Source organism: Schistocerca americana, chromosome 1 (assembly GCF_021461395.2).
Source record: "Schistocerca americana isolate TAMUIC-IGC-003095 chromosome 1, iqSchAmer2.1, whole genome shotgun sequence".
NCBI classification, from domain to species: Eukaryota; Metazoa; Arthropoda; class Insecta; order Orthoptera; family Acrididae; genus Schistocerca; species Schistocerca americana.
The window spans coordinates 1,022,267,783-1,022,556,140 of record NC_060119.1 but is presented as its reverse complement, the minus strand read 5'-3'; the positions used below and the strand labels follow the sequence as shown (position 1 = coordinate 1,022,556,140).

Below are 288,358 nucleotides of genomic sequence, written 5' to 3'. Positions count from 1 at the left end.
CACCAATTCTTTCTTTACGCCAAATTAAGCTATTTTTGCACAAAATGTACTGTATCCTACTTTTAGCGTTACCCAGGAAAAACGACATGGACGTAGTAAAATGATGTTCCCATGGGGTGCTTCATTAGTGTGAGTCCCCTTGGGGTGCTTCATTAACGTGAGTCCCTTTGCCTCTCACAATTTGGTGCGCTTAATTAATTAAATTAGCCACGAAGAAATTGTTCAAAATTATCCCCATTTGCTACAATGCATAAAGTCAATCGTCTGCAGAAGGTGTACACAGTTTTGAGCAGCACATCCCGTGGTATGGCTGCACACGCTCTTCCCATGCGTTGCTCCATATCGTTTCTGGTTGTGGACTGTCTTTCATAAAGAGTATTTTTTAAATAACCCCACAAGAAAAAATCAGGAGATGTTAGGTCTGGTGAACGAAGAGGCCACTGAATTGGTCAGCCGCGTCCTATCCACCGACCAGGGTACCGTCAATTTAAAACGTTCCGCACGTTTTTAACATATGGGGAGCTGCTCCGTCATGTTGGAACCACATTCGTTGACTAGTTTTTAAATCAACATCTTCCATTAGCTCCAACAAATGATCGCGGAGAAGTTGTAAATAAGATTCCCCAGTAATATTTCGGTCAAAAAAATACGGTCCTATCAAGTAACCGTTTAAAATTCCACACCAGACCATTAACGACCATTTGTGTTGATTGTCAACGGATCTGTGCCAGTGTCGATTGACAGGGGACCAATAATGACAATCATGACGATTTAATTCGCCATTGTTTTTGAATGTGGCTTCATCGGTGAACATAACATATCTAAAAAAAAATCATTGTCACCTCTTATCATTTCCAACGCCCATTGGCAGAAATGCAAGCGTATTTGCATATCTTTCGGCGTTAATGCCTGTGGCAGTGTGATATGATACGCATGATATTTATGTGCCATCAAAATCCTCAAAACAGTTCATTTCGGTATTCTAATTTGTCTCTGAATCGCACGGCTATTAATTTCGGGATCCAGTTGAACACAGCCGAGAACGGTAAGGGTACGAGCGTCATTTTCATTGTATTCGCGATTACGAGGTGGACTGTGCACATATCCATTTCGAGCTCGTTGAGTGCAATTTCGAATAATTTTTCGCTTGGATGCCGTCTGTTTGGGAAACGATCCCCATACAATTGCGCAGCTGCAGCGTAATTGTTATGGCATTCGCCTAAAATTACCATCATAGTGAGCCATGTTTGACTAAAGAATAATTTACTTTCGTCAGTTGATGTTTGCGGTTCACAATCTGAAACTGAAGTGACGTCTGATTGCATTGCACCGACCTTTATATTGAGCCATAGTTCGCAGTTTGGCCACGGTAGCGCCACAGCCGGGTGAGTAATGCAATAGTGAAGAGTTTCCTAACGAGATTTTAATACCATTCCGCCTCCCTCCATCAAAAACTGTGGCGGGTAGGATACATGTTGTAAAAAAACGGCTTAATTTGGCGTAATGAAAGAATTGGTGCACATTTTGTATCGATTTGATGCGTCCTTCTCGGATCATTCTAAATAAATAGGAGTTCTGCCCCAATTTAAAAAAATGTTTCAGACAAAACTTAATTACTTTTTTTATGGAGAATCCAAATCTGCAACAAAATGGGGGTTCCCATTTAAGATTTAAAAGTTGCCTCCCGCCGCATCAAAGGAGGCGGGGTCTGGGGGTGACGTGTAGTATCATTTGATGTCCCCTTTGAGCTTACGAACTTGTCTTACCCATAATTTTACCCGATTTATAGTTTTCGAGATAATCTCATCCAAAACTTCACATGGACTACCCTGTATATGTATAATATCATTATACATATATATATAAAATGACGTTTGTTCGTAAACTTTGTAGTATACTTATAGTGTAAGTAGGCTGTTTAGGTTTTTATATTGGTAACGCCCTGTAGCGCTCTGTATAAAAATCACTGGCGATGCTGTGTGCAGTCTGTGGCTGGTTAGCATTGTTGTAATATTCGCTATTGTAGTGTTGGGCAGTTGGCTGTTAACAGCACGTAGCGTTGCACAGTTAGAGGTTAGCCGCCAGCAGTGGTGGATGTGGGGAGAGAAATGGCGGAGTTTTGAGAGCGAATGATCTGGACGTGTGTCCATCAGAGACAGTAAATTTGTAAGACTGGATGCCATGAACTGCTATGTATATTATGACTTTTGAACACTTTTAAGGTAAATACATTGTTTGTTCTCTATCAAAATATTTCATTTGCTAACTATGCCTATGAGTAGTTAGTGCCTTCAGTAGTTAGAATCTTTTATTGAGCTGGCAGTATTGGCGCTCGCTATATTGCAGTAGTTTGAGTAACGAAGATTTTTGTGAGGTAAGTGATACATGAAAGGTATAGGTTAATGTCAGTCAGGGCCATTCTTTTGTAGGGATTACTGAAAGTCAGATTGCGTTGCGCTAAAAAATATTGTGGGTCAGTTAAGTGTTGATCAAAATAGGTAAAGAGCGAAATGTCTGAGTACGCTCAGTTCTGCTCAGCTGTTCGAAAATAAAATAATGTAAGAGGTTTATCAGCACAGTAATTCATTAATTTTTCTAAGGGGACGTTTCAATAGCTGAAATACTATTACACTAGTTACTGATTTAGTGCTGTGGTGAGTGTCTTCAACACGTGCCGATACCACGGTGAAACCACGTCCTGACATCTTGGGTTTGGATGGCCACCCCTCATTACAGAAGTCGGACGTCGTAGGCTGGGCAGACTGGTAAAACAGGACAGGCGGAGAACGGTGGCGGAATTAACCTCAGACTTTAATGCTGGTCAGGGAACAAGTGAGTGGGAACACACAGCGCACCAAACGCTCCTAGCTATGGGCCTCCGCAGCCGACGACTCATGCATCTGACAATTTTAGCACTGCGACATTGGTAACTAAAATTGAAATGGGCATGTGACCACCAGCACTGGACACCGGCGCAGTGCCAAAGCGTTGCATGGTCTGGTGAATCCCGATACCTTCTTCATCAAGCCGATGGTAGGGAACGAATCCGTCGTCTTCCAGGAGAGCATCAGCTCCTTGACACCCATATTGCGGGACGGAGCCAAGCTGGCGGCGGCTCCATTATGTTCTGGGGCACATTCACGTGGACATCCATAGGTCCAGTGGAACTTGTGCAAGGGAAGGAGCTCGTTGCAGAATACGTTCACCCCTTCATGACGATCATATTTCCTGACTGGAATGGCATTTTTCAGCAAGAAACGCGACATGTCACAAGGCCAGGACTGTGATGGACTGGTACGAGGAGCACAGTGGCGAGCTGGAACTGATGTGCAGCTCTCCACCCCCCCCCCCCTCTCCCCCCAACTCGCCAGATCTGAAACCGATCGAACACATCTGGGATGTGATTGGATTGAATGTGGTGTCAGAGTCCGTCGGCCCCCTCCCCGAAATTTACGGGAATTATGTGACTTCTGTGAGTAGAGGAGGTGCCAACTCCCTCCAGCAACGTAACAAGGCTTCATTGCGTCCGTGCCGTGACGCTTTACCGCCGTTATACGTGCCAAAGGTGGATATACCGGCTATGTTCTAGCTGATCAGTGAGTGTATACCGGATGTCCCTCCTACGAGTCTTCAGGCGCATTTTCTCAGATGTTTCGGCAGAAACTAAACTGCAAACATCTGCTGAAAAACGAGAGAAAATGCGACTGGTGACTCGTAGAAGGGATTCCCCGTATACATACATTATCAAGATCAGGTATTCTTTTACTCTGTTTTACGGTATTCTTTCTGTTCATTCTGCTGCTAGCAGTTGGGTAACGCCACCCAAAAACCAGTCGCAAGGTGAAACCTGCTCGCGACGACGCTGCTCATTTCTCACATTTTTGCGGCGCTTCTCGTCCGCAGGCGAGTGGCATGCGTTCTCTTTCCGCCAGACTGCATCTTCGCAGCCCGTTCCTCAGCTCTCAGTTGGGAATACATGAAATGATACATGTTAACTGATATTACCATTGAGTATAAACAAATAACTTACGGACGTTAGGAATAAGTACACATATTGCATGATTAGGCACAAACATAAATGGGTAACAGACATTAAATGCTTTCTTTAAGAGAGAGTTACATTACTCAAAACCAAACAAAAACATTACGTATTACAAATATATCTATAAACGGTGTAATTCGCTACGCAGAATTTCTACAAGGGTGCCTATAAGGAACTTGTCACTACTGGTAGTTACACTTTTGAAGCCTGTGCCCACTAGGAGTTTCCATGTGGAAAAGTTATCAGCAGTGGCAGGGCTGTCATGAAGAAGAAAAAAAAGTAAACCAATGTGCAACATTTTGAGAGTTTGAAGTGGTAAAATCGATTTGCGTAGACTTTGCGTCATTTTAGGTCATACATTTCTTGTATGAAATGTAGCCAGTGTATTGAAATTGCATTTTAAATTGAGAGCAGAATGATTACCTCCATTCTCGATATATTGGTTTCTATGTGTGGCAAAAACATCGCGCACAATGTATCCAATTCTATACATGCGCAGCAGGAATCATGTGGTTATAATGACGTTGCAAAAGATAGCATACAAAGAGGCAAGTATTTTGCCATATAATTAACACTCAAAAGTTTTTTATGTATCGAGATGCAGACATAATTATAGTTTGTTATTGAACGATGTCTTTTTTTTTTTTTTTTTAACAGGATTCAATGTCTGGTCAAAGAAGAATACAAAGGCATGCACACAGTAACGTTTATGATATTCTATGTGGTCTGCTCAGCTTTAATCAAAAACCGTTTGTTTTTGTATCACAAGATGTAATTACTCTGTAGCTACATATTTTAATTACAGTTGGTATCAAGACCTTTTGTTTATTTACAGTTTTTACACTGCTCTATAACTATATTTAACGGCATCAGTTTGACAACTAATCTTTTAAGCATCGCTATTGAAAATGTCTTTAAAGGCAGGCATCTGATACTACAATTTCTTTACTGAAAGGTGGCGTCATTCTGTGATGGCAAGTACCAAGTATAAATGCCCGTCTTCTTCTTCAGAACATGAAAAGTACATGAAAGAGTACATGAAATGATACAGTCCTGGAAAACACTAAAACCGTACTAGATGAGCATTCGCATTGATCTATGACCCATTGATAGTTTTGTAGGGCCACAGTTGCAATAATAATTAGCTTGAGCATTTCCACTTCAAGTGTAATGATATTATGATAGATTGCCAAAATATTGAATGTACTTTTGATTAACCTGCATCTCTGAGACAAGTAATAATTCAACATAGTTGCATGTTAAATTAGTGCATCCCTTGATCAGCCTGAGTATGACTACACAATATTTGCAGTCAGAAAAAGCAGCTCCTCTGCAAAAATACATAGGGCAGCGTTTAAAGGGCACCGCACTACGGTATTTTCCCATTGATGACTCTTTCACCGTTTGAGAACTGTTACTGCATTCTAAAGTCATAAGCAGTATGTAATTAGTTTTCTGTAGTTGGTTCAGGAACCAGCTGCTGATGGACGATATCTCACAGGTTTTGACATGTCCTACAGATAATGCTACAGACTGAAGAATAGTCAGAACAGTAATGCAATGCAGTCATTTGCTTATAATAAGTAAAACGAATTGCAAATTGACACAGGTAGCGTTTGTATACTATTCCTAGTCATAACATAGCACAGCCCAAAAAAACAAATAATGTGACAGTGTAACTGTGGTCTGTATCAAGTGCAGAAATAATTTGACATGGCCGGCCGCTGTGGTCGAGCGGTTCTAGGCGCTTCAGTCCGGAACCACGCGGCTGCTACGGTGGCAGGTTCGCATCCTGCCTCGGGCATGGATGTGTGTTATGTCCTTAGGTTAGTTAGGTTTACGTTGATCTAAGTCTAGGGGACTGATGACCTCAGATAACTAATTTATGTTACAAGCATTGGCTTAATTCTGCATGGGACAGTATGTAATGTGCCATTTTCATTTGCAGATTTTATATGTACAACATATACATTACAACTGATGTGTGCTGGAGCCTACTTAGTGAGTACATTAGCGTTGTTTGTGTTTAGTGTTTTTACCATATCTTTTAGAGTATGTAAGGTGCATGAATCGCGTCTGAACTTGAGGGATCGCTGTGAATGACACAGATGTTCCGCTTACTTATCTGGGACAGCCTTATTAGCGGGTCAGCAACTGTCTGGCTGGTCGAATCGTGCATTATCCAGGTTTGTGGGGCATATGGATGTGACGGTGCCTGATGTTGGACTGCACGGGAACTTCAGGTTAGAGGGTATTCATCGTCGCAGTCCTAGTCAACCACGTTTGACCACCATAGCGGAGGCTTTCCGTCCTGAGGACTAAACACATCATAACCCTTTCACATCTATGTCTGCCATTTGGGAAAAATTAATGGACTTCCCTCAACATTCCTTGTCATCCCACACCATTGGTCAGAGGTTAGCAGCAACCAGACTACGAAATTTGTGTCCCACGTGTAGCTTGCCGTTAACAGTACAACACAAACAGCGGCGTTTGGAGTGGTGCCGTGATTAGGAAGCATAGTCTGATGGTGAATGGCGTCGCATCGTGTTCAGCAATGAATCGCGGTCCTGCACTACCCCAGAAAACCATCATTGTAGGGTATGGTGGCGATCTGGGGAAGGGTCCCATTCTTCCAACGTTTTAGAGAGGCACAGCGGTATTACTCCTGGCGTAACGGTATGGGGAGGCATTGGGTATGACTTTAGAAGATAGCCGGTAGTGACTGAGAGAGCTCTGAAGGGACAACAGTATCACACTGACATCCTGCATCGCCGGCCGGAGTGGCCGTGCGGTTCTAGGCGCTACAATCTGGAACCGAGCGACCGCTACGGTCGCAGGTTCGAATCCTGCCTCGGGCATGGATGTGTGTGATGTCCTTAGGTTAGTTAGGTTTAATTAGTTCTAAGTTCTAGGCGACTGATGACCTCAGAAGTTAAGTCGCATAGTGCTCAGAGCCATTTGAACATCCTGCATCCTCATGTTTTACCTCTTTTGCAACTGTATTGTGGAGCCACTTTTCAACAAGACATTGCCCATCTACATGTGGCATGTGTCTATGAACTGTCTGTCTGCATAGTGCTGAGGTACTCCACAAAAAACTCATCAACTCTGATGCCACCAACCTCGAGCAGGGGGCATCCCAAGGGCGCCACACAGCCTCAGCAAAGGCCTTCTGGCAGGATGGCCATTGCCGGGAGTCCTGATGCCCCAGGTAGACAGGCATCTGCTCCTGGACGTAGATGGAGAGTTGATGGCACAGGCATCAGCAGAACGATCCTTGTGGAGTCAGGGGGCTACAGCCTATAGGATACATGGCGACCCCACCCCAAACGGTCTGGCTATCATGCTGGATATCACGTGCAAACAAGCCCATTATTTTCATCGGTGCAGAAAACGACACCGCACAGTGAATGGAGGAAAACGCATCCAGCAAAGTGACCTCGTCAACAGCTGTAGAAAGGGTGGAGCTGCTGATCCACAACGATTTAGTATGCTGAAGGTCTCAGCGCACGATGGACACGATGCACCATGTAAGGCGCCCTTCCCCAATTGGCTCGCTCTTCGGAAAAATTTTGAAGAATGGAAGTCGAACCCTACAGGGGACCATCACGTAAAGGCCGAACAGTTTGAGACTCCTTTTAGTCGCGTCTTACGACAGGTTTGAATATCTTCTGTCTATTCTAACACCCAAACCTGCAGGGGGAATGGCGGTTTAAAGATAGATTTGGTACTACTTCATAAACTACTTTCAATAACTTACACTTGCAGATTGGACAAAATACGTGATTTTCATATAGCGTGTACAGGGTGTTTCACAATTCCTGTTACACACTTCAAGAGGTTGTAGAGGGGACTTAATAAATTAAGTCTTACATAGAAGCCCATGGCAAAGAAACGTCATCCAATGACACTACGGAGCATCAAAGTTACAGGCGTCGGCGCCTGTAAATGTATGTATATACAGATTAACTCCGTGATGATGTTACAAACGTTCAAGCATGATGGAGACGGTCAAATGTATCAATTTGAGATAAGAGTTGCCGGCCACGGTGGCCGAGCGGTTCTAGGCGCTTCAGTCCGGAACCGCGCGACTGTTACGGTCGCAGGTTCGAATCCTGCCTCGGGCATGGATGTGTGTGATGTCCTTAGGTTAGTTAGATTTAAGTAGTTCTAAGTTCCAGGGGACTGATGACCTCAGATGTTAAGTTCCGTCCATGCGGTTCGAGGCGCTGCAGTCCGGAACCGCGAGACCGCTACGGTCGCAGGTTCGAATCCTGCCTCGGGCATGGATGTGTGTGATGTCCTTAGGTTAGTTAAGTTTAACTAGTTCTAAATTCTAGGGGACTAATGACCTCAGAAGTTGAGTCCCATAGTGCTCAGAGCCATTTGTTAAGTTCCGTAGTGCTCAGAGCCATTTGAACCATTTGAGATAAGAGTTCCCGCATCGGAAACGAACATGTCGAAAGTTATAAGCGAAAACCTTTCTGATACCTCTGACAGTGGAATACATGTACCGGTACCGTTATTGCTAAGACTGTGGGGTAGGTAATTTTTAAAAGTGGTGGTACGGACCAAAACAAGAAAAATTTTCTAGTAAACATAGGCTCTAAAATGCATACCGTAAGAGCTATGAGCACTTGTTCAATAGAGGAGATACGTTTCATACTAGCGAAGATGAATAAGTACTCATAGCTCCTCAGGTGTGCATTTTAGAGTCTATGTTTACCATACATTTTTTTCTTGTCTTGGTCCATACTACCACCTCTGTGTCCGATTAACAACAACAATGATTGGAAGAATTTTCACTCTTCACTTAAATACATAGTTCGTTGTGAATCACTTGTCTTTATGATAACTCTGAAGAAACCACAACACCGTTTCAGTGCAACACATTAACACATTTTAGATCAGTTCTTGTTAACGTTTTTATCTTATATTGGAGAAGAAAATTTGTGTCGTCCCATCGAAATAAACACTTCTCAGCTTAAATACTTTACTCTTCCTACAACAGTCATGACACAAAACCCAAAAAAAAAAATTCTAGGCGCATTACAATCGTTGAGCCACCGATGTCGATAATAATATTAATGGGTATCCCTCCTGTTTTTTCCCTGAACATCAGCTGTAGTATTTTAGTAACATGCTGTTGGCATGGACGAGAGTCACTGATCAGTTAGAGTAAGATGTCCATACCCTAACTGTAACACAACATTTTAAGGTTTTCTACAAATATGCCTCCAATTTAATGACGACCAGATTGGAAGGTGGCTAAGCACGGTCATCTTTAGTCTAACTGTTGTGAAGGCCCTGGCTAGTATTTGCCTATGACTTCAACCATCTAAAGTGACCAGTTAGGTTGCTGCCAAGATAGTTCTTCGTTTCTGTTATTGTCTGTACTAGGCATCGGTACAGCCTGCACTGGTGGGTTTTCTGTCTTGTTTACCCACAGTACAGGTTGATTACGTAGCCAACGTTTTCCTGTCGTATTTGGGTTACCGGTATTCGGGTTTACAGATGTTCCATTATTCTTAATGCGGGCTTTCATTGCATGTCTGAGGCCCGAATTCTGCTGCCAATGGCTCTGGTAGTTACCCTGCCATTGGTTTCTGTTTTACGAATGGTTTTTTGGATAGTTATGTTCAGACGTATCACTGAATTTTCGTTTTCAGTTAAACTTTTGCTGGCCACTCTGATGTTGTTGCCTGTTATCACTATTACCACTTCCGTTATTCATTGCATCTTCATTTGGTACATTTTCGTTGTGGGATTTGCCTCTGTAGACTTGCTTTTGTGTATTATTACGGTTAAACTGATTATTTTGACAATTACCGTTATTATTGCTATGTCTGTAGTATGCGTTATATTGTTTATTCGCGTACTCTTGATACTGTTTGGCATCTTCCTGTACTATCTAGTGAATCAACAATAGACAGCCGGCCGGGGTGGCCGACCGGTTCTAGGCGCTACAGTCTGGAACCGCGGTACCGCTACGGTCGCAGGTTCGAATCCTGCCTGGGGCATGGGTGTGTGTGATGTCCTTAGGTTGGTTAGGTTTAAGTAGTTCTAAGTTCTAGGGAACTGATGACCTCAGAAGTTAAGTCCCATCTAGCTCAGAGCCATTTGAACCATTTTGAACAATAGACAAAAATTGTACCAGATCATCGTCTGGGATGTGGATTAACTTTTCCCTTGCTTCATATGTGTTGGTAGATTTGTCTTTAGTATAGCTTCAGTCAGGAACCGCGCTGCTGCTACGGTCGCAGGTTCGAATCCAGCCTCGGGCGTGGATGTGTGTGATGTCCTTAGGTTAGTTAGGTTTAAGTAGTTCTAAGTCTAGGGGACTGATGACCTCAGATGTTCAGTCCCCTAGTGCTTAGAGCCATTTTTTTTTTGTCTTTAGTATACAGTGCACTTCCTTGTGAGAAATCGGTTCCAGTAAAGTGTTTTGCTGATATGCCTCTCAAAGCACTTCCTGAGACTGCCTTTTTATGGTTGTAAATCTCAGGGCTGTATACCAGTTTATGTAAACGTTTTTGCATGCCAGGAGACCTGTGCTTTGCAAGAAAGGCTTTTTCAAACTCTTCGCATATATGACAGTTTTATGCAGTTTGGTTACCCCATGGGGCAGCGTCACCTATTGGATGTAAAATAATAAATTTTATCTCCTGATATTCAATCACAGCGGTCGTACAGTCCAGAATCCTTTTATAAATATCGCCAGTTGCGGTGTAGTCTTTTTGTCGTCGTAAAACGTTAGATACTGTCGGTGTTTTATTAAGTTCTTCTATGTTTTAAGACTTGACAGTGCTGGAATGCAATCGTTATAATTTTGCACTCCGTTTGTGGTTCATAATATTTCTGCTCATTCCCAACTGTTGGTGCATACATATTGAATTTTGATGGACTATGTTGTGTGTCTATTTCTGATTTATGGTCAGTCGGTAATTCTTTTTCAGTGACTGATAAACGTGCATCGACCTCTCTTTTCTATTGTGGAATCTCTGTATTTATTGCATTTTTTGTTGAAATTCGCTTTTAATCGCGGTCGCTGTTTCGCCACTACCGAACGCGACTTCTGAGCTGAAGCGTTGAGTAGCAGCTGAAATTTCGTTTGACACATGTTCGTTAATTTCTCTATCCTTATTCTGACCATTTGGACATACCTTCTTCTAAATCTTCATTATGTACTTCTACTTTCGAGTTTTAAGTTGTTGATTTGTTTCCAGAGTGTTTCCACAATCGATTCAACGGTTTTCTGCGCAGTCTATGACGTCTGTACGTATGTGTTCAGTTTTGTTACCTGCTCTATTAAACCATGACAGGCTAATTTTATTTGCTCTAGTTATGGTTGTATTTTGCGATCTCCTTCTTCCTGCTTCCAACCCCCTCTCTTCATCAGGCGCTTCTGGTGTCCTAAAAAACTCCGCAAATGTGTTTACTCCATGAAAAACTGACTGTCTCCGTGCAGTCACAGTTTCCTGCTCTCCAACGTCCTCGGACGCTGGGCCAACATTTCGTTTGATATTTGCATCATCCGTAATTTCACCATGTTTTTAATCAAGCTTCTTCCTAATTCAGGCTGAACCGACATGGAAGGGATATTCTCTACTTCGTCACCTTCAATATCGTGAATGTTTCCGGTTGAGTCTACATCAAACGTCTCTCAAATCGGCATTGTCTTGTTTCCTCAGTTTCACCATCTCAAAGATTTCTAGATGTCTGTCCCGCTAAAAACTCGTCACATACACTTTTAGCTGCTCTATATCAGGAAATATTTGTACTGTTGTTGTTGTTGTGGACTTCAGTCCTGAGACTGGTTTGATGCAGCTCTCCATGCTACTCTATCCTGTGCAAGCTTGGTGATCCATTGATGCCTCAGAACATGTCCTACCAACCGATCCCTTCTTCTAGTCAAGTTGTGCCACAAACTCCTCTTCTCCCAATCCTATTCAATACTTTCTCATTAGTTACGTGATCTTCCCATCTAATCTTCAGCATTCTTCTGTAGCACCACATTTCAAAGGCTTCTATTCTCTTCTTGTCCGAACTATTTATCGTCCATGTTTCACTTCCATACATGGCTACACTCCATACGAATACTTTCAGAAACGACTTCCTGACATTTAAATCTATACTCGATGTTAACAAATTTCTCTTCTTCAGAAACGCTTTCCTTGCCATTGCCAGTCTACATTTTATATCCTCTCTACTTCGACCATCATTAGTTACTTTGCTCCCCAAATAGCAAAACTCCTTCCGTTCAACTGCTCTTCCAAGTCTTTTGCTGTCTCTGACAGAATTACAATGTCATCGGCGAACCTTAAAGTTTTTATTTCTTCTCCATGGATTTTAATACCTACTCCGAATTTTTCTTTTGTTTCCTTTACTGCTTGCTCAACACACAAATTGAATAACATCGGGGAGAGGCTACAACCCTGTCTCACTCCCTTCCCAACCACTGCTTCCCTTTCATGTCCCTCGGCTCTGGTTTCTGTACAAATTGTAAATAGCCTTTCGCTCCCTGTATTTTACCCCTGCCACCTTCAGAATTTGAAAGAGATTATTCCAGTCAACATTGTCAAAAGCTTTCTCCAAGTCTACAAATGCTAGAAACGTAGGTTTGCCTTTTCTTAATCTAGCTTCTAAGATAAGTCGTAGGGGAACACGTGAGGCAATACTGACCCTACGACTTATCTTAGAAGCTAGATTAAGAAAAGGTATTAAAATCCAAGGAGAAGAAATAAAAACTTTGAGGTTCCCCGATGATATTGTAATTCTGTCAGAGACAGCAAAGGACTTGAAAGAGCAGTTGAACGGAATGGATAGTGTCTTGAAAGGAGGGTATAAGATGAACATCAACAAAAGCAAAACGAGGATAATGGAATGTAGTCGAATTAAGTCAGGTGATGCTGAGGGAATTAGATTAGGAAATGAGACCATTAAAATAGTAAAGGAGTTTTGCTATTTGGGGAGCAAAAGAACTGATGATGGTCGAAGTAGAGAGGATATAAAATGTAGATTGGCAATGGCAAGGAAAGCGTCTCTGAAGAAGAGAAATTTGTTAACATCGAGTATAGATTTAAGTGTCAGGAAGTCATTTCTGAAAGTATTCGTACGGAGTGTAGCCATGTATGGAAGTGAAACATGGACGATAAATAGATTGGACAAGAAGCGAATAGAAGCTTTCGAAATGTGGTGCTACAGAAGGACGCTGAAGATTAGATGGGTAGATCATATAACTAATGAGGAAGTATTGAATAGGATTGGGGAGAAGTTTGTGGCACAACTTGACTAGAAGAAGGGATCGGTTGGTGGGACATGTTCTGAGGCATCAAGAGATCACCAATTTAGTATTGAAGGGCAGCGTGGAGGGTAAAAATCGTAGAGGGAGACCAAGAGATGAATACACTAAACAGATTCAGAAGAATGAAGGTTGCAGTAGGTACTGGGAGATGAAGAAGCTTGCACAGGATAGAGTAGCATGGAGAGCTGCATCAAACCAGTCTCAGGACTGAAGACCACAACAACAACAACAGTTCTGTTGTGTTCCACGCTGTGCCATTGGATTGCACCTAGGGTTTCCAGCTGTCAGGCTTTAGCTGTACACGTTCAGCTTTTTACTCTCGTGTCTGGCGAAATGGATACAAGTCCAGCCCCTACTGCTTTTTTTACGCTTTTTACTGGTGAAACAGAGAATGCACAAATTCGCCCCAGCCCAAGTTAATGATGTAAACTTGTGAAAGGCGTATGAGGAGGAATAAGGAGATAGTCTGACTGAAATGACCAAAGTTGCTGAAGACCTTTTCGTTTTCTGCTCCAAAAGAATAGTTAATTGTTTATTTTGTTTGCCAGATAATTTTTCGTTTATTTTCACATAGAATTACCCAGACGATTAAGAACACAGAGCACTTAGCCGCTATCATAACTGCAAAATTTTTATGCTGTTTCCTGATATTTTTTAATTTTAGCACTTTTTAGGCTGATCTCGCAAAAAACTGTCCGTAGATGATTATTAATAAAGGTCTGAAATATCCAAAACAGGTAGTCTAATTATTAATGCAAAATGCCTGGCTAAAAAAAATTCCATGTTTGTCTTTTCTATTATTGGACCTGGCAGCCCTAACTGCATACACAACTAACTCATTGTTCTTCATGTACTAGCACCCGCTGACATGGTGCTCGTTCCTGTTTGGATAAGTACAAACCATTTTATAAAAACCGCTAAGATTTTTGCAACATTCTCCGCTTATCACACAGTGCAGGGCCAGTTTGAGATAGCGATGGGCCCTTACACAGCGATATGTGTTCACATTTTTTAAAACACATAACTTTATTCCCATGTAATATGTAAATGTAACATTTACAAATATTTTATTTCAAAATCTTAAACATGGCTGCGAAAGAGCAACTATGTAAATCTGAAGAGGTTGAAAAAACCAGCCAACCATTTGCAAACAAAGGTTTATTAGCCTTTGACCTAAGTTTCGATATTCCTAAAAATATCTTCATCAGAAGTAGTGGGCCTTGTTACATCACATGATGATACTCCTTCTAAAGAAGATATTTTTAGAAATATCGAAACCTAGGTCAAGGTCTAATAAACATTTGTTTGCAACTGGTTGGGCGATTTTTCAACCTCTTCATATTTCATTTCTCTACTTCAACTACAACGAACTTTTATTTTTGAACCGTTGTCTGGCCAACGTAATGAACGTTAGTCCACGCATTGAAAATACCCATCACAGTAGACTTTATTTAGCTCCATTCGCATAGTAAGGAGAAAACTTTCTTTAGGCAAATAAGTATGTGTCATCCCATGTTTAGCGCCCCTTCACAATAAGGACATTATGAACGTGCTGAGGTAGCTATGCTGTAACTTCTCAAGACTGTCAGATAGTGGAGACAATTAATGTCGAAATCGATTCTGCTGGTCAGGCTCAATGTGGTTTTCTACCCGTCAGCTTTATATCTGCGCTTATCTACACACAACAGGTTGATACGCGTTTCCGCCTCAGTTACGCTTTACACAAATCAAATAGAAAAAAATGTACAAACAAAATGAACAATAGAAAATTCCCGAATTCCTTCCTCAGGTTAACGTTTAAAACTTTATAGCTGTAATTTTCGAAAGCACTATCTGAAGTGTTTCCAACAGAACAAAACTTGTGCAAGTTACCTTCTTGAAGTAGCTTCAGCAAGTTAATTTCAGGAACTTGCTGCAAGTACCTGCAGAAGTTCTGCCACAGAGAGACATATGGAAGTTTAACGTGTCGTGATGTATAAATAAAACAAAGGAACAGCCACCACCGCTGCTGCGTTATTATTATTGAGGAAATGTCGTTACGAAAAACATAATTAAGAGATAAATAAATGTTTGGATGAAGAAATGACTATAGAGGCGTAGATATTTGAGTTATTAAGAGACACTATGGATTGAAATCTCTTGTCTATTATACAACCAAATATTCGAAAACAGGATGGAAAAACGCAGCACACATTACCACCATGAGATGGTCTTTCAATTACTCTTCAACTCTTGGAAACTGGATTTACACATCTGTGTTTAATTACAAATGTAATGAATTTATGTGAAACGCCCGCTAAACCCGCAGGGCAGAACAGGTGATTAGGATTGTGGAAAGGGCCAAATAAGGTGGCGGTCAGTTTCACTTCAAAATTGTAATTTATTATAATTTAGTAACACATTTAAACCAAAACGGCACATAGCCGAACCTTTACAACTATGAGTTTCAAAATCCAGTTCTTTCACAGCTGAAGGCCTCAAAACAAGAAATCTTACAAATCAAGAAGATAAATTTCAAGTGACTGAAGACACGCAGTTAAAGCCGCAAATGAAATTATATATATATATATATAATATATATATATCACAGCTAGGCTGAAAGTCTCAAGGCAAAAGCGGCTAGAACAAACATAAACAAGGTGCAATACAAACGGCTAAAGGCCACAATTAAATTTCAAAACTTTAAAATATATTACCATAATTTTTTAAGGCCGAAGGCCGCAATGTTTTCGCTTAAGGGGAAATTTTAAGAATAAGGCTTTAAGCGGCTGAAGGCCAACAGTTGATTTTTCTAAAATTAAAAAATACCTTAAACCTTAAAGTTTTAACCGGCCAAAAGCACACTAAATGAAAAAAAAAGCAATGCAATGACAATAACTAAATTTAAGAATAAGGTTTTAAGCGGCTGAAGACCCACAATTGATTTTCCAAAAATTCTAAATACCTTAAATCTTCAAGTTTTAAGTGGCCGAAAGCACACTAAATGAAAAAAAGCAACGCAATGACAATAACTAAATTTAAGAATAAGGTTTTAAGTGGCTGAAGGCCCACAATTGATTTTTCCAAAAATTCAAAATTCCTTAAATCTGTAAATTTTAAGTGGCTGACAGCTCACTAAAAGGAAAGATAGCACAACAACAGAAACTTTCAGCAAAATATTCACGTGCCAGAATTCAAACTTACTTATACGGGCTGAAGGCCCTTGATTTACATAAAACACAATAAAAAAAATTTTTCATAGCATTGGCTATAATAGATTACCAACAGACCATTAAATACCCGTGAAAAGGACAGTACAGACAATGGCAATCAGACGCCACCAGGGGGAGGGGGGGGGCTGCCACGATACATTAACGTTCACTTAGGTGAGACAGGCGGTGGGCCCAACTACATTTGATCTGTCAGTAATCCAAGCAAGAGACAGTCACGGACCGACTGACCAAACGACTTGCTAGCCACGAATCAGTACATGAAAACTCCAAAGACCAAACTGTTACGAACGTGATTATCCACAATGAAATATGTATTAAGCTGTCAAAACTACACACCATGTTGGACAGTGACAACGGATGAAGAAAGGACACTGCCTCAAATTACGTTAGTGGCCAGGGCAGGTAACCAGAACACTAACGGCCGCAAGGCAGAAAATTTCGCTGGTGCACTTGAATTGTAGTGAACCAATATGGTTAATTCCACCACACAGCGGCTCGATTTCACCACTACAACCGCTCAGCGTTGCTCACAGGAATAGCTCCCCAACAGCAAACCACAAACAGACGACACAACATGAACGGACGTGGCTTGGGTACTTAAGACTCCACTCAACTTTGACGTCCTGGGTCGGTAAGTCACAAAGCTCGTAGCGGTCGGACAGCTCCACACACGCTCTGACACTGTGCAGGGACCGCCAGCGGACCCAGCCGACTGTGCCGCACGGAGATATCCTCCCTGGTCCACACCAACCAACCGACTGCCCGCACACACCCTAGCCGGAAACTACATGCACAAGACCAAAGATGGTACACAGTGCAAATATCGATACACATCGCTGCTGTCAGACGTAGAAGGAGGAAGAAAAGATGGTACACAGTGCAAATATCGATACACAGCGCTGCTGTCACACGTAGGAGGAAGAACCATGGCATAACCGCAACAACGGCGGGAAACCAGACACAGATAGACAACCAAGTACAAGCAAACGCATTTGAAAAATAATTTTCGACATAAAACCACTTCCACTGTAAGTACGTTATTTATAAATAGAACCCATTTCGTAGCATTTTAGCTCCATCATCAGGTACAATAAAATCGTCATGCTCTGATTGAAAAAGAGCTACCTAGTGCAGATTTAACATTAGGCCGTCAAAGAATGCCTGGACTAAATAGGTAAGTAAGACTGCAGAGAGAGAGAGAGATAGCGTGCATGAAAGGCTCAGTAGAGCTCTATTTTGAGTATCCGGACAGGTCAGCGTTATAGCGTCTACACACCTAGCGACAAAGTCGCGGAACACGAGTCGAGAAGAAAGTTCCAGGGCTGTTACGTGCCGTTTTTCTAGAGTTTAATGACTGTCACAGTATAAAAATGGCAAGTGGCAAGTTCCCGGTCGAAATGCCGCAAATGCGAGAACGCTGCAAGGCTTACCGTAGTCAGCACGTTTTCCGAGGCGCTGTCTACTTGTCTACCATGGAGACTGTATTGAAAATAATCGAAGATTTTCACGCCCTACTACGTGATTGAATTTTATCACTTTGAGAGTACTGATCTGTTTTGGTTATTAAAAAACATTAACAGCCTAGATTGCATAAAATACTTCTTTATTTAAGACAAACGGCTTTATGTAGAGACACATACAGTAACCACGTAAAAATTAGCCACCAACATTTCTTTTCTTTGATCCTAACTCTATATAACTACAGGGTGTATCATATAGAATCATCTGATTTAAAAAAAAAAAAAACATGACTATTATGTAATTTGAGATATGTGCGTGAACAACGTACTGTTGGAAAGAGGAAAATCTCGAGTTTTACATGGTTCCCGCAGTGTAGCATAAGTGTGCGCTCACTGCAGTTCTAGTAAAAAATGATGTCGGGACAATAGAAAGCATTTTGTGTTCTACGTTTTGCGCATTGCGGGTCAGTAATAACTGTTCAGCGTGACTTTCGCACTAGGTATGGTCTGTATCCTCCTACAGCACACAGAATTAAACGATGGCATGAACAATTCCGAGAAATAGGTTGTTTGTGTAAAGGCAAATTGCCGGGCCGTCCCGGAGTGTCTGATACAGATGTCGAACGCATCCACCATAGTTTCACAAGGAGTCCGCAGAAATCCGTTCGCCGTGCAGCTCGACAGCTCAACATGACCCCGATGTCCGTCTGGCGTCTATTGCGTCGACGTTTACAGCTTTGTAATTTCGTTCTTGGTAAGATGGAGGACGACGGTTTTCTTCCAAGCTTAGTGTTTAGTGACGAGGCAACAATCCATTTAAATAGAAAGGTGAACCGCCATAATATGATAGAATATGGGGTACGGAACAACCACATGAAGTTTTACAACATGAGAGGGACTCTCCAAAATTTAATGTGTATGGTCCATTTTTCTTAACCGAGAACACTGGTACAGGAAGCACACATCTTGATATGCTTGTGAACTTTCTTTTCCCACAGTTGGAGTCGAACGAGTTCATTCACCAACAGGATGTGACACCGTCACACTGGCATCTGGAAGTACGGGAAATTTTAAATCAAATAATTACTGAACGATGGATCAGTCGCAGTGGATCAAATGATTCAGCCTTACATAACTTGCCTCCAATTACGCCGGACCTGACTGTATGTGATTGTTTGTTGTGGAGCGTTATAAAAGACTCTGTTTAGGTGCCGCCGTTATCATCAACAATGAATGAACTGAGACATCGCATAACAGCAGCTGTGGGAGCTGTAACTCAAGACATGCTCGCTGCAGTGTGGGAACAATTTGAATTCTGCATTGACGTATGTCGTGTATCTCAAGGGAGGCATATTGAACTCTTATGAAATGGTATGAGAAAAAACTTTTTGAGTTTCCCGTTCATCAAAAAACAAAATTCATTGTATATGTTTATTAGTTTCAGAAATAGAGACTTCCCACATTGGATGATTCTTTTTGATACACACTGTATATTTTCGTCCATTCAGTCAGTTCCCTCCCTCCCTTCCTCCCCCTCCATCATATTTTTGTTGTATCCTCCAATAGCATGTGGTCGCGGTACAAGTATTCTTTTCTTATTTTGTCTTGAATATTGGCTCACAGAGCTCACTGGATTGATCCCACGGCTAGTCGAAGCAATTATGACTGCAGAATTATCAAGCCATCTCGTAATAATCATTCCACTTTCCATGCTGCTCTTGTTACCAAAATCTCCTCTCTTATTCCTTTTGGACACTGTCTTAGGGGGTAAAAGTTGATATTCTTTAGGCAGACGATTTTCATGGGTAGTGTCAGTTGCGCCATAGCCTCGGTCTTTTAGGTGACCCAACAATATTGGCGTTGTAAACAGATTGTCAAAAATTGTAAACCTATATGGCAGCTTTTTACTTTTATCGGGAAGTGAATCAATCATTTGAACCAGAGGTGCAGCACATTTTCCAAATGCTTTCTCGTATACTTCGCTTCATTGTGGATCACTTCCTTGGTACATATGAAAATTCACTAGATAACCCATGTTTGTGTTTAGGTACCATGCTTTGTCCCTAAATATAATGGGTTTGCCTTACAGAAATTGTTTGCATCCATGCCTCCCAAAATACTTTATCATGCTCTTATCATAATCCAAATCTTGCTCAGGCTGAAAGTGGAGAGAAAACGCTTTTCTTGACATATCACCTAATGGACAAAGTCTCCCCATTTTATCATTTACATTGATTTGTGTGTTATCACGTAAGTGAATGAATCTCATAATTGTTTCAAATCTGTCGCTTCTCATCGTGTTCTGCACCATTTCATTTTCATGTCCAACCCTGAATCCCAGTAGCATCTGCAAGGAAGAGGATTACAGTCCGAGAGAAGTAGAATTCCTAGAAAATTTTTTATCTCTTCATGTGTTATTTTGGTATCTGGGCAGTTCTCAAACAGTGCTTATTTTGTAGATTCGTTACTGAGAAATTTAATTATTTCATCATTCCAAAACAGCTCAAAGCACTGAACAGGAGACACGTTTCTGTATTTGTTGTGATCACCCTCAGGAAATAAAGCGTTATCATTCTGCAGATCCTCCTCTGGCAAATGCTCGTCGCCCGCTTTGTAAAGGCCTCGCCGCTAATTCTGGAGAGGCCGAGTTGCCTCGGTAGTTATGGTACACCGAGTTTGTGGTTACACAGTTATGTCTCAGTATCAGATAACAGGATAGGAGGATGAAGGTTCTACAAAACTCCAACAAATTAGTAACAAAGTCACACTGATGATTTAAAAAGGTTTACTTATCTTTGTGAATTATTGAATAACCAAGTCTGCAACACTGCATGTCATATAACACAAAAATGGTCCTCAGTGGCTACGTGCAAATAATCGTAGGTAAACTTCACAGCAAATGCAGTTTACAACAACTGTCTGTTCACTTCTAAGAGTTTACTACACGACGTCCCCTGTCTAAGTTAGCCCTGGACGATAATCTGTAATGATGTGGCCGAGAGCTGCTCTTCTGTCTTCCGAGTAGACTTCTGTCAGTTGTCGTCCGGTCATTGGCGGATTGTACACGGCTGGTAATTGGCCGAGGCGAAGTCGATATCTTCGTCGTCAGCGCCGACCGTAGCGCCGCAAGTGGCGAGTCTCTACACACTGGCACCAGCTCGCATCTTTGCGCCCGTGGTGCTTTTGCCCTGGCTGTGCCCTGTTCGGACGACACAGCACCTCCCTTCTCCAATCTCTTATAACAGTTTTCGAAATCTGTCGCTTTTCTGTTTCATCTGAAATGACATTTCCTGTATTATCATCATGAGAGCAGTCAGTCTCAGGTTCGCCATCTAACCTGTTTTTGTTGGTCAATACCGCTTCTGCACCAGCATGAAGTTTCCTTGGTCCAAGATTATCTATCCTTCCACCCCCATCTTCTTCACCAGAATCTTCATCTGACTCTACATTAGCTTCCGGAGGCTCAATAAATATATCCGTTGCATCTTCTTCCTCCTCCTCAACAACAGCCAGGCTTTCATGCACAGAAATACCTTTGAGAAAGAAGGAAACATTGTATTGACTGTTCTGCCTAGCGTGACATATGTGCAACACACAATTAAAAACTGGATTTGGAACCATAATAATGAATGGCATTTTGTGGCTAACCTATAATATACATTTCAGCACCTTTAACATTATAATTAAGCAAATATCCTAAAAATTGTGTGGTGTATTGCTTCAGAAAATAATACTTACTTCTTATTCCAAGACACAATCTTACTCAGAAAAAGTCTTCAGTAAATAAACAACCGGACACTGTTCTCTTACTGCTTTCTACTAGCAGAAATCCGTTTAAATATTAACAGTAGAGCTTCCGTAACTGAGAGACTTACAGCAACAGGCATTTCAGCTGCATGCATTGTTGCCAACAACCGGAAGCAAAGGTAGAATATTACGTGACATGTATGTCACGCTAGGCAGAAATGGGTCAGACGTGTGCAGCTTCAGTGCAGAGTGGCTTGGCGGGAACGTTCACGATGACGTCAGAGGAGCTCACAGTCCGCCGTTGGTGATCCAAAGAGGTAGAATACCATAGAGAGACAACACCGCAATCAGAGTGAAGCAAACTGAACAACCCTCCGCCTTGTTTTTGGAAGTCAAAACAAAGGAGCATGACACGTGATAGTGCGTGAGGAAATTACGAAACGTAGCCGAAATAATAAATCCACTTATTCGGGTAAAGTTAAACACATGAAAGTTCTTTCTGTGCTGTTGTACAACACTAATGAACAGAACCACCGACATATAATATTTTTAAACAGAACACGCATGAAGTGAGATACATTCGTACTTCTACTGCTTTTGTGCATGCAGTTACACACCGCGCAAACTTTAGACATGATTTAGAAAAGAAATTCGGTAACTGCATATCTTACAAGTTCTCACACATACTGAAACTGCCTGACAGATTAAAACTGTATGCCGGAGAGAGACTCGAACTCGGGACTTTTGTCTTTTGCGGGCAGTTGCTCTACGGACTGAGCTAGCCTAGCACAACTCACTAAAACCCCTCCTCATAGCTCTACTTCCGCCATTACCTCGTCTCCTACCTTCGAAACCTCATGGGAGCTCTTCGCCACAGAGTGAAAATTTCATTCGCGCACATACTATCTCGGTTTTAAAACAACAGAATGACGAGTGATGAGACTAAAATGAAGAATCCACAACCGCATTCGACTGGCGTTTGTCTGAAATCGATCACATGACATTGCACGCTCCTTAATTTTGAGAGGATTCATCGTATTTCGTTGTTTCCGTACTAGAACTTACATGTTATAACAGTAGCTGTTTCAGGGCAACGGGACATTGAAGATACATCACAGGCACGTCGGTCCAGGTACGATTTATTGTATTAAATGTCAGTTAAGGATACATCAAGAGTAAAATTCCTTAGACGAACAATAACAGCAACCGATCGATGTGGTCACGCAGTTAGAGACGTGCCGTAGGGGAGATGAAGGAATATGTTCGTGTTGTGGGACATACCCTTCGTTTTCATCTTCGCGTTTGTAAAACTCGCAGGGTTTATGTTATTCGTGTCACAAATTATATTCTGCAACGCTCGATGTCATATATATATATATATATATATATATATATATATATATATATATATATATATATATATATAGGGTGAGTCACCTAACGTTACCGCTGGATATATTTCGTAAACCACATCAAATACTGACGAATCGGTTCCACAGACCGAACGTGAGAAGAGGGGCTAGTGTAATTGGTTAATACAAACCATAAAAAAATGCACGAAAGTATGTTTTTTAACACAAACCTACGTTTTTTTTAAAATGGAACACGTTTGTTTTGTTAGCACATCTGAAAATATAAACAAATACGTAATCTGTGCCGTTTGTTGCATTGTAAAATGTTAACTACATCCGGAGATATTGTAACCTAAAGTTGACGCTTGAAACCTCCGACGTTCAGTTGCGTGTTGTAACAAACACGGGCCACGATCGGGGAGCCGCATCTGCAGGGACATGTTTACGATGACGATCGTGTTTACGAGTGTGGCTGTTGTGCACTGTTGTGGTTTGGTCTAACTGTCGCAGTGTCCGCATGTAGCGCTTGCTGCTATTGTTATTCTGCATTCGTCTCCGCACGCAGACCAACTGTAGTACACCGTGTTACCAGACGTCTGTGATAGTGTAGTGTTGTAGGAACTGTGACCATGGTGTATTCGAACTCTGAAAAGGCGGAGATGATACTCATCTATGGCGAGTGTCGACGAAATGCAGCTGAAGCCTGCAGGGTGTATGCAGAACGGTACCCGGACAGAGAGCATCCAACGTGCCGCACATTGCAAAACATCTACCGCCAACTGTATGCAACAGGTATGGTCGTAGCACGCAAACGGGTCCGTAACAGGCCCGTCACAGGAGAAGCGGGTGCAGTTGGTGTGTTAGCTGCTGTTGCCATGAACCCACACATGAGTACACGGGACATTGCGAGAGCCGGTGGACTGAGTCAAAGTAGTGTCATGCGCATACTGCATCGTCACCGCTTTCACCCGTTTCATGTGTCGCTGCATCAGCAATTACATGGTGATGACTTTAATCATTGAGTGCAATTCTGTCAATGGGCATTAACAGAGAATGCGTTGCAGTTCTACCTGTTTACCGATGAAGCGGATTTCACAAACCACGGGGCAGTGAATATACGGAACATGCATTACTGGTCCGTGGACAATCCTCGCTGGCTCAGACAGGTAGAGCGACAGCGACCGTGGACTGTAAATGTATGGTGCGGAATCATTGGCGACCACCTCATTGGTCCTCACTTCATTGCAGGGGCCCCAACAGCTGCAACATACATTGCGTTTCTACAGAATGATCTGCCAACGTTGGTCGAAAATGTCCCACTGGAAACGCGTCGACGTATGTGGTATCAGCATGATGGTGCACCTGCACATTCCGCAATTAACACTAGGCTGACCCTTGACAGGATGTTCGACGGGCGTTTCATAGGACGTGGAGGACGCTTAAATTGGCCAGCCCGTTCTCCTGATCTTACACCTCTGGACTTCTTTCTGTGGGGTACGTTAAAGGAGAATGTGTACCGTAATGTGCCTACAACCCCAGAGGATATGAAACAACGTATTGTGGCAGCCTGCGGCGACATTACACCAGATGTACTGCGGCGTGTAAGACATTCATTACGCCAGAGATTGCAATTGTGTGCAGCAAATGATGGCCACCACATTGAACATCTATTGGCCTGACATGTCGGGACACACTGTGTTCCACTCCGTAATTGAAAACGGAAACCACGTGTGTACGTGTACCTCACCCCGCATGGTAATGTACATGTGCGTCAGTGAAGAAGACCAATAAAAAGGTGTTAGCATGTGGACGTAATGTGCTGTTCCAGTCTCTTCTGTACCTAAGGTCCATCACCGTTCTCTTTGGATCCCTACGTAATTCGGTGCTCTCCGGTACACACGATCGAACAACGGAGGAGTGGTACTCAAGCGTCAACTTTAGGTTGCAATATCTCCGGATGTAATTAACATTTTACAATGCAACAAACGGCACTGATTACGTATTTGTTTATATGTTCAGATGTGCTAACAAAACTAACGGGGTTCCATTTAAAAAAACGTAGGTTTGTGTTAAAAAACATACTTCCGCGCATTTTTTTATGGTTTGTATTAACCAATTACACTAGCCCCTCTCCTCACGTTCGGTCTGTGGAATCGATTCGTCAGAATTTGATGTGGTTTACGAAATATATCAAGCGGTAATGTTAGGTGACTCACCCTATATATATATATATATATATATATATATATATATATATATATATATATATTTTTTTTTTTTTTTTTTTTTTTTTTTTTTTTCCAAATGGTTCAAATGGCTCTGAGCACTATGGGACTCAACATCTGTGGTCATCTTTCCCCTAGAACTTAGAACTACTTAAACCTAACTAACCTAAGGACATCACACACATCCATGCCCGTAGCAGGATTCGAACCTGCGACCGTAGCGGTCAAGCGGTTCCAGACTGACGCCTCTAGAACCGCACGGCCACACAGGCCGGCTCAGGGAACATTCCTCACACACAAATAAAGAAAAGATGTTATGTGGACATGTGTCCGGAAGCGCTTAATTTCCATGTTAGAGCTCATTTTAGTTTCGTCAGTATGTACTGTACTTCCTCGATTCACCGCCAGTTGGCCCAATTGAAGGAAGGTAATGTTGACTTCGGTGCTTGTGTTGACATGCGACTCATTGCTCTATAGTACTAGCATCAAGCACATCAGTACGTAGCGTCAACGGATTAGTGTTCATCAGGAACGTGGTTTTGCAGTCAGTGCAATGTTTACAAATGCGGAGTTGGCAGATGCCCATTTGATGTATGGATTAGCACGGGGCAATAGCCGTGGCGCGGTACGTTTGTATCGAGTCAGATTTCCAGAACGAAGGTGTCCCGACAGGAAGACGTTCGAAGCACTTGATCGGCGTCTTAGGGAACACGGAACATTCCAGCCTATGACTCGCGACTGGGGAAGACCAAGAACGACGAGGACACCTGCAATGGACGAAGCAATTCTTCGTGCAGTTGACGATAACCCTAATGTCAGCGTCAGAGAAGTTGCTGCTGTACAAGGTAACGTTGACCACGTCTCTGTATGGAGAGTGCTACGGGAGAACCAGTTGTTTCCGTACCATGTACATCGTGTGCAGGCACTATCAGCAGCTGATTGGCCTCCACGGGTACACTTCTGCGAATGGTTCATCCAACAATGTGTCAATCCTCGTTTCAGTGCAAATGTTCTCTTTACGGATGAGGCTTCATTCCAACGTGATCAAATTGTAAATTTTCACAATCAACATGTGTGGGCTGACGAGAATCCGCACGCAATTGTGCAATCACGTCATCAACACAGATTTTCTGTGAACGTTTGGGCAGGCATTGTTGATGATGTCTTGATTGGGTCCCTTGTTCTCCCACCTACGCTCAATGGAGCACGTTATCATGATTTCATACTGGATACTCTACCTTTGCTGCTAGAACATGTGCCTTTACAAGTACGACACAACATGTGGTTCATGCACGATGGAGCTCCTGCACATTTCAGTCGAAGTGTTCGTACGCTTCTCAACAACAGATTCGGTGACCGATGGACTGGTAGAGGCGGACCAATTCCATGGCCTCCACGCTCTCCTGACCTCAACCCTCTTGACTTTCATTTATGGGGGCATTTGAAAGCTCTTGTCTACGCAACCCCGGTACCAAATGTAGAGACTCTTCGTGCTCGTATTGTGGACGGCTGTGATACAATACGCCATTTTCCTGGGCTGCATCAGCGCATCAGGGATTCCATGCGACGAAGGGAGGATGCACGTATCCTTGCTAACAGAGGACATTTTGAACATTTCCTGTAAGAAAGTGTTTGAGGTCACGCTGGTACGTTCTGTTGCTGTGTGTTTCCATTCCATGATTAATGTGATTTGAAGAGAAGTAATAAAATGAGCTCTAACATGGAAAGTAAGCGTTTGCGGACACATATCCACATAACATATTTTATTTCTTTGTGTGTGAGGAATGTTTCCTGAAAGTTTGGCCGTACCTTTTTGTAACACCTTATATATATATATATATATATATATATATATATATATATATATATATATATATATGAGCATGCTATATCAGGAATGAGTTTCTTCGATTTCATGACTTCATTCGGATTAAAAACCGAAAATTACGCTGCTGCAAATGAAATAACCAGCAACGACATTTACATTCCACTCTTTCTCGGCACAAATATTTAACCGTTTCTTTCAGAATATTTCGCGACTTCATAGGGTGTTGTTAGGCAGGAATCTAATCTAACTGCTGCGAGTGAAATGAGCAGCAATGACATTTACGTTCTTGCATGTCACAAATATATGCCCGTCAATTTCAGAATGCGTTGCGATTTCCGAGTGTGTGAGTAGGAAGGAATGTAAGAGCACAGCATGAATCTCTGCGAATGAAACGAGCAGCAATTATATTTATAGTCTTGTTTGTCACAAATATTCAGATGCCATCGAATCCTTAACAAAGCTTTCTTAAATTTGGCGCTGAAGGAAAAACATCGCATGACACAGCAAGCAACTGAAGCTACGTGACCGATTTCTGAACGTCACTTGCACGCCGTAGTACTTCCTCATTTTAGGCACTCCGGGGCCAACTATATGTACGGGTCCTGCAATGAACTTGTGACGTCACACTAGTCGGCTTGTCCGCCACACTTCGCGAATATTCGGCCCACGTGCAGGGCCTACGAAAAATCAATATTGAACTAAAAAGCTTCCCACTGAAAGTCTTAATATTGTCCTGTGCTGCCGAGAACTTTCATGCATTTAAACACGCAGTCAAGAATTATTTAACTCATCTGAAGTAGTTACTAGCTCCCCGTCGGAGACGGCTGCTGGCACTCGTAAGACCTATAGTGTCACGTGCTGTACCGTGAGCGCCACGGCCTTTCTTGTCTCGCGGGCCTCGAGTTGCTCGTAAACAATGACTTCCGAAAGTGCAGCGGATAATAGTACAGTGGGGCACCGCAGTGAGCGCTGATCGGCGTGTCACGGCGTCCCTGTGTATAATGTATTTCTTCGGCGTGACCCCTACCGTGTATTCTAATAACCGGGGGGGGGGTGACTAATGTCTTGTCCGGAGAGTTTAAGATCCAGCTTTTTTGGGTTCTGTGTTCTGTACCTGCAACAGAGAACACTTGTCTGAAGGCCGCTGACGTTTCACCAGGTTCGATATCGGCGGGGTACAAAGGAACACAGCCTGCGCGACGCGAGCGCCGCCGGCCAGACAGGCCTTGGCCGGCTAGCGGCGCGGCGACACGTGCCGCGCAGCGGCGAGCGACGAGCGCACTGAATCGCCGTTGATTGCGACCGCCTCGCGCGTCTCCTGATGCCACGCCGCCCGCGCGCAGCGCCCATTATTCACCCCTACCGTGGCCTTCATTCGAAGGTTTGCCGTGCCGTGTGTTCGCCGCTTCCGCTCGTGGCTATTTTGCGGCGAGGTCAGCCTGTCACGTGTGGCAGAAAATGAAAGCAGTTGACACTCATTTCCTGCGGTGTATAGGTGCGCCATATCTACACGTGCACTCAGGCGCGGATCTGAGGGGAAAAGGGGGGCGGGGCTCACAACCCCCCCCCCTAACAGCAGTACACATTTCAGTAGAAGTGTTTATATTTCTGCGTACACTGCTATTTATACAGGCTGATTGTCCACCGTTTACTAACTCTAGGGACTGATCGATGAGAAGATACGGAACATAGAAGGTCTAATGAACTTACGCCCGGAAATGCATGGATTCCATGCTAGAGACTATTTATTCAGTCATACTTTGTTACAGAGACTGTGGAATAATACATGCTGTACCAAGCAGCCACACGACATAAAAGTTTTCTGGGTACGGTACCGCGTCATAATGTACAAAACTACTGCTGCTTGTGAAAAACCAACATTTCGGCCACGGTTGCAGCGGTCTTCTTCTGGGTCTAATGGTGACCCAGAAGAAGGCCGCTGCAACCGTGGTCGAAACGTTGGTTTTTCTCCAGCAGCAGTAGTTTTGTACATTATGACGCGGTACCATACCAAGAAAACTTTTATGTCGACTGGCTCTGGCCGCGGAAGCCTACATCTACATCTACATCTACATCCATACTCCGCAAGCCACCTGACGGTGTACGGCCTAGGGTACCTTGAGTACCTCTATCGGTTCTCCCTTCTATTCCAGTCTCGTATTGTTCGTGAAAAGAAGGATTGTCGGTATGCCTCTGCGTGGGCTCTGATCTCTCTGATTTTATCCTCATGGTCTCTTCGCGAGATATGCGTAGGAGGGATTAATACACTGCTTGACTCCTCAGTGAAGGTATGTTCTCGAAACTTCAACAAAAGCCCGTACCGAGCTACTGGGCGTCTCTCCTGCAGAGTCTTCCACTGGAGTTTATCTATCATCCCCGTAACGCTTTCGCGATTACTAAATGATCCTGTAACGAAGCGCGCTGCTCTCCGTTGGATCTTCTCTATATCTTCTATCAACCCTATCTGGTACGGATCCCACACTGCTGAGCAGTATTCAAGCAGTGGGAGAACAAGTGTACTGTAACCTACTTCCTTTGTTTTCGGATTGCATTTCCTTAGGATTCTTCCAACGAATCTCAGTCTGGCATCTGCTTTACCGACGATTATACAAGCAATTATACAAGCAGCCACAGTTACGGTGTGCATGGTTTCCGCCAAGAGGGTGGTGCTGTTCTTCATACGTCATGCCCTTGCGCCCTCTCCTGCCATAGTAATTGGTAATATGTCCGATTCACTATTCTTGCTGACTCACCTTGTAGTGGATGTGATACAGCGTTGCACGCAATGTTTCCGTATTCGAGTCGAGACGTTGTTCACTTAAGGAAAATGGCAACGGGCTGCGGGCATAAGATTGTATCAGGAAACCTATTCCGGCCGACAACAACCACAGTATTAAATGTTTGCAGTAGTGTTTCGCCGTTTGTACAAGATAGGGTCGTTTGAGGAAGCAGGAAGTCATGAAGAACGTGCCCGAAATGCTCGGACACCAGACTTGGAGGAAAATGTGATTAACACTGTGGAAGGTGAGCGCCATGTCAGTACCAGGCAGTTGACACCAGTTTCGTCAACAGGTAGCCACGATCCCGGGATTTGTGTCATCCAACCTGTTCACAGATGAGGCCGCCTTTAAGCCGAGTTGTATCTTCAACTTTCATAACAGTCATCTGTGGGATACTGTGCAGAACCCCTACGGTATGGTGACAACGTATCATCAGCATCGGTGCAACCGAAATTTGTGGGCCGAGACAATCGCCGACCGTATTTTGGGACCAGTCGTCCTTCCACGTCGGCTATCAGGCCGGAACTATGGGCGTTTCTTGCTGGTGATTTTGCCTCCCCTGCTGGAAGAAGTGCCATTGATGATTTGAAGGATTATGGCATGATGGTGACCCAGCAAATTTCACAACGTCCAGACGCATCTCAGTTGTATCTTCCCTGGTCGTTGGATCGGACGAGACTGTCCAGCTGCATGGCCTGCTCGTTCATCGAATCTCAACCCGTGCGATTTCTGTTTATGGAGCCATCTCAAAAGTATCCTGCATGCAGAGCCCGTTCCAGATGTGGAGACAATGACGCAGCGTATTCATGCTGCCTTTGACAGTGTTCGGATGCAGTCTGGCCGATGTGAACGCGTGAGACAGAATATGCTACCGTATGTACACGCATGCGTTGAGACACATGAAAACTATTTTCAACAGATACTGTAACTGTGGATGCATGGTCAGCGCGTATTAGACCGCAGTCTCTGTAACAATGTATGATTGGATAAATGGTCTCTAGCATGGGAAACATGCATTTCCGGACGTACGTTCATTAAACATCTTTTGTTCCATATCCTCACCCAGAAGTAACGGTCTGATTCTCCAAAATCAGAGGATGTGTAGAACAGTGGAATCATACCTAGTCCAAGCATTATGGAGAAGTGATTAACCACAGGCAGTTTACGGTTTCCCTTGAGGTGAAACATTGATCTGTGTTCTTCCTCATTCAGTATTAATGGCCTTCTGAATTGTTTTTATTGTGATTTCAAATTGTGTACGTTTCTTGCATGACGTTTTGTGACGTTTCGTATTTTGTGGCCAAATGCTCTATAGAACCCCTCCTTTTTCTCCTGTTTTTGTAGTCTTGTAATGTCAAAATCTAAGACGTGGTGGGGCTGCAAATCACTCAACAGCCTAGATCACATAAAATATTACTTTATTTAAGACAACCGGTTTCAACAGACTTTGCTGTCATCTTGAAGTCTTAAACAACTTTTTGTTGTGAAACACGTAAATTTTACGTTGAACCTCACGCCATGTTGTTATGTAGATAAAAATCAGTACATTGTAAAAGGTTTGTCACAATTAAAATATTTACAAACATAAAGCATCTTGTGCAAAAGGCCATCGCTCACAAATACGTGTTACATCACAAAAACACAGTAGACAGTGACACATCTTTTTACGTAATCTGGACATATCCACATGACAACTTGGCGTGATGTTCAACGTAAAATGAGCACGTTTCACAGCAGAGTTGACGATAAGACAAAGAGTGTAAGTTGATTGTAATTCTGTGAGCTGTTGGTCAATAACACCGTGTTGTACTTACTTGTGTATGGGAGATAAAGGTTACACAATGGCAGAGTCCAGGACACAGGGTGTTTCTGAGTGAGAGGCAGTGCAGTTATTACTAGATAAGGTGGCGCAGCTGATATCTCATAAAACAAAGTTACTGTGGCAAATTCCAATACAGTTAGCATTAGTACAGCAGTCCAAGCACCAGATATATCCAGATGCCGCCAATTTAACCTAGTCCTTTTATGGTCGATCGACTGAGGATTTAACATCTTACTTTGAGAACCCAAAATCGTTGACAGAGATGAGAGGTAGTTTGGATAATCAGTTGTTACAAATGATGAAGTTACGACTGGTAGGAGAGGCAAAAACTTTTGTTATGTGTATGGAGGAATTGAGAACTGCACAGACATTTGACCAAGTGAAGAAAGGCCACCTATGGCAGTATAAGAAACAAGACAGTGCGAGGTACAACATTTTTTCCCGCGGGCAGTCACAAAAAGGTATGGAAAGTTTTCCAGATGGGATATTTAAAATTAACCTGCAATCGTGTGAATATGATCTCGCCCTTTTTTGATAGATGAACTGAGGATGTAGTGACTTTCTTTGAGGACCTAAAATCGTCAGCAGAGATGGGAGGTTGGTCGGATGATCATTTGTTGCAAGTAACGGAGTTATGGGTTGCATAAATTTAATATGGAAATGTATGAGTTATAGGACAGTTATGAGGCGATTAAGACTATACTTCAGGGAGCTGAGTATAGGGCACTAGATGGTTCGCTAAGAGGCTAGTCACTCGATATGTCAAGAAGGGTTCTGATAGGTATCCTAAAAGTCATGTACTCTGCTGCCAGATTGGCAACAGAATTTGAAGAGATTGATATGGCAGTGGGAGTACAGAATAAGCACGGAGTGCTCTCCACTAACTCAAAATGCTACATGTGTGGATGAGCGGGGTATATCCAGAGGCAGTCTCAGTGGGGTAAAGAAGGTGGATACCAACAGTGGTGTGGTGGAAGAGACAGGGACAGACAAGGCAGAAATCATTTCGGAGCTGCATGATCAGTTGCTTCCTTGGATTATTGGCCATACAAGTAACACCAAAAATGCCTAATTCTGAATATCGAGCTGAGCTTTTCTTTCTCTGTTGCGGAACAGTTATTCTATGACTAATTGAGTTGTCACAACATGTAAGCCACAGGACGTTCTTCACCATTTACCACACGACTCAGAACACTCAGAACTCCTGATTCATATGGAATACTGACAAGGTGGGCATTGATTTTGAATGATTTTTATTATTCAGTTGTGCATAAGCCAGGAACGAAGCACAGAAACATGTAGGAAGGTTGTGATTGTACAGGGAATGGGTCATTCCTGGCTAAGTGGCTGACAGTGCAAACAGCTAATACCGATTGCAAGCTATAGAAGATGCAGCCACTGTTCAGAACATGCAACAGCTTGTTATGTTAATCAGATTAGGGCTGCACATGGTAGTGTTGGCTGAGCTCGAGGGACACATACTGCAGGAAGCACATGGTCACTTGCTATCCAGGCAGGATGGTTGGGAGTGACGAACCAGAGGGTAGCAGGAAGGTGTGGTGGAAGGGGAGGAAGACAGATGTAGACCAATATGTGAAGAGTTGTGTACAGTGTGCGCATCAAGCAGACATGAACCATAGGTAAGTACCATTTCAAAAATTATCAGAAGCAACGTAACTATTTTAAATGAGACGAATGGGTATTTTAGGTCCAGTCCACCAGACTCCTGTGGGAAACGGTTTTGTTTTAACGACTATTGACCACTTCTCATATTACATGGAAATGATCACCACCCCAAGTCAGAAAGCCACTGTGATGGCACAAGTCAGGGCTGTCAACTGGTTCTCAAATTTGGTATATCCGAAAAAATGATTACGGACCAAGGAACAAATTTCATGTTCGATGTGATGAAACAACTATATCATTTGCTACCGGTTGGAATATTAATGGTTAGTCTACTGCACCCAAAGACTAATGGCAAGACAGAGTGGGTGGTCTGTACTACTGGTAGCACGCTGAGTTACTGTGTGAACTCTCACAATAATGACTGGGATACATACATGGCATTTGTTGTGGCAGCTTACAGCGTGAAGATTCACACTACTACTGGCCTATCCCCATATGATATGGTCTATGGAATGAAGATGCCATCACTATTTAACGTGGTTAGATAAAAAATCGGCAAGGACAGAGGACAAGTTCTCAATTTCGTCAAAACATTAAGGGAGGTATGGAGGTGTGTGCAGAAAGCAAATATGAATCCCTGGAACAGCAAGAGGCAATAGTAAAATGCATAGGGGAATTAACACATTGTAACGTAGGGTAGTGGATAATGTTGTCAAGCCTTTATACCCCAAAGGATAAGACAAAAAGGTTTGTTACATTGTACTAGGGTCTACACCAAGTGATATACGTTATGTCACACCAACATTAAGCTCCAGCTGCTAACGAGAACGACGATAGTTCATTTAGATGCCTACGACTATTCCAGGGTACTACAGGTTTTCATTTGCTAGAGAGAAGAAGTAAACAGAAGAGTCAGGGTGAGGATGTTGCACTACCCACACAATACATACTGTATGGATGGAGGTTAACAAAGTGAGGAGGAATGTTGGGTGTATTTTTTGTGTATGGTACTGTAACTGCGGAATTAGTTAACTTTAGTATATTATGTGTAGTTATCGGAATGTAGTATTTTCTTGTGAGATTGTGCATGGAGTAAATTTTGTGTAACACAGACTTTTAATCTATATCTACATCTACATGATTACTCTGCAAGTTACAATTAAGTGTCTGGAAGAGGGTGCATCGAACCGTCTCTAAGCTAATTCTCTACTGTTTCGCCCTAGAATAGCAAGTGGGAAAAACGAACACTTAAATCTTTCTGTGCAAGCTTTGATTTTCTTATTTGATATATGATTTGATATGGTTTGATATGATGCTCATTTCTTCCCATGTAGATGAGAGCCATCAAAATATTTTCACATTCTGAAGAGAAAGCTGGTGATTGAAATTTCATGAGAGGGTGCTGCCGCAGCGAAAAACACCTTTGTTTTAATGATTGCGACGTCAGTGCGTATATCCTATTTGTGGCATTCTCTCCCTTATTTCGCGACAATACAAGAAAAAGCTTCCCTTCTGTGAACTTTTTCGATGTCCTCCGTCAGTCTTATCATGTGAGGATCTCGCACCGCACAGCATTACTCCAGCTGAGGGTAGACCAACGTAGCGTAGTCAGAATGAAATTTTCACTCTGCGGCAGAGTGTGCGCTAATATGAAACTTCCTGGTGGATTAAAACTGTGTTCCGTACGGAGATTCGAACTCGGGACCTTCGACTTTCGCAGACAAGTGCTCTACCGAGTGAGCTGCCCAAGAATCACGACCCTTCCTCGAAGCTTCACTCCCGCCAGCACCTCGTCTCCTACCTTCCAAACTTCAAAGAAGCTCTCCTGCGAAACTTGAAAAACTAGCACTTCTGGAAGAAAGGGTATTGTGGAGACATGGCTTAGTCACAGCCTGGGGGATGTTTCCAGAATGAAATTTTCACACTGCCACGCCACGGAGTGTGCGCTGAAATGAAACTTCCTGGCAGATTAAAACTGTGTGCCGAACTGAGACTCGTACTTGGGACCTTTGCCTTTCACGGTTTAGTGCTCTACTGGTAGAGCATTTTCATGCAGAAGGCAAAGGTTCCGAGTTCGAGTCTCGAACCAGAACACAGTTATTAATCTGATAGGAAGTTCCGTAGTGTAAGCAGTCTCTTTAGTAGACCAGTTACATTTTCTAAGCACCCTGCCAATAAGTCGTAGTCTTTGGTTTGTTTCTCCACAACATTATCTGCGTGATCGTTTCAATTTAAGTTATTCATAATTGTAATCCCTAAGCATTTAACTGAGTTAACAGCCTTTAGATTCGTGTGATTTACCGCATAACCTAAATTTAGTGGATTTGTCTTAGTACTCATGTGGGTGACTTCACACTTTTCATTACTTAGAATAAATTGCTACTTTTCGCACCATTCAGATATCTTGTCTACATCATTTTGCAATTGGTTATAATCGTCTGATAAGTTTACAAGACGGTGTAAGACAACATCATTTACAAACTTTGACTATTCTGACAGGAAATAACGAATCTAGTCACGCAACTGTGACGATACTTCACAGGCACGCAATTTAGTTAGAAGTCGCTTGTGAGGAACTGTGTCTGAAGCCTTCTGGAAATCTAAAAATATGGAATAAATTTTACATCCATTGTCAATAGCACTCATTACTTCGTGGAAATAACGACCTAGTTGTGTTCACAAGAACAATATTTTCTGAATCCACGTTGCTATTTGTCAATAAATCGTTCTCTTCGAGGTGATTCATAATGCTCGAGCATGGTATATGTTCCAATATCCTACTGCAAGTCGACGTTAGGGCTATGCTTTGTAATTCAGTGGTTTATTCCTATTTGGTGTGGTGCTGGTGTCCATTGTGCAACTTTCCAGTCTTTGCGTACGGATATCTTCAACCGAGCAGCTGTACACAACTGCTAATTATGGAGTTATTGTATCAGCATACTCTGAAACGAACCTGGCTGGTATGCAGTCTGGAACAATCTAGCCTTTTCTTAGGTCTTCTGAGCTGCTTCTCCACACCGAGGGTATCTGCTTCTATGTTACTCATGTATGAAGTTGTTCTTGTTTCGAATTCGGGAATATTTACTTAGCCTTCTTTTCTGAAGGAATTTCAGAAAACCGCGTTCAGTAACTTTGCTTCAGAGGCATTGTTGTCAATAAAATCACCGTTGTTACAGCGCGATGAAGATATTGATCGCGTCTCGCCATTGGTGTATTTTGCATACGATCAGCATCTCTTTGGGTTTGCTGCCAGATTTCGAGACAGTTACGTCGTGGAAACTGTTAAAAGCAACTCGCACGGAAGTTCGTGCTGAATTTCGACTTCTGTAAAACTTCGCCAATCTTGGGGATTATGCGTTCTTTTAAATTTGGCATGCCTTTTTCGTTGCTTCTGCAACAGTGTTCTGAACTGTTTTGTGTACCTGGGGATCAGTACCATGTCTTATTAATTCATTTGGTATATATCTCTCAACTGCCATCAATACTATTGATTCTTCCCTTGAATTTAAACCACATCTCGTCTACACTTACGTAGCCAGATTGAAAGGAGTGCAGACTGTCTCCTAAGGAGATGTCATTAGGAGGACAAAGCGAGTTTTCGAACGCATTGCGGGTTTCCTATATCAGGGGCAAGTATACATTCAAGAGTATACCTATTGTTCTCCTTTGATTGACATGTACTTAACCTATTGTACTGCTAAGAGAATTAAAACCCCCTGGGGATAATCCATCCTTTTGATTGACAGGTCATGACCATGTGGGGATAATCCAACCTTTCGATTGACAGGTCCTTAACCTACTGTTCCTCCACCCCTCCGACGCCGCCGCCTCCTCCTCATCCTCCTCCTCCTCCTCCTCCTCCCCCCCTCCACATCCTCCTCCATCATCCCTTAGAGAACTCACCTCACCGATACAACCACACTTTTGATATCAGTTTCATTGACTAATTAATTAAATCGATCAGTTAATTAAATCTACTGTCTGGAAAACCCCTAGCACTCCCCCTCCCACCCCCTCCCCGGGAATTGGCGGGTAAAAGATTCAGTTGAACGGTCATTTGGAGGGAACTCTATTGCAGTGTATGGAATATTGTTTAAACAATTTAGACAGTAACAAACTGCCTAGTGGCTTCTGTCTCGGGTTCTTCGGCCGACATTCATCTAATGATTTTACTGGCGTTTCGCCAGCATGAGTGGCTTGCATTGTTAAAGCTTCACCCTCCATTGCAGGTGGTGAACTGGAGCTGAGATCATGGCCGCAGACTATATGTACCTGGCCCTCCAACGTCCGAGGGCTTCTCTGCGGTCATTACCGGTGCGGTTCTCCTCTTGCTACCTGCGACGATCATTCGCTGAAGTACGGGAAGCGAGCATCCGTTTACCTTAAGGCTTTCCTCTTTCTTATTGAAGTTTGTTCGCATGTTTTTGTATTTCTACAACATCTCTGAACAAGCGCGTGTGATAGTGCTTCTCTACAGCCAGAACTTCCGTGTCGGCGAATTTTATTACGTGATCAGTCTCACCCAGTGCGTGCTCTGCCACGACCGATTTCTCCACCTGCCCCAACCTGCAATGTCATGATTGAACGCTGCACTAATCGTGGGAAAACGTGGAACTTCTCATTTGATAATTGAATATTGAAATTGTAAATTGACTTATTGAATTTGATTAAAATTGAAATGGAATTAAGTACTTAGGTAATTGATAGGTTAGATGCGTGATGTGGGTGTTAGTTTAGTTAGCATATTTACAGAAGACTATGTACAATGCATGTATGGAGATAGCGGCCGAGAGTGTTTGATGCAAGTGGTCGGAGGCCTGTGGGCCCATGGCGCGGCATGAGAGAGAGCGGCCGATCTTGTGTCATCAACCGATGTAACGGTAGCGTCCTCTGGTGGCCACGATATGAACTAAGCCAGTTAGGCTCTGGAGCTCGTGGTGAACACACTATATTCCGCCATCTAGAATATCGGTACTTGCGTCATCACCCGACGTCGTGGTGGCGCCCTCTGGTGGCACCAATATGAACTAAGGCAGATTGAGTCCAGACCCAGTGGAGAACACACCTGCTTGAAATTGGTTAAATAACAAAGACAAATCCCTTTTTTCCAGCCATTATCATACTGGAATTTGAACTTTGCACCCTTTTTTGGGGTGTGTGTTAGGTTAGTGGAGGTAGGCCAAGTGTCCTATCTTCCTGCGATTTTCTTTGCTTAGTAGAGATAACCGGGGTGTGACGTATTATCATGCTGGAATCTGAACTTCCTGCCATTTTTCTTGGGGTGGGGGTTAGGTTAGTGGAGGTAGCCCAATTGACCTTTTTCCCACCAAAATTCAAACTTCCCACCAAAATCCTGCGTCTCGATTTACGTCATCGCCGCCATCTTGAATGACGTTATTGGCGCCATCTTGGATGACGTCATCGCCGCCATCTTGTATAACGGTACTTTGGCCTGGTACGCAGGTTGCTCCAATACTCCCGATAAGAAACACAACCGTAACTGTTTGCACAGTCTTTTATACTACCTCGTGTTGCAGGAGAAAGTTTCGTTTTGGCGCTGACATTACACATTGCACACCGATGGTGGAGTTACGACATGTTCCCATTTCCATCGAGTGGTCGAAACACGGTCCTGTCGCATTAACTCAGTTTACCCTGTTTCTGCACGGGTTGCAGAAGATGGTAGATACATCACTCTCTGACTTCTCAGTTGCAACTGAAACTGAAACGATCACAAGCGCAAAGCTGCAGGGGTGCCGGGGAAAGAGTGAGGAGCAGTTACAAGATGTATGTAGAATTTTTATTGTAGCACATAGGTTCGAAAAAGGTGACCCGTTTCGAGATATAAAGTGCCAAAAATATGATTCGCTGTAATCATGAAAAGACATCTCCATAGGATCCAACGCAGGTATGTGGTTGAATGAAAAGACTTGATTCCAAATTGCATACAGCATTTCTGCCAGAAAGCATAACACTATCAGCGACTCTAGTGTGTCCAGACACTCTGTGACCAAAATGGTACTGAAACAGAGAATGACAGACTAAAGGCCGAAATACTAAATGTCTTCTTCCAAAACTCTTTTCACAGAGGAAGACTGCACGGTAGTTTCTCCTCTAGTTTGTCGCACAGATGACAAAATGGTAGATATCGAAATACATGACAGAGGGATAGAAAAACAATTAAAATCGCTCAAAAGAGGAAAGGCCGCTGGACCTGATTGGATACCAGTTCGATTTTACACAGAGTACGCGAAGGAACTTGCTCCCCTTCTTGCAGCGGTGTACCGTAGGTCTCTATAAGAGCGTAGCGTTCTATAGGATTGGAAAAGGGCACAGGTCATCCCCGTTTTCAAGAAGGGATGTCGAACAGATGTGCAGAACTAAAGACCTATATCTCTAACGTCGATCAGTTGTAGAATTTTGGAACACCTACTATCTTCGAGTATAATGACTTTTCTGGAGACTAGAAACCTACTATGTAGGATTGAGCATGGGTTTCGAAAAAGACGATCGTGTGAAACCCAGCTTGCGCTATTCGTCCACGAGACTCAGACGTCCATAGACACGGGTTCCCAAGTAGATGCCATGTTTCTTGAGTTCCGCAAGGCGTTCGATACAGTTCCCCACAGTCGTTTATTGAACAAAGTAAGAGCATATGGACTATCAGACAAATTGTATGATTGGATTTAAGAGTTCCTCGATAACAGAATGCAGTATGTCATTCTCAATGGAGAGAAGTCTTCCGAAGTAAGAGTGATATCAGGTGTGCCGCAGGGGAGTGTCGTAGGACCGTTGCTATTCACAATATACATACATGACGTTGTGGATAACATCGGAAGTTCAGTGAGGCTTTTTGCGGATGATGCTGTAGTATATCGAGAGGTTGTAACAATGAAAAATTGTACTGAAATGCAGGAGGATCTGCAACGAATTGACGCATGGTGCAGGGAATGGCAATTGAATCTCAATGTAGACAAGTGTAATGTGCTGCGAATACATAGAAAGAAAGCTCCTTTATCATTTAGCTACAATATAGCAGATCAACAACTGGAAGCAGTTAATTCCATAAATTATCTGGGAGTAAGCATTAGGAGTGATTTAAAATGGAATGATCATATAAAGTTGATCGTCGCTAAAGCAGATGCCAGACTGAGATTCATTGGAAGAATCCTAAGGAAATGCAATCCGAAAACAAAGGAAGTAGGTTACAGTACACTTGTTCGCCCACTGCTTCAATATTGCTCACCAGTGTGGGACCCGTACGAGATAGGGCTGATAGAAGAGATATAGAAGATCCAACGGAGAGCAGCGTGCTTCGTTACAGGATCATTTAGTAATCGCGAAAGCGTTACGGAGATGATAGATCAACTCCAGTGGAAGAGTCTGCAGGAGAGGCGCTCAGTAGCTCGGTACAGGCTTTTGTTGAAGTTTCGAGAACATACCTTCACTGAGGAGTCAAGCAGTATATTGCTCCCTCCTACGTATATCTCGCGAAGAGACCATGAGGATAAAATCAGAGAGATTACAGCCCACACAGAGGCATACTGACAATCTTTCTTTCCACGAACAATACGAGACTGGAACAGAAGGGAGAACCGATAGAGATACTCAAAGTACCCTCCGCGGCTTGCGGAGTATGGATGTAGATGTAGATGTACCTGTAGAGCCAACACCGATTCTTATGGACGATGACAGTACAATAGTCGTTGTGATCTCGTTTTAAATAGTATGGTCCTTAGACCAGTATTACAGGATCAAATTTCTTTGTCCAATATCTTTGTCAAATGTCGTCAAATATTTGACCAAATCTAGGGCATCGCTGTAGATTTGATCAAAGAAGTCGCTTGTCTTCTGTTCACTGCAATGTGACATGTTACCACGCGGAGCGCTAGCATCGCTGCATCGTTCTGTCATCTGTAGTGTTTTTATAAACATTACCGGTAAATACAATTTCTGTGTACCGACAACTACAAAATTAATAGAGATGTATGAAGCTGATGAGGCGCTTTACAACGTGAGGCACTCTGAATACAAATATAGATGAAGAAGATTGGAGACCAGAACTAACCTAACCTAACCTAACCTGACCCTCTCCTGTAGCAAGGAATCGGAGTGTTATAGTGAGCCTGTCCTCTGCAGATATAGCAGTTCTTAAGTGAGTATTGGGCTTTGTGGTATGAGGATACACTTCACTGAGCACATACTGAAATGTATGCTGATCCATTCTTAAGTAATTGATGTACGACTTGACGTCCTCCACTATAAGCTCACGTAAAAAGTTTTGCTGAATGCTTTTATCGTGTCGTCGTAAAACCCACGGCTTTACTCAGGTACATTTCCTTTTTTTGCCCCACTTCTATTCCGCACGTGCACACAGTACAATTGTGGTACATGCAACTGCTGTTGACAACAAGTTTTTGTAGTCAGCCATCTTGAACTTCGACGAAAATTATGATGACAGTGTAATACCCCTTTTTAGCGCCACGTCAAAGATCTTTGTCAAATGTATTTGACAAATATTTGATCACATCTTTGATCAAATCATTGACAAAGAAATTTGATACTGTAATACTGGCCTTAAGCATAAATATGTTGCCGGCAGTAGAATCCTTCCATGGTCAGCTTCGTTGGTGGAGCTACAACATGTTCCTATTTCCACCGAGTGGTCAAAAGATGGTCATGTTGCATTAACTCAGCTCATGCATTAACTAAGGTCAGCCTGTTTCTATGCGAGTTGCAGAAGGTGGAGGATACAGCGCTCTCTGGCTTCTGTTCAGTTTCGATTTAAATTGGGACGATCACATGGACGAAGCTGCAGGAAGGCTGGAGCAAAGACTGAGGAACAGTTACAAGATGCACAGGGACTGTTTAAAACCACGTTGGAGGTTTGCTGTAGCAAATGTGTTTGAAAAAGGTGACTAGTTTCCAGATATGACTGGTGGCTATAATCATTAAAAGACATCTCCATAGGATCCAACGCAAGTATGCGGTTGAATGGAGAGACTCGATTCCAAATCGGAGGCAGCGTTTCTACCTGACAGTGTTACACTATCAGAAACTCTTGTGTGTGCCTGCAGAATCAAGACCGCTTTTTATGCAGGCTGACGGTAACATAGTGGTTCATGGTGTGGGTTCCTGCAGTCATGTCGTAGTTCATGAACCACGGGCAACGTATGAGTGGCCAAGTAAGTGGTCCCGACAGTCGGGATACCAGTTACTTGGAATAAGGCTGGGCATCTCGGACATATTCTGAGTCGTGGTCACCTTTGTGCTCATACGGCAAAGACTACCAAATCCACTGGTTAGTCCCTCAGCCGTTAGGGGTAAAACCCAGTGGGACTCGGGGCAAGTAAGGCTAGTAACCTGCTTCCCTGGTACTTTAAATATGATGCTGGCAACAATCAGAGCAAAATGCCTCGGACCTTTGGAGGTGACGGAGTCCCACCTCTAACTGACAAACCAGGGACTCCTAAGATACGACTTGGCAAACAAATGGTAATGAGATGGGGAGCTATTAATATCAATGGGGGCTACTCTTGGAAGAAGGTAGAGCTGGCAGAGGCAGCAAGTAAGATGGGGCTGGACGTTTTAGCTGTTAGTGACATTCGGGTAAGGGGTGAGAAAGAAGAAGAAGTGGGAGAATACAAGGTCTACTTGTCAGGAGTCAAAGCAGGAATAGCACAATGGGGTGTAGGGCTTTACATCAGGAAAGAAATGGAACCCAGCGTAGTTGCAATAAGGTATGTAAACGAACGACTGATGTGGATAGATTTGACAGGGTCTAGCAAGAAAATTAGGATTGTGTCAGTATATTCGCATTGTGAAGGGACTGATCAAGATAAGATGGATAGTTTTTATGAGGCACTCAGTGATGTAGTTGTTAGAGTAAAGGACAAGGACAGTGTTCTGCTCATGGGTGATTTTAACGCCAGGATTGGAAATCGAACAGAAGGGTACGAAAAGGTTATGGGTAAATTTGGAGAGGATATGGAGGCCAACAGGAACGGGCAGCAACTCTTGGATTTCTGTGCCAGTATGGGCTTAGTAATCACAAACTCCTTTTTTAAACATAAGAACATTCACCGGTATACTTGGGAAAGCAGGGGAACCAGATCTGTCATTGACTATATAATAACAGATCAGGAATTCAGGAAGGCTGTGAGGGACACACGTGTATTAAGGGGATTCTTTGATGACACTGATCATTATTTAATCTGCAGTGAAATTGGGATTGCGAGGCCGAAAGCAGGTCCATATGTAGGAGGATAAGAGTGGAGAAACTTCAGGATAAGGAAATCAGGCACAAGTACATAACAGCGATCTCAGAAAGGTACCAGTTAGTTGAATGTAGTCAATTACAGTCATTGGAAAAGGAATGGACAAGGTACAGGGACACAGTACTAGAAGTGGCTAAAGAATGTCTTGGAACAGTAGTGTGTAAAAGTAGGAGGAAGCAAACAGCTTGGTGGAATGACACAGTCAAGGCAGCCTGTAAAAGGAAAAAGAAGGCGTATAAAAAATGGCTACATACTAGAACTCAGGTAGACAGAGAAAGTTATGTTGAAGAAAGAAACAAAGCCAAACAGATAATTGCAGCATCCAAGAAGAAATCTTGGGAAGACTTTGGAAACAGGTTGGAGACATTGGGTCAAGCTGCTGGAAAACCATTCTGGAGTGTAATTAGCAGTCTTCGAAAGGGAGGTAAGAAGGAAATGACAAGTATTTTGGACAGGTCAGGAAAACTGCTGGTGAATCCTGTGGATGCCTTGGGCAGATGGAGGGAATATTTTGAAGAGTTGCTCAATGTAGGTGAAAATACGATCAGTAATGTTTCAGATTTCGAGGTAGAATGGGATAGGAATGATGATGGAAATAGGATCACGTTTGAGGAAGTGGAGAAAATGGTCAATAGATTGCAGTGCAATAAAGCAGCTGGGGTGGATGAAATTAAGTCGGAACTCATCAAGTACAGTGGAATGTCAGGTCTTAAATGGCTACACAGGATAATTGAAATGGCCTGGGTGTCGGGACAGGTTCCATCAGACTGGACAAAAGCAGTAATCACACCAATCTTTAAACATGGAAACAGAAAAGATTGTAACAACTACAGAGGTATCTCTTTAATCAGCGTTGTGGGTAAAATCTTCTCAGGTATTGTTGAAAGGAAAGTGCGAGTATTAGTTGAGGAGCAATTGGATGAAAATCAGTGTGGGTTTAGGCCTCTTAGAGGTTGTCAGGACCAGATCTTTAGCTTACGACAAATAATGGAGAAGTGTTATGAGTGGAACAGGGAATTGTATCTATGCTTTATAGATCTAGAAAAGGCATATGACCGGGTTCCTAGGAGGAAGTTATTGTCTGTTCTACGAGATTATGGAATAGGAGGCAAACTTTTGCAAGCAATTAAAGGTCTTTACATGGATAGTCAGGCAGCAGTTAGAGTTGACGGTAAACTGAGTTCATGGTTCAGAGTAGTTTCAGGGGTAAGACAAGGCTGCAACCTGTCTCCACTGTTGTTCGTATTATTTATGGATCATGGTGAGATTAAGATATGTGAACACAAAATAAGCAGTCTTGCATATGCGGATGACTTAGTTGTGATGGCAGATTCGATTGAAAGTTTGCAAAGTAATATTTCAGAGCTAGATCAGAAATGTAAGGACTATGGTATGAAGATTAGCATCTCCAAAACGAAAGTAATGTCAGTGGGAAAGAAATATAAACGGATTGAGTGCCAAATAGGAGGAACAAAGTTAGAACAGGTGGACGGTTTCAAGTACTTAGGATGCATATTCTCACAGGATGCCAACATAGTGAAAGAACTGGAAGCGAGGTGTAGTAAGACTAATGCAGTGAGCGCTCAGCTACGATCTACTCTCTTCTGCAAGAAGGAAGTCAGTACCAAGACTAAGTTATCTGTGCACCGTTCAATCTTTCGACCAACTTTGTTGTATGGGAGCGAAAGCTGGGTGGATTCAGGTTACCTTATCAACAAGGTTGAGGTTACGGATATGAAAGTAGCTAGGATGATTGCAGGTACTAGTAGATGGGAACAATGGCAGGAGGGTGTCCACAATGAGGAAATCAAAGAAAAACTGGGAATGAACTCTATAGATGTAGCAGTCAGGGCGAACAGGCTTAGATGGTGGGGTCATGTTACACGCATGGAAGAAGCAAGGTTACCCAAGAGACTCATGGGTTCAGCAGTAGAGGGTAGGAGGAGTCGTGGCAGACCAAGGAGGAGGTACCTGGATTCGGTTAAGAATGATTTTGAAGTAATAGGTTTAACATCAGAAGAGGCACCAATGTTAGCACTGAATAGGGGATCATGGAGGAATTTTATAAGGGGGGCTGTGCTCCAGACTGAACGCTGAAAGGCATAATCAGTCTTAAATGATGATGATGATGATGATGATGATGATGATGACGGTAACATAGTCGTTGTGATAGTGTTTTTAATAGCGCGGTCCTTATGCATAATGTAAGTTGCCGACGGTAGAATCCTTCCGTGGTCAGCTTCAAATGTCGGTTCTCAATAGTGTTCCTCGAAAAGAACATCGTCTTCCCTCAGGGATTCCCATTTGAACTACTTGGTGAGTGTAATCTGACTACTGAAAAAGAAGAATTACTCGCCATACACAGTGACTCCCATGATCAAATTAATTAATTAACCTATCAATTTGATAGCAGCAACATGCCACCTGGCGGTTGCAGGCGATGGCTAGGGCAACACGGATATGATTTTTCACTTGGTGTTCTTTTCGTTGCGGCGATATCTTTTAACGATATTTCAGTCGTCCACCTATACATGGAGAGACAACCATCGTAATAAAATCGTATGTGTTACCGAATTTATAAAGTGATACATAGTATAAAACATATTTACAGCTTCTCTGTGCTGTTACCTTAAGAATTTGGAAATTTGTGGTAAGGCCTTATGGGACCAAACCATTGAGGTCCTTGGTCCCTTAGCTTACGCACTACTTAATCTAACTTAAACTGACTTACGCTAAGGAAAACACACACACACCCATGCCCGAGGGAGGACTCGAACCTCCGACGGGTGGAGCCGCCCGGACTGTGACAAGACGCCTCGGACCACGCGGCTACCTCGCGCGGCTTTATTTTAAAGAGACTTTTTGTCTGTAAAAATTTCTCTGCTCTGCAGGTGCTGACCCTGCAGTGCCCCTATTCTGTCCTCGGCAAAGAGGTGAAGCACTGCCACGACTAGAATCGCCTCTGGTGTGCCGCAGTTATGCCCCGATGCCACACTGCCGAAACAGCATGGCATGTGGCCTACCACTTGACCCCTGCAGCAGGTCAGCGGCTGCAGGCGAGCTTTTGGCCAAGTCCGATGGATCGCGACAGATGGCTCCTTCAGCGCCAGAGGTCACTCAGCGAGGACGCGCGCACCAGTGGCTTCTTGGTGGACAATGCTGGACTACATTACACTTCCGCACACACATTGCGCTGCCAATAGGAATCCTGTATGCATCCTCCGCCCGTGGCTCTGCAATCAGCTTTGCCGCAGTCAGCTTCCTGATGCCCGACGACCATGCAGCCGATCACTGCCAGACACCGCGCTGCCCGCTCCTCATCAGCCCGCTCCACCAGAGCGCCATTCTGCTGGAAGTACAGCATTTCATCTTTGTGTGATTTTGTCCAAACTGATCGCACTTTAAATGCGTACTTCAGTTTTTGCCTGTGTACTGTAATTGTATTTTTCTTATGCGCCGAAGAAACACTATTTCGTTGAACAGACTTAATTATTATTGGATGTCTTCACTAATGGACTGTCTACCGGTCAGTGATTCGTATTCAGAGTAGTGATCCAAGAATTAATTAAGTGCAGTAATTGAAAGAGACTACTTTGTTCCATTACAAATTTCCTGAAACAGAGCTTTCGTCAGCACCATTATGAACTTGTTTACTTTCCGTGCAGTGACAAACCTTTACCTACCGATATGTGCCTCAAACATTCAGAACTGAAACTTGCGAATAAAATGTGTTTTGTTTTGGATATTCACGTGCTCTTGTCCGAATGTCCCCACTGCGGGACAGTTGATTCTTCATCCTTGTTAGTGGTGTACAGCAACCTGAAAACCGGAATACAATGGTTCTCGTTCCCCCCATCCCAAAGGTGCGCTATCACTGGTCATATTTCCCACATATTAAAATAATGTAGCTGTCAACTGTCGTATCTGTGTTGAAAAGAACCAGAGCTCCAAGCGCTAATACAGAGCACTGAATTTCAAATCGTCATAGATAACGAAAGATTGCTAAAGCCGGAAATAAGTTAAGCCGAATTTTTTCAAGGGATGTAACCGTGTTCAGAAAGGATGGATTGAATGCAGTTGCCGGTGGAGTGTTTATTGTTGTCAGCAGTAGTTTACCTTGTCAAACTGAAGTGGATAGTACTGCTAGAGATTATACTTGACAACCAGAATAAATTAATAACTGGTCCCTTTAACCGACCTCCGACTCACATAATACAACTGCTGAAACAATTTACGTGATACAAAGCGGTGTTTGGATTATAGTTCATTTATTTCCTTAAAGAATTTGTCGGGAAATCGACTGCAGTGTATGGAATGTTGTTCAATTAAACGATTTATGTGATACAAGGCGGTGTTTGGGATATTGTTTATTTATTTAGTTAAAGGATTTGTCGGAAAACTGACTGGGATGATGTTTATTTAAACAACTTACAGGATACAAGATGGTGTATGGAGTATAGTTTATTTAAAGAATTTGTCAGGAAATCGATCGCATTATGGAATATTTAAACAATTTCGGCGCCATTTTATTGTGATCGCGCTTGGAAACACTGAGTTGGATTAGTTTATGGCTGCTGCCAGAGTCAGGGATGTTAAGGCTCTTATTATTTATTTTCCTCACTTTACGAAGCACGCTTGTGTCTAAGCGCAGACGGGAAAATCAGAACAATTACAAATCTAAAAGTTCATGACATATTTCGAAGCCCACGATCACTTCCTGCAGATGGACAAATTACTAGAATCTCAGTGGCAAACTATTTTGTACATATCGAGAAACATAAACAGTCTATTGAACTGTCAGTTAAACCCTTTAAACGTGGTTTACATGTTATGAATGGAATGGAGTGCGGTATAGTAGCCGCCGTTTGGGATCTCCCTATTGTCAGGGCACTGCAACGAAGGTCAGAATCGCCCAATGTTCTGATTACAGATCACGTTACTAAATACCACCGACCGCGGACCACATATTGGCCTCCTTTGATATCGTGGCCTCGAAACAAAGCATCAAGTGGCGACATTCTGTTGATCAGGAAATTCCATCGCTTCCTGTTTCTGTCTTTCTCAAGAGGCCACTCCCTGATTGTCTGTGTGAACCAACGTCCCGAAACATACAGACGGAGGTTTGCATCTCTCCTCACAATACAGTGTTGCTGTTGGCTAATTCTGGAGACAAAGAGAGAGCTGATAGAATTTCGACATCTAAAATATAGTGAAATAACTCTTTCGCATTACCCGTTCAGGTTAACTGTTTAATAATCTACAGCAGTCAAACAGATCGCGCAAAACGCTCACCTCCACCTTACGATTATTCTTCTTCATAATAAAACATATTTTGAACGTTTGAGTATCTCACACAAACATAATGCAATACAAGTAATGAAATTTCCGCCACAAATAGATCGTGGCGCAAAATATATCCGAGGTCTTCTACATACCAGCATTTGAGAGCACAAACACCCTCCTCCACCAGAATGTTCCACTAAACGTATCTGGTGAAAAGAAGAAAACCCTAAATTAGTTCTCTTCACTACATTCGGAAGGAGAGAGGAAGGTTCTACTGTATGGTAGAATAGGGTCAACAGCAAATGCCACTGCAAGGCAGGGACCATTGCGATGTAATGAGACGCACTAAACATGACATACTTCAACCACAATCCAATCGGTATTAATAACCTGTTCATGGCTAAATGTCAGAGCTCACTATCAGTCGTGAATCTGACGTCGCGATTGGGGTTTTAAAGCATTTAAAGCACTAATTAAGCCCTAAGCTGCTTCTCTCCGCTACATTCGGAAGGAGTAGAAGGAGGAAGGCCTACTGCATGATAGGGTAGAGACAACAGCAAATACCACTGCCAGACAGATTCCACTGCGATGTATTGAGAAGCACTAAACACGACACACTTAAAGACCCGTAGCAATCAGCTGTCATGGCTAAATGTCTGAGTCATCTGAAAACATTTGCACATACCGCGTGGTCCTGTCCCGAGCTCCACATGCAACGCACCCGTCCCCATGTACATTGCCAGTGCCGACATTAAGAGGTCAGCCACAGCCGCAGTCGTGGACGAGCGTGTATGCCAGAGTGCACCACCCCGGCCGTGGAGGTCATCTGGGGGTGATTGGAATGGTGGGGATTCGGATGTTATCAATATATCCAGCGCAAACATCCATCATTTTGAATCTTCTCTCATCTAACAGACACACGTCCGCATCTGTCGCGCTCACGCGGCTCACTGGTCACTTCGCCAGCCCTCGCTGCCGCGGGCAAGATCAGGCGTAGGCGCATTCTTTGTACACGTCAGAGGCTGAGCTAATCCGTTACTTCCGCTTAGCGAGACCTCATGACCGCCCTTGCAGGCAGCCACGGTGCACTACGAAACAAGCAGCTGCAGCTTGGACGTCTATCTGCCCCGACATAGACCCACCAGTTTAAAAAATCTGTTTTGTCCAATCTGAGGCAACGATGTTGTAAGAGGTCCGAGCAGATGTAATTTCGATGTATTGCTCATGCGCTGCCTGCGATATGCAAGGTCTCTGACCAGAGAGCAGTGTTGACTGCAGTAGGAACTGTGTAGCTGTAGCAATAAGTTGTTGCTAGTCTGGAGTCTGCTCTGGTCTGGTATGGTGTATCGTGTTGGGTGGCCCGGTCGCGGTGCAGCGATGCCGGAGCCTGAGTATTATTGTATAAGATAAAAAGCAGCCTCGCGCATATGTAGTAATGTTATCTCAAGTCGCATGTAAATGTTTTAAAACTCTCGTAATAATAATCTTCCTCATAAAAAGTAACTTTTAACAACCATTCATTTCAATTTAAAGAATTTACTAATTTCTCCCATCCATGATCATCCGGATTATTGCAATAGAAAAATCAGTTGCTCCCTTTCATAAATGACTGATAGGCTCCCTTTCATAAATGACTGATAGGTCGGCCAGCATTGCACAGAGCTGTGCCGGAAAAAATTATTGTAAGAGCAGATATATCTGGCGACTTCATTGAGGTAAGAATTTTTCCTTTTTTTATTCAGAATGATCTTTCAGGGCCATGACGCAGCACTGCTGTCGTCCAAAATTTACCAGGTTAAATTCACAGTGAATTATTGAAAAGTCATAAGTGAGCGACAATTTAATTGAGAGGTTAGTTACATTGTTTTATTACCAGGTTACTGAATTTATTTTTTATTGGGAGGTTACACTGAATGTGAACGACATAATTATAATTTTTACTGTTGAGAGGTTTAGGAATTTTTCTGTTGTGAGGTTACGCTAAATGTGAATGAATTTTGAGCTTAGATTAAATCAGAAAGTATTTTGTAGGGAAGTTATAAATGTAAATGAATTTTGTGGGGAGGTTACACTGTGAAAGAATTTTGTTTTGAGGTTACACTAAATTAGAATCATTACTCATATTATTTATTTTAATTTTGTGGGGAGGTTACACTTGTTTTTTTTTATTATCATCTGCAAAAAAGACACTCTTTATTATTCATATTACCATTTACTTCATACAACTATTCATAGTATAGAGTTTCTTATTTCTAGCATATTTCATCACTAAAACTAAGATGTGTAGTTCTGTCTGACAGCCTGCATCAATCGCCTCGTATTCTGAAAGAAAATTAATTAGTTTAGACTGCTATCATACGATGTGTATAGTATATTCTTGTTAATGCTTGTTAATTCTGATCCATTTACTCTTCATCGCAAGGTATTCCATTATCTTTCGTTCATTCCGAAGGTGAAATTCCCATTTCATAGTAATCCACTGTGGTTTGTTTAATTTATTTCTTTTACACGTTATTGCTTTCTGAAAATGATGAATAAGGATTAATATGTTGCATTTAAATCATATATCCATTAAATAAAAACTGGTATCTAGTGATATAATTAAGCATACAGCATAGCATGACAGAAAACGTATTATGTCAAAAACATAGACAGTTTTCAAGTGCAAAAAATGTACACAGAGTATCATAATGTAATAGCAAAAAAAATGTAAAATAGTCACGATGTTGAGATATCATAAGGCAAAATGTCAAAGTCAACTGGTGTTCGTTATATCTTAAAGATTTCGTAGTGCATACAAACAAAACAGGAAAACAATCATACATACACGATAAATGGAAAATGTGCACGGTCTGATATATAACGACAAGAAATGACTTTCTTTGTGTTCAGCTTGTATGTTGTGTAGTTGATAGAGGCGAGAGTTGAAGACTTTAATGGAGAAAGAATTTGATAAAATTAGTATGTCACTAGATAGAATTGTATAATTGGTCATAAAATATGTAGGTTTATCTGCAAAAATGTGCACAGTCTGATGTGTAACGACAAGAAAAGCGACCTGCTAACCTTACCTTGCCGGGCACTTGCCAAAAAAAAATATGATAATCATCAGTAATTGTTCATATAAATATCATTGCATAAGTGGTCATACAAAAATCAGAAAATGGCATTACAGTGTGATAAATCATAAAGTATGTTCATTCAATAAAGGGTTTAATATTGGAGACATGGTGATTGCCCCTGCTTTTTCTGGTTCTCAGAGTTTCGACGTGTACTACATTGGGGTGAGGAATGCTGCGAATTCGATATGGACCTGAGTATAGAAGCTCAAATTTACTGCATCTACTAAAGTACAACATCCACCAACAACTCGTCTGAAATCTCATAAACCACCTTAAGTTGATCCAGAACTGTTCGTTTTATGTGACCTCCAAGTGGTGTCAATGCAGGAATGTACATCCATGCAGCAATGCTCGCCTGGTTCGAGACCCAACAAAGAACGTTGAGGGATTCCAATTACTGCACAAAACCTGGTTAAGGCTGCACTGCATTAGGACAGGTCAAAGGAGGTGTGGTCACACCTTGAAGAAATGAGGTTTCTATTCATCTGCTGATTGTGAAGTGAAGAAGCAACAATAGAACATATTCGACAGTCGACAGTGATCTGAAGAATCTACTTCAAGTGACTCCAAGTGCTCTGAACTGATTGTCACATTTGGACATTTTCATTTAGTTGTAGATGCTTTTGTGTACTTGTGCCTTATGATAAATAAATAAAATAATTCTAACACAGTGGCATGCATGTGACACAGCATGCCTTCATATACCCAAGAAGGCTTATGAGAAACTGACTGAGACATTTTCAAACTCATGTAGTTGCTGACATTATGGCGTGCGTGGAAGTAATGAAAATAGTTAACTGCTTTTACGTTTTAGGCAAATAATTTAAAGCCAACCGATCGATAATAACTTTTCTTTGTGAATTTACATTCGCATTCAATTTAATTTGTTTTATAACTGAGGAAACAATGTATGATATATCATACAATATGAAGTTTACTGTCTGCTGTGGAAATGATATAAAAAAGTCTTTAATAGGTTTCTCCAGCAGACAGAGAAGATGGTGACAAGGATGATTCCAAGAGTGATGAATATGAAGAAACGGATTTCATTAAATTAGATATGGGAACATTATTGCAAAAAGCTGAATGATCAGCGGAATATCCTGAACGTTTATGAAGAAAGTACGGAAAATACTAACAAGAGAAGCAATACTATACATGCCACAATACCACGTTCTTCAAATCATAGTCCAGCTAGTCATAGAAATCTGAAAGATAAAACAGTTACAGATGAGAGACAAAGCTAATTCCGTGACCCCTTTGAATTTAAATATAGAACCAACATCAACTGTTGTCCAGAAATTACAGGAAAATAATGCTGCACCTATCGATTTATTCAAAATGGTTTTGGACCATGACATAACAATACATTTGTAAGGAAAGTGTGAAGTATTCAGCAACGATAGGCTATACAGATTTTTAACTTTCAGTAGACTAATTATACACAGTGCCCACCAGGTTAGCCGATATCGCAAATGCGCTGCTTCCTGGACTCAGGTAGGCGCGCCTGCCCTGGATCGAATCCGCCCGGCGGATTACCGACGTCGGCCGGTGCGCCGGCCAGCCTGGATGTGGTTTTAAGGCAGTTTTTCACATCCCACTAGGTGAATTCCGGGCTGGTCCACACGTTCTGCCTCAGTTACGCGACTCAGAGACATCTGAACACGTTCGCACTATTCCCTGGATTACACAAGATGCAGACAGCTGGGATAAACTAATTCGGGATGGCGGCAGGAAGGGCATCTGGCCACCCCTTCAAATTAACCTTGCCAGATCCGATCCTAACCCTGCGAAACCGTAGGACAAGGCACCAGCAAAAGAAGAAGACAAATTATATACAGTAAATCCTCGATAATTCGAGATAATTGGGACCAAGTAAAGCTCGAATTTTGGAAAACTCGAATTACACGAAGAGTGACAATTCCAGAGACCTTTTATTTAAAACTAGATTCAGAGCTTAATGTTCACAGTATTACCATAGTAAACAAAGCTATTTCATTAGCTAACGTATTACTAAGTTTGTATTAGGAATTATGCTCTAGTAGAAACTCAGATATTTATTATAAATACAGTGTAAACAACAAATGAAGACCCTTACTAGTCTTTTCATGATCTGATGTTTTCATGGTTTTATGATCAATGAATGTTGATTTTTTTTTTTTATTTTTTCAGAACAAAAGCACGACGCTTTAGAGGAGTATCACTGCTCTACTTTGATTCTGTTTCGTCGACAGTCACTTACTGTTAAATTCGCCCATGTCCAACTCAGTGGTGGCTGATCGGAGGAGGCAAGGGAGGCTGGGCCTCCTCACTTTTCTATGGAAGAAGTAGATGTAGAAGTAGCAGTAGCAGTATGTGTCGACAATTGTTCTTATAGTAAACTTTTACATACTTTTGTCAGCGAGAGCGAAAGACGTTAGTTTATGCTATTTCTTCTAAACCGCCAGCACAAGAGAGCAACCCAAAGTGCGGAAGCTTAACCCTAACCTACGGCAGCCAGAGGCGCGAATCATACGGTGAAGCCACTACACACATGCCAGGTCGCCTGCAAAACTTGGTTGCCGTGATAACCTGACGAAGCAACTATGAACAGAAGAGGGGGCGTGCGCTTTGGTGGCATGGGAGGCCAGCAACTTGGTACCGCCTCCCTAGGTTTCTCTTACGTTAGTTGTTCTGTGTGCAGTGAAAATGGATGAAGCCCAACCTTATACAAGGACTGATGTAATGCTTTCTGGTGAGAACATTGTTACTTCCTTGCGTGAGCTTTCGTTTTCAAGGAGACGTGAAAGTGGACGACATGAAATTTTGCAGAGAGAACATGTAACATGGGCGCTACACCTTCTTCAGGAAGACAGTTTCAAAATACGTGCATTCCAAAGTTCATGGTATGAGTAGCACTAAAGGAAAATTTGGTCTGCTCGACCTGTTTGCTCTTAAGCACAATAAAAGCTGTTCAATCTGTTGAGTGTTTCGACAATCTGAGGAATCTGTCTACAGGTTTACCACGGTATGCTTCTTCTACAGATCATCTAAACGGTATTATTTCATGTACAGAAGTATGTGAGCAAGCGTTTAGTATTTCAGAACTGCTTAATGAACACCACAAATTGATGAAAATCAGGCACATCAGTGGACTGAAAGCTAACAGTGACATCATGAAAATCCTAATTGATGTCGCAGGCCTTTTGTATAACTAGGAGCTAACTCTCAGAGGTCACGACGAGACATAAGATTCCCTGAATCTGGAAATTTCAAAATCATTTTTTAACGTTTGCTTAACAGTAAAGATGATTTGAAAGCAAGCTGGAATAAAATGACCTATTTCCAAGGATTTTCAAGAACTGTACAGAACGAACTGTTTGAATGTATAAATGAGTAGATAAGTTTGATAGAACCTAATTTTATGCCTGTATTGGGGACGAAGCAACAGTCACAATGCTCGTATTTTAAGACTAACGGACTCCAACGCCGACATTCAACAACATCATCTTGGTTTTCATGATGTTAGCGAAGCTAGAGAACTGCCGCGCTTTATTCGCTGCGCTAAGTGGCGTGTTTCGGAATTATGATATTAAGAGCAAACTGGTGATCCAAACCTACGATGGTGCTTCCGTTCTGGCAGGAGAATTAAATGGCCTGCAAACTAAGTCCATGAAATTTCCCCGTAAGCGCGTATTACTCACTGTTTTACACGTCGTTTAAATTTAGTTATGCAGCAGGACAGTTCTTGTGTAATACCAGTATCTAAGTGTTTTTTTAATCCACACTTCAAGGGTATTCATTCTGTCTTCTACCAGTCTTTCAAACTCACAGCAATTGTCGACGATATTGTTGGCAAACGCATTCCTTCGAGCAGAGAAACGAGATCGAACTGTAACGCCAGAATAATATCTCCTATTCACGAAAACCATCCGGGGCTAACTGAGGTTTTAAAAGAAGTAATTGACAGTCCAGACTCTAGTGCAACGACTACAGGAGAAGTCTGCGCGTTTCAGAAATAGCCTCCAACACTTTGTTTTTTGTTCTCTCTCTCTCTCTCTGTTATTCAAAATTTGTTTAAAAACTGAACCGCTTTTCATCATTCTCCAGAAAAAGCCAATGAGGCACAGTTTTGTTACAAAGCTTACACAGGAAACTAAAGAAATGAAGATAAATTCCACGAAACGCTCATCTAATTCACAACCCAAAGCTTCCATGAACACAGCTGAAATGATAGATGGATTGATGTCACAATACAAAAAGGTTTACTTCGAGTTATTCGATATTATAACAGAGCTGGAAACAAGACCTTCACATCGTGATAAACTGATCTTTCGTAAGTTAGGCGTTTCTGTCCAGCGTTTCCCCCTAGACGGTTTGGATTCTGAATGACGCGTCCTTAAGTCGCTCTCTGTTACGTGTAGAACTGGGGACCGTATTTTGCTCCCAGAATAAATAAACATTTCACGCTGTCAGTGTGGAGGACATTATCAAAATAATGACTGAGAATGAAACGAACCAAATTCTTCCATAAGCTTCCAAACTATTTCATCTAATAGCCACCATTCCTGCAACAAGTGTTTCAGATGAAAGGAGATTTTCTTGCCTTAAACGAGTAACAACGTAATTGAGGAACAGTATGGCCCTCGATCGTTTATCAGCTCTTGCTTGTACCTCAGATGAAAAACCAGTACTGCGAATACTTCAAAGCCAAGAGACATGGTACAGATACGTCATCGAAAGATTCGACAAGAAGAAGGATCATTGAGCTAACTTGTTTTACAAGTAACAATGCTCCGATGCTCAATCTACCAGTTCGTCTGTACGAAGGCAACTGCAGTTTGACATAGGAGAAGACTGTTGACTGAAAAGATTAAGGAACCTACTGTCATATCCACATTTCGTAAAGAGAATGGCTCAATGACGGCTGGATGGACGGGGTCAGCAAAATATCTGCTAACTGCTCTACTTCCTGATGATGACACTAACGCAGATACTGAGATACATGCACAACTTAGAAGTGAACAACATAAAAGAATACGATAATCAGATGTTGGTGATACCTTTCGCTCAAGAAGTTGTTATCACAGTTTCCAAGTTCAGAACTGGAAAGGCACCTGGCCCAGATGGCGTTTACCCTGAGGGCGTGCAGATGGTAGGTCCACTGACAGTGCCACATTTGACATCATTAGTAACCGAAGCGTTGCGAGTAGGAAGGATTCTTGGGATACGGAAAACAGCTAGAGTAGTTATGATTAAAAAGGGATTAGGATAAAGATCCGGCATCACCAAAAAACTGTAGACCAACTTGCTTATGAAACGTCTTGGGCAAAGTTCGGGAGTGTCTGCTCTGTGACCAGCAGCCGCAAGGGGAGCTCTTGGGTCTCAACCAGTGTCAATATGGATTCAGAAAAGAGAAGTCTATAGACGATGCTGTTAACAGAGCTCTTCATAATGTATAAATTTTGACAGCGAAGTACGAAACCGAGCTCATAATTGACATTGCAGGCGCATTCGATGATCTTCGGTGGCCTGCAATGTACGCACGCTCCGAGATCTCAGTGTCCGCAAATGTCTGTGTCGGAGCTTTGTAGATTATTGCAGCGGACGTTAACGTCCAGTGAATTGCGGGGCAGAGCACTGTAATTAAAAGCGTTACCAAGGGCTGTCCTCAAGGCTCCGTAAGTGGTCCATTGTTCTGGGATCTTATTTTTGTGCCCCTATTTACACCTTTTGGAGGGGGAAGATCCTATTGAAGGTGCTCTTGTGCAGAGTCCACGCAGCATACCGTGGTTGGTAGATGCGCAGTCAGCAGGGTATGTCTGGGGAGAACGGTAGTGGGGCTTATGGGCAGACGCTGTAGGGGAAGTGCTGAGCGCTGGAGGTGAAGCGCCATTGTAAACTGAAGCCTATGCTCACGTTTTTTGTAAATATTAAATGGAGCCCCTCCACACCCAAACTTGCATAATGACTGTTCAGAAACATCTACTGTCACCTATACTTTGGTCGGTGTCTAAAAAGAATTCCACTGAAAATGCAGCGATTTCTTTTCGCTTGGCTTGTTAACCATTTGCAACTTTCAGAGAAGCATCATGAGTGGCGAATTTTGAGTGAAATCTACACATTTCTCTTGTTACCACGTTAAGATTTGCTTCTTTTGCCGAACACTTCACTAAAATGTTGTGCAGAGGCAATTGCGAGGGAATTCTGAACAGTGTTTTGTTAAATGAGGATCTGAGGAAAAGTAAGGCCAATAGGATACGAAAACCTCGGTACAAAATAAACATGTAATGTCTTCGGCACGATTGCAAATGAGGGTGCTACATCAGATCAGTTTACTCGAGATTGTTGACAAATAGAAACCTGCACCCAAGTCCAACAAAAAATTTAGTATCTTAGCTAAATTTCATGCGCAGCACCACATGCATCGAAAGCAAAACCATAGCGAGCTCTGTTTTTCATTTCAAATTTTTTCTTATTTCACGATTGCTTACTTCCATGTAAGTATTAAAAATAACTATGACTGTTAACAAAATTATGGGCATATCATCCTGACACATAAAGCTGTAAGAAAAGCGAAAAAGAATTTTTTTTACCGAATAGTTCCTGTAAAATCGTCTGAGAAAGATAGCAGGGCGTGCGCCTCAATTCTGTCATCGCCAACCAGCCGGAAGGTGGCAAACGGTGTCAGCCTTCACTTCTGAACAAATGGATGAACTCGCTCAGAGCTTTGGACGAAAACTGGTTACAGCACATTAGCCATGTTATCTTATTCGGCCTCTACACAGACGACATCCTAGAAGTTGTGTCTGCAGAATCAAGGGCGATACTTGAGGATAAGATTTTCACTATGTGATCAAAAGTATCCGGACACCTGGCTGAAAATGACTTATAAGTTCGGGGCGCTCTCCATCGGTAATGCCGGAATTCAGTATGGTGTTGGCCCACCATTAGCCCTGATGACAGCTTCCACTCTCGCAGGCATACGTTCAATCAGGTGCTGAAAGGTTTCTTGGGGAACGGCAGCCCATTCTTCACAGACTGCTCCACTGAGGAGGAGTATCGATGTTGGTCGGTGAGACCTGGCATGAAGTCAGCGTTCTAACACATCCCACAGGTGTTCTACAGGATTCAGGTAAGGACTCTGTGCAGGTCAGTCCATTACAGGGATGTTATTGTCGTGTAACCATTCCACCACAGGCCGTGCACTGTGAACAGGTGCTCGATCGTGTTGAAAGATGCAATCGCCATCCGTGAATTGCTCTTCACCAGTGGGAAGCAAGAAGGTACTTAAAACATCAGCGTAGGCCTGTGCTGTGATAGAGCCACGCAAAACAACAAGGGGTGCAAGCCCCCTCCATGAAAACACGACCACACCATACCAACACCACCTCCGAGTTTTACTGTTGGCACTACACACACTGGCAGATGACGTTCACTGGGCATTAGCCATTTTTTCCATTGTTCAATCGTCCAATGTTTACACTCCTTACACCAAGCGAGGTGTCGTTTGGCATTTACCAGCGTGATGTGTGGCTTATGAACAGCCGCTCGACCATGAAATCCAAGTTTTCTCACCTCCCGCCTGTTATGGTACTTACAGTGATGCAGTTTGGAATGCCTGTGAGATAGATGTCTGCCTGTTATACATTACGACACTCTTAAACTGCGGCGATCTCTGTCAGTCAACAGAGGAGGTCGGCCTGTACGCTTTTGTGCTGTACGTGACCCTTCACGTTTCCACTTCTCTATCACATCGGAAACCGTGGGCCTAAGGATGTTTAGGCGTGTGGAAATCTCACGTACAGACGTATGACACAAGTGACACCCAATCACCTGACCACGTTCGAAGTCCATGAGTTCCGCAGAGCGCCCTATTCTGCTCTCTCACGATGTCTAATGACTACTGAGGTCGCTGATATGAAGTACTTGGCAGTAGGTGGCAGCATAATGCAACTAATATGAAAAACGTATGTATTTGGGGGTGTTCGGATACTTTTGATCACATAGTGTATGATGTGGTGCTTGCTCAGATGAAGCATTGGTGCAGGTGTAACGAACTGACTATAGCTGTTCATAAAACAACATACATACATCTGAAGGAAAGACTTTCTCTTGCCAGAAATCCCTCTCTGAGGCTTGACGGGATCCCTGTAAAATGCAGCACTTTTTGTAGATATTTAGACATTCTTCTAGACAATAAAATAGACTTTCTAGAATACGTACACTCTGTTACTCAGAAATCGGCTAAAATTATGCATAAGATTGCTCATGCTGGCACTGCTGACTAATAAATTACAGCTGCAAGTGGTGCGGACGTATCAAAGAGCTCTCTTCAACACCATTTCGGGCTTCGCTGCAACCGTCTGGGCGCAGCGCCTTCGAATAGACAGCTACAAAACAGTACTGCGATGAATTCATCTAAGTGTATCTCTGAGGCTCTCCGGAGCCTTTCACACTAAACCTGTCAAGGATTACTAGTAATTCTGGGGATACGTCCAGTGGATATCATGGCATGTTACAGGAAGTGCTTTATTGGTTGGGGTGTTGACAATACAATTGTGTGTGTGAGATCACAGGAACTCATATTATTGATAAAAGAAATTTATCAGCCTGGAAGTTATATGAATGGCTGTCTCATTGGGTAACTTGAAGCACTGCAAGGCAGATTTACAACACAGTCCCAAGAATCAGGGACAGGCAAAAACAGCACGAGGTCACTCCTACTCGTGGTATCATGCACCTATTAATAGGTCACGGTCCATATACCCAACATTTGCATCGAGTGGAATGTAGTAACACACCAATCTGTGAATGTTGGCAGGAAGGTTGCGCTTCTCAAGTAGTTTTCAGTTATCCCTTTCTACAGGTAGAAAGAGACTGCAGACAGTTTGATTGCGATCTGGAAACAATCGTAAGAGACCAAAACTTGTGGACTACAATTAAAATGATTGCACATAGAATATTCAAATGGCAGCTGCTAAACTTTCAGTCTATAATACCAATACAATGAATATCAAAATAACGTCAATAAATGGTTCAAATGGCTCTGAGCACTATGGGACTTAACTTCTGAGGTCATCAGTCCCCTAAAACTTAGAACTACTTAAACCTAACTAACCTAAGGACATCTCACACATCCTTGCCCGAGATAGGATTCGAACCTGCGACCGTACGGTCGCGCGGTTCCAGACTGTAGCGCCTAGAACCGCTCGGCCACTGCTGACAATGGTAACGGCAGAGTTGGACCATTGGCAGATCATGGGCCTAAACTCTGTGGGGACCAGGAAACATGTTGGAAAATCCCCTTTCCTTCCCTTTTTAATGTGCCCACATCCCTAGTGCTCCTAATAACCATCACCACCAACAACACTGCTATTAAGACGACAACCATACTACTACTACTGTTAAGAGAAACAATAATAATAATAATAATAATAATAATAATAACGAACTCCGCTATTACCGGTCCCAAGCCCGGCGCACCCTCCAACAAGTGATGGGGAAGGAGGAAGGGGAGGAGTAACAACCTCGTTAAAAACCCTGGATCCATCTGGCTCCGGATGGTAGTACCCTGTTAGGCCCCCTGCCTATGGTTACAAGTGAAACCCGACCAACGGTCTCGAAGGCGGAAGAGGAAGTGCCTAGTGGGGTGAACCATGAACAAAATATCGAATTTCAGACTAACAATCCGACTTAATCTTGGAATTACGTTCCTTACTTTGTGTGCAACACAGTTTCAATTGTAGTATAGAAATTCCGCAAAATGAATGCACTATCCCATCATCAAGTAGCTATTTCACAAAAGAGCACAATGGAAAACATGGATATTAAAGTAGTAAGGAATGGTGAATCTGATTCTGATCATTACCTCTATAAAATTAAAGTCAAACTACTACCTAATAAGGAACAAAGAAAGTCATGAAGGTTAATAAAATATAATACAGACAGACTTACTATAAAAAAGAATCAATAAAAAACCATCAAGACTAAATTCAAGTGGCTAAACATGGCAACTGGTAAGAAATATCCAAAGCAATTAATAATGCTGTAAAGAAAACATTTGGGTCAATAAAAAATAAAAGGAAAATATAGTGCAATGAAATATGCAAAGAAACCTAGCAGAGGGGGCTAAAAATGCCCAAAGAAAATTGAAGATTACGACCAATTTAAACAACAAAGAAAGGAAACAGCCAGGCTAATCAGAAATATCTATAGAAAGTTTGAAAAGCAGAACCTTTTGAAACTAGACAAAAACTTTGTAAAAGAGGATACCTATGCTTTTTATCAGACTTTCAAGAACAAAGTAAAGGAGTACCAACCCCAAATGTCTGTTTCAAAAATGAAAAAGGCAAAATTGGGTTAAGCTATATTGTGAAATGCTAGCAAGATATTTTCATCAGCTTTTGAACTGTCCTGAACCAAGTCATAAATTGGAATTCCCAGGTACTAATGAAAATCTGGAGGAAGATTTACCACCAACTACAGAAGAAACAGAAGAAGTAATTAAAACCCTCAAAAACAACAAAACAATTGGAGAAGATTCTATTACAGCTGAACTTCTGAAGTGGTCCTTGGCAAACACAGCAAAGCAGCTAAATTTACTCTTTGAAGAAATATGGAAATCAGAAAAAATTCGAGAGGACCTTTCCTTGATACACTCCACAAGAAAGATAATAAACAGGATGTAATCAATTACGAGGAATTTCTTTACTGGCAGTAGTGTATAAGGTATTTTCCAAGATTTTATTAAGCAGAACAGAAACAACACTAGACAGTCATTTAGGTGAATATCAAGGTGGTTTTAGGAAAGGAGGGTCATGCTCAGAACAAATATTTAAACTGAAGTCAGTAATTCGCCGCCGATTACTTAATTCACAGGACATTGTAGTTAGGTTTGTGGATTTCAAAAAGGCTTTTGATTCTGTTGACAGAGGACCTATAGATAAAATAATTCGAGAATTTGGCGTAAAGTCTAAACTGGCAAACATAATCCTTGAAACACTTGCAGATACAGTCTGTAAAGTAAAATTTATGGGAGAAATTTCACAGTTTTTCAAAATAAAAACAGGTGAATGACAAGGAGCCGGCCTCTCTCCAATTCTTTTTAATTGTTGGTTAGAGAAAACACTGAGAATTTGGAATGAGAGGCTTATTGAACTCAACAACTCATTTATAAGATTAGGAAAACAAAGCAAAAAGATTGAAATCAACTGTCTTGCATTTGCAGATGATTTTGTTATACTTTCCGAAAATGTGGCATCTGCTATAACACAAATAATCTGCTTAAGAATTTCTACAGAAAAAACAACATTTGTAACAAACGTTAAGAATGTTCCAAAATTCCTTAAAACATATAGAGAATATAAAAAAATGCAAGTATCTAAGGGAGATAATCCACGAAAATGTTTTGGAAAAATCTGCTATAAAGGAAACGTTGCATGAAATGGAGAGAGCATATGGTGTCACCAAAGACCTCTACAATAAAGGTGCCTATCCATAAATGCAAAAATAAGGCATTGCAGCACAGCAGTGAAGCCAAAATGCCTATATGCGAGTGAATGCCTGACATTAAACTATAATTTAGATAAATTAGAACTACTGGAAAGGCAAATTATAAGGAAAATATTAGGGCCACAAAACACAGAAGAAGGTAGGAAGTTACAAGGTAATACTGAAATATGCCAAAACATAGAAAATATTTCAAACATAATGAGAAAAAGAAGACATGTTTTTCGGACATTTATTTCGAATGCGAGACTTTAGATTAAGTAATAAGATATTCAAATATTTGTGGGATAAGAAATCCACAACAAGCTGGATCAACGAAATAAAAAAGGATTTAGAAAGAAACAATATAAAAGCAGAAGATATATACATTAGAGAAGCCTTTTGGGGAAAAAGTATTGAAAATGAAAGGATTCCAGGGCACAGTAACTAAAAAGACTGGCTGAAAATTGTCTAATGACAGAAAGAAGAAACACAGTGAACAGATGAAAGCATACTGGAAGAAAAGAAAAGAACAAAGAATGGAGACCTGAAATTGGGATGTGGTCCTCAGATGGCTTGTTCACAATAAAATAATAATAATAATAATGACACTCATTTTTATTTACAAATAAGATCAATTCAATTTCAACTTACTGCCACGAATTTTTGACCTGTTATCTGGAAACTCTGAACAGGTCATATATATTCAATAATAATTGTGAGATACAATGATTTATATTTCCTATATATTAATAAATTTTGTTAGGAGCAATTATTTGTAATACAAATGTAGAAATAAAACAGAAAATTGAAAATAAGAATCAATAAAAAAACATAAAAGGAATTAAGTCAAGCTACAAGTGAGTAACTTACAGCTTATATTACTAGTTATGTTACTGGCAGCTATGGAATAACTCCAGATTTGCCGATTAATTACATGTGTATCTACTCCTAAACCTATTATTGCTATACTATTCTTCATTGCCCACACTGTTATGTGCATGCCTTGGCAATCCTCAAGTCTACTCGTACTTGTGTGGGTGGCCATAGCATTCTTTTTTTTCTTTCTTTCCTTCCTTTTTTAAAAAAAATGTTTCTTATATATTAAGAGACCAAACAGAATGCTAATAATTGTCTTGTTCCTACTACCATGGCAATGATTAGATTTGAAGTTACACATAGATTTTTCACATCTCAATGAAAATTCAGACACAGATTCATCTGATGAAGTGTATAAAGTGAGTCCACTGATTGGCATTTAAATAAGAAGTTCAAAGAATTTTCTGACTGTATGGGTTCCATTTTCTCTTTGGGTGAGGCTACAGGTGACATTTTAGGAAGCAGTTTATTAGAAGCAAACCTATCAGATTTGGTTTCAGATAGTGGCTGTACAAAGCCTAACAGCTACCTAGTAAAGTTCTCACCCTAAATAGTAAAAGGTGATACTTTTGGATGCATGATTCGAGGCACTTCAGTCACTTGAAAAGTTTCACATAACTTTTGTACCAATAGAAAGCTGCATTTTTCTTGACAAACTGCTTCAATTTTTTATCTCTGTCAGATTCGGGGTTGGAGCATAACTTATTTGTTATTGGTACATTAAGGCAGGATTACAGAAAAAATCGTCCTAAAAACATTGCCAAAACTCAACATGGTTCCCTTTGGGCAGTACAGACTTCAGATCAAAAAGATTACTCATCTGAGATGGAATGATAAGACATACGTTACAATTGGTATAAAAATGCCAGAAGAAGATGTTACAAGTCTACCCCACACACAGTGCCAGTGCTGGAGTATAAAAGATAGAACCCAGATCAGAATTCTGCAGCCAACTAGCATTTACCATTGTAACCGTGGTATGGTTATATCATGATATTGTAGGGCGACGGGTAAAAGTTACTAATCTGTTTGTTCGCCGTTTTTCTCACGCAAGCCTGGCAACTAATTTTGTGCTTAGCCAGAAAGCGAAGGGAAACAATGACCTTAGTTTCCAGTCTGCACGGCCACATTCTGGTCCAGCCCAATGAAAGAAAAGTTTCTATCCTCCTATTTCTTTGCGGGATCAGGCTTGTGATTTTAAATATAAGTATAAACTTCCAATCAAAATTGTATTGCTTAAAGTTTCTCATATACAACGCTTGGAAATTCACTATTTTCAATTGAAAGCAAGTCTTTCTATTCTAACAGCCCATTTAGCAGTTCAGAAGCGACCTCTACGGTACGTTCCTACCAGATTGTCTTTCGCCCTCACACAAATTACTCAATGAAAGTTTGCAATAAATGTTCAAAATTAATGCTCGCCATAAAAATGGAAATAAAGCCACCACTTGCCACGCGGAATTGTAATTCTCAAGGACGGCACACTAACAGTTACTCTAGCGAATTCTAAGCGATCCAGGACGGTGTAAAGTCCTTGCGAGTTCACTATCCGTTTTTACCGCAAAATACGCGATTTGTCACCGTTCGGCTCTGACGTCATACGAGGCAGAGCGCGATCCGACGTTTGACAGACGTGAACATTACAGTAGGTGAATGCGAAGTGCACCTTTCTACTGTCTCTCGGGCTATATTTATTCATATAGGTGCCGGAGCAGACGGCCGAGGGAACATCTGTTGTCTACGGCTATCTGCATACTGCAGCAGACTCCGAACGACCGCTTTGTCGGGCATATAACCTTCAATAACATGGTTACAAATTAATTCAGAAACTTATTAATTTTAACTTGTACACAGTTAAGCTGTTTAAGGGGATACGGAATCACCTATCCCCGCAATGTTAATATATGCCTACTATAGGGAACATTTTCTCACAAACTACTGGAGACAGAGAGGTAAAAATTTTACTGTATGTGCATTCATATGTTACAACAATACTGAAACAACAGTTTATTGTCAAAGTATTTTCTTACAGAGATATTGTACATTTATTTTTAAGTAAATTTTTTCCATCGCTTTTTACTAGACTATCACCCCTAAGTCTTTTGTAAATCAAGTAATTAAAAAATCGTTGTTTCAGTATGTAATAGGGACCTATGTCACTACGTCATAAAAATTTCAGACTTCTAGGTTGACCAGTACCTGAGATAATGTTCCTAGATGAAGTAAAAAGTAAACTTACGGGAAACGGAGAAAGAAGATTAAAACATTCCTGATCCGTAGCTAATACCCCCTTCACAGTCTTCATAATCATCTTCAAGTCTTCTTTTGGCACCCCTCTGCACCTGTCTTGCTTTTTTCACTAATGTCTTGATTATATTATCAGCATGCCTTAGTCTGTGCTGATCTAAAAAGAACATAGCACGTACCGTACGGGAACCAACACACATACCCAACTTTTGAAGGACCTGGCATTTAGTTATATTTCCAAGATTGAAGGTTGCCACAGCATCATACACACCAAAATGTAGTGTATTAATTCCGACAAACACTGTTTTTGGGAGACGATGCCATATCACACTATTCAAGCACTCGTTGGGGTTCTGCGTTTTTCCGTGAAGACATTTCATCAGAAGACTTCTGTCAGCCAGATCTCTGAAAATGGGCTTTATTTCTGCCATGATGGCTGATGGTAGACTGTGGTGGTGAATGTATTTCTCTCCTGTTGTTAGTCCCCTATTGTATTTACACCAGCTGTTTTCACCTTTGGGGCACAAACCATGTTGTGGATGCTCATCCGTGGATGCGGTGTGGAAATATAAAGCCCATATAGCTCTCCTCATTTCTTCAAGATTGCCTGTATTTTGCCTGATTGCAAGGCCATAGCAGTTCTGAATGTGGTCTATTATGGAATCAGTCAATCTTCCTCTGCCATCCAAGGTTTTCCCATCATCTAGTTTTTTCCCTTTCATAACTGATTTTAACCTTCTCAGCCTGGCACCCATTCTCTTCTGCACATGTCCTATACATTCAAGTTTGCTTATATTTACACTGTTCCCATATGGTTTGCTTTCCAAAACTTCTTTGAATGCTTTAGAGTCACCATCTCCCAGATATTTCAAACTTTGAAGGTGCACTTGGAAGATTTAGAACACCACATAGCATATCACCAGCTGCTTTGCCCTTACCAATTGCTCGCAATCCATAAACTAACCTAATATTTACGCTATAAAGTTCAGTTTTCTTGTATCACTTTAAAGGTACTGCCAAAAAGTTCATGGTCAGCCACGAGAGACGTGTATAACTAAAGCGCAATACCCGATCTCACAAATATATAAAAATAAAATAGTTATAATTGTAGTAGAGCTATGTATGATACGTCATTTTAAAGAGGAAACATGGCAGAATATAATACGCCAATAAAAAAAAATTCGATTTTTTAACCCAAAATCCGATTCCGTATCCCCTTAAAGACACAGAAAAAGTTTCAGCTCGCTAGAATGAAAACTTCTAGAATTTTTGTAGTGGAACTAACGGTAGATCGTTACTCCGAACCATATCTTTACTAGAACTTACGTCAGCAGTTACTAACACTACAACTCTCATATTTGGTATAGCCCTATCACTTGGTATGTTTTATCATCCATTTTAACCAAAATTCTCTATCATAAAATCACAGGTACTTAATCTACAACAATTGGGTGCATTTTAGTTGCAAAATTAGTTTTCTCTTAATTACTCAAAAACTATAAGAGGTAGCTTAACGTGGTCTTTCAGTTATTATTTTTGGGTTGAACTGAAGCAAAAAACAAATTTTCATGTTTCTAAGTCCATTATTTAGCGCCTCTGATTTTTCCTAAAAATGTGGATTCCGGCGTTAAGTTTTGTTAAATGGTTTTGGAACCTGCACCACTTATTTATGAGCTCTGACTGCACCTTCTGACCATATTCTGGCTTTCTAGCTACATCAGCGCCTCTGATTTTTCTCTTAAACGGCATTTTTTCGTAAACTTTTAAGTCTAAAACATAAAGACTTGGTATTTGGAACATTATAACATTAAACTATATTTTAACAAAGTTTCAAACATAAATTTTAATTTTTTATTTCATACTTCAAATTGTGCGCTACGCGCAGACGCATTAAGGTGACGTGGCGCTACTAGCAGTGAACTGGGGGTGTAAGTCCCGACACACCCGCTCGCCGCTGTATCTCACACACGATATAGCGCTTGGCTTACTTCAGTATGGTATCTCTTTGATCAGCATCAAGGTCGCAACAGAATTCGATACTGATCAAGAGTGGTAGCCCTAAAATGGTGCAAAGGCGCAACATGTAGTTATTGCACAGTAACTGTTCATCAGGAATTTCCTACTTACATTTCGGTCGAAGATGGCATGTCTGACAGGTCTGAAGATAGCGACACCAAACGCTGTAACCTAAGAGGACCTGATCTGGTACTTCAGTTACTCCATTATGATGGAGGGAAGCGCCCTGTTGCACAGGGTATGCTCAACACTGGCGAATTTGTTAAATTCCATTGAGTTAAGAACAAAGTAGGGTTACATCCTACCAAATGTTTTGCTACGTACCACACTTTTGATCTAATCTAAATTATAACACAGCAATATCATAAGAAAAATTTAGTTTTTAAATTGCACACATTATACCAATTTCTACATTTAAATGTTCATTTTGTATGAGAAATAGTTGTAAGTAAGCTATATATTGTTTCTTCCATGTTCACTACAACACTATACTTTATTGCCCACCGTACAATATATGAAATACAATGGTCAAGGGCCTAAATAAAATGTGATTTTTCAAAATAAGAATCGATACCATCGTTATGCACTGAAACAAGTTACAGAATAAAATATTACGAAAAATTAGGAAAACGTATGTGGCTATTAGTGGATTACCACAGCTGTCATAAATTTTTGTAATTTAGTCATAACCAGGTAGAAGACCTGTTTTTCAACGTAAATAATTATCAAAATACTTGTGAACTGTGCAACATAATGGATTTACTTGACAGTGTGCACCACACTACATACAGTCTGTCCACCATTAGGATACGTGGACATGAAGTCCACGTATTGTCATTATGACACAATTCAAGCGTGAGAGGATGATGCAGTGTCTTCCTGAAACTACAGAGTACCATATACAATCGAACTTAACGTCCACTAAAAGTGGGTTCTTGTATCATTTGCAGCAGGCAGCTCTGACTGGGGTCCCATTACATCATGTGTAATCATCTCCCACACAAGAATACAGCCATGATTGCCTCAACATGCCCTTGAGGCAAGAGAGATGCACCACCTTATATGGCCTGAAATGTCTTCCACTAACATTTATCAATGTACACCATGGCTTGTCAGTTCGAACTACCTGCTTCATCCAAGCTATAATGCCAGTATTCCTGCACCCTTTTCTACTCTTTATGACATTGTGAGCATAAGTATACGTGTGGGGCAGTGATCACTGTGTGGTCTGTATGTTGCCCCTGTCTTTTTGTCCAGTACTAAACTGGTTATATGGTTCAAATGGCTCTGAGCACTATGCGACTTAACTTCTGAGGTCATCAGTCGCCTAGAACTTAGAACTAATTAAACCTAACTAACCTAAGGACATCACACACATCCATGCCCGAGGCAGGATTCGAACCTGCGACCGTAGCGGTCACACAGTTCCAGACTGAAGTGCCTTTAACCGCACGGCCACACCGGCCGGCAAACTGGTTATAGATCTGTAGGATTCAAGCCCATCGTTATGGCACTACAATATGTGATTGTCAATGTAGACCATTGCCAACAATACATTTTTGACCATGTCTGCAATACTACATGCGCACGCGCACACACACACACACACACACACACACACACACACACACAAACTAGTCAATAATAATTGAGTTCATTGATTTTGAAGAAAGTTGTCATACCATTAAGGACACAGTTTAGAGGCGAAAAAGGTCATGCTCGCATATGCCACACCAAATAGCTCCTTAACAGCACAAAACGTCTGTTTACTGCAAGAAAGAAAAAAAGGACATAAAATAATGTCTGCCCACAACAAAATTATTAGACACACAACCCAGTCTTGAACAGGACAAGGATGGTGAAGTTCTTCCCAATGGAAAAATTCCAGAACTTTCTCTAAGAGATTTATTTGGTGCAACTACGGAAAACAGTCCTGGACAGCCACATGAAAATTTGAACCCTTCTCCTTCTGATTTTTAGTCCACTGCCTTGACAGTTTCGCTCAGTCTTTCAGTGCAGTAAGAATAGTCAGATATACAATGCAGACTACAAGGTTTTTTTACATACTGCTTTCTCTTTTGATGCCTGTAAATGAAAAGGAAGAGACAAATAGTATTATTTCAAAAGAAAGAAAAACCCACTTTGGAATGAATAGCATGACAGAAAATTATGTACAGGACAGCATGGAATCAGCACGGATCATAAGAAGTACCAATATCTAAGCAGTGAAGAGGAAAGAACAGAAACAACACGGATCATAAGAAGTATCAATGTATAAGCAGTGAAGAAGACAAGTTTTCAAATGACATTATCCCATTCCCACCAATTGCCATATCAATGGTTATTGCTGAGTATTAGCTTGGTTAAGGTGAGGCACCTCTAAGTGAATCTCACTGACGATGTTTTAATTACCTGACTGTTGAAACAAACACACACACACACACACACACACACACACACACACACACACACACACACACAAAATAATGTAGATGAAGGTAACTCTCAGGGTCGAGGGTGGGAGTGAAACAGTTTCCTGATACGAGCTCGTTTGAAAAGTCCGTGCAAAATCCGAGAGATGGCACCACCGGCACTTATCAAGGACATGTTTAGTTAGTAGCATCTTTGGAAAGAACGCACACCAAGTTTCAGCCATATTGGTCTATTTCTTAGTGTTTGGCATTCGTGTGAATCAAGGAAGTCGAGTAATTGTCAAAAAATGAACGAAAAATAATTTTGTGTGGTGATTAAACATTACTTTATGAAAGGCAAAACGCCTCAGGAGACTAAAGAGAAGCTTGATAAACATTACAGTGACTCTGTACCTTCGATTAGAACAGTTTATACATGGTTTCAAAATTTTCAGAGAGGCCATATGGGCACAACTGATGCTGAACGTTCTGGGCGCCTTGTGGAGGTTACGACTCCAGAAATCATTGATAAAAATCCATGATATGGTAATGGATGACAGAAGAGTTAAGGTGTGTGAGATTGCTAGTGCTGTGGGCATCTTGAATGAAAGGGTACATAATATTTTGCATAAGCATTTGGACATAAGAAAGCTATCCATAAGATGGTTTCCACGATTGCTCACGCTTGACCAAAAACGGAATTGTGTGAAGAGTTGCAAGGATTGTTTGCAGCTGTTCAGGAAGAATCCACGTCGTTTCGTCACTGTGAATGGAACATGGATACATTACTATACTCCTGAGACCAAACAGCAATCTAAACAACGGGTTACCAAGGGAGAATCTGCACCAAAATGGACGAAGACCAATACTTCGGCCAGAAAGGTTATGGCGTCTGTCTTTTGGGATTCGCAAGGGATAATCCTCATCGACTATCTAGAAAAGGGTAAAACTATTACAGGTGCATATTATTCATCGTTACTGGACCGTTTGAATCATTGTTATTGGACCGAGCTGCAAGAAAAGCGCCGGCGATTGGACACAAAAAAGTCCTTTTCCATCACGGGAATGCACCAGCACACACCTCAGAAGTCGTGGTCCCAAAATTAATGGAAATAGGATTCCAACTCGTTTCACATCCCCCCTATTCTCCAGACTTGTCTCCCTCGGACTACTATTTGTTCCCCAATTTGAAGAAATGGCTGGCGGTACAAAGATTTAATTCAAAAGAGGTGGTGATTGCAGCAACTAATAGCTGTTTTGCAGACTTGGACAATTCCTATTATTCAGAAGGGATCAACAAATTAGAACAGTGTTGGACGAATTGTATAAGTCTAAAAGGAGCCTATGTCAAAAAATGAAAAAGGTTTACCCCAAACACGTTAGTAGTTTTTATTTTTGCACGGACTTTTCAGACACCCCTTGTAGTTCAGGAAATTGTTGTCACTTTTAATGCACAAACAGTTTTTGGGATATTCAACACAAAACAACAGGGTTACTGACATTGTTTCTCAACCTTTTACTGTATACTTTCACTGGGACAAGTTTCTCCTAGGTGACAATGGACAAGCTGTTTACTATGGTTATGTTCCTGTATTCTGTTTGATAATGTCACAGACACAGCCTGTTACAAAACGGTTTAAAACACATCAATAAACTATCACAGACAGACACAAAAAACAAACAGTTCCATAGTAACATCTACATCCATACTCTGCAAACCAAAATGAGGTGCACAGCACAGAGTACATCCCATTGTACCAGTTACTATGGTTTCTTCCCATTCCATTCACCTATGGAGCTTGGGAAGAATGATTGACTGAATGCCTCTGTGTGTGTGTGTAGTATAATTATTCTAATCTTATCCTCATGATCCCTATGTGAATGAATGTTGGGGGTTGTAGTACATTCCTATCATCATCATTAACTTTGTTAAAATATTTTCTCAGGATAGTTTATATCTATCTTCAAGAGTCTTCCCGTTCAGTTCCTTCAGTATCTCTGTAACTCTCTCCCACGGGTTAAACAAACCCGTGACGATTTGTTCTCCCCTTCTCTGTATACATTCAACAGATCTATTTGGTACGAGTTCCATACACTTCACCAATATTCTTGAACTAGTAGCATGAGTGATTTACCCACGACTGAGCGTATGTGATCATTCTATTTCATATCCCTACAAAGTGTTGCAGTCACATTTGTATGAGTTGGCCCATTCTTATAGTCATACGATACTATGTTGTTGTTTTCCTTTTTTTCCCCCATTTTGCTAAGTGCGAAATTTTACATTTCTGAACATTTACAGCAAGTTGCCCATCTTTGCACCACTTTGATATCTTATAAAGACTGACTGAACATTTATGCAGCTTCTTCCAGACAGTAGTTCATTGTACACTACTGGCCATTAAAATTGCTACACCAAGAAGAAATGCAGATGATAAACGGGTATTCATTGGACAAATATATTATACTAGAACTGACATGTGATTACATTTTCACGCAATTTGGATGCATAGATCCTGATAAATCAGTACCCAGAACAACCACCTCTGGCCGTCATAACGGCCTTGATACGCCTGGGCATGGAGTCAAACAGAGCTTGGATGGCGTGTACAGGCACAGCTGCCCATGCAGCTTCAACATGATATACAGTTTGAGTAGTGACTGTCGCATTGTGACGAGCCAGTTGCTCGGCCACCATTGACCAGACGTTTTAAATTGGTGAGAGATCTGGAGAATGCGCTCGCCAGGGCAGCAGTTGCACATTTTCTGTATCCAGAAAGTCCCGCACAGGACCTGCAACATGCGGTCGTGCATTATTCTACTGAAATGTAGGGTTTCACAGGGATCGAATGAAGGGTAGAGCCACGGGTCGTAACACATCTGAAATGTAACGTCCACTGTTCAAAGTGCCGTCAATGCGAACAAGAGGTGACCAAGACGTGCAACCAGTGGCACTCCATACCATCATGCCAGGTGATACGCCAGTATGGCGATGATGAATATTCGCTTCCAAGGTGCATTCACCGCGATGGCGCCAAACACGGATGCAACCATCATGATGCTGTAAACAGAACCTGGACTCATCCGAAAAAATGACGTTTTGCCATTCGTGCACCCAGGTTCGTCGTTGAGTACACCATTGCAGGTGCTTCTGTCTGTGACGCAGCGTCAAGGGTAACTGCACCCATGGTCTCTGAGTTGATAGTCCATGCTGCTGCAAATGCCGTCGAATTGTTCGTGCAGATAGTTGTTGTCTTGCAAACGTCCCCATCTGTTGACTCAGGGATCAAGACGTGGCGGCACGATCCATTACAGCCATGCAGATAAGATGCCCGTTATCTCTACTGCTAGTGATACGAGGCCGTTAGGATCCAGCACGGCGTTCCGTATTAACCTCCTGAACCCACCGATTCCATATTCTGCTAACAGTCATTGGATCTCGAGCAGCAATGTCGAGATACGATAAACCGCAATCGTGATAGGCTACAATCTGACCTTTATCAAAGTCGGAAACATGATGGTACGCATTTCTCCTCCTTACACAAGGCATTACAACAACGTTTCACCAGGCAACACTGGTCAACTGCTGCTTGTGAATGAGAAATCGGTTGAAAACTTTCCTCATGTTAGCACGTTGTAGGTGTCGCCACCGGCGCCAACCTTGTGTGAATGCTCTGGAAAGCTAATCATTTGCATATCACAGCATCTTCTTCCTGTCGATTAAATTTCGCGTCTGTAGCATGGTGTAGCAATTTTAATGGCCAGTAGTGTAGATAACTGCAGCATCTGCAAAAATTCTGACGTTACTATTGTCTGCAAGGTCATTAACATACAACATGAGCCGCAAGGCTTCCAGCTCACTTCCCTGCTGTACATCCGAACTTACTTCTACACCCGATGATGACTCTCCATCCAAGATAACATGCTGTGTTCTCCTTCCCAAAAAGTCCTAAATCCAGTCAAAAATTTCACTTGAGATCCCATATGAAATTATTCAGATAATTAACAAAGACAAAAACTTAATATTGATTGGGGACTGCAATTCAGTTCAAAAGGGAGAGAAGGAAAAGTGGTGCATGAATATGGACTGGGGGTAAGGGATGAAAGATGAAGCTGCCTGGTAGAATTTTGCACAAAGCATAATTTAATCATAGCTAACACTTGGTTTAAGAATCACAAAAGAAGATTGTACACATGGAAGAAGCCTGAAGACAGCGGAAGGTTTCAGATAGATTACATAATGGTAAGACACAGATTTTGGGAACGGATTTTAAATTGTAAGACATTTCCAGGGGCAGATGCGGACTCTGACCACAATTTATTGGTTATGAACTGTACATTAAAACTGAAGAAACTGCAAAGAACCAGAGGCTGTAGAGAGTTTAAGAGAGAGAAACAGGGAACAACTGTCAAAAACAGGGGAAAGGAATACAATAGAAGAGAAATGGGTAGCTTTCGGAGCGGAAATAGTTAAGGCAGCAGAGGATCAAGTAGGCCGAAAGATGAGGGCTAGTAAAATCCTTGACTAACACGAGAGATATTGAATGTAGTTGAAGAAAGGAAAAAATATAAAAATGAAGTAATTGAAGCAGGTGAAAAGGAATATAAACCTCTCAAAAATGAGTTCTACATGAAGTGTAAGCCGGCTAAGCAGGAATGGCTAGAGGAGAAATGTAAGGGTATAGAAGTGTGTATCACTAGGGTAAGATAGATGCCACCTACAGCAAAATTAAAGAGGCCCATGTAGAAGGGAAACTACCGGTATGAATATCTAGAGCCCAGATAGAAAACCAGTCCTAAACAAAGAAGTGAAAGCAGGAAGGTGGAAGAAGTATATAGAGGGTCTACACATGGTCGATGTACTTGAGGGAAAAATTATGGAAATTGAAGAGGATATAGAAGAAGATGAAATGAGAGATATGATACTGCGTGAAGAATTTGACATGGCACTGGAAGATCTAAGTCGAAACAAGGCCCTGAAAGTAGACAATGTTCTGTCAGAGCTACTGATAGCCTTGGAAGAGCCAGTCATGACAAAACTCTTCCATCTGATGAGCAAGATGTATGAGACAGGTGAAATACCCTCAGACTTAAAGAAGAATATAATAATTCTAATTCCAAAGAAATCAGGCATTGACAGGTGTGAAAATTACTGAACTATCAGTTTAATAAGTCATGGCTGCAAAATACTAACGCGAATTCTTACAGACGAATGGAGAAACAGATAGAAGCTGAGCTTGGGGACAACCAGTTTGAATTCTGTACAAATGTAGAAACACGAAAGGCAATACTGACCCTATGATTTATCTTAGAAGATAGGTTAAAGAAAGGCAAACCTATGTTCATAGCATTTGTAGACTTAGAGAAAGCTCTTGATGATGTTGACTGGAATACTTTCTTTCAAATTCTGAAGGTGGCAGGGGTAAAAGACAGGGAGCAAAAGGCTGTTTACAATTTGTACAGAAACCAGATGGCAGTTAAGAGTGTCACGGGGCTTGAAAGGGAAGCAGTGGTTGAGAAGGGTGTTACGAGGGTTGTACCAAAAGTAAGGTTCCCAGTGATCTACAGCATCGAAGGAAGGTGCTTGGCTAAATCCGACAACAGCGCCATGTGCACTGGTTCCCCCACTCTTGAGCCCGCCCATCCGCAATTCGCTACGTCGCTCAGTGTTGGCTTCACAGTTGTCAGAGATGGAAGTGTGGATCGCCGCTCCTGTCAAGTGCGAAGTTCAAACAGTAAACCGGTTTCTCCACGCAGAAGTCACCGCCCATGGAGATTCATCGGCAGCTGTCAGGTTTATGGTGAAGAGTACATGTTTGTTCAGCAGGTCCGCAAATGGAACAGGACTTTTGCTTAGGGTTGTATGAAGTTTACAATGAAGAATGGAGTGGAAGACCGTCGGTTTCGCATGCAATTGTCCAGAAGATCAACAGTTAGCTGCTCAAAGACTGGAGGGTCACTGTCTGTGAACTTGGTGAATGCATTCCTAAAGCTTCCCATGGCACTACTGAAACAACTTTAACAGAAATGTTGGGTTATCGCAAGGTGTGTGCTTGCTGGGTTCCCCAGATGCTGAATGACAGACACAAGGAGCAACGCCTTGACTGTGCTTGCAAATTTCTTCAACAATGTGAGGGGGTAGGCAATAAGGAGAAGTTGTTCGACTCCATCGTCATGGGAGATGAAACGTGGGTGTTTCATTACGCCCCCGAAACAAAACAACAATCCTGTCAGTGGCGTCACTCCAGTTCACCACCACCAAAGAAATTCAAACGCAGTCGGCAGGATAGATTATGATGACTATGTTTTGTGATCGGAAGGTGGTGGTACTCATCGATTTTGTGCAACCTGGGGTGACAAGAGACAGATAATGTGAAAGACTGACCAAACTCCAGCAAGCAATCCAGAATCGCCGGAGAGGACGACTGAAGGAGGGAGAAGTGCTTCTTCACCACAACACTCGGCCTCACATCGCTCATCAAAGACAGGAGCTTTTGAAGAAATTTGGGTGTACTGTTATGTCCCATCCCCTGTACAGCCTGGACTTAGCCCCAGCGATTATCACCTCTTCCCCAAGCTAAAGGAACACTTAGGTGGTAAATGCTTCAAGAGCGACGATCAAGTCCGAGCAGAGGTCACACACTTCAACGGGATGGCAGAGACTTCTTCCACTTAGGAATACACAAGCTGGAGCACCATCTTCAAAAGTGTGTCAAAAAAAAATGAAGACTATGTTGAAAAATAGACAAAAGTGTAAGCTTTTCAATGACGTATAAATTAATAACAATAAACAATGTTTTCTATTTGTAAAAAATATGGGCACCCTCATAGACAGGTCTGTAGCCTGTCCCCGATGTTGTTAAATCTGGCAAACAGTAAAGGAAACAAACAAAAAAAATTGGAGTAGCAATTAAAATACAAGGAGAAGAAATAAAAACTTTGAGGTTTGCCGATGACACTGTAATTCTGTCAGAAACATCAAAGGACTTGGAAGAGCAGTTGAACAGAATGGACAGTGTCTTGAAAGGAGGATATAAGGTGAACTTCAATCAAAGCAAAATGAACATAATGGAATGTACTCAAAGTAATTCACATGATGCTAAGGGAATTAGATTAGGAAATGACACACTTAAAGGGGTAGATGGGTTCTGATATTTGGGCTGCAAAATAACTGATGATGGTCCAAGTAGAGAGGATATAAAATGTAGACTGGCGATGGCAAGGAAAGAGTTTCTGAAAAAGAGAAATTTGTTAACATCGAGTACAGTTTTACATGTTCAAAAAATGGTTCAAATGGCTCTGAGCACTATGGGACTTAACTGCTGAGGTCATCAGTCCCCTAGAACTTAGAACTACTTAAACCTAACTAACCTAAGGACATCACACACATCCATGACCGAGGCAGGATTCGAACCTGCGACCGCAGCGGTTTTACATGTCAGGAAGCATTTTTCTGAAAGTATTTGTAAGGAGTGTAAACATGTATGGAAGTGAAACATAGAAATAAACAGTTTAGACAAGAAGAGAACAGAGGCTTTTGAAATTTAGTGCTACAGAAGAAAGCTGAAAATTAGACGGGTGGTTCACATAACTAATGAGGTGGTGCTGAACAGAACTGGGGAGAAGAGGAATTTGTAGCACAACTTGAGTAGAAGAAGGGATTGGTTGGTACGACACATTCTGAGGCACCAAGGGATCACCAATTTAGCAATGGAGGGAAGCGTGGAGGGTAAAAATAGTAGAGGGAGACCAAGAGATGAATACACTAAGCAGATTCAGAAGGATGTAGGCTGCAGCAGTTACTCGGAGGTGAAGAGGCTTGCATAGAATAGAGTAGCATGGAGAGCTGCATGAAACCAATCTTTGGACTGAAGACAATAGCATCCGATACGATTGAAATTGTGACAATAAATATAGATGTGGTACTGAGTCAAATGCATTTTGGAAATCAAGAAATACAGCATCTGTCTGATTGCCTTGATCTAAAGCTTTCAGTATGTCATGAGAGACAAGTGCGAGTTGGGTTTCACGTGACTGGATTTTGGAATCCATGTTGAGGTCATTCTGTTCAAGAAACTTCGTTGAGCTCAGAATGTTTTCTGAAATTCTGCAATAAACTGATGTCAAGGATATTGGTCAGTAGTTTTGTGGATCAATTCTACTACCCTGCTTATAGACTGGTATGACCTCGCAAATTTAGTATAGAATCTAACAGGGATTCCAGTGGGTCCTGGAGCTTTGTTCAACTTTAACAACTTCAGCTATTTCACAAGACTACTGACACTAATACTTATTTCATTCACCATTCCAGTGCTACAAGGATTAAGTTTGGGGAATTCTCCTGGCTTTTCCTCTGTAAAAGAACATATCAAAATGGAGGTAAGCATTTGAGCTTTTGCTATACTACCCTCAATTTCAGTTCCTGTCTCATTCACGAGGGACTGGATACTAACTTTTGTACCCTAACAGCCTTGACATGCAAACATAATTTCTTTGGGTCCTGTGAAAGATCATTCAACAATATTTTCCTACAGTAATTATTGAAGGTGTCACGCAATTCTGTCTTTGACAGCCAAACACATTTCAATCAGCGTTTCTCTCTCTATTGCCCTACGCTTTGTTTTGCACCTATTATGCCGTAATCTTCATTTCTTTATAAGTTTCTTTACAGTGACTATATATCATGGAGGTTCCCTCCTATTATGGACAGTTCTACTGGGTACACATCTATCCAATGCGTGGTCAACTATTCTTTTAAACTTCAGCCATAGTTCCTCTACATGTTCCTGCCCTGCACTGACGTTTTCAAATTCCTTATTGAGACATGGGTCAACTTTTTTTTGTCTAAATAACTGAACATATATATCTTTCTGCTTATTTAGTTGCCCTTTACACTTTGGTAATCATTGTTGCCAAGCGGTGCTATGGCCACTGATACCAGTTTTTATGTAGACATCCTCATAGAGGTCAGATCTATTTGTTGTCATTAAATTCAATATATTTCCATCATGAGTGGGGTTCCTAACTATCTGTTCAGGTAGTTTCAAGAAAGGCATTTAGTAATGTTTCACCGGATGTCTTACGCTCACCAATGTTCCCAATTAACTGTTGGATTATTAAAATGTCCACCAATGAGTACTGTATGACTAAGGAGCTTATTATGTACAAACGAACTGAGGTAATATCTCAATTTTTAGGTTACATCAGGAGATGAGTGTGGTGAGGTGGTTATTTTATTTATAGTTATTTTTTGCCCACTCCGGATACTGAGTCTTGCCCATCAGTCTCAGTCTTGAAACTTCCTGGCAGATTAAAACTGTGAAGCAGACTGAGACTTGAACTCGGGGCCTTTGCCTTTCAAAGGCAAGTGCTCTACTGACTGAGCTATCCAACCATGACTCACGACCCATCCTCACAGCTTCAATTCCACCAGTACCTCGTCTCCTGCCTTCCAAATTTCACAGAAGCTCTCCTGCCTTCCAAATTTCACAGAAGCTCTCCTTGCAGAAGTAGCACTCCTGGAAGGAGGATGCTTTGGATACATAGCTTAGCCGCAGGCTGGGGCACGTAGTTAAGCCATTTCTGCACAATATCCGTTCTTCCACGACTGCTAGTTCTGCAAGTTTCGTAGGAGAGCCTCTGTGAAGTTTGGAAGGTAGGAGATGAGGTACTGGTGGAACTGAAGCTGTCAACAGGTCGTGATTGTGCTTGGGTACAGTCTTGGTCCAGCAAGCAGTTTTAATTTGCCAGGAGGCTTCTTATCAGTGCACACTCTGCTGCATGTGAAAATTTAGTTCTGAATTCTCAGTCTTCCTCATTTTGCATTATATTAGTAGTTGCAGATATGGCTCATTCACAGAAGTAATGCATCCTACGTGCACTTTGTGACATGAAATTATTGGAAGGCCAATATTGTTACTTTGATGTAGCTATTAAATAAGGTATGTTTTTCCTACAAATTTAAGGACTTGCTGTATACCAAGTTTAAGTGGCTGGGTCAGAAAGTTACCCACACAAACGTTACACTCCACATAGTGCTAATGATTAAGTACTAAAATAAGTGAACCCCTTGTCTCTCTCAAAAAAATGAAGTTAGTACCTTTGAGTGAAAGAAGTTTGGGCGGTTCAGATGGGAATGAAGTTGGAGAATCTGTGTGAAAATATGATAAAGCCATACTAAATGTGTTAAGTTTCCCAAATTGCTAGAAGAAATGGTTCAGAAGCTTTATTCCTGGGAAGAAATAATTGACAGACGGGGAGGCGAGTAATTAGACTGGGACACAGACTAGAACACGATTGGCATTGAACGAAAAAGAAGGCCTGGCAACTTTTCAGAAGTGACTTGTTGAGAACCGCAATTCACTCGGTGGTGTGTGGAAATCATTCATTAGTTTTCTAATTATCAACCTATTTTTGCAATTCTGCTTTCCCTGCTGTAAATGACTGTATTCAAATCTAAGTGTGCCATTAACAATGGAGAGATGCGCAGTACACATCTGATTAACTAATGAGTCAAAGTATAAAAGAAAAAACATTTATTTTTTTCTTGATAACTTTTTCTCCATAAAATAAATTTTACTATTTCTGAATTAGTATTTAAGCTTCTCACTTCAACACAGATTATACACAATGTAGATGCAATACCACTCATTTAAATGGCCAGTGTTTCCCCACATACATATTCACTCACACACCTTTTACTTTTGCTCAGAGGAACATGAAGATACTGTAACACAGTCCTACACCATCCTTCCAGGTCGCTCCACATTTTCCTTTCCTCAATGACTTCTCTCTCATACTATGCCTTCCACCTGCACTTCCCTATCTTGATTTTGGGATAAACAAATTATGATCGAAATGTTACTGAAATCATTATTTCTTTATCATCATTCTTCACAATTCTAACACAAACAACACACAATCTTCTACATGCATCACCCTTCAAACAGACTTTCATATCTCAACTGTCGTTCAATTATAATACTCATTATTGCCTGTATTTCTTTTTGGTATACTTTATTTCAGGTAAACTACTCTGCAGTATTATTATACTGACAAATTATTGGTGAGCTGCCCTGATGAAGCTTTGCACAAATGTTTCATAACAAAATATGTTAATGCCTACCTTTTGATCACAGATTCTTATTATGTAGAAAAGCGTGACAAAACTATTTTTCTGGACATATTTTCATTACCTGAAAGAATTCGTAAGTACAGCTTGTGGAATGGTCATTAAAATCATTTGTTTCGTATCTGAAAGTGTGATTTCAAAATTTCTCATCTTTTCCTACAGAACAGCATGGGCTTTGTTAGAGCTCATACCTGTTTTCACACTTAATGCACCATGTTATAATGTTTTTCAATCCATTTTTAATCAATTATGTAGCAGAAGTATGAGTATCTGTTCCACAATATATAATTTAAATGTGAAACGAAGAAACAAACGTAGTTGAACATTTCTCCCATTACAGCATTCCAGTCACTATACTGCCAACATGCTACAGTGAAGCAATTCATCAACAAATTTTATGTTTTATCTATGTATGTTTTCTTGATTTCATATTTCTCTGCATGTTTGGAGACTTAGTGCAGTCCTAAATAAAATATTCTGTCTTGCTATCCATAATACAGCCCCTCCCCTACCAAAATCCCATCCATTTATCCTCTGCACTTGCTTACTCTGTTGTCATCAGTCAGATTTAACTGTGCCCAAACCAATTTGTTTAAAAAAACAATCTATTGAAGGTTAATTGAATTGCCTCTTGTAAAGGAGCGCCTTCTTCAAGTCGGCTACCATCAACATATATACTGATACAGGGTGTCCATAATTAAAGTTTCAGTTTAAAAACTCTGTAGAAAGAGAACCACTGCTCAGAATGATGTCGAATTTGAACAGCACATTATTGACACAGGATGAAACATCATGATAAAAAGTGATTCTTGAGTTTCTCCCGGTGTATTTGATAATCAAAATATCCACGGGTATGCTGCCGGTCTATAGTGTCCAACGGGCACAATATTTCGGCGATCATACATGTCGCCATCATCAGGTGAACTGACAGACTGAGCTCCTGTGAACGTGCCGGCTCGGAGATCCGTACGCTATGGCTGCTCAGCGGCAACTGGGTTCGGTCGCGGCGCCGGCCGATTTAAATACCCTCCGCCCGCGGCGCGCTCCCTCCGCCGTCCGCGCCTTGCGCCACGGTCGCGCGGTGGAACAGGTTGCGACGGCGTCTGAGATGACGTCGGTGTGATGGCTCTGTCTGCCGTGGTCGTCACAACTATACGTTTGCTCGATTTACTCTTGATTAACCCGATCGCTGGTTCCCAAGCCTTGCTAAGATCATAGCCACAGTCACGGTTTATGAGGTCGTCATTGGTGTGAATTTCGATGGCCTCTCTAACAGCGCTGTCCCAGTATCTCGACATCTGTACCAGAATCCTCGTGCGGTCATACTCCGTGGCGTGATTTTCCGACAAACAATGTTCAGCAACCGCCGACTAGCTCGGATACATCAGTCTAGTGTGCCTCTGGTGTTCACGGCATCGATCCTCGACGGTACGCATCGTCTGACCACTATACGACTTGCCACATTGACACGGAATCTGGTACACACCAGCCTTCCTCAAACCAAGGTCAGCTTTGGCGCTCCCCACCAGTGCACGAGTTTTATTTGGAGGACAAAACACAGTTCCGACCCGGTGTTTCTTCAGAATGCGGGCGATTTTCCCCAAGAGTGCGCCTGTGTATGGAATTAATGCAGTGCCTACCTCCTCCCTCGTGACTTCATCCATCTCTACAGGTTGTGCTGCAGTGGTTGGGCGGAGAGCATGTTGAATCTGCCACTCTGAGTACCCATTTTTTCGAAATACAGTTCTCAGATGTTCCAATTCCTGGGGTAGACTCTCTGCGTCAGAGATAGTGCGCGCCCTATGTACTAGAGCTTTAAGTAGCCCATTCCTCTGTGAAGGGTGGTGGCAGCTGTCTGTGTGCAAATACAGATCAGTGTGCGTAGTCTTCCGATACACCCCATGACCTAGGGTGCCGTCAGCCCTTCTCTTGACCAAGACGTCAAGGAAAGGTAATTTACCCTCCGTTTCAGTCTCCATAGTGAATTTGATGTTGGGGTGTATGGAGTTTAGATGTGTAAGGAAGTCAAGGAGTTTATCCATACCATGTGGCCAGATGACAAACGTGTCGTCCACGTAACGGAAAAAGCAAGTAGGTTTCCATACGGATGACGACAGGGCTTCCTCCTCGAAGTTCTCCATGTACAAATTCGCTACCATCGGTGAAAGTGGGCTACCCATGGCGACTCCCTCCGTTTGTTCGTAGTATTCTCCATTAAAAAGAAAATACGTGGAAGTCAAGACATGCCTAAAAAGTTCAGTGGTATTCTCGTCAAACTTCTGACTAATCAATTCTAGTGACTCTCGCAGGGGTACCCTCGTAAACAAGGAAACGACCTCAAAACTCACCATGATATCTGACTCATCCAACCTGAAGCTATCCAGGCGTTTAACAAAATCCACGGAATTACGGATGTGATGAGGGCACTTACCCACATAAGGACTTAATATTCCTGTCAGGTATTTGGCCAACAAATATGTAGGTGCCCCGATGTTGCTGACAATGGGGCGTAATGGTACCCCCTCTTTGTGAACCTTCGGGAGTCCAAGACGAGGGCGCTTCTCAAGGACGCAGATTTACCGGAGGGTGACGCTAAGCAATTGTTACCCCAAGGTCCGGTACCGCCTAGACTATATGGACTCCCGAAGGTTCACAAAGAGGGGGTACCATTACGCCCCATTGTCAGCAACATCAGGGCACCTACATATTTGTTGGCCAAATACCTGACGGGAATATTAAGTCCTTATGTGGGTAAATGCCCTCATCACATCTGTAATTCCGTGGATTTTGTTAAACGCCTGGATAGCTTCAGGTTGGATGAGTCAGATATCATGGTGAGTTTTGAGGTCATTTCCTTGTTTACGAGGGTACCCCTGCGAGAGTCACTAGAATTGATTAGTCAGAAGTTTGACGAGAATACCACTGAACTTTTTAGGCATGTCTTGACTTCCACGTATTTTCTTTTTAATGGAGAATACTACGAACAAACGGAGGGAGTCGCCATGGGTAGCCCACTTTCACCGATGGTAGCGAATTTGTACATGGAGAACTTCAAGGAGGAAGCCCTGTCGTCATCCGTATGGAAACCTACTTCCTTTTTCCGTTACGTGGACGACACGTTTGTCATCTGGCCACATGGTATGGATAAACTCCTCGACTTCCTTACACATCTAAACTCCATACACCCCAACATCAAATTCACTATGGAGACTGAAACGGAGGGTAAATTACCTTTCCTTGACGTCTTGGTCAAGAGAAGGGCTGACGGCACCCTAGGTCATGGGGTGTATCGGAAGACTACGCACACTGATCTGTATTTGCACGCAGACAGCTGCCACCACCCTTCACAGAGGAATGGGGTACTTAAAACTCTAGTACATAGGGCGCGCACTATCTCTGACGCAGAGAGTCTACCCCAGGAATTGGAACATCTGAGAACTGTATTTCGAAAAAATGGGTACTCAGAGTGGCAGATTCAACATGCTCTCCGGCCAACCACTGCAGCACAACCTGTAGAGATGGATGAAGTCACGAGGGAGGAGGTAGGCACTGCATTTATTCCATACACAGGCGCACTCTCGGGGAAAAATCGCCCGCATTCTGAAGAAACACCGGGTCGGAACAGTGTTTTGTCCTCCAAATAAAACTCGTGCACTGGTGGGGAGCGCCAAAGATGACCTCGGTTTGAGGAAGGCCGGCGTGTACCAGATTCCGTGTCAATGTGGCAAGTCGTATATTGGTCAGACGATGCGTACCGTCGAGGATCGATGCCGTGAACACCAGAGGCACACTCGACTGATGTATCCGAGCTAGTCGGCGGTTGCTGAACATTGTTTGTCGGAAAATCACGCCACGGAGTATGACCGCACGAGGATTCTGGTACAGATGTCGAGATACTGGGACAGCGTTGTTAGAGAGGCCATCGAAATTCGCACCAATGACGACCTCATAAATCGTGACTGTGGCTATGATCTTAGCAAGGCTTGGGAACCAGCGATCGGGTAAATCAAGAGTAAATCGAGCAAACGTATAGTTGTGACGACCACAGCGGACAGAGCCATCACACCGACGTCATCTCAGACGCCGTCGCAATCTGTTCCACCGCGCGACCGTGGTGCGGGGCGCGGACGGCGGAGGGAGCGCGCCGCGGGCGGAGGGTATTTAAATCGGCCGCCGCCGCGACTGAACCCAGTTGCCGCTGAGCAGCCATAGCGTACGGATCACCGTGCCGGCACGTTCACAGGAGCTCAGTCCGTCAGTTCACCTGATGATGGCGACATGTATGATCGCCGAAATACTGTGCCCGTTGGACACTATAGACCGGCAGCATACCCGTGGATATTTTGATTATCATGGTAAAAAGCTTAGCAATAGAAAGCACTGTAGAAATCTTAACATAATGAGATCAGCTACAAATGACAGATGAATAGCAATATGATGGCTATAGTTTAACATTACACCATCTGTACTCTTCAAATATGCATGACTGCATAAGTTCATGCTGTCAACAGCCCATCCACCACACCAAGGTCTTACGACATTGTATGGGAAAAACCGGTTTTTAATTTTCCTGAGGCCAAAAACTGCATAAAAAGAAAAAATTACATTGGTTTTTAATTGTCCTGGGAGCAGAAACAGCATAAAAAGACACTGTTTCTAATTGTCATGAGACTGGAGCAAGAGATGTTCAATATATTGGCCTCTATTTTCTGCCGCAAGTTGAAATTGAGAAACAGCACTTTCCACAACAGACTGGGGTGTGTCAGACGTCATGTTCAGAATGCACTGTGCAATGCGTGCCTTCAATTCAGCTACATTTTTAACTTGATCACTGAACACAACATCTTTCAGATAACCCCACAACCAGAAGCCACACGGATTAAGATTAGTTGATATGCATGAACTGACAATGCAGTAGGGAAACTGCGGTTGATAATTCTAGCATTTCTGAAATGCCTCTGCAGCAGCCGCTTCAATGGCTATTGCTTCATATCTCTAAAGACAGATAATAATACTCGACAATGTATATGATTAACCACGCTGATCAGTAACAGCAACATGGGGCAGCATGACAGTACACCCAAACTCATAATTTTTAATCCCCCTCTAGATTTGAGGGTGATTGTGAGACAGATTTTCGAAGTCACTACGTATGATACAGTAATTTGTGCTACTAACTTACTACAGACTATCATTTCATGTTTATGAAACCTGGTGCTTTCCAACCCACTTATATGGTATCAGTAACTAAATATGTGAGAAAGCATTCAAATCCAGTGTCAGAATACAGAAACTTTTCATTATGTTATGCTCTTTCGAAGAATTGTCACTACTTCTACAGAAACCTATAATGTAGGTATCACAATGGATTTTTTAATACATTCTGCGTCAGTTCAACGTTTTCCAGCTTACATGCATAAGGATCCCCAAATACTGTAAACTGTAGAGGCCACATATAATGTCATTTGTAACAAATGTTAGAAACATGAATCTGATATTGGCACAATAACAGAAACAATATATAATAAATGTTTTGTATTTTCTTTTGAACATTAAGCATTTTCAATTATATAAGGTTATAAAATTTGGACCTTACATTAACAAGAACTGTTTTTCACATTTCTAGTTGCAATATTTTCCATTTCAACATATACACCACTTGTTATACTATGTAAAATAACACTTGTACTGTTTGTGTGTTTAACATTTTATATAAGGCAGTTCTGCTAAAGAATGTTTACAACATGGAATATTCCAAAATTGCACCCTGGCACTTCTGAAATATCATCAAGTTTAATATTTTGAGCTTAACTGCATCTTTTTAAAAAATTAATATATCACAGGTTATGAATTCACAGGCAGAAATGGTGGTAACCTTTGGAAACTTCAATATTAAAATAACAAAATTACTTATATGTCTGTATGTTCACAAAAGTCTCAAGTTTCTCTAAAAGTCTGTAATTCAGACATGGAATCTGTGTGGTCTCTAAATATTTATCTTCTAACAACTACATCACATAAAAATAAAACTGATCAAAACAAGGATACAGCTGCACCACAGTCATATTAAGAAACTGTTAAAAACTGAAATCAATGTAAAGGTCTCAAAATAAAGCAACATGAAGAAGACCACAGGTATCACAAAATGTTTATAAAAATCGCTTTGTATTTTAAAAGTGAAGATAATGATAGGAAATAATGGATCTAACTGATTATGAAATTATTTTTTTCACTGTGGAAGTATTAATAATGAAGTGATACAGTATTTATACTAGTATTGCTTTTCAACTGCAACAATTATCGATATGCCAATATAATAACCATTCATTTGGTAACAAATATGCACAGGAGTTCTTTCTTCCTTCTTTTTTTTACTTGAAGCTACTGTTTGCATTTATCTCTACATGTGACTCCATCATTTACAGACTGGTGAGGGCTGGGCCTGTATTCCATTGCTCTGAATATATTGTTCCATGGAGTGGTGTTTTTATATTGCAAATTCAACAAACTGTCCTTTGAAAATAAACAGCTCTATTGTCCAAAACTTATTGCACCTACAATCTAAGTCATTAAAAACAATAGAAGGAAATAATTTTATGATATGTAACAGAAGCAACTAATGATCCATACTGACCATTTTAAGGAAACAAAGTAATGGGAACATATGAACACTTCCACAGACACATACAATACTGAATAGATTGCACAGCTCTTTGCCAATAAGAATGATTTAGACAGTACTTAAGTTTGTCTATTAAAAGATACATATAAAGGTGACTTTCAAACTGCTATATGCTGTACCTTTCCTGCTAAAGTAATACTGCTACATTTTACAATTTGATAAAATGAGATGATGGAAGAACTTCAAAAATGTGCAAAAATAAATAAGATTAGAGTATCAAAAACTGCAAATGCATTCCTGAAGCAATGCCACCATCTGAAGACAATTTTGGATTGCAGTACTCCCGTAAAGGTAACATTCATGTTAAGATGGCTCGTATGAACATATATTACAAAACTAATCACAAAACAATTAGTAGTAGTTCACTCTGTCTCTCAATGGGAAGCATAGACAATATCATTTCTTACAATACTCTTTCCCTTACAAAGAGGCACCTGCATAAATCACAGAAATCGTAAGGAACAGGTTTACACTCCAATTACATGTACATCCACATATTCTAAAAAATTAAAATAAATACATGCTCTGATATTTTAATCTAACAACTCAATCTATTTACAGGAGTCTTTTCAACGATGATAAATTCCTGAGGATGAAGTACACAATCTTTACATGCAAGTGTGCCATTTCATGTCCACAAATATACAAGGGCACACTAAACACACACACCCACAATCATGTATAGACACTAACATATACACATAGATCATTATACACACCCTTCACAGAATATTCTTTCAGCACAGATTGTTTTTTCAAGTCAGTACTGTTTTGAGATTTTAAATTACATATTCCATTCCACGCTAAATAACAATTTTCAACAATTTTTAAACAGAATTTCATGTTTAAAGTTCACTTTCATCACTTTGAACACTTATTTTTGTAAGCATAGGCACCTTTTGCTGCTTTCTAAAAATTACACTTCCTACACATTTTTCAGTAAATTTGCAACATAAAAAAGGAGCTTAAACTTCCCCCAGTCAAAACCTCACAGGAGTATAATACAATTAATACAAGTTATTGAGCACCTTTTAAGGAACACTATTTTACAGTTAGGTTCAGTCCTCTTGTTCCTCCTATAGAAACCATGTTTCAGCAATGGAATACAATCCCATAACCAATAGTACATGCCCAATTCAAAATGTAAACAGTTTTTCCAGAACTCAGTTTTCAGGCAGGATGCCTATTCAACCAAGAATACACAATAGGCCAATTCCACTGATATGACTGATGTTCAGCGTCAGAAACTGAGTTTCAAACAGGCCCATTGGATGTCTTGGGATTTTCTGCAGGTGGTGATGTGTCACTCAATTTGGGCCTGAAACAATATCATGTGTTATGTACACTAAACTTCATAGAACAAACAAGGCATATCCTCTTCCCCCATCAAACTTATGATTTACTTAGTAATTACCATAATTAAAAATACAAACAAAATGGAGAGAAGTGTATGAAATAGTCAGTATGAATCCAAAGACCAAAGCAGAAATTTTATCTCCTCCTCCCCTACATTCAAAGGAAATGGAAATGACATGCATGAGTACAAACCCCATACTGCCAAACATAGCATATTCCATTTCTCAACAAACTACTTTAATTAAGTTATTTCAATAACTACCATGAGTGTGTGTGTGTGTGTGTGTGTGTGTGTGTGTGAGAGAGAGAGAGAGAGAGAGAGAGAGAGAGAGAGAGAGAGAGAGAGAGTGTGCATCATCGTTCACAGTGTTACTAATATAACTAAAGATGGATAAGCCAAAAAACTGTAACCACTGGAATTTAATTACAGCAGCTATCTTCACTGCTTGGATTCTACAGCCCTTGATACATTTCCACAGGTATGTGGCACCAGATGCCTATGGTCAAGTCACAGAGTTCCCATAAATTACAGGCCATCAGTTTAGGGGCATAAAATTAGTGCCTTATAGCGTCCCTTGTGTGTTTGGATAAAGTGAATTTGGCAGGAAAGGCATCAACAAGAATTCACTTTCACACTCCCGAAACCAACGTAGCCCTAATCTCATCTCGTAATGTGGACAGCTATCCTGCTGGAAGATGCCATTGGCATTGGGGAAGATATCAAGGCACGCGAGTATCAAAATAAGTGATACGTAATATTGTATCTTTTGATTGAATTGGCTTAGGAGTTAAATTATTTACACTGCCAAGGGATCAAAGACCTTAGTATTTGACATAAATTTCAACTTGATACCTCCACTAGTTTCTGAGAAACACGAGTCTTAACAATACGACACACGGACGGACGGATGGACATAGTGGCCTATAAGGGTTTCATTTTTACCAACTGAGGTACAGAACCATTAAAACAAATATATATACAAACATACACACAAAATTCAAGCTTTCGCAACAAACTGTTGCCTCATCAGGAAAGAGGGAAGGAGAGGGAAAGACGAAAGGATGTGGGTTTTAAGGGAGAGGGTAAGGAGTCATTCCAATCCCAGGAGCGGAAAGACTTACCTTAGGGGGGGAAAAAAGGAAAAAAGGACGGGTATACACTCACACACACACACATATCCATCCACACATATACAGACACAAGCAGACGTATTTAAAGACAAAGAGTTTGGGCAGAGATGTCAGTCGAGGCAGAAGTGCAGAGGCAAAGATATTGTTGAATGACAGGTGAGGTACGAGTGGCGGCAACTTGAAATTAGCGGAGATTGAGGCCTGGTGGATAACGGGAAGAGAGGATATATTGAAGAGCAAGTTCCCATCTCCGGAGTTCGGATAGGTTGGTGTTAGTGGGAAGTATCCAGATAACCCGGACGGTGTAACACTGTGCCAAGATGTGCTGGCCGTGCACCAAGGCATGTTTAGCCACAGGGTGATCCTCATTACCAACAAACACTGTCTGCCTGTGTCCATTCATGCGAATGGACAGTTTGTTGCTGGTCATTCCCACATAGAGTGCGTCACAGTGTAGGCAGGTCAGTTGGTAGATCACATGGGTGCTTTCACACGTGGCTCTGCCTTTGATCGTGTACACCTTCCGGGTTACAGGACTGGAGTAGGTGGTGGTGGGAGGGTGCATGGGACAAGTTTTACACCGGGGGCAGTTACAAGGGTAGGAGCCAGAGGGTAGGGAAGGTGGTTTGGGGATTTCATAGGGATGAACTAAGAGGTTACGAAGGTTCGGTGGACGGCGGAAAGACACTCTTGGTGGAGTGGGGAGGATTTCATGAAGGATGGATCTCATTTCAGGGCAGGATTTGAGGAAGTCGTATCCCTGCTGGAGAGCCACATTCAGAATCTGATCCAGTCCCGGAAAGTATCCTGTCACAAGTGAGGCACTTTTGTGGTTCTTCTGTGGGAGGTTCTGGGTTTGAGAGGATGAGGAAGTGGCTCTGGTTATTTGCTTCTGTACCAGGTTGGGAGGGTAGTTGCGGGATGTGAAAGCTGTTGTCAGGTTGTTGGTGTAATGCTTCAGGGATTCCGGACTGGAGCAGATTCGTTTGCCACCTCCATTACGACAGCTGCCACCCATTCCACATCAAACAGTCCCTTCCCTACAGCCTAGGTCTTCGTGAAGCATAAAATACATAAAGATGGGAAAAAATTCATTTGTAATTTTTTTTTAATTTAAATAATCTTCATCAAAAATCTTAAAAAATCGGTAGTTTGAAATTTACACTTGCAACGGGAGCTGGATTTTATTAGAAATAGAAACTATGAATTTTTCTCAAAAAAAGTGACACACACATATTAATTTACACTTATACGATGAATTTTAAATATTTAAATGGTGTAGGTATTGGAATTGAACAGGGAGAGGTGAAAGGGCAGTGAAGGGGGGAGGGGATGATCGAAAACAGACTTAATTCAGTGATTACCATTCTCTAACACTAATGACTTTCTCCATCTTTGTATACATTACTCTTCACAGAAATGCTTATAGAACATTCGTTTAAAACTCTGAATCTGTTGGGACACAAACCCAGGACCCATATATGTCAGGTGAGCACTCTCCAACATACTTACGTTACTTCTCGAAAAATTGACCTATTTTAACGTAATAAAGATGGACAGAAAACTTCAAAGTCAGTTTCCTCAAGAATTTTTTAGAGTTGCATCAAACTGCTTTGTTACATCGATATTTTAGTTCTAAACTTCACATACTATAGATACGAAAAATTACAAAAATTCATCTGTCATGTGGTCTCGTTGTTAAGTTTGAGAAAGTCTGTGGCAGTGGCAGTAGCAGTAGCAGTGGCAGTGGCAGTGGATTTCCACATTCGTAGCTCAGATTGTCACTAGAATGATTCCCCATTTGTCTCTGATTCACTTATATACCTACCTTACTTGCCACATGTCCACAACACCAACAGATGGCATTTAATCTCATGGTGGGCTTGATCATAAGGTTTTGGTTTATCAGTGCATGACAAAAAGTTGTGAAAAGCATTACTTATAGTACACACACACACACACACACTCTCTCTCTCTCTCTCTCTCTCTCTCTCTCTCTCTCTCTCTCTCTCTCTCAGCGTACCATGTGCTTATATGTGTGGTTTGTTATCAGACTGTATTCCATTGCGAGGTCTAATACGGCATTTGTGATGGTAATTGTAGCAACAGCAAGAGTAACAGTACATCTAGCGCAAACTCTGATCTTACGATCAGCCATTTGGAAGTGAACTGCACCTACAGCAGTTTGTAACAGGCATTGTAGCTTTAAATACATTAAATTTCTTAAGTAAACTAATGGACGATCTCTCTGGAGTGCGTGTATGTACCAAATATTTATCAGCCACAATAGCTAGGCTGTTTATTCAAAATGCATGTCACAACAGCGAAAAACCTCTGAACTAAGAGTCACCAGTACGAGTCTTTTGAATGTGTAACTTATTTCGTAGTAAATCAACATTTGTGGTTCACAGTTATTGCCAAAGAATACATCACCCCTGAATTTCATTGAATATCAATGCAAACAAACATGCATTTTTGAGAATTTTCAGAAGCTACCACTGTCCTTCGCATAATTTATGGATAATTTGTAGTAAATCTACTTAATTTAGTTTTTGTAGCAGACATTCTAATGAACATATCATGAAATTACAATGAAATGAATACACCTAGCTGCATACAGGCATTGATGTAAGTCAACGGGGATAGTCAAAAATGTGAGACCCAAGTGGGACTCGAACCCCGGATCTCCTGCTTACATGGCAGATGCTCTCTCCATCTGAGCCATCGAGGACACAGAGGATATTGCAACTGCAGAGACTTATCTCTGGCACGCCTCCCGTGAGACCCACATTCGCAACTTATTGTCCCACACTATATTCACAGTGCCCCTGCCAATTATACTCATTATTCGCGGCTTTAGTGCCGATTCCTGTAAGAGTTCGGGCGCTGTTTGTGCATCCGCACAGAATAAGATGGTCAAATGGCTGGTGAGCTTGAACTCTATATATATTGCGTTACATCTAGTTGTCCCCTGAAGAGGAGCAGCCCTATGTATTATGTACATTTATTGTAAAATAACTCAGTTTTGAATTTGCTAATGACTACAAATACCCTCCAAAAGTTTTAGGAAAATAGTAATTTTTACCACAAGTCTTTGTGTTGCCTTAATAGAAATCTCATTTCGTTTATTTGCTTCAATTCTTACACAGAATTAGCAACTTTTTAGCTCATCAGACAAAAAGGTAATCAGCAAGCTTAAAGTTATTTGTTCACTGCCCTGCAATACATTGCACCAGCCAGAATGCAGCCCCACTTGTGAATGGTTGACATTCTGAAGCAGCTGTAAATCATACTGGCTATTGTCAAACGATTAGCGGCTGCTACAAAACAGTGTGAAACAGTGTGTTGGGAGAGCTCCCGAGAGTCATGTACTCTGACACTGATCCAGAGGTATCTTAAGTACTATCTTCTCCTGAGGATCCTTGTCTTCTCTGCAGAAAGTACACGATCTGTCATCCACTTAAGTGTGAGTGGCATGGCATTGGTAGATCTAGACATTCTGTGCAAAGTGGATGGGGACCAGGAAGGAGTCCCCCTAAACAACAAGTTTGAGCTGCTGTCTTTCACTTAAATTGAGCAAGTGGGACTCAGTTCACCTGTTTAGCAGCAACCAGTTTTGTCAAAAGGAGGCAAATGCAAAAAGGTAGGGGTCTACTGATTGTCCGCAATTCAAACATATGGTGAATGATGGTACCCCTTGGGGGAATTTTGGCAGCAAAAGACAGGAAAAGAAACCAGGAGCACTCAGTGTGTGCCTGGGGGCTTCATTCAACATGTTTAATAAGAGGCTATTCCAGTAGCCACTGAGAGAACAGGGTGCAGCCAACTGCAGATTGTGGCACACACTGGAACAAGTGATGCCTGTTGTCTGGGTTCCTAGGTCATATTTGGGTCATTCCAGTGACTGACAGAGAAGGTTGAGAAGACTAACTTTGTGCTTGGAATTTCATGGAAGCTCACAATTTGCAGCATTGCCCCCAGAAACGATTGTGGCCCTTTGGTTCCAAGTTGAGTGGAAGGACTGAACAGATCCTCTGAAGGTTCTGTGACAAGCTACGCTGCAGCTTCCTGAACTTACGCCATAGAGTTGAGAACTGTAGGGTCTCCCCTAAATAGGTGAAGTGTGCACAACTTACCAGACACTACTACTCAGGTAGCTGACCGTGTGTGGAATGCATACAAGGGTTCTTTTACATTAGGTGACTCACCATCCAATCTGGATAGCAACAGCTTAAGTAGCCCAGAAGTATCAGCGTAAAATCGAAAGAAATGCCTCTCACAGATGAGAATATTTAAATCCTAATGGTTAACTGTCAAAGCATTCACAACTAAGTGACAGAGTTTGAAGCGCTCCTGAAAAACAGTGAAACTCAAATAATACTAGGTACAGGGAGTTGGTTGAAACCTGGAATTGATAGCAGCAAGACTCATGGGAAAATCTGCGTATATTTCGAAAGGACAGGGAAATGGAGGTTGTGTATTTGTTGCAGTAGACAAGAAACTCAAATCCACCAAGACAAAAAATGAAGCTGCATGCGAGACTGATTGGCCAAGCCTCAGTATCAAGGGTGGGTATAAAATGGTAATTTATTTATATGAAAATGCAATGTCCCATACTGCAGCCAAGTATAATGGAATCAGTGCTGTTACAAACACCTTTTTTGGACCAAACACCTTTTTTGGACCAAACATCTTAGTTGGACCACAAGGAAATGTTTTGTGCGAGCTGTATGCGACAGCTTATATGTATTTAAAAATATTGTATTATTCTGTCAAAAGCAAGTTTCAATAACGTGATCATTTTCAGTCAATGATGTCTTACTGTTCCACTGGTCACCTTGTCATGCCACTAAGTACAAACTGTGTATGTCTTAACATTACTGTTTGCATTAGATATTACTGCTAACAAGTGATTATTGACGTATGCCTTGTTAGCTTCACTGCTGAAGAAAAACTTCGACTGAAGATGATCATCGATTAAAAGCAACTTCTGTTGGAATACAATGACAGTTTTTAAATATTGTACTAAATCATTTGATATATTATTGCAAAAGATGTTTCAAACACATGTAGCCATAAATATCTGCATTCTGCACTTCCTCCGTAGTTTCATTTATGATTCTTGTTTAGGGATAGCCTTCCAATGTGCTGACTACAGCTACCATAATTGTTGGAAATGAAGAAACGATGGGAGGGAAGGAGGCAGAGTAAAGAACGTAAGAGAGGAAGAGTGATCAAGGGAAGTGGGAGAGGCTTGCAAAGAAGAGGACAGCTGTACGATGTGTGTTAAGAAAGGGCGACAGGAAACACACATACAAGGTGGATGAGAAAGGCTAGCATGACACTCATGTACAAAGTGGACAAGAAAGGGTCATGGGACACATATGTAATGGGGAAGTTCCTGCCCAGGTCTACAGACAAGTTTAGATTCTCAGGTTTTTAACTCCGGTCACCTTGCCAGTCAAGAACCCTCGGACCAGGGAATTTTTTTGTGTCAATATATCATAATCCGAACCACGGATAGTTCATAATTTGGGTGAAAATGTGTGTATGGTATGAATTCCAAATAATTTTTAAATCTATGTAAGTTTGTGAAAGATTGAACTTTCTCTTTATGACTGATAATTCTCCTATTAATGACTTCACTAAAGATATCAATTGAAGAGGCCAGTTAAAATGGCTTAGATCTTTGAATGACTAACAATACTGTCCGGTTTTCGAATGTGCATAAAATATTACCTAGGTTTCTGCACTGAATGTCTGATTTGAGATTTTACCTTTGAAAATAAAAATAATGTTATGAGCTGTAGAATGAAATTTTCAATCTGCAGCACAGTGTGTACTGATACGAAACTTCCTGGCAGATTAAAACTGTGTGCTGAAATGAGGCTAACTCGGACGTTGAAGACAGATCACGAGTCTTTCTTGGGTAGCTCAGTCAGTAGAGCACTTGCCCTACAAAGGCAAAGGTCCCAAGATCGAAACTTAGTCTGGCAGATAGCTTTTATCTGCCAGGAAGTCTCATATCAGCGCCACACTCCACTGAAGAGTGAAAATTTGATCGTGGAAACATCCCCCTAGGCTGTGGGTAAGCCATGTCTCTGCAATGTCCTTACTCCCAGGAGTTTCAGAGGAGAGCTGCTCAGAAGTTAGGAAGGTAGGAGATGGGGTACTGGTGGAAATAGAGCTGTGAAGACGGGTCCCGAGTTGGGTTTAGGTAACTCAGTAGATAGAGAGAAAGACAAAGGTCCCAAGTTCGAGTCTTGGTCATGCACACAGTTTTAATCTGCCACGAAATTTAACATTATGAACTGTTTACTCTTCAGATCCTGACGTCTCGTCCAGAGCTATGTTGGACATTTTTGGAGCACCTCCAGAACGTCCAGCACAGCTCTGGACAAAACATGAGCCAAAAAGTTACTTCAACCACAGTCATACAGCACAGAACAGCTATGACATCCGTCGAGAAAGTCTTCATAGTATGTTTACCTGTTTCTTGTATCTTTCCCCATTTTAAATACAATGTATACTAAATGTATATTGCATTTTGGTTTCCTCATTAGCAGAGTTACATATCTTTAAGAAACTCGTTCTGTATTTTAAAGTCTTCTTCAGCCTTAGTTGTCCTCATTTTGAGTTGAGATTGTTGGAAGGTCAGGGGTGGTGGTGGTGGTGGTGGTGGTGGTGGTGGTGGGGAGGAGGGTGCCTTTCAGCATTATAGTTAAACAGCATACATTGCTGGAACTGTTCAGTTGTTAGTGAGTATTTTTGTTATAACTTATTTCACTGTCAGTTGGCAAACCTAATACATATATTTTTTTAATATCTCCCGAGAGATTCCCACCGAGAGAGATTTTTTGGTGGAGGGAAGACGTGACATGATGGACATAGGAAAATTCTGTTTGCGACCACATAACATTCGAATTTCCTGGCAGCCGCGCCAAGCGACACCACTGAACAGGCTCTGCTTAAATGAAAGCAGCACAATGCTTGCTGCTATGGAGTCTCTGGAGTCAAGACAAGACATCACAACATTGAACAGGTGATCGAGCCCTTGATTGCAGCTGAGTGAGAGCAATGACCTTGTCTGCTGATCAAGTTAGAAGTGTTGCTGAATGTGCTGGCGTCCCGGCACCAACTATGCCATCTGCAGTGCTGAAATACGTACCAGCTATTTGTGAGTAGCTTTTGGTGGCAGTTTTCTTATCGATAAGAGTTGCTGATGGCAACACAAACCAATGCGTGTCACTTGTAATTTGAAGAAAATTGGTTTTAAAGATTTTTTTGTCAGTGACACTTTATTTTATTGTATTTTTCATTCGGTCATGGTGCCTGAGAATTCGTGTGCAATTTTTTTCTACTAAATACCGCAAACCAACCAATTCCTTCCACTTCTCTGCCACTCTGCAATAATTTATGCAGATTTATCTTAGTTAATTCAAACTCTTTCTTTTAACCTGTGGTTCAAAGCATAAATCTTTCCTTGCAGCACAGTATGCTTACCTTTCTCATGAGAGAGTTAAAAGTCAAGGGGGACAAAGTTGTAAGTCAGAAGCTAGTAGATAGGATTCCAAGAACATTGCGTATCAGAAGAGAATGTGGTTGGTTGGTTGGTTTGGGGAAGGAGACCAGACAGCGTGGTCATCGGTCTCATCGGATTAGGGAAGGACGGGGAAGGAAGGCGGCCGTGCCCTTTCAGAGGAACCATCCCGGCATTTGCCTGGAGTGATTTAGGGAAATCACGGAAAACCTAAATCAGGATGGTCGGACGCGGGATTGAACCGTCGTCCTCCCGAATGCGAGTCCAGTGTCTAACCACTGCGCCACCCCGCTCGGTGGAAGAGAATGTGTTTCAGGTGACATGTTACTCTTATAAACTGTGTCCATCACCTATTCAATTTATGTTTGATTTTAAAACAAATTAGAAGAGATTACTCACATGGGCAATGCAGCAGCTACCTCCACTTCCACAGGGATGTTTGGATCTATTGGTCCATTCTCTGCAACTAATAGTTCAGTATTTGGCAAGAGCACGTGTTGTTGTTCTTCAGTTTGTTTACTGCTGCTCGCACTATTATTCACAATGGTAGATGTATTCTCACTGTCAGCTGAACTGCTATTGCAGTCACTACTATCACAGGCTGAGGGGACTGTCATCAGGCCCTGGGCTGATAAGAATCTGAAATTGTAAAAGCTTATTGTTCACAAACCTTTATGAACTACTCATTAATTTTCACATGTTAAAAAAAAATCAATAATACAGTTGAAACAATTAAGTCGCTGTCACGGCACATCCACAGCGACAGTAGCACCTGCTGATGGACTTCTTGTAACTACAGGTATTTCACAATGAGCCAAAAATTATGGACAATGGAGGAAAACTAGACAGTGGCAACAAGGAAAAACAATAACCTACAGTATTTATCTGGGTATTCGATAACCCTGAATATATAAGACAATCCCTTAATTAAAGAGACTCTTTGACAAAATATTATTTTTAACTACTCAAAATGACAAACTGTTTCACTAATTTCAATTATGTGGCTAAAAGAGTTAACACTATTTCTGGATAAACTTAAGCCATTTATTGATTGTCTGCATGTTGACAAAACAGGGAGAAATAATTTTTTTTAAAAAAAGGTGTGTATTAATTTTTATCTCCAATTCTTCCTCTGTTTACTATTTAAGGCAGTTGGTCTGTGGTATTACTATTCACAATCATCATCATCATCATCATCATCATCGGTACCATTATCTGGTATGATATTTTCAATTAACCAATGAGAGGTGAGAAGAGAGTCAATGTATTTATATATACAAGCATCAGTGAAATTTATAATCTCAGCTTTTACAAATATTGGCAGTTTCTTCTGAATATGTCGCAGTTTACAAGATACTTGGTGTGGAACCTCACAGCATCACTGGAATTGCTGTGAATGAAACAATCATCTATGAAATTTATGATCTTGGTTGTCACAAATATTTCGCTATTTCTTCCAAAAAATTTTGCGATTTTTGAGGTTCTGCTCCCCCTGTCCTAGAACTGGATAAATATGGTATCCTGTATTTCAGAACAATGTGCACAACAAAATGTAATGGATCCATATAAAATTCCATGTCATGAGCTAAATCATGCTAAAATTATTCAATGAAATGTGTGTTACAAGTACTGATGGGATCACCAAATTGTTCCAGACAACCCACAATGAGCTGTACAGACACCAGCTTATATGGAGCAGTTTTTTTGAAGATAGGAAGTTATAAGCAGTAACAAAGCCTGCGAAAAGGAAGAAGAGTTTACAGAACACAGCAGTGAAAATACACAATTCTCAGACAAGTTGTTCCCGTTGTGTAAAATCTAAAAAAAAATGAAGAAAGCCACAACATATCTGACACCAATGAAAGCAGCCAATGATAAGAAAAACTACATTTTGACATAGTCACAGGAGTGTACATTTAGGCATCTCCGTGTGTGTGTGTGTGTGTGTGTGTGTGTGTGTGTGTGTATGCACGCGCGCCTTTTACTAGAAAAAGAGCAAGAGCGCGAAAGGTAGTGTGAATAATGTTTCCTGATGGACGGTCCTACACTCCACACCCAAGTTTGCTACAGGTAAGTGGTTGCCTTTCCCTTATTTTATGTATATGAAAAACCAATACTTTGAGATGAAAACAAATCATCAACTGGCAAGAAGGATAAAATATTTGAAGTAACTACAGAAAGGAATGAAAAAGAAACTGAAAGTGCACTAAGAGGAGACAGAAAAGGGATGATTACAAAGCTGTAAGGAAGCTACAAAAGGTGTTGAATTTCAATTGAGAAATTATGAAATAGGAAAAAGATGTAACACGAGGTTGGGTGGGGGTGGGGGGCGTGGGATAGGGGATTTGAAAGAGTGAAGGTAAGTTCATAAATGAGTATATTATTTCAGACATGAACAAATTAAATTTTAAACATGAATTTTCCACTTTACAGTAAATGTTGTATTTAAACAGTTTTTAACAATTATTTGGAACTGTTACATTTTCACTGATAGAAGAAATTTTATGGCTGCCTTAAGCAACATGGCATTCCAGTTTTCAAAACAATATTAAGTATGTGTAAGAATAACGACCCTCCCCCCCCCCCCCCCCCTCTCTCTCTCTCTCTAGCATTGCTGAATCCACTTCTCTTGTCTCCATAACAACAAATCACCACAGTGATGCATTATTGAATCATAAGACTTTAGCACTACTTTAACATAAAAGAAGAGATGCGTTTCAAAACATCATCCATGCAAAGAATGAGTGTTCGACATTTTATGAACTGTTCCCATCGATGGCATAAATGACTAAGCAACTGCTCAGCTGGACAAGGAGTGTGGCAAGAAATGTCATCAAGCTGGTTGAAGGATCCCTGGTTCCTTGCAGCGAAGGAAATTTGACTCAGGATGGTGAGACAGGGATCTGAACTCAGCTGCTTCTAAATTAGAATAGTCCACTTGCAACAACTATGCCATCTCACCCAAGAAATTGTGCGCAGATGAAATGGTAGATACTTTGTTAAACCAAATACATTTAATGTGAGAGACCAAAATTATATGCAGTGAAACTGTGATGTTCCCCCATCTTATGTACTGACACCCCAATTGTTTGTGCTCACTCTGATATTGAAAACGTGATGGCTAAACCAGTCCTAAAAACGGTATTTGCTTATCCACCATTAATACTGACGATTGGATTTTTGTCTCTCACTACAGTAAAAATTCAGGTTAAAAACTACATGGATTTTCTGCAGTTAATTCTTGTGGAACTAAATTTTTATTGTTGTTCTTTTCCTTTTCCAAGATTATCAGAAACAATATTTATACAATTCCCATAACATATAATAAAGTCACTTATGTTCTCCATTTTAAAAAACCTTAGAAATTTCAATGTATTCAATAACGTACATGTACCTGTAGTTGTCCATTAACAGCTGAGCATCATTTTCTAAGGATGAGCTGCAATTTGCATTATCATCTGATTTTGGAAGAGATCTGTAACAAAAGGAAAAAGTAAATAAAAATAACAAACAGATACAGTTCACATTATTTTATATTAATGAAATCAATTTTTTTATCATATTATTACCCAGTGGGTTCACAGGCATTTGTTTCCAATGCGTTCAAATGTTCATTCAATTTATTAATTCCCATAGCACCAAGCTTGCCTGCTAAGTCAGTCACAGCTGAAAGATAAAGAAGAAATGTAAAACTCTTCAAAATTAATTAAAATTGAAGTACACACACACACACACACGCGCACACACACACACACACACACACACACACACACACACACACTATTATCAACAGCTTAAGAAAAAGGTGACTAGTAAAAATGACTAATCTGACTTGAAGTAAGAATTTTATGAGATACAATAAATAAATGTAATTCCATTGAGAAATACTGGAAAACCTATAGCATAGCAACTTTTCCAATACTAACAACAATTACAATTTACTAAAGTGTGCCTCTCTAGAGAGAATTAGTAGAAGGGAGCAACTGATCAAGAATTCTACACATATGGGGGTAATTGTAAAAATACAAAATTAAGTAAAAAAAAAGAATGTTTTCTCCTCTTAAGCTGGGAGCCTCAATACATATTTGTGTGAAATTATTGTCTCCACTACATACCTGCCAGCTGCAGTCTCACTAGTGAAACAACTTCTCTGCTGTCTGTTGAAGACTAGTACTAATACATCTGTTGTTTATGGATATCTGGGTTAAGATCTTAGTTTGGAAGTGAGTGAATTGGAAGGTATGATGAACTGGAGAAAAAAATGGTATGTGTATATATTTCACAGGCTGCTCTATATTACTGCCCATAACACATTTGTTCATTAAGGCAATGAAAAGATAAAGAAAGATACACACACAAATTTCATATGTAGTCTCTTAACAGAACTGCCAGAAACTCATAGGAATAGAAGGCAGGGTAAGACTTGGTTTCAGAGATTGCTCTGAAGCAGGCATTGGTGACCTGCGAGCCTGATTTGCATACTTACGTAAGCTCGCAGGCCAGCCACTTCGTCACATAAGTGACACGACAGCAATGCTCCTAGTGCATGGAGTCAAAACCATAGCATCCGTGACGACATTCTCTGCTTGCACATGACCAAATAGGCTGTAACTTCGCACTCAGACTGTAAAAGTGAAAGGGGGGCAGAGCGGGGGGAGGGGGGGGGGTGCCCCTAGGTGGAGTACAGTGCCCCCCCCCCCCACACATTTCTTTTGGTGGTGGCATCTGGCCCACAGGCCACTGGTTGCCTACCCACGCTCTGGAGTACAACAAACCAAAAATTTCTTTTATGTTGTAATGTATGAGGGTTAAAACTTATTTACTTACAACTTATATAAAATAGAAACTTTGATACAAAGTTTTACCATTCTTCAAAGCAACCACCAGCATTGTGTATAACCCATTGCCAGCAATGTGGAAATCTTAGGATACCCTTAGCAGCGCCAGTTCTATTGATAGCTTCATGGAGCATTCTATTGCCCAACAAATCTCTATAGTAGTTCTGAAGCGAATGCCACAAAGTGCTATCTGCAATTTGGTAATCAAGTTGAAGTCCTGGTAGTGTGGTGGGTGGTACAGCACTTCCCAGCCCCACCAATCAAACAAATCAGTCACAACTTGCACCATATGCATCCCAAGCATTGTCCTGTAAAATGATTGGCAGGTCTTGCTGGAAGTGTCACGCTTCTTTCTCTACGCTGCTCATTTTTTGAACACAACTTGTAGCCAACTTGGAGGAAAGCCTATTTTATACACAAGGACATTGGGTTGTGACCCTAGCTGCATGCAAATGGTTAGACAGACATGGCTACACCAATGTACATTACAGTTTCATCATTTTGTGGCTGCCTTGGTCATGTGTGAAATGAAAGTTTTGGCAGCTGCATGAGTTGTGGTGGAGTTATACTTGTTTGAATGGGATTGCTGCACAAAAAAAGAAATAAGAAACATGTTTGGGTCTGTGAAAGGATAAAGGAAAGACATCAGCTTGGTTGCTCAATGACCTAGCTGAATGTCACCAGAACAGTTCACGTTTCTTCTACACGGAGTTAATAATGCAATAAGGAACAAAGATGTCATGTATGAACCATTGTAGCCAGAACTGCTACAATATGCTGTTTTTGTTGGTGATAACACATTTCTGTTAGCACCAATAATTATTAACATTAAAAGCAATAATAATTACTAAAAAGAGAATGGTTTGCAATCATGGCAACATTTCAAATTTGAACAAATGTGTTGCAGTTTGTGATGTTTGAAATAAATGAATATTGAATAAAGAATTCAGCTTTCCTGATTTGTGTAGACTTTCCTTCTGCCAACACCCTTTCTTAAGCAGAATAGTCCAACTCGAATCAATGGCTTTTAGTCTTCACAGCCAGATGTTTTGCTTGCCTGAATTTCTTAATTCATTTGTGTATGTGCTCCTGATTTAATGAATTTTGCCCTGCAGCTCAGTTACTGTCAACCGATCTATGTTCAGAACATGTATGACAGTCTCAAGTAAGCACAGCAACATGTTGCTGCTTGTTTTTGTAATCAAAATCATTGAAATCCCACAAACACCTAAGCAAGGCATGGATAACCAAAAAGCGAACATTATCCTCCATTCTCCACTTCATATTTCATTATGTTTACACACTGTTGACACACCTAACCTCAAGACTTGTGTGACTAGTGTCACGTAAGCTGCAACAAGCTGAAAGGGTTTAGTTTCACTGAGTTGCACAAGGACAGTGGTCAGTAGAGCATTTGTGTGCAAACTAGTGTCGTCATGTGAACTAGGTTAAAGAAGTAGTGGCACTTTCTACAAGACCCGCCGGAAAAAATTTTGGCCGGAGGTTATGCGCAAGTGCAGAAACTATTGGATTATACAACTTCCTTCATTATATATAGTGTGTGTGAAACCTAGATTTGTTTTATTGTAACTTCAAAATTGTTTTCTTTTGTGTCACTATTTGGAGACTTCAGGCACACTAAAGAAAACAGCTCCACACAACAAAACTGCTTTGAGAATGATAGCACAGGTAATTACGTTAGGTGAACAAGCAGTCTGCACTGGTCACCTACCTACATGTTATACTTCTTGGTACACCTAGAGGGCAGCGTATCTCCAACTTACCACTACAGACAATCGTAATATTCAGTAAGTTCTTTTAATCCTTCCTACACTATCTTTTAAATAGTATGCTTTCCATCTTAATTTCTCTATGGCATTCCTCCTCATTTTTGTATTCCTCATGGACCTACATAAGAGCTACTTCTTCTCTGTTACTGCACCTTTCCCTCTTACACAGAATGAATTACACAGACAGAAGAAATGATCTTACAATATCAGGAAACAAATCGCATTGATACGCAAACAATGCACACCATCGTCGTCGTCGTCATCATCATCATCAATACATCAAACCATTTATGCGAAAGTTGTGGGATTATACACAGGTAAAGAATGTGAGTAGATCCTGGAGAAGAAAGAGAAAAGCAAGTGTATGCAATATTCAGATCAAATTGGGAAGTAGTGTGTAACACTTATTACGCTACACAGTGCAACAGTTAAGTCACACTTTGACCATAGGCATCTGTCTCTACATGCTCTAGCTGATTAAATACAACAGAAAAGTTCTACAAGTACACACTGGAGCAATGAAACAGATACCTAGTGATGCAGTTTTCATGGATGCATTAAAATTATCATTTTCATACTGCAGATAAGTATTTGGTGGTAAATTAAGTAACAATTACCTCTCTGAAACACTACACAACTTGTCCATTCAATGCCTAACAACCTGCTACTGAGTAAAGAAGATCAAGTCCACAGACTGTAGAAGCACTGGATATGAACTCGTGTATTCACAATAATGAGACCATTACATAATGAGTTTAAAACTTGACCATATATGTAACAAACATACAATTTGCATTATACAAATTTCCCCTTACGACAATGACAGAAGAGAAGTATCAATCTTCAAGATACTCACATATGCAGAAATAGCATTAGAAAATACAATCATGATAATTTTTTGAGCAAGATGGCATAGTTTTTTTTTTTTTTTTTTTTTTTTTAAGATAAGAAAAGACAGAAGCTTTTGGGAGTTATAAGGGAACAATAAACTATTGGAAACAGTTGGTACTCATAAGGTAGAAGGCAAAAAGCAATATTCAAGATTAGGAAAAGATAAAGCAACTATGAAAAAAAGTTGTGTAGGAAAATCACAGGAAGCACAACGCTCAAATGTCACACTTGAATATTCGAAGAAAACTGGCCAGATACACAGTGCAAACGCCGTCTGCATTAAAGGATATCACTATAGAATACGTACAATCAGATTTCTCGTGACAACAAAAGTACTCAAACCACTAACTTAATCTTGGATCAACAATCAACATTTTTTACTGAACAGGTATGTTCGATATGCCAATTTACTCTTGTGACAAAGAGGAAGACGTAAACCATTTCTTGTTCACATCTAGAATATGTCACTGACACTTTTGGGAAATAGGTGTTCAGAGTTTTGTACACTTACTGAATATGATACAAGAACGTCAGCTATCAGGCAGCAGCATTAGGACAACCACCTAAGTTGGCAGACTATAAGTTTGCCCATACTGTGTTCAAATCCATTCACTTTTTACTCCAAATTCTTCACCAAACAGTTATCATTACAATGAATTATTTCTTCAGAAACAATAAGAATGAAAGTTGCAGTGGTATATTGGGGGTGATGCATAATAAAGAATTATAATGAAATTAATAATTTTTTCAAGTCATTTATGCACATATTGCGGTGAAGTCATATTGGGTTATTAGTGCCTTGTAATGCATACTTTTACTGCAAAGTCAAAAATTTTCAGAAGCTACTGGACGTGCTTATATATTTTTGTAGGGCCAAAGGGAAGTATCTCGCTACTGCATCAGTTGGCAGTAGCATTTTTCATATCTAAGTCTGTACTGAAACTGTGCAAAAGATTAGGAAAACCACTGGCCCATTAAGTGTTTTCATCTTTCGCCTTTCTGAAAATGTGAGTCACCACGTGGCAGCATGGTGACCAAAACTTTGTTTCAATTACATTCAGCCATTCTCTGAAAAATTTAATGGAGCACAAAATGGTAACAGAACAAGCACTGAAATAGGTGCAATAAGGAAGAAAGGTCAGTAACACCGTATCAGCTAAGCTTGATGGAGAAAAATTTGCAATTCTGGAACCAAAATGTACTGGCAGAAGTATGCTTTATTAATTACAAGGTAACAAGTTAATTTACGGGATAACTGAACGAGCATTGAATACCTGTTAGTTAATTCATCGGATGATTAAATGAGCAATGAATAACCATTAGATGGTAAAACATAACTTTCCAAACTCTATGTAAAAAATACAATGAAGAATTTGAATGTTGTAAAAACCTCCACTGATCAAAACCCTGAATATTATCAATACACTAAAGATACACGGTGCAAATATAGTTTTACAAAGGAAAGAAGCTTTCATGTTGCATTAAAATGTAGAGTACAAAGAAATTTCCTGACAAAACAATGCAGAAGAATGGAACTAACTTTATAGACAATGAGAGATAGATATTGATAGATCAACGCTTTGAGATGGATGGAGTAATTACTGAATTGTGCAGTTGGTAAGATTATTGTCTGGGTAAAAGGGCTGGGATTTGAGTTACTTTTCTGAATCACTTCTCTTTAAACTTTAAGTATGCTCTTATACAGACAGAGGATTTACATACACAAATTTTTTCCATCCTCCACAGTACAATATACAAGCGTAATTTTTTTTTTAAATGCTAATTTGAGCCAACATAAAAATTAAAACTGGAGCAAATTTTGGTCGTAGGTATGACTAACCACCACCACCACCACCACCACCACCACGATAAGACCCTGAATGTCACACAATGTTAACCAGATGCTCCGATATCCTCTGCTGGTAGCATCATTGCACGCAGAATGGAGCAGCATATAGTTAATTGAACCACTATTTCATTCTAGTAGTTCCACAACAGGGCTGAGAGAGAGAGAGAGAGAGAGAGAGAGAGAGAGAGAGAGAGAGAGAGAGAGAGAGAGACCTCTGTTTTTACAGCAATATTAAGAAGAATAGAAAAACTGTAGGCTTACAGTCATTGATTGATGTTCCACACACTGGAGGCAAACTAACTATGAAGCACCTTTTACTGGAATGCAACAACTTGCATGGGTTGACAGAAAGCACTGAAATATGAAAATATGGACGGTGAAGATTGCCAACTAGCAAGAGTGAACCATTACAACTGTTTCAGAAGACTTCTGGAAATTCTGCAATACGGTAAAATATCCTAATATATTTCTATCGCCAACTGCAGAACAAATTCTTAATTAATTTTAATGAAGCAACTACTGGGGGGGCAAAAAAAAAAAAAAAAAAAAAAAAAAAAAAGAAGAGAAAGGATATGTTAAAATACCTATCCTGTATCTACAATAATGATCATTATTAAGTAAAATAACACATGTAATACTGCTCTATATAATGCAAAGTGCTAATCAAATAATTTTAGAAAAACTACCAATTTATTTGTGAAGACTTGTTGTACAACACACAGCTGAAAGTATAGCACAGAAAATTCCAAAAATGTCATGTCTTCAATTCAGTAGTTCCCATTATGTACGGAACCATAGGAGGTGACTGCTAGTTTTATGTCATCTCTCTTTTATAGAAAAAAGGAAATCAACTAGTGTGTCTGCCCCATAGCACTTTAAGTGTGAGCAACTGTCTTAATTTTCAAACTGTGTTAATATTATGTTTAGGAATCACCATCATCATTATAAACTTTTATAGTTTCAAATTTTATTTATCTACCTTTTTGTTTTCCCTGATTATTTTTATTAAAATTTGTTTTCTTATACAGGATACTTCAAAAAGAATATATGTATTTTGAATGCATATACTTATTAAACTGTGAGAACTACAACTATGAAAGTTGGGACACACATTCACAAATATCTCAATTTTAGATTACAAATGTTCAATATGTCCTCTACCAGCGACACAAACAATGTTACATTGATACTCAAGTTCCTCCCATACTTGAGTAAGCATGTTCATCATCACTGATGTTATGGCAGTACAGATCCTGCTGTTCGTCTCTCCTTGGTTCTGAGGCAGTGTTGATGCACCGAGTCCTTAATGTAATCCCACAAAAAGGAGTCACAGGGTGTCATATCTGGAAACCATGGAGGCCATCTGAGAAGTGCTAATTTACCGGCTGTTTGATGACCAATCCAGTGGCTCAGTAGTGTTTCATTCAGATATTCGCATACATGGCAACTGCAGTGAGGGGTTGCCCTGTCTTGTTGAAAAATGAAGCTGTTCTTATTCAACCTCAGAAACAACCAGTTTTGTATTGTAGCCAGACATAGCTGATTGTTAACCATGTTTCCATCAAAGAGGAAAGGGCTATAAACAGATCAGTGGGATATCGCAAAACACATTTTGGGTGAATCTTGTATGTGTTCAGTGTGTGCATGTGGGTTCTGCAATCCACAAATTGGAACACTGTGTTTGTTTACTATCCCACTCAGGTGGAAAGTTGCTTCATCACTGAATACTATGCATTGTGCAAAATTTTTACCTTTGTCAATAGCTTTCTGCAGCTCGCCAGAAAATGCTTCACATTTGCATTTGTCTTCGTGACGTAGAGCCTGTAACAGCTGAGCCTTTAACAGCTGTAACTTGTATGGCTTCATAATCAATGGAGATCTCAAAACATGCCAAATTAATGCTGCAAGCAGTTTTAACTTCTACCTGCAAAGTGACTTGATTTTGTAGGATTACGCTGGAAAGAATTTTGAATATGTGTGACATTTTTGTCAGAAACACAAGGGCAGTCAGGACTTTCCTCTTTACACACACAACCTGTGTCTACGAACTGTCGATACCATCTGCCAATATTTCATGCATTTGGAAGACCCGTTTGGTACCTCAAACACGAAACATCTTTGCGCTGTAATCACGGAATTCACAAACTCGAGAAAACAAAACTATCTCTGCTGCGGAGTAGCCATTTTGCAACCTGTGACAGTAACCAAGCAAACAGAAGACAGCCGACGTCTAGCATCAATGAATATAAACTAGATAATGTATTTGTTCCTCCAATAACCAAGCTCTGGTGCAACAATCGATAGCTTTGACAACATAATACTTGTTAATACATATATTAGTTTTGAAACACCCTGAATATATTACTCCTTGCTTTGCAGTTGCACTTTTATCAGGGAAGGGGAACACTTTCCTTACACAGTATACGATGTCTTTACACAATTCCAAAGTTTTCCCAATCCTTTGTTTATTTTAGTCTTCTCTCATAACTGATTATCACATTTCCTTAAGACAGCTCCATCTTTTGTTTCATTCATTGTGGGCCTTGAGAAAAGACCACTTGTTCCCATTAATAATTCTCCTAACTGATTGAAAATAATTTTTTACTAATCTCAGCTCAGATAAAGCTCTGATTATTGTCAATCAACGAAGGGAGGAAAAAAAGACATGTAACAAAGATACATGAGGGATGTTCCCTATTGATTTACACACTATTTTTTCCCCATCATTCATGGTGCACGATCTGACATATCACTACAGTTGGAAGTACGTAGTGCTGTAGCCTAACCATCGGTGGCAGGACCACTGCTAGAAATGTAATTTAATCCCTGCATACCATAGCCCCTTTTCCCATCTGCTGTCATTACACAAGCAGACAACATAAGGTGTGAACATAAAGGACAGCACTGGACAACATGGTTTCTGTGGAAGAAGGGTGCAAACACTGTGGATATTCACAGGCACTTGGTCGCAGTGTGTGAGGGGGTGCACAGTCACAAAAAAACATGTACAACTGGGCTGATAGCTAGAAAAGTACACACACATCAATGGAAAAAGCAAATAGTTCTGGAATTAAATTTACTGAGTAACACGAGGCAACATATCAGAAGTGAAAAAGCATATTCAAGAGAATACACACACCACATCACGAAACTGAAGGGAGCTACAGGATTTGCCAGAAGTACTCTGCACTGCGCAGTACCTCAAGCTCGGGAAGGTCTTCGACAGGTGAGTTCCCAAATCAGCGAATGCAGCACAAACAGCACAAGAATGTGCATGCAGTGATCTCCTTCAATGACATAGCCAGGATCCAGGTTTGATGTCCAAAATAGTGATAAACGACAGGACTAGGCTCCACTACCATGAGCAGGAAACCAAAGCCCAATCAATGCGATGGAAGCATATAGGAAGCAACCCCCTACCCCCTCTACCCACAGAAGCAGTTCCATACAGTGTCTTCAGTGGGAAGACACATGGCCTTAGTTTTCTGGGGTAAGGACTGAGAATTCTTCATTGACTGGCTGGAACCACCATTAAAAGCATGTTAGCTGTATTTGGAGACTCTCTGGCAACTGTACCCTGCAGTTCAAAATAAATGGCCAGGAAAGTGAGTGAAAGAAATGCTCTCCCAACATAACATCAGTTGCCCCCATACGAATCACACAACTACAGCTGCCATCAATGACATGGGATTCTAGGTACTGTCACATCCACCATATTCAATGACTTGGCCCATTCTGATTACCACCTATTCACAGCTATGAAGAAACCTCTACACAGACATCATTTCATAGACACTTAGGAATTGCGAGTAGCTGTCCTGCAGTGGATGCGACAGACTCCAAAAAAGTAATAATAGGAAAGCCTACAGGAGTTACCACATCAGCGGTTCAAGTGTGTGCATCTCAATGGAGACTATGCTGAGAAAATGCACGTATCTACCAAGGCACAGAGGTTCTTTGTGTGTGTGTGTGTGTGTGTGTGTGTGTGTGTGTGTGTGTGAAATGCTCCTTGCAGCTTGATAACCTGTAACATGATATTCCAGCAATCCAGCCATATAAGGAAAGAAACAAAATACAGATATTTCTAATCATAAACAAGTATGTTCTATACAACCAACAGGACATAATCAAGTATTTAATTACACTCAGACTTGTGTGTGTTGCCTCCATCTTCATCTGTTTTCTGCATGCCTGATTCAAACTTATGGCCTTCATTCACTTCTGATGTTCCAAAATTGGCTTCAAAATCTGCAAAGCCTGCCGAACCAAAATCTGCCCAGCCTTGATCGGCCACTGCCACACCACCAGAGTTACCACTGTTACCACTGTTGCCCCATGGATTTTCTGCATCTTCCACTGGGGCAATATCTTTGAAGAACACTGAATCTTCTGGTACTGCTGCAATGTCTTCAATGAAAGTTGTATCATCTGATGACCCCTTGATGTGTGCCACATCCCAAGCTGAAAATGCATTAAGACTAATTTTATTCACATCTAAAATTTTCTTTTTTACAACTGCAACAATAACAAAGGCCAAAGACTTGGGCCGGTTAATAATGATAAAAATTTTGAAATTTCAGTTACTGAACTAGCAAGCATGATACCTACAGGATTACTGCACATTCTCTTACAAACTGATGTGGGATTCCTCACAACAAAACAAAAGTCTGAAAAAAACAGATGTCTGAAATCCCTTTGTTTTTCTTTATTCAGGAATTACTGTAAACAACATGCTGAATTTTAACTAACAGATAAAAAAAAGCGATTCATCAAAACTACTGGGCAAACAGCTGTACTCTTAGAAATATGTCAACAGTTCGCTACAGGCAATGTCTTGTAGTTTCATACTATTCTAAAAGACGACGTTAGGGAATTCAAACATAAATACAGCTAGAACGAACATCAAAGCAAAGTTAACATAATTACTTAAATACTACAATGTATTTATTAGACAAACACAAAAAAGATGGAACACTGACCAAGGAGCCCGCCAACGCAAGAGAGCGCGCGCGCACACACACGCACACACACACACACACACACACACACACACACACACACACACACACACACACACACACACAGAGAGAGAGAGAGAGAGAGAGAGAGAGAGAGAGAAGGAGCAGAGTTGGGAGATTACAGAGTGAGTGTACATGCATTATAAACTCATGAAGATATACAGTGCGCTCAAAAAAAGTGCTGAATACTCTCAGACTTGGTAGTACTCATTGATACAAGGACAATAAGTAAACATGGGTCCAGAAATGCATAATTTTTGCAATAAACTTGGGTGTCCATTCACGACAACGCACCCCTCTACTTTCCAGCATAAGGAATGACACACCCTCGCAATATACCCCGTTGTTGTGCCTGCCCCTCTACTTTCCAGCATAAGGAATGACACACCCTCGCAATATACCCCGTTGTTGTGCCTGCTTGCACTCACTCACTGATGACGTGACCCTGTAGTGTCTGCACATTGTTGATTGGGGTAGTGGGAACCAACTCCTTCAAATGTCCCCATAACCAGAAGTCTAGGGGATTGAGGTCTAGGGAACAAGCAGGTCGAGGTGTGGGGATCCCGACCAATCCAGCAGCCCTGAAATATCTCCATCAGATGTCCGTGCACATTGTGATTAAAGTGTGCTGGTGCGCCATCATGCTTGAATCATATTTGTATTTTTTTGCTGCAATGGCACAGCCTCCAGCAAGGTACACAATACATTAATGAGAAAGTCCAGATAATATGCCCCTGTTAACCTTTATTGTAGCACATATGGTCCTATTAACCTATCACCAAGTACACCTGCCCATACGTTGATTGAGAATTGGTGCTGATGCCCTCTTTCCCGAATTGCTTGGGGATTTACATCTATCCATACATGCTGGTAATGGAAATGCACAACACCATCTCTTGTGAACCCTGCCTCATCGGTAAATAAATTCTTGGATGTGAACAGCGGATCTGCGGCACACTTCTGCAACATCCACTGACAGAGCCACCATCTGACATGATGGTACTGTGGCCCTAGGGCCGCAACATGCTGCAGATGATATGAGTACAGTAATTATTCATGAAGTACACTCCAGATAAGAGAGTGAGACATGCCTTCTGCTGCTGCTAATCATCACACACTGGTCACAGGAGTTTCTTCCACTGAATGTAGCACACGCTTCTCCTTCTCAGGCGTGCAGGCTGTGTGGCATCTTCCACTGTCAGTCTTCAAAGGTGCAAGGGTACCTGTGTCCCTCAAGTCAATTCGGCATTTTTCAGTGTAGAGGGCATGGGCTTGCAAGATACGTAGATTTGCTAAACCATAGCAGAATATCACACCGACCGCTTCAGTTGTTGAGTAGTAAGCTTCCATTACTACCAAGCGGTGGAAGAGAGAAAATGTAAATTTACTACACCATTTGTATATACATACAGCACACCAACAGTAAACACGTAAGTGAATCCTCATTTGGAAGAGCACCTAGGGTTGACAGTACTGTACAATGAAACACAAAAACACGATGAAAACTAACTTGGCCAACAATACAACTCGAACCACACAACTGACTGCAGACCACCTAACGGTAGGTAGAGTACTGTGAGTAAGACATCATAACATCCTGCCGACACATTTGACAAAGCGCTAATGCAACGACTGTACTAATATCCACAACCAAGCATCATGCAGCCCTTCCTATAAACACATTTAACTTGCAAAGTATGCCTTTCTGGACCCATGTTTATTGGACTTATTTTACTTGTTTTCATGAGCACCACCACATCTCAAAGTATTCAACACTTTTTCTTTGAACATCCAGTATAATTTATGTGCAATAATATATTTGATTTGTAACAGAAAATGGAAAAACACTCCATCTTACGCACCAAATACAAAAACCAAAATAAAAAAACTCACGATCAGTTGAGTCTATCTCCATGTGGAGTATCTCTGTACCATCAATTGTTCCCCTTTCTTCTTCATCTGAGCTGTTCCCTGTACCTTCATCTTCATTTTGCCATGTGCTGTAGGATAATTTTTTTAAAATCACAAACAGTCTAAAAAAAGACAGTAATCTTTCAAGTGAACACATCTACACATAAGTTAAGTTACTCCTTAACTGATCAAGACAGAAATGATCTATTCATACCAAATGCAATCACGAGTAAGTTTTATGTATCCAATACAATCATAAGTTTTATATTCCTGGAGTTTTTTTATCAGTTAGACAATGTTTGCATATCTTTATGTACTTTGAGGAAATTCACTGTTTACAAATCATGCATACCTCAAAAATAATTCTTACATTGTACAGAATGGGTATCTTACCTGCTATGCTCAGATATTATGAATATTACTAATGTATTCTGTATGTGAATGTATGTCACCTTCTACAAACTGTTTTGGTGAGCCTTTCATTGGCGACACTAACTTTGCTGAAATTAGTCTTAGTCTTAACCCAAATCATCATGTACTTCTATACAAAAGAGAGATATGTACAAAAATCCTCACGCTTCTCACATGTTACTACTATGTATTACGCTTCCTCCAAGGCCACTATTAAGTGCTGTCATCTTATGTCTGAAGTTTATTGAAGGGTATCTACAATCAGTGTATTTTTAAAATCTTGAAACTGTACCATTTTTACTTTTTTCTCGTGAATAATATTGATGACACATGTTGAATCTTGATGAAAATATACCTTGGACATATTCTGTTAATCAGTACAATGAAAAATCAGTCCAAAGTTGCAAGCATGCTGGATGTTCGCAAATATTCTGTTACAGAGTTTAAAGTGAAATTGATCACAAGAAGCCCAAAAGAAGCTAGGACTTAAACTGTTAGATCTCAGAATGCACGGTAATATGTGGTAGAAGCCAGGGTATTGTGTGTGTTACCTCAACCAGATGTGTCTGAAGAACCCAATTAACAAAATTAATTAAATATTTCTAGTAAGTAAAATGCATACTTAACTGATGGAAGTTTGCTGTAGTATGAGAATGGACCTACTGGAACAAATGAATCTGAGCCAACAAATACTGAGACAGTGATGAGACAACATATGTCAGGATTAGAATTCTTCACATAAATGTTGCAGAGCAAATCATAGTGATGAAGGCAGATTGGGCAGAAATAATAATTTTTGACCTGTATGATCCAATTTTCATTGTTTTTGATATTGTGAGAAATTCCTCAGTAAACTCTTTCCTGTACTATACTACTGTACCATATTACTTACAGAGAGATCAGTATTGACTTTGCATTTGAAACGTAACCAGAAATTTCCACTGCTGGTATTGCAGTTCAATGGCTTTTAAATTTTCCAAACACGATTACTAGTTTTAGAGTAATTACAATATTTAAAACAAAGGATTTATCTGCTTTGAACTTTAAACCAATTGCTATCTTATCTGGAACTCTGTGATTTTATACTCACATATGGAAATACATCATGATAGACATCAGTATAAAGGGGACACAGACAAAATGCAGTTTTCTTCTGTCTGTGTCCTTTACCTGTGTCAAGTGCTGCTTAGTTTGAAAAAGTAAATTACTTTTACAAATCAAGAGAAACTAGATATGCAACTTATTTACAGAGAATGTAGAGGGAACGCAAAGAGACAGTAGTGTTGTACATGTAAAGGTACTGTGTCCAACATGAATGACAATTCAGCAAGTGTGCAAAAAATTGTTATTGGACGGACACTCAAATACTATGCATAAGATAATGAGCAAACCTGCAATAAGGAGAGTGAATGAAACTACTGTTGCTCACAATCAATGTGGTAGTTACAGAGAAATTCTGAATACGTCTGAAGTAAGTCAGCCCAGTGTTGCTCAAATTTGTGCACCAACAACTTTTATTCATATCATGCTTCACATGACTCTAAAACTAACCAGTGGGACTACAGAAGCCATATGGAATTCTGTCATTCAGTTGTGATGCGAGATCCTGATGGGAGGTATTTTTTTTCGAAGGAGGCTATTAACTGATGATCCTGTGCAAGCTTCTTCATCTCCCAGTACCTACTTACAGCCTACATCCTTCCGAATCTGCTTAGTGTATTCATCTCTTGGTCTCCCTCTACGATTTTTACCCTCCACGCTACCCTCCAATACTAAATTGGTGATTCCTCGATGTCTCAGAACATGTCCTACCAACCGATCCCTTCTTCTAGTCAAGTTGCGCCACAAGCTCCTCTTCTGCCCAATTCTATTCAATACCTTCTCATTAGTTATCTGATCTACCCATCTAATCTTCAGCATTCTTCTGTAGCACCACATTTCGAAAGCTTCTATTCTCTTCTTGTCTAAACTATATCATTCACGTTTCACTTCCATACATGGCTACACTCCATACAAATATTTTCAGTAAGTTAGATGCAAGATGCACCAAGGCGTGGATCGTGAACTGGAGGTCCCTTCCGGGTAGGTTTGAACAAAGTGTAAGTGTTGCGGATGACGTTACCTTTATAAATCATGGAAAGCTGACAAGTTATGTTGCACCAACACCCTTCCTAGAGGGCTTCATAATCTATGGGCAGACTGGCCAGCCTGCCACCTGCGCTGCACAATTCAGAAGTGTGGGCCAGCAAAGTGCTGACATGACATGATGCAAGCCACCAGCCCAGTGCAGTTGAGTGTTGGATTACATCATGGTACGCTGCCTTCGCCTCTCCAAGAGTTCAGAAATGGTGCCCTGTCATAACAGAACCTGCACAAGCTAACATAAATACTAACAGTACCTGTTACCAACTATTGCTTACACCAAGAACAACTACACGCTACCTGCTGACATAATGTCGGTCATCCAGTCTCGTCTCCAATTGGCTGCTGCCTCCATTAGAGACTTGTCTATGGAACACATGCAGATTTGATGTTGATGTGGGCTAGGAACTAGTGCCATTTGTCTGAGGCCTTCCACAGGCTCCCATCAACCAACTCCTGGGCACCGCCTGCATCTACATAAGACACTCCACAAGCCAAAGTATGGCAATGTGGTGGAGGGTACCCTGTGCCACTACTAATCATCATTCCCTTTCCCATTCTACTCTCGTAGTTTATCTTTGTGGTCCTTACGCGCAATGCATGTTGGCAGCTGTAGAATCGTTCAGCAGTAAACTTCAAATGACAGTTCTCTAAATGTTCTCAATAATGTTCCTCAAAAAGAACATCGCCTTCTCTCCAGGGATTCCCATTTCAGTTCCCAAAGCATCACCGCAACACTTACACTTTGTTCAAACCTACTGGGAAGGGACCTCCAGTTCACGATCCACGCCTTGGTGCATCTTGCATCTGACTTACTGCTGGCTAGTCAGTGCTGCCTTCACACCTAAGAGCATGGCTGGCCATAATATTATCCTGCTGTCATTGTAAGCCAGACATCAGCGAGAGCATTCTGTGACCATCGTGTCCCATGCCTGTTGCTAGTCAGGCATTTTAGTGTGACAGACACATTGCTGCCCAGGGTCCATGCACACCATCAAGATACCATCTACAGCAGTTGATCAATTCCCCTGAATAAAATATGTGGTTCATATTAGTGAGTTTATGGTTCCACAACAGCCAGAGAACTGGCTCTTTGCACCTCCGATAAAAGCTATCATTCTGAGACTTCATCTTGGGATTCAATGTTGTTAACAACTCACAGATCATCTTGGCTCCATAACAGAAATAAGCATTATTGGGCTGCTGAAAACTTGCACTGGCAGCGATGAATCTGTGCTGGCAGCAATAAACTGTGACCAACTCCCCAGAGTTGGAGCCTGTGTCTGCCCCTGAAGCTCGAAAGGCATATCAAGAGAGTTCATGATCATTTGTAAAAACTTAAATGGCGACACCAAAACAAATCATTCTGGAGTGAGAATTGTGTGCTACCATTCTCTCTATTTCCATTGGTGAAGTTATTAAAGTGGAATTTTACACAGATGATTTCTGTGGTGCTCAAGAAGAGGTGTGTGTGTGTGTGTGGGGGGGGGGGGGGGGGGGGGGGCTGGCTGACATTAACAAAGCCATCAAATTGGAAATGACCATATAATGCAGTGAAAGGTGAACAATAAAAACTTTTTTGGGTTAATTTAAATTATGGTCCATAGATGCTATAAACTTTTTAAACAATCTAACAAACATCAACAACTTTTATTTCATTCTATGCAATATTTCGGTCTTAAGTAAGTAAATTTAGTGTTGTGCAACACTTGACAAAAAATCTTTACAGTAACACAGTCTATTAAAGCCTGTTCAATCAAACTGTCATAGAGAGTAAATTTTCTTAATGATGGCAAGCTGCAGGGACTGATACCTGAGAGGAGAAAGAGCAAAATAGGTCATACAGACATATAGTTAGAAAGGCATTCCAGGGGAGATATACCTGATTGAAGGTGTAAGTGTAGGTGCCGGTTTCAGTGACTGAAAGCACACATCAGAACACACCAGGCTAGTGGGAATTCAGCTTGTACTAGTGTTTTAATGCCACACACTGTCCATGAGAACGGAGCACTCACACATCTTATGACCTTTTTTTTGCTTTTTATCCTCTCATAGATTGCTGTCTCATTTTTTCTCCATTTCATGGAAGAACCCTCCACAGGTGAGCATGACTGGCATAAGGTGAGAAAATGTACTATTGTACTGAGAATAAACCAAGAAATTGATAGTTGCAGAAAGTCACAGAGCAGTTTCAGGAACTTTTGAGGGATTAAATTAAATTAGATGAGGAGTAACCAGAAAAATTGATTGTTGCCACCTCTGTCATGACCAGGGCGAGTGGTTGGTGAAAGTGACTTAGTAGCACTTAGAAGCCAGTAGTTCAGCACCCTTGACATGTGAGCAGAGGGGGCAGAGAGTGTTTGTCTGGCTTCAGGCTGATGTGTAGTCAAGAAAACATCATTGATTAAACACACATCTCATTAGTGAAAACACTACACAATTAAAGCAATGCTCTGGGTCGGAAATGCCCTTCTGGGCATTTTCTAAAGGCAGCAGTTGAAGAAGTGCCAAAGTAGCCAGGTGGCTGCAGCTTCCAGTAGTCTATGGTGACACCAGCTACTAAACAGGAATGCTGACACGAGGTCGTGTGTTTGGCAACTGGACTTAGCTTATCAACTGAAGACAGTTCACACTAGAAGGCATGGAATCCTGCCGTAGAGGAAAACTGCTCTCAGCAGTATTGTTTGACCTTGCAGGCAGAGGCAAACAGCAACAGCATGCCCACAGATAAAGGTGACTGTGTGGCCATCGGTCCCAATCACGAACAGTAGTTCTACAGGGCAGGAGGTTGACAGTGACTGGCAGTACACCCCATGGTGGCCCACTGGCTGGAAGACAGTAAGTCCACAACATTGGACTTGGAGCTAGCAGTGGGCCTGCAGTCAGTGGAAGCCAAGTGGTGGCAGCTTGTAGATTCATGTCAACCTGTAGAATGACGTGGACTTCTAGACGCTTGTGGTTGCCACACTGCATGCCTGTATCTAAAAATGAGGGGTAATGATACAAGTTTGGCACCTACTTTTTTTTACCAAGGCATCAATTCCTGTCATATAACCCGAACAGAGCCTATAGCTTGGGCATGACGTAATCAGGCCACTATGCTGTAGTGGCAGCTATCTTTCTGCTGTGTCATCATTATGACACTGGTCCATAGGCTGACCTGGCAATGTGGTAATCACCTTAAATCATGGTGACAGTTTTTATCACATTTGTGGGCAATTCCTGACCTAACTGTGTTTGGTTGGCTCCAGTCTGACTCACTTCCATGGTCGTGTTGTCATTTTATCAGTCACTCCAAAAAATAGAGCTGGCACTGCTCTTTGACAGATCCAGTCACAGCACCTCAGCTCATGGTAATTTTGCAAAAACTCTACATACATCCTATAAATCACTTATTGTGTACAGTACATTCATCTTTTCCCTCACAATAATAATGAGGTTACTACAAGGTTCATTTGCTGCGTACTTAACCTCAAACGCATTCCCATGTTCAACTCATTGGGTTTTCTCCTTTTCACACATGACCATTATTTCATCAAATTACTACTTAAAAACTAGCAAAGCAATATTACCAGTCTTTACTCTCGACTCTACCCCTAAAAACTACTTATCAATAAATAGATTTACTCACTAAGCTTCTTATGCTGATCAAGCAGCACCTATACCCAATTTCACTTGACTATTCCTTATGGGCTGTGGGTAATCAAGTCCAATGCCTGTAGCTATAAGTTTGCTTACTTTCCTCATTTTGCTTCCATAAACATTCTCAGTCGATCCTTCACTAGCAAATTAAAAAATAGTGCTGGGAAACTATTTCCCTCTTAACAAATTTCCTTAACATATTGCCTTTCCACAGTAAATCGGTCTATTAAGTTCACCTCTTATATTCACCATTTCCTCCTGTCCATCTGGTGGCTTCTTTACTTGTTGCTTTGATACATCTCAGAACTTTGTCTATGCAACTGTACCTATCATTACATTTTCCCAGAAACAACTATGCTCACCACAGAAGGTACTACCACATACAATATATTGACAGACAGTTGCACTTATTTCCCCTCACTGTAATACTGATTATCACTAGTGACAGCTTCCCCTAGCTGGAACAGTGTTACTCCAAGTTTTGCCATGCCTTACCTCCAGTGTGTACTGTTTTCTAAGTGTCATCATTTAAGCCCGGATTTGTATGCAAAATCAAATGGCAAAATATGCTTGCAAATATGCACTAAAAATTCATGAAATATGCAAAAAGAACATTAAAAATAAAAATTGTTTGATTAAAAAGCATAGTCATCAGTTCATCACAAATTAATTATTTGTACTTAATTACTGTAGAAAAGTATTGCACTGCTTTAATCTAAATCTTAATGGGTTACAGTCTTTGGTTCCTTTTACCCAGCATTAGGTCAGCGTGGAACATTCCCCGGCCTTTTCATTATTCTTCTTCTATGACTGTTTTGCTCTAGTCCAGATTCTTCCTCCTTAAACTGGTCTTTATAGAGCCAATCCAGCTTGCTCTAGGTCTCCCTCTTGTCCTCAAACTTGGCCTCCATCATTTTTGGTACTTTTCCTTTCCAATTCTCCTTACATGTCCAAACCATTGCAACTTCTTGTTCTCCTCTCTTCTGTTCATTGTCCAGGTATCCTATGGATATGTCAGCATGGGTGTGAAGTACGTCTTGCATGAGCATTTCCTTACACTTCGTTGGCATATTTCTTCTCCAAACCAAGCCCCTCACACACCGCTGAAATGCATTCCTGTCGTACTCTTGCTAATTTCTGCCTCCACACTTGCATTCTCCATCATCATACTTCCTCGACATTTAAAGTCATCCAATTTCAATATCCTGTCCCTTGCCTTCCTGTCTCCTCTGATTATCAGCCATCTTGCTTTCCTCCACACCGTGTTTCATTCCATATTCTTTTTGTTTCATTTAAGATGTCTATTTGTTCTTGTACAGCTTTACTGTTGGTTCCTCATGCCACAATGCCAATGACAACTACTTCTCCCTTCCTCTATGAGCTTCTTTTGTCTATTTCACTATTCCATCCATCACCATTATAAAATGCAATGGTGACAACACACTTCCTTGTCTCAAACCTGTAACATCCTAAATGAATCAGTTCTTCCAACTTGGGGCTGGGCACATGCTTTCGACACTGCTTGAAGAATTTCGGTTGTTTAGTTTTCCAACTTCCTTTCTCTCAAAAGTGTCCCATATCTTTCCTCTGGGGACTGACCTTCACCAAGTCAAGAAACGTCATCACCACATCTTTTCCACACTCCCAACGTCACTCCATGAACTGTTAATCTACCACGTTGTACACCATACCACTACTCTTCTGACCGATTGTCCACTCCCCACCCCACCGCAAATCATATTTCCGTCAATTATTTTTGCTACTTGTGATACCATTGTGATCCTCGAGTAGTTATAACACACTTTTCTGTCTCCTTTCTTGAACACCCGAATAGTTATTCCCTTTCCCCATTTTTTCAGCATACATTTCTGAGTCCAAGTGAATCTTAGCAACCTCTACATCTTAGCAGGTCCAGCTACCTTTATCATCTACACATTTGTTTCATAAATCCCAGGTGCCCTTCCCCGTTTTCATTCTTCTAAGCACTAGTTCTACTTTTAACATTGTTATATTTTTCTCCTCTTTCACACCCAGACCCCCCTGCCAGACCTGTTCCATTCTCAGAGCTGTTTCTCACATATGGTAGTTTGTAAAAGTACTCTTTCCATATTATTTCCTCTGGCTGCATTATTAGTTCCCCATTGTCCCCTTTCCTTCCTCTTACTCCTTGTAATTCCTTACAGCATCCTTTTGCTGAATTCCTCCCAGCTTTTCCTCTTTTCTTCTCTCTCTCTCTCTCTCTCTCTCTCTCTCTCTCTCTCTGTGTGTGTGTGTGTGTGTGTGTGTGTGTGATTGGTGCTCAACAGTGAGGTCATCAGTGCCCTTACACTTATGAACACAAACGAATGTGGAGACGAACTAAAAGTGTTGTACACGCATGCACTCAAAATGACAACACAATAATTCTGTATCACTTGCAATCTCACATGCACTAAAACCAATTAGGAGGGAAGAGAGCTAATCAAGAAATTAAAACACAGAGAAAACAAAACACAGAAAAACTAAAAGCAAATCACAGGGAAATGTGACTTGCTGACCACTTACAAAAAAAACTAAGGTGAGCCAGCCACCCTTTGACACATTAAGAACATCTCCTTAAAATCTTGTTAAAAAACACTGGATAATTCACAAAACTTTAAAACCCTAAAAACATTTGTTTGATCATTACATAAAATAGATGGCAGATCTGCCAGCAATTCTGCTGCAGCCTGCTGGTCAGCAAATAAAATGCACTCCAATAAAACGTGGCGCACCATGATTGTGCATGCCACAAGCACCACACATCTTAGGTCCTCTCGCCGGAGTAAGAATCCATGTGACATAGGGCTGTGGCCTATGTGAAGATGTGTAAGAAGGACCTCATACCACCAACGTGGCTGGATGGAAGCACTCCACAGTCCAGTTGTGGGCTTGATGATATGGAGCTTGTTATCAGTCACTGCCAGCCACTTGTCTTCCCACCGACACGCGACTTTGTACCTCAACAGCAAGGTGATAGCATGCAGGGGGATAGCACACCAAAATACCAGAGGATCACAATACATCTCCTTGGCAGCTCGATCCGCCCTTTCATTCCCCGCAGTTCCAATATGCCCAGGTACACCTCCTTCCCCAGTCATCATAGTTGTAGGAGGGCATTCTGGTTATTCTGGGTTACTGTACCTTCTGGGTACAAAACGTTGGAGAGAGTAAAGGGTGCTCAGATAATCTGAGCAGATGAGAAATCTAACACCTGGAGAACATCTCATCTGCTCCAGTGTTCGCAAGATCGCATGTACTTCTGCACTGAAGACGGTAAATTCTGGAGGTAGTCTGACCTTGAGGACATGATCTGGGAAAATGACAGAGCAACCAACTGAGACCCCCTGCTTAGAACCATTCATAAAAACAACTACACAGTCATGGTACTCACATAAAATATCAAAGAATATTGCCTTGAAAATGGAAGCAAGAGTGCTATCTCTCCTATACCGCACCAAATCTAAAATCATTCTGGGTCTCTCCAGTAACCAGGGCGGCAGACGGTTAAAACCCTGGATTTGGGGTCGCACTGGCTCCACACCGAGTGACTCCAGCACATGCTGCGCGCGGATCCCAAATGCATTGTGGCTCGTGGACGGTTGGAAAGAAGGCGTTCCAGAGGTGGGCGAGCAACAGTATGGAGTGCTGGTGAAGTTGGAGCTGCAAGGAACTTACATGCTTGACACACCATGAGGAGCTGGCGACAGATGGTAAATGGTGGTTCCCCCGCCTCAGCACAGATGCTAGGTATGGGACTGGTCCGATAAGCACCCGTGGCCAGCCGAATCCCCTCCTGATGGACAGTTTCAATGATCCGCAAGTAAGAGGGGCTCGCTGACCCATACACTGTGCAACCACAGTCCAGCCGCAAACGCACAGAAGACCGATAAAACTGAAGGAGACGTGCCCTGTCTGCTGCCCAAGACCTGTGGCTAAGGCACTTGATGATGTTCAGTGCCTTTAGGGTTCTGGCTGTCAGATCTCGCAGGTGTGGTAACCATGACAATTTGGAGTAAAAAATGAGGCCCAGAAACCACACTGTCTCTCTAAAGTGTAGTGTGGTGTCCCTCATATTCAAGGCAGGCAAATTAAAAAGACAACGAGAATGATTAATATGAACACACACTTATGTGCAGAAAACTGGAAATCCATCTTTGCGGCCCACTCCTCTAACCTCCGAACTGTAAGTTGCAACTGACAGCTCACCGTTGCAACACCAGAGGAGGAACAGAAAACAGCAAAATCGTCTACAAATAAGGACCACTGTACAGGACTCTTTATCGTAGATGTGGTACTGTTAATGGCTATGACAAAGAGGGTAATGCTTAAAACACTGCCCTGAGAACACCATTCTTCTGCTTAAATTGATCAGACAGTGTATCACCAACTCGGGTCCTAAAAAACCGCTGAGTCATGAATGACCCTATGAAGATGAGGAGGTGGCCACGAAAGCCCCATTGATGCAGTTGTGTGAGAATTCAGAGTCTCCGAGGAGTATCGTATGCCTTACTTATGTCGAAGAATATGCCATTACAGTGATGCCTACAGAGGAAAGCCTGCTGAATAGCCGCCTCTAGGATGGTCAGATTGTCGACAGTGGACCAAAATCTTCAGAATCCACACTGAGAGTGGCTAAGGAGTTGCCTTGTCTCTAACAACCAAACCAGACGATGGTTAACCATTTGCTCCAGGGTCTTTCCTACACAGCTTGTTAAGGTGATACTCTGATAACTACTGGGATGTGTGGAGTCCTCTCCTGGTTTGACGAGAGAGATCAGAATTGCCTCCCTCCATGAGTTGGGGGAGCTGCATGTCTGGATATTGATTAAAGCATTCGAGGAGGATTTCCTTTGATGCTACTGGCAAATGTCAAAGCATGCAGTACTGGATTTGGTCGTGACAGGGTGCAGTGTCATGAATCTCTTTTCTTCTGCTATCACTTTCTTACATTTCTTTTTACTTTCTTCTTGATTATTCCTGTTCCATTCACGACATACTTTCTTCTTTTCTTTTACAGTTTCCTTTACCTGTTCCTGCTCCTTCACCCTTCCATGCATTGTGTCACATGTTCTTTGCAGAGCTTACAAATGCCTCTTTTATATGGAATAGAGTATAGTACACTGTAAACACAGCCTGCTGTCCACTGCAGCTATTGCAATAGATGAGAAATGTCATCCTGAGGTTTTCCACAGTGAAACGCTGGTACCGCGCGCCGCGGAATTTGAATCCCGCCGCGGAATTTGAATCCCCGCAGACGTCATGGACGTCAAAGACCACTAGAGATCTCTGCACCATCGCGCCGTAAGCTGTGGTGGAGCGCGCGTCCAGGCCCGCATTTAGTGTGAGGGTGCCACAGTGGAACACGTGGTTCCAGCGGCCAATAGCGGCACTCCCGATAGAGTATTTAAGTGCCTGCCTCTCGCTCAGCCAGCGAGTCTAATCATTGCGTGAGTCTCGACACATCGCCTTGACAACAGACATAGTGTTTATTGTTCTTTGTTTTCATTACTAGTGGAAGTCTTGGATTCGTTTGGTTGTCTCTGTCACTCCGTAGCTTCTTGCGTGTTGTCGTCGTAAGATATCTCTCCATCGTCTGTCGTTTCGTGTCCATCCTTTCCATTCGTTTGTTTGTTCACGGGCCGCTCTCTGTTTGGTCCCGCCGCGCTTTCTCGGCCACCCCGCGACCGGAACGGTCACAGCCTCAGCAGGATACAACAGAAACTACTATTACTACTGTCACTGAAGGAGGCTTTGTAGCATGAAAAAGAGCTCTGTAGATCACAAGATGTCACGGGTACATGAAACTCAAAATCTCTCCTTTAGCGAGTTTTTCTTGCATTTCACACATTTCCTTGGCTGGGTGTTTTGCAATTTCACGAACTGTTTTACAGCTTGCATTTTTAACAAGAACTGCATTAAACTCATCAAAAGCAAATTCTGCAACTCTGTGTGTTTCAAAGATCAAAGCCAGCCATACTTTATTCACCATACTCCACACTGCTGCAATGAATTGTTCTTAACCTACAGTTCCTTTATGATTTATGGTAGCACAATGAAAAGTGACTACATATCTACAGCAAATTATTTTCTATATTACCTGAGTTTTAAGACTCCTGAGATCTGTACAGAAGCTGCATCTTCCAGATCTAAAGTGTCCAAATTCTTTTTTCAGTTCTCTGAAATGTTTAGCATCCTAACCTAAGGCATCTAACTACAAACCCCATCGTACTAGAATAGGCTGTGGATGTAATGATAATTTTGGAGCCAATTCTGTGAAAACTGAAAGTAGCAATTTCTCTAATGAAAATTTTCTTGACATTGGAACAGGACTGTCAATTTCCAGATATTGTGATCTCACCGTTTCTGGAACGTGGCATAGCCCTTAGGCTAAACAGGTCAAATATATTAGTTTCTGGGTAAAGAACTTTATAGTGGATTTGCTCCTTTTACATTGTATTGAGCAGCATCTGTAAGAAATAACAGCATATTGTCGTATCTTATACCATTTGGCCACAAGAAAGCTACGGAATCATTAAAAAAATTTGCAGTTGTAGAATGGTTTACTTTTTTAAATATTTGAATGTTTAAGAGTTCAGTTTCACTTCCAGATTTCACTTCACTGACAACTGCACTACGTACATAATGGCCTGCAGCAACTGTGGTCTCGTCTATTGAAAGCCAAATGTTTTCACATTTTAACACATCCCGAATATCATGGCACACACATTTTACTGAGGACAGTTTCATCAAGCACTTGCTAGTGAAATTTTTAACTAAGTTTTACCATAAATAAATTTATTTTCCACAGAGCAATGTTTGCACTTATGATTACTGAACGTAATTTCTTGACAAATGAGTCACATGAACCTTCCAGATCATCGATCATCGACCTGTCCCCTAAATGACATACTTGCAAATTTTTGAGGTAAAGCAGATTTTCTGGTTGCATTTTGTTTGTAGTTCACAGTGTTCAGATGTGCACTACTTGGAACTTTTTGTCAGAAACAATACTTCACTCACATAATAAACTAAATCTAAATAATATTTGTCCCTCATCACTAAAATTATAGCTCCCAAACTCTGAAACACATTTACTTAACGAAACAAAGTATTACTACACACTCTTGCTTTTGAAGAACTGTGATTGCAACTGCAAGTAAATGCATGTAACACATACAGCAGATGTGATCTTATATTATACCTCTGATGATTCACCATCACACTACAGGGCACACATACAGACAAGGGAAAAAAAAAGCTCCAGATTTCCCAGTTGAAAAGAAGCTATAGCCCAGATAAAAGTAGAGTTTTTCATATTAAGTGACAATATACTTCCGCTTGGAGGTGTAAATCTTATTAATCCATTGAATAGTAAAGATTTTATATATTGACATAGAACTTCCTGGCACTTTAGAAAATGAAACCCAGCAAACGACAATGCATTTTGGAATGATGTGCGGCAACATGTACACTGCATATTTAGGAAAGGATAAAAATTCCCCCAAATACAGCAAGGCAGCTTCCAAAGCACTGAAATCGAGATTTTGCCTGTGCGATGCACTTTTATCAGCCAATCATAGTTTGTGTCAAGTAGTTTTGATAGGAAGTGACAGAATACATTCAAAGCATAGGACACATGATGTAGTCGGCCAACAACATATATAAAGATGAGGTGACTTACCGAACAAAAGCGCTGGCAGGTCGATAGACACACAAACAAACACAAACATACACACAAAATTCAAGCTTTCGCAACAAACTGTTGCCTCATCAGGAAAGAGGGAAGGAGAGGGGAAGACGAAAGGAAGTGGGTTTTAAGGGAGAGGGTAAGGAGTCATTCCAATCCCGGGAGCGGAAAGACTTACCTTAGGGGGAAAAAAGGACAGGTATACACTCGCACACACGCACATATCCATCCACACATACAGACACAAGCATTTTTTCCCACGTGGAATGTTTCCTTCCATTATTTATATATATATATATATATATATATATATATATATATATATATATATATATGCTTGTGTCTGTATATGTGTGGATGGATATATGTGTGTGTGTGTGTGTGTGTGTGTGTGTGTGTGCGCGCGCGCGCGCGAGCGAGTGTATACCCGTCCTTTTTTTCCCCCCTAAGGTAAGTCTTTCCACTCCCGGGATTGGAATGACTCCTTACCCCCTCCCTTAAAACCCACTTCCTTTCGTCTTTCCCTCTCCTTCCCTCTTTCCTGATGAGGCAACAGTTTGTTGCAAAAGCTTGAATTTTGTGTGTATGTATGTGTCTGTTTGTGTTTCTATTGACCTGCCAGCGCTTTCGTATGGTAAGTCACATCATCTTTGTTTTTAAATATATTTTTCCCGCGTGGAAAATATATAATAGAGGGAAACATTCCACGTGGGAAAAATTATATATAAAAACAAAGATGAGGTGACTTACCAAACGAAAGTGCTGGCAGGTCGATAAACACACAAACAAACACAAACATACACACAAAATTCAAGCTTTCGCAACAAACTGTTGCCTCATCAGGAAAGAGGGAAGGAGAGGGAAAGACGAAAGGATGTGGGTTTTAAGGGAGAGGGTAAGGAGTCATTCCAATCCCGGGAGCGGAAAGACTTACCTTAGGGGGAAAAAAGGACAGGTATACACTCGCGCACACACACACATATCCATCCACACATACAGACACAAGCAGACATATATAACATATATATACGAGGGCGGTTCAGAAAGTAACCTCCGACTGGTCACAGTGCGGGTTGTGGGGAGAGTAGCGACGCCATCTGTGCGTTCACGCACTCAACAGGTCAGTCGGCATCAAGCCGTGGTCGAGTGAACGTCGTACCTGCGCTAGTTTAGTTTTTGTGGCAGTTTGAAATGTGTGCTGCAATAGAAAACCCCGCCAAATGTGAAGTGCGTGCTGTCATAAGGTTTTTTACAGCCAAAGGATATTCTGCAGCAGCTATTCATCGTGAGCTTTGTGCCGTGTACGGACCAAGAGTTATGAGTGAAGGAGTTGTCCGTGAATGGGTACGTTTATTTAAAAGTGGACGAGAAAACGTTCATGATGAAGAGAGGAGTGGTAGACCATCATTGGTGACTGACGAACTCGTTCAGACAGTTGATGCAAAAGTTCGTGAAAATCGACGTTTCTCAATGTCGATGGGTGCCCAAAATTCTTACCGACCACCACAAAACTCAAAGAATGGCCTCTGCATTAGACTTTCTGTCACGTTATGAGGACGAAGGAGAACCATTGTTAAACAGAATCGTGACCGGTGACGAAACCTGGATTAAGTACGTGAACCCTGAGACAAAAGAACAATCAAAGATGTGGGCACATTCAAATTCGCCTACCAAACCAAGAAAAGCCTCGCAAGATTTTTCTGCCAGAAAACTGATGGCAACGGTGTTTTGGGATGCCAAAGGGGTGTTGTTGGTTGAATTCATGGAACGTGGTACGACCATTAATGAAGACGTGTACTGTGAAACAATAAAAAAGTTACGACGGGCTATACAGAACAAACGCCGTGGTATGCTGACTTCCGGTATCATTTTTTTGCACGATAACGCCCGTCCTCACTCTGCTCGCAGAACAACGGCCCTTCTTGAGTCCTTCAAGTGGGACGTTATCAACCATCCGCCTTACAGCCCAGACCTGGCGCCAAGTGATTATCACCTCTTCATGCATTTGAAGAAATGGCTCGGGTCACAGCAGTTTGATGACGACGAAGAGCTCAAAGATGCGGTCACAGGCTGGCTCCAGGCACAAGCGGGTGATTTTTATGCAGAAGGAATTTCAAAGCTTGTGAAGAGATATGATACGTGCCTCAATCGCTATGGAGACTATGTAGAAAAATAGTGCAAAGATGTAGTTGTAAGATGTATATATTAAAATATTTTTATTTAACCTGGTGTATTTTTTTAAATCAACCGGAGGTTACTTTCTGATGGCCCTCGTATATATATTTCTGACAAGCACGATTACACATTTCACTGCTGTGCAATTAACATTTCGTGAGTTACCTGGCTGAATACACTTTGATTTTTCCACAGGAAAGACAATAACGTGTGAAATCGTTCAAGAACTCACCTTGCACTTTGTTTTGAGGAGTAATTACACTTTTGCTATTGTTGTTGCTTAATTTGTAATCTATGAAAGAACTAGAATAAATATGGAAACCAGAGTTGAAGCTTTGTCTTCTTTAGCATGTGTTGCCCTTTAAGATATAGTAATCTACCACAAACAAGACAGTAAAATTTTAAACAATGGCATAAATAGCAGGTCTTCTGCGTCCAAGTGATTTAAGAAATTCATCACGCATCCTCACATATAATATAATTCATCTTGCACAGAAGGAAATTTACTTACAATATTTTCACACGACCTGTTAAAAACATAAATAGTTGTGACGTCATGCTCATCAAAACCAGTCTGTTGTTACAAAGTATTGCATAGTCTTTGTCCTAAACCCTTTGACTCATTTTGCTGTGGGCAGATGCTTATGAGTGCACTGCGATTTGATGTTGTATGGCATATTTTCTTTACACTGAAAGTTGCATTTTGGTGTTACTCCCCTGTTTATGTCTTACTGCTGCAGTATTATTCTGCAGTAGCTGACTGTAGTAACAATCTTTGTCAGACTATAAGTTCTTACCAGTCAGAAGTACAAAAATTTAACTGAAAATCAAGACAATGAAAAAGTCCCAGAATTCCCAGGGCACATACATCCTGCACTATGAATGAGGGAAACCTCAGCATCTGTTGTAACATGGCTAAACAATTATCTCATATGATGAAATCTTATAACTACAGCCACAAGCCGTCATTTCAAGACAATAAAGTGAAGTATTACACATGTCAACCAAGTAGAATTTTAAATACTTTACTTTATGATTTTTTGATAAAATGTTAATTGATTATGAATGAGAACTTTGATTTCGGCTAGAAAAAGGGGAATATGCCATTACTTGTAAATTCTAATAAATATGCATGCAAAATCAATTTTCCCCAAAATATGAAGTTTTAAACTGCACTTGTGATCTCATAAAGGAGACTGTTAATGCATACTTTTTGAGCATTCAAAAAATAAATGCATTTTGCATGCATATATGCACCCTGGTGAACCTCTCGATTCTCAGGCACAGTCTCCAAAAAGGATTTAGCCTTGTCGACACAAAACCAGTAGTTGCACTACAACATACACTTTACTTTTTTCCTCGTTTTTAACCAATCATTTGTCAAATTCTTTCTGCCTCTTCTCCACTTGCTCTGGACACTTCCCTGTACAAAGCCACATTTTTCTCTGCAACATTTACTTTCACAACTATATCTGCTTGGTCTGCTTTCAGAGCCACTATTTCCTTTTGCAAAATTTTCCCCAGGTTAGCCCCCTATGTCACTGCCAATGACATGATTGATCCTCTCTCATTCACACAAAACAAAATCAACGTGGACACTTAAAAGTAATACTATCATGACTTTTCTTACTGTAACTTAAAACTTTCTGCCCGAGTGGCTATTCATAATTACTACTTCCCCTTATTCGTAACCAGACACACTGCCCTATTAACTGGCACAGTCTCACAAGGATCTACTAACCTCCCATTTGGAAACAGCCAACAAATACAACAAACAACAACAACAGGAGAAGCAAATCAAAATGATGAGGAGGTATGAAATGCTACACATGGTCAACACCTTTAAAACTTCTATACAGTGAGCAGCAACCTTTGCTCCTGAAAAGATGCATTGCCCATACTAACAAGGTGAAAACTAACACTAATATTTAAACATTCTCAGAAAGCAGTCCAAATTTACTTCATTGCATTCTGATAGTGCAAATTGCGACTGGAGATGTGGTCCTGGATCCAGCTGCAAATGCCAATCCCATCTCTGAAACTACTTGTAATGGCCAGTATTGGACGGCCACTACAATAGGCGGTGGAACTGACTAGAGAGTATCAGGAACTGATAGTTCAGCAACCTGGGTGGTGTAGCAAGTGGTACTGTGAGCAGCTGCCAGCTTGCAGGATGAAGTGTTATCATGAAAAAAATCATTGATTAAACATGCATTTTATTAGTGAGCACACACCACAAGTAACAACTATCTATGGCAATGCCCTCCAAGGCATTTGCTCAACATGGCAGGTGTTGAACCACGAAATAGGCAGCCTGCAATGATACCAGTAACTCTGGGAACAGGTGCATGTGGCTGTGTGTGCACTGACTGGACTCAGGTTGGCCGCTCAGGACAGAGCATGTCCAAAGGCACAGAATCCCGCTGTGGACACCATAGAGGAAGACAGCTCTCTGCCATCAGTGCCTACCATAGCAGAGGGAGGCATACAGCGCTTGTGTGCCCATACAGGTGAAGGTGATTAAGCAGCTGTCCATCTCTGGCTTTAACAGTAGTTCTTCAGGGAGGCTAGCAGCAACTGTAAGTAGTCCCCGAGGTGGCCCATTAGCTGGAAGGTGCTAAATCCACAACATAGCCAGCATTATGCCTGCAGTTAGTGGTCATATCTTGTGGAGGCAACTTTTAGATCCCTGATGAACAGCACAATAATGTGGACCTCTTCTTAAAGCTTGCAGCTACCAGACCGAATGAATCTATCTACAAATGGGGGATATTTATCTGGGTTTGGTGCATCCCTTTTTTTTTTTTTGTCAAGACATTGATTCCGATCACATTGCAAGAACAGAGCTTATTGCTCGAGCATGAAGTAATCAGGTCATTGCACCATAATATTTCTGTCTCTCAGCTGTGTTTCACCATCATTTCAATGCAGGTCCCTTGGCTGATCTGGCTATGTAATAATCTCTTGATGATGTGGTGGCCGTTTCTGTCACATCAGCAGATAATCCCTGACCTACCTGTGTTTGGTCGGCTCTGGTTGGACCCACTTACACGGTCTCTTGCATTAGCCGAGGACGTGTTGTCGTTTTAGTCACTTGTGCCAAAAAATGATAGTTGTGCTACAGCTCTAATTGGAGGCAAGAGAGCACAGGACAGAATTCCAGGTACAGCTCGAATCAGAGGTAAGAGAGCACAGGACAGAATTCAGACTGAGAGGATAAACAAGGAGAACAAGCGTGAAATATTACTGAAAGTAAATGTATGAAAGTCAGTTCAAATAGGAGTAACAAATCAAGCTCAAAGGACAAAGCAAGAATTTCAAACAATCCTAGAGTGGTCTACACATATGCGTGCAAGTTCAAAATGAAGAAGCATAAACCTTTTTTCCTAATGGACTGCACCCTATATCATTACTACTAAAAGGTACAGTAGTTAATGAAATAAAATGTATGATTGAATGGGGAATAAGAGAGAGATCACAAACACCTTACAAAAAACATACCGTAGTAGTGACAAAGGGTAATAAGTACATCACAGAAAATGCTGGACACTGTGATTACAACGCACAGTTGGTATCACATGCCAGAGTAGGCATGTCTCTCACATGATCCTGCCCTCAGTACTTCACTGTGCCATTACATTTGAGTCAGAGAGAGAGAAGCACGTAAGTTTAGTGACCAGTTGAATGCGACACAAAAAAGTGCTCACGATAAAACAGCATGTGTTGATTGTTGAGTGCTATGCAAAGCACACTTCATGGAAAATATGTGCAGAACTGTTTGCACAAGAAATGGAAGTATTTTGGTACAATCTCCAGCAAACACTGCAATGCAGAAATCAGTGGCAACATAGCACAAAACAAAACCAGTAGTGAATGAATAAAAACCTTAACTATCCCAAAGGATTTTCTGGACAAGTTTACTTTACTTTACTGTGTGTGTGTGTGTGTGTGTGTGTGTGTGTGTGTGTGTTGTGTGTGTGCGTGCGCGTTTTTGTGAGTGCGCATGTGCACTGGGAGGGGGCGGGGGAGGGGGGAGCGCAAAACTTAATTTACCTTGCTTTTGAATCTATGACTGACTGGAAGTTTAATTCTTGTTCTTGATCATCCCAAACTTCATCATCCGTTTTTTCCAATGTTTGTGTTTTTTGGGCACATAATTTGCCGAAAATATCTTCCTGTTGATCAATGTCATCCTTCAACCTGGAACCAAAGTAAAATAAGACATACCAGCTTTCTTCAGTACAATTAATACTACTACTATTTCCTTTCTATGTACCTAATGCATGTAGCAGAATTGAGATCACAAAGTAATACTTTCAAATTAACTGAATTAAAACTAATTTTTAAGTTAACATTTTTTGATCACTGTTAAAAATTTTGTTTCTGACTGGAGGCTCTAGGTCATGTTTAGTACTTCTTCCCTAGCATTCATAATCAAGCAAATATCTTCAAATTCTGTACAACAGCTTCAATAAATTCATGTTTAGCTACACATCCCATCACACACACACACACACACACACACACACACACACACACACACACACACAACCTGCCCTCTTCACTCGTCTTGCATTTTGTAACTCCCATCACTTTGTAGTTTCAGTACCCAATTGCAACTTTTTACTTGTTATTTCAGAATTATACATTCAATTTATAAAATTACATTATAAGGTATTTTTACAGTTGACAAGATAGTGTGCTGGTGTTGCATAGGCAACACTGGACTAACAGCTGGGAAATGGGAAAGGCAGAAGCATATCAGTAACATTCACCTTCAAAACACACACATCTGCTGAAAAATCATACATAATGTAGTCGGTATAAATCATTAAAAGTAAATAGACTGCAACGAATTCCTTCCATCAGGCTGTTCTAATGCTGCCCTGTGAGACTATGGGGCCCCTCGCCTCACCTGCAGGCAAACACAAGTACTGTAGGCCACCCGCCGAGCAGCTCTATTGTACACATTTTGCACTTGTGGTAAGACAATTGCCATCCATGCCAGCAACTCTCTGCTAGGGCAGTGCAATCATGTAGGCTTCAGCCCAGCTACATGACTGACTATGTATCAACAGTCTGTCAATATCTGTCCACCTGTACCCACAGGCAGCCAGCTGCTTGTAGGTGAGCAGTTGAGCCCAAACAGTATACCTCAGCTGAGCTACATATCCAATCAAAGATTCTACAGTAAATAACAATCCTGCTGTAAATAGCAACCTTGTTGCACCATACAGAGCACTAAAGCATACTAGGTATGCTAAATGCTCTCAGAATGTTTTCCCTCCCTTTCAGCTACCGTATTTACTCGAATCTAAGCCGCACTCGAATCTAAGCCGCACCTGAAAAATGAGATTCGAAATAAAGGAAAAAAAAAATTCCCCACTCTAAGCCGCACCTGAAATTTGAGACTCGAAATTCAAGTGGAGAGAAAAGTTTTAGGCCGCATCTCCAGATCAAAACAAAGTTGGTCCATTGTAATATAAGACAATTTAGGTCGAATGAATGACGATACAGCTACAGTAGTTTGGTTCGAGTTGTAAGCTTAGCAGTTAAGTTTTACCAGCTAGCCATTGCTATGCGTCAGGCGCTCCGGCCATATTTATACGGGTACCCTTCCACTTCACTTCTTTCACGTGCTTCGTCTGGTTTGAATCGATTGCTTATTTTGCTTTGATCTGATAAGTGCCGTTTTCTTTGTTATAGGTGTTTACGTCACTCTAAGCTGAAAATGCATTACTGTACTGTGTCATGCATTGTTTGTCGCATTCTGAAAGTGTGTGTTTACGGTCTGTCGCCGCTCGCGGCATGCCTTGCTTTTGTGCGCGCTACCAATTAAAAAAAGAAATAGGAATCATCTTATTAGCGAAACAATGGTAAGAGACTGCTATTTGTTGTTACTTACACTGCTGCTTTCTTTGATAATGATCAACAAGAACCAAATAATAGACTGCATATGATAGAACATGTTCTGAACGAGAGTTAGGCGAAAATTTTTCTCCGTTTAAAATCTTTGCAGACGCCTCTTTAGTACATTAAATTCTGCACAGAAATGAGAGTCATCTTAGATTTAAAAATCTAGTCAGTTGTTGTGCTTCATTTCTGACTGTATCACTATTCGGCATAAGAATAATATGAATATAAACATGGCATGATATGTATATTCTTCCGCGTTTGCTGTTGTCTCACTCTAGTTTCGTAGTTTATTAGGCAGACAGGATTTAAATGAGATAGCAGCAAACACGAAAGAATACATGGCAAAATGTTTATATTCGTATTATTCTTATGGTGAAGAGAATACTCCATGTGATTCACATTTCATCAGATTCCTATTAGCAACAATCTCTTCTCACAGGCAGAAAGAATTCAGAACGTAGAGTTGGCCATATTGACAAACATCCCAAACAGTCTTGCCAGTCGGATGTTCGTAGTATATTGAAATTCTGCTACATTCGAAGATGAACAATACGGAACTTGTATTTACTTCGTTGGATAATGTATGAAAATGCAGTGGTCGAAACTCGGGGCGGAGAAAAAAAGCTCGTCTTCCATCTTTTTTAAAAAATTTATTTACTGACGCAGAGGTTTCGGCGCCAGTATTTAACTTTGTGCCTACGAAGCATGCCTGAGTAGCGCTACATATATTCGACGGCAGAAGTTATTGTGGCGGCACCTACCAACATTTTTCAGAACTTCCGCTTGCTTTGCACTCGATTCTAAGCCGCAGGCGGTTTTTTGGATTACAAATACCGGAAAAAAAGTGCGGCTTACATTCGAGTAAATACGGTACATCTATTCATCGTCTCTAAGAAGCAGTTCACACTAACTTGCAGGAGCTACTTCTGAAAGTTCGCAAAACTTGCAGAATCTGACTTTCTGGGGGTGCTTCCACATTAAAATACGTGCTAAGTGCGCGCGACCTTGAGCAGGACTTAGAAAATTTCTGGTTGCACCGCCGCGGGTCTCTAGTTTTACATAGACCCGCAGTGCGCTATAATTCACTTCCGTTGTGCAATATGACCTCGAACGCTGCGCGATGGGACTTTTTCATTAGTTATTCTTGGCGATTCGTGTTAGAATCTGTACTTAATGTTGTTATCTTAGAGCCTCAATATGTTAAAAACCTCAAAGTCCTCCTCAGACACAAAGCCGAAGGCAACAGGTTCTGCAAGCTGTTTGTGGAAGTTTACTTGCCAGTGGACAAAGTCTTAAGTTCCTGAGGACTTGTTTTGAAGAAAGTAGTCATTTGTTGATACATTTATCATTAAAGTATTTCTACCAGGCTCTGAGAGTAAGATTTAATGCACAGTACTGCTACACATGTGGGGAGCAAATTAGACCCTGATTTTCAGAGGCACTGCAACCTCTTCACAAATTCCTGTAACGGCAAGGAATTTCATTGGCGATGATGAAAGTGTTCTGAATGCTGTTTAAATCCAGCTAAATGATATCTCTATACCATAACATTATTGGGCAGTGCAACACTGGTAGCAAACAGTAACAGTAATGTGGCCCAACTGGAATCCAAATAACGCTTTTCAATGAGGCACAGTGTGTACCACATACACAATAATTGGAGAGCGATCTGACAATTTTCTCTATGAATATGTTCTGTGAGTGACCCTGTGAGGATCTGACAGAAAGGATCACATTACACATGTAAGGCTGCAGTTAATGGCACAGACGTGTGCAACAGGAAACACTGACATAGCACACACAGTAAAGATAAAGCACTACTACTCCAACCAATCATAGTGTTCCCTAACAGACTAAGTACACAATATTGGGGCAATTTCTGGACTGAGCTTGTAACTTACAGGATGCAGTGCAACATGCCAGAAGTCTCATTTGACACAAGATTGTTTCAAGGAATGCTGTGCTCATATACATTACACAGTATAGTCTTTGTATTCAGATGACTTCAATCCAATAAGCTTTAGCTTTAAAGTTTTGTAGCTAGACATTAGTGATGATTTGCTTTGCTCTGTATACGTCATCCAAGTCAAGGCTTAAGAAGAACATCACCATTAACTTGTTGACACTTCCTGCTTGGCTCGTAACTCTTTGTCTAGCTGTATTTTTCTCTTATTTCACTTTCTTATTTTCTGTTTCCTGAAGACATTTTCACCAGAGCTACCTGAAACCTTTTGCAGACCTAAAGAAACCTTCCTCCATTCTAGTTTAATTCTCCCAGGCAACAGTCTCGAATGGTTCTGCCTATTTTCTCTCTTACAAAAGACAGCACACTGTCTACAAACACTGCAATGTTACCACTGTATCTGAATCATTTATGAAATTTGATTCCCAAGAAGGTGAGCATTATGCAAAAGAGTACATTATTCTTATAATGCAACATTTTTAAGGTGAGTTGTAGAGCAGGAAAGTGATAATAGGAAACGGAAGCTGTGAGGAAAGACCATGAGTAGCATCCAGATAACTCTGCTGGTAACAGCACCACCTGCAAATGGCATGATTCTGGGTTCAAATCCCAGCCTGACATACAGTTTCAATCTCTCAGGAAGTTACATATTTACGAAAAGTTCCTGAAACACACAGAATGACAGAGAATTTGACTGGAAGTGCAGTGTTCCATCCAATAAGACAGGAGAAGGTGAAGTATGACTGGTGGGCCATTTTTGATTATGAACAAACATTTTAACCTACTTAATCAAGAAGGAAACCGTCTTTTTTTTTTTCCAGAACTCCCTACTGGTTAAGTAAGAGAGATGTGAAAGACATCTGGTGTGAGGCATTGGCACCATTCTCTCTGGCAAGAACACTTGACTTTAACCGCATAATGCCGAGTGGCGTGAATTCATCTCATAGTAATGCAGTATTAATAACGGGAAGGCTAACTGCTTTTGAGTGCCAGCGCCATTAGCTGCTGGTTCTGCATGAAGCTACCAAAAATTCTCACAAGCGCTGCATCCATTTGAGTGTTTCCAATACTTCCAAAGCGCCACAATCTTTTATTTTTATCTTTCATCTAGATATTTATTCAGGCATTAGGGGGTTAATATTGACCAGACATATACAGTAAATAATACAGTTAAATTCAGACAACTCACGAACTTATCATTTAGTCACAAAAACAAAGATACACCCAAATAAGAACTAGTTTCAGAGGCGAAAAAATAATCATAATTTTCTCCATAATAGTTGGTTAACATAACACATATATTACTCAGGTGCGTAAAAAAGCAAATATCAGGCTTTTATTTGTTTTACAAGTTAAACAACTAAATGTGGACTCCTTAAAGATTTTATCAGTTTTACATCATCCTTTAGTTGCTTCAAAATTCATGGAGATGTATTCCATCTTTGCAACTAAATGAAAGGAAGTTTGCTTTTTTAAACATACATGTTTTGCTTCTTTCGTTTCTAAATCATCATCTGTGGCCAGCAATACATGTTCATTTTATGTATAGAATAAATGCATTATAAAGTTGTTACAAATGTGTCACTGTAAACTGGGACAGCTTCACCAAGCAGTGCAACTTTGCCACTTTTTGAATAAGATAATCTTTGGTGTCCTACCAAGTTCCTGGATCATGAAATTGAGGTTCCAATGCTTTCACTGCACAAGGCAACAATGAATGACAGATTTGGTGTACATTTATTCATTGCTTTCTCGTCTTTGTCAGTGCTTTTTCTTTCAGCTTGTGAACACACAGTTTCTGGTAGTCTACAAAAGTGTCTTGCCCTGCCCACTCATTCTAACGTAGGTGAAGTCTATTTCTTTTGTTCACTGCAATATATAATTACATTTCAGGATCACTTTTTAGAAATAAAATTGTGTGGTGTATTTAGTATACTAATGTAACTTGGCAATGTTGCAGCAGGAAGCTCAGTATCAATGGGACAACTTTGTCAGCCTAGAATCTTGCCTTTCCTTACTTCTTTCACATTTTATTTTAATCGAGCATTTCTGGGTCTCTGTATATGTCGTTGAAATGCCAAGACTCAGTAGAACCAAACAGGGAGCACACAGGTATCATAATTATGACAACACTATGCTACGGCTAGCTGTCTCTACAGTGATTAATAAGTAAATGAGCAATGGAAAAACAGCAAGAGACTTCAGTATTTCTCAAAGCACAATTGAAAAGTAAAGCAAAAAGTCTCCATTTAAAGAAACAAAGGTGCAGACTGCACTGAATAGTGGAAGATCCTCGAACAAGTCCTCGTGTGGAGATTGGGGAATGCCTCTTGACACCCTTGATCTATGGCTCATTGTGAAAAATTTCTTGGGGTCAATGGAGAAGCAGGTTTCACAATTCAAAAATTGATTACCTGGTGATGACTGGTACCATTCTTTTGTGAAATGGTATAAAAAATATTTTCCTGACATAAGTACCAAATTTTTCCCTTGCTAAAGCTAGAGTTGAAACAGATCAGCTTTAAGCATGCTAACTCATTTGAAAGACTCATTAGAAAGAACTATGACAAGACAAATTTGACTGATGACCCTCTACATCTGCAACTACACACATCTGTATGTCTCCATACAAGCCTTAATTTCTCGAATCTTATCTTCGTGGTTCCTATGTAAAATGTACGTTGGTGGCAGTACGATCAATCTGTAGTCAGCTTCAAATGCCGGTTCTCTATCTCAGTAGTGTTCTTCGAAATGGATGTCTTCTTCTCTCCTGGGATTCCCACCTATGCTCCTGAAGCATATCCCTAACACTTGCAAGCTGATCGAACCTACCACAACAAATCTAGCAGCTCACCTCTAAATCTGACCTGGTGAGGATCCCAAACATTCGAGCAGTGCTCAAGAATAGGTCGCACTAGCGTTCTATATGTGGTCTCCTTTATTACAGATGAACCACACTTTCCTAACATTCTCCCAATAAACCAAAGTTGACTATTTGGCTTCCCTAACACAATCCTCACATACTTGTTCCATTTCATATCGCTTCACAACGTTATGCCCAGATATTTAAATGATGTGACTATGTCAAGCAAAACACTACGAATGCTCTATCCAACCATTATGGGTTTGCTTTTCCTATTCATTTGCATTAACTTACATTTTCCTACATTAAGAGTCAGCTACCATTCATTACACCTACTAGAAATTTTGTCTATGTGATCTTATATCAACCTACAGTCATCTTCCTGTACACCACAGCATCATCACTGAAAAACCGCAGATTGCTGCCCACTCTGTCTGCCAGATCTTTTATGTCCGTAGAAAATAGCAACGGTCCTATCACACTTCCTGGGACACTCCTGATACACCCGTTTCCAATGAACATACCAAGTCTTCGAGCCAGTCACATATCTGGGAGCCTATTCCATATGCATGTACCTTTGTAAACAGTCTGCAATGACATACCGTGTTGAATGCTTTTCAGCAATCTAGAAATACGGAATCAGTCTGTTTCCCTTCATCCATAGCTCGCACTATATCATGTGAGAAAAGATCCACCTGGGTTTCACACGAATAATGTTTTTAAAGCCACACTGATTCGTGGATGTGAGCTTTTTGGTCCCTAGGAAATTTATTATTCTCAAACTCAGAAAACGCTCTAGAATTCTGCAGCAAACCAATGTTAAGGATACTGGTCTGTAATTTTGCAGGTGTGTTCTTTTACTTTCCTTACATAGAGGAGTCACCCGCACTTTTGTCCAGCCACTTGGCACTTTGTGCTGGTTGAGAGATTTGCAATAAGTGCCAAACTAAGTAAGGGACCAATGATGTAGAGCACTCTTGTAAAAAAAAAAACATTATTTCATAGGGGATGCAAGAATCCAGAAAGAGTTATAAATTTTTGCAAAGCAAGTGTTTCTTTAATGTTTGCAGCTTTGGGATCAGGAGAGCTGCTTCATCCTTTCATGATTTATTGTCAAAGTTATGGGGCACATGGATTTTAGGAGGAGCAAAAGCTACAAAATCTGGCAATACGGCAAGTGGATGGTTTGTGCTCTGCATTTTGAAAAGTGGTTTTTCCATGCTGTTGTTGAGCTGAGGTGGCTCTTATCTTGGCGGTATGGTATTCCACTGGTATCACTAACTACTTAGGTTGCCAATATCAATTCAATCGTGTGTTATGAGCTAAGATCTTTGGTTGAGGTGTGGGTGTTGGTGGTTTGGCGGAGTCTGAAGAGTCAATCGGTTGGAAGGTGCGTGGCTGGCAAGTTGTGGTTTTAGGGGGACTCCGGCTGTCCAGTGCAGGTCTTGAGAAGCCACAAAAGGTTAACTTCATCGGGGGCAAGACTGGACAGCTCACTTAAACGGTGGAACCAGTAGTTGGCTCTATTTGGTGAATTTAAAGAGCTCAGGAGGTTAAGGCATTTTTAGCAAGCCCGAGGTTCTTCCTCATTATATGTCCATAGCTATTCATTTAAAACTTGCACTTTTATTACTACTTCTCAGTGGGTTAGTTTTTCTTTTATGATGAGAATGCTGAACTTAGAAGATTCGAATTTTGTGTGTACCTTTCTGTAACAGTTTCATTGTTAAGTCTCTTTGCATTAAAGCGTGTAATACTAATGTGTAAATTGTTTCCAAGGTCTCGTACTACTTTTTTGGTAATTTTTTTTAGTGATTTCTACTGATATTAATGCAGTTGGCAAAGTTGCCCAGTTTGCCAGGTAGCTCTGCCAAAAGTGTTTTCATTTCTTTATTTAAATATATAAATACATAAGTAAGTTGTCATATCCACATATTATGAAATTAGAGATCAAGATTCGTGTTTTAGAATGATTGTCCCAGTTTATGGTACTATATTAAGTTTTCTCTTGTACGCTTTCTTATCAGGTTAGAAACACCTGTTGCAGCCTAAGTTTCCTGTGATTAAATTATCATTTGTTGTTACTTGCGACCTTTGATGATGATAATCCATGTGTATCGTGCTGGAGAGCCGACAATTTTTCAACCACATTTATTTCAACACTTCATTTTTCCCTTTTCATTGTGTATCAAATGTGTGTATATGCAGTGTGTAGGGTTGCCATCTGTTGTGTGTATTTTGCAGATACTGCATGAAGTGATGCTATGCCGGGGTAACACATGCCCGCATTCAAAAAACACTATACAGGAGTTGGGTTGGGAAGTCATTCCACTCCCACCTCAATCACATGATCTTTAGCCCTCTGATTCTATCCTTTTCCGCTCTCTATCAAATAATCAACAAAGAACTTCATTTCGAATGCACTTTGAACATGGCTCAATGAGTTCTTCACCTCAAAACCATGTGATTTCCACAGTTGCAGAACTGAAAAGTTACCCTACATCAGCAGAAGGTTGTAAATAGTGAAGTAGAAGATGTATTATTGACGACTCAATCTATGTTATGTGTATCTGTTGTGTTCATTAAACTTATGGAAATATGTTACAAATTTATGCACTAAGCCAATATAATGAAACGCCATCTTAACCAGTGAACAGCTGCTCATTACAATTTCTTTAAAAAAAGTTCTCACACTTCAGTAGTTAAGGTCTCAGATCAGATACTATCTAGCACAAACTCATCAAGGTACAAGACCTTTCAAATGCTGTATAATTTAATCATCTCTGAGATCCTGTACACACACACACACACACACACACACACACACACACACACACAGACAGAGAGAGAGAGAGGGAGAGAGAGAGAGAACTTACTGGTTTGCATCCTCAATTGCAGCAAATTCATCATCCTGGAAACTGTAATTTTCAATGAATTGTGAAGCCACCTGTGGTATCTCATAATCAGGAAAAGTCTGAAAAAGAAATACTTGCTTAAGTCAATGTAATTAAAAGGAATACAATGAAAAGCAAAGAAAAGATTGAAGTACTATCAGTTACTTACAAATTCAAGTCCCACTATGTACCAAAATATCATGAAGCAGAGTTACAATGGAATGAAGTATTTTCCAATTCATTATGAGGCTTAACAGTGGAACACAAGGTACTATAATAAATCAAGCGACTGGTAATTTACTATCCTACTCCGTGTAAGTAGCTGAAGTACATTGTCACTCTGCACAGTGACCAGTGAATAAATGGCAGTTCTAAGTGGTCAATAATGACCAAGTCCACACAATGAGTGGCTGATTAGAAACAGAGTCCAAAACACAGAAAGAGCACCATAAGCATATCAGATCTGTCTTATATCAAAAGAGAAGGAACCATAAAACAAGTAAATAGTTGAACACCGTAATCAATGGCATGGTCTGAAGGCTTCAAATGACAACTGCCAACAGACAATGTGACACTGTGTGCACATATTTAAGCATGAATTCTACCAGATAGTAAGTCTACTTTCCTCTCTGCTTGTGCCATCTGGGGAGCTGTGAATAACTGTGTCTACGACCAGCTGCAGTATCTCAGGCACTGTATCAATACTGCAGGTTGATGGAGATCCCGAATTACTGTCAGATAAAAGAGTTACTTCATTCCTTTTTACAATAACATGATCTGTTGACAGTTATTCCTATGGAGTGTGGCTTGAAGGCTGATTGAGTGTCTTATTACAGGTCAAATGTTTGAGGCACAATCCTCAGTCAGTTAGTCCTTGGAATTTCTTACACCTCTAGCAATTATTTTTGTATGTGAAAAATGACTACTGTACCATAGGTCGGAGTCCGTGTTAAACTGTAAGATACTCTGTAACTAGTTGGATAGGCCAGTTCAAAGGTGAGAGGAAAGCAACAGCATAGAACGACAAACAAGTCCAAGCACAGTACAGCACTGCTATGTTGAACCTACCTTCAGGTTGAGGAGGGCTTTACATTGGGCAATTTGTGCGAGGGGACCTAACAGCAAGGTCATGGGCCCCATTGGATTAGGGAAGGGATTCGGCCATGTCCTTTCAAAGGAACCAATCCGGCATTTGCCTGAAGCAATTTAGGGAAATCATGGAAAACCTACATCAGGATGGCCAGATGCGGATTTGAACAATCGTCCTAGCGAATGTAAGTACAGTGTGCTGTCCACTGTGCCACCTTGCTTGGTGAGGATACCTTTACTTCAGGCTTCACAGTATCAAGTTTACCAATTTACTCTGGGTATCAGGGCTGTCTGCAAATTTTTTTGGTCACCTATCACTACCACTTTACTATAACAAACTCTAAGATGATTAGCTGGAAATTGGTGGAAGTAGGCACAGACAAAATTAGTGACTGAAGGGCATAAACTCAACTTAGTTATGTTAACTCCATAAAACAGTTTCCAAGTTTAAAGGCATCACATCCTGACAAAAGACCTGTTTGTAACATCCACCTTGCGTCATTTTAGATTATTTAGCAGAAGGAAGAAAACCACTCTAGTTAATTAGTTGGTCAGGTATTAGTACTAACTGATATGCAATTTTGTTATGAGGATTCTTTGACACCAAAAGAGAAGCTAGGAAAAAATAGCAGTTTAAGTATCAGATGCTTGAACAAGTCAACAAGATCAGTACATCAGAATTTTTTATATGTTACCTCCTAATTTTAATTTAATCATATTTGCATCATGTGGCCAAATATGCTCACAAGCACATTGTTTGTCATTCTGCCACCAGGGTGTGCTTTGCATTTCCAGCAACATGCCACGAGTCACTCAATCACAAGCAACTTGTGGTATGACAAATTTTGATATTCACGTCTGATGAGCACAGGTCATTTGTTAAGACTCCCCCTACCAAACCATTATGGGGTAAACCCAATGTGGCTCCTTAGTCCGTATCATTGTTACATCTACAATGAAATGCTCGGTCTTCCATTGTGCTTCAATGTGCGGATCCATTTTAATACTGCTTGTTCTTAAATATCAAAGCATAATTTACTCACTTCCACAGTGACAGCCTGGTTTAGCTCTGCATACAACTTATGTTTCATGTGTTTTGCCCATAAGTTAGTATGTGCACTACTTTCTATTTTGTCAAATGGCAATAAACTGAAAGTGAAAAAACTGTTGCCTCAAACCTGATTTAAACATAAATTATGTACAATAATATGGGAGATACCTGCATTGAAAGTTCAGTAAAGAGTTGTATTGAAAAAATAAATCTTTATGTTGGTGAAAATATAAAATGATTCTGTTCTGCTTTCAGTGTATTCTGGACGAAACTTTTACAGAGACAATGCAGATATGAACAGAAATGAAAGCTCATGGAAAATCTGAAGATCACACGAGCAATGTAATTTCGAACATTAGGTGCAGTAAATATTGAGGCATAGTTGATTCCTCATTTGTCAAGTTCTAGTCACGTGGCACTGTCATATCTATAAGAAAACTTGACATCATGTGACACAGCTGCCTTTTATTGATGCAATATAGATTTGTCACTATATCGACTGCATGACTATTACATCCCTTCAATTGAATTAGTGCCACCATACGCACAAACTGCTTACCAGCAATGGGAACATCATAATTTTACTATTACAGCAGCCTAAATACATATTATGCAGCCTTATTTTCCTCTTTTCATATTAGCGGTACACTTCTAAGCAGACAAAAGCATTGCTACTAGGGCAAATGAGTATTTCATCAAAAAAGTGTGAAGTACTGAATACAAGCTTACCTGCCGAAATCCCATGCCCTGGGCAAATGGAATGTCTGGATATTCTGAGTTACTGTCTTCTGAACTTGACTGACCTGGATGACTGCCACCCTTTAAAGGAATAGGAACAGGTAGTGACTAAAACTATCATAGAAATCATGAAGACTCGAGTCAACATCACACAGCAACAACATAACTACACAAATAAGTATAACAACAATAATAATTAACCAAACAATACAAAAATCCAATACCTCAAGCATTTTCAATGTCTAGATACTTACTCAGATAATGACACATCTGTTGTACTTGAAACTAACACCTCATTACTACTACTACTACTACTACTACTACTACTACTACTACCACCACCACCACCACCACCACCACCACATCATCATCTTTCTAATATAACTAACCTTTTATTACAGTGTTCAGTCTAGGTCATAATTATTTTTCTTTTAAACTTTATCAATAGCTAAATTCGCCCATCAGTCATCATATAAAATATATATTGTATGTACTAGCTCAAGGTCAAGATGTTCACCTATATCTTACCTCAAATTTTCACTTTTTCACTCCAACAAATTGGATGATGTCCAATGAACAGTGCTAACCATTTGTTAAATCTAGAAAACAAAACTTACTTGCAATCTAGGCCGAAAATTGAAAAAATAAGGAAAAAAGTACAGCTCCCTCTAATGTATTTTAAATTGTGTTTTAATAACTGATCTTTCCATGAAGTATGAGTGATTTTCATATTTCACCTAGTATACCACTACTGCATTATCAGTGGATGAATGCTGGATTTTATCATACATCATCATATTTGAATCTAGTTATGCGCCAAACTAAGTATGTTACCTACCTTACAGATGAGGCAGTGTGGGATGAATAAACAACTTGCAATGCTAATACTTTTTTACTTACTAATTGCTATGTAGAAAACGATTTGAGTCAAAGATACATCTAAATTTATATTCCAAATGTCACTGTACTCTACATAGTAGAAAACATCTAGAGCAATGCTCAATAACTACCTTCTTAGTTACGTTCAGAGTTGTCCTTGTGTTCACTTACATGCTTCAATTTTTGTAACTTTATAAATGTGATCCTTATGTGATAGAATGCATGAAATTCGGAATATTCTGAATCTCATTTCAGGCAAATTCCAAGAACATTTTAACAATATTTTTCCCCGAAGACAACTGAATAGTATATTTTGTTTTCATATTAAATCCTTCTTTGGCCCTTCTCAATGCCTTTTGAAATTTATTTTACTGACAAAACTGCATGTATACAATATGCCTTTTGTGTTTTCATTACAAAGTATTTCTACTTCTTAAAGATCGCATGCGGAAGAAGTGCTCCCTTTTAATGTTCACATTATAATAGCCCTTTATGGATACTCTAGAATGCTCAGTATAGCATACGCTATGTAATCAAAAGTATCCGGACACCCCCACAAACAGAAACTCATCATATTAGGTGCATTGTGCTGCCACCTACTGCCAGGTACTCCATATCAGCAACCTCAGTAGTCATTAGACATCGTGAGAGAGCAAAATGGGGCATTCCGCGGAACTCACGGACTTCGAACGTGGTCAGGTGATTGGGTGTCACTAGTGACATACGTCTCTATGCGAGATTTCCACACTGATAAACATCCCTAGGTCTACTGTTTCCGATGTGATAGTGAAGTGGAAATGTGAAGGGACACGCACAGCACAAAAGCATAGAGGCCGACCTTGTCTGCTGACTGACAAGAGACTGCCGACAGTTGAAGAGGGTTGTAATGTGTAATAGGCAGGCATCTATCCAGACCGAAGTACTATGACAGTTAGGCAGGAGGTGAGAAAACTCTGATTTCATAATCGAGCAGCTGTTCATAAGCCACAAATGATGAATGATGGCTCGCTTGGTATAAGGAGTGTAAACATTGGACGACTGAACAGTCAAAAAACATTGTCTGGAGTGACAAATCACGGTACACAATGTGGTGATCTGATGGCATGGTGTGGATGTGGTGAATGCCCAGTGAATGTCATCTTCCAGTGTGTGTAGTGCCAACAGTAAAACTCAGAGGCAGTGGTGTTATGGTGTGGTTGTATTTTCATGGAGGGGGCTTGCATCCCTTGTTGTTTTGCCTGGCACTATCACAGCACAGGACTACATCGATGTTTTAAGCACCTTCTTGCTTCCCACTGGTGAAGAGCAATTCAGAGATGACGATTGCATCTTTCAACACCATCGAGTACCTCTTCATAATACATGGCCTGTAGCGGAGTGGTCCCCAAGAAACATACGTCTGCGAGAGTGGAAGCTGTCATCAAGACTAAGGCTGGGCCAACACCATATTGAATTCCAGCATTACCGATGGAGGGTGCCACAAACTTTTAAGTCATTTTCAGGCAGGTATTCGGATACTTGTGATCACATAGTGTATCTCTGGGAATGGAGTTGCACGATTTATGCTTAACATATTGCTTTCGAGATGTCTCCACAGGAAGCCATTGGACACACTAAATTTGGGGGACCTTGTAGGCCGTCAAATGTCACAGTTATGTGAAATGATGCGCCATCCAAATAAATGGCTAAGAGTTTCCAATGATCATTAAAAAAGTATGTGGTGTTACTGCATTGTGCTGAAACCATGTTTTCCACGTTTAACATGATGCAGTGCTGGCATACAGAATAAGTCTATCAACATACAGAGCTGATGTTACTGTTGTTGCAATGACATCATCACATTCAAGAAAGTTAGGATGAATCACACCATGACACAACACAGCACACGAAACTGTAATGTTGGCACTATGTATTGGACACATCTGAAACTGTCAAGGATTTTCCTGTGGCAGTAACAGAAATTCTGTCTGTTAACATATCAATTAAGGTGGAAGTGGGCTTCAGTCTGACATCCTCATGTTGTCAAGGAAATTGGTAGCCTTGACCTATTCGCAAAACCCCCTTTGGGACACAGGGTCTCGGATTTAATTGTTGCGTAACCTGTAACCAACACTTGTGGAACTTTGATTCCTTGTACACTTGGTCACCCAATCTCTAGTCAAGATGCTTGTTGTTGAATGGAGAGGCGAGGGCTCCTCTTGATGGAAACACTTAAAGCTACAATGTTCTCTGGGGTACATACCGTTCGAACGCCACCTGAAGACTTTTTTTTCAAGGCCGTACCAGTTTCTTGAACATTATGCACCTATGCTGTGATAGCATGAGCAGATAGAATGTGTCCATGGCATTCTAGCTGCTAATGTAATTGAAATACTCTTTGTGCAGTAGTTACACAATCACCCTGCTTGTAAAAGGCACTCACAGCAATAGCACATCCTGCACTACTTCAATGCTGCACGATTACTAAATGGCAACATGTTTACAACAACTATGCAACAATCCTAAACAACCGCCAGACTACAGTGCTGAAAACACCAACGTTCAAAATATCCAGTTTACCTGTGTCACATCTTACATACACTGAATCTCATTACAATTATTACATTGCTGTAGGATGCAATCACATATTCAAATATATAACGGCTAAAAGTTTTGTGAAACAGAATATTTAAAAAATTTCTGTCTAGTGACAACAGAACATACTTCACATTACCCCACAAGAAGAATGATATAGCAGCATTAATCATATGAATGTTATCACGTAACCAGTTCTGCTCTAAAAACTTCCTGGTCTCAATTCATAATGTTCACATGCGGTGAAAGGAGTGAGGAACAGATGTAATCTTTTCAACATAGTACACAAAAAATGATTCAACATATCTACAAAATGTCAGACATGCTTTTCAGAGAAACAAAGTAGTATACTATCCCCCAAAAAATATACCCAAAGAAGGACACAGAACCAGAGAGAAATGACAGATGATATAAATTCATTATATCCATCGTAAAAGATTTTGACAGTTGTGTGTAATCCAAAAGCTAAAAAAAGATTTAGGAAATTACGTATTTGTGTAATTGTGGGCTTCATTAGTTTTCAATGTGACACAGCATTTATAAGATGAGGGCATGCTGAAAAGTAATCCCCTGAATTTTTACGTAAAACTCATGAAGCTTTTTAAATAAAACGAACTTTTATAACATTCTACATCTTTGTTCTGCATGTATACATATTTATTTCTCAACAATCATCCTTGTGATGAACATGTATCTCCCAACAAGAGACCAGTTTGTTGATACTGTCACTGTGGAATGTTTGACTTCGGGTGTCCGATTGCTACTGATATCACAGCGCTCATGTGTGATACTGGGTTTCATGCTGAAGGAGACGATGCTTCATGTGTCGATGAACCCTTCTGCAGCTAGGAACTCCATTACAACATGCTGTTTCTCACCCAATGACATAGCTGCACACTGCCATGTTACGTGATACAATTTGGAGCCCTCCAGTGACAAAGGGTTGCAATGCATCAGCGAAGCAGGAAAGTCAACCAGGTAATATGCATGAAATGTAATACCTCAAATAATACTGAGACCAGAATTTAACAAAATCACAGGCATTACTTTTCATCGCGCCCTTATACATGCTGTTCATTATGCAATAATTTGTTTAGATTTTTGGATTGTACAAATTTGTCAAAAATAATGTATTTGTTTAGTAAAATAATTTAACTGAGTTTATCAGAATGTGTGATTTAGTGAGTGAGTGAGTGCAACCCCCACCCCTTTGCAATGAGCACACCATCTTCACTCCCCTAACTCACATCCCCCCCCCTCCTCCCACCCACCACGCACGCACATACTTTGTCCAAAACAAATCATTTTCAACATGAAGAGTATAAAATTATGAAGACTGTGTCATACTCAGTAACTATTAATCTGTGGAGGCATGCAATGTGTGACATTTTTCTCTTAGGAAGGAAATAAATGCATTTTATAATTACTGATAGAAGTAGCACCTTTTGGATAGAAAAGAATACTCATTCATATACATCTATACTTATTAATTTGAAGGTGAGAGTTATTTAACCAAAGAGTATCTCACCATGCAAGTACGATGTGTTTGGTTGATATCTGCTAAAGCACCTGCTACAAATTTTTCCCATGCTGCAATTATGTCTGGAGAAACATATTGCTTAAGTAGTGATGCAAATGGTTCCTTCTCACCATGTTGTGCAATGTGATTTGCTATTTTAATTAGGTGTCCCATATAGCCACATCTCACACCACCTGGTTTTGATCTGCAATCAAGTAAACACCATCACATTACACTTAATCTAACTTCTTTTACAGGCACATTAAAACACAGAGATAAAAACAGTCACTATGAAAAAAATCTACTATGTCACTTCCACCCTAAACAGTATTTTCTTCTTGGTTCATATATATATTATAAAACTGAGGTTGTTTCAGTTGTGTTTGCTTTCATTTGTTACTTCCTACAACTTATTTGTTTCGAGCAGAAATCTACAGATACCAGTCACCAAGTACTGGCCCCTACCTTGACTGGAGCAGAGGTAGGATTCTTCCTACATGCCAGTCATGAGGTCTGAAGATGGCGTAACGTAGCGCTGCAAATGTTTAATCAAATAAAATAACATCTGGAAATACAGACGACTGAAGGTGTTTTGATTTGACATTTTATATTGAACAGCCAAAGTCCCATCACTCAATAGAGGAAAGTCCACTGGACCTGACGGGATACCAATTCGATTCTACGCAGAGTACGCGAAAGAACTCGCCCCCCTTCTAACAGCCGTGTACCGCAAGTCTCTAGAGGAACGGAGGGTTCCAAATGATTGGAAAAGAGCACAGATAGTCCCAGTCTTCAAGAAGGGTCGTCGAGCAGATGCGCAAAACTATAGACCTATATCTCTGACGTCGATCTCTTGTAGAATTTTAGAACATGTTTTTTGCTCGCGTATCATGTCATTTCTGGAAACCCAGAATCTACTATGTAGGAATCAACATGGATTCCGGAAACAGCGATCGTGTGAGACCCAACTCGCTTTATTTGTTCATAAGACCCAGAAAATATTAGATACAGGCTCCCAGGTAGATGCTATTTTTCTTGACTTCCGGAAGGCGTTCGATACAGTTCCGCACTGTCGCCTGATAAACAAAGTAAGAGCCTACGGAATATCAGACCAGCTGTGTGGCTGGATTGAAGAGTTTTTAGCAAACAGAACACAGCATGTTGTTATCAATGGAGAGACGTCTACAGACGTTAAAGTAACCTCTGGCGTGCCACAGGGGAGTGTTATGGGACCATTGCTTTTCACAATATATATAAATGACCTAGTAGATAGTGTCGGAAGTTCCATGCGGCTTTTCGCGGATGATGCTGTAGTATACAGAGAAGTTGCAGCATTAGAAAATTGTAGTGAAATGCAGGAAGATCTGCAGCGGATAGGCACTTGGTGCAGGGAGTGGCAACTGACCCTTAACATAGACAAATGTAATGTATTGCGAATACATAGAAAGAAGGATCCTTTATTGTACGATTATATGATAGCGGAACAAACACTGGTAGCAGTTACTTCTGTAAAATATCTGGGAGTATGCGTGCGGAACGATTTGAAGTGGAATGATCATATAAAATTAATTGTTGGTAAGGCGGGTACCAGTTTGAGATTCATTGGGAGAGTGCTTAGAAAATGTAGTCCATCAACAAAGGAGGTGGCTTACAAAACACTCGTTCGACCTATACTTGAGTATTGCTCATCAGTGTGGGATCCGTACCAGATCGGTCTGACGGAGGAGATAGAGAAGATCCAAAGAAGAGCGGCGCGTTTCGTCACAGGGTTATTTGGTAACCATGATAGCGTTACGGAGATGTTTAATAAACTCAAGTGGCAGACTCTGCAAGAGAGGCGCTCTGCATCGCGGTGTAGCTTGCTCGCCAGGTTTCGAGAGGGTGCGTTTCTGGATGAGGTATCGAATATATTGCTTCCCCCTACTTATACCTCCCGAGGAGATCACGAATGTAAAATTAGAGAGATTAGAGCGCACACGGAGGCTTTCAGACAGTCGTTCTTCCCGCGAACCATACGCGACTGGAACAGGAAAGAGAGGTAATGACAGTGGCACGTAAAGTGCCCTCCGCCACACACCGTTGGGTGGCTTGCGGAGTATCAATGTAGATGTAGAACCATCTGCACAAAGACAGGCTTGCAGAAGTTTTCTATTATGGTGAATTAGTCTTTGTCATGGTTCACATCTCATTTGGTAACCAGACTGAACCTCGAAATCTACTAGACTCCAACACAGGACGCATTTCAACTAAGAATGGACACATTATTCTACATATATATCTTACTTACTATCATTATAAAATACACAAATAGGATTAAAGCAGTTGCAGGTAATAGAAAAATCACTGATTTTATCAACAGCACCTAACGTCCACCCATTCATACATGTACTGAAAGTCTATCATCCTGCACTGTAAGACACTGAAAATCAGGAACTATGATTTGGTATGGTCTGTATCACAGAAACAAATATACCGGCAATAATCGGTTCAAACCAACCAATATTATGTAAGTCCCAAGCCACACCTGTCCACTTCTGTACAGTTCACTAAGCAACTACACCAGTATACACCTTTACAACTTCGCATTCCCCCCATCGTGGTCTGAGCCCTTCCTATCACAACAAACATCAGTCGTGCTCTTAGGATTTGGCAACATTAATGATACAAACTATTGTCATTTCTTCACACTGAGTAAACATTTACCCTGTAAATTACATATCATGCTTGTTTATGCAGTAATTTTGCTTACCAACAACAGAAACCATGACAGCAACAAGTTTATGCAAACTAATTCACTAGTAACTCACTGCAAAGTTCAAAATTAATTTGCTCAGAGAGCAACAAAATACTCACTGACATTCAGAGTGTCAATCACATCAGATACATTGCACAAAAACTTACTTGCCTTAATTCATGACAACTACTATTGCTACTACAAATACTTGACTCTGATCTACTTGTACGCTCTTACTGTTTCTTGTCTTCTATGAGAGGACTTTAAAAAAAAAAGTTACAAATTATTACAGTAGGCCAGGTAACTTTAATTGAATGTTGTGCTACACTTCAAAGTGAAGCAGATACACAAAATTATTTTTCAACAGTCACCGTATCACTACAAACAACAGTCTAAACGTTCTACTAATTGTTCAATTCTTCGGCAACAGAAATTCGCTCCTTGGTCATGTAACCATGTAAGAACTGCTGTGTTAACATCCTCCTCATTGGGAAACCTGCAACTGTTGCAAATCAGTCCCTCAACTTCCTGGACTTTGCCATCTGTAGTCAACATTGATGACCTTTTCCCATCAGTGTCACCCACGTCTTTCCAGCATTGTCCAAATTGTTGGAAACATTTCACTAGGGCTGGAGGCCACACTCCATTTGGTCAACATATTGCCAGAAATTTACAGTGAATCAGCATGCAATTTAGACATTTTGCCCATAAGAATTGTCCCATCCCACATACTTCAACTTTGAGCACATTTCCACCAGCCCAGTCATTTCATTCTCACACTGTGATGGACCCGTTAACTGCACCACAGCAGAACACTCTCTCCAGGAAACCCAGGACATGTACACTCTGACAATGAGCCACTCTTGTTGGGCAATGGTCTTATCGTAGGGCAGCAAGAAGTCCTACTACAGAACTTTCTAGTGGTGAGCCAGGATAACTGTGCAGGTACCAAGGCTTATTCCACACAAGGTAGGACTAGTGAGTATGACAATATGATATTTAGCACTGGCAGGTTTGCATATTTGTGCTTTACATAATTTTCATGAATAAACAAAACTTTCTGAAAGTCCTTGCCCTGTATTTCCTTTTAAATGCTGGAATTGTGAAAACATTAACGATTTTTGCTCATATGTACAGATATGTACAAAAAAATTGAGTTACAGGTCAAATAAAATAACTTTCTGATTGATATATTGTATTGGCTGTGACAGTGCTGCCTATGTGCAACCAATCATACTTGCCAAGAAACAACTATGGTTGGCAGCTCATTCCTACCACTCAAACTCACTGAAATATTACTTGCAACATGATTTCAAGCTAAGTACAGTATTGCTGCACTGCAGGTTATGACAAGAGCACACCAGATAAAAGAAAGGTATCTCCAATACTCCTTCAAGGATAAAGTTTCCTCTTCACAACACACAGGGTCTATCACTACTTGTTGGCTTCATGGTGAGTGGCAAGTCAGTATTAGGTTTTATGGTCCAGTACGGGGAAGGTAGAGACCAGGGTACTACTTCCATCCCGTCACTAACAGATGTGACGTGCTGTCTTCTAATGAACCAAAAGTGAGGCAGCGTGAAACAGTTCATACATCGGAAAGCTTGCTGTGTCCCGTGTCAGGGTGGACATAAGCCCAAAAGTTGGGAAGTGTTATTCGTTAGCAGTTACAACACGTGGCAGGAATGGAAGCATGGTATACGAGGAACCACTTCGAGCAGTGAGCACGCACAATATGCAGCTTCAGTTTGTATCCAATGGATTTGAGCTCCTTGTCTCTTGTGACATATGATCAAAATATGACCTTGGCACCCAGAAATAGATACTACAATCTTCAGCTGTTGCATCTTGTTCCCTCAATGGTTGCTGAAGCATACCCTCATAGACACATTGATCCCCCCCCCCCCCCCCACACACACACACACACACACGTGTGGTATATTCCACACTTAATCTGTATTAGCTGTGATGTGATATTATTTGAATTTGTTTGAATATTAAGTGTGGCTTTCCAATTTTTCATTACTATGTTTAGGAACTATCAATTTAGGATCTACTTTGTATATTTCCAATAGTTGTAGTAACCATGAGTGGGGTACACTATCAAAAGCTTTTTGCTAATCAATGCATGCGTAGTGTAGCGACCTTTGTTTAGTTTTAGCTTGATATGTCACCTCTGCATCTATTATCAGTTGCTCTTTACATCCCCGTGCTCCTTTGCAGCAGAATTTTTGTTCTTCATTTATAATTTTGTTCTGTGTTGTATGTGTCATTAATTTCTGTGTAATGACTGAAGTTAATATTTTGTATATTGTTGGTAGGCATGTTATGGGGCGATATTTTGCTGGGTTTGCTGTGTCTGCTTGATCTTTAGGTTTCAGATGTTTATTATTACTAAAAATTGGGATACAGTGTGCATTAGCCATCAACATATGAAATGTTACAGATCTGATTAAATTGTTAGGGGTCAAGTGGAAGTGCCACCAATTTCATTTTTGTGGAAGAGGCCCAAAAAATGTCTCATTACACTGGCTCTCAGTTTCAGCGAAGGGTACCTGGCATTTTATGAGAAATCAACCCAATATAGAAGTGTTCAAAAAAGAACAAATTATGATCTTCTTATTCAGTAGTTAGCTGATGTATTAGTAAAACCTTATGGTTTCTAAGACAAACAAATAATAAAAAATATTAACTGAATTAATAAAATATTTTTCCAAAATCAAATCTCATGAAGAGCATAGGAAAAGGTAAAATATTTCTCGTATTCAGATTGTCATTATTCCACCCAGTATTTTCATATGTTACATTCAGATTATGTTTTAATTCCACTGGAATGAATCACAGTCAGATACTGCATAAACTTCAGTCTTTAAAGACAGAGATATGTGTATAGAGGAAACTAAAGAGTGTTACAAACAGAAAATAAAGAATATAGTTTTACAATATTTGAACAATATATCCATATCTAAAATTGACTGTACCCAGGTTATCAGTATCTCTGCCCCATGATTAAACAGATATTTGCTATTCGAAAATCCTACAGCTGGATCCTAAGCTTACTTGTGTTTCGCACACCATCTGTTATGGATGGATCTCAAGATAACTCTTATTTCCTGAAACAGTCTGTATATGCCATCTGCTGTTACGTATTTTAACTACTTCATCTATCTAGGCTTTCACACCAGCAGCAATAAATCAAACTTGATTGCCTTCGTGTACTTTTTGCTTATTTAGCATTCCAAATGTAGTTTGGTATTTCAAATAGTTATTATTTTCGTCTTTTTAATCCCTCCTGCTTATACAGATGGCCTTATTCAGAAAACTGAAGGAAATTAATGAATCTCAAAAATGTTTGGAGGTTTTTGTGATGATTATTCAGATGTTTCTGATTACGTAAGGTAATCTGAGTGACAATGACATTTTTAAGACCCATAAATAAACATAAGATGGCGGTGTTTTCAAGAGATTCCGAAAATAATGAAAGTTATTCTGTTCTTGTGAATGGTTAGTTTTGTCATAATGTTAACTCATTCAACTCAATGCCTGAACCTTCAGTTGAGCACTGGCTATGCCAGTGCATGGGAGACGCTCTGGCACTTTCTCAAGTTTGTTAATTTGTACACAACAAAAGTGGATTGAATGATATTTTGGAAACTTTGGAAAGCAGACATTATGCTTGTGTCTGTATATGTGCGGATGGGTATGTGTGTGTGTGGGCGCGACTGTATACCTGTCCTTTTTTCCCCCTAAGGTAAGTCTTTCCACTCCCGGGATTGGAATGACTCCTTACCCTCTCCCTTAAAACCCACATCCTTTCGCCTTTCCCTCTCCTTCCCTCTCTCCTGGTGAAGCAACCATTGGTTGCAAAAGCTTGAATTTTGTGTGTGTGTGTGTGTGTGTGTGTGTGTGTGTGTGTGTGTGTGTTTGTGTGTCTATCAACATGCCAACGCTTTCGTTTGGTAAGTTACATCATTTTTGTTTTTAGATATAAAAAAAAACTAAGGTTCATATAACTTATGCGAATGAAATGAATTTCTTACGTTGATTAGAGAAAATGCATTTGAATGACTAATATTTTAATTGAAAAGAGCAGACTTCTACTCGCCATACGGTTGAGACCTTTCAGCCAAAAGACTTTATTCTAAACGAAATACCACACCCAGTCAAACAAGTGTAATATATACACACATGACCACTGTTACTGACCTCTGGATGATGATTAGCAATCTGTTCTTTTCATAATATTGTCATCAATCCAACCTGTCCTATTGTTATGGTTGACTGGGGTTAGATTTTGTGTTAAATTTGCAAACCTACTTTGACATGTGTAGACTTCCACTTATTTTTCAATCTACGGCCAGTACCATTAGGGGAGAAATGGAATTGTCATGGGAAGCCTGTTGTCACCTGTTATATGTAGACAATATTTATGTTGTTTAGCCTCATGGCAGTGAGAATTTGAACAACTTTTTAAAATACCTGAATATTTGTTTCAAGATGGAGGTGGGAAGGACAGCTGCCTTCTCTTCCTTGATATACTGGCCAGGAGGAAAGCTGACAACAGGTTGTTGGGACATGCCATTTACAGGAAGCCTTTTTGCCTTACACAGGGAATATTTCCAACACAATTGGTCACATTTTGTGGAAATATGACATTAAACGTGTTTTTCGACCAGCATCTAAAGTTAGAGTCCTTTTAGATTCTATGAAGGATGATTGTTAAATAAGGGGGGCACCTACCGCATTCCTTGCAATTGTAGCACATCATATGACAGTCACACTATTGGTACTGTGGGCGAACAGTGTACCGAACTTAAGCATCACACACACTTATGAAACCCGAGTGAATCTGCTATTGCATAAAAATGACTTGGCGTCAGTCAGTCTATGGAATATAACAACAACAACGAAGGTTCTGGAAAGCACTTCCAGCTATTGGCATGATGCTATTAAGGAAGCAGTTGAATTTAAATTAGCAAGCAAAACTTATCAACAGAAATGGAAGTTCGCTACCAAAAAATTATGACATTGGCCATCTGGGATTGTGTGATGGCATTAATATTTACAGTCAGTCTTAGAGCCATCTGTATAAATGAAGGTCATATTAATGAACTTCGAACGAAGTTCGACAAAACGGGAGTGGTATACCGAACTGCGGGTAACCTCCTTTGGGAGCGAGCTGAGGACAAGGTGAACGCGAACCTGAGCCTGGAGCCAAGGTGGCGTGTGGCTCTCGCCCACTCTAAAGGTTGCACAGAGTGAAAAATCAAGGTGTTGAAGGAGGCGACGAAAGCGAACTCCAGGGGGTAGCAGGGCAGAGACATACAACCTGTATTGACGGTCGAGAGAGTCGTCAAAAAAGGAACGATAAGACGGATGGTCGGGCATTGACAGTAGCCGACAGGCATACCGACAAAGCAGTATATCGCGCCGGTAGGTGAGTGGCAATTCGCCAGCGTCAGCATGAAGACTCTCTACGGGACTGGTATAAAATGCTCCGATCGCAAGTCGTAAACCCCGATGTTGTATGGAGTTGAGGCAGCGTAAGATGGATGGCCGTGCAGAGGAGTATACGAAGCTCCCATAATCCAGCTTGGAGCGGACGATCGACCGATATAGACGAAGTAGGACAGTTCGATCCGCTCCCCACGACAGACCACTGAGAACACGGACGACATTTAAAGAACGGGTATAACGGGCGGCCAAATATGACACATGTGGAGACCAGCTAAGTTTCCTGTCAAATGTAAGGCCTAAAAATTTTGTTGTCTCCACGATTGGGAGAGCAATGGGACCGAGCCGTAAGGACGGTGGGAGAAACTCTTTGTAGCGCCAGAAGTTAATACAGACCGTCTTCTCGGCAGAAAAACGGAAGCCATTGGCGACACTCCAGGAGTAAAGACGGTCAAGAGAACGCTGAAGACAGCGCTCCAGGACACGTGTACACTGCGCGCTGCAATAGATGGTAAAATCGTCCACGAAAAGGGAGCCTGATACATCAGCTGGGAGGCAATCCATTATTGGATTGATCGCGATGGCGAAGAGAGCGACGCTCAAAACTGAGCCCTGTGGCACCCCATTCTCCTGACGAAAGGTGTCGGACAGGACAGAACCCACACGTACCCTGAACTGTCAATCCATTAAAAAGGAACGAATAAAAAGAGGGAGGCGACCGCGAAGGCCCCATGTATGCATGGTGCGGAGAATGCCCGCCTTCCAACAGGTGTCGTAAGCCTTCTCCAAATCAAAGAACACAGCCGCGGTCGGGCGCTTCCGCAAGAAGTTATTCATAATGAAGGTCGACAAGGTAACCAGATGGTCAACAGCAGAGCGGCGCCTACGAAATCCACATTGTACATTGGTAAGTAGGCGTCGAGACTCGAGCAGCCAAACCAATCGAGAGTTAACCATTCGCTCCATCACTTTACAGACACAGCTGGTAAGCGAGATAGGTCGATAACTGGAAGGCAAGTGCTTGTCCTTCCCCGGCTTAGGAATCGGGACAACAATAGACTCGCGCCAGCATGCGGGAACATGTCCCTCAATCCAGATGTGATTGTATGTACGAAGAAGAAAACCTTTACCCGCAGGAGAAAGGTTCTTCAGCATCTGAATATGAATAGAATCTGGCCCTGGAGCAGAGGACCGTGATCGGCCAAGTGCGTTTTCGAGTTCCCGCATGGTGAATGGGGCATTATAACTTTCACAATTCGAGGAGCGGAAGTTAGGTGGCCTAGCCTCCTCTGCCTGTTTGCGGGGGAGGAAGGCAGGGTGGTAATGAGCGGAGCTCGAAACCTCTGCGAAAAAGCGGCCGAAGGCATTGGAGACAGCCTCAGGGGCCACAAGGACGTCATTCGCGACCTTCAAGCCAGAAACTGGTGAGTGGACCTTAGTGCCAGATAGCTGGCGCAGGCTACCCCAGACAACAGAAGAAGGAGTAAAACTGTTGAAGGTGCTTGTGAAAGCAGCCCAGCTGGCTTTCTTGCTTTCTTTGATAATACGACGACACTGAGCACGTAATCGTTTATAATTGATACAATTCGCCACTGAAGGGTGGCGTTTAAATGTGCGTAAAGCACGTCGATGAGCACGTAAAGCGTCTCTACATGCTGCGGTCCACCAGGGGACCGGTACGCGACGTGGAGAAGAAGGAGGGCGAGGGATGGAATATTCAGCAGCAGCGAGAATGACTTCCGTGAGGTGTGCGACCTGACGATCACAGCTTGTAAAGGTTTGATCCTGAAAGGTCGCCCTGGAAGAGAAGAGCCCCCAGTCTGCCTTGGAGATGGTCCAATTAGAGAAGCATGGAGAGAGGGTATGCTGCAGGAGATGGATAACACACGGGAAGTGGTCGCTCGAATATGTATCAGAAAGTGCATACCACTCAAACCGGCGTGCAAGTTGGGTAGTACATATAGAGAGGTCTAAATGGGAATAGGTGTGAGATGTGTCCGAAAGAAAAGTAGGGGCGCCAGTATTGAGGCAGACAAGATCGAGCTGGTTGAAAAGGTCTGCTAACAAGGAGCCCCTCGGGCAGGATGCTGGAGAGCCCCAAAGGGGATGGTGGGCATTGAAGTCTCCAGTTAACAAAAATGGTGCAGGTAGCTGAGCAATAAGTTGCATCACGTCTGCCCGGGTAACGGCAGATGACGATGGAGTGTAAACGGTACAAAAGGAAAACGTAAAAGTGGGGAGAGTAATGCGGATGGCAACTGCCTGCAGGCTGGTGTGCAACGTGATGGGATCGTAGTAAATATCATCCCGGACCAGCAACATAACCCCTCCATGAGCTGGGATACCTACCACAGGGGGTAGGTCAAAACGCACAGAGGTGTAGTGTGCCAAGGCAATTTGATCGCATGGGCGTAGCTTCGTTTCCTGGAGGGCTACGACAAGCGGACGGTGCAAGCGGAGCAGCAACTTCAAGTCCTCTCGGTTGGAGCGAATGCTGCGAATATTCCAGTGAATAAGTGCCATCGTAAGAAAAGGAAGATGAGAGAAGTGGTCACCTCGACGGCCGCTTAGGGCCTGGCTTCGAGCGAGCACTGCCGCCGCTATCCGTAGGCGGACAGTCATCGTCCATTGGGTCTATAGGGTCATCGGCCATCTCGGGAGGATGGCCGGGAGGGGGAGCTTCCTCCGCCAGTGAACGGCCAGATGTACGGCGACCAGCGGTGCGGCCAGGCGAAACGGATGACGGCCTGGGGCGGCAACCGCTGGGTGGCGCAGGAGAAGAAAAGCGCCGTGGCGGAGAAGGAGAACTGTGCTTCCTATGCGCCTTTTTGGAAGGACGTGTAGTGGAAGTACCGGTCGAAGGCTGGGAGGTCGAGGTACGGAGGAAGTCTGCACGGGATGGTTCCTTCTTGAAGGCCCGTGCATCTGACTTCGATGTCTTCGTCTTAGCAGAAGCTGAGGAAGGTGCTCGTGTCTGTGGGGTGATGGGAGGAAGAGGAGACGTCGACCGCGGGATCTTAGCACTGGCCGAACGGACGACCGTGGTGCTGAAGGTCAGATCGCATGTCTGGGTTGCTACCTCCCGGGTAGTCCGAGGAGAGGCGAGGACAGTACTGTATTTCCCCGCTGGGAGCAGCGTGGGCTTCCTACTAGCCAATAGCTTGCGAGCAGCCGAGGTGGACACTTTCTCTTTGACCCGAATTTCCTGGATACAGCGTTCTTCCTTATAGACAGGACAGTCGCGGGAGGATGCGGCATGGTCACCCTGACAGTTCACACAACGAGGAGACGGAGGTGGACAGTCACCCTCATGGGCATCCCTGCCACAAATGACACATTTAGCCGCATTGGAACAAGACTGTCAAGTGTGATTGAAACGCTGACACTGGTAGCAGCGCGTAGGTGTCGGGACATAAGGGCGAACAGAAATAACCTCGTAGCCCGCCTTGATGTGCGATGGCAGTTTAACACTATCGAAGGTCAAGAAAATTGTCCGGGTCGGTACAAGGTCATTGTTGACCTTTTTCATGACCCTATGGACAGCCGTCACGCCCTGCTCAGCGAGGAATGATTGAAGCTCCTCGTCAGTCAATCCGTCGAGGGAGCTAGTATAGACTACACCACGAGACGAATTCAAAGTTCGGTGGGCTTCCACCCGGACAGGGAACGTGTACAGGAGGGTGGCCCGAAGCAGTTTTTGTGCCTGAAAGGCACTCTCAGTTTCTAGTAATAAGGTGCCGTTACGCAACCTGGTACAAGATTTGACAGATCCGGCTATGGCATCTACGCCCTTCTGAATAACGAAAGGGTTGACAGAGGAAAAATCCTTTCCGTCCTCAGATCGAGAAACTACGAGGAACTGTGGGGCAGGCGGTAGTACTTTTGTCACTGTTGGCTGGTCACGTTTCCGTTTTTGGGTCGAAGTCGAAAGAGATGGATTAGAATCCATTGCGGAGGAATCCCCCATGATTGCCAGCGTCTCCGATGGCGCGCTCCTTCCTTGTGGGGACCCTCTCAGAGGGCACTCCCGCCTTAGGTGAATGTTTACACCTCAGGTCACACCTCCCGAGAAACAGACGGAGGGACCAATCGGCATGGTCAGAAGGTATCAGCTCAGGCAATCACCCCTCCCCGGGCCTGGCCTTTACCAGGGGGTACGCGCGTGCCTTACATGTCTACCCAGGGCGGGGACTTACGCGTTACCCCGTCACCGGCTACGCGTGCGAACGCGTGGGTCGGCCTTCAGGCACGCACAGGGAGGAAGGAAGAAGAGGAAAAAGAAGAGAGAGAGGGAGAAAGAGGACAGACTGTCTCAAACGCCGAGACGGAGACCAGAGAAGGCAAGGAGAAGAAGGCAATGAGAAAGCAAGGAGAAGAAGGCGATGAGAAGGCAAGGAGAAGAAGGCAATGAGAAGGCAAGGAGAAAAAGGCAATGAGAAGGCAAGGAGATGTCAAGGGAAAGAGTAAGGAAGACAGTGAGGTGGAGAAGAGCAAGGAAAGGAACCAACAAAAGGAAGGGAGAAACGAGAAGTGAAAAACCAAAAAGACCACAATTATAGGTCGTGGAACCGTCCGTCTCCGGACGCAGGCGCTAACTACCCCCGTGAGGGGGATGGACTCCTTTTAGTCGCCTCTTACGACAGGCAGGAATACCTCGGGCCTATTCTAATCCCCGGACCCGCAGGGGGTGTGTGTGTGTGTGGGGGGGCACAGTTTCTCTGCAAACAGAGGTTTTAAATGCCCTTTCCCAGCGTTTACTTGCTGCACTTTTGACTTGAAAGTGACAGGCAAAGTACCCCTGTCAAAGTATCAGCAATTGTCTATGTCACCTGGCTGCATTTGTTTAAGTTAATTGAATATAAACTATCCTCTGTAACTTATGAAGTTGCAAGAACCAATATTAAGCAATAAAACCAGGAATTGATGAATAAGGGGGGGGGGGGGGGGGGGCAATCTACTGCATTCCTTGCAATTGTAGCACGTCATACGACACACTATTGAGACACTGGAGGACCAGTGTACCTCGTATGTACTACTCTAACAAGGAGTGAGAGGATAAGATTAAACTCATCACAGTGCACACAAGAATGGAAGAGGAAGAAACACAAAGATGTAGCGCAATGGGAAGTACTCCCTACCTTGCTTGCAACAGTAGTTCTGGCAGAGTTTGGATGTAGATTTAGATTTGCCTATAGTATTTTCCAGTTATTCATCTACATTTTTGTGCAAATTCAATCATGGAGAACAGGCTTTCATACTCATTCATGCTATACTCAAGAAAATGCAGTTCTGTGGGCCATCAGCATTAACTCTGAATGAAAGGGTCATCTATGACTTGTGAAGTGTTCCTCCATGATGTTTTATTTTCTGAGGAAAAGATTATACTTATAACCAAACAGGCTTCAGCTGCAAATATCAATTTCAATAAAATCCTTCTGGGTGTACTACTACATCATAATACAACAGTGTTGTGGTTTTCAGTCCAGAGACTGGTTTGATACAGCTCTCCATGCTACTCTATCCTGTGCAAGCATCTTCATCTCCAAGTAACTACTACAACCTACATCCTCGTGAATCTGCTTGGCGTATTCATCTCATGGTCTCCCTCTATGATTTTTATCCACCATGCTTCCCTCCAATACTAAATTTGTGATCCCTTGATGCCTCGGAACATGTCCTCCCAACCAATCCTTTCTTCTAGCGAAGCTGTGCCACAAATTCCTGTTCTCCCCAATTCTATTCAGTACCTCCTCATTAGTTACATGACCTACCCATCTAACCTTCAGCATTCTTCTGTAGCACCACATTTATATCCTTAATATATCTAATTAGCTAGGACTTAGTCCAGTCTGCAGAACATTTTCAGAGCATTGAATGAACACCATGAGGAGAACTACTGCAATAAAGTCTAATGTTAATAAGGGACCATACATCCAGAAGGATATTTTCCGCCCTCATACACCACACATCCCCATTGATTTGTTTATTTCTCCTTGAAAATTTGTTTCTTCAATAGCACATAAAATCATCTATGACGCTCCATTATTTATGGAGGTGGTAGCAATTTTAGGGGCACTATCGTAGAAGTAATTTATCCATGTGTCCATTTCTAGAGGATTCTCTGCCACAGCTGCCTAATCTGTGTTTAAATGATTTTAAAAACAATATTGGCATCCAACAAAGAAACAAATAATAATTTACTGTCTGACCAAAAAATTAAGCACTGAAAAGAGGAGGAGGAAATAAAATTAAACTTCACGGGCTGGGTGACTATGTGAAGTTATTTCCGTGCTTGCAATATACAAATATACAAAGAACTTGGCAGTATAAGCCCACTTGTTAGTATGATGTTGCACCCCCCCCCCCCCCCCCCCCCCCCCCTCTTGCCTGGTGAATGCACTGATTCAGTTAAGAAGCATGTCATTAAGGCATTGAATCCTCTCCCGAGGCAAGTTGGCCCACAACTATTGCAACTGGTCCTTGATATTCTGGATACTGGCACTGGTGGTTTAGCATCTGAGCTGGTGCCACCCATGTTCTATCGAGTTACATATTTTGAGATATTGCTGGCCACAGTTTTATCTCAACATCACATGGACAGTTCAGAGAGATTATTTCATGAATGGATGAGCATTGTCCTGTTGAAATACGACACCATGATATTGTTACGCGAGGGTAACAACTGAGGACGTAATATGACCATAAAGTACTGTAGTGGCATTGGAGTTTCTCGGTCACTACTATCTATGACCTGACGTAATTCCCGATGGCTTCCAACACCATTGCTCCATGAGTAACTCTTACTGCGCCCATCCAAAAAATTAGAAGAATATGACCTCTCCCCATGTCACTGTCTCACTTGCATACAATGATCATCCTGGGTACTGCAGAATCAAGATTCATCAGTGAACACAATGCAACACATTTCATCAGCAATCCCTGCTTCCAGGTGACGGCTTTACTCCGAACACAACCGTTCGTGTTGTGGTCTTGATAGCAGCTTACACATGGGACAGCAATTCCCTAGTTTGGCTGCTGCTAGTCTCCGACCAATAGTGATGAGGAGTTACAATGCATTTAGTGCACAATACGGCAATCCTGTCTAGTGGCCCTGAATGCCCCACAAATCTTGGTATTACACAATGCGACCAGTTGGCCAAATGGAGACCCACTATGAGGCCCCTTTCATATACTGGCAGATGCTTATAACATTGTCACATACGAGTGTGTGGCATGTCTGTGTACTTCAAAGTGAACACTCAGCATCTGATGCTGTCCATACCCCTTATATACCTTACCCGACTTGATAATAAAACTATACGTGAACGACAATGGTGCACTCTGATGCACGTTTTACCTGTCACACAGAATTGCAACTAACCATTTACACACCAGCCAATGGTGTGTATGCATACAAAGTTACACAGACATCCTATCACATTTTCTGTGTGCTTCCCTTTTTTGGCCAGGCAGTGTACATAATATTCAACTGCTTAATGCAATAAACCACAGTACAATAAATTTGTATGACAAAAAAGGAGGCAATGAAAAAATAAGAGGAAGAAGAAAGAAGCAAAGAAAAAAATCTTTATATTTGACAAGTACATTTCAAAACACAAGCAATAAAATGTTTGGAAGCAGGTACCAATAATAGACTGGAAGGAATGTAATCAAAACACCACCATACAGAAGTGTGCCAACCATTTCTGAGGAAATTGCTTTACTTACTGTTTCATATCATTGTCTTCCCACGCATCAAGGATTCTCTGAAGGAGTTTGCACTGTATGAAAACCTGTAATAAATGTTGTAAATTACTTTTGGTTGTAATTAAAATAAAGCTAGTATGTGATGCACTGAACATTTACTATTAATATGAAAGAGTATCAAAATGACTTACATGTGATAGAAGAACATACGTCTGGGAGTCATCACTATTTGTACACGTTAGTTCTGAATTCAGAGCAAATGCAATACACTTTTCCACTTGTGTGTGTAAGAAGTTGTTCCATGTGTACTTGAAAAATAGATCCTAAAACAAGTGATGGCATTAAAATTACAACTGTAAGAGGACATTAAACACAAAAAAACTGTAAAAAGGCTGTCTGCACCTACCAGTAACATCATTCATATACCACCTTAACCAAGTAATGCATGATGACAGATTATATACTTCAAATATAAACACATTTAAGTATGCAACATTTTCAAAATTCCTATGACAATAGTAATGGGTGAGAAAGAAATGACATAACAATGGGGTGAACATGCTCTTTTGACAGCATTCAGAGGAAAAACAGCAAAGAGGAAATTGACACTTCTCTCACATATACAGGTGTCCCTCCTAAGAATCGTCAGAGGCATTCTCTCGGATGTTTCAGCAGATATTTGCAATTTCGTTTTTGCAGTGTTAGCTGTAGTCAGCCCAAGCAAATACTGGTCATGTCTTTCATGCAACACCTAGTGTCAACAGAAATTAGAAGTTTATTTCCCATTAAAAACAAAATTATTTTTAAAGTGGGATTTTTCACTAACATTCAATACAGCAGTCCCAAATTAATATAGTGCCATATTTGTTTTACGGATATATATTAATAGTGACATTGAAAGATTATGAATACACAGTACTCCAGCAGCGACTGAGGAGTGTTGCTGCATGGCAACAACTGACAGTGCGGGCTAGGCCGGTGCTGCCATTGCTGGAGTACTGGTTATTTTTCATGTTTTAATACCTATGAAAACAACAAGTATTGCACAAGATAATTTGGGTCCACTCTACTGAACGATCATATAAAATTTGCTTTAAAAATATTTTTTTCCCTGACACGAAGCAATCCTCATTTTTGGTCTGAAAACTACACATAATTTAAATAAAACACAAAATTTGAAGAACAAATGCCTTTTTACAGGGTTTGTATTAAAAGTATCAGGAAAAGTCTTGGAAAAATAAATCTGAGATACTGCCACAATGCCTCAAAATTCTTCCAACACACTGAGGGTACTCGTACAAGCTTCTTTGACAGCACTTAGTATCCCATAGTGGTGTCCTCTTCACTTTTGGAAATAGGACAGTGTCTTGTGCTAGGTTGGGACTGTGTGGGGGTTCGGAAATTGTTTTTTAGGCAATGTTCACAGCTGCCGACTATTTTCTGTTTTAGGTGGTTTATGAAAATGTCTGTTATTGCGCCAGACTATTAAGAAAGGTGTTGTTGACATCGTATTTTTGCTCAAAGGTGACAACAATAAAATCATTAATTTGTTTAATAATGCACATAAGACAATAAATTTCACGCTGAATACCAAAAAATAATAGCATAAATTTTCTAGATTTATGCGCAAAAAACCAAAACAACATGCAGAAGTTCAGTATCAACAGAGGACAGGCAACTTCCAGCAACACAATCCCTGCTACATCGTCACCCAGATATACAGCATACAAAAAAGCTGCTTACAAAATGATGGTACATGAGCAAAAAAATCTCACTGAACAAAGAGGACAGGGAGAAAGAACTGGACATTAAGCAAACTGCAGTCGTTAATGACAACCCCAGCTCAATGATAACATTAAATGGAAAAACAAACAACAACAAAGAAATTCCTGGCTCTTTCGAGTGAACCAATAATACAATCTAACGTTTGGTCAGCATACCTTATGTAGGTAATATTTCTCAGAAAAATAGCAAACATACTTAGGTCACAAACTACAACAGAAAGCCCACGTTGGAATAGCAACAATTGTGGAAAGGATAGACTGCTACTCACTGTAAATATGACACTCTGAGTTGCAGACAGGCACAATGAAAAGCTTTCGCCCAAGCCTTCATTAGAAACAGAAAGCACACAAATTCACACAAGCAAGCACATCTCACACACGACTGCTGTCTCTGACTGCCCGATAACAGCACACACACACACACACACACACACACACACACACACACACACAGAAAGAAACACTCTACACCCATTCCAAAATATAGAAGATCTTAAGATACTACACTTCTTCTCAAAATCAGAGACAATGGATTTAATGAAGGAACTAGAAATTTCTATACACAACGAAAAGCAAGGAGAAAAAATTCTCAATGACAAACTAGCAAGTTCAATAATCAGTAATGGTTATTGTATATATATATAGTGTAATCCACGGAAAAATTAACACCTCTGCCTGTGTACAAACTCCTTATTAAACAATAGTGTCATAATATCTCTGTAGCATGTTTTGATTACAGAAACAGTGTAAGTGATAATTTGCTTCTGTGTACTCTTCTGTGCAATGGATGGACACAATACTTTTTTAAGTAGACAGGCAAAAATACCACCTCTAACACTATATATAAACATTCCAAGATTCGAAACTTTCTGGCAGATTAAAACTGTGTGCCAGACAGAGACTCGAACTCGGGACCTTTGCCTTTTGCGGGCAAGTGCTCTATCAACGGAGCTACCCAAGCATGACTCATGACCTGAGCTCACAGCTTTACTTCCACCAGTACCTCGTCTCCTGCCTTACCAACTTAACAGAAGCTCTCCTACGAAACTTGCTCAGTTGGTAGAGCACTTTTTGCCGTTTCCTATCAGCACACACTCTGCTGTGGAGTAAAAATTTCATTTTGATTCCATGATTCATTTTGTTGGATTGCAGTGTAACCTCAAAAAGACAACTACAACGCAAAAGAGACAGAAAATCACACATGCAAATGTTGCAAAAAATACTGATGTAAACAAATGCACATGAAAATGAGAAGAAATTCTCAAAACTTGTATGGAAAGTAAATAACTGGTGCAATCTTTCATTATTTAGATCATGAATAACAAAGATTCAGGCTTTCCAAAAACATTGAGTATGATGAGAAAAATTACATTATTCTGTTACTACTCAATTTTTTTAATATTTACATTTCTCCCTCCACACTACTTTTCTTTCTGCATCATAATGTCAACTTAGTTTTTTTACATCAAATGATTTCTAGGTCTTTCAAATAAAGTTCTGTCCTCTGTGGCATGATGATGTTTATGTGAATCAATGCTGGAAAATAAGATAGTTCCTGACCCCTGCACACCAAGGACCACATACACCAAGGATTTGGTGTACTAGTAGGTAAAACAGTTTTAAAGGAACTCTGAAATCATTTTTGTTTGTGAATCGTTATGCTACACAGATTAATTTCTGTAGATACTCAGATATTAAATTCAGATTTACATTAATAATAATTAAAAAAAAAAAAAAAAAAAAATGAGAAATCCAGGATGGGATGTAACAATATTATTAAAAGGAAAGTTGCCACTCACTCTATAGAGGAGATTCCGAGTCGCAGATAGGCACAACAAAAAAAACTGTCATAAATAAAGCTTTTGGCCATTAAGGGCTTCGTCAACAATAGACGTCTACACACACACACACACACACACACACACACACACACACACACACACGCGCGCGCGCGCGCACACTCGCACTCACTTACGCACGCACGCACACAATAGTGGGCAGTATTTTGACTAGTTTTCGTCATGCCCTGAAATGAGAAATGACACGCCCGATATCCTTCCCATCCCTCCCACAGTGGTATTCCGCCATCCACCAAATCTACACAATATACTCGCCCATCCTTACACAACCGCTGCTCCCAACCCCTTACCATCATGGCTCATACCCCGTAATGGACCTGGATGCAAGACCTGTTCCATACATCCTCCCACCACCACCTACTCCAGTCAGGTCACGAACATCACCTATCCCATCAAAGGAAGGGCTACCTGTGAATCCAGTCACGGGACCTACAAACTAAGCTGCAACCACTGTGCTCCATTCTATGTGGGCATGACAAGCAACAAGCTGTCTGTCTGCAAGAATGGCCACCGCCAAACTGTGCCCAACAAAGAAGTGGACCACACTGTTGCTGAACACACTGCCCAACACGACATCCTTCATTTCAATGAATGCTTCACAGCCTGTGCCACATGGATCCTTCCCAACACTAGTTTTTCTGAATTGCGCAGGTGTGAACTTTCCCACAACCCTCCTGGCCTCAACCTTCATTAGACACTGTCCTCACCCATCCAGCCACTTCCCTGTTCTCATTCCAGCACTACACAGCTGTCATTCCACCATCACACTCAAGTCTTTATTTCTCTTCTTTTCCGCTACTCCCCCTCCCCACGTCTCCCATGCCCTCCGTCTAACCTGCAGCACTTCACTGCCCACCACCTCCACCATACTACCCCTCCCCTTCCCCGCTTGTCAAGCTGTGTGGGTGTGTGTGTGTGTGTGTGTGTGTGTGTGTGTGTGTGTGTGTGTGTGTGTGTGTGTGTGTGTGTGGTTTTTTTTTATTTTTATTTTTTTTAAATGCAGACTTTACTGGCCGAAAGCTTTATTTGTGACAGTCTTTTTGTGATGCCTATCTGCGACTCAGCATCTCCGCTATATGGTGAATGGCAACTTTCCTTTTCACAATAAATTTGAAAACTCAATTATTTAAATGGTCAGCTCATAGTAATGCTTTATCAGGCAAAAATATGGCTTTTGTGACAAACTGCCACACTCCACACAATATCAGGTATCTCAAATTCATAGATCACGTAAATGACTCTACTCAATAACATTTTACAGCCAGGAGAAATCATCCCTATCTGAATATCAACATACATGAAGAGGGACGAATGGAACGAGGCTGGTACAAATTAAGTTCCATCTAATCCTACCTTTCCCCAAATATATGGTGTGTACTCCACACACACACACACACACACACACACACACACACACACACACACTCGTGTATGCAATTTTTGTTTAAAATTTTGTATACACATGAAGAAACAATACATCTACGAAAAAAGAATTTGCCTAATGATTTAGATGCCCTGCCATCAGAGATAAAGAAACCAAAACTGCACATTTTCACAGCACAGCATTTTCTTTCTTGCACTTGGTTTTAACAGAAAAACTGTAAATTGTTGTTTAATAATATACATAGGCTATGTCCATCGAAAGGCTTATTACAGAATCATGTAAAAACTTGAAATAAATCAGTTAAGAACTTGAGATTTTTGGAAACAACATTTCCACTTCATATATTAGCAAAGATAATGAGTGAATGCTGAAAACTAAGGCAAACATGTAGAACAGCTCAGACTGATCCACTGCTTTATCCTCTCATTTTAAACAATTTTACATCTGCTGTGTACCTTTAAAGACACACAACGAACATGTTAAAGAACGGCCAATGTATTATTAAGAATTAAAATTAGTTGTCCCCATGTTAAACATTCACACATTTCTTTATATGAATTGTTTGTTAACACAGATAACTGCAGGAAGGATTAGCAGACCCTGTTAAATGTCACTATAAGGACTTTCCTATTTAACTAAATGCGTAAACACTTTTTGCAGTTTATGATTACAAGGGCCTTCAGAACAAGCGAACTTCATACTATAATGACTGATTAACAAATGGCTCTGAGAACTATGGGACTTAACATCTGAGGTCATCAGACCCCTAGAACTTAGAACTCCTTAAACCTAACTAACCTAAGGACATCACACACATCCACGCCCGAGGCAGGATTCGAACCTGCGACTGTAGCGATCGCGCGGTTCCAGACTGTAGCGCCTAGAACCACTCGGCCACTCCGGCCGGCTGATTGATTAACAGAGACTGGAATAATTCACATTTGTGATTAATGCAAATTTAGGTGCGAATTATGCTTCAAAATGTGAAAAATGTGAAATTGTCCAAAAAATGCTATTTTGATGAGAAATGTATGGAGATAAAACTATTCTATCTGCAGCATTTGTAGATAATTTCATTTTCTGCATATACATATATACAAAGCGATCAACAATTTACAATATCGGGCAATGTAAGAATGTGCTGCCTCATATGATGACGATGAACATGGTGTCATAAAACAAAGACGTAAACGAATGAGACTGTCGATGAGGTAGTTGATGGAAATTACTGAATCGAGAGAATTCGATATACGTTGATTTGGTATTGCTATGCTCTCACTACCAATTTTAGCTGGCTGAAGACATAACGTTCATTGTTCCTCACATGTTAATAGGTAGGATGATTTCAATCTCAATTACACTAAACATTTCGGCAGTCATTTACTCTGTTTTACTTACGGTTTTATAGATGTAGTTGCCCCAAACAAAATGTTATCTACTACTGTTGGTAGCGACCAGATACATATAAATGCTGGTCAATGTAAACCAATAATCAATTCCGCTCGCACCAGTCAGCATGCCGAATCCAAAGATCTTTATCGAGAACACATGGTGAAGTTCGGATCGTTTTGTTTTTACTGTTTCTATTTGTTTGTGAATTATGGGTCGCTCGTCTGTGAAAGCACATGACAACACAAAACAATATGCAAGCCACGGTTTATATGCCTAAATTCCCAAACAATGTTCTGCAAATTTTGCCACTGTCACATTGGATGATGTGAGAAGAAGGATAATATCAAAAAACATTAAATCGGAGATGCACTCTGCCCACCACAAGAAAATGCTGCTGCTGCTGCTGCTGCTGCTTCTCAAAAGAGGCAATCACTGGTCGTTGATTGCTCAAGTGGAGCCAAAAGAAGAAAGCAAGATAAAGACATTTTCGGGGAAAAAAACTGTTGAGGCACTTTTAAAAGCCTATATTCCACTGCAGAAGTTGGAAAATGCCACCTTACAATCTTAGATTTCCGATTTCTCCAACGAAGATTTGCCATGTGGGAAGACACTGTGTGAGAAATATCAGGCAAGCGATCTGTTTTTGTGACTCTAGATGGTGGTGTACGATAGAAATAAGGGAAATAAGTAACCCCCCCTATCCGGTGCAGCAAGCCTTACATGAAAAATACACGAGTTTTGTGTACAACTTGAATATATTATTATTTGCAGACCTTAAGTAGTGAATGAAATGGCATGTTCTAGTTTTCTAGTTGCTCTTGTCTTAAATTCAGCAGAATAATCAAACTCATGAATATATTTCTAGAATGTAGTTTTTGCACGTACATGGGCTGTATTATGTTTCTTTGGTGACATGTGTTACATTGTGATAGTGATTTATTGAGTTTTGTTTCAAAATAAGCTGCCATAAAAATGAGAAATTCATAAAAGATAAACATTAGTAGCCCTTGTTTGCTATGTTAGTTTCTCCATTTACAATTTTCCATGTGAGATTTATGAATTAGTGTTGAAAGTTAAGTTTCACAGAGCACAGTAAAATCACACGTTCAGGGCACTGGCACGTTAGTTGCTATAATCGTAAGAGGAGGAAGTTGAGTTGTTCATGTATCAAAATGTTTACTGCGTTGTACGATTTTTATTTCGTGTCCAACATAATTTGTAGAAGTGCGTTTTATTGCTGTGGTACAGCATCTTAAGTGTGGTGCTCGAAGTGTTGTTGTTGCTGTATTAAATGGATTACTTTATTGATGTAAACATGTTATTTTATCATTACCGGTCTATCTTGTCTTATAGATTCTGCCAAATGAGAAAGTAACTGTAACATAATTTTGAATGTGTCATGTTTCGCAGAAAATCATATGCTAATGATCACTTACAGTTCACTTCAAGATTTCATCACTGTAATCACTTTCACTTTTAACAATAGCTGTAGTCCACGATACATCAGTAACAATAAAATTTTCACATGTTAAATTACAGTAGTCACCACCCTGATGCAGCAGTTCACACAGGCCTACAGCACCTTACTTAAGATGCCATAATGCAGAAAGAAAACTTCCTTGACGAAATTATTTGCGAGTAGCAAGCTGTGGGGGAGAAAAAGAGAGAGAGAGAGAGAGAGAGAGAGAGAGAGAGAGAGAGAAACTGTTACATGTAATAAAACCATGTCAAGTTCCACCAATCATTTTATACTCAATAAAACAAACTTGTGTGAAAAAGCAGCTCTACTAATCTAACTTAACTGCCCAAATTAACTTCTACCGTAAGTCAGATTATGGTGTTTATTTTGCGACTTGCGTTTTATGATAGTTTTTTCTATTATTTCTAGAAATTGCCTCTGACCACAAAAAATGCACCAGTGAAGCTGCAACTGGGAGAAAAATAAACATCTTGTGTGATGAAACAACAGACAGGATGGGACAGTGTGTTCTTGTTATCCTGTTTCAAGTGCCAGACTTCAAAGACAGCAAGCTATTCCCTGCTGCAGTGAAATTCCTAGATACAGCTAATGCAACAAACTGCTCTTGAATCATATTAGATACGGTAAGTTATCACAAAGTTCCGTATGAAGTTGTACAGGCATCAGTGAGTGACAGTGCTCCGCACGAGTGTGTGTTACAAAACATTAAAGGTCATAATTGGTGGTCAATTAATGAATATACAATGTTGGGTGCATAACCTCAGTCTGAATGGCAAGTGTTGGACAACAGCTAGGTCAGACTTAAATCAAGTAGTGCCAAAGGTAAAATCGGCTTTCTTGAACACTCTGAAGGGCAAATATAAATAAGTCCAGTTTTTAAAGTCCAACAGTGCAAATGTAAAAGAAGCCAGACTATACCCGGGCTGCTGAAACATTGCACTTGACGTTTGCGTATGAAGTTGGCAGCGAACAGAATAACAAGTGAAGAACGATAGGCGCTAGGCATTCAGCGTGGGGCGCCAGCCAATCACAGCGCAGTGAGCACTGCTGTTACTCACGTGCTGTGACGTCAACATTCCCGCGTTGCTGGCTTTGTTTAGTGAATGTGTATACAACGTGAATTGTATGTTGTTTACCGCGTGTTTTCGTTGTACTGTGTACTATATCGTTGTGACGTTTGTTACGTAGTGAGTGTACACACTTGGAAAATGCCACTGAAAAGACTTCGTTCACCTAGTGACAATCCTTTGCGTCGAGGGATGCCGCTAAACAGCCAGGCACTGGAGTTACTACGCAGAACTCGTGAGTTTTACGAGCAGGAAAAAAACTACGTAAGCATTCATGGACCGCCATCAATTCCTGCCGACAAAGTGGTGGAACGTACGTTGAAAACTCTTGGTATTAGTGCAAGAACCGTAGTAAGTAAGGGAGTATTACTACAAAACTTGGAAGATACTTAAGTGAGCCGTAATGATTCCGAGCTGTCTGGATCAAATAATACATTTTCATCAACCCCAGGAAAGAAGAAAAAGCGGCCTAGTCCTATCACAGATTCAGATTCTTTCCAGACTGATGCAATTCATAGGCATGTTTATGCTTACTACAGCAGAAAAGAGTATCTGACTGTAGCTAAGTTATTAATCTCTTTAAAAGAAAGTGAAATCTTCGGGGTGGTAAAACATCACTAAAAATTGTGCTAAAAAATATGGGTTTCCGTTACAAAATGCTAGACGGACGCAAAGTACTGTTAGAGAGGGCACATATTGTTACCGCTCGTAGCATTTTCTTGCACAAAATTGTGGACAGAGACATTCATTCCATAATTTGGCTAGACGAAACGTGGGTTAATGCTGGGGAAGCTGTCAGTAAATGTTGGACGGATAACACATCCAGCAGTAGCGGCCATCAGCCGACGGGAAGAGAAGCTCAATTAATTGTGGTCCATGCAGGCTCCTCCAGTGGTTTTGTCCCTAACGCACTTTTAGTTTTTAGATCAAAAAAGACTGGTGATTACCATGAAGATATGGATCACACACGATTTGTTGAGTGGTTCAGGAACCTTTTAAACAATTTCCTGTCCCTACAACAATTGTAATGGACAATGCTCCATATCATTCGGTGATACAGAACAAAGCCCCAACCACAAATGATCGGAAAGAAGTTATGGTGCAGTGGTTACAGGCTCGAAATATTGCAGCGGATATGAGTATGACAAAGGTTCTGTTATATTCTCTTGTTAAAGAAAATAAGCCTATGACACCTACATATGTAGTAGACGAAATTGCCAAGGAGCAGGGTCATACTGTAATAAGGCTGCCACCATATCACTGCCATTTCAACCCAATTGAGTTAATATGGAGTGATGTAAAAATGTATGTAAGGAACAACAACAAGTCCTTTACAATAACAGAGGTGGAAAAGCTGTTGTGTGAAGCTCTTGTGACTGTGGATGCAGCCTCATGGAGAAAAAAAGTAGAACATGTCGAGAACCTTATACGAGCAGCACAGACAATAGAAGGCATTATCAGTGGCCATGAACAATTAATGATTTGTCTTGCTGATGACGACAATGAAGACGGGTTTGGCGACGAATCGGACAACAGTGACGATGGCGAGCTGGATGGAATTGCGCCATTATCGCTGTAAATTGGTGAGTGAAAAATTATTAATATTGGTTATTTATTGCAATCTCAGTTATTATTTATTTTGTAAACTACGTAGATTATTGATTTTAAAGTACCAGTCGTCATATGCTTGTTTTTTGTATTTCTTTGCTCCGTTATCGATAGGGTGCGCATTGTTATGCTTTTACATGCATTATTATACGGTTGTTTACTTCCTGTCATTGTAATACAACTAAAAACGAGTTTTTATATACACTGTAATTGCTCAATCGCTTGCATTTACGAGACGGGACGGAAAACTGTATCATCTGCTGTGTGTATAGAGGCTGCTGTTGCAACATCGCTATTACAGTATAGCCAACCTAACAAGACAAAAAGTGAACTGTCAAGTGCAATGTTTCGCCGGCGGGGGTATATTTCCAATACCACCCGTGACTCGCTGGAACAGCTGGTTCGACACTGTGTTTTATTTGGAAAATTACTTTCATGAGATTGTCAGTTTTTTTCCTGTTGCCAGATATGAAAGACACTTGCAATAGTGGTGAGAATTTTGTAAAAAAATTGACAGGGAGAGATGTGAAAAAAAATTCACACACACATAGTGTTTGTCAAGGATCATTCCAAGCTGCTTGTGGATCTGCTAACATTACAAGCGTCAAAATATCCCACATGTCACATGTTGTACCCTAGATTAAACAATCTGGAATTAAAGTTTGCAGATATATGTGAAGGACAATATTCAGATTTGACAAAAAGTGTGCTGCGAAATGTAACTGCTTTGGAGTAAATTGCTTGTAAAGATATCTTTTTTAAGTCAGTTAATGCTGCCAAAAGCAAGCTTGCAGCACTCAGAGGCAGGGGTCCTAACCATAAGGAATTTGAGCCTTTCACATGAGCATTTTATGCAAGAAATGTCATTCTGAATAATGCTAAGGATCCTCAAATTGACACACTCCCGAGATCCCCAACAGTAGTAACACACACAGTGTCTAGTAGGTGTGTTTGTTTCAAAAAACTTGTCGAGAAGGAGCTGAAGGAACACAACAGTGTTAATGTGATCTATGTTTTTAGGGCCACGCAGACAGAAAGTGAATATGAAATGTTTGGCAAACATTGTTTGGATTTATTTTGATAGTGAGAGAATTCTGTCTCACTATAACACAGTTGTAACTAAGAGGAGATGTAAACTAAAAGAAAGTGGTGCAGAAATTTGTACTCTCATTTCTTTCTAGGAACAGAATTTGGTGTAAACGTAATGGAATTACTGCTGAAATTTGTACTCTTTTTAGCAATAAAAATACATATTTTAAAAATTCTGTAAAATACCAATTTTCTTTCATTCCTCAAACAAATTGACTGTACAGTAGCACTAAATGAAACAGTTGCCAAGAATAGGATGTAACAGCCAGAAAACAGATTTTATTGGTCTAATTGATGCCAAAAAATAGATGCTAATTTGTCCAAAACAGATGCTAATCTAGCTAAAAATAAATGCTAATTTCATCAAAAATATACGTTACAAATTCCGGTCCCTATTGATTTATTACAGTTTTACAGACATGAGCATGTTGGTGAAACATACAAACAATTGCAACCTATACTTGATAGTATAATGGTTTACAAGTGATGCAAAAGGCATATCATGTCTACGTCTCATATCCTGTACCAAGAAAGAGAAAGGCAATGAGTTTCTTGAATGCTCTTACATTAAATCTAAATTTCACATTCTGAAATGGGTATTAGCCTCACCTAACTAAAGACTATGGAAATAAATTTACCAAGGATTCAATTAAAAGGCAGATGTCTGACCATCTCTGAAGGCTTCCAAATATTATTTGATCCAATAGCAGGAATTTTGGGACAAGAGCAAGAGCTGGAAAATTTACAAGCAGACATTCTAAAGATGACTGAAACAAGACTCAGTGATGTGAACACCACATCATATTGCAAAAATTGCTACATTTTAAACAATCACAAGAAAATATTATCCTCTTGAAAACAAAGAATTATAATACATTGCAAACTAAACTGCCTTATTGTAGGCACCTTCAGTGCCGTGCGGGAGAGTTTGCATGCCTCGAAGTTGAGAGCTATGCTGACGGTAGCGTAGCTACTGACAGGGTCACCCAAGCTGGACTGGTCTCAAATGAGGAGCCAGACAAAGAGTGTCCTGCAACATAAGGCAGTGGGGGGCTCTGTAGGCATAGGGAAACCAACCTCCCTACAGGAGGAAACCCTAAAGAAATCCAGGTCCACCAAGATGGGGGTTGCGCGTGGGGCCGATAAACCCACACTGTAAAAATGACATATTAACGGAACCTCAACAAGAGCCTCAGATGATGGATGAGACACAAAAAACAAGACCTTGGCAAAACATTTGGAATAGTAACATGGAATGTATGAACCATGTTGAAACCTGGAAAAATGAAAGAGATAGCTGATGATATCATGAAGTTCAAGTACAACATTGTGGCGCTACAAGAAATAAGATGGCAAGGGCAAGGGCAGATAGATATGCCCCATTATCTCTGCTGTATAGTGGACCAGACAGACAAACAGGACAAGCCGGAATGGGATTCATAGTAACAGAGTAACAAACGAGGTTGATAAAAGCGTTTTGGAATTTGAACCCATAAATGAAAGACTTAGTAGACAGAGTGAAAGGGCAATACAAAACTATAACGATGATAACAGCATTCACATCAACAGCGGGCATGCAGTGAAGTACAAAAGTATGATCTATTCATAGTTATGGGAGATTTTAACGCACAGGTTGGGTGAAGCGAATATGGAAGAGTACTTGGGAGATACACATTACATGAAGAAAGTAACGAGAATGGAGAAATGTTATGTTAGTTTGCTCTATACTCCACAAGCCACCTTACTGTGTGTGGTGTAGGGTATATTTGCATTACACAGTCTATGGAAAAAACTGATTCCAAACAGCAGCAACAATTAACTGATTTATCATTATATTTATGCACTACATATTACAAAAAATTCAAGAATCACAGAGTAATCAACTGTTTGTAAGATCACATAACAAGTCGATAGTTGTATTTTTGCACATATCTCTCCGACTTTCTTAATATGATTTTAAAGCAATTTCTGGATTTAACAATTTAATACTGTAGCAAGAGACACTTGCACTTTGGAAGTTAGCTCTGACTGTCCCCTCCCATTCTCTATGACATTGCAATATTTGGACAATACCACTAAAACAACAAAACAATTTTAAAAAATGAAATATTTACTGAGCACAATATTTTTTCAGATGAAAAAGTTAAATCAAATTGCTGAATCTCACTGAATAGCTACTCTTCAGATTACCTTTATGAAAGAGTATGCAATGAATTAATACTTTTTATTAAAAATGAAACTCCTCCAGCTGTACTCAGGATTTTATATTTATTTGGCTATTAGTTTCGATGTTGCGTCAACGCCTGAAGATGGCGCTGACACAACATCGGAAATAGTAGCTAAATAAATATAAAATCTTAAGTACAGCTAGAGGAGTTTCATTTTTAATAAAAATTATACCAGCTGTCTCCCACCTTCGTCCAATGTAAATGTGGATGTATGAAGAGCAATGAATTAAGGCCATTAATATGAAGCAGCAGTCTTATCTACTACATGCACAATATAACTTGGCCCTTTCTTAAGGTATCACCCTCTAACTTATTAGCTGTTGCAGTGGAGGAGAGGTTTAGGGGAAACACACCCCACCTCTTTCTTGCACAACAAGCAGCACATTCAAATCAACACTGCATTCACAGTCTCTACTACAAAGTTTTGGCACGCCTTGTTTAGTAGGTGAGGTTAACAATGGGGGAAAAACATTCTGTATTAGCCTGAAGTCATCAGAGTCCACCGATTCCTTGCTCTCAGAAAAGGGCTAAGCTAAATTGTTTGCATACTATATCACAATAATCATACCAAAAATGTTATTTTATATACTTACTAACAGAACTTCTACAGTTCCTAATTCAGTTATTTCTTTGTTAACTGCCACATTATTTGTACCAACCATTGCAGCAAGTAGCTTTGCAACTTGCAATCTTGTAATACCAACTGGTGGATCCAATACACCTGCAGTAGTTTTGATACTGGGTTTCTGTAAAGCACAAGACGAAACTATTACGATTAATTTCAAATGGCTTCCACACTACACATATATATAATCTTTAATTATAACACCACAAAACACTTTCCATGTACAAAATAAAACAAGGAAATGTCATGGAATGATAAAATCAAGGAAAATTTAAGACAACACAGTAGCTTCCTGTAACAAGAAATTATGGCACATAACGAGACTTGCTGATATGTAGGTTAGTATCAGGATTCAGGCACCCTGTTTTGAAAGAAGTCAAAACAACAGAAGAGCCCCACAAAATGATTAAGAATGAGCAGAAAAGTAAGGTTAGCTTATTTCATCAAAATTTTAGAGGCTTGATTAATAAGATAGAAAAGCTTCTTATCTGTCTGGAAAATTTTAGAGAGCTCTGAAAAGATAGACATCTGAGCACCACATAACCACAGGGTTAGATAAGTTATATTAAAAGATTACACAGTACTACCTTACTCATGCGGAACTAATGTGGGAAAAGAAGGAGCTGTTACATACGAAGGCATTCCCAAAAGTAAGGTCTCCTATTTTTTTATAAGTACATAGACTTGTTTATTTCTACAATGGTTTACATCAGTTTACAGCTTGAACATTTAGCTATTTTTCGACATAATCACCATTTCTGTCTATGCATTTTTGTAGACGCTGTGGCAGTTTGTGAGGAATCTGGATTCTTTACTGCACTACCTGTCAGACAGCAGCAAGCAGTTAATAGTCTATGACTTCAATGTAGATTTTCTAAAGGATTCTGAAAGGAAAAAATATCTGGAAACCTTATTTGGATCCTACAATTTGATCTCAGTAACTAACTTTGCAACAATTGTGGAAGAAGACAGAAGGACCCTAACTGATAATGTTTTCTTTGCAGAAGCTCAATGCAAGAAAGTAACTGTTTACCCAGTAACAAATGCTCTCTCTGATCACAATGCCTGTTAGTTATGATACTCCTCAGTGGGAATCAGAATAACTGACAACTCTCGGACAAATGTTTTTAAGAATAGTTTACAAGCGATGGCCTGGTATGAAATTTACATGAACCAAATGCTAACATATAATTTAATCTATTTCATGATAAATTCATATCATTATCTGAAAACTGCTTTCCACTTCAGTTCATCAGAAAGGACATTAAACAACCATGTCAACAATCATGGATCACTACAGGGATTAAGATATCTTATGAAAGCAAAAGGGAACTATATATGTTGGCAAGAACAAGTACAGATCCTGCAGTAGTTACACACTACAAAAACTACTCAAAATTACTACGTAAAGGTAAAAAAAAAAGAGAGTCAAGGAACATGCACATTATACAGAAAAGTTTCCTTATCACTAGCCAGAACCCAGTCCACATACAGTTCCTGCATTGTTGCTTGGCTCATGGAATCCCCCCAAATGGCCTCACCATCAAATTACCAACCTCTGGCTGCCACCTCTCCTTCCACAATAACCTCCACCTGTCCAGATTCCGCCAATCCTTAGCCCTCACCAACACTGTCCTGCAAAACCATACCAGCCAAGACCAATCCTTCTTACAATACCTTCTCATCACCCATAAAATTCTCCTGCTATACAATCCCAAATTCCTATTACTCACAACACACATTGAAACCATTGTCCTCCAGGAACTAGAGCAACATGATCAACACCACCTCAAAAAAACTCTCCAGCCTGCTCTCTTCCTACTCCCACTTTGGAGTATCACTGCCCACCACCTCTACAACAACCTCCAAACCTCCCCCATGTCCCCTTGTAGCTGACAAACCCTGTCTCACAAACCTACTACATTTTCCCCACCTTCCAAAACTCCCTCCCACCACCACACAGAATCCAGAACCTAAACAGCTCCAAACACAGTTGCGAACCTTTCCTCCAGAAGCCTTAGCCCCTCAGAAATATCTTTCCAAAGGCCTCACCTTTTGCCTCACTCCCAAATTCAATCATCCAGGACTTGTTAAAGACCTCCTCTCCTTGTCCCGATCCCTACAGTGGAAACGCATTTTCACCACCAACCAAACCAGTCAGACTAAACCAAAGACCAATGTTAAATCCTGCCTGACTCAGATCGCTCATCTATCCAACCATGATCCACCCCCATTGCCCCTAAACCACCCTGTTTAACTTTCCAGAATTTCTTAACCTTGAACCTTGCCTCACCATCATTCCCCAAATCCCTCAATATGCAAACTAACCTTACAACCGCAGAAAGAACTGCAGTCCACCATCTAAAAACTGATCCCGACCTAAGGACCCTACCTGTGGACTAAGGCTCCACCACTGTTGTTTTGAACTGCAAGGATTACCTGGCAAAAGGACTCCGCCAGCTATCACATACATCCACCTACAAACCTTGCCACAAGTGACCCCATTCCAGAAATCTAGCAGGATCTCCAGTCTCTCCTCAAATCTGTAGGCCTATCCCAGAACCCCTCCCCAGGGTCCATCTCCCTGCTCACCCCTACCGTTCCTTAAACTCCCACCTTCTACATGCTTCCTAAAGTCCATAAACCCAACCACCAACAACACTCCATTGTGACCGGTTACTGTGCCCCCACTGAAACAATCTCTGTTCTTTTAGACCAACACCTTCAGCCTATTACTCGGAACCTACCCTCCCATATAAAAGATACCAACCATTTCCTCTACAGACTCTCCACAGTTCCTGTCCTTTATCACACGGTGCCCTGCTCGTCACTATTGAAGCCACCTCCCTTTACACCAACATCTCTAATGCCCATGGTCTTACTGCTGTTGGCCACTATCTTTCACAACACCCAATGGATTCCAAACCAACAACCTCCTTCCTAGCTGACATAACCAACAGTCACCCACAGTTACTTCTCCTCTGAGGGCATATCTGAGATACAGCTATGGGCACCAACGTGTCACCATCCTATGCCAACCTATTCATGGGCCATCTAGAGGAATCCTTCCTAAACATCGAGAATCCTAAACCCTCACCAGGTTCACTTTCACTGATGACATCTTTGCGATCTGGATCAAGGTTGAGGACACTCCATCCACATTCCTCCAGGACCTCAAAGCTTCTCTCCTATTTGCTTCACCTGGTCCTACTCAACCCAACAATCCACCTTCCCAGGTGTTGACCTCCACCTCAAAGATGGCTACATCAGTAACTGTCCATATCAAACATACTAAACACATGCAATACCTCCACTTCGACAACTGCCACCCATTCCATACCAAGAAGTCCCTTCCATACAGCCTAGCAACCTGCGGCCGTCACATCTGCAGTGATGAGCAGGCCCTCTGAAAACATACCAAGGGTCTCACTGAGCCCTTCACAGACCATAATTATCCTCCCAACCTTAAACAAAAACAATCTCCCATGCCCTATCTCTGTAGTCTCCCACAACCTCCCAAAGTCCCACCATTCGGCTCCAGAGGAGCATTCCCCTCCTAACCAGTGCCACCCAGGACTGGAGCACTTGAATTACGTTCTCCACCAGGGTTTCAACCACATCTCTTTGTGCCCTGAAATGAGAAATGACATGCCCAATATCCTTCCCAACCCCCACACAGTGGTATTCCACTGTCCACTGAACCTACACAATATACTCATCTGTCCCTACACAACCCCTGCTCCCACCCCGTTACCTAATGGCTCATATCCCTGTAATAGACCTAGATGCAAGACCTGTCCCACACATCCTACTACCACCACCACCACCTACTCCAGTCAGGTCACAAACATCACCTATCCCATCCAAGGAAGGGCTACCTGTGAAACCAATCATGGGGTCTACAAGCTAAGCTGCAACCACTGTGCTGCATTCTATGTGGGCGTGACAATCAACAAGCTGTCTGTTAATATGAATGGCCACTGGCAAACTGTGGCCACGAAACAAGTGGACCACACTGTTTCTGATCATGCTGCCCAACACGACATCCTTCATTTCAATGACTGCCACACAATCTGTGCCATATGGATCCTTCTCACCACATTCCCGTAACCCTTCTCACCACATTCCCGTAACCCTTTGTTAGTCATTTTTCCAACCCATTTCTTGTTCCCATCCCAGCACTACACAGCCCTCATTCCACCGAAGTGCCTAGTCTTCTCATTTCTCTCCTTTCCTGCAACTCCCCCTCCCCCTCTCCCCCGTCCTCCCTCTAACCTCCCGATTGCACCTAGCTGCCCTACCCTCCCTCCACCTCGTCCATGCGTACTCCCCCACCCCTACCCTGATGTCTCTTTCCCTTCCTGCCCCAGTCTCCTCCTTACCCCCACCCAGTTGCCACTCCAATCATACACTGCTGCTGTTTCTCACAATGTGGCTTCAGCTGCCAGAGGCCACCTCTGTGGAAAAGATGAATAAAAGCCACATCTATGAAACAAGTTCATTGTTCTGCAAAAGCAATTAATGCTTGACTGCCAATAATTTGGAAATAAAATAAAAATGGACTAATAAGATGTTTAGTATTCTGTAATTATGTGAGTGAATTTTAATTCATTTGATAGGTACCAGCCAAAAAAATCTGTTTGTTTTCATTTTATGTGAGAGCCGTAAATAAAGAGAGAACAGCAAAATCATGAAACATAAATGCGGGCCACATAGAGACTACTCCCCACTACAACTCTGATTACTCCGCTCAAGTGCGAACCTGGCAGCTTGGGCGTGCCAGAAATATTTTTCCCTATAGCATCTGACTGCTCGCTGCTACCGATCATACAGCTAACAGCCATACTTCAAGTAATGAGAATCGGGAAACGCACTGCTCATATGCGACTTCAGCTCTGCACATGCAACTGGCAACTGCTCAAACAAACCTAATCTAAACAGTAGTGACACCACACTCATCAAAAACAGTTTGTTTTTATGAAGTACTGCACTGTCTTTGTCTAAAAACTTTAAAACATGTTGCTGTTGGCAGACACTTCTGTGCGCACTGTGTTGTAAACGGCACATTTTCTTCACTGCTTAAGTTTTATATTGGTGTTTTTCTCTTGTTTATATTTTACTGTTGCAGTATTAGTTTGCTAAAGTAAAATTCTTTGTTACAGTATCGGTTCTTAACAGTCAAAGTTGCAAAATTTCAACTCAAAACTAAAACAATTAAAAATTCCCAGAACTCTAAAAAACCCCAGGGTTTTCTGATTGTCCCAGGGCGTGTACACCCTGATACCGCAAAAGAAGAAACAGTAAACAATGTTTTTGAAAGTATCACAGACTGCTTTTCTGTGAATGGTCTCATCCTCAATTTTAAAAAGACACAGCATATTCAGTTCTGTACATCCAAGGACACTATACCAATGTTAAGTGCAACACATGGCGAGGAATTAATAAATAGGATGGAGACTTCAAAATACTTCTGTGTTTATACTGATGAGAATTTAAACTGGAAAAAGCACGTTTTGGAATTTCTAAAACAATTTATCTCAGCCACATTTGCACTTGGAATCATTGCAAATCTCAGAGAGACAAATCAGTAAGCTGACACATTCTGCACATTTTCATTCAGTGATGTCATATGGAATAATTTTTTGGGTAACTCATCTTTAAGACAGAAAGTCATTGCCCAGAAATGTGCTGTAACAGTGACATGTGGTGCACAACCATGATCATCTTGTAGATGCCTGTTTAAAAGAGCTGAGCATTCTGACTACTGCTTCACAGCATATTTATTCCTTCATGAAGTTTAAACCAACGCAGTTCAAGAGGAACGATGATGTAAATAATTACAATATCAGATGGAAAAATGACATTCATTACTCCACAGTAAGGTTGTCCTTAGCACAAAAAGGGGTGCACAATGTTGCAACAAAAATTTTTTCATGACTGACACAGGGATGTAAAATGTCTTGCAGATAGAAAAGTAAAATTTGAAAACAAACTAAAAAATTTCTCCTTGACAAGAAGAATTCTGTAGAAGAATTTCTCTTACTGCAATGTGTAAAAGGTGGTGTGTACAAATCACTAACTCGTGTCTGCAGATATTTTGTAAAAAGATCCATAAATGTTCAACATGTAGCCATATTTAAAAATTGAGTTGTGATATGTATGTAAAAGTGACTCATTCCACATTATAACAATTTATCATACAAATGATCCATGAAACATGAAATTAATTGAACTGTGTGTGTAAAGGAAGAACAGCGAGACAACAGTTATAGAAAAGATGAATTTTGAAGTACCAAACATACAGGGCATAGAGCAATTAACAAAAAATATCAGGAAAGATACACAATAAATGTCACATTACTCAGCAGAACAGAAGACAAATGTGTTACGTGCATATTCTACCCAAAACTATTAAGCCTTTTAAGTTGAATTGTGGACTTGCCCCACCAATCATTAGTTTTATTCTAGCAAAGCCTGTAAATAACGGTTAGAAGCCACTTCATTAGTGAAATCCAAATTTGCAAACAGTAAATCACCTCTATTATAACCAAATATGTCACAAAATTCAACTACATATTATTGCGAACATAAACAAATCCACACATTCAATCACTAAACTGACAACAGTGCATATAATTTGTTTTGGGCTTCATATATTCATCCATCCTATTCATCCACTGACCCTACAAGAATTTCATGATATATGCCTTGATCAATAGAAAATTATGACTACAGTAGCAATGTTTTGAGAACGTTTAGTACAGGCATACAGTGAAATATTTCAATCTAATATTGTTGGCATACAAGCTGTAAATTTCCTGCATCACACTACAAACTGTGGCTAATGAATTAAATACAGTCACCTACATATTCGTGCAAGTAGCATTATCATTTCGCTATCTACTGAAACTGCCGTATTATCTACATTAAAAGACTATAATAAACATGTATACATCTGGTACTCACATGGGGTGGATCCAACAACAGGTTATGGAAATCTTTCAGGCGTGGTATAATTGTATTTGTTGTACTCAATATGACCTTAGAAGTCCTTTCACTATCACTGCTAAGTGCATCATCACCTGATGTACTCATAACAACGAATGTAGCATTGACATTTGGGCTGAAAAGTATTTTGTTACAAATGGTTAAAAATAATTACTCATTAATAGTAATCAGACAAAAAAATCTACAAAGTCATAACATAAAATAGCATATAGCATCTGTTCAGCAAAGGATCAGATACAAAACACTAGCAGCATTTCTTAGTACACTAAAAATTAAAGGCCACAATAAACACACTTTTAGGAGAGAACTTTTTAAAAATGTTCCTTCAGTAACCCATCCCAACTCTTTATTTTCTATATTTCCAAAGTACGAAAACTTCAGTATCTGATCTTTATGCTAACACTGACACCTGGAGCTTTTGAAACTTTTCTTAAATTTTTAAGATTTATGGGGGACATGTTCTCATATTAACAAAAATTATCTGTAATTTCAACTGTTTTCAGAAATTAAGAGAAGTGTGGGAAAGAGATGATGGACCCAATTTTTAATAAGCACAGTCCTTGCCACTTTTTCTTAATTCAGGTGTTCTTTCTTCCACAACACAGTAACACAACATTTCTGTGCAAAGCATGTTACTGGAGCAAATACTTGGAAATATGCCACTAATTAATTGATGAGAACGGTTCAGACAAATATTTGCAGTAATCACTAATACTACTGACTACCTTTCTTTTCCTTGATCCAGAAGTGCAAGTAGAACTGAGATACCTCCTACTATTGCAGTTTCACATTTCTCTGGGCCCAGCATATGATCCAGTAATTGTGTTACAGTATCTGGACTGGGAAAACAGAAAATAAATTAAATATCATCTAATTCAAATCTGAAGTAATAAAAGTACATTTAAAATATTTGGAAGAGTAATCAAGTACCCAAGTAGGAGCTGGAGCAGCTCTGACAGACATACAATTTGTGAGCTTGTCAGCCTCACAGCAGTTAAATATACTTTCAACAGGAAGGCCTGAAATATTATCAGTAAATAGAGCATTACACTTACCCACTGTTTATTCTGAAATATCTTTTTTTTTAAATTTGTTCCAATTAGTGTGTGTATGCTTCCATCACTATCAAATCAGTGACTGGCAGACAAAACTAGAAGTATATGACTCAAGTCTACAATCAAATTAATACTATTAGTTGCTGACAGGCGTTGATATACATTGACGGGGATAGCTGAAAATGTGTGCCCTGAGAGGGACTCGAACCCGGGATCTCCTGCTTACATGGCTGAGGCTCTATCCATCTGAGCCACCGAGGGTACAGAGGATAGTGCAACTGCAGCACATTCCCCTTGAGACCCACATTCTCAACTTGTAGTCCACACATTACATTCGTAGTGCCCCTGCCATTATACCCATTACTTGCAGCAGACAATCCACCGAGTCCCGTACGAGTTCAGGCAAATCGTGCGCATCCGCACTGAAGGAGGTCATCAGCCTGTTAGCCTTAAACGATATGAAGATAGCATCTGTTCTCTGACCTGTTCTTAAGTGGTTTTTTTCCCACTGGTTGAAGTAATTTAAAAAAAATAGTTTTCTTGAAAATTTAATTTCATGTAACATGACCTTGATTAGTCCAATTTCGTGATGGCCACTATAGCGAGAGTGAACTTTAAAGACACCAAATGTCATGATTTATCTGCTTATATCTCATGTATTTACCAGAAGCATGTAGCTGTTGATAATATGGCAATTTCACATGAAGTAAAAGTACTTCCTGTGGAAGAACTAGCAAAACAGCGGTGGTTGAAACAGTACGCGCGTGAGCATGCTGCAACTGCAATACACAGAATGTAAGCCACTGTTTATACTTGATTTAGGTTCTTTCCATATCAATGTATTATGAAGTACATCACAACAGAGGTATTCATTGTGGCTTTTTTCCCTCCATCCCTGTTTTGAAGTTCCACCTCAAATGAGTCACGGAACACCTTGTGTACTTGTGGAAGTGTTTGTTCAGAAATGGCCAGCATATAAGAATTGCTAGACATAAACTAAACCAGATGGTACTGCAATACCAGCCACAAGAGGTAGTGACAGGGCTGCAAATAATAAATATTATGTTTGGAATAACAGCCAAGCATGAATCAGGAACCAACATGAGATACACTCAGATGTTACAACATACAGTGAGACCAATGAGGCTATACAGCACTGCCCAGAATGAGCCATGGAGATTTAGGCAACGCAGGATACAGCCTAGCCACACAAAGCATAAGGCCCCACACTCTGCATAAACTTCGTTACCGCCATCTCGGCTCATGTCGCATCATGTCTCTGCAACTTCTCTCTCAATAGTAAATGTTATGCGGAAAAATGGCACAAATTTCCACAGCACAAACACATCTCAAAGACCCTACATTTAACATCTTTCATTATACACAGAAGAACCGAAACCTGACATGCACTTATTCCCTGTATACCTCCAAAGTAAAAATCTGGACTTTTTCACACTACGGAAAATTGAGGATGTAATAACAATACAAAATATGACAGACTGCTACTCACTATACACAGCAAGCACTGAGCAGCAGACAAGCACATTTAAAGAATACAAAGACTGTTAGATACTGTATTACAGATTATCATTGTCCTCGAGACGCAGAAAAACACATATTCACAGATGCACAACACAAAAAGCAACTGCCATCTCTGGTTGCTAAGGCCTGGCCACTTACTTCCCCCCCCCCCTCCCCCCCCCTTTCAAAGAACTCTGACTGATAGTTTATAATATCTAACAATTTTCTTTCAGCGTGCTTGTCAGCTGTTTAGCATCACCTCTAATTCATGAGTAGTAATCTATCCTATATCATATTAAGTCATCACACTATCGCACAGCTTCACTACCACTGTGCACCTTCAACAAATTTTAAAATTTTATACAAACACTTGTTCATGGCACTTGTTTACGAAAGCTATAGAGACCCTTACTGAGTAACAGTTTTATAAACTCACCAGCTACTGAGTTGACTCATTGTGTGTTCCTTTTTCTCAATGTTTTCAGTGTGTTTCCCTGTTCAAGGTTACTGCATTTGATCCATAGAGGCATTCTGCTTTTATTAGTATATGTCTTAGTTTTGTGTGTAAAGCAGTGAGTTTCTACTTACGATTCTATGGCATCCAAAATAGGATCAAAAGATGCACGGTCTGTAGTACTCATCTGGTTCTCTCGTAGCATTTTTATCACATCACACAAAAGCTGGGAAGCATTACCATGACGGTCTGAATCTACTGAAGGATCCAGAAGTGCTACCAGATTTTGCACTAAGTTCTGATCATTAAGCCACTGCAAAAGAAAATAACATCTAAGTAATTTTGCCCCACAATATTCAGGCAAAAACCATGACAATCTGCAAAGCAAGATTACATATGATCATCTGTCCTATTTTTGGTCAATTAAGAATTTTAAGACATGTCAGAACACTTTATAAAATGGAAAAGCAAAGAGAAAGGAAATCTCACACGATTTAAAATGGAATGCACTGTGGATATTTTACAGCTATATATTTGCTATATGTTGAGTGTGATACCAATACTGTTAAGTTTTGTTATTTGTGTGCAAAAAAGTGTGTAGATGTAGCTTTTGTAACCTGTACCCATAAATATGAATGTGATGTGGCACAGAATAACTGTCACACAGTGATAGGTATAGCTGTCACATCCACAATAATGAAAGTAATTACAGTTACAAAAAGAGGTAGAAGAAAGATAGGGACTGAGAAACTATGTAGCTGATATGTTCAGTTTTCTTTTCCTTTGACCATCTTAAATTTCAATCAGTTTGTCAATAATGAATCGGTCATTCCACTAGAAATCATCAGGTGGAGGTTGCATCATGGTTACAGATTTTAATGCAATTTGGTACAGTTAATACTGCACTAAAGTAAGTTCATATCTCAGATATTCAAATGTGAAACCCCTGCCCCCCCCACCCCCCCTTTGGCCGCTTCACAAAATGTGTCTCCATATGTGACCACCGAGCTCCTGTACTAAATCAGACAAAGCCAAAAGGTTGGTCTCATTTGAAAGGTAACACTTCTCCCTTGTAGGCGAAAACAAGGGTGTGTTGCAATGATTCATGGTTCAGAAGTAATACATAGACAAACAGCTACACAAGTTATCACAGTTTTACAAGTTTCCAATATTTTTTTATCTCATGTTTGAATGATAGTACTGAAACAATATTTGGAGTGTATAGTGAGTTGATAAGGCTGAATTCATAAAACAAATTTGGTCATGTTACTTGCATGTGCACTTTGACTGACTGGATTTTGAAAATTCCAAAATTGTCGAAAATCACTATTTGGGACCTATCCAAATGCAATGTGTGCAAGGTCACTGCATGCTGCAAATGGTTTCATTATGTAGCTTGTATCTAAGTCTAATATCTATGTTACTTCCATTTATTGTAAGCCATTTAACCATGTTCTAATACTGATATACCACATATACCAGGCATTCTATGAGTGAATGAGCCTGTGTGTGACAGTTAAAAATGTAAAAGTCATGACTGCGAACAGTGTCAATGAAATCCTGGCTGGTCCACCACAACCATCCAAACACAGCTGTGCTGTCATTGTGCACAGTACTGAAACATCTTATGAGGAGTGAGCATGACACTACAGTTCAGTACGGAAGTGAGCCGCGAAGTGCATGATCATGTGTGAATGACATGGAGAAATGTTTTCTTGGTACACAGCTTTGGGGCAGAAATGTCAAACTACCTTACTGTAGACAATCAGGACTCGAACGTGTGTGGCTATAGTGATGAGACAAAGCACCTATTGGCTGTTCGTACAGGATTACAAATTGAGGATGAGGAAACTTTGTGTTACCATCATGAGAAAGTATACCTGGACAATTTTACACACTTTTTGGTCATGTATGTTGTGACTCGTTCTCTTGTCACAAGACTGTGGTTAAAAAAAAGAAAAGGAAAAAAAAAAAAAAAAAAATTGAAGGGTCAGAGTGACGAGGGTAATCCCAAAAGTAAGGTCTCCTATTTTTTATAAGTACATCGACCTGTTTATTTCTACAGTTTACAGCCTGAACTTCAAGCTATTTTTCAACATAATCACAATTCCTATCGATGCATTTTTGGAGAACCTGTGGCAGTTTTTTTATGTCCATGTCGTACCAGCTCACCGCCATGCTGTTCAGAAATCTATGAACCTCTTCTTTCACCTTGTCGTCAGAGCTGCATCGCTGGGACCACAATTAACACTGACAGGTTCTGTGAGACTCTGAAAAAACTCAAACTGGCAATTCATAACTGGAGAAGAGGAATGTTGAGCAAGGGCGTACACATTCTCTATGACAACGCTCGCCCACACATCGCTCGGCAAACCGTTGCTCTCCTGCAACAGTTCCAGTGGAACATAATCACCCACCCACTCTATAGTCCTGACTTGGCGCCCAGTGACTATCACCCGTTAAAGAACATTTGGCCGGAAAGTGATTCATCTTGCCTGATGTGACGCATAGTGGACGCAAGTCTTTATGTGATAAAGTACATCAGGCTGTTTGTACATTTTATGAAGATGATGAGTACAGTTGTTTGTGTCTAGGGATGAAAGACTTTGTATCTGACCGATCGGAATGTGGTGTTAAAGAACACAAACAGAAATGCCTTGTTTTAGTGAATTTGAAGAAGTTGTATGCAGCCTTCAAAGAGAATTTCCCACTTACAAAACTGGTTTCTTGAAATTTGCACAGTTGCATCCCAAATGGTGTGTACCCCCGGGTGCTCATGGAACGCATGGAACGCATGCTCTGTGTGTGTGTGTATTCATCAACAGAACATGAAGCTGATGTTACATGTCGCCAAGCTTAAGATGATAACTAGACTTACTTGAGAAGATTGTATGCTCTACTGAAGGCAAGAACTACATGTTATATAAATGTGATAAGTACCCTGGAGTACAATGTATTTCAGCTCCTCTTGCAGTATCAGAAGCACTGTGTTTGGCTGAAGATGTCCAGTATATGCAGTGGATCACGACAGATCGGTGTACATTGATATAAGTGGTGGAAATAGTTGATGATTTCATAAACAATTTTTGCAACACACTGGAATTGCTGAAAAGACATCATTTTATAACAAAACAGTAATCATGTTATCTAGCTTCACTGAAAGAAACACTCAGCCCAACAGTGTATTGTGATTGGCGATTTTTTCTGAGAATTACTCATCTATTGCACAAGATGCAACACAAGGATTTCACTGGCAGCAATCCCATGCCACAGTGAATCCTTTTGTAGTTTATCTACTGATATCAGGGTCAGCATCATCAACTGTAAAGACAATGTGCACAATAAGTGACTATCTCATTCACTCAACAGCTGCAGTACATTATTATCAGAAAACCATTATTCCCCACATAAAAGATGCAATGCCACACTTAGGAAAAATCCACTACTTTTCAAATGGAGCACCATCTCAATATAAAAACCAGAAAAATTTAAAAATCTGACACTGCATTCTGAGGACTTCGGATTGATACCGAGTGGCATTTCTTTGCCATTAGCCACAGGGAGAGTGCCTGTGACAGAGTTGGGGAGACAGTCAAAAGAAGACTGGGTGCGAGGAAGAGTCTTCAAGAACTTCATCACCCAATCCTCACTGCACAAGCACTTTTTGAATTTGCATCACACAAGATAAAGGGTATTCAGTTCTTCTATGTCTTCCGAGGAGACATTGAAAATAACAGTGCAATGCTACTGAATGAATGATTTGATCAGTGCACGACAATTCCAAACACAAGACAATACCACCACTTTATACCTGCTGGAAAGGATGTTGTTAAGATGTATCGAACTTCATGCACCATGAGATATGATATGGGTTATCTCTCTCACAATGCAGAGACACAACACTCTCCAGTACAATAGCAATCAGTATCATTGCAGCATATCAGGCCATCTTCTTACATTATTTGTGTCTACAATTCTAAGTGGCAACTTGCTTTTGTTGTGGACTGTTCTGAAAAGAACCGAGATGTTTTGGTGAAGTATATGCATCCACCTGGACCAGCAACAAAGTCAGCTGGGTGAAACTCTGAGACATTCTAAAACCAAATATTGTGCCAAACACTATAACAGGCGGACAGTATGCACTGGACAGAGCAACTGAAATTTAAATACTCCAGTTGTTTAACAACTTTCAGCAGTAAAAGTGAGGAAAGGCACTGATCTTCAACACATGTGCTTCCTATGTAACATTCTATTTAGATAATGATTGATGTGTTCAGAGTGTGAAACACATTATTTCTACTAATTCATGTTGAATATGTTGCAGAATAATGGTCTCTTGTGTCAAATTCTGTGGCACTTACAATATTGTCCTTAACACGTACAAGCTGTTAAAAGAGTACAATAAAAAATTATGCACTGGAGTAAGACAGATATTCTGGGGGTAATTAGACTTAGGTACAAGCTATGTAATGAAACAATTTGCAGCATGCTGTGACCTTGCACACAATGGATTTGGGGAGGTCCCAAATAGTGATTTTCAACAATTTTGGAATTTTCTAAATCCAAAAAGTCAATGTGTGCATGCAAGTAACACAACCAAATTTGTTGTATGAATTCAGCCTTAACACCTCTCTGGCACACCAAATATTGTTTCAGTACTATCATTCATATGTAAGATAAAAAACACTGGAAACTTGCAAAAATGAGATAATTTGTGTAGCTGTTTGTCTATGTATTACTTCTGAACTGTGAACCATTGCAACACATTATTGCTTTCTCCTACAAGAGGGAGGTGTTACCTTTCAAATGAGACCAACCTTTTGGCTGTATCTGATTTAGTACGAGAGCTAGGATGTCACACATGGTTTTTTTGGGGGAAAAAAATGTAACTCTGGGAGGGCCTAGCTCAGCCCCCAGGAGTTTCACATTTCAATACCTGAGACATGAACTTAATTTAGTGCAGGTATTAACTGTACCAAATTTCATTGAAATCTGTAACCATGATGCAACCCACTTTGGCTAAAATCTGATAATTTGCAAAGGAATGACCCAAATACAGAAAATTACATCTAAGTAATGAAATTGTTCTACAATTACTGTGAATATCAGCAAATGCAAAGACAGTGATTATATGTGAATCAAAGGTGGACAATAATTTCTGTGTCAATTTTTTGAAATGTGCAAAAACAAAACACCATTCCATATTTAAACAAAAATTCTGAGAGTTTTACGGAGGCTCATGGGATTTATCCCCTGGTTGCAACAGTCAAGAACCTCTTCACTGACACTTATTGTGATAGTAGGTGTGTAGATGTTGGCTGGATACAGAAACTAATTACAAGTGTGATCTTTTTGTCCATCATTAATTTTCACATTTGTGCTCTTACTTTAAATTTACAAGTTCTTTTGTGACTTTCCTCAATTCTCTCTCCAAAACTCTGTGTTCTAAGCTGGCCCATGTACTCACACAAATATTAATATTACTTCTATTATAAATCAACATTAATAATAAGCCCATCAGGAACACATGAAGTACTTAGCGGTGGTGGTGATTTGCCTTCCTTTGTGCCCCCATTTCTTTCATTCTCCTTCTGTGGTCGTCTTTTCTCTTTTCAGCCATATTGGCCCAGTCATCTTGGGTTTTCCCTGTAAGTCACCCTGCTGTTTGTGAATTTTGGACCTGAAGATTTCACAGTTTTGGACATAATACGGTGTAATTCCTGCCAATTTCAGATCAGCTATGATCTTGAAAATCCATTTCATCATGTCCGTTTTGGCTTTATTCTTATTGTTAACAAAGTCAACACTGTTTTGCAAGCCTGTCTGGGATCATTCGTTTAATGTGTCTATAGAATGTTAACCTGCATTTTCTAATGTCACCATGGATATTTGTGTATTGTTGGACTTCCTGTTTGCCTCTTGGTTGGTATTCTACAGACCTATATTTTTCTTGCAATTTTGGATTCCTTCTTTTCAATGTTTTCAATGTCTGTTTTCCTATTTAAAGTTACTTTATCTGATCCAAAGTGGCATTCTCGTTAACTACTGTACTGTATGTCTTGGTTTTGTGTGCTTGGAGGTACATTTCTTGCTGCAGATCTCTCTAGTAAGTCAGCATGCAGTTTCCGTCTTTTGACATCCGGATTTGTTTGCATTTGTTTTGATGCCATTTTCCTGAATGGTTTCACTGAGCTACTATAACTGTGGAGCTCGTTTGATTTTCTCACATTTCATCTTCAAGAACTTTGGTGCTTGTTTGTTGTAGGTCACATTTTCTCTCTTTTTTTCAAAAGATATCTGGAGACCAACTTTTCTGCAGTTTCTTTCAAGAGTTCAATCTGATTTTGGGCAGATGAAATGTAGCAAGTTAAGGCTGCTAAACTGTCTGCAAATGCTAGGCAATATGTAGATTACTTGCCTCTGCATAGAATGACTGGTTGATCAATTTGAGGTTTGCGTTCTGTTTGCACCATTTTTGTATCACTTTTCTCAGGATGCATATGAAAAACAATAGACAGTCCATCTCCTTGTCCTACTCCAGTTTTGATTTTGGAAGAATCTGAAATTTCCCCATATATTTCGTATCTTTTATCACCACCACCACCACTATTTTATCTTTACTTGACAGCACAATAGATCTGTGACTTGATGGTGCACTGTTCATTAAAATTAGATAACAATGCTGAATGAAGTCTTATGTTTGGAGAAGATAGCACAACATTACAAGTATTAGTGTATCATAGCTATAATAAACTCCAACTCAAACAATGCTAAGGTGCCCAAAATCAGTCACTGCCTGTACGTCTGGTATACAAGATGATTGAGAAGGGTACCTGTATCAGTTTGAGGCAAGGGACCCTGATCCAGAAACAAGAGATTTGAAAGTTATAATCTAAAATTGTTCTGATACCTCTGGCAGTGGAATACATGTACCAGTACTGTTGTTAATAAGACTGTAGCATAGGCGACTTTCAGAGGTGATAGTATAGCCCAATACAAGAAAAAAATTTCCCCTTATGACAGATGAGCAGACGTTCAATAGAAGTGATGTGTTTCACAGTAATGAAGATGAACAAGTGCTCATAGCTCTTAAGGTATGCACTTCATATGCATTGTTTATCAGACTTTTTCCCTTCCCTTTGTTCATACTGCCACCCCTGAAAGTTGCCTATCCTACACTCTTGGCAACAGCAGTACTAGTACATGTATTAGATTGTCAGAGGTACCAGAACGATTTCCACTTATAACTTTTGACACTGTTGTTTCCAGACCAGGATCTCTTACCTCAAATTCATACAGTTAACATTCTCCATCATCTCTGTAAGTTTGGTTAATCCAGAATCATCTTATATAATGCTGATCATACATATTTCAGGTGTTTATTTTTCTAGAACGCTTAAGTAATATAGGTACCAACCTGTCATTGAGGAATGGAACAAGTTTAACAGTTCACAATGACCTTGTTTCTGTGGCAAAGAAATCCCAGACTTTATTCCATATTGATTCTAATTTCTGTAGTAACTTACCACATTCATTTTTATTTCATTTGGGTGACAATAATTAAATATGTTAAACACAAAAATTCACGGCAGCTGACACTGCTGGAGGCTAAACTCCAGTTACCTCTCTTCTAATAATTATTTAAATTTCAATCGAAATTGTATAGAAATTTCGTACTGTAAATTGTCATCTTCATCCTACAACTTCTCAAAATTAATGAAGACAAAACAAATGAATAGAACTGCTTTTCTTGTGATACTGTTACATTCTGATACAACTAATAACAACAATAAATAAAATAAGATAGAACATCATACACTGAACCTAATATCCAATTTTATCATAGTTCTATGTACGATCTGCTATCAGTCCAATGGCTTGGCGGTAAAGTGCCAGACCACAAATCTAAAAGTCTGGAGTTTGATACGTGATCATTCCTAAGATTTTCAACTGTCACTTATCACTTCTTTCATTTCTGGTAATGTTTGTTGATGTGAAAAATGTGAAGCTGCAGCGTGGTTCGAAATTCATGTTAAACTGTAGGTTCCCCTACAACTAGCTGGGTAAATCAGTTCAAATGTCACAGGAAGGCAATCCACCTCCAACAGGATCATACAAAGTAAAGCACTGTGGTGTTCAAAACAATCTTCGGAATGATGACAGCTTTTTTTACTTACTGTAACTTTTGTCTCACAAAACAACAATAAAAAAGTAATATCGATTAAGACACTTAAGAGCAGCACAGATAAATACAATGCCTGTTCTGGAAAGTTGGCATAGCACCACTCCAATTAGTTTTAACATTAACAATTAGTCATCTGAAACTGATATTTAACAATAAATAAATCACAAATATACTTACTGTGAGAATGTTCTGTTTCATTTGTACTCCTTCAATCTGTGTGATTAGTTTTAATACAAGATCCATGATGGCTGAAGTTCCCAAATGCTTGAGCAGTAAATCCACACAGTTTTCTTTTGACTTTAAGAACTCGAGTACCTGTAAGCAAGTGAACTGATAGGAATACCAGTTCTGGGAAGAGAAGGAGACAAAAAGAAGTATATTAAACAACAAAGCTTCAGTAACTATCATCAACATGGTGATTATTAAGAACATTACAGAAAGATCTAAGAGAAAAAAAAAAATCCTAACATTAGGATTCAATTTAAAAATTACACAAATAACTGTTCTGTCAAGATAAATGGTGAACAGAAAACACGAATACTATAAAAACAATCTTAATGAAATGGGGTGAGGGTCATTCCAAGTCATTGTCACCAAGAAAGAAATGATGATGTACTATATTAATCAGTACTTAAAATCTAGCGCACTTCTTGAGAAGCAGGCTACTTAACACTCAGAGACCAGCACAGAAAGATCATCAATAAATCTAATTTCAAAATATCATGTAAAAGAAGGGAGACAAAACAGTAAAAAACAAGGTAACAGAGAAAACAATCAGAAACAGAAAAAAATGAAAGCACATAAGCAGCAAAGTCAAAATAAATCATATAAAAACAGCATTATGAGGAGAAAGAAGTTTAGGTGTAGAGCATGATCCAAATACACGTTAAGGTACAGTTCCTCCTGGATGTGGAAGCAATTTTCCTAAGATAGAGGTCTGAAATACAGTAATGAATGTAGCCAGTTCCATAATATCTGATTTCAATTAGCAATACCTTAATTAATGCTAGCAGTGTAAGTATGTCATTTGACTGTAGCCAATGTCAGTTTTCAAATTAACTGTTCGACCACTTTACGCTTCCTTTTGTTTTTGTAAAGACTGGAACGATGGAATAGTTACACTGGAGGAGGAGCAGGTGGCAGTAAAAGGGGGTGAGTCAATGTATTGGACATGCTTTAAAATGTGTGTTTACTGTTATGATGAACTGTCATTTCCGTTTATTCACCTCCAGCTTCTCTCTCACAAAAAGAAAAAAAAGTGTGAGATGACTTCATTCACATCTTTCACTTCCCTATATTGTTTCTTATTACCTACCTATGTTTACTAATCAATGAAGTAAAGTTTTGAAGACTCAAACTTAGATTTTCAGTCTTTTTTCTGTTCAAAAGTACATTTGTTCCTAACTTACTATGACAACAGAGTATTAAGAGAATTTGGGCTTGGTAAGAATCAAATGGGACTAAAAACGAATTTCACTCTAGTTTACCTAACAATTAGAAAACTAAAATGATCTGATGATTCTAAATCATTTTCGAATTTCAAGTGATTACATACTCATAACCCACTGTGTAAAATAGAGATTCTGATGACCTAGAAATGAAGTCCTTTTCAATCACGACATACATCATAATATTAGTAAAAATATATACAAAGGTATACTCGTCACGCAGAAGGTCCGAAAATGAGTTTATGAGAATTTATTTAGGAACAAGGACGTATATCAAATTAAACTAACCAACATGTTCACCATCTTATCAAATGACAGCTGTACAGACACACAACTAAAAGGGGCAAGTATTTAGCACAGGTACTCATGTACACAGTAAAAACTGTTACGGGCATGAATAAAGCAAACTGTAAGGAAATTTCTAATGGAAAATGTAGCTGTTAAGGAGAACATGAAGTGTACTGAGCAAACAATGATTGGAACTTGATATTACCAGAATGAGTAGCCATAGTGGCACTTGAAAAAAGTGAGAAAACTGACAAAGTATTTGAAAAATGTGATTGAAAGGTTTTATGTATATAGACTGAAGCAGCGAGTGAAAATCTGAACCAAGGCCAGGAATCTAAACTGGGTCTCCTGCTTACTATGCAGGTGCATTAACCACTAAGCCACCTTGGCACTGGGCAAAACACATCCTACAGACAGTTTCTGTTTTGGTACGTTGTTCCTACAGAGAATCACAGGAGAGGGGAAGGGAGGGGGAGGGGGTGGTGGTTGGGAGCAGCTTTCAACTACTCGACAGACATCCAAACTGTGGTTAACTGGAAAATTTTGCTGGTTTGGACGTCCCCTACCTTGCTCTGACCTTCTTATCACATTATTTTCTCCATGCTGTACTCAGGGCAACAAAACTTTCACTACAAAGTGGCAAACTAAAAAGAAATTGGTCCATTAACTGAAACAAAATCTTGAGCTTTTAGTATTCTTATTAGTACGAATAATCAATTTTGCAAAAGAAAATATACAAACATCAACAGAAGTTTTTGCATACCCCGATATGTGACACAGGAGTGTTGCTATAATTGTTCCTGTACTGATCAGAAGGTCACCCCTGACCTAGTTTGTCAACATACACACAATTACCAAGAGTGCTACTTATGGGCAGAACACCATTCTCAATTGACTGCAGCATTTCAGTAGGAAGTAAAGCATCAGTAAGGACGCCTTAGAGACATCTGTGGAACAATAGGGTGAACATCCCTCAAGCCACAATGGACAATTGTTACCAATGACTGGGTCCACATCATAATGTTATGGGCAGAAAGCTTGTTAACCTGAGAAGTGCACCATAGTCAAAATGATGCAGTGTGGATGGAATAGTTTCAAACTGACTGGAGTGTTGAGGACTTCTACTACAAAACATCTCCCTGTTTGACAGTCATACAGGATGATCGGTAACTATGACTTTTTAATCAAAGGAACCATAGACTGCGTGCTCCAGAACAGAATTTGTCATTTGAAGAGGCCATGGCATTACGTATAGCATCATAGCATCAAACTGTTAGGAGCCTGTTGTACAATGCAAATCTCCATTCCCAGCAACTACAGTGAGTACAGCATCATACACCACAACACCATGGACACCATTACAGATGTTAGGAGACAACTCAGTAATATTGAATAGTTCCAACACTGTGTCCCACATGAGCAACAAAATGGTTGTCGAGTGGTGGTGTGGGGTGCATTACATGGGGCCACTGTACATCTCTGCTGTTGAGGGCAATCTCACTGTTCTACAGAACAGGGATGAAATTCTGCAATGAACAGTGGGACAATATCGCCAACATTTTGACGAAATTTCATCTCGACGGATGATAGCTGATGTGGTCATCATGATGTTCTCTTGAATACATTCCTTCAGCATGTTAGGATCACCAGAATGGAGTGGCTGGACTGCTTTCTGGTCTTTTGTTGACAAGACATTAAAAAATGACACTCAATGGCACAAAAAATTCCAGTCTTTCATTCAGGGAGAAAGCAATGACCTGGATACTACATCAACAATAAGAGTGATGCGGAATCTCGTATTAAATTATTTAGAAGTAATGGCACAGTGGAAACCCATAGATGTCCTGTGTGGAAGAAGAAGAAGCAGGAGGACGAGAGGAAGAAGAAGAAACACACAAGCGCAGTTTCTAGCATGTCATATGAAGCAATTTCAATGCGTACAACGCTCAGGCAGGATCTATCATAGAAAAGTGTTCTAGGAGTAGCATCTTTGACTAGCAATTAAAATATCCCAGCCACTGCTTAAATTTTGAATAAAAATCATCAGATTGGCAGCCAAAGACTCATGGTATAAGGAGCGCCCTCACTCTGCAGAAGCCCTTGTCAAAGAGGTCAGAAGAACAGATGTTGTTGTTGTTGTTGTTGTTGTTGTGGTCTTCAATCCTGAGATTGGTTTGATGCAGCTCTCCATGCTACTCTATCCTGTGCAAGCTTCTTCATCTCCCAGTACCTACTGCAACCTACATCCTTCTGAATCTGCTTAGTGTATTCATCTCTTGGTCTCCCTCTACGATTTTTACCCTCCACGCTGCCCTCCAATATTAAATTGACGATCCCCTGATGCCTCAGATCATGTCCTACCAACAGATCCCTTCTTCTAGTCAAGTTGTGCCACAAACTCCTCTTCTCCACAATTCTATTCAATACCTCCTCATTAGTTATGTGATCTACCCATCTAATCTTCAGCATTCTTCTGTAGCACCACATTTCGAAAGCTTCTACTCTCTTCTTGTCCAAAATATTTATCATCCACGTTTCACTTCCAAACATGGCTACACTCCATACAAATACGTTCAGAAAAGACTTCCTGACACTTAAATCTATACTCTATGTTAACAAATTTCTCTTCTTCAGAAACGCTTTTCTTGCCATTGCCAGTCCTCTCTACTTTGACCATCATCAGTTAGCATTTCATAACAACATCTTGCCCTTCGGGTGGGAAACAAACCCTAAAAGGTGAAAGAGTCAGCAGTCATCAAGAAGGAGCTGCCAAGTGGGAGATAACTTTGAGATGAAGACTAAATAAGCAACAAAATGGTGACATACTGTGAGTCAGAGCATGGACTGAAAGAAGTTTTAACATAGTAGGGGAGATAGAAAATCTGGAACGGGGAATGCAAAGACTCAGTCCAGAGATAATGGGCGTTAGTGAAGAAAAACTGAAAGATACGGATTTCTAGTTACAGGAATATAAGATAAAAGCTAAACGAAATGCTTTTGGCTGTTAAAAGGAAAATGTGAGAAGCTTTCTGTGACTACTGTAGCAGAGTCTTATCCAAAGACCTCTAATAAAACACGAAGAATTTCTGGTTGTGTGTGAAGGCTGTCACTGGCACCAAAGTTAAGTATTTACACACTCATGGATGACATAGTACATGAAATTTAGAGCAGCAAAGTTAAAGCAGAAATGCTGACCTCCAGTTTCAATTTTCCATTACAAAGAAAACTCAGGGATACTGCTCCAGTTGGATGCAAAACTGAAAAATTAGAGCCCATACAAATGTTTATTATTTGTAAAAGGAAGATCCTCTACTGTACAATATAAGGTGGCTGGCAGAACAGATCCAGATGTATAAATGGGATTCCTATAGAAAGCTCTCATGCCATCTTTTATTCATGGTAAATCACAATGCTGCTGACTTCACAGCAATAAGAGAGATACAAGACTGACCCATAAACTGTTCCTCCAGTCACCCTTCTGCAGACACTCTTGGATTATGTAGTGCAGTTAATGTTATATATCAGTTTTGTTGTTACTGTCAACCTTGTCATGACCTAAAATGAACTTTTCCTGTTATCTCAATTCTGTGATAAAGCCAGGAAATGCATATTCAACAGTGCTAATGCAGCAGTCTATGTTTCAGTTTCTTTCATATATCCAAGGATTCCACCCTAAGAACCAGGATCAAAATGTTGTCAACTTTACTATCAGACTACACTCTGCTCAAAATAAAAGCATAAATACGAGGGTCACTCTAAAAGAAATGCACACTATTTTTGTAAAAATACAGTTTTCATTCTGCATTGTGAAAGTTTTACAGTGTGTAGATACAACCTTCCTGCTCGTTTTCAAACTTAGTTCAACCTGTTCCCGTGAGCAGTGCCGTCACAGCACGTCTTCAAGATGGCTGCTACACTTGACGTTTGTCAGAAGCAATGTGCTGTCACAGAATTCCTGTGCTGTGAAAACGAGACAGTGGGAAACATCCACAAGAGGTTGAAAAAGTTGTATGGAGATGCTGCTGTCGATCACAGTACAGTCAGTCGGTGGGCAAGCAGGTTACATGATGAAAGCGGGCACAGCAATATTGAGGATTGTCCTCGCAGTGGCACGCCTCTTACTGCACACACTCCAGACAATGTGCAGAGAGTAAACAAATTGGTGACTGCTGACAGACGCATCACAGTGAACGAATTGTCACACTACACTGGGATAGGGGAAGGAATTGTTTGCAGAATACTGAAAGTGTTGGCGTTAAAAAAGGTTTGTGCCAGATGGGTTCCCAGGATGTTGACAGTGGCTCACAAAGAAACAAGAAAAACGGTATGCAGTGAACTTTTGGAACAGTACGAGAATGGTGGAGATGAATTTCTTGGAAGAATTGTGACAGGTGAAAAATTCAAAACCACACCTTCTACTGGAAAAGTTATGACTACGGTGTTTTTCGATTCCGAAGGACTCTTGTTGTGGACATCATGCCAAGTGGAACCACCATAAATTCTGATGCATATGTGACGACACTGAAGAAACTTCCAGCTCGACTGAGTTGTGTTCGACCACATCTGCAAAAGTAGGATGTTTTCCTGTTGCACGACAATGCACAGCCAGACGACCAGATGTCAGTCAAAAAACCATGGAAGCGAGCACAAAACTCCGATGGACAACACTGAAACACCCGCCTTACAGTCCTGACCTGACCCCATGTGACTGTCATCTCTTTGGGAAACTGAAAGACTCTCTTCGTGGAAAAACGTTTGAAGATGATGACTCCCTTGTGCACACAGCCAAACAGTGGCTCGAACAGGTTGGTCCAGAATTTTACCAGGCGGCGGGTATACAGGTGCTGGTTCCAAGATGGCGTAAGGCAGTTGAGAGGGATGGAAATTATGTGGAGAAATGAAAATATTCTTCCTAAAGGATGTATCTACACACTGTAAAACTTTAAAACATGTAGAATAAAAGATGGATTTTTTAAAAAAAATAGTGTGCATTTCTTTTGGAGTGACCCTCGTATAACTGACTCAATTAGCCTAATGAACTGCTCCTAATTTCAAATAAGAAGGTATTAGTTTTAATTCAATTCTAGTTACTGCAACTATGTTTTCTCTCTTCTGGGCATTACTGTATATACTCTTCAAGCACAATTAAATACTTACAATACTGAATGATCTCATCATACCATCTGCTATCAACTACTGAAACCTGAAAATAGTGACATAAAATGTATGCCAGCAAGATGGGTAAAATTTTGGTTGGTTTGTTGACTGGGGGAGGGGACCAAACAGTGAGGTCATCGGTCCCATCGGATTAGGGAAGGATGTTGGCTGTGCCCTTTCAAAGGAACCATCCCAGCATTTGCCTGAAGTGATTCAGGGGAATCACAGAAAAACCTAAATCAGGATGGTTGGATGCTGGTTTGAACTATCATCTGCCTGAATGCGAGTCCAGTATGCTAACCACCGTGCCACCTTGCTTGGTGCAAAAAGTTGAGATCATATTTATTGGTGCAGCCTGTGCTGAACTGCAGTGGACAGCCACGGTAAGGACTGCCTAAGGCCAGAGAAGCTGCCTTTGAGAGCTAGCTCGGGAGCAGAAGCTGGGTTTCATCAGGGTCTAAAAGGGAGAGGTGAAGGCAGTTGGCTAGAGAACCTGCATATTGAGGAACATAAAGGCATTGAATGTGGTGGCCTTTGCAAAATGGCAGATTATGACTACTGAGTGAAACTTCCAAATTAATGTTTAATTCACAGATACATTATATCACAAAACCAATCAAATCAGCGTGGCTGCAGCACTGACATGCATAAAATAAGACCATCACATATATACAGAGTTCACCAGAAGAATAAACCTGATGTAAACATTACAGCATGTCTGCTACTCTATAGATTCTGCTATACGTCCAATGTGTATTTGTATCTCAACTATATCAAATATAGTCCCTCGGAAAACTTGAAAGCCAAATTTTTTCTGTAAATTAACGAAGAACATTAAGAACAACCTGTTTCTCGGCACTTTTTAACTGTTTTTCACATGCGTGTTTCATTACAGAGCAGGAAGCAGCCTAAGCCACTTTCATACTGCGTATTAACAGTGCGACAATCAGAGTGCAACACCACAGAGACACTGATTGTACACTATTTTTTAAATACAAACTACATAGCTGCAGCATGATTTAAGAAAACTTTGATGACTGTTAATACATTTGAATATCTAAATGCTTCATTTAATGTAGCTTAGTGATAAGATATCTAATACACAAGTATGGCCTACTTACAAGAGCGTAGCACTATGAGTGTATGTGCGCTACACCTTCTGACCAATCATGGCATTTGTGTTTGTTTACATCAGCTTTAGTCTTATGATGACAGAAACCACAGAAGTTATGCCAGCACTATAAATGAATAATATCGCACAAACCATTATGAATTATTACATGTTGACCATTTCATATAAAACAAACAATATGTTTGATGACAGTGAAGGAAACTAGCTATCATCACTGAAGTTGTGTGCCTATTTTATTTACTGAATTATACAGTGGTTTACTTCTTTTTAACTACGTAAATGTTTAGAGCATCACAGTCTGACACTTACACAGAAAGTAAAGGCAGCACGACATTCCTTGTACTCTTCTCTATTTAACCATGTATCATATGCACCGTTCATTATGCAATTTTTGTTTAATTATTTGAATGTTGATTCGGTCTATAACAAAGACTTGAAAATGGTACTTTCAATGTAATATCTGACACCTCTATCGAACAGAGCAAAAAGAGGGTCTTTTACTGGGCAAGTGGTAAGTATTGTTTATCATGTATTAACATGAACTCCTTTGTCAGTTATGCTGAGCCTCTGGGTGTAAATTTTATGTTTTAATTACTGGAGCAAAAACAATTACTAGGGCACTTTGTATGGTCTGAGGGCGACAAGAACACAAAGACACTTGTTTTAAAATGCGTGTTGTACAGGGTAATACAGGTAAACTGGACTGGGGGGAAGGGGAAGCTATTCTGATAATTTTTTCACGTTAAGTCATGAATATCTAGTATGTATTACAAACTGTGAAAAATCCAGGATGGAATGCTTACAATATTACGAAAAAGATAAAATCCTACTTACCACATAGAGGAGATGTTGAGTCATGTACAGGCACAACAAAAAGACTGTTATACATTTCAGTTTATAGCTTCAGTTAATTGAATTGGGGGGGGGGGGGGGGAATACTTTAGCATTAGGCTTTCTGGCTGGCTGAAAGCTCAAATGTACTGCAGTCTTTTTGTTGTGCCTGTCTGCAAATCAGTACCTCCTCCACTTGGTGAGTAGCAATCTATCCCCATCATAATATAGTCAATATATACTACAGTATTTTGTATTGTAATTACACTTCATTCCTCGTATACCTAACCAACTACATTCTAACCCATAACTACTTCATCTTTAAGGGAAGGTATACAAACAAGGGAGTCACACCTAGTGATACGTGGCTGGCGACCACGGAGCCCTGAGTTGAGTCCTGGCATTGCTTCCACTTACTTATGCCAGGCTCCTCACTTTTATCTTTCCTATCTGGCCACCCTCGGCCAGCTCTTGTTCTTTTCTGACCCTGACGCTATTAGGTTTGAGGGCTAGGGGTCTTTCATTTTCCAACCTATACTTCTCATGCAGCGTCTGACCCGGAGCGGGCAGCTGCAAAAGGCGTCTGTATCCCATGTTAGGGGTGGCCCCCAGAACTGCAGAAGGCAACGGAATACCACCACAGATTATCTTCCCTGCATAACGCAGCCTCCATTTTATGCACAAAAATGGCTTCCTCTCATGTTAAATCAGTGCCCGGAGGTAAAATAGTCCCCCATTCGGATCTCCGGGGGGTGGGGCAACTTGAAAGAAGGCAAAAAATCAAAATGAGAATTGGTACCTGGAATGTTAGAACTCTGCTACAAGCTGGAAAACTAGAAAACCTTAAAAGAGAGATGGAAAAGAATCATATGGACCTTGTAGGAGTTGCTGAGGTAAGATGGAATGGACATGGAGAGTTGCAGTCAGATGAATATGTATTGTACTGCTCGGGAGGAGAAGTAAAAGGAATGAATGGAGTAGGAATGATTATGACAAAGGAATTGGCTGAACGTGTGGAATATGTAGACTATGCCAATGACCGGGTTATTGGTGTAAGGCTGAAAGGAGCACAAAAAGATTTACTGATTGTCCACTTGTATATGCCAACTTCAGAACATGATGACCAAATTGTAGAGGAAACGTACAGTGTAATAGAGAGAATAATGGATGAAAATAAAAAATGCTGCAAAATAGTAGTGGGAGACTGGAACGCCATTGTGGGAGAAGGGAAAGAAGGAAACATAGTAGGCAGTCATAGTCTTGGAAAGAGAAATGACAGAGGTGAATGGTTAATTGACCTCTGCAGGGAAAGGCAGCTGATAGCAGCAAACACATGGTTCAAGAACCACAAGAGGAGGCTCTACACTTGGAAATCACCAGGAGATAAATACAGAAACCAAATCAATTTTATACTGGTAGAAGAAAGATACAGGAATGGAATCAAGAAGGTGCACACATTGCCAGGTGCAGATATAAATTGCGACCACAACTTCCTTATGGCAGAAACAGAAATAAGAATGAAAAAACTGAAGAAGGCGACCATGGTGAAGAAGTGGGATTTAGAGAAGATAAGATCCAACAAAGAACAAATTACAGAAATGGTGTCTTGGGAGTTTCTAAACACATTACGAGACAAAGAACCACCTGATAATGCCAACAAGTACTGGAATATGCTGAAAGAAGGAATCATTAAAGCAGGACAGCAAAATATAGGATACGTGAAAGGGAAAAGATCCAAAAAAAACCATGGGTCACACAAGAAATGATTTCCGAGATGGAGGAGAGAAGAAAATTGAAAAACAAGAACACTGAAGATGCAAGAAAGATATACCAAAGGTTAAATAATGAACTGAGAAGAGAAACAGAGCAGGCTAGGAAAAAATGGCTAAAAGTAGAATGTGATGAAATTGAAGAACTGGACAGGAAGGGAAGATACAACTTACCATACAACAGAGTAAAGACCATGGCATGGGAACAAAACAGAGCAGGAAGTGCTACTGTGGAAATTTTGAGTAAAGACGAAGAGGTAGTGCACAAAGATCGTGACGATGTCCTCCAGAGATGGGAAGAATATCTAAAAGAGCTATATGACACAAATAGCAAACCAGAAACTCTGGAACTTGAATCACACAACAGTGTAAGTGATGATGAGAAAGGACCAACCATCATAATGGAAGAAGTAAAGTCTGCCATAGCTGCAATAAAAAATGGCAAAGCGGTAGGTACAGATACAATACTGGGAGAAATACTAAAATGCTTGAACCAAGATGGAATAAGAAATATTGAGGTTATGTAATAAAATATGTGACAGTGGTGAATGGCCAGAGGACTTTCTGACAACAGTTATGATTCCATTACAGAAAAAACAAGGAACCAAGAAATGCAGCGAGCACAGGACAATCATCCTCATTTCACATGCAGCCAAAGTGATGTTAAGAATAATTAATAAAAGACTTGAAAAAGTAATGGAGAAGAATCTTGGGGAGGAGCAGTTTGGCTTTAGACGGAATACGGGCACCAGAGATGCAATAGGGCTCCTACGAATATTGGGACAAAGGTTTATTGAAAAAGGAAGAGACCTATATATGTGCTTCATCGATCTAGAAAAGGCATTTGACAATGTGGCTTGGGACAAGCTGGCGACTATAATGAGGGAAAAGAGAGTGGACTGGAAAACCAGAAGACTTGTAAACTCATTATATCTTAATCAAAAAGTTTCAGTTAAAGTGAGAGGAGAAAGTAAAAACTGGATCAGACTAGGAAAAGGAGTAAGACAAGGATGCTGTCTCTCACCTACTCTTTTCAACCTCTACTTGGAAAATATGCCTGACCAATGCTCAATAGATGACGAAGGAGTAGAAATTGGAGGACGAAGAGTAGGGTGTTTGAGGTTTGCTGATGACATGGTCCTTTTAGCCACAGGGGAAAAAGAATTACAGGATTTGGTGTACACCATTGCAACTAACGGAAAAAAATATGGAATGAAAATTAACACAAATAAAACACAAGTATTGGCACTAGGAGAAAATAAGGAAAAAAATTATGCTGAATGGAGAAATACTAGAACAGGTGCAAAATTTTAAGTATCTTGGAAGCAGGATAGACACCGACTGGAAGTGCACCACAGAAATTAAAACAAGGATAGCAATGGCAAAAGAGGCGTTTTATAAGAAAAGGAGAATTTTCTGCAGCAGTCTGGAGAGAGAACTCAGAAAGAGACTCATAAAATGTCATGCATGGATTGTTGTTCTATATGGCACTGAAACATGGACTACGAGGAAAAAGACAGAGAAAGGATGGAGGCTTTTGAGATCTGGACATGGCCGAGGGTGGAAAGAATAAGTTGGATGGACAGAGTAAAAAAAATGAAGAGGTACTGAGAAAAGTGGGAGAGAAAAGACAGTTACTAGATGTAATAAAGAGAAGAAAAAGAAATTGGATTGGGCATATATTAAGAAAGAATGACGGACTGATAAAAACAATTTTAGAAGGTTATGTAGAAGGGAAAAGGAAGCGAGGAAGGAAGAGATTCCAGATACTGGATGACATGATGGACGGTACAACATACAGCAGCCTTAAGAAGGAAGCAATTGATCGCAGAAAATGGAGAGGTAAAGGAGCTGCTAATATAGCAGAACTGATGATGATGATACAAACAAATACGTGGCACAGTGATGGGCACCTGCATGGCACCCTCCTATGCCAACCTCTTCATAGGCTACCAAGAGGAAACATTCCTAGCTTCCCAAACCCCAATCGCCTGGTCTGGTTCAGGTTTATTGATGACGTCTTTATAATCTGGACCCAAGGCCAGGGCACCTTATCCTCATTCCTCCACAATCTCAACACCTTCTCTCCAATGCACTTCACCTGATCCTCCTCCACCCATCATGCCACCTTCCTAGATGTTGATCTCCTCCTCTCAGAGGGCTAAATCTACATATCAGTCCACATCAAACCCATCATTCACCAACAGTACCTGCAATTTGACAGCTGCCACCCCTTCCACACCAAAAAATCCCTCCCATACAGCTTGGCCACCTTTGACACATGCATCTGCAGTGATGAGAACTCCCTTGCCTAGTATGCTGAAGGCCTCACAAAGGCAGACAGGCAATACCCCTCAGACCTAATACACAAACAGATCTGTGACATATCCCCTCTCACACCTGATCCTCACTTCCACACCAAGAAGCAACCACAAAGAAGCACCCTCCTTGTCACTCAATACCACATGAGACTTGAACGACTGAACCATCTCCTTCGTCAGGGCTTTGATTATCTATCGTTATGCCCTGAAATGAGGGACATACTACCAAAGATACTTCCATCCACTCCCAAAGTGGTGTTCCACCACTCACCCAACCTCCACAACATACTAGTCCATCCGTATTCCACTCCCACACCCAATCCCCTGCCACAGGGGATCATACCCTTGTGGAAGACCCAGATGCAAGACCTGCCCTATTCACCCACTCACCACAACTTACTCCAGTCCTATCACAGGCTTCTCCTACCCCGTCAGAGGCCGGGCCACCTGTGAAAGTAGCCATGTTATATACCAGCTCTGCTGCAACCACTGCACGTATTTTACATTGGTAAGACAACCAACCAGCTTTCAACCAGAATGTATGGCCACCATCAAACTGTTGGCGAAAACAAAGTGGACCTCCCAGGGGCACAACGTGCAGCAGAGCACAACATGCGAGATTTCAATAGAGGCTTCCAACTCATGCCTCCTCACCACCACCAGCTTTTCTGAGATTCACAGATGGGAGCTATTCTCACAGCACATCCTTCGCTCCTGTAACCTCCCTGGCCTAAACCAAAGGTAAATCGCTGCCGCCCCCCCCCCCCAACAGTGTGTGTGTGTGTGTGTGTGTGTGTGTGTGTGTGTGTGTGTGTGTGTGTGTGTGCGCCCCCCCCCCCCCCCCCCCCCACCATCTTTCCCACTACCACAGCCCAATACGTAACAGCTAGTTGTGTGCTATCACCTCATGCCCTAGCCTGTAAAATCGCTTGATCAGCCATCTGCCACCTGCCCCCCCCCCCCCCACCTGCACTTCTACCTAGCCTACGTACAGCTCCCCATTCTCCCAAGAGCCACTAGATGCTACCCCTAAACCACCTCTCTGCCTCCTGCCTCTTTCCATCCCTCACCTCACCCCACCATCCACCCCCACCTCACCGCAGTTCACTCACTGTGGGACAGGACAGAGCTGGCAGTTGACTGAGCACTATGTAGGGAGTCAAGTATATATACATTTATTATTATTATTGGTGTTTTGCCCTTAAAGAGCGCATTTGGACTAAACTACATGGCCAGTTCCTTTTGCTGCCTTCCTTGCTGCCCAAACTTCCCTCATTCGCTCGCTGTGTTTCTGTTTCCGGTCCTCTGTCCATGCTTCTTGTCGGCTTTGTGTCTTCGGCTTCATCTTGATTGCCTTTTTGGTTGCCCATATTTCTTTCATCTTCTGGCTGTGATCTTGCTTGCGTTCTTCGGTCCATTTTATGCCTGTTCGTTTGTCGCATTGTATCTCATGTAGTTTACTTTTCTTAATGATGTTTCTGAACTTTATTCTGTCGTTTATTGTGTCTGCTGTTATGTTGAGCTGGTTCAGGTCGTTTTCTACCTCTGCCACCCATTTGTTGTTTCTAGTGGTTACCCAGTCAAAGATCTGTTTGGTCAGCCTGTGTGATGGCATTCTGTATAGGTGTCCATAGAATTGTAGTCTGCGTTTTCTAATCTTTTCTGTAATTGTCTCCGTATGTTTGTACAGTTCCTCTGTAGGTTTCTTGATCCATATTCCATTGTTGTTAGTTGCGCCAAATATTTTCCTAAGTATTTTCCGTTCTACTTTTTCTAATTGTCTGATACGTGTATGCCCTAGGATTAGTGTGGTCTCTGCTGCATATAGTGCCTCGGGGAGCACCACCGTGTCGTAATGGCGTAATTTGGCTTTTTGTGAGATAGACTTCTTGTTGTAATGATTCCACACTACTTTGTATGCCTTGTCCAGTTCAGTCTTTCTTTCTTCGTTTGAGTCTCTGTTATGTCCACTCATTTGTAGTGTTTCACCGAGGTATTTGAAGTTTGCCGTTTTGTAAATCGTGCCATACTTTGTGTTCAGAGATGAGAGTTTCTTTGTGCTCATAAACTGTGTCTTTTCGTAAGAGATCTGTAGTCCAGTTTTGGAAGCGATTTCGTGCAGTTTTTCAATAGCGTCTTTTGTATATATACATTTATATATATCTGTGTGTGTGGGCGCGCGCGCCCGCGCACGTTTGTCCTACAGCTCGAGAAAGGAATTTCATTCCAAACACTAGCAAAGCAAAGCTCTGTACCTTTTGTTCGTTTATCTGTCGACAACACAGTGCTTCTGCCTTTTTTGGAGTTGTCTCGCTATTCCTAAATAATTTGTATTTAACAGTTCATAGGCCACTCCAGGTCATTCTGCGCTGTACAATCAGCGACTTCACTTTTATGTTGGTGACCTGTTAGCGACAAGAAAGATCTCTATTATTGTTTTTCTCTATTCTTTTCTTTTCCCTTCGAGAGGGCATTGGGCAGCTTTGAACCCTGATTTTCTTTTCTTTTTTTTTTTTTTTTTTTTTTTTGCTGGATTTTGGAATTATTATTGGTTAGCCTGTTGGAATCTACCAATGATTAACAGTATTTTGATGTTTTTTTAGAACCAGTGATGTTTAATTATTTGGGGATTCTGCCACCAAAGAACACTGACGACCATGCCAGAGTAAAGCTCGGGCCACACTGCTGTGTTCAAACAAGTGCACCTGAGTATAGCTCAGGCTGTAATTTTCTCTATGCGCAAGCCACACATCGCTAGAAAACTGGACTCATTTAGTATGAGAACAACATATGGACATCTCGTTACTTGCTCCTTGACAGGTGTTGTCTTCAGTTATCAATTTCTAAAATAACTTCGAAACAAACAGCAGTGAACGTAAGAGCTGTTGTCGTGACTGATTCAGCCAATGTGTGTGCATGTAGCAAGTTTTGTACTTCAACTAATTAGATTTTGCAGTGTGCTGTAATTCTGATAAAATATGTCACATTCTTTGGGTGAGCAAGGAATGTTTGGAAGCTTGAGAGAAAGAATTCAGTGATTTTGAACTGTAGGGAGAAATATCTCAATGGGGACAGGCTGAAGAAAATTCATATTCAGGTAAGCTGCAGTCTGCTTCAATTATTCATCACTACTCTTGTTGCTACAAAAAGTGCTGCTGTAATTATAATTTAGTTCTGTTTCATTTGTCTTAATCTCTTCTGTTTTACAGACGAAGCTTATGATGAAACAACATAAAACATTTGTTTCCAAGATTTGTTTGGAGAAGACGAGACAATTCGCTGGCTAAACAAGTAGTAAAGAACTAGTATTGTCTGAATGCAACGTATCTCTCTGCCTGCCACAATACTTCAGTCTTTTCCATACAAAAGACAATTACATGTGAAATTGCTCAAGAGCTCACCTTCCACTTTTGTTTTTTAAGGATAATTTTACTTTTCACCATCTTTACTGTATTAGCCTTTAACATACATCAAATACAAATGTGCCGTAACATTTTAAAAGATGGCATAATTGGCTGGTTTCCTGGGCCACAATTTTTCTGACTGCCTGGACCTCAAAGTGTTAAACACGCAATCTTTACTGCAACTTCTTATTATTATTGTTATTATTTTATTTCATGCTTAAATGCCTATTTATAGGACAATAATTTCAATTATTTGTATGTTTTATTTTACTGACTGAATACCGTATTTACTCGAATCTTAGCCGCACCTGAAAAATGAGACTCGAAATCAAGGGAAAAAAAATTTCCCAAATCTAATCCGCTCCTGAAATTTGAGACTCGAAATTCAAGGGGAGAGAAAAGTTTTAGGCCGCAGCTCCAAATCAAAACAAAGTTGGTCCATTGTAATATGAGACACAATTAGGTCAAATGAATGACGATACAGTTACAATAGTTTGGTTCGAATCGTAAGCTTAGTAGTTATCTTTATCAGGTAGCCATTGCTATGCATCAGGCACTCCATCAGTATTTATACGGGTACCCTTCCTTTTTCACATGCTTCGTTTGGTTTGAATTGATTGCTCATTTTTCTTTGATCTGATAAGTGCCGTTCTCTTTAATATAGGTGTTTACGTCACTCTAAGCTGAAAATGCAGTACTGTACTGTGCCATGCATTGTTTGTCACATTCTGATAATGATTGTTTACGGTCTGTCGCCGCTCGCGGCATGGCTTGCTTTTGTGCACGCTACCACAGCTTACAATTAAATAAAATTAATAAAGAAATAAATAAAGAGAGAGAGAGAGAGAAGGGGGGGGGGGGATCATCTCATTAGCGAAACAATGGCAAGAGACTGCTATTTGTTGTTACTTACACTGCTGCTTTCTTTGATAATGATCAACAAGAACCAAATAATAGACTGCATATGATAGAAGATATTCTGAATGAGTGTTTAGCGAAAATTTTTCTCCATTTGAAAATCTTTGCAGGCGCCTCTTTTAGTACATTACATTCTGCACCGAAATTAGAGTCATCTTAGATTTAAACATCTAGTCAATTGCCCTGCTTCATTTCTGACTGTGTCACTATTAGGCATAAGAATAATACAATATAAACATGAAATGATATGTATATTCTTCCGAGTCTGCTGTTGTCTCACTCTAGTTTCATAGTTTATTAGGCAGACAGGATTTAAATGAGATAGCAGCAAACACGAAAGAATACATGGTAAAATGTTTATATTCATATTATTCTTATGATGAAGAGAATACTGCATGTGATTAACAATTCATAAAAGTTCCTATTAGCAACCATCTCTTCTCACAGGTAGGAAAGAACTCAGAACGTAGAGTTGGCCATCTTGACAAACATCCCAAAGTCTCGCCAGTCGGATTTTCATAATACATTGAAATGCTGCTACATTCGAAGATGAACAATACGAAATATGTTTTTACTTCGTTGGATAATGTATGAAATTTTTTTTTTTTTTTTTTTAATTTATTTACTGATGCAGAGGTTTTGGCGCCAGTATTTATCTTTGTGCCTGCAAAGCATTCCCATGTAGCGCTACATATATTCGACAGCAGAAGTTAGTTGTGGCGGCACCTACCAACATTTTTCAGAACTTCCGCTTATTTTGCACTCAATTCTAAGCCACAGGCGGTTTTTTGGATCACAAAAAGCGAAGAAAAAGTGCGGCTTAGATTCGAGTAAATACAGTAAATCATTTCGTGTCACCTACCATAAATCATACATATAAAAAAAGGGGGCAATCTTCTTTATCATTTTGTTGATGTTACATTTCTTTCAACCTTTATCTTATTTATTTTCAAATAACTTGCCAAAACTTAGATAATTTAGACAGTGGGATCATGAGTTAAAGTAATTTGGTAGCAAGTTTAGTTGCTGCACATAAAAGCATATGGTGCTTGAGGTGACTGTATGATAATATGGGGCTAATATTCCAAACAGTCTCTCTCTCTCTCTCTCTCTCTCTCTCTCTCTATCCCTCCCCCTCCCCCCCCCCTCCTTCCCTCACTCTGTGCGCATTTGTGTGTGTGTAGTGTTCTTCACACTTGTATGAAGCAATTGGTTTTCCTAATCCAGATAATCATCTGGCAATGCGAGATACTAGCACACAAGAGTAACAGCACAGAATCACAATTACATTTAACTTCCTGATTGCGTCCAAATGTAATGCCAAACTGAACAATTGTTTCCAGATAAGAGTTAACTTTCAGTAAGTGAAAGAAACTATGACAAAAGATCAAAAAATTTACAGAAACCTGCTGAGTTAAACAAGTCAGAAAAGAAAGCATACTTAAACCACACTAATGATGTCACCATTCTAGTTCTAAACTTTGTGACAAGACAGAGCAAGTCAATTTAAGCTTTTTTGGTTCCTTTTCAGATTACTATTTCTGACTTGTTCTGGTCTAACTGTCCTTTATGGAGATCAATGGCTCAATATTAACTGTAATATGATCCAAATTCTTTTCATTTAATAATTAAGGAGTACAAAGACAAATCCAATTTTGATACATGTCTGGTACATAGTAGTTAATAAAATCGAAATAATTAGAATGAAATTCATGAAGAAAATATGTTGGAATGAAAGTAACAAAACTGTGCAAAAACTTCAAAAATAGAACAAGAATTTTATAGTCAACCCCTTGGAAGCAATGATTGAGCAGAACATTCAACTTCACTTGCAATTAATGTCTACCTACAACTTCCAGAGACAGGCTAATAACACTACAAGGCTCATACAGTGCTACTATACGAAGGGCAAAACACAGCAGCAGTGACAGTACAAAGCACGAAGGTTAATCAAGAGCACTCAGTATTTTAAGGCTGACAGACCTCCACATACTTATTCAAAGCTGAGTCAGGTTCTGAAGATACACTATCTGTAAAATTAATTACATCTGACTATATTATATGCATTTGGGTATATCAAAAAGAGGATTATACAATGTAGTGAAAGGGACTCACCTGTTCAGCTTTTCTTGTAATAAGCACGCTTAGTAATTTACTGAAGAACGAGGCCAACAATGGATTTAGTGGTGCATCTCTCTCAAGGAAGCTGTACAACTTTTCAAGTAACGTTTCATTGCCAGCAATTCTTTCATTAATTGCTGGCACATCACAAGTCAACAGTTCACATGCTATATTCGGGTATTTATATCGAGATCTTTCCTCTACATTATCAGGAGGATCTAAAGTTAGTGATATCAATTCTTCCATTACACTTGGTCTTGATAAGCTGAAACAAAGAAAGAATATATCATAATATAATAAGACAATATTTTCAGCTAAAATGGTGAGCAAATCTGACAGAAATGAGCTGGAGCCATTTCATGTGAATATAAAACACACTGTATTAAAATGTGGTGCACTGTGAACTGTACGTTACAAGCACCACACAGTGGATTGTCCTTCCACCGTAGCAACAATCTGTGAGTCAAAGGGCTGTGTCCTACATTAAGACACATGAAAAGGACCTCATCCTGCCTGCATGGTTGGAACGAGGTACATCATGACTGCTTTACTAGAGGTAGCTTATGGTCTGTCACTTCCAGTCACTTGTCTTCCAATCAGTGCATAAATGTACCTCAACAGCAAGGTGATGGCATGAGGGGGGATGGCACACTGAACTGTGTGGTGATCAGGACATGCCTCCTTGGCTGCTACATCTGCCATTTCATTTCCCTTAATACCCATGTGCCCTGGTACCCAGCAGAAAGATATCTCCTTGTCTAGCCTCTGTAGCTGGAGCAGGGTGTCCTGGATATTTTGGACATGTGTAACTCCTGGTTATAAGTGTTATACACATATAAGAGCACTGAGGGAGTCTGGACATACGAGGAGTTTAACATTTCACCTGCTCCAGTACCCTCAAGATCACATATATAATTCGGCAACTTGTAGGAGGCTGCCATTATGAAGGAGCTAGTAGCAGTGACTGACTGGAATGTTAAGGTAAGATCTCTCCAGGTAACACTGCCTTGTCATAGCACTGACCATGCGGGTGGAGAGGCTCACTTGTTTGTGTGAAGATGAGAGCTAGACCAGCTATAGTGGAGCTATTGGCAGGATCTCCCACACTGAACAGGTTTCAGCAGATGAACTAGACAAAGCGTCTCGCATACTGCCCCATCTCTCCCATATGCATTCCTACAGACCTTTCCCAATCCTCCAGGGACCCCATCCAAGGTGTGATGCCATCCATCCCAAGGGGTGCATGGTACATAGGAAAATGTGTCATAAACAGAGCCTCAGGGATACTGGGTAACATATTTGAGTAATGAGCTTTGCACAGTGTTGAGCTCCTTGGTGTCAATCTGATGTATCCTCTAATTCTCATGGGACCAAAATGGAGAACACAGAAAACAAAACAAAAATCAAGTGATTTGATGAGACCTGAAACATCCAAGCATCATGGTTGGAACCTACGCAAACTGTTTTTGCAACTGGATTGGGTGAAAGACCAACAAGGAAGTGGAAATTGTCACTGAAGTTTGACCAGGCCAACATCAAATCCTTGCCTGGGACTGAAGAGGAGGAAACATCTCAGATAACACAAAGAAAAGGAAGATGAACGAAGGCTTCCTAACCATAAATGGAGGCCAGCAAAAGGTCTTGGACGAAGAACTCCAAAAAAACAGTCTCAAGAGTGAAAGAGGTATAAAGACCCTTTGCAATTCCAAGGCAGGGAACAAGAGAAGAAGGGAGTCCAATACTCCCACTTCTCAGAATCAAGAAAAAGCAGAGGAAAGAAACAGGGAACCAGTTCTACATCTGCATCTACATACATATCAAATGCAAACCACTGCACGATATGTGGCAGAAGGTACCTTGTTGCACTACTAGTCTTTTTGTACCACTACTAGTCATCTCCTTTCCTGTTCAACTCACAAATAGCAAGCGGGAAAAATGAGATCTTATATGCCTCCGTAGATGACTAAATTTCTCTTGTCTTCCTGGTCCTTACACAACATGTATGTTGGCAGCAATAGAATTTTTCTATAGTCAAGTTTAAATGCAAGTTCTCTTAATTTTCGCAACAGTGTTCCTTGAAAATAGATGGCAATAGTGGGCTGGCTTAAGGAGGTGGTGTCCTAAGATGACTTCTTAAAAATGCTCCTCCAAAGACGCTGTTCAAGAAAGCAACAGATGCAGAACCAGGTCTCAGCAGAGGACTGGAAAGTAATCAACTGTAAGATTGTATCTGTTGGCCAAACACCTTATGGTGAAAGTCAGTGACAAACCCGTGAGGGCAATGCAAGAACAGGATCCAGATTACTGTCAGGATAATTAAAGACATCACAAGCAACCATAGCAGCAAGTTGGCAGCTGCAAGTGTTGCAGATAAATCATCCTGGAACCCTACTAAAATAAAGGGTTATATCAGGTTTCAAATGAAGTCAAGGTATGTTGGTTTATGCTAGAAATCTAACTCCACAACATGCATTTACGTCAAGAATGAGTTTACATTCATGCCGAAGGCAGACTTTTGTTCCAAGGACTTAGAGACTACCTTGATGAGAAAGTGTAAGGAAAAATTCACGAGAGAAACCTTATTGGCCTCAGTTTACCTACTTTACAAGTATAGTGCTTCTCCTTGCCAGGAAGTGAGGAGACTGGTAGATAGCTGCTCACAGTTGAGTGACAATGGTTGGTTGGTTCGGCTGGGGAAGCAGTGGGGAAGCAGTGACACTAACAGCTAAGATGAGTATCTACTCTAACACCCGCTTGAAAGCAACTCTGAGATCTTTAACAGGGTGAAGGAACACATCTTTAGCAAAAGAAGAAAAGAAGTAATTGACATAACTTCTGGGTCCATCTTAATAGGTAACTATGTCATCCTTCTCTACACGTACATTACGTTTCGAGTTTGAAATGGGTATTAGATCATGGCCTATAGCAATCATTGGATAACAGACTGGGACTCATGGAGGAAGACCTAAGCTCAAGATTATCTGAAGGCAGAACTTAGATAAAAATATCAGTAGATCTTGTGGAAATCGCAGGCAGAGCAATGTGTGCCATTTGACCACCAACAAGTGTACAAGCATGATGTACTTTGGCTGCACAATAACCTGGAATTGCAAAGGGAAAATGGAAGCAAACTGTTCAACATTGCAAGAAGGGAAGGCAAGGAAAATGGGAAAAATGTTGGAAGACCCTCATCAAACACAAACTTGCAATTACGCAAGCGAAGTTATCATCTTGGAAGGTATTCTGTGAGGCAGTAGGTACAGTTACTTCTACTTCTCGTTCTAGTTCTACATCTTTTAATGCTACTGGTCACTTTCTTTCCTGTTCCACTCACAAATAACATCAGGGAGAAACAACTGTTGATATGCCTCCATGCTAGTCCTAATTTATCATACCTTATCTTTAATGTCTTTATTTTACACAAAATTTAATTTGGTGGCAGTAGAATCATTCCACAATCGGTCTCAAACGTCAGATCTCCAAATTTCCACAACAGTGCTGTGTCAAAAGAGAGTCTTCCCTCCAGTGATTCCCATTTTAGATCATGAACCATCTCTGTAATACTTGCATGCTGAATAAAACTTCTAGTAACAAATCTAGCAGCACACCTCTGAATTGCTTCAAGCATGACCTGGTGGGGATCCTAGACACTCAATACTCAAGAATGGATCACACTAGTGTTTTATATGTTGTATCTTTTATGGATGAGCTACATTTCCCCAAAATTCTCCCAATAGAATGAAGTCTAGCATTCGCCTTCCCTACTAACAACCTGATGTGCTCATTCCATTTTGCTTTGCTTTGCTCTGCAACATTACACCCTGATTTGACTCTGTCAAGCAGAACCTTACTAATGCTTTACTTGAAAGTTACAGGATTGTTTTTCCTACTCATCTGCATTCTCTTACACTTTTTTACATTAAGAGTAAGCTACCATTCAGCACATAAAACTATATATTTTATCCAAGTTATCTTGTGTACTTCTACAGTCACACAATGGCGACATCTGCCATACACCACAGCACATCAGCAAATAGCCTTAAATTGCTGCCGATCCTGACCCCCAAATCATTTATGTGTATAGAGAACGGTCCTCACACTTACCTGTGACATTCCTGACAATAACTTTGTCTTTCATGGACACTTGCCGTCAAGGCAAACATACTGATCTCTTTTACTTAAAAGGTCAAGAACCTAAACTGTATGCTTAGACCTCTCTCAGCAGTCTGCAATATGACATCCATGTCAAACACTTTTCGTCATTTGTAGGATATCAAGTGAGAAAACAGTAGATTCTTTATAAATTCATGCCAATTTGGGGACAGAAGATTTCCTGTCTTGAGGACATTTAATATATCTGAACTCAGAACGCGTTGAATTCTGTAGCAATTGATGTTAAGGATACTGGGCTGTAATTATGCGGGTCCATTCCTTTACCTTTCTTATACACAGGAGTTACCAGCATTTCTTTCCAGTCACTTGGGACTTTTTGCTGGGCAAAAGATTTGCAATAAATGCAAGCTAAGTGAGGGGTCAATGCCCCAGAGTACACTCTGTAAAACTGAACTGGGATTCTATCTGCAGTTGATGACATATGTTTTCAACCGCATGAGAAAACACGGTGAGCATATTCCATGGGGGAGAGGCAGAGATCTGGCAGAAGAATGCACATTAGAACTGGTAATCCCACCCACAGGTGATATCAGGAGGTCAACATTCATCACATGCAAAGATAATGGGCTGCATAGGATGATTAGGGAATTGACAAACAGCAACTACATAGGAGATCACAGGTTGGTACCACTGGAACTGAAGAAGTAAGATCCCCCCCTTCAGCAAGGAGACACTCTTTGGGACTAGTTCGGAAGGCACCAGTGGCCAGACAAACTCCATAATAATGGAGTGGGTCTAACAATATCTTAGCCAAAGGCGCTGCCAAGCCATAAACTGCCCCAAGACACATGAGCAAGGAAGCAGATAGTTGTAAGCTTCCGTGTGTGACTAGCCTTTAGTTGATGAATATAGGGCAGCCAAGCCAGTTTTTTTTAACAACAAGATTGCCCAAAAAACTGAACTGTGCAGTAACTTCCAAGCACTGGGCACCTAAGCATAGTCTGGAACAGACTGGACCATGGTACAATAAAAGAAATGCATAACTGCCATTTATGCAGGACACAAATGGAAACCATAGGAAAGGGTCCTTGCAGAAGCCTATCAGATGGTGCCTTGGAGCTGGCGTTCAACCAAGGCTACAGTGTGGTATCTGTACCAAATGTAAAAAAGTCTTTGACAAACAGCACAATGGTGACCGGCAGCCTGACAGACACCACTAGCCCACTGACGCTGATGAAGTGTGCGACACTCAGGACAGAGCACTGTGGGATGCTGTTCTTTTGGACCCATGACGTGCTGAGGGAAATACTAACTCTGACCTAAACAATTGGTGGGATAAAAAATGACAAAAATTGTGAAGGAGCGACAAAAGCCCCAGCCATGGAGAATAAGTAAAATGTGATGGTGCCAAGCGGTGTCATATGCCTTATGTAGGAAAAAAAAAAGAACTGCAAGGTCATGGTGTTTAGAAAATGCATGTCAGTTTACTGTTTCCAGTGAACCAGATGGGTGTGGATAGTGCCTCCTGGAAACCATACTGATAAGGGGACAAAAGAGCCAGAGACTCAAGAACCCAGCATAATCCAAGGGCGAACAATCTTTCAAGCAGCTTTCAGACCATGTTGGTGAGGCTGATCAATGCGGAGCTGTCAAGAGACATCTACATCTACATGGATACTCTGCAAATCGCATTTAAGTGACGGCAGAGAGTTCATCGAACAACCTTCACAATAATTCTCTATTATTCCAATCCTGTACAGTGCGCAGAAAAAATGAACACCTATATCTTTCTATGCGAGCTCTGATTTCTCTTATTTTATTATTATGATTGTTTCTCCCTATGTAGGTAGGTCACAACAAATTTTTTCACATTCGGAGGAGAAAGTTGGTAATTGAAATTTCGTGAGATGATTCTGTAGCAACGAGAAACACCTTTGTTTTAATATGATATCCACCCCAAATTCTGTATCGCTTCAGTGGCACTCTCTTCACTATTTTGCGATAATACAAAATGTGCTGCCCTTCATTGAGCTTTCTCAATGTACTCCGTCAATCCTATCTGGTAAGGATCCCACAACGCACAGCAGTAGTCTAAGAGGGGACGGTCAAGCGTAGTGTACACAATCTCTTTAGTAGATCTCTTACATTTTCTAAGTGTCCTTCCAATAAAACATGGTCTTTGGTCAGCCTTCCCTCCAACGTTTTCTGTGTGTTCATGCCACAAACTTGTTGGTAATTCTAGTTCCTAGGTATTAAGATGAATTTATGGCTTTTAGATTTGACCGATTTATCATGTAATCAAAGTTATCAGATTCCTTTTAGCACTCTCACTTTTAGTTATTTAGGGTCAATTGCCATTTTTTGCATCATACAGATATCTTTTCTAAATCTTTTTGCAATTTGTTTTGATCTTCTGGTGGCTTGACTAGTCGATAAACGACAGCGTCATCTGCAAACAACAGCTGCTCATATTGTCTCCTAAATCTGTTTCTATAGATAAGGAACAGCAAAGGGCCTATAACACTACCTTGGGGAATGCCAGAAATCACTTCTGTTTTACTCGACAACTTTCTGTCAATTACTATGAACTGTGACATCTGTCACAAATCACAAATATAGTCACGTAACTGAGATGATAATCCATAAGCATGCAATTTCACTACAAGCTGCTTGTGTAGTACAGTGTCAAAGCCTTCTGGACATCTAGAAATACGGAATCAATTTGAAATCCCTTGCCAATAGCACTTAACACTTCGTGTGGGTAAAGAGCTAGTTGTGTTTTCACATGAATGATGTTTTCTAAATCTGTGTTGACAGCGTGTTAATAGACCATCCCCTTCAAAGTAATGTATAATGTTTGAACACAATATATGGTAAAAATCCTGCTGCATATCGACGTTAATTATATGAGCCTGTAATTTAGTGGATTACTCTTACTACATTTCTTGAATAATGGTGTGACCTGTGCAGCTTCCCAGTCTTTGCGTATGGATCTTTTGTCGAGCGAATGGGGGTATATGATATGATTGTTAAGTATGGACCTATTGTATCAGCATTCTCTGAAAGAAACCTAACTGGTATACAGTCTGGACCAGAAGACCTGCTTTTGTTGAGTGATATAAGTTGCTTCACTACTCAGAGGATATCTACTTCTACGTTACTCACATTGGCAGCAGTTCTCGATTTGAATTCTGGAATATTTACTTTGTCTTCTTTTCTGAAATATTTACTTTGTCATCTTTGGTGAAAGAATTTTGGAAGGCAGCACTCTTGTTGATACTATTTCCATTGCTATTGCATAGAGAAGACACTGGTTGTGTCTTGCCACTAGCATACTTCACATACGACCGGAATCTCTTTGGATTTTCTGCCAGGTTTTGAGACAAAGTTTCGTTGTGGAAACTATTATAAGTATCTCACATTGAAGTCTGCACACAACTTAGAGCTTTCACAGAAGATCACCACTCTCGGAGATTGTGTGTCCGTTTAAATTTGACATTTTTTTCATTGTTTCTGCAACAATGTTCTGACCTGTTTTGTGTACCAAGGAGAATCAGCATACATTGTTAATTTGGAAGAAGTGGAGACTGTCTCTCAGGAATGCAACAAAGTGAATTTTTATCTGCTTTTTTGAACTGGTGTATTTTTCGTTTATTTTTGGAGGATTGGGGATTACAATATTCAATCTTGTATGACAACCCTGCATTCACTAATCCCTGTATCTGTTTTGATGCTTGTTATTAGCTCAGGCTTATTTATTGCTAAGAGGTCAAGTGTGTTTAAAGAACTGTTTACTATCCACATGGGCTCATGAACTAACTGCTCGAAATTTCAGAGAATCCATTCAGCACAATTTCGGATGATGTTTTATGCATACCTCAAGAATCATACATGTATTTTTTGCCAACAAATCGAAGGTAAATTAAAGTCACCACAACTATAATAGTACGAGTCAGGTCACGATTGAAATCAAACTCAAGTTTTCTTTGAACCTTTCTGCAATTGTATCATCTGTATTGGGAGGACGGTAAAAGGATCCATTATTATTTTACTCTGGTTGCCAAGAATGACCACTGTCAATACTAACTCGCTGGAACTATCTACTTTGATTCTGCGACATGATAAACTACTTCTACCTGCAACAAACACACCAATGCCAACTGTGTTTAGCCTATCCTGTGCATACTGTGCTCTTCATGGTATCCAGAAGGACCTGTTTCACTTCTGGACTGACTCCACACAGAGTGAACACTGGCTTTCTTCCCCTTCTTGGCAGCCATGTCTCTAAGGGGCCCCATAATACGCCTAACATTGGAGCTCCTAACTACCAATAATCCCACCCTCTGTGGTTGTCCGGATCTTGCACGCTGAGAGGTATCATCTGAAACAGGACAGGCAACTGAAACAGGACAGGCAACTGAAACAGGACAGGCAACTGCATCTGGCTTAATGAGAGTGTCAGCCACAGACAGCACCTGGATCCTGTATGTCAGAATAACCGCGGAGGCCTAACGTGCACCCCCCCGGGAAGTCTTTTGCCGCCTGCTACACCACAAAGTGACCTCCCACTGGATCACGTGTGACAGGTCAACCTCAGTGTGAGGAATAGCTGAGCTTGCCACCAGTGAGTATCAATCGGAGAACTCAGATGTGCTGGACGTCAGATCTCCAAACCGGACAACAGTGATGCCCATCCACTGCAGATTCAAGCTGTGTATCCAAAGCCATCACAGCCTGGAGCTGACAGCAGACTGTCACCAAGACAGTGGACTGTCACCAACTCTATTCACATGCACACGCAACAGTCACAGTCCCCATCCATACTAAAGACCATGGAAAACTACACTACTCAGACAAATGGACTATTGACACGTGCTGTGGAACTCTACTGTAGACCCTGACAAAAACGCAAGAACTATGTCTAAGAAATTAGATTAATACACAGAGATTCAAAAACCCAGCTGCAGCAACGGCCAACTGGAACGATGGCCATTACCAGGTGCCATAATGCCCCAGGAAGATGGGTATCCCTCCTTGGCATTGACTGGGAACTAGTAGCTCAGGTATCAGTTGTTTGATCCCTGCGTTGTCAGTGGGCTCAATCAAAATCATACACAATGAGCCATCACACCTGATTTGCTACCGTATTGGCTCTGAAGTATAAATAAGACCCTATGAAGATATTGTGTGCAGGTGATCTTTAACACTGCATGCAGTAGGTCCTAATTAACATGCTCTTCCCTAGACAGTCCCCGATACACAAAAATTTTGAAAATGGAGGTCAAATGCTGAAGGAGATCGCAAATTACTTCAGCCAAAAGTTGGTGAATGAAAGAAAATTCCAAGAAAGGAAGGCAAAACCTCTGGGGAATAGCTGGAGCGACATCAAAGGCTGCCACCACAAAAGAGCATGAACAGGAAGGATAGTCACAGATGAGAGATTATAGTACCAGAGAGGAAGTAGGTGTTGCAATAACCTGGGGCCTCATGTTCACTACACATGTACTCCTGAAAAAGTCCCGAGCCCCCTGAGGGGAACATACTAATGATGCCAAAGCCACGTTTCAAGAGAAGTTCTGTAATCTTGAACTCATTACACTCATGGTAGGACTAATGACTGGCCATGGAAACTTTAAGAATACTGACATATAACGAGTATAAAGGAAGATGCCCCTAAGCGTAGACTATGTGGTGAGAGGGATGAAATCTTACCATATTTAATCTTCCAATGTGAACTGTCAGAGGTCATAATTGGGTCATTAACTCTTTAAGAAATAGTGTGTAATAAGGAACTAGTAAAGCATCTCCTACTATTGTTTAACGATACAGTCTGGCTTTACTAGAATCAAATGGAGAGAAACAGCACAATAAATTCAGTTTCGATGCAGGCAATAGGAGGCAAAGGCCACTGTTTTGCCCCCTGTGAAACTAAATGAATCAGTCAAGAGCAAATAGGTAGAAAAGAAACATAATCGCTCTAAAATTTGCACATCATTTGATGCTCACAACATGAAGGCAATACAAAGAACGGATTAAATTTCTTGAAAAGGTGAGATCACGAATACACTGAAAAGGCAAAAATAATGAGTTGACAAATCAAGAAAAGAATCTTGATTCAATGCAGACTAGTTGTACAACTATCATTTTCCAGGTACCCTGTGTACCGTAGTAATATGCAACTGTTATTGTCAACATTGTGTAAAGGCATAACATTGCTTTTTACCAGTGTTCCACAAGTAGACTAACATACAACGAGTTAAGGAGTGTAGAGCTCAGCAAAATTGTTGTCAGAGTCTTGTCTTGCAAACAGCTTGTATGGTATTGAAAAATGATGAATGACAGGCTGTCAAACCATACCTAAGCAAACGATGGAAGATATTTGAGCTACCTGCATAAATACTGTGGACCAATACAGTACTCACTAACTAATGCTAACGTTCGTCTGGTCACAGATGAAAGGTTACACTGTTAACTGTATGAAAGAAGTCTCTTTTGGATTGGAAGCAATCGTTAAGATTGAGATACTTGTGACAATTTGGAAGGCAGACTTGAAGGGAAGGAACATGGACCAGTTTGAGAACAATATAAGAAAATGAATGTAATTAACTCGAAGAAAAAAATATTTAAAGTAAAGGAATCCATAAGATTCAAGCTTCTAAGAATGGGTTACAGTGCAGTGCAATAAAAACACAAGAAATTAGCAGTTTCAGAGGAAGATCCAGAGTACTACCCCAGTTAAATTCTCAAACCACAACAAATGAGTGAGTGGTAACAGCATAAATGGTGTTGAGAAACAGCTGATTAGTGATCCACCAAACAACTGCCCACTGCCATTGACAACCATTTGTTGTAGAATCATAACATTTACTGAGTTCAAAGGTAACGTGATATCTGAAAACAATGATGATGTGAAACCCCACTCTTTTTTCACACGGCTAAGGACCAAAGCTATCAGGTAGATGAAGCATTTCTTATTTTCCAAAAAGCATTCCCAATTTCTTTCAGTTTCACATAAGTTGTACTTCTCATTATCTAATGGCACAGTGTGGTAATCAATTATTTAATTAACATGGGCAGCTTGACATACAGCTTCAATAATAGACAATATTCTTGCAAAAGAGGGGCATGGGTAAGAAAAGACAAGAGTTTACAAAACACTTGGATGTACGATCAGATCTATTTTTAGTAACAACTGACTTAACTTTTTTTAAAAAGACTGAGGAAATCACACATAGTCCTCAGTTGGATGTAAGAACTTACAAGGTGCACCTACTCTAAGAATATACAGTAGAACCACACTAATCTGGCCTCAGATGGTCCAACTCCCCACTTGGTCTGACCATCCCATTTCCAGTGTTTGTTTGGCTTCACTGGCCTTTGCTACCGTCAGGTCTGAACTTGTCAATGACTCACCATCTGTGATTTAAATCAGAAGGCAGTTGATCATTGCTAGATGTGATAGTTCGATCACTTTTAGTATGAATTAACTTGTTTCTAACCTGATCAGTACGCGTTAATGAGCAAGCATTTGTTTTATAAATTAGTGACAGGGTTGTTCTTACATACTAAAGTGTGTAAAACTAAATGACAGTACCAACTAAACATGAACATGTAATGTTGTCTTTACAACCAGATGTTGAGCCCAATGACAAGAATGAGTCGAACAGTATAGCTGACATTCACTGCACAACTGAAGCAGAATTAACTGACAACCAAATCATCAACGCTGTAGCTCTTAACAACCAAAGAGAACAAGAAAGACAATAACGACAACAGATACAATGACCCTATGGCATGAGTATCACCTACAGATGCTAAAAGTGCATTTGATAAAGCCATCAGTACATCAGACATCTATGTTCTAAAAATCAAGGTTGTCATTTGAAAGAACATAAGACTCTCTTCATCTTGCTTAAGGATGTAAGATTTCTTAATTTGCAATTTCTCATGATTTAAACAGTTAATTGCAATTCAGTTGTGTGTGTCAGTGCAGTACTGTACCAGGTGTACAAGTATGAAATGCAGACTTCAGACAACAGATGTCGCACCAATGCAGTTTGTGCTATAAAGACCTGACACTGTGCCGTATTATTCTGTCATCAATAAGTGTCAGACGTGTTGCTGTGTTCAGTAAGCTGAAATTTATACTGAACAACAAGCATTCACAGACGGCATTAATTTTTTGTTTTCACTTGAAGAAAATTGATGGTGAATCATATCGATTTCCTCGAGAAGCTTATGGTGAACATGCTCCATTGCAAGATGCGTGTGGACAATGATTTCAGTGTTTCAGAAATGGTGACTTTGATGTTGCAGGAAAAAAAAAATATGAAGATGAGGAATTGGAGGTATTGTTGAACAAAAATGGTTTGCAAACACAAAAGCAATTCACAAGACAATAGGGTATAGGTCAACAAGCTGTTTTCAATCGACCGTCAGAGATGGCAAAGACTCAGAATATCGGTAGGTGGGTACCACACGAGTTGAACAACAAGCAAATGGAAAAGTGCAAAAACAGGAGATTTTGCTCACTTGGTACAAAAGGAAGAAATTTTTGCATTGAACAGTTACAGAGGATAAAATTGGATTGATTTGATAATCCCAAGCAAAAAAAACTCATGGGTAGACCCACGCAAACCATCCACAGAGACCACAAGACTGAATCGCTTTGGCAGAAAGACGATGCTCTGTGTTTGATGGAACCAGAGGGGGCATGGGCTACTATGAGCTGTTAAAGCTTGGGGAAACTGTTAAGACCAAAAGTTAGCGACAACAACTCACCAATCTGAACTGTTCACTGCTTTAAAAAAGGCCACATTACTGAAAGGGACAACACAAAGTCATTTTTCTCCATGACAATGCTCCTTCACATACAGCAGAACTGGTTCACAACATGTCGGAAACACTCGGCTGGGAAGTTCTATCCCATGTGGCTTGCTCACCAGACTTGGCTCCTTCAGAGTATCACATGTCTGCACTGATAAGTCACGCACTTGCTGAGGAGCACTTTGGTTCATACGAAAATGTGAAAAAATGGCTCAATGAATAGTTTGTAGCAAAAGGGGAAAATTTTTACTGGCGAAGTATTCACAAATTGCCCGAAAGATGGGGAAAATGTATAACAAACGACTGAGCATACTTTGAACTAAGCACTATTTATCATTCTTCTGACTAACATTTTATTTTAGGCAAAAAAATCCACATTTCATACTTGTACACCTAATAATAGGGAATGTATAGAGGTTAAACTTTTACTCACAGTATGATCAGACATATTTTACAGTACAGGCACTACTGTACATTAGACTTTCATATCAGACTTTTTAATGTGTCAATGTTTTCTTTTTGTTTTGTTGGTGTTTTAACATGGAACATTATTTCCAGTTGAAAATTGATGTTTCACTGTTCTGTATTGTGACATTATGGGTCAATAAAACTGTTCTTTCGATTATCTGACTTTTTTGCATTCCAATCATGCTCCAGGTCCTGTAGAGAACGGATCTGCAAGGTTCTACTGTAGCATCAAACTATTATAGCAAATGAGACTAAATGAGGAATGCCAAATGAAACCAGTTAGGAACAACATAAATGCAGAATGGAATAATTGCAGAATGGAGTACTATTTAAGAAATTATAATGCACACAGCCACTGAAGACCTAGCAATGTGGAAAATGAAATAGTCTAAAAGGAGGTTACAAATTTGAAATGAACTTATTAGCAAGTTATTAAGAGAAAAAAGGAGGCATATCTAAAAACCCTGTCATTACCCGAAAGACTGAAGTGCAGAGAGAATTCTAAACGAATCTGCTTTAGTAAAGACAGAAATACAAAAAATTAAATGGGGGAGGGGAGACCAATATGTGAGTGAAACAGAACGTAATATTCATGGGAGACAAAACATAGCATACAATCTTATGAAACACTTGAATAAACAAGAACGATATACTCAACAATTAAATGTAATATTCAAAAAGGAATGGTTAAAATACTTCTAATATCTATGGACTGATAATGAAGAACCAGAAATAAACACCAAAACTGGCAACACTGTAGATCTGGTAACAATGGAAGGGCAACAAAATATGATCAAAGAACAAAAAGTTGCCCATCACTGATAACATAAACAAGGAGCTGATTAAACATTCATCTGATCAACTAAACTGTAAGACTCTTAAATTTTATGAATGTTTGCTTGTTGAGCAGACATGTTCCTGGCGAATGGAATGAAGCTTTGGTATGCCCTATTTACAAGAAAGGTGATAAATCACAATGTGCAAATTACTGAGGAATAAATCTAACTACACTCCTGCTACAAACTGTATGCTAAAATTATATACGAGAGATTAGTACTAATAGTACAAGCACATACACTGAGGTAATAAAAGTACTGGGACAGGAATATACACATATATAGAAAGCAGTAGTATCATGTACACAAGGTATAAAAGGTCAGCGCATTGGAAGAACTGTTATTAGCACTCAGGTAATTCAGGTGAAAAGGTTTCCGACATGATTATAGCTGCATGATGGGAATTAACAGACTTTGAACACAGAATGGTAGTTGGAACTAGAAGCAAGGGACATGCCATTTTGGAAATAATTAAGTAATTCAATATGCCAAGATCCACAGTGTCAACACTGCATTGAGAATATCAAATTTCAGGCATTACCTCTCACCATGGACAACACAGCAGCTGACGACCTTCACTTTATGACAGAGCAGCAGTGTTTGCATAGAGTTGTCAGTGCTCACACACTCCATGAAATAATGACAGAAATCAATTTGGTGCATACGACGAATGTATCCATTAGGACAGTGCGGCGAAATTTGGTGTCTACGGGCTATGGCAGGAGATTGTAGACAAGTGCTTTTGCTAACAGCATGACATTCCCTGTAATGCCTCTGCAGGGCTTGCGACCATACTGGTTGGACCCTACATTAATATGGTGTCCTGGTCAGAGGAGCCCAGATTTCAGTTGGTATGAGCTGATGGTAGGGTTCAAGAGTGATGCAGACCCCACAAAGCCATGGACCCAAGTTATCAACAAGGCACAGTGCAAGCTGGTGGTGGCTCCATAATGGTGTGGGCTGTGTTTACATGGAATGGACTGGGTCCTCCTGTTCAGTTGAACCAATCTTTGACTGGGAACTGTTATGTTCAGCTACTTGGAGATCATTCGCAGCCATTCATTCATGGACTTCTTATTCCTAACCAATGATGAAATTTTTGTTGATGACAATGCACCACGTCACTGGGTCACAACTGTTTGTGATTGGTTTGAAGAACATTCTGGACAATTCAAGTGAATGATCTGGCCACCCACATCGCCGAACATGAATCCCATTAGTATTTGCTAAAGTTATTGAAAAGGCTGTGTATGTAAGGATAAGTGATCATTTTATACAACACGATTTGCACAGTTCAACTTTAGAAGTCATTTAACAACTGAAAATGCTATATTCCCTTCCCTCTGTGAGGTACTGGCTGGGTTAAACAAAAGGTTCCTAGCGTTAGGCATATTTTTTGATTTAACTAAGGCATTTGATTGTGTTGATCACAAAATATTGCTCCAGAAGTTGGACCATTACAGAATACGGGGATTAGCTCACAATTGGTTTGCCTCTTACTTTAGCAACAGACAGCAAAATGTAATTGGTCACAATGTTGAGAATGGCTGTGATGTGGGGTCTGACTGGGGTACAGTCAAGTGGAAGGGGGGGGGGGGGGGGGGGGAGGGGGGGTTGCCCCAGGGATCAGTGTTGGGGCCACTCCTGTTCCTTATTTATATAAATTAGATGCCCTCTAGTATTACAGGTAACTCTATAATATTTCTGTTTGCTGACTACACTAGCTTGGTTGGTAGTAAAGGATGGTGTGTGCAACATTGGCTCAGTTTCAAATAGTGCACTTCATGACCTAAGTTATGGCTTGTAGAAAATAAACTAATGCTAAATCACAGTAAGACTAGTTTTTACAGTTTTTAACACACAGTTCAACAAAACCCACCATTTCAATTTCACAGAATGGGCATATGATTAGTGAAACTGAACAATTCAAATTTCTAGGTGTTCAGGTAGATAGTAAACTGTCGTGGAAAGCCCACATTCAGGATCTTGTTCAAAGACTTAATGGTGGCATTTTTACTATTTGAATGGAATGCACCGCGAGGCACAAGGTTAAAACAGCAACTAAAAGGGACAGTACTATAAAAGACAGACAGGCAGAGGATTTTTTTTTTTAAAAAAAAAAAAGCATAATCAAATGTCCTTAGACAGGTTTTTCAAGTGGATAAAACGAAGAACGCGAGCAGCTGCTCCTGGGTCATCCGCTAAAATGGCATCCAGAGTACATGGCAGGCCAAGATCAAGACGCAGTGTATTAAAATCCGGACAGGACGTTAAAATGTGGCGGACCGTCAGCAATTGCCCACATGGGCAGAACGGCACCGGCGCAGCCGTCAGCAGATGGCGATGGCTGAACTGGCAGTGTCCAATTCGTAACAGGGCCAAAACAACCTCCTCCCGCCGAGAAGGGCGTGAGGAGGACGTCCAAGCCGCGGGAAGAGGTTTCAAGGCCCGAAGCTTGTTGTCCGTAAGTGCAGCCCAATCGGCATGCCACAGCGATAAAATGCGCTGACAAATGACTCTGCTACAATCTGATGAAGGGACACAACAAGAAGCTGTCCGAGGCTGGAGGAGCGCAGCCTTGCCGCGGCATCTGCAGCTTCGTTCCCAGGGATACCAACATGGCCAGGAACCCACATAAAGCTAACCGGAGAACCGTCGTCCACCAGCTGCTGAAGAAAAGTGTTGGATCCGGTGCACGAAAGGGTGAACGGGATACGGATCACTGAGGCTCTGGACGGCGCTCAGGGAATCGATCGGAGCAAATGACATAAGCAGAATGTCGGTGGCGGCAGATGTAAAGAACAGCCTGGTAGAGGGCAAAGAGCTCAGCTGTGAAGACCGAACAATGGCCATGGAGCTGGTATTTGAAACTTTGTGCCCCGACAATAAAAGAACACCCGACACTGTCACTAGTCTTAGAGCCATCTGTATAAATGAAGGTCATATTAATGAACTTCGAACGAAGTTCGACAAAACGGGAGTGGTATACCGAACTGCGGGTAACCTCCTTTGGGAGCGAGCTGAGGACAAGGTGAACGCGAACCTGAGCCTGGAGCCAAGGTGGCGTGTGGCTCTCGCCCACTCTAAAGGTTGCACAGAGTGAAAAATCAAGGTGTTGAAGGAGGCGACGAAAGCGAACTCCAGGGGGTAGCAGGGCAGAGACATACAACCTGTATTGACGGTCGAGAGAGTCGTCAAAAAAGAAACGATAAGACGGGTGGTCGGGCATTGACAGTAGCCGACAGGCATACCGATAAAGCAGTATAACGCGCCGGTAGGTGAGTGGCAATTCACCGGCTTCAGCATGAAGACTCTCGACGGGACTAGTATAAAACGCTCCAATCGCAAGACGTAAACCCTGATGTTGTATGGAGTTGAGGCGGCGTAAAATGGACGGCCGTGCAGACGAGTATACAAAGCTCCCATAATCCAGCTTGGAGCGGACGATCGACCGATATAGGCGAAGTAGGACGGTTCGATCCACTCCCCACGACATACCACTGAGTACACGGAGGACATTTAGAGAACGGGTACAACGGGCAGCCAAATATGACACATGTGGAGACCAGCTAAGTTTCCTGTCAAATGTAAGACCTAAAAATTTTGTTGTCTCCACGAATGGGAGAGCAATGGGACCGAGTCGTAAGGACGGTGGGAGAAACTCTTTGTAGTGCCAGAAGTTAATACAGACCGTCTTCTCGGCAGAAAAATGGAAGCCATTGGCGACACTCCAGGAGTAAAGACGGTCAAGAGAATGCTGAAGACAGCGCTCCACGAAACATGTACGCTGCGCGCTGCAAGATGGTAAAATCGTCCACGAAAAGGGAGCCTGATACATCAGCTGGGAGGCAATCCATTATTGGATTTATTGCTATGGCGAAGAGAGCGACGCTCAAAACTGAGCCCTGTGGCACCCCATGCTCCTGGCGAAAGGTATCTGACAGGACAGAACCCACACGTACCCTGAACTGTCGATCCATTAAAAAGGAACAAATAAAAAGAGGGAGGCGACCGCGAAGGCCCCATGTATGCATGGTGTGGAGAATGCCCGCCCTCCAACAGGTGTCATAAGCCTTCTCCAAATCAAAGAACACAGCCGCGGTCGGGCACTTCCGCAAGAAGTTATTCATAATGAAAGTCGACAAGGTAACCAGATGGTCAACAGCAGAGTGGCACCTACGAAATCGACATTGTACATTGGTAAGTAGGCGTCGAGATTCAAGCAGCCAAACCAAACGAGAGTTAACCATTCACTCCATCACCTTACAGACACAGCTGGTAAGTGAGATGGGTCGATAGCTGGAAGGCAAGTGCTTGTCCATCCCTGGCTTAGGAATCAGTACAACAATAGACTCGCGCCAGCATGCGGGAACATGTCTCTCACTCCAGATGCGATTATAAGTACGAAGAAGGAAACCTTTACCCGCAGGAGAAAGGTTCTTCAGCATCTGAATACGAATAGAATCAGGCCCTGGAGCAGAGGACCATGACCGGGCAAGTGCATTTTCGAGTTCCCGCATGGTGAATGGGGCATTATAACTTTCACGATTCAAGGAGCGGAAGTTAGGTGGCCTAGCCTCCTCTGCCTGTTTTCAGGGGAGGAAGGCAGGGTGGTAATGAGCGGAGCTCGAAACCTCTGCAAAAAAGCGGCCGAAGGCATTGGAGACATCCTCAGGGGCCACAAGGACGTCATTCGCGACCGTCAAGCCAGAAACTGGTGAGTGAACCTTAGCGCCAGATACCCGGCGCAGGCTACCACAGACAACAGAAGAAGGAGTAAAACTGTTGAACGTGCTTGTGAAAGCAGCCCAGCTGGCTTTCTTGCTTTCTTTAATAATACGACAACACGGCGCACGTAATCGTTTATAATTGATACAATTCGCCACTGCAGGGTGGCGTTTAAAGATGCGTAAAGCACGTCGACGAGCACATAAAGCGAATCTACATGCTGCGGTCCACCAGGGGACCGGTACGCGACATGGAGAAGAAGTAGTGTGAGGGACGGAATATTCAGCAGCAGTGAGAATGACTTCCATGAGGTGTGCGACCTGACTATCGCAGCTTGTGAAGGTTTGATCCTGAAAGGTCGCCCTGGAAGAGAAGAGCCCCCAGTCTGCTTTGGAGAGAGTTGAGCACAGAGAGGGGGTATAATGCAGGAGATGGTCACTCGAATATGTATCAGAAAGTGCATACCACTCAAACCGGCGTGCAAGTTGGGTAGTACATATAGAGAGGTCTAAATGGGAATAGGTGTGAGATGTGTCCGAAAGAAAAGTAGGGGCGCCAGTAATGAGGCAGACAAGATCGAGCTGGTTGAAAAGGTCTGCTAACAGGGAGCCCCTCGGGCAGGATGCTGGAGAGCCCCAAAGGGGATGGTGGGCATTGAAGTCTCCAGTTAACAAAAATGGTGCAGGTAGCTGATCAATAATTTGCATCATGTCTGCCCTGGTAACAGCAGACAACGATGGAGTGTAAACGATACAAATGAAAAATGTAAAAGTGGCGCGAGTAATTCGGACGGCAACTGCCTGCAGGCTGGTGTGCAATGTGATGGGATCGTAGTAAATATCATCCCGGACCAGCAACATAATGCCTCCATGAGCCAGAATACCTGCCACAGGGGGTAGGTCAAAACGCACAGAGGTGTAGTGTGCCAAGGCAATTTGATCGCATGGGCGTAGCTTCGTTTCCTGGAGGGCTATGACGAGCGGAGGGTGCAAGCGGAGCAGCAACTTTAAGTCCTCACGGTTGGAGCGAATGCTGCGAATATTCCAGTGCATAAGTGCCATCGTGACAAGAAAAAGAAAAAGACGCAAGAAGGGGTCACCTCGAAGGCCGCTGAGGGCCTGGCTTCGAGCGAGCACTGCCGCCGCCATCAGTAGGCGGAGAGTCATCGTCCACTGGTTCAATAGGTTCATTGGCCATCTTGTTAAGATGGCCGGGAAGGGGAGCTTCCTCCGCCGGTGAACGGTCAGATGTTCGGCTACCAGCGGTGCGACGGCCTGGGGCAGCAACCGCTGGGTGGCACAGGAGAAGAAATGCGCCGTGACGGAGAAGGAGAACTGTGCTTCCTATGAGTCTTCTTGGAAGGTCGTTTAGTGGAAGTACTGGTCGATGGCTGGGAGTTCGTGGTATGTAGGAAGTCTGCACGGGACGGTTCCTTCTTGAAGGCCCGTGCATCTGACTTCTGGGTCTTCGTCTTGGCAGAAGCTGATGAAGGTGCTTGTGTCTGAGGGGTGACGGGAGGAAGAGGAGACGTTGACCGGGCGATCTTAGCACTGGCCGAACGGACGACCGTAGTGCTGAAGGTCAGATTGCATGTCTGCGTCGCCACCTCCCTGGTAGTCCGAGGAGAGGCGAGGACAGTACCGCATTTCCCCGCTGGGAGCAGCGTGGGCTTCCTACTAGCAAATAGCCTGCAAGCAGCCGAGGTGGACACTTTCTCTTTGACCCGAATTTCCTGTATACAGCGTTCTTCCTTGTAGATGGGGCAGTCGCGGGAGGATGCTGCATGGTCACCCTGACAGTTCACACAACGAGGAGACGGAGGTGGACAGTCACCCTCATGGGCATCCCTGCCACAAGTGACACATTTAGCTGCATTAGAACAAGACTGGTGAGTGTGATTAAAATGCTGACACTGGTAGCAGCGTGTAGGTGTCGGGACATAGGGGGGAACAGAAATAACCTCGTAGCCCGCTTTGAGGCGCGACAGCAGCTGAACACTATCAAAGGTCAAGAAAAGTGTCCGGGTCGGTACAAGGTCATTGTTGACCTTTTTCATGACCCTATGGACAGCCGTCACGCCCTGCTCAGCGAGGAAAGACTGAATCTCCTCGTCAGTCAATCCGTCGAGTGATCTAGTATATACCACACCACGAGACGAATTCAAAGTGCGGTGAGCCTCCACCCGGACAGGGAACGTGTACAGGAGTGCGGCCCGAAGCAGTTTTTGTGCCTGTAAGGCGCTCTCAGTTTCTAGTAACAAGGTACCGTTACGCAACCTGGTACAAGACTTGACAGGTCCGGCTATGGCATCTACGCCCTTCTGGATAACGAAAGGGTTGACAGAGGAAAAATCCTTTCCGTCCTCAGATCGAGAAACTACGAGGAACTGTGGGGCAGGCGGTAGTACTTTTGTCACTGGTGGCTGGTCAAGTTACCGTTTTTGGGCAGAAGTCGAGAGAGAAGAAGAAGAGAAATCCATTGCGGAGGAATCCCCCATGATTGCCAGCGTCTCCGATGGCGCGCTCCTTCCTTGTGGGGACCCTCTCAGAGGGCACTCCCGCCTTAGGTGAATGTTTACACCTCAGGTCACACCTCCCGAGAAAAAGGCGGAGGGACCAATCGGCATGGTCGGAAGGTGTCAGCTCAGGCAATCACCCCTCCCTGGGTCTGTCCTTTACCAGGGGGTACGTGCATGCCTTACTTGTCTACCCAGGGCGGGGAATTACGCGTTACCCCGTCACCGGCTACGCGTGCGAACGCGTGGGTCGACTTTCAGGCACGCACAGGGAGGAAGGAAGAAGAGGAAAAAGAAGGGAGAGAGGGAGAGAAAGGACAAACTGTCTCAAACGCCGAGGCGGAGACCAGAGAAGGCAAGGAGAAGGAGGCAAGGAGAAGGAGGCAAGGAGAAGGAGGCAAGGAGAAGGAGGCAAGGAGAAGGAGGCAAGGAGAAGGAGGCAAGGAGAAGGAGGCAAGGAGAAGGAGGCAAGGAGAAGGAGGCAAGGGAAAAAGTAAGTAAGACGTGAGATGATGAAGAACAAAGAAAGGAACCAACCGAAGGAAGGAAGAAACCAGAAGAAGTGAAAAACCAAAATGACTGCAAATATAGGTCGTGGAACCGTCCGTCTCTGGACGCAGGCGCTAACTACCCCCTTGAGGGGGAGGGACTCCTTTTAGTCGCCTCTTACGACAGGCAGGAATACCTTGGGCCTATTCTAACCCCCGGACCCGCAGGGGGGATCTGAAGTGAGTGATCGTTGGACATGAAAATTAGTGTACTTCGCTTATTTTCCTTCGTGTATGTCCTATGGTATTATATTTTGGGGTAACTCTTCCAATTCCAAAAGGATATTTTTGGCTCAGAAATGGGTGGTTCGGCCAATAAGTTGTGCAAGTTCATGAACCTCTTGTTGACCCCTATTCAAGAGTCCGAGTATTTTGACATTGGCCTCTTACTATCATTTCTTGCTAACAATATTAGCTTATTCCCAAGAAAAAGCAGCTTTCACTCAGTTAATACCCGGCAGAAATCAGAACTGCATTTGGATCGGACTTCCTTAACTCTTGTGCAGAAAGGTGTGCAGTATATTGCTGCATCCATTTTCAATAAGCTACCGCTCGAATTAAAAAATCTTAGGAGTAATCCATGCCTTTTCAAATCTAAACTGAAGAGTTTCCTCATGGGTCAATCCTTTTATGCTGTTGAGGAGTCCCTTGAAAAATTAAGCTGATTCTTGTTGTATTGTTGATTGTGTTTAAACTTATGGCCTGACTTTTTTCGGGTTCATAAACATTTCATTTTTATCTGTTATCACTTTTATGTTGTAATTTCATGTACTGACATGTTCTATGACCTTGGAGATTTGCTCCTCAATTTGGTCCTATGGAACTTGACGTGTAAATAAATTAATAAATAAATGGATGGGACATAATCGAGAGGTTGGTTTGTGCACAAAATCTTGCACTGGTAACACTTTCGCAATTATGGACGGCTACAGAGGTAGTGCGTCTCAGTATTTCTGCAGGGGACTTCTCAACTACTTGTTGAATCCATGCCACGTTGAGTTGTTGCACTGCACCAGGCAAAAGGAGGTCCAACACGATATTAGGAGGTATCTCATGACTTTTGTCATCTGTGTATTTTTGGATGTACATGATTTTAGAAAAGGTAGCCCATGTTCTGATCGTCTTAAGTTTGGCACAAGTAACTGAGAAAAGAAGGGAATTTAGATTGCCAACTTACGGTCTCTTTGTTGACTATGAAAAGGCATTTGAGAAGGTCCAGCAGAAAATACTATGGGAATCACTAAGGAATTGAGAGTTCCAGTGCATCTGATTATAGCTATCGAGTCATTATACAAAAATAATACAGTAAGTATCCGCACTGTGAGGAATGGGACAGTATCTGCTGACAGCAATCGATGGTCTAGTTGTTTCCCACTCTTTTTAATGTTTACATTGGAAATATCATTTGTAAATGGTTGATTTTATTAAATGATACATAATGAAATGATAACTTAATTTTATGACTATGCTATCTGCCAATGGTTATATTATAATAGGAGAATCTGAAGAAAAGGTTCAAATTTCAGTACACAAATTGTGAAACTGCTGCTATATACGGAATGAGAATATCGACAGATAAAACAAAATTGATTGCATTTCAAAGATTGAAACCCATAAGAGCCAAAAGTGCTACAGAAGGAGATATAATTAAACAAGTAAAAGAGTTTGAATATGTAAAGTGTAATTTTCAGTTTCCAAAGTCAGATGATGTAGAATTGGAAGAGTCTGACATTTCTGTGGAACAATACAATGTACATTAAAACATACAACAGAAAGAAACAGTAATTACCCTCTGAAATGTCATGGTGTTACCTCTGCTGCTGTGTGGTAGCGAATGTTGGACCCTAGCATCTGATCAATCATGACGAATCAAATTGTCAGATATGAAGTTCCTTGCTGTGTAGCAGGATATTCATTGTCGGACCATAAAATAAATACTGATATTAGACAAGAACTAAATGTTGAACCTAATACAAATATAATTAAATACCAACTGAACTGGAAAGACCATGTCCAATGTATGTCTAATGACAGAATGACTAAATCAGCAATACAACACAACCCAATAGTGAGATAAATGTTTTAAGTCCCTGAAAGACATGGGATGAACAACTGTGAGGCAGAACAAGCCAAAAGGCTTAATCCTTGAAGATGACGACGACGATTATTTCAGTCCAAACGTCTAGATCAAATTCGATTGTACTGATACTGGAAAAAGATTTGAATGATTTGGAAATCAATTTCCACCCTATGTACCATGCAACCTCATCACATATTTTGAAAGTGCAGTCACTGAATTACAAAGTACAAGCCGTAAAGTGTTGTTTTCATTATTGTCAAGTTTGTCACTTCTGTGGAGATATGGCCTGGAACGAAACGTTCTGACATGGCGAAGAAGTATGATTTGGAGCAGTCCCATTGAGCAGCATACTTGAAAACGGAAGCATTGTTAAATGCTGAAGCTAGAGGTTCACCTGGATGCAAAAGGAAGACTATCCATATGACAGCATTCCATGATGTGGAAATTATTATTTTAAAATGATTTTGAGGAATGATAAGTGGCAGCAGTCTGGTAATCGGAAACATAGTGTTAGAGAAGGCTCGTGAAATATCCCTGAAGATCGGTATTTAAAATATCAGTGTGTCGAACGGCTGGCGAGACAAATTTTGAAAAATGTCATAATCTCTCATTTCAGCATGTAAGTGGACAGTGTGAGGCTATGGATGCAGAAAGTGTAGACCACTGGAAGAACATGTCAATGCCACAATTAATACAGGGTTATAATCCCAAAGGTATTTTCAATGCACATGAGACTGACATCTTTTACAACTTACTTCCTGCAGGAACTTATTCTGTTGAGGGAGAAAAGTTCCAAGGAAGTAAAAAAAAGTAAAGAAAGAATGACTGTGCTGTTGTGAGTAAATAGAGATGTCAGTGAGAAGTTGCCTCCACTGATAATAGGAAAATTTAACATCGCAAATCTCTACACAATTTCTAACGTGTTTAGATGCCAAGATGGGTGCTGCAGGTAGGAAAGTAATATTTATTGACCGATCCCATGTGCATCCCAAGGAAACAAGATTTCTAAGAAATGTAAATGATGTTTTCCTTCCACCAAACTGCACAAGACAACTGAAGACGACCACATTCCCTAAGATGATGTAAAAGATGGTACTCTGCAGTCTACATACTATGAATATCTTTGTTGCTGCCTGAAACCATATAACACAATAGATTGTGTTGAACTGTTTTGCAAAGGCTGGTTGTGGTACATCAGTTGCTGCTGAAGGTGACATTGTACCACGGTAAGAATAGAGCAGACACGTGTTACTGAAACTCTGACATTCTAGGACATTGTTTCTTGTCATGACAACGTTACAATTTCTCCACGTGAGACTGATTAATATGAGTAAGAAGCTGTGATAAGGGTGGGACAGGAGGAGGGGGAGGGAGGATGAGGTGACAATGAAGAAGAAGAAGAAAAAGCCATTGCACCAAGTTTCACAGCTGCTGTACAAGAAATTTATACTCTTGGGAACTACTTTTCCTCTTTTAATACAGATAACCAGTTCCAACAAACATCAACCAACTGGAGCAACCATTTCTCTCACTACAATATGCTGGAAGGACAAAACAAACAAGTTTTCTTGATTTTTTACAAAATAGAGAATGTCCGTGTGTAAGTGTGTCTAAACGCACAGGCATGTTCTCGTGCGCACTTTATTTAAATTTGTAAAAAAATATTGGCAAGTTAGTAATTAAATAGCAGTTGTCACCTAAAGAAAATTAAATTACAATTCTGGGTTACTGCTTCTGTGTAAATAGGCAAAACCCTCATTTAAGGAAAACCCCTATTTAAGGAAAAACTATACCATATCGACGTATCAAAATTTGTGTCTGGATTGAACGCTGTTCGGTATGAAGGATGCAACATGTTATCTTTGATTGTGTGTCATTGTCAAGAAAGCCAGCACAAATGGTCAGAGATTTTTATGACTTGTTAGAGTACCACAAAAATACTGAACTGGCAGATGCTCTGAGAAAGTTGCTAACTATTTTATGAATGTCTACTTACAGAGGTAAAAGAAACAGTACTATGCTGGGAATCAAAATAATACAATACAGCACACTGTACTACTCCCATAGGGACCACTAAAACAAGATTAATTACACATCTCACAAAGGCATTTAAGCAGTCATTTTTCCCATGCCTCCTACATGAATGGAACAGAGAGAAACCCTAATATATGGTACAATGAGAAGTACCCTTACTGTGCACTTCAGAATGGTTTGTGGAGTATGGATGTAAATAAGCTGCATTTGAAGTAGACATAAAACATAAAACTGATAATCCAACATGGAAAAAGAACCATGAAAAATAGTTTAATAACAATATAATGGCAGATACCTTTGTAACTCAGTTTTTCGTTTCACAGCATATAGTTTTAATACTTAAGATTACAACAAATCTAAAATCACACAAAATCTCTAGCTTCACGACTTAATTTTACTGCATATTTTTCACTTGTTTAATCTGAAAATAAGAATGGAAGATAAAGAGAAAGGTGATTAGTTGCAGAAAGGCGTATGGCCAGGATGCAATCTTTCTAACCTACTATGCAACCTGTACATCAAAGACACAATGATGGAAATAAAACAGGTTTTATGAGTGGGATAAAATTCTGAACAACAGGATATCAATAATAATATTCACTGATGACACTGTTACCCTCAGCAAAAGTGTGGAAGAACTTCATATTGTTGAATGGAATAAACAGTCTATGGATTGAAAATAAACAAAAGAATCCAGTTCAAATCCTGGCAATGGATGAAATTTTCAAGACAGTATTTGGCCGGCAAGGGGAGGAAAGTTTGTGACAAGTCCCTGATCACCACTCTTTGCAGCAATGTCCTGGACTAAATTTCAAACCTCTTCGCAGTGCCTTCAAAAACAGGGCATGTGACACTGTTGACAGTGATAGTAACTTTGGCAGCCCCCTTGGTGGTATTCGAGAGGAGTACCCTATGGGCCAGCACTGTTTCATCTTCTCCATTCTCTAATCATCATCATCATCATCATCCACAAACATTGCACATATCCACTCTGCCCACCTGTGCTCCATGCAGCAGAGGAAACCTCTTTCTGATTGGATGACAGAAGCCACCCCATGGGGTCTCTAGTCAACAATGCCATACAATTTTACTTCAGTCTAAAGTAATAATGAGTAGCAGAAACGAGGTTATGAGTAAATTTAATATCAATATTGGACCGCTAAGAGAATGAAATGAAGAAATTCTGCTATGTGCAGGAGGAGAGGGGTGGGGGTGGGGGGGTGGGGGGGGGGAAGGTGAGGAGGACACAAGAAGCAGACTAGCTCAGTCAATCAGGGCCGGCTTATTAAGAAATTTCTACTAGTACTAGATCCTAATCTGAAGAAAAAATTTCTGAGGATGTATATCTGATGCCAAGCACAGTGTGGAAATGAATCATGCACTATGGGAGACCTGGAAAAGAAGAGAATCAATGTTTTTGTTATGTGCTGTTAATGAAGGATGTTGAGAATTGGATGGACTGATATAATATGGACAGAGGCAACTCACCACAGAAATGGTGAGGAATTTAATATGTGGATAACACCGACTACAATAGACAGGAGGACAAGACGTGTTCAGATATATGGGAATAACTGTCACGATACTAAAGGGCAACAGAGGAAGACAGAAACTGGAGCAAATAATTCAGGAGACTGGGTGTTAGTGGTACGTTGAGTTAAAGAGGAAGTCAAAACAGGCTGCATCAAGTCAATCAGAAGACTGATGACAAAAAAATCCGATTCCAATGAATCATGGGAGAATCCAGGTCAGCAACTTTTTCGCTTAACATTCTTGGAAACTTTCACACACCCCACAAATCTACATCTGTTATGCCAGATTGGGATCTGAATCCAGCTCTACCCTTATGAAATTCCAATGTCGGCATTACACCACTTCAGTCACTACCAAGGAGAACATTTATGGCAAATAATGGATTACTCGTAGTCATTAGTTTGATTGCCTGAGCAGTAACATACTGATTACATGATGTCAATGATTACATTCTTCTAAAAATTACGTGTATGATCTATGCAAGCATAAGAAATTATTTTTGTTGTTACTCTCTCACTGTGCCTTTCAACAGCAACACACCAGTTTCAGTTCTTCACTTTCTGTTCTCTTTTTTACCTTCTAATATTCCTTATTCACAGTGTATACATGGACAAGGGGGGAAGAAAAAAAAAAAAAAAAAAAAAAAAAAAAAACCAGATTTTTCCCGAATTTCCCAGTTAAAAATACATTTTCTCCCAAGTGAAAATACATTTTTTCCGTGTTAAGTGACAGTACACTTTTCCTCGGAACAGTAAAACTTGTCAATCCTTAGAATGGTTATGGTTTTATACACTGGTGTAGAATTTCCCGGCCCTTTAGACAACCAAACTCAGTAAAAAAAAAAACTCAGTAAAAACACACCTCATTTTGGAAAGATCTTTAATATGCAGCAATGTGAATGCTGCATATTTTCATATTACGAAAGTATAGATTTTAATTCCACCAAACACCGCATGTTACTTTCCGAAGCATTGAAATCGAGATTGCAATGCGCTTTTGAAAGCCAATCATAGCTTATGTCATGTGATCTCATCAGCCGATGACAGTCGATATTCAGAGCATAGGACACGTGATGTAGTCAGCCAATAGCACTGTTAAGTAGCGCATATACACAAATTGGAAAAGTTAATGGTTTAAATTAATATACATAGTGTTGCTAAAAGAAAAGCAAAGCTTTCACATATAATATTGGTTTCAAAGGTTAATAAGCTGCTTTCACGTATAATATTGATCTTTTTTGCACATGTTACACTTTAAGATACATCACACAAATGTGACAGTAAACATTTTAATACCAACATTAATGTCTGATCTTTTGGGCTCGAAATTTTTCTTAATGATCATCCTCACAGAGTTGATTTTTAAATGAGAGGTAAATGCTCTGTGATTTAAGAAATTCATTGTACATTCTTGTACATAGTTCAGCTTGCATAAAAGGAAATTTACTTTGAAAGTAACGCTTTTCAAACAACCATTCGCGACATTTTCCTGCGACCTGTTAGAAACAGGTTTGTTTTAGCAGCTGCCAGAGAGCGCCAGGTAACATGCATCACTGCGCTTGCGCAGCTAGGGTGGCGCAGGAAGCCCATATGCTCATACGTGTAAAACATTAAAAGATCTTACATTATGTCATAAAAGAAACGAGACATCAGAGGATACTCCAAGAGCATCAGAGTTTCGTGAACCATACTAAAATTCATAATTCGGCTTACAGTGCACATTCGTATGTCCAGATTCGGATGTAAATTTTCTTGGAGTACCAGTACTGTATTATCTCATGTTTGGTTCTTTATTATGGCATAATGCCACACATGCTAGAAGATGAAAAGATGCACTTTTGAAATGCAGCAAGCAGTTGAAACTAACCAATAGTGTGGAATTAAACATTTCGTTTCAAATAAATTGACTGCCTCAGCGAAAAGATTAATACAAGCCAAATTTCTTCAGCAAACCGACAAAAATAACTTCATTGTTCCGCAAGCACTTAATGCTTGACTGTCAGAAAGGTGGAAATAAAATCTGAAACTAGTAACGTATTTTAGCCTTCCGTAATTATGTTAATTTATTTTTAATTCACTTGACAGCTCCCAGCCACAGAAATCAATTATGTTTACATTTGACGTTGAGTGTAATAAACGAAGAGTAAACAGCAAAATCACTAAATGTAAACACGGGCCACGCACAGACTATCCACCTTCCCACTGCAACTCAGACTGCTCTGTGCTCTGTACATCAGCATAGGATCAACGATATTTCTGAACTAGATAGCGGCCGTTCTCCCCCCCCCCCCCCCCTTTCTTCCTCCCTCGATCGTTTGAAGTAGGGCATCAAAAATTTCGGGGGGGGGGATAGACTTTTCAAAAATATGTAATATTTTGTAGCGCACATCTTTCTTGAACACATGTTTTATGTGTTCAGAAAATATAAGACATGTTATTTGGTCTTAAGCGCGCCTAAGTGCAGTGCCACGCCTCTTCACACACCATTCTTCTATTGCATGTCATTGTATTTTACTCTGTGGAATTCAAATGCATAATATTTTGTAATGGATGCCATCAAACTATATTCAGGACAGTGGAAATTAAAATGTCCTGTGGTGTCTCTCCTGCTCCCAGTTGCCCAGTTTCACATCCAGCTCCTCTTTTAACAAAAAATAACAACTCGCAATTAATATTAGATGGGATTATTTGTAACAAGGAGAACAAGAACTCTTCAGAAAATTTGCACTCTTTATTGCCTATTAGCTAATAACTTGCTTTTGTGTGTAACATAAAATTAGATATAAGAATTCATGAAACCAATAAAGAAAAGTGACAAGCAAACCAGTACACATTTCTTCAATCCTTAAGTCCTAGCATTTTTTTCTCTCTAAGCTTGCTACAGCTTTACCTGGTGTCATTTCCTTTCTGCGAAAGGATCTATTACCTCAAAATTCATCAAAAGTTTTGCCACATGAAAAAACGAAATGTTGTTTTCTAATACTGAAAAAACTTTTAATACAAACAGTACCCCATACTGGTGTTGTTTCTCAATCTGATTACGTGTATTTTGTCATTGTCTGTTAGATAAGACGAAATAGGCCTGTCTAATAGTGCAGCAATTGTAACACAAACCAAATAAACAGACTGTTTTAGCACAAATGGTCACTTTTTTTTAACATGACAGAATATAATTCAGGAAGTACCAATATCAAATGCCTGTTAGGCCTGCTACAAGCAATAAGCTTTATGTTTGGAAATAGCTTCACATTTCATTCATACGCTCCAGCTTCTCAAGCATGAGATCGAAAAGTAGTAATACGAAATTTTTATGTAAATTTGGAATCATCATATTCTTCCATAATTTGTGTGATGCCCCTATTTCTTCTCCTTCCTCATTCTAACAAACAATCTTGTCATCACTAATTCTGTAACTATTCCTGCCAGTGTCAAAACTACTTTTCCGGTTAATTTCACTAACCCTGCCACAATCAACTGTTTAGTTATCCCACGTTTATTCTCGGGTTAGGTGTTATTACGTGTTCATACAACGCTTTTTCCACGCTACTCCCAGAATAGAACTTAGGTGGCTGTTACCGGGGTCTATACAACTGGCTGTTACTAGTGTAGCGGTCTGGCCAAAAATTTTCTATCAAAATTTCATTTTCTTGGATACATTGAGTAGGTAATACGTAGTCTTTCTTACATGTTATTCCTGTTAGTAGTTTATTTCCACACTGGTAGTCTGAATCTATGGATTTCGCTGGTAATTATAACAATGTTGATCATTCACAAACCCAGTCAATCAAATAAACAAACAGCAATTGACATTCACCCTTTCGGCTTTGTCTGCAGGAAAGTTTATTTCTAGATGCAACGGGGATTTCCTTAGCATAGACATGACGTACACTATGCACGCATTCAAAAATCAACTTATGATCTATTCAGAAATAAACTTAGAATATGTTCACAAATGTTCAAAAATCAACAGGGATGTGTTTCAACATCATATGAATAATCGATAGACCTATGTGTGCTGGATACTAACTACTTTGTGGAAAAAGGCTTTTTCCTCAAGAATATGAATTCTTGCTGCCCAGGGCAGATATCCTAGTTTGCCCCCATTGCATTTGGCAGCTTGCACGTGCCAGTAAAATTTTTCCGGGTAGCACCTTGCTGCTACTGCTTATACAGCTAACAGCCACACTTCTGTAGCCAGAAACGGGTGAAGGTACTTCACACACGTGACTCAACTGCGCCTGTGCCCGCTCGCAACTGCTCAAACGAACCTAATGTAAACAGTTGTGGCGTCACGCTCATCGGAGGCAATTTGTTGTTATGAAGCATTGCACAGTCTTCCTAACACCTTTGACACATTTTGCTGTTGGCAGAGGCTTGTATGAATACTGTGTTTTGTTATTGTATAGGGTGCATTTCCTTTGCAACTTCAGTTTTATTTTTGTTTTTTTCTCTCGCTCATGTTTTATTGCTGCAATATTAATCTGCAGAAGCAGGATACAGTAATATCCTTTGTTAGAGTATTGTTTTTTATCAGTCAAAATTACAAAAATTTAACTGAAAACTAAGACAAAAAAATTTGCGAAATTCTAAAAAATTCCAGGGGTTTTTCCGGTTTTCTCCCGGATGAAAAAATTCCCGGGTTTTTCCCAGATCTCCCGGTTGTCCCGAGTCGTATACACCCTGTTATTGTTTCTCCTTCCTCTCAAGTCACTTCATATCTGCTTACATCCGTGCCCGAGGCAGGATTTGAACCTGCGACCGTAGCAGTCCCGCGGTTACGGACTACAGCCACTGATCCAAAGTATATCATATCATCTCTTTCATATGCTGTCTTATATATTTTCTGAAATGTTTTAACATGACAGTACTTCTCAGTTTCCAACTGCATTAAGTTTAGTGAATCCAATCTCTCCTTATAATTCTTCTTTCACACATTTCTAGTTTATTGACAATCTGGTTAACCTTACTGCATTCTAAACACTGACAAAGTTTTTGACAATGATTTTTTGTTGTAAATATTCCTCTTGGTAGTACAGATATTCCCCTACTGCATATCTTTTCTTCCACAACAGATTTTTAAAGCAAATTTTTACATTATTTCTCACTTTTTTCAATTTGCCAATATTTATTTTTAGAAAATTTTGGAGAGTATATGTTCAGAGCAATTTGATGTTTTATACAGAGATTCGTAAAGCTGAGTTTTTGGCTACTTCTTTCAAGAAATTAACTTGCATCACATTCAGCTGTAAGATTTTCAGGAAGTATAGAAAAATCAGTAACAAACGCTGCTGTAGCAGGAGCAGTAGTAGTAGTAGTAGTAGTAGTAGTAGCAGCAGCGGCGGCGGCGGCGGCGGCGGCGGCAGCAGCAGCAGCAGCATTTCGGGATCTCAACAACAAGCACTATATGTGAAAATATATCATTTGCTGAATACTTACAATTCTATCAGCTTTTTGTTTTGAATTTTGCATTCTTGAATTACATCCTCTTCATCCAATAATTCATATACTGAGACATCCTGAGAAAAAAAAGAACAGTCCACAAGCTTTACAAACACGAAGAGACAAAAAAACACATTAATTACTGCATCCTTAAGTTAATTTACATCCTGCATTTACTGTCATAAGATTTATGATCACTTTCTATGTTTTCCTCACAGTTTATCAAGACAGATCCAATGTTGTTCCTGTACCATATTATGCTGCCATATTGTAAAATTTGAATAATATGGTAACTATATTTCCTTCCTACACATAATATTTTTATGCACAGTGCTGTTTAAGACTGTGTGAATCTAGTCACAATATATACAAAGTAAGAAAACTTTATATCCACATCAGAATCATTTTACTATGGTATTAAAACTATTAAACTATTAATTTTTAAAGCCTGTATCTACTGAAAAAGTCTGTAAGATTTGTCTCTGACATACTGCCTGTTGGCTTCATCTCAAAATCATTGGCTGAGGTTCTTTTTTTTAAAAAAAAAAGAAGTCCCCCAAAGATCTGAGACTGCAGCCAACACACAATAGATCAAACAAGTGGCCACGAAAACCTCAGAAATTTTATGTCTCTGATCCTTAAGAAGTTGCTTATCTGTAACAAAGAGGTAACATACCGTACTTTTGATTTCTGTACATGTAACTTTTGTGTCATGTGTAACTAATAAAGGACTATCATTTGTGTTGCCTTCCAAATATGAAGTCTGTATGAACACAAGAATCTCAGAGGGATACCAATAATATGTTTTCCATATCCTACATGCGTAATCAAATGTATACAATCTGTCATTTTCAGAACTGCAAGAACAGTCATCCAAGTACGCAATTTTTTGTTACACATATTCCACTAGACTTGGGTAAGAGTGTTCTTAAAATTAACACCCATCAGTACTGACAACAATACTACAGGAATTGCTTTATGTTAGGAACAGCAATAATTTGGATGTATGTACGCACCAAAGATTTGTGCTATTGTCGCATCAAAACATTGCCCACACGTGTAAAAATATTTTTCAACTGAAATTAGTACTTGTTTCTACATTTGAATGTGTGTGTGAATTCCTAAGGGACCAAACTGCTGCGGTCACTGGCCCCTGGACTTACACATTACTTAAACTAACCGCACGGCCACTCTGCATGTCACATTTTGAATGTTGAAATGCCTCTGTGTTAAGAACCTTTCACTAACCATCCTACACTAAAATTCAAATATGGCTCTGAGCACTATGCGACTTAACTTCTGAGGTCATCAGTCGCCTAGAAATTAGAACTAACTAAACCTAACTAACCTAAGGACATCACACACATACATGTCCGAGGCAGAATTCGAACCTGCAACCGTAGCGGTCGCTCGGTTCCAGACTGTAGCGCCTAGAACCGCACGACCACTCCGGCCAGCACTAAAATTCAGCAATAGAATAATCAAAAAATGTTAGGTACATTATGCTCTTGAACACCACTACTAGATGAATCTACATTATTTCCACTGTAAATGCCTTGCAGTAAACAAAGATGACACAGTTGAATCCACAGTTTTGTATTATAAATATTAAATTTGTACCTGTTGCTTTTTTTTGGTCATCAGTTTTCTGACTAGTTGGACATGGCCTGCCACAAATTCCTCTCCTGTGCTAACCTCTTCATTTTGCAATAGCAATTGTACCCCATGTTCTCAATTCTTTGTTGGGTGTATTCCAATCTTGTTTTTCTCTACAGTTTTTACCCTCTACAGCTCCCACTAATACTATGGAAGTTATTCCTGATGCCGTAACAGATGTCCTGTAATTTTATACCTCCTTGTCCATGTTTTCCATATGCTCCTTTCCTAATCGATTCTGCAGAGAACCTTCTCATTCCTTGCCTTATGAGTCTACCTAATTTTCAACTTTCTTCTGTAGCACCACATCTCAAAAGCTTCAATTCTTTTCTGTTCTGGTTATCCTACAGTCCATGTCTCACTACAGTACAATGGTGTGTTCCAAATGAACGTTCTCAGAAATTTCTTCCTCGAGTCAAGACCTATGTTGATACTAGCAAACTTCTCTTGGCCAGAAATGCCTTTTTCACCACATTCTCCTTGCTTTGTTCATCATAGACTATTTTGCCACCTAGGTAGTGGAATTCTTCAACTTCGTCATCCCCACTGTAATGCTAAGTTACTGTTGCCAATTCTGCTACTTATGATTACTTCTGTCTTTATTTGATAAACTCTCGGTCCATATTCTGTACTCATTACACTGTTGATTCCATTCAACACACCCTGCAATCCTTCTCCATTTTCACAGAAGATAGCAATGACATCAGGGAATCTTGTTGATATCCTTTCACCCTGAATTTCAATCCCATTCTTGAAACTTTCTTTTATTTCCCCTCAGTTCTCCTTCCATGCACAGACTGAACAGCGGGGTGAAAGACTACATCCGAGTCTTACACCCTGTTCAATCCAAGCACTTCATTCTTGATCTTCCCATCTTATTGTTCCCTTTTGGTTCTTGCACTTATAGTCCACTACCCTCCTTTCTCTATAGCTTATCCTATTTTTATCACAATTTCCAACATCTTGCACCAGTTTACATTGACAACTGCTTTTCCAAAGTCAACAAATCCTATGAATATGACTTGATTTTTCTTCACTCCTACTTCCATTATCAACCACAACATCAGAACAGTCTCTGCGCTTCCTTTCCTAAAGCCAAATTGATCGTTATCTAACAGATCCTCATTTTTCTTTTCCATTTTTCTTTCTTTTCCATTATTCTTGTCAGCAACTTGGATGCATGAGCTGTTAAGCTGACCCTGTGATAATTCTTGCACTTGTTGGCTCTTGCTATCTTTGGAGTTGTGTGGATGATGTTTTCCCAAAAGTGTGAAGGTGTATCACCGGTCTCGTACATTCTACACACCAACATGAATAGCCATTTTGTTGCCACTTCCCCAATGCTGCTCCTTAGCAACTGATAATGAAGTCATCTGAAATTAAACTCTGAAACAATCGAAAAATGTTTGATTATGATCAAACTTTATGATGAAATGAAGGCTTGGAGGAAGAACATATTAGCCTTCAATTTAATAAGCATTAATTTCATGATGTAATCTGTTGTCTTTTCAAATGTACCACAGAGGTAACAAGTACATCCATAAGCACTGCTAGAATATGCTGTCTGTTATTTGAATTACTTTTCTTATTGTATTTACATTCTTGTCTTTGGTTTAATTCAAACATATAACACATAGTAATGCAAAATGCACTATTGCAGGTTACCACTTTCTTCCACAGACCACTTCAAATATCAAAGTGACTACACAATCCTATGATGAATGACATTTTTCCTATTCAGTAACGTATTTAATGTAAGCAGTATAGAACAGGTAACAGCACCAGTATATATACATATTTAAAAAAAGAAGAAGTTGTCACTATATGCTTACCTTATTATTCAATAAAACATCAATATGAGGAGATGTCGACTGATTGAACTTCCAGTACATTCTTGAATTTGTGTTTCGTAAGTATCTGAAAATGAGAACTTCCATCATTTTCAATTGTGTAAATGTATTATGAAAATAAAGTATTTCTGTAAATCATTTCTGCCATGCAGCTTCAAAGAAGAAATGATCTACACTAATAAAATCCTGTAAAGAAAAAATATGGCCTCTCATTTACACTTTCTGATGAGCTAAGAGTATACAAAAAATAAACACGGGAAATGTAATACATGACAACTAAACAAATCCCATACACCTCGCACAGCAAAAAAAAATTACCTGTCACCTACTTAACGGAAATTTAGTGTGATTTAAAAGAAACCTGTGGGATGCACATGCAAAAAAATTTGTGTTCTCCAAAAATTTGAAACTTCTGAAAAACTTATGATCTCATTCTAACAACCAGCAGTTTAAAAGCTAAAACATATTTATCTCATGCCATGAGAATTAATTGCTCTCATATGTCAAAAACAGTCATAGGAGAAAGAAATTGCAATGAACCTATGAAAGTTGCAATGCAACATTCTGAATATTACAAAAAGATATCTTTAGAGAAATGGATTTGTTTTCAACATTGAAGGTAATGTTCTGATAACTTTTCTTTTGAAGTATGTAGCTTTGGAACTAATGCCATAGTTAAAAACCAGTTTTTCATTCCAATATTCTATTAGCGAGATTCCTTCTCTTAAATAATAAGAGATAACCAAGATTTTATTTGTTTCATATCCTGTTTGCGCAAAAACGTAAGACACAATTTCCCCTGGATTATCATTTCATTAGCAAGTTTTCAAGACTGCTTTAGAGTAAAACTTCACTGGAATACAATACATGCTGTGACAATGAAAATTAGATTTGCACATCACTTTACAGTCTTACAAATGAATTTACTGGCTGCTTTTCTGGGTACTACCAGGTTTATACAGTAGCCAACATACCATCTAACAGGCCAATAAAAACGAAGATTTCAAACTTAACTGCAAACGAAATATAACCAATAATTAACTCTGTGGGTCCATTCTAATTTAATGGACACAGACACACTAAATATAATGCTGCCTGGTTGCTAAAGCTGACAGGGCCAGAAAGTAATCATTTTCTGTGAAACTACTACTTTCAAATCTTCAACTCCTATCAATCACCTTGCCAGTGCCTCCCTTCAGTGCATGTACAGTACAGATTCTCATTTACATACAGCTGCCACATGCTACATGCAGGAAAATGAAAATTCTAGCAATGTAATAGGCTACACACCGAGTTCAATCTGGATTTTGCGAATATGAAAACCAGTCTCTCAATTTCAGAACAATACGAAGGTATACACTAGGAACTTCACCTATCTACAGTAGAGTCCAGCTACTCAAAGCAAGAATGTTTGCAGATCAACCCTAACACTAAACACATTCAGTTAAAAGTGTCAATGTTTCATTCAAAGTCCAGTTGCTGAATTCATAAACAGCCATTAGTTATGGCTGAGAGCAACAAATAAAGAAACACGTAAGTTTAATGTCATGTCAATGAAATAGTCAGAAAGGCGGCACTATGTCTCAAGAATTAACAGTGATTTTGTTCATTAAAAATAATAAAAAGTACATCAGAGAAGAGATATAATGGAAGGGAAACAGCCGCACTTGATCCAATCAACAGAACCAGAGTACACAGTCTGACCTTAAGACACCCACTAGAGCTACATTTTGAAATATTGCTTGTCAGTTTTCATCCTTCTTGGATAAAGATGATCATGGACTGTCTTGAACACTATGGCAGTGAATGAAGTCAGTCCCTTGCACTAAGCAGCAGAAGAGACAGAGATATATATACAATACTATCACAACTTCTATCTTTCCTTCTCAAGTCAATTCCCTGCCAAAAGAAAGTTGTTGGGGAAATTACTTTCAAAAGCATAACAAACAAATTTTCTAGTTCACTAATACACTTACAACAAACAAATGATTCTAATACCTTATGACTATCAACAAAAATTGTCTCACACCTAATTAAATTCATTTAGCACATTGCCCGAATACAGGTAGATCCTGTTACACACTGACCGATTATCTGCATGTTTGCATCTATACAATTTTAGTTTTAGGTCCAGTGCTGCTATCTGTTAACAGTAAAGAAGCACTAATACATCTCAATGAGCATCTTCTGTTGTGTTTTTTGAGACACAAACCGTCAGTTCAATTCCGTTCAGCAGTGAAGTTGCACATATCAGGTAAGAGAGTGTGCTGTCACAGGAAAGCAGCACACACAATGACTGTAAGCATTACAAAGTTACAAGTTCTGGATTGTTATGAGAAAGATGAGCTTACTGTTGATATTCAGCATGCTTTGGGACTTAGTGAGTCCACTGTTAAGTACTATTCATGACAGTGCAAAATCAATTCGAAAAACTGCTCAATCTTCGACTAACTTATAGTGTGTTTAAAGTTAGTTGTGACTTTTGACGCTTGGCTGACCAGAGGGGGATGAGACGCCGTTGCCCAGGTAACACCAATAGCAAGCTGGCTTTCCCTACCAAGTGGCCAGCGCTTCACCTGGTAAAACGCCTCTGTTACCACATCATCAGTAAACAGTACCATGTGGTGCCATGCATTACATGCATCAACGTTTGTCAGCTCTTATTGTGAAATCATATTTTCTCGCATTGAAAAGTTCTGTAGTTGTCAAGTATTGTAAACAAGTGTTTTGTGTTGGCATTGCATTAATATCAACAGTGCAGTACATATGACCAAGAGATTTGCAATGAAAATGTCGTCCAAGAACACGTTCACTGGCTGAGAAGAAACATTCTGCTGCAAAACATTCCTCAGAATTCGACAAAAGTAATGGACAAAACACCATACCACGCAGTTGTGATGCATGAAGCTCCAACAGTGCACTGTAGGAAAGCTGGTGTTTTGTTCTGGGTACAAGGAATGTTCCACAAGATAAAAGTTTAACGTAGTGTATATTTGGCGAAGTTAATGGAATATGTAGTGTTGTAGAAGTCAAAACTCCATACTACCAGGTCGACGAACTGGCTAACGGTAAACAGCATAGTTCAATCAGGCTTCCTCTGTACCATGCTCATATAAATCCAACATAGTATATGGGTCTAGGTGAAATGTAATGCGGCAAGAAAACAGCAGCAAGAAGTTTACCCTCACTAAGATCAAAATGCTGACAAAAGAAGTCACTGTAAATGTTGCACAACAGGACTGGCCTTAAGTTGTCAACCATACCAGGAAGGTAGTGACGAGCCATTCATGAAGGACTGTGACGAGTTCTGAGAAATACGGAACTTCTCTTGTTGCTACGATAAAATCTTCTTCTTTCTCATTTCACCAGCTACTGGTTAGTTGGTTTAAAAGAGGGGGAAAGGGATCAAACTACGAGGTCATCGGTTCCTTGTTCCTAATAAAACAATGCCACAAGTGTGAGAATAAAACAGAAGAGACATATAACACAAAACAAAGGATAGAAAGACCACAAGAATGAAGGTAAGGCAACAAACACTAAAAGGAACAGAAGTACAAAAAACAACAGACAGGCAAGAAACAGTTAGAAGAGAGTAAAACAAGAAAGCAGATTACAGTGGCTGGTCGACCACGAAAATAAAAAGGAAAAGCCAGCCACCCCGCAACACATTATTAAATCCTCCATCCTAAAAGCACTAGGGTGGAGGACACAGAGGGACAAAGGACATGTGCTAAAACTCTGACCAAATGATAAAACCCACCCTTACACATGAAACGTAAAACCAAATCAGCCGATGAAGCGTTGTCTGCTAAAAACAATGATAAAGAGTCAGGCAACCTAAGATGAAGTCACACGGCAGCCAAACAAGAAGAGGGCAGAAGAATATGTGCCACTGTCAACCAGGCGCCGCACCGACACTCAGGCAGGTCTTCACAGCACAGAAGGTGGCCGTGGGTCGCCCAGGCATGGCCAATTCAGAGCCGGCAGAGAACCACGGAATCCCTACGAGAGGCCCTCATTGGGGACTTCCACACATTCATGGTCCCCTTAATGGCTCGCAGCTTGTTGTGCGTACTGAGATTTTGCCATTCCGTCTCCCAAAGCTGACAAAACCTTGAGGCGTAATAATGAACGCAGGTCAGTTAAGGGGATGTCAATCTCCATAAGTGGTTTCAGTGTAGCCTGTCAGCAACTTCATTTCCTGGGATTCCGACGTGACCAGGAACCAGACGAACACCACTGAACAACTGGACCTGGACTGTTCCAGGGCATAGGTGGACTCCTGGATGAACATTACCAAAGGATGATGAGTGTAGCACTGGTCGATAGTTTTCAGGCTGCTCAAAGAGTCAGTATATAAAAGACTCCTCATTGCATGAACGGAGATACTGAAGTGCACAAGAAATGGCCACCAGCTCTGCAGTGAATACACTACATCCAATGGGTAAGGAATGCTGTTCAATATGGCCGCCGTGAACGTAGGCAAAGCCAACGCAACCATTAGCCATCAAGCCGTTGGTGTAAACCACTTCACAGCCCTGGAACACGTCAAGAATTGAGAGGAAGCGACAGCGGACAGCTGCAGGGTTAATGGAGTCCTTAGAGCCACGTGAAAGATCTAGATGAAGCTGCGGCCGAGGCGTACACCATGGAGGCATACACGAACAGACCACAAGTAGAGGTGACAAAGGAAAGAACACATGAATCGCAATCATTAGCCCCGACCTGGGCCGCCAATGCGGGAGATGGACTGCCACAGGCGGGAAAAGGAGACAGTAATTCAGATGCTCAGGAGAACAACAAGTGTGTGCAACGTAACTGGCGAGCAGTTGTGCACGTCTGATTTGCAATGGAGGGACCCCAGCTTCCACCAGTACGCTGGTCACCGGACTCGTCCTAAATGCTCCTGTCGCTAGTCGAACCCCGCAGTAGTGCGCAGGGTTGAGTAAATGCAACACTGAGGGCACTGCAAAACCATAAAATACACTCCCATAGCCAATTCGGGATTGAACAAGGGCTATGTAGAGCTGCAGCAGCATAGAGCGATCTGCACCCCAATTGGTGTTGCTCAGGCAACGGAGGGCACTGACGTGCTGCCAGCAGTTAAGATGAGGAAGCCAAGTCAATTGAGCGTCGAAAACCAGTCCTAAGAATTGACATGTCTCCACTACAGTGAGTGGATCGTTATGAAGGTAAAGTTCTGGGTCCGGATGAATGGTAGGATGCCGACAGAAGTGCATCACACACGACTTTGCGGCTGAAAACTGGAAGACATGAGCTAGAGCCCATGACTGCGCCTTGTGCATGGCTCCCTGTAGGCGACACTCAGCAACACCAGTACTGGAGCAGCAGTACGAAATGCAGAAGTCGTCTGCATACAGAGAAGGTGAGACAGAGGGCCTGACAGCTGCCGCTAGACCGTTAATGGTCACACAAATACAGAGCCCTGTGAGACTCCATTCTCCTGGATATGGATGGAACTGTGGGAGGCACCAACTTGGAGATGGAAAGTAGGAGCGACAGGAAGTTTTGGATAAAAATCAGGAGCGGGTTCCAGAGACCCCACTCATACAATGTGGCAAGGATATGATGTCGCCAGGTCCTGTCGTATGCTTTACCTAAGTCAAAAAAAGACAGCAACCAGTTTTTGGCATCTGGAAAAGTCTGTTCGGATGGTAGACTTGAGGGACAGTGGTAGAGCTATCCTGGCGGAAGCTACCCTGACATGGAGCCAGTAGGCCACATGACTCCAGGACCCAACCCAACCGCTGACACATCATATGTTCCAGCAGCTCACAAAGAACTTTGGTGAGGCTGATAGCTATCAACATAAAGCGGGTTGTTACCAAGTTTGAGCACCAGAATGATGGTGCTCTCCCGCCATTGCGATGAAAATACGCCATCGCACCAGATCCGGTTGAAGATGACGAGGAGATGTCACCTGTAGTCAGACAAGAGATGTTTAATCATTTGGCTGTGGATCCGATCAGGCCCAGGAGCTGTGTTGGGGCAATGTACAAGGGCACTGAGGAGCTCCCACTCTGTAAATGGGGCGTTATAAGATTCACTGTGGCATGTTGTGAATGAGAGGACATTCCCTTCCAGCCGCTGTTTGACAGTGCGAAAGGCTGGGGGGTAATTCTCCGATCCAGAGGCTCGAGCAAAGTGCTTGGCAATTGCATTGGTAGATAACACGCCATTTGTGGTAACATCGGGAACACATGTTGGGGTCCGGTACCAGAAAAGACGTTCGATCTTTGCCCAGACAGGGGAAGGTGACGTATGGCACCCAATGGTTGAGACGTATCTCTCCCAATACTCCTGCTTCCGTTGTTTGATAAGTTGGCAAACGCGAGCATGGAGCCGTTTAAAGGTTATGAAGTTCTCCAGGAAAGGATGCCGCTTATGCCACTGTAGAGCTCGCCGATGCTCCTGACTGCCTTGCGCCGGGGGCGCCACAAAGAGCGAGGGATCACGTTTTCTGCTGCAGAAACAAATGTTGTAGTTACCTGCTCAACCATCACAGTGGTGTTACCATGTGGGGGAGATTCAACAGTGACAGCAGAGGTGACAGTTTCCCAGTCCGCCTTGTTTAAAGCCCATCTGGGCATGCGTCCGTGGGCCTGACACTGAGGCAGTGACAGGAAGATGGGGAAGTGGTCACTGCCATACAGGTCGTCATGTGCTGTCCAGTGGATAGATGGGAGAAGTCCTGGGATGCAAATTGATAAATCAATGGCCGAGTAATTAGCATGAGCCACACTGAAATGTGTGGTGGCCACAGTGTTTAAGAGGCACAGGTCGAACTGAGACAGTAAAGTTTCGACATCTCTGCCTAGGCCAGTAAGCACGGTGCCACCCCACAAGGGGTTATGGGTGTCAAAATCTCCCAAAAGTAGGAAAGGTTTAAGGGAGTCAATCAATAAGTGCAGCTATTACATTCAGGGGTACTGCACCATCTGGAGGAAGGTATACATTGCAGACAGTTATTTCCTGCTTTGTCCTTATTCAGACAGCTTCAAGAGGGGTTTGAAGAGGCACAGTTGCACTACAGACTGAGTTTATGACATAAACTCCACCTGACACTCAATTATAGTCGCTATAGTTCCTGTAATATCCCTTATAACCATGGAAGGCAGAGGTCCGCATTGCAGGGAACCAGGTTCCCTGGAGGGCAATACAGAAAGCAGGTGTAAAGCTTAACAGGTGCCGTAGCTCAGCCAGGATGACATCATTGTGAGACTGGGAAGGCATGGAACATTCAATGAGGCAGTTTATGCCTCAGGGTCACCTGCTGCCACAGACTTATTGCCTTAGCTGTCTATATACATTGTGTCTGAGGGTCTGGCGAGATTTAGGTCCTCAGTGGACGCCAGAATCTCCACCTCATCCACAGACACAGAGCTTGTAGGTAGCGGTGGTGTGGGTGACACCATAATTTCCTTGGTCTTAGGGGTTTTCTTTTTGGCTTTCTCTCACTGCTCCTTGGGTTTCCCTGGTTGGGAGGACTTCACTGGCTCAGTCTTCGGGACTGTGGATGAGCGTGAAGACCTACGACCAGCTGCTTTTGGGCTCTTCAGCCACTGGCAGGTGTCATCTTTCCCACTAGCAGAAACCTGGGAAGGGAGTGACCCAAGGGACCCCTTCCTAGTGAAAGAAGCCAAAGAAGACTTATGCTTCTCCGGCTTAGAAGTGGGGACAGATGTCCCCGATGGTTGGGAGGGCGTTGCTCCTGAAGCAGGTGGTGCAAGAGCAACAGGAAGGGAAACGCCACCCCACCATCAAGGGGGCAGGTGTAGTCTCCCAGCTCTGAGAGGTGATTGGAGTTGGCAGAGCTGATAGTGCCAGAACTGCTGTAGCAGCGGCATAAGACGATGTCATACATACAGGATGCAAGCGTTCGAATTTTCTCTTAGGCTCATTGTAGGTCAAATGGTCCAGGGTCTTGTACTCCATGATTTTCCTTTGTTTCTGGAGAATCCTGCAGTCTGGCGAGCAAGGCAAATGGTGCTCTCCGCAGTTGACACAGACGGGAGGTGGGGCACATTGAGTATTGGGATGTGATGGGCATCCGCAATCTCGACATGTGATGCTGGAAGTACAGTGGGAAGACATGGCCGAACTTTCAGCACTTAAAGCACTGCGGTAGGCCATCACCTTGACCTTCTCGGGCAACGTATCACCCTCGAAGAGCAAGATGAAGGCACCGATGGTAACCTGATTATCCCTTGGACCCCAGTGGACACACCAGACGAAATGTACACCTCGCCGTTCTAAATTGGGGCGCAACACCTCATCAGACTGCAAAAGAAGTTCCCTTTGAAATATGATTCCCTGAACCATATTTCAGCTCTTATGGGGCATGATGGTTACAGAAACATGCCCCAGTTTATCACAGACTGGGCAGAGGATGTTGTTTTGATCAAGACTGACCCAGATCTCATTTTGGACAAGCCCTCCACCTCCACAAACTTGTCCTCTAAATGCTCAACAAAAAACTGAGGCTTCATCGTCATGAAAGATTCCCCATCAGCTCTCAAACATAAAAGGTACCGAGTCGAATAAGATTCGCTGCCATCCTTAGCCTGACGTTCCTCTCATGGTGTGGCCAGGGAGGGGAACGATTTAGGGGCGTACTTCTCTGCATTGAATTGAGCTCGTGAACGCTTAGAGACTGCTGGTGTTTCGCCACCAGCAAGAGATGATGGACTAAGCTTCATCGCATGTCATCCGCCCTGATGCCACCCACTCCGACCAGGGGCCCTCCCCACAGGTGCCATCCAGCCGCAGCAAAGGCCACTTGGCAGGATGGCCATTGCCGGGAGTCCCAATGCCCCAAGAGGATGGGCATCTACCCCTTGGCATATGTGGGGAGTTAACGGTGCAGGCAACAGCAGAGTGATCCCTGTGCGGTCTGGGGGCTACAGCCAACAGGGTACAAGGCGGCCCTACTACAATGGACTGGCTACCGTGCTGGATATCAGATGCAAAGAGGTCCATGTTCATTGTCAACACAGAAAGCGGCGCTGTGTAGTGCCTGTGGAAAATGCACCCAGGAAGGTGTCCTCGCCCAAGAGATGGAGAATGGGTGGGACTGCAATGCAACAACAAGAAAGTGGGCTAAAGATCTCAATGCACGATGGGCACAATGCACCATGTAAGGCGCCCTTCCCCAATTGGCTCAGTCTTCAGAAAAATTTTGAAAAATGGTGGTCAAACCCTACAGGGGAACATCACATAAAGGCCAAAACGTGTAAAACTCCTTTTAGTCACCTCTTATGACAGGCAGGAATATCTCAGGCCTATTCTAATCCCCGGACCCACAGGGGGGGCCAGCTATTGATGGCCCTCAATAATTACATTATTTGATCGAAAAAATCTGTAGTCTCTTGAATGTTGCGGTAGATATGATAGTTTCGCATATTAATCATATGGTAAAACACTCTTGTCTTTGCGCACGATCATTTGCCAAAATCTTGTTCTAATATCTAAAAACATTTAAAACACATGAAAAATTTATAATATTTCAGTCTAGCTTTTTCATCGAGGCACGAGTTCGTGACGGAGTGATTTACGTACATTCCCTTTTTCTCGAGATTGGAGAATAATTCAATATATTACCTACATTTAATCCACAGCAACATCAAACACCCACCAAACACAAATTCATAGTGACACCTGTTTTTCACTGCAAACCAAGAATTTCTTGCATTAGTTTACCTATTATCGAAACACTGCAATGACTACGGCCACTAACAGAATGATAGGCAGTTCATCATGAAGCTGACGATTTTAACTGTAAAATGTGTGAGAATGAGAGTTTACTACCAAATAGTTTCTATAAATTTGTTTCACAAAGATCACAGATCGGCCGGTTTGCTGCTCACGCAGTGTCACGAACCTGCCAAATTCTGCACCAAATAGGACTGGCATTATACTGTGGTCACCTGCTGACGCGTGCAGCACACACTTCCCTCTACTTGCTCCATACCGTACTGTCAAAAGCCGCAACTTATTATAAATGCACTATAAGTGCAACTAAAATGAGCAAATATAGTTTGAGGCGATGGGGGGGGGGGGGGGGGGGGGGAATAAGAAGAAGAAGAAGAAGAAGAAGCAGCTACGCCATTGGACTGACAATCAGTAGGACATCCATCTCTCTGGAGCTGCTATTTGAATAACAAGTGCTTGTATGCATATTTACCGAAAGAAGAGGATGACCCAGCATCTTTCTAGGCCAGCTCAGGTTGGTTTGATCTTTTCAAGGATCATTTTGGCTTTCACAACATTAAAATAATAGGAGAGGCAAATGAAATTGACGCCAAGGAATTTATAGAAAGGTTTAAAGAAAGTGTGACAGCAAGAGGCTTCACTGGGAATCATCCTTGATGTAACAGGCTTATTTTGGAAACTGATGTCTAGCTGCACTTTCATTTCTAATGAAGCAAAAACAATACCCAGATTTATGGCTAGCAATGACTATTGCGCCATTTCTCTTTGGAGGAAATGCTGCAGGGGATTGCAAATTAAAACCCCTTATCATCTACTGTTCTCAAAATCCTTGGGTACCAAAGTGCTGTGACAAGAGCAGGCTGGGAGTTCACTGGAGATGGAAAAAAAGTGATGTGATACTTTCTGCTATTTTCTATGACCATTTCCTTAAAGAACTGCATGGAGATTTGAAGGCTTACCGTGAGAAAGAAAAAAAAAAAAGGTCCCTTTCAAAATTCATCTTCTCCTCAATAATGTTCCCCCAGCCACCCACTTTCCATCACTGATTCAAATATAAACACCGAAGCCCTGTTTCTGCCACAGAACACTTTATATCCACCCTGCAATCCACCGATCAGGAACTTTTTTCCTATATTCAGGATGGCTAGGAGATTATTTCTGCTAGAAAGAGCAGATAAGCAGTTGTTAGCATTTCACTTAGACAGATAATTAACATCATTTGGTTCCAGTACAATGGACACAGAGGAATTATGGGCAAAATTTAAACAAATTGTAAATCATGCTCTGGAGAAGTACGTGCTGAGTAACTAGATTAAGGATGGAAAAGGTCCACAGCAGTTTAGCAACAAAATGCTGAGGAACCACAGGCTGTTGCACTCTTGATTCAAAAGAGAATGCACAACTGACAACATGTAAAAGTTAGTAGAGATTTGCAAGTACGTGAAAAGATCAGTGCATGAACCATACAACAGCTACCACAGTCATACCTATGCATAAGATGTTGTCGAGAATTCAAGAAAATTCTGGACTTACATAAAATCATTTAAGTGGGTCCAAGGCTTCTACCAAGTCACACTTTGATCAGTCTGGTGTAGCAGTAGCGATTTTACGAAGAGTACTCTACTGCACTGGCTACTCACTTAGCTTGCATTTATCAGGAATCTCTCACTCAGCACAAAGTCCCAGGGAACAGGAAAAAACCCACAGGTGACTCCTGTTTATAAGAAGGGCAGACCAACAGACCCGCAAGCAAAATTACAAACTAATACCCTTAACCTCAGTTTGCTGCATAATTCTTGAACTTATTTCAAGTTCGAATATACTAGATTTTCTTCAGACTGAAGAGCCTCTCTCCATTAATCAGCACAGTTTTAAAAAAGCATTGCTTATCAAAAACTCAGCTTGCCCTTTTCTCACATGATATCCTGCAAACTATGGATAAAGAGCAACAGGCAGATTCCATACATCTAGATTTCCAAAAAAACATTTGACGCCGTGTACCACTGCAGACTTAAAGGTATGAGCATATGGACCAGATTATCAGATAAAAGTGAGTGGCTTGAAGATCTCTTGAGTAACAAACTGGTACATTGCCCTCAATTACAACTCTTCATCAGAGGTGAGGGCATCATGAGCGCTGCACGAAAGTGTGATAGGTCCAACATTACTTTCTACACACACTAATGATCTGGTGGACAAGGTGAACAGCAATCTGCAACTGCTTGTGACAGCTGGCTCTAAATGTAGAAAACATACAAGTTTAAGCAGACAACTAGGAAAAACAAACCCATAATGTTCAAATAAGCAATAGTAGTGTGACATTTGACACCATCATGTCGATTAAATACCTAGGCTGCAAAGCAGTAGGTATGAAACAGAATTAGCATTTAAGGATTGAAGTACGAAGGTGAATAGTCAACTTTGGCTTATTGAGAGAATTTCAGCAAAATTTGGTTCATCTGTAAAGACGACTGCATTCAGGACACTACTGCAATCCATTCTTGAGTACTGCTCGAGTGTTTGAGATTCACACCAAATCAGACTAGCCTAAAGGAAGTCACCCAAGCAATTCCGAGACAGGCTGCTAAATTTGTTACCGGCAGGTTTGAGCGACTCGCAAGTATTACAGAGTTGCGCTAGGAACTCAAATGCAAATTTCTGGAAGGAAGGCAACTTTTTTTCGAGGAAAATTATGGATCAAATAAGCCAGCATTTGCAGCTGATGGAGAATAATTCTACTGCCACCCACATACATTTTGTGTAAGGACCACAAAGGTAAAGCAAGAGAAATTAAGGCTCATATAGGGTCAAGTAGATGCATTTTTCCGCCGCTCTATTACCGAGTGGTACAGGAAAGGAAATTACTAGTAATGGTATATGGTATCCTCTGTCATGCACCATACAGCGGCTTGTGGAGTATATCTGTAGATGTAGATACTATCTGCATCAAATTTCCTTCACTTAATAGAAGAATGTGATTCAAATAATGGACTTACCATCAAGATTTTCTGGCTATAGTTGAATATTAAGAAGTGACTGATGTTATTAGAGACACATGGACTGACAGCATATCAAAATGTATGGATTGTGTATGGAGAAACCTGGCCCAATGCTGTGTAAGTGCTAGAAGATGAAGTGATCAACGATATCAACATTAAAATGAGAGAACTTACAGACATGACATTGCAGACTGGATTCACTGATGTTGAAGAAGAGATTGTGTGTGACTTCCAAAACTCTCATTCCCAGGACCCGAACAAAGACTTGATAGTTTTCAGTGTGAACAGTAGTAAAGAAGAAACAGAAGTTTAGGAATTTTGGCATGTTAGAGAGCTGACACCAAAGAAAATGGCCAAGGCTTTGAAAATGACATCTGCAATGACAATTTTTGATGAACATGGTCTTCAAGAAGTAAGAAGTGCAATAGTGAAGAGAGGAGTTGAACTTTTTCCTACATGTTACAAAGAATTGTATAAACGAATGGTAAAGAAGACTACAGAGCTAAAAATAAACATTTCTTTGCCAAGCAGTGTGGCACTTCAAACGAATGTCAAATGCCCAGCTACAAACGCCTTGCATGTAAGGAAACCAATCATGAAAACAAAACTGAGTATAGGACCATCGTAATCTTCCATTGTAGATAATCCAGATGCAATTTAGGATGTAGATGAAAATAATATTGGTGTCTTATTGTGTGTTTCAGTGTCAAATTTTTAAGTGTAAAAAATTTTACATTAAAATGCGTTTCCTAAAGGGGACAATGGTTATATTTGCTAAAAACACTAAGAAACTCTGTTATTTTAAACCTAATACGTGAGTAAATGAGAACCTAACCCTGTATTTTACGTATAAAATTATTCTCGATTGATATAAATTCGCTCTGTGTGGCAATTCCATGGAAATTCCCAGTAACTGTAGCCACTGACAGCACAAAACATATATGTTTAATGTCACCTATTCTCTTCTCGCATTGCTGCTATTTTCATGACAGTGCCTGAAAGAAACTGTTTCAATGTTTCTGTAAATATCAAATATCTAAATTTATCACAGTGATCCTTGCAAAAATGCATATGACAAGCACAGATAACCAATAAAACCCATACCATTTCACATTCTGAAATAAAACTTGTCATGATTCACATCTGTGAATATATTTCTTTTTCCCTTACTGTTTCCTTAAGTGGTTTACTGTTACTGGATTAGTCACGGTAGCTGCTTGTAAAGCGAATGGCAACTGTCACTTGCCTTACCAGCACCCACACAGTCACTTCATCATATACTACACATAGTGGTAACAGTGATGGTGGTGTTGATGACAGCAATAATATGATGGTAATGTAAAATTCAAATAACTTTACCTGCAGAAAGTTTGTTTGGATACCCATTTGTCTCATGAATCACATTTGTGACACCACATTATACTGCCAAACATATGATTTGTTTTTAAACATATTTCTTTTGTAAATGCAAGGCTACTTGCTGAGTGTTTACACGATTGGCTTTTACACTAACCCTTACCTACTTCTAAATCTATTAGATATATCTAATCGCATTCGTTTGTAGAACAATTGTTGTGAAGAACAAATTATTTCAATTTGCTTTTCAATTAAAACACACGATTTCTACTTACAGCTGCAATATGTAATGTGACTGTGCAAATCAGGAATATTTCACATCTTTACACAAAATCTCAAATGCAAATATGCACACAGGCATAAATCAGCCATTATTCCAAACACACATGACCACTGGACAGGTCATGTAATACACAAATAAAAATCCATGATAGTAACATGTCTTCTTGTGTCTGCAGGGTACCGTTTGACAGATAAATATGGAGATGAGTTTTCTATCTCTATCAGGAGCTTTAATTCACATGGGAAGGGGTCCAATATATTAAGTTTACGTCATGGAGACAAGTTATGTTCTTAATATTATAATTTATAAATACTAGTATTTTCAAATAGTGGTCAGTTTGTGAGACAAAATTTCATGTAGATACAGTAAACATATTGTGGTTATTAGTGTATCATTTGCCAACAGCTTGTCCATGATAAGTTCACCATTTTACTGGCACTGCCAGAAGTGTAGAAAATCAGCACTAGTTAAACTTTCATTCGCCTCCAAGCACTGACAACATTAGGCTGCTCTTAGACAGGCAATGTCAGTGTACACATTGTGAAGAGCAATGGTGCGATCACTGAAAAAGAAGCTAATGCTACCTTCTTCTCATCACTCCACTCCTTTTGGAAGTGCTAATAAATGGGCAAGGTGAGCATCCTGCTGTTCCCAACAGCCTCTGCATGAATCAACTTACTATAGACAAGCTGTACATTATCCTTGCAGCACATTTCTGTGTAATGAACAGCTTACTTAATTGCACGTCTCAGGTCAGCTTGCAATTTACATCAAAGTTATGAACACCAAGTCCACCTACAGGATATGTATACCTGATTTGTTTCCTTATGTGGTTACTTGCTGGACATTTTATTTCTCTATACCAAACTGGCTAAATTTGACAAAAATGAACATATTAGTTTGACTACACTTACTAGAAATGATTGCTTTTTAAAAAAGGTAAATATATCATCTATATTAGACAAAGAACCTTGCAGCTATGCTGTTAAAATTCTCTTGATTATATTAGATACAACATTGTTACCACCCCCCCCCCCCCCCACACACACACACACACTATTTTTTTGTCGGCAGCATCAGCAAATCACATGCAAAAAGGGCTCAGTAACTAATGTTTTATTCTTATTGTGAAACCATTCAACATCCAGAACTTAGGCCCCTACTAAACAGGAGTGCATGCAAGTACCTAAACAAAAGCCCAAGGAAACAAAAACCAATCCACTTTAGATTTAACACTGTGACAGACATGAAAAATAAAGAGTAACGCCCACACAGACAGAGCTCAGAAATCAACAGAATATTTTAGAAAATAACCCTATAATTTCAAAATGAATATTTCTTTGCAAACGGTGGTATACTGAGATAAGCCTTAGTCATAAGAATGTGAGAAATGTTCTTGCCAACAGCTTTAAACATCAAAATTGAGAAAAGCAACATATAAGGCCTAATCTAAAAAACCAAAAACGTTTCAATTCTCGTACCAGTCCTGTTCTAACGGAGTACTCTCCTTCTGACAGGTCATTTACTTTTTTTAATTATTACTGCTTACTTTATCTGGGGACGATGAAACAGGTGTATCAATGAATTTTTGTGTTTTAACATAGGTTTTTTTTTTTCAGTGCAAAACAGAGATGTATCATTACCCCAACATCTCCGATGCAAATAACGTCCTTCTAAGAAAGTTTTGTATGGAACACAAACAAAATGGAAAATATTTCTCAAAAATTGCTGCTCCCATGGTTTATTTGCCCCCGCTCCGTCTATTTTCTGAAAGTTGTCTACTTTTGTGTGTGGGTGGGCCTGAATCAGTTACTTATACTAATTTGTAATGTGCAACACACAAACTGCTAACACCTACACACATTTTTTCTGACTACACACTATTAAGTTCAGTTACTTCACATTACCAGCACATGTGTAAAACTCATTCATATTCTGTATTAGCAACGAAGTTCGAATCCCAGAAACCAGTAAAATGTAAGCAAGATGAAAGGCAAACGTATCTGTAAATACTCCAATTAACACCAATGCAATCCCAACAACTTACACAAAATTCCCGACATTATGGAAAACAGGTATGCAATAGGACAATAAACACCAGGTATTAATCGCTCTATTGAAAGAAATTAACCGAAATAGTAACTGCAAACAGCAAATACCTAAGAAAGAACTCCTCACTCATATTCCATCCCCGTCGGTAACTAAATTCAAACTTCCTTTTATTTTCCAACGGATATGTTAGTGTCTGTTCTCCGATTTCTGCAATTTAACTCATTTTTAGCATATTAAAAATTACATAGCGTAGCACTGAGGTCTAAAACAAGGTAAAATTATTTGTTACGTACCTTTGGTGTTCAAAACGCCAGAAGCTTTCTTCTGTATCGTTCTAATAAGCGTTCCTCTTATTTGACGAAGATCTTTGCTCCAATCAACAGGAATACATCTGTCAGAATATCACAGCAAATGGTGCTCACGTATAAAACACAAGATAGGAATACTCTATTAAAGTACTTTATATCACGCGTTGTTACAACGTAAAAAATTTAAAAAAGCAAAACAAACAAACAGATTATCTGATTCTATCATACATTATGATGGCGTTACATTCTCGTTTCCCACAATGCACTTTCCCAAAGATAATATGAAGAAAATATCAAATATACAGCAGTTCGCAGGTCATTCGCATGCGTAATTTTTTATAACGAGATGCAGTCCAAATTTTTTCAGAACGCATACGATCTATGCAAAATTTTGTTTTCAAGGGTTCAGGAACTGGCTGAGAAATGTTCAATTAGAAGATATTGTCATTAAGAACCTTCCTCCACTAGCATATACAAGGTGGGCTTCCACATGAAATAAAAGTGACGCCACTTGACAGTCGCATGATCGACGTAACCGAAGTTTCGCGTGGGAACACCAAATTTCCTATAGCGCCGCTCGAGGGACGTCACTTTTAGCCGTGTCAGATAAGTTAAAGTCGCTTTAAATTTTTGATGCCATTTTCCTTCCTCTACGACCGATTACCGTCTTTCAATTGCCATCTAACGGCTGAATTTCTAAGCGCCATCGCTGTGTTTTGATTTTCACGTTAATAATTTTACCAAGTGTGTGTTTCGAAGCGCCTGAAAATTTCTGTAAAGTGGTTGTTAGTAGCAATTTTACTGTTTATTGAGCAGTACGAGATGCGACCTTGTTTATGAAACACAAAAACGATACTACAAAGCAAATATCAAGATTTACTTTAAATTGTGAATAGACGTAGAAAAACAACCCATGGTTGTGATTTGTGTGTTGCAAAAACAAAAAACGAGAAACATTCACAACTCCTACATCAACAAACGCATAAAATTGTTAAGACCCTAAAGAGCGCAAAATAAGCAGATTCTCGCCCAAAAAGATTAATTTCTGAAAATTATGTAGCGACTGTGAAGTTGTCAATAAAATAAAATATAGCCTACTTTAAAAAAAACTTATTACTTTCTTTTGTGTGTATTAAGAAAAATTTTATTGCATTTTTCTTTAAAATACAAGTGAGAGAGTTGTGAAACTCTGATACATATATTGCTTTTTCTGTACTTAAGTATACATAAAAATTGATCATTTTATGCTGTGTGGTAAATGCACAGCTGTAACGACAGCAAAATTTTGTGGAGTGTGATTTTACCATTCACGGGGGATACCATGCAACTCGTGTTAACATGATGTGTCTGTTATTCTAAACTGAATGTGCCCTAAACCATGACAACATGGAATTTTAAGAAGAACATAATATTAACTTTCCTCATTCAGCGTTGCCAGTAGTTAAAATATTTGACATTGCACTTACAAGCACATAATAGTTAACTTGTGTAGTGAGAGTGTATGATGTTTGGCATTGCAGTTATGAGTGTGTGAGAATTCCAGTGGCGGTGAATGCAAATGATACTCACGTACTGAAGCCACGAATAACGTTTTAGACACCTTTATACTTTATTAGCTTTTGTACTCACAATGTAATCAGAGTACGCTTTACACTATAAGATGAGACATGAGAACAACATTAGACAGGACAACAAAGACAATTATTTCCAAAGAGGCACACTTGTTCACCCTTTTTTGTGTTGATACGGATGGTCGCCATTGATACTGGCAGTCGGCACTGCCATACGGTCCCTCTCCTCCAGGGCAGAACATCGTGGAGTGAGTAGGGGGTAGATCCTATTCTGGCACACAGTCATGTAGAAATGATGGTGGGTGGAGAGATCTGCTGAAGTGAGAGCAGGGGTGGTCATAGGTGGGGATGCCTGTGACTGGCTGGCAGACCTCAAACCACACTGGTGAAGCGGTGGTATCAAAGTGAACCGCCACAGCAGTGGAGTTGGAGTCAGATTCAGGTTCCATAGAGCAGAACCTCAGATAATTGTTGTCCCTGATGTCAAGCAAGTTACTTTCGATGGTTTGCCTTTCACTAGGACTGAAAATATCTGTTTCCCACATTGGAGGCCTTTATAGAACCTGAAATATGGACGCTGTGACACTACACAAATTGTGTCATCATGTAGCATGACATGAGTGCAATCATGTAACTCTGTGTACAACAACGGGCCTTACATCATGTGGAAGCAGGAAAGGGGGGGTTTGTGTGTAGATGGTAACAATGAGCCATTTAACTTTGCACACCAAGGGCAGTAAGTCTGATGTGGGCACTGGTAGTGATCGTAAGAGGAAGTCTGCTAGACATTTGAAGCATTCACTGTACAATAACTTTGTGAGGAGGACTTGGTGTCATCTATGTAAGCAGTGAGGATACTCAGCAGTAGCTATGGCAACACATCAGTCAATTGTGCATCATCGCACATCAAAGTGGCATTGAAGGTCTTTCCAATAACCAACTGCTTTGCAGGTCGCAGGTTGTATGAAAGCACTGCACACACCACACAATCTGCCCAGCTCTCCAAAGAGGAATGACTTGAATTGTCGTCCTTGGTCAGTCATAATAGACAATCGACACCCAAAGCGAAATATCCGTAAGTCTATGAACACCTGCACAATAGATTCTGTCGTTATATTCTGTAGCGGAGCAGTCATTACCCAACGAGTTATAGGTTCAATAGCTGATACAATGTATTTGTAGCCATTTGACTCTGGCAAAGATACAACTAAATCCAAGTAAATATACTGGAAACACACTTCTGGTACTTTAAAGATATCATATGGTGGGAATGTGTAGTGTGTGACTTTGTTGCACTGGCAAGGAATACAGTCATGCAACCACTTCCTGCTGTTTACCTTAACTCACAGTCAGACAAAGCATTCCTGTTATAAGTCTCATGTTAGGGTGAGCCACTGGATGGGACAGATTACGTAAGCCATCAAAGATCATTTTTCCTGAACGACATCAGCAGTCTGCCCTCTGATGGGTCACACCATAGTGTAATATATATATATATATATATATATATATATATATATATATATATATATATATATATATATATATATATATATATGTGTGTGTGTGTGTGTGTGTGTGTGTGTGTGCTGGAACCACAAGCACATGTTTGGGTGCTGTAAGAGGCCTCGTAGCTGTCTGTATTGTTCTTTTGCTGCAGCTAAATTACCAAAATCAATGAGCACATTGAGGACATTAGTGCAAGACATATAGTGGCAGGGAAACGTTCCTACTGTGAACGCAGATGGCGTGGACCAAAGTGAAAAGTGTGAGTTTTCAGCCCTCGATGTCTTCCCGGAAGTGCTTCACCAATGCTAATAACTTGTGGTCATATGCAACCACAGCTGTTGGAATCCTCTTAACTTGCCGGAGAAAACACATAGCGATTGCTGGATACCATTCAATGTTTGTCGTAAAACTGCACTGATGGTGGTGTCACTAATGTTGGCAGTGATAGATAGGTAAGCAGTAGTGAGGCATGAGCTACTGCCACTGCTTTCATTAATGATCATTTCATAGTGCCAAATGCTCATAACAAATCCTCCAGCCATGGAATTGTTTGGTTTCCCTCAATGTTCATAACAGAAATGGTGTTGGTGAGAGGTGCTTGGATAACTGCTGTCTGTGGAATATAATGCCAATGGAAATTGATCATACCCAAAAATCTACTAAGTTTCTTGTAAATTGAGGGATTAGGCATTAGCCAAACTAATAAACTCCTTTTGTGTGTTGGTCTGATCCCCTCTGACGAAACAGAATGACCTAGAAATGTTACTTCCAGTTGTCATAAGTGGCATTTTTCGGTGATAACTGTTATGCCTAATCACCCCAGGGTGTTACTATTTAAGGTGTTCTCTGTGCTCATGTGGTGAAGAAGGAAAAAGTGTACAATGTCCAAGTATGGAAAGTAAAATGGAGGTTGCACAGTGCGGATTCGATTAATCTCTGCCAAGTTTGTGGCATATTTTTCAGTCTGAACAGCGTGTATAAAAATTCAAATAACCCAAAGGAAGTAATAATAGGAGTTTTAGGAATGTGTGCTGTTGCCATTGGTATTTGCAAGTACACCTTCTTTACAGTCTGTGACACTGAAAATGGAGACAATTATAATGAATGGAAAAGCCTTGGATGTTGGGTACCAGATATCGAGCAGGGATGCTTCTGGTATTGGGGGCCTTATAGCCACCGCAAATATAAAATGTGCCAATATTTTTGGGACCAAATGGATCAGTGAGGGTCACGTAAGGCCGTTACATAGAAATTCATCTGTGGCTGCTTTAGCGATAAATAACTTATCTCAGGGAAGTACCACGCCTTGTGGGAAACATATGCCTCTGTTATTACGATTCAGTGGACAATGCTACCCTAATGTCATGATGGTTTAGGGGCTGGGACACACTAAACGCACACATCAGGGTGTCACTGTTACTGGTTGCACTGTGGCATAACCCGACGTGGATCACAACATATTCAATTAGAGGCTCTTGCTCCATCGGAGGTGATACAGGATTTGAATCATACATTTCTTGGTACACTAGTGGCTGCTTATAGGAGTGAAACAGCAATGTGGTCAAGCTTAAATTTTTCACATCTCTGTGGCTGGAGACTGTACAGATATATTTGGATATTAGGCTAAGGAGGTAGGTACAGTAATGATAAAGAAATGCTTTTTATTGTTTCTTCATGTGTTTGCAATGAACATGCAGCAGAGCACAGACACTGGTTTATAATTTCAGCAAGTGTGAAACACAGCTGAGGCTTACTAGATTCTCCAGTGAACTACCAGAACAAATGGACACCCCAGCCTATAACTTTGTTAAGATTTGGATACATACGATAATGTCTGGTATTGCAGACCAAGAACCATGGAAATTCCAGATTCTATCGCTCTAATCGAACCCTTAGGTTCAAGTATTTATCACAATGAAAGTGAAATACAGACATAGGTACAGGTAGACAAACGTGCGATGGAAACCAATAACCCTAGACCAGAGATAAGTACAGACAAGCTTTGGCAAGTCCTTATTAATGACAAAATTTAATTGTGGATAATGCTCACTCACATAGGATCCACTTTAGGTGGTCGGTCATCCGAGGCTGGAATTCCTCTGATCGCTGGACTCTTGAATTGTCGAACTCTATCTTGCTTGACATTTGAGGCCTCTATACAGGGTGTTACAAAAAGGTACGGCCAAACTTTCAGGAAACATTCCTCACACACAAAGAAAGAAAAGATGTTATGTGGACATGTGTCCGGAAACGCTTAATTTCCATGTTAGAGCTCATTTTAGTTTCGTCAGTATGTACTGTACTTCCTCGATTCACCGCCAGTTGGCCCAATTGAAGGAAGGTAATGTTGACTTCGGTGCTTGTGTTGACATGCGACTCATTGCTCTACAGTACTAGCATCAAGCACATCAGTACGTAGCATCAACAGGTTAGTGTTCATCACGAACGTGGTTTTGTAGTCAGTGCAATGTTTACAAATGCGGAGTTGGCAGATGCCCATTTGATGTATTGATTAGCAATGGCAGTGGCGCAGTACGTTTGTATCGAGAAATGCTTTTTATTGTATCGAGACAGATTTCCAGAACGAAGGTGTCCCGACAGGAAGACGTTCGAAGCAATTGATCGGCGTTTTAGGGAGCACGGAACATTCCAGCCTATGACTCGCGACTGGGGAAGACCCAGAACGACGAGGACACCTGCAATGGACGAGGCAATTCTTCGTGCAGTTGACGATAACCCTAATGTCAGCGTCAGAGAAGTTGCTGCTGTACAAGGTAACGTTGACCACGTCACTGTATGGAGAGTGCTACGGGAGAACCAGTTGTTTCCGTACCATGTACAGCGTGTGCAAGCACTATCAGCAGCTGATTGGCCTCCACGGGTACACTTCTGCGAATGGTTCATCCAACAATGTGTCAATCCTCATTTCAGTGCAAATATTCTCTTTACGGATGAGGCTTCATTCCAACGTGATCAAACTGTACATTTTCACAATCAACATGTGTGGGCTGACGAGAATCCGCACGCAATTGTGCAATCACGTCATCAACAGAGATTTTCTGTGAACGTTTGGGCAGGCATTGTTGGTGATGTCTTGATTGGGCCCCATGTTCTTCCACCTACGCTCAATGGAGCACGTTGTCATGATTTCATACGGGATACTCTACCTGTGCTGCTAGAACATGTGCCTTTACAAGTACGAAACAACATGTGGTTCATGCACGATGGAGCTCCTGCACATTTCAGTCGAAGTGTTCGTACGCTTCTCAACAACAGATTCGGTGACCGATGGATTGGCAGAGGCGGACCAATTCCATGGACTCCACGCTCTCCTACCTCAACCCTCTTGACTTTCATTTATGGGGGCATTTGAAAGCTCTTGTCTACGCAACCCCGGTACCAAATGTAGAGACTCTTCGTGCTCGTGTTGTGGACGGCTGTGATACAATACGCCATTCTCCATGGCTGCATCAGCGCATCAGGGATTCCATGCGACGGAGGGTGGATGCATGTATCCTCGCTAACGGAGGACATTTTGAGCATTTCCTGTAACAAAGTGTTTGAAGTCACGCTGGTACGTTCTGTTGCTGTGTGTTTCCATTCCATGATTAATGTGATTTGAAGAGAAGTAATAAAATGAGCTCTAACATGGAAAGTAAGCGTTTCCGGACACATGTCCACATAACATATTTTCTTTCTTTGTGTGTGAGGAATGTTTCCTGAAAGTTTGGCCGTACCTTTTTGTAACACCCTGTATACGGCATTTGGGACTGTTTGTTTACAGATGGAACGCACTGTGTGGCATTTTAACTTCAGTTCGCAATCAGTGAGCTTGAAATCAGCGGTTTCTCAATGCATATGACCTGTTAATGGACAGACGAAAGCGAATTGCACTGTATGTCCCTACCTAAGTTACACGGCTCACAGCTAATGTTCATATTTTCTCTTTTTCATGGCAGCCTTTCATGATTCGTTCATTGCTCCTTTCTTCTTGGAGAAGGTTTGCCCTCGAATCTTAGGCATTAATTTTACCTTCTTTCTTACATGAGTCACATTGGAGTCTACAGATATATATATATATATATATATATATATATATATATATATATATATATATATATATGTGTGTTTCTTTTTTCTTTTAAGGTATAAACACATAGATTTTCCATTGACACACTTAACATATTCCTGTAACACAAATATGTACAATGAGTAATCACATCTTCTCCATCTTTAAGGAATAATTTAACTTAGGTGGTGCACTTCTTGCGAGATTTTTCCATGAGCTGGATCACAATTCACATGCACACGGTCGTAACACTTCTCTTCTTTCCACTTCTTGCACTGAATGGTATGGTTGAGATATCTATGCAACACTCCTATGAGGAGGAGGATATTAGTGTTTAACGTCCCGTCGACAACGAGGTCATTAGAGATGGAGCGCAAGCTTGGGTGAGGGAAGGATGGGGAAGGAAATCGGCCGCGCCCTTTCAAAGGAACCATCCCGGCATTTGCCTGAAGCAATTTAGGGAAATCACGGAAAACCTAAATCGGGATGACCGGAGACGGGATTGAACCGTCGTCCTCCCGAATGCGAGTCCAGTGTGCTAACCACTGCGCCACCTCGCTCGGTAACATTCCTGTATCACCTAGTCTCTGCCACTCTTTTGTATATCTTAACTTATTTTCCAACTCATGCATATGTTGTCCTATCCCTCCTGCTTGTTGCTGCTGCGAGGGTTAGGCTAACAGAGGCAAAGTGACTAGGGATCGGCCTGTCTCCAAAGACCAATAGCAATGTTCATCTCACCTAAACCTTTAGAATTCCTACATGTAAACAGAATTAGGCTATTCTTCTCCTTCATATTTCAGAACAAGTGAAATCGATTTTACCACAATCTCATACGCTTAAAATTAAATGAACTCCTTGAATCTGTTCATGGATATTGTTATGAACTTCTTATTCTTTAATTGGAGGACTAAATTTGGTCCACGAGCCCTTACAACATGAAAAGCACCTCTCTGTAGCCTTGTTAACGTCTTTGACCACCCTCTTCTCACAACTTCGTTATGTAAATATACCTCCCTTATCTCCAGCCTCGAATTCCTAGGAGTTTTGAATGCGATCCTTATTCCTTACTCTTCTCTGTTCGTTATTAAAACTTCTTGCCATCTCATGCATTTGGCGCACCCCTTCATTTAGGTCTGTTACATGCCCATCGTAACTGCATTGTACTTTGGGCAGATCCTGCTGTAGAATCCCAGGAATGTTGCATATTCTTCCGAAAAATAGCTCAAATGGAGGGAATCCAGTTGATGAGTGTGGTGTGGTGCTATATACAAAAGTGGCAAAATCCATCCATCCATCCCAGTTTTCCTACTTCGTTCCTACATATTGGTGTAGATATTCTGTTAGCGTTCACTGGTGCTGCAATGTGTCAATGCAACTTGCCCATTCGACAGTACTTGAGGCCTGTTTTGCCTAATGAGAATAAAAAACGCATACGTTTCTCCATTAAAATTCCCTTCACCTCTACCCAAGTTGCTGTCAAATCGTGCACAATTAGTTTATTTCGAGCTGCACTCAAAATCCAAGTTTTAACGTATTGTAAGTGCACTTTATGACTATGGCTTAGCGTTAGTTCGAATGCTACGTGACAATTGTCTACAAAATCTCAAAGCTCATCTTTTTTTAATCTAAGGCTCTCGGAATTAAATGCGTCAGAGAAGACTATACGCTGAGCAGGGACCTGTTTTCTCGTCCTTTCTCAAAGCCCTAGACCTTGTTTCCATGCTACATTGTGATTCACTCACCGCCAAGGGTGCCGCAGGTTTTCCTTTCAGCAGGGGCATACACATTCCCTCACATATGTGAGTTAGAATTTTTAAGGTTATTGGTTATTGTTATCTGCTCACCCTTATCACCAGTACTCCAGCTACAAACCTTCGGAGGTTGTTCAGAGATACATTCTGAGTATTTTGCTACAATGGGTCAGGGTCCCAGGCGACTCGTTACAGAGTAATATTATAATTACGATTTATTCAGTTAGTTACTCTTCGTTACCTTTGTTTCTAAGAAAATATCTATACATCAGTGAGAAAGCCTAAAGTATATAATCGTCCAAACGTATGACACAGTATTTGGTTTCCCGTCGGCGACAATGTACAGCTGAAGTGGTTCATGTCGCTGCGGGGACAGCTGAACTGAGCGTCGTCATGCCGCTGGTCTTCCACTGCGTTCAGTGGACCCGGACACGGGGTGCATATCGGCCAACTCTTCATCGACAAACCCATCCTTATTATTGTTGTGTGTCACGGTTAACGCACAACTAACACTTCCGGAAAAAAAACGCTAGGCAGAACCAAACAGTAGTGAATGCAAAATTGAGGGCAACGACTGAAAGAATGTTGTCAACAGAATGTACCGTGAGCGAGTGAAAACAAGACACGCAGTGCACACAAATGACACATGTTCTGTTGTGCACTGTTTTCATTCCAGTAGAGATAAAAAGATAATAAGGGCAAGAAACCAAACGAAATGAGATAACTCTGTAACGAGCCGCTGGCGACCATGTTGCTTACATCGAAATAGTCAAGAGGTGTCTCTTAGCAATCTCTAAAATTTGTCAGTAGAGTTCTGGTTCACCCAGTATACATAGCCTGTTTTTATATACACAGATTTTATGTTTTTCCGCCACTTAAGTTATTTTCTGTTAATCCCATCGTAAGCCCTATTCTCTGCACAAATTGTTTTCTTGGCATTAAAAACTGTTTGAGTATATGAAAACAAATTTTACTGTTTATTCTGCGTATTATTCACTGCTCATGCAGTGAATGCAACTAGATTTAAATAAACAGTTTATTTTATTTTTTTTTAAAAAAAAAAGAAACATGACGTTGCATTCAACTCTCTAAAGTTGCTCAAATTTGTCAGGTTGGTGCATAAGTTCGTAGCGTGTTTTCTTAAATTTAATAAACACAACAGATACTTACAACAGAGACTTATGTCATCAATAAAATACTCTCCTTCACTATTTTCAACATTGTGCCAACGCTGTGGTAAGTTTCCGATTCTGTGACTGTAGAAATTACGTGGTGTTTAGGCGAAGAACTCGTCGAACCATGTTCGGAGAGCATTTTCGTCCGGAAAGGCTGCGGTTACCTCAATACTCTGCAAATCGCTATAGACTACCAGTGTCACAGCCATCCAATAGATAAGAGCCTACATCTAAGTACCTATTCCGCAAACCACTGCACCATGTGGACTATGTTGTAGCAGTATTATCAATTCCTGAGTCAACTGACCATGATATCATATTCCAGCTAGAGTAGGTGGTAGTGCACATATGTGTAGTTGGACTCATTTTATTTATTTATTTATTTATTAGATACAAACCCACCAGTACTCACACGTAGGTCTAAGTTGTAATGTTATTTAGGCGTCATGCGTACAGGATTTACAGATGTTCCCCTGCCACACATAACTTGACCTCTCAGTGCTTAGTGTGTGGGCTACTTCCCTTAAGATTCCAGCAAACGAATATGAACCTGAAATATCCATTCTGCTGCAGCTCGCTCCAGCTACTCACTGCTTGGCATTTACTGCAGTTAATTCTTCAAATGATGCTGTACGGGATTTTTAGGCCTATTAATGTCCAGTGGATTTAGATACATTCAGGTCAGCTACTAGTCCGACCACATGTCTTCGTGCCTGCTTGTAGACAACTCCATCACCTGCGAGCATCCTACATTTAAAACAAATACAACGCAAACCGCTGACAGTGCATGGTGGAGGGAGTATCGTACCAGTATTATCCTTCCATCCTACCGTCATGCACTGACTGAGTAAAAAATGATTGTCTGTATATCTCCATACATACCCCAATCCACCCTCATGCTTCTGGGAAGTGGGGGAGGGAATACATCCTCTTTCACAGAGATACTTTTCCATTACATTGTCGAATGGAGGACGCCAGATGATCCCAGCAGTATTCTCATGCTGCAAGAACAGATGTAGAATCACATGACAGGTAGACAACGACTATGTAGTATTGAGCTGTCAAATCAATGTTACCGTTCACCAGTACGTACGATTTAACCACAAACAGGTCTGTGCGTGTTAATATCGGAATATCAGCTGACAATGACCTCAGAGTTATAGTGGAAACTGAGACTGTATGGTGAGATAAGGAAGGTGGGAGACGCTCAAATAGAGGGAGGGAAGCTGTGTGGCAAACTGACATACACTGAGGGGCAGCTGACAGCTAAATACGGCACATTCTGTCTCGCATTCCTGTCTTCAACAGCAGCAGTGTTAGTGCATCAATACTCATTGTGTTCGCTGTTGATACGTTAAAATTAACAGCTCGAGAGGCATCACAGAGCGTATTTCTAGAGCATCAAAGTATTGTGCACATACAAGGTCTGCAGGAAGTGGTATGTGTGCTGCAGTGGAGTGAGAGTAGATTTATGGTATTTGTCTTGCTTAAGGTAGTGGGAGCACTGAGATGGGGACGTGCTCTGTTCATGATTTCGGTCACTCAGTCTTTTTAAGATCAACGAAAGTTCTGTGCAAGATGATACACCTATTCCAAAAGGTACTGGATGCAATAAATGTCGAATTCAAAGCATACAAAAAAAACAGTGATTTGTGAAATACTGTTGCATAGTTTCCAAATGTCCGTCGGTTCTATTTGAGTACAGTAATGACGTGCATGTGTGTGTGTGTGTGTGTGTGTGTGTGTGTGTGTGTGTGTGAGGGGGGAGGGAAATACCTCACACCATTAACCAATGTTACATTAAAACTACAGTCTTCCACACCATGTACATCTCATACTGATTTCTGAAATTTCATTCCCACAGTTTTCTATGGCATATAGCATCCCATCTGATTTCCTAACGTATTGTGCTAATGAAGACACTACCCATTCTTTCAGTGGAAAAGGGAGTCAGGTGTATTTGTAAAATAGTTTCCGAATGTCTATCAGGCCTATTTAAGTACAGTGATGCCGTGTGTGGTACTTCCTCCCACCATTAACAGATGTTCCATTAAAACTATAGTCTTCCATGCCAGATATGTGCATATACATTTCCTCCTGATTTCGAAATGTTAATCTGTCTGCGAAGAAAATACCCAGCCATCCAGTGGAACAAAGCATCTAAATGTCTGTCAGGAGAGAAAGTACAGTGATGCGGTGTAGGGTACTCCCTGTCACAAATATTCCTCTACAACTATGGTCTTCCACACCACGTACGCCTCATACCGATTTTTGAAGGGTATGACGATATGGCGAGCATCTAGACAGGATCAAACTCAAACAGTCCATTTCCATAATTATAACCAGAGCTAAAAATCCGGGTATTTTTTAGCGGAGGAAGATGTAAAGCCGGCCGGTGTGGCCGAGCGGTTCTTGGCCCTTCAGTCTGGAACCGCGCGACCATTACGGTCGCAGGTTCGAATCCTGCCTCGGGCATGGATGTGTGTGGTGTCCTTAGGTTAGTTAGGTTTAAGTAGTTCTAAGTTCTAGGGGACTGATGACCTCAGATGTTAAGCCCCATAGTGCTCAGAGCCATTTGAACCATTTTTTGAAGATGTAAACGTTTCTGCAGTAGGTAGTCACACATTTCCATTCTGTTTAAAAAGTCTCGCGTTTTATCCGGATCCATAAGCTAGTAGTCATCTATAGAAGGCCATTGCAATAGCACCGTGTGATGGTCCGTTTCAACGTCAAACAGTTCTGGTTTAGATAGATTTCTTATTTTGGCGTTGCATCCATACCAATTTCTGCTGATATGCCTCCCGCTCCTGCCTGCGGGAAATGGTACAATGTCTCTAGAATGCGTATACTCCCCCCTATTAAAGTACTGGTAAATGACATCGTCTTCTGTCCAACAGAGAATGTACATTAAAAAACTAAGCACCTTCTATCACCAGTTCCGATTACATCTGTTCTGTAATACGTTTTGCGAGAGCAGTCAGGGTCATCCGGGGGAAGTGGGTAATTAGTCACGAAACCAGTACTGATGTTTAATTTCCTAAAACGTGAGGGCTAATAGCAGCGAAACCCGTATTTACGTTTATCTTCTTAAAAAAGAGGGAACTCAGTAAAATAGCAATGAAAAGTGTATCTTCTTAAAAATTAGCAATGAAACCATAAATACTGTTATATGTTGCAGAAAACAGTGTTGGTGCTGAATATTTGTGTGGAACCGCGTGACCGCTACGGTCGCAGGTTCGAATCCTGCCTCGGGCATGGATGTGTGTGATGTCCTTAGGTTAGTTGGGTTTAAGTAGTTCTAAGTTCTAGGGGACTGATGACCTCAGAAGTTAAGTCCCATAGTTCTCAGAGCCATTTGAACCATTTTTGGAATATTTGTGAAAACTAGGCGAATACCTCTCAGTGCTATGTTATGCTTGAAATTTGCATTATCACCTGAATTTACCAATGCTGCTGCTGCTGCCACTCCAGTGATACCTGCATTAAGAATGATAGTCCCAAGATGCTAGGAGGAGTGGGGTGGTGGTGAAGGCGTGGCCAGTATCACTCTAAGCCAATAGCATTGAACACGAAAGTAAACATGAACCCATTAGGCCGACTTCTTGCCCTTAAATTATGATGATTATCACGATAGGTATTGCCTATTAATTGTGCCCTAAATACACAAAACGTGCACCCAAGTGAACAGTTTGTTTACATAAGGTTCATTGAATTAGGCTACTGCAACAAAGCAGTTTTTTTTACGTAAGAGAACAATACCCCCATTGAGGTACAACATAAAAATCCCTGTTACTGTTCTGTACTCAGATGTGAACGTTCCCCACGTTACGTTGAATATCCATGAGGTTGAAGCCCTGTGAAGCTAGGCTCTCCACGTTTGTGGCAGTTGGAGGTAACAATGGTGGGAGCTGATATCTGGCGTCTACTAGTTCAGTGCATGGTTTGGGTGGTGACGCCCGTAATGATGGATTGTCTTCTTGTAACGTGAGATGTTCTTCTCTGGCGGCACAGCACAATTTATTGGTTGTTTTTAGGTGCTCTTTGAGTGACAAATGTAACTGATGAAGCATCTGCACTAGTATGAAATTTTCACTAT

At 40.9% G+C, this 288,358-nt stretch overlaps 1 protein-coding gene across 5 annotated transcripts; it reads right to left on the bottom strand.

Moving 5' to 3' along the window:
* Positions 1-87,756: 87,756 nt before the first annotated feature.
* Positions 87,757-274,441, bottom strand: LOC124616460 (serine/threonine-protein phosphatase 6 regulatory subunit 3). 5 transcript variants are annotated; one of them, XM_047144779.1, is made up of 22 exons: positions 274,413-274,441; positions 274,170-274,267; positions 257,437-257,521; positions 253,946-254,025; positions 220,824-221,094; positions 201,618-201,788; positions 193,390-193,568; positions 190,951-191,064; positions 190,184-190,340; positions 183,186-183,338; positions 168,893-169,024; positions 168,723-168,787; positions 152,816-153,011; positions 147,826-147,915; positions 144,939-145,036; positions 135,374-135,520; positions 115,225-115,331; positions 112,457-112,774; positions 102,515-102,611; positions 102,334-102,420; positions 99,345-99,584; positions 87,757-90,236 (listed from the first exon to the last, which is right to left on the bottom strand). In XM_047144779.1, the coding sequence occupies exons 3-22, from the start codon at positions 257,494-257,496 to the stop codon at positions 90,173-90,175; spliced, it is 2,826 nt and encodes a 941-aa protein (XP_047000735.1). In that variant the 5' UTR covers positions 257,497-257,521; positions 274,170-274,267; positions 274,413-274,441; the 3' UTR covers positions 87,757-90,172. The 5 variants fall into 5 exon arrangements, with proteins under 5 accessions (XP_047000735.1, XP_047000749.1, XP_047000728.1 ...); XM_047144793.1 differs by lacking the exon at positions 274,413-274,441 and having other exon boundaries at positions 201,618-201,755; positions 274,170-274,404; XM_047144772.1 differs by lacking the exon at positions 274,413-274,441 and having other exon boundaries at positions 274,170-274,403.
* Positions 274,442-288,358: the final 13,917 nt, after the last annotated feature.

Bases quoted from the DNA above. Each gene is read 5' to 3' on its own strand.
- LOC124616460 (XM_047144779.1), bottom strand. From the start codon at position 257,496: ATGTACTGGAAGTTCAATCAGTCGACATCTCCTCATATTGATGTTTTA. The intron at 254,026-257,436 runs GTAAGCATATAG...TTTTTTTCTCAG, and splicing joins ATGTTTTATTGAATAATAAG to GATGTCTCAGTATATGAATT. The intron at 145,037-147,825 runs GTAAGCTTGTAT...TTTCTTTTTCAG, and splicing joins AGGGCATGGGATTTCGGCAG to ACTTTTCCTGATTATGAGAT.